The sequence below is a fragment of the Lynx rufus genome, unplaced genomic scaffold (assembly GCF_022079265.1).
Source record: "Lynx rufus isolate CCGP_SWC_20201006 ecotype Redwood Valley unplaced genomic scaffold, mLynRuf1.p SCAF_8, whole genome shotgun sequence".
Taxonomy (NCBI): domain Eukaryota; kingdom Metazoa; phylum Chordata; class Mammalia; order Carnivora; family Felidae; genus Lynx; species Lynx rufus.
Window position 1 is genome coordinate 63,693,844 of NW_025814896.1, and position 211,708 is coordinate 63,905,551.

The 211,708-nt window shown below is 40.5% G+C and overlaps 5 protein-coding genes across 6 annotated transcripts; 3 read left to right on the forward strand and 2 right to left on the reverse strand.

The window, feature by feature from the left end:
• Window positions 1–552: 552 nt before the first annotated feature.
• Window positions 553–106,159, forward strand: PLEKHH2 (pleckstrin homology, MyTH4 and FERM domain containing H2). The gene is made up of 29 exons (XM_047069402.1): window positions 553–675; window positions 22,499–22,561; window positions 32,149–32,298; window positions 33,687–33,770; window positions 34,579–34,660; window positions 39,867–40,052; window positions 42,711–43,672; window positions 46,684–46,759; window positions 48,204–48,298; window positions 48,889–49,033; window positions 51,773–51,909; window positions 52,011–52,121; window positions 52,279–52,365; window positions 54,430–54,588; window positions 62,742–62,822; window positions 66,658–66,837; window positions 70,951–71,059; window positions 71,989–72,101; window positions 76,529–76,708; window positions 78,676–78,773; window positions 80,714–80,891; window positions 82,024–82,179; window positions 84,280–84,377; window positions 92,445–92,586; window positions 97,631–97,776; window positions 98,829–98,958; window positions 103,094–103,180; window positions 104,873–105,010; window positions 105,974–106,159. The coding sequence occupies exons 1-29, from the start codon at window positions 553–555 to the stop codon at window positions 106,157–106,159; spliced, it is 4,482 nt and encodes a 1,493-aa protein (XP_046925358.1).
• C1GALT1C1L (C1GALT1 specific chaperone 1 like) lies at window positions 19,408–20,492 on the reverse strand. Its single transcript, XM_053722163.1, is given in 9 exon segments — window positions 19,408–19,466; window positions 19,469–19,609; window positions 19,612–19,773; window positions 19,776–19,825; window positions 19,827–20,015; window positions 20,263–20,301; window positions 20,303–20,332; window positions 20,334–20,428; window positions 20,430–20,492. Coding segments are annotated over 9 exon segments (828 nt in total).
• A 7,243-nt stretch (window positions 106,160–113,402) lies between the features above and the next one.
• Window positions 113,403–154,952, forward strand: DYNC2LI1 (dynein cytoplasmic 2 light intermediate chain 1). Of its 2 annotated transcripts, XM_047069427.1 has the most exons (14): window positions 113,403–113,469; window positions 115,756–115,873; window positions 127,640–127,674; window positions 130,474–130,543; window positions 132,296–132,384; window positions 137,735–137,921; window positions 138,850–138,918; window positions 139,523–139,600; window positions 143,994–144,070; window positions 144,668–144,738; window positions 147,881–147,978; window positions 148,327–148,419; window positions 151,625–151,733; window positions 154,885–154,952. In XM_047069427.1, the coding sequence occupies exons 1-13, from the start codon at window positions 113,462–113,464 to the stop codon at window positions 151,685–151,687; spliced, it is 1,056 nt and encodes a 351-aa protein (XP_046925383.1). In that variant the 5' UTR covers window positions 113,403–113,461; the 3' UTR covers window positions 151,688–151,733; window positions 154,885–154,952. The 2 variants fall into 2 exon arrangements, with proteins under 2 accessions (XP_046925383.1, XP_046925382.1); XM_047069426.1 differs by lacking the exon at window positions 154,885–154,952 and having other exon boundaries at window positions 151,625–151,919.
• ABCG5 (ATP binding cassette subfamily G member 5) lies at window positions 154,837–186,398 on the reverse strand. Its single transcript, XM_047069425.1, has 13 exons — window positions 186,253–186,398; window positions 185,448–185,569; window positions 178,350–178,486; window positions 178,170–178,268; window positions 172,623–172,755; window positions 171,351–171,490; window positions 170,472–170,601; window positions 169,796–170,009; window positions 169,508–169,713; window positions 168,607–168,745; window positions 162,922–163,107; window positions 156,178–156,290; window positions 154,837–155,030 (listed from the first exon to the last, which is right to left on the reverse strand). The coding sequence occupies exons 1-13, from the start codon at window positions 186,396–186,398 to the stop codon at window positions 154,837–154,839; spliced, it is 1,959 nt and encodes a 652-aa protein (XP_046925381.1).
• A 385-nt stretch (window positions 186,399–186,783) lies between these two features.
• Window positions 186,784–203,842, forward strand: ABCG8 (ATP binding cassette subfamily G member 8). Its single transcript, XM_047069681.1, has 13 exons — window positions 186,784–186,846; window positions 192,246–192,347; window positions 193,501–193,651; window positions 195,903–196,141; window positions 196,663–196,795; window positions 196,897–197,166; window positions 199,583–199,745; window positions 199,835–199,918; window positions 200,815–201,014; window positions 201,459–201,535; window positions 202,248–202,515; window positions 203,492–203,619; window positions 203,705–203,842. Exons 1-13 carry the CDS (start codon window positions 186,784–186,786, stop codon window positions 203,840–203,842), a joined length of 2,016 nt encoding a protein of 671 aa, XP_046925637.1.
• The last annotated feature ends 7,866 nt before the right edge of the window (window positions 203,843–211,708 follow it).

The following is a 211,708-nucleotide window of genomic DNA, read 5'->3' on the forward strand; positions in this document are numbered from 1 at the left end:
ATTGTAGCACTGGTAATGAAGTTTCTTAAACCTAAGAAACTATCATGGTACCAATTGAATCAAATTGTGATAGTTCTGTAAACCTAGGAGTGGGGTAAAATTTTGAGCTGGAAGATTAAAACAATGTTTTATCTATTGGGCAGAGCTAAAATAATACTACTTCTCTGTGTTCAGATGGTGCTATTATACTGTCCATAGTGCTATTAAAAATAACAGTATTTAATTTGTTCCTCACAACGTACTCATGAAGAACAATGGTTTGTTACTATCAGTGTCCTGCTTTTTCTAGATTGGATAATCTGAGACACGGAAAGGATATGTTATATATAAAAACTGAATAACACACTGGGCCTCCAACCCTGACCTCTGTCTCCCACTAAGTTTCTTCCATGAGCTATATAACCAGTTATGGAATTTGTCTCAGAATTCAAAAATTTGTATGTGGATGACATCATTAGATGGTAACGTGAATATGTATACAGGATGACATAATGAATTATCCTGAATGCTCATGGGTTATATGCCATTTATGCTTTCTTTTCTAGAATAAATATGGCAGAGCTTACTGAGACAGAAGGACCAGTAGATTGGAAAGAACGATGTGTGGCTCTGGAGTCCCAGCTCATGAAATTTAGAGTTCAAGCAAGCAAGATAAGAGAGCTTTTAGCTGAGAAGGTATGATTTTCTCTCCAACCTTTGTTACTAAACATCACCTGTTTGGGGCATATTTCATTTACATTAAATAATTGCAGTACTTTTGGGGGGTAAACATTTTTAACATAAAGAACATATTTAACTTTTTGTCAGGGCTTTAAAGCTATTTTTGAAATATTCTTTTGCCAATTTTTAGAGGGAATGGAACGTTAAGCCAAAACACTTTTCTTTGCAGAACTAGTGGAATATGTAAGAGTTGTGTGTATTTGATGAATGTGGAGTTCATTCATTCCATATAGAAAAGCTATAATTTATTTGATTTTACTAGAGGAGTGTGACAGCATTTTAATTTACTAAATGTTTAAGAAAATCATGTTTAAAGTGGTTATAGAAGAATGTTCCCTATGGATAGTAACACATGTTTATAGTGTATTTGAAAGTATGCACCCATTTAAGAATTCGTATTGACTTAACCCTATATTGCTAAACTATTGCCTGGGTTGGAATTGAGTTTAATATAATTACATGCTTCTCTTAATAGTTTTAGTCATGTAATTAAAATTTCATCTATGTCACAGGAATTTTTTTTGCATATATGTATATAAAACCCATGGATTAATTCATTCATGTGTTCATTCATTCAACAAATATTCACTGAGGGCTCATTTTGTGCCAGGCACTCTTCTGAATGCTAAAATTACATCTGTGAACAAGAAAACTCATATTCCTGTTTGCAGGGAATCTGGATTCTAGACCTGTAGTGTCCAATATAGCAACCACTAGCCATAAACAACCACTGAGCACTTGAAATGAGGCTAGGACAAATTGAGGTGTGTTAGAAATGTAAAATACACCTGGATTTCAAAGATTTAGTATGAAAAAAAGAATGTGAAATGTCTTAGCAATAATTTTTATATTGGTTACATGCTGAAATAACATTTTGTATATTAGATTAAATAGAAAATATTAAAATTAATGACATCTATTTCTTTTTACTCTTATATTTATTTCTTTTTTTAAGAGTTATTTATTTTTTGGGGTGCCTGGGTGGCTCCGTCGGTTAAGCATTCAACTTTGGCTCAGGTCATGATCTCGTGGTTTGTGAGTTCGAGCACCTCGTCGGGCTCTGTGCTGATGGCTCAGAGCTGGGACCTGCTTCGGATTCTGTGTCTCCCTCTCTCTCTGTCCCTCCCCTGCTCACACTCTGTCTCTCTCTGTCTCAAAAATAAATAAACACTAAAAAAATTTTTAAAAAGAATTGTTTATTTATTTGTAACATATATAAAAATTTAATTCCAGTGCAGTTGAATAATTTCTAGTGTACAATATAGTAATCCAACGGTTCCATACCTTACTCAGTGCCCACCGAGACAAGTACACTCCTAATCCCCTTCGCCTATTTTATTCACTCCCCCACCCACTTCCCCTCTGTTTGTTCTCTATAGTTAAGAGTCTGTGTGTGTGTATGCGTGTGTGTGTGTGTGTGTCTTTTTTTCTTTGTTCATTTGTTTTGCTTTTTAAATTCCATATATGAGTGAGATCGTATGGTATTTGTTTTTCTCTGACTGGCTAATTTCACTTAGCATAATATTTTCCAGATCCATCCATGTTGTTGCAAATGGCAAGATTTCAGTCCTTTTTATGGCTGAATAATATTTCATTGTATATGCATACGACATCTTTTATATCCATTCATCTATTGATGGACACTTGGGCTGCTTCCATAGTTTGGCTTTTGTAAATAATGCTGCAATAAACATAGGGATGCATATATCACTTTGAATTCGTGTTTTCATATTCTGTAAGGTAAATACCCAGTAGTGAGATTATTGGGTCATAGGATAGTCCTATTTTTAATTTTTTGAGGACTCTCCATACTGTTTTCCACAGTGGCTGCACCAGTTGCATTTCCATCAACAGTGCACAAGGATTCCTTTTTCTCCACATCCTTGCCAATGCTTGTTGTTTCATATGGTTTTGGTTTTAGCCATTCTGATATGATGACTCACATTATATTTCTATTTGACAGTGATGTCTAGATGGTTAGATAAATGATATTACTGGTCATCCATAACTAATCAGAAGAACTTACAGGTGGTTTCTTAAACACTTGTCTGCATTATCCTTTGAGACAGAGACTGGTAAATGCATCACATCTTCAAAAAAGATCTTGAGGCACCTGGATAGATCAGTTGGTTAAGTGGTTAAGATCAGCCTTGATTTCGGCTCAGGTCATGATCTCACCTTTGTGAGATAGAGCCCCAAGTCAGGCTCCAGGCTGGGCATGGGGCCTGCTTAAGATTCTCTCGCCCGCTTGCCCTCTGCCCCTCCCCTACTCATGCATACTCTCACCCTCTCTCAAAGAAACACAAAAAACCAAAACCAAAACCAACAAACAAAAACCTTAAAAAAAGATGTTAAATCTTCCTTCCATCGCTGGCTGAGAATCTCTTTTTGTTGTTTTTTTTAAAGATTTTATTTTTGTAAGTAATCCCTGCACCCAATGTGGAGCTCGAACTCACAACTCCGAGATCAAGAGTTGCATGCTTCACCAACTGAGCCAGCCAGGCGCCCGCTGAGAATCTCTTAGCACAGAAGTTTTTTGGTTTTTTGGTATTTTGTTTTTGGCACAGAAGTAGTCTAATAAAATTCAGGAAAACATCATTCAGGTTAAACTTTCATATATATATCATCTTAAATTTTTGTGCTTCAACATCTTTTAGATGGAAAGATTAAAATTATTCTATTCACTTTGGGTCAAAGGACGACCCAGTAATGCTTTGTGGAGTAAATCTCCAGTATCAATTTGCTTTATTTACCACTATTAGAATAAAAATTATAATCTGAAAAAAAATTCCAGTTTGAATATCTCCCAAGTTAGGGAAGCTTATTCTAACTCAAAGTTAGTGACTCATGCTTAGTCTTTTGTTCCTCTCTCAATGAAAATCATTTCCCAGACTGTGCTGATTTATTTAGTATTTTCCGCAATCCCAGCCACTCCATATGGTGATTTTGTTAAGATCACCAATTATATCCTTGCTGCTAAACCTCATGGACACTTTCCAGGTGTTGTCTTATTGGCCTTTTAGCAATTAGCACACTGTTGACCACAGCCTCCTTAAAGTTTTCTTGATTCCCTTGACTTCTGTATTCTCTGGGTTTCTTTGTAGACTAAACAGGAGTTATGTTTATTTGAGTTTTAATGAATTGACCTTTAAGTTCTAATTTTATGGCAACATTTGTCCTTTAGAAGGCATGTTGCAACAAATTTCTTTATGAGTGCCCATTTTTCAAATTTTAAAAGTGTCATGTTTTCTGTAAGTACATTTACATATAGATTTTTGGTTGTTTATGTTATTAGGGTTTATTTTTTCTTTGTCAGTGAATGAATATTGAGAGGAATGTTATTTCAAAATTGCTCTTGTAGTCATGGTTTCTTTCTCTCCTCTTCTTCCTTCTTCGTCTTCTGTATTTTTTATCTGTGACTTAGATCCCATGACAGATCTAGGAGATGGAATTATTCAGATGTGTTTTATACAGTGGAAAGTGGACAAGTATGCCAAGTTACTCATGGTTTCCCAGTAAATATATTCAACACTAAAATGGGAATAATGTTTTTCACGATATTTTCCGTTCTATTCCATTACAAAATATTTTTCTCTGGATTAAAAATTATTTTTGGTACCCCACCTATGTTCTAATAAAAATACCAAATATTTATTGATGTATTATGTGCTAAGCACTTTATAAGTATAATTTATTTAATTCTTATAACAAGCTGTGAAGTAAGACATTTTATTGTTCCCATTTTACAGATTGGGAAACTGATGCTTACCGTGTCCTAGGCAATCTTTATACACACATTGTTAGTGCCATATGTATATATATATACACACACACACACACACACACACACACATACATATATATATGTAGTTAATATATACATCTATTTGTATGTTATAAATTATATATATAGATATATATTAATGTAATATATAAGGTGCTTTATATATATTAACTTTTTTAATTCTTGTAACAATCCTGTGAGGTAAGTACTAATATTATCCTTTTTTTATCCAAGAGGAAACTTAGGTGCATAGAAGTTACTTAACTTGCCCGAGTTTGTGCTGAAAAGTGAGTGATGGAGACAACTGAAACTGAGTATTCTGCAATTAGTGGCTGAATGTTTAGCCACTGCCCTATATGGCCTCTCTAATCTGGCTTTATTACCATTCTGATATGCTTAGCCACTCATCTATTCTGTCTTCTCCTCAACCATGCAACATTTAAATCCATCTCTGCTTGAGAGCAGGTATCTGTGTGTGTTAGGATGTGTGTATGTGTGTAGTAATAACAATTTACATAGCACTACATATTTTTAAAGCAAACCCTATTGCATTGCTTCCACATGCCAACTTGAGTCAAATGTTGCATTCCAGAGGCCAGTCTGGTCCCATCCATAACCTTTGGTTTTGTGTTTGGACCAGTCTGCCCCAAGGCTTTCCCGAATAGTTCTCCAGACCTTCCCCTCAAATGGATGCAGGCCCAAGACTGAAGATTCTTGAGAGAATACTAATTTGATTCTTCACCCTTTTGCCAGGAATTCTGGCCAACTTTTCTTTCCTGCAATAGTTCTGGTTCTTAGCTATACGCAGCTTATGCTAGGTGCCAACTATGGTTCTTAAGGTTTCACCACAACCATTTGCTAGTTTAAACCCCACGGTAACTTGGGGCACCTGGGCGGCTCAGTTGGCTAAGTGTCCAACTCTTGATTTCAGCTCCGGTCATGATCTCACGGTTCGTGACTTCGAGCCCCACATCAGGCTTTGCACTGACAATGCGTAGCCTGCTTGGGATTCTCTGTCTCCCTCTCTGTCTCTCTCCTGCTCCCTCCCTCTCTCAAAACTAAATAAGTAAACATTAAAAAAAACAAAACCCACACTCACCCTATAAGGTAACTATTATTATCCCCAATCTCAAGATGTTAACATTAAGAGTATTTGAGGTGTGCCTGGGTGGCTCAGTCAGTTAAACATCCGACTCTTGATTTCGGCTCAGGTCATGATCTCATGGTTCGTGGGACTGAGCCCTGGGTTGGGCTCTGTGCTGACAGCATGGAGCCTGCTTGAGATTCTCTCTCTCCTTCTGACTCTCCCCCGCTCATGTGCACTCTCTTATTCTCTCTCTCAAAATAAATAAATAAACATTTAAAAAAAAGATTGAGAATATTTGAGTAATATGCCCAATATTGTAGAGCTAACAAATAGCAGAGTGGGCATTAAACTTTAGATCTTACACACTTTTTGTGATGCAGCTTGGAGAGTGACTGGAACATAGAAGTAACTCATTATTTTCCTATATCTTTTTTTTTATGTTTATTTATTTTTGAGAGGGAGAGAGAGTACAAGTGGGAGAAGGGCAGAGAGAGAAGGATACACAGAATTTGAAGCAGGCTCTAGGGTCTGAGCTGTCAGTATGGCTCCTGACATGGGGTTCGAACTCATGAACCATGAGATCACTACCTGAGCCGAAGTCGGATGCCCAACTGACTGAACCACCCAGGTGCCCCATTTTCCTACAACTTTCTTTAATTTTTTTTTAATGTTTATTTATTTTTGAAGGAGAGAGAGACAGAGTGTGATTGGGGGAGGGGCAGAGAAGGAGGAAGACACAGAATCCAAAGGAGGTTCCAGGCTCCGAGCTGTCAGCACAGAGCCCAACGCGGGGCTTGAACTCATGGACTGTGAGATCATGACCTGAGCTGAAGTTGGACGCTTAACCGACTGAGCCACCCAGGCGCCCCTCCTACATCTTTCTTAAGGGACACACTGGCTAAGTGTACAAGGAGGTGACTTAACAAATGTAATTACTGATTAATAGGAGACATCTCTGTCAGTTTTTTTTAAGGAAAATATATGAGATGGTCTCAAAGTGTTTTTATAGTTAAAGATGGGTTTCAATTGTATATACTTTATGTTTTTTGGAGATGGAGTAGAAGAATACATGAGATTTTTTTTTAAAAAAACTATTTTTGCACCATTTTTTTTTCCATCACAATTTCCAAGTAACTTTGAATATTGAAGCTTGTGAAGAAAAAGGCCTTATTGAAGTCTTGGGCAAATACTGCTATAAGTGGGAGAGGTCTTTAGAGGAATTTGAGGAATGGTGTTGGAAATATCTCTAGTATGCCAAATATAAACTCTTCAGGGAAGCTGAGATTTAAGTAGGTTTCCTACTTTACAGTATTACTGGTTAGTGTTCTGAGTTACGGAGGGAAAAGAGAAAGTTTCTTTTTACGTTGAAGTGAATGCTGTTTCCAATGGGTTAGGTTTTCAGTAAAAAAAAAAAGGATGAAAATATGAAGAATTTTCCCTTTAGGCATCTTAGGCATCAGCATGGCCCACATAAACTAGTGCTGCTGTTACCTGATACAGCATCACTGTCTGGGATTCCCTGCCATGACTGCCACTTGACCTTCCTTTTGTGTACACACATAGCCCATGAGGTGGGCTATGATTCTCTCAAAGAACTGAGGAGTCCCTGGACAGCATAGTATTTGCCTTCATATAATGGTCCAGTACAACATCATGACCATCCTATTTAAATTACACATCCCCTCAGTCACTCTGTTGCCTCACCTAATATTTCTCACTACCTGACAGGAATTATACATATACTAACAATGAGACTTTGCAGGCTAATTTAAATGTCATTTTTTGGGGGGGAGGGGGGGAAATTGACCGAAGATATTATTTATTATAAGAAAATAAAGAAAAATGGTGATAGAGTCTTTCTAACAGTGATGGGTTCTGTTGGGGAAAATCGGGAAGAGATACTTGGTCAGGAATTGCTGTCCACATCGGTGAATGTGAAGGTCCTAAAATATTCTGCCTAAAGTGACCAATCTATTAAACAAGTGTATTTGTATACGGTGCTTAGAACACTGAGTATTAAGAGTGGTGGTGTTAGGATCCAACATCAGTGACATATTGTCTTTTGCCACTTGCTGCTAGGTTTACTCTGGCTACAGAGGACACTTCTCTGGTATTAAGTCCAAATACTAGGTTTAGAATTTGCTACTGCATTTATTATTAAATAAGTAGCCTGTTTGTAAAAATTCCTATTTTTGTCCAAAGCCTGATATAGGGCAGCAGATTATTTCGTTTCTTTTAGTGACTTGGTGTGGATTGGTTGTGGAATGGACCCAAGGCTTACCTTATAGTCTACGTTGTGAAAGTAAAAACTTACTTGAATATTTCCCGCATTGCTTTTGTTTTTTGTATTTTGCTAAGTTATTTTCCAGCCTGAATGATTATAAAAACAGTCACCCCAAATCAAAGTATTGCCTTTCCTACTACCCTTATGTTTAAACTCATTTTAAAGTGTTGTAAACGTTGTTGGATGTACTTAATGTATATTTACTCTATGCAGTGTGAAGTGCTCAGTATTTATGATCTGTTATATAGACTGTGGAAACAGAGGGTTTTTTCCTTTTGTCAAAGCTTATCTTTGGTTGTAAATAATTTTTTTGGACAGAGTTGACACTTTCATCTGTTCATTCATTTGCTCAACATACATTTATTGAATTTCTGTTACATGGTATTCATTACTCCTGCCTTAATCATTGCTATGTAAGTAAAGAATACACACAAAATCTGGGGGGAGACTTCTTGGCTTACTTACTATCTAGTGGTAGAATTATGTGAGAATCTCAAATTCCAAATTTAGCCTCTCTTGGCTATACCTCTGTCTCTGTGCTTCGTTCTGTGGTATATTCCTTGAGAACATGCAACTTAAAATTGTTCCTGCTATGAATGTTAGTGTGACTTTAAGTTACCAATAAAAGATGCCTAGGTTAAAAGAATAACATACAGAGGTGGGGGCTGCCTGGGGGGCTCAGTTGGTTGAGCATTCGACTCTTGGTTTCCGCTCAGGTCATGATCCCAGGGTCATGGGATCGAGCTCCACATTGGGCTCTGTGCTGACCTTGGAGCCTGCTTAGGATTCTTTCTTTCCCTTTGTTCCTTTCCCCCATTTGTGCTCTCACTCTCTCTCTCTAAAAATAAATTAAAAAAAAAAAAAGCATAGCATAAAGTGGATAGAAATAAAGACAAATGCTTTCCAACTAAGAATTCTGTGGTTTTATGTATTGGGGACTTATTTTCATATGGTTCTGTATAACGATATGCTGTGTGGAATTTTTAAATACCAAAGAAGTTGTGGTTCAACTCAAAGAGCACTAGGGAATCAGAACATGAAGGAAGACTCAAATCCCAACCATGTCACTGGCTGGGAGCATACGCTAATACAAGGCATAGTCATCCTGAACATCAACGTCCTAATCTTCAGGATGAGCATAACAATTTGTGTCTTATGGTGTGGCTGTGAAATGATGAAGTGGGAAGTTTCTGGTTCCTAAGCACTAACTAAAAATTTTTTTAAAGTTCTCTTCTATTCCCCAAATTATTTTTCTTTCCTCTGAGATTATTTCCCACTTTTATGTTTGTTATTTTTTTTTCAGGTTGTAAACTTTTCTCAAATTTCTGATGATTTTTGGTGATCCATTCATATTTAAAAATGGGACATCTGAAAAGTTGACCAGGAATTGTGTGTAAATAGTCAGTGCTGGTCAACTGTCAACCTTTGTTTTAGAGTGAGGGGGTGGGAGACTGCCTATTACACCCTGAACCCATAAATGCCACAGTTGTTGGATTGGTGCCCTCCAAACAATTTATTCAGTTTTGTAAGAGAAGAACAATTCCCATTTTCAACAGGAAGTAAATGCTTAGCTGCTGGACATTTGGCACGTGGGGATAAGTGAGAAGATTCTAAGGAGTTAGTTGACTCTAAGGTTACATAGTTTCATTAATACCCCCTATTTTTACCCCATCCCCATCACTCCTGATCTAGGTCTTTGCTGGATTCTATGGGGAAATTAGCTCCCCGGGGAAACCCAGGACCCTCCAGTCCTAATTCTAGACTATGGTTTCTGCTTCATCAAAAACAAGGGGATTAAATGAACATATGCACATTTTATGGTGAGCTTGTCCTTGCACTCCCAACCTTCCTGTCTTACGTAGCTCCTAAAATGCCGGCACAAACATTTATCCTATGCAGGGAGATTAAAAGCCTCTGGAAATCTTATCAGCCCAGGAGGAAAGAGGAAATAATGCTGACAATCAGTGGTTCCCCAACAGAAAGCCCAGCCAGATCATCTAATGTTAAAGTTCATAGTCAATAAGCCCCATATATGTGCTAAAACATCTAGGCAGCTTTTTAGTCCCTTAACCCTAAATGTAAGCAAGCAGCTCATGAATGACCAGACATCTAAGGAAAGCCTCTAACATGAAAGAGAACAATCAGAAAACAGAACAAAACACAACATTGTTTATGCAGGGAAAAGGAAATAAAACAGAACAAACAAAATCCTATCACTTAATATTCCCAAAGAGAAAAGATACTGCACCCCTGAAACAAGGAATATTCAAGGAATAAATAAGAACTCTTGCAAATTAAAAACATAGTAGAAGAAACAGTAAACTTAATAGGTAGGTTGGAATATAAACTTAAGGTAAATACCTGGGAAGTAGAGCAAAAAATGTTAAAAAGATGGAAAACAAGAGAGAAAAGATTAGAAATTTAGAGAACTAGTCCAGCATGTCCAAGACCTGAATGATAGGAAGGCTCTGGAGTGGACAAAATCAATGAAATGAGGCATGAAAATTTTCCAGAATTGAAGGACACAAGATTCTAGATTGAAAGATCTACCAAGTACCTAGCACAACAGATAAAAATAGTTTCTCCCAAAGACACATCATCATGAGAGTTTACTACAGACCAAAGAAAAGATTCTGCAAGCTTCCAGGTGTGGGGAAAACAGGTTATATGTGAACAATCAGGAATTAGAATGGGATTTTTAAGACATGCAAGTTCTCACATAACCTTCTTGAAGAATCTCCAGAAGGATGTGCTCCATGAAAAGGAGAAAGCAAACCAAGAGAAGAAGCCACAGGATTCAGGAAACAGGAGCCCCAGTGTGGGGAAAAGTGGAGGGACCTTCCAAAGAAGACAGCTGTGTCTTGGCAAGAGGGGAATCAGTCCAGATGAGTGCAGGTCAGAGACTCTGGAAGCAGCTTAAAGAAGATGAAATTGGTAGAAAATCAGGCATGAATGAACATCTTGAGAGATGATTTAATTTGGGATTTAGTTCAATAATTAAATTTAATAATTAAATAATTAAGTTCATAGAAAGCTAGATAAAGAAAAGAACAAGACACTTAACTCTAGGGGGAAAAGCTATATAGCATAGGAAAAAAGTAACTATGGTTTATTACGTGGTTCATCTCTGGGTATCATCCACAGTCACAGTAACACTAATACTGAATAGTGAATTAACCAAAGGTAAGATGTAAATGTGTTGGAAGAATGGGAGTGTATCTGTGTTGATGGTGAGGAGATCAACAAGCCAAATCCTCATTCTCCTTAAGGGAGTAAGTAGAAAAATCACTAAACTAAAAAAGAAGCATGTTATTTAGATCATGAAAGTAAATATAAAGAGAATTGCCAAAAGAGTGTAATTATTTTTATTAGCAAATCTTATGGAACTAGTCGGTACTTTATGTGTATTTATGGCTTTGATAAACATAAAAACAAAAGAAAAATTAAATCAAATTGTGAAGTAAATGGACTTGTACAGTCTTTTGAGGGGAAATCTTCATAATAGAATGTTTCCATGAAATCACTATCTAACCAAAATAATTTATTTTGAGTTTTCAGGGTATATCAAAAAGAATCAAACTTTCTGGGTTATATATTTTGAGGTTAGATTCATTCAGGATCAGCATTATTACATGTCCTTGATGAATTATCCCATTTATAATTGTTCACATTTTATTGCTGATACAACTTTTGGCATTAAGATCTCTTGTCTGATTTTGATATTGCTTGTAGGTAATACTTGCTTGAAATATTTTTCTGTTCCTTTACTTTCAACCTTTTAATGTCATTTTTTTTCAGTATGCCCCTTTAAATATTATATAGCTAGATTTATTTCTTTTTCCAAATAGTGAGATAATCTCTTTAAATATATCTGAAATAATAATAAATGCATTCTGTTTCTACACATCATGATGCTGAAGTTTTCTTTATCTCCTCCCCTTCCCTGCCTTTTTCCCCTTCTGATGCTTTGCACGCTATAGATTGAATTTCTGTAAGCGGTTATCCTTAACTCTTTAAAAAGAAAGGCCAGTACACATACTGTATATTGCAATAATAGAACTTGAAACTGAATGTGGTATGGGAATAAGGAAACGTTAGGGAGTTGGTGGTAATTACAAAAAAATAATTTCTATATAGGGCAGCATTGTGGTGGGGGGTTTGGTGAGGAGAAGGATGGGAAACCCATAGCTGTGGGAGCTGAGCATCAAAAATAGCAAGTACCACAACTGTTAGGATGGCCAGCACCGAGTCTTCTTTAGAGAATAGGCTTTAGAAACTGGGCATTTTCTAAAACAGAAACACCTCCTTCAATTTAAACTTTGAGTTAAGCTCTTGAAATTTAGGTAATTATTCAGCTTTGACGGATCCTAGGAGTTGCTAAATGTTGTATAAAACCATTAGAAGCCATATAATGGAAAAATGTCAGGCAATCAGAAAGACTTCAATTGTCTCATCTTGTCTTAGAACTAGTAGTTTTTCTATCATTATCACAAAACTACCTCCTTGGAAAGCCTGAGGATGTGTGGGAATGGGCTGCAACAGGGTTTGCTGAATTCACATTTTGAGTAGGATGATTAATAAAACTGAAGGAGATCTTGCACTGTGGAGAATAATTCAGCTCCCAATGGCTTAGTCTGCCATGGCTTTGCAACAGCAGCAGGCTTTTTAAAATTCATAATATAGGCATGTTTTCATAAAACAAAAAAATACAGTTTTGAAATCTAGACCCAAAATGGCAGTGTGTCATTTCCACTGCATTCTGTGGGTCATGGCAAGTCACAAAGCATCCCAGAGTCCAAAGGAGGGACAATGGACCTCACTTCTCAATAGGAAAAGTGGCATGTGTGTATAGGGAGGAAGGAACTGGTGGTGGCCATCTTTGGTAGCTATCTAAGCCTGACTAGTTACTTTATTCATTCAGACTCTTGCATTCCTGCTTATGTCCTTGCTCCCTCCCCTACACTGCAGCTGACCTCACAAAGGTCATGAATGACCTAATTAGCATATGTTTGCATATATTATTTATCTTACAACATATTACTTACATGTATCTTTCAATATGTTACTTATATTTAATTTTTTTGAGAGAGAGAAAAAGAGGGAGGGGGGCAAAGGGAGAGGCAGAGAAGGAATCTCAAGCAGGCTCCATGCCCAGCAAGGAGCCCGACATGGGGCTCATCCCATGACCCTAGGATCATGACCTGAGCCAAAATCAAGAGTCAGATGCTCAACCAATCCACTGAGCCACCCAGATGCCCCCAGTGTTTTTTACTAGAGAAGTTTTCAAACATACAAAATAAGCAGAATATTATAATGAAATCATTACCCAGCTTTAATGATTATTAACTCAATATCAGTCCTGTTTCATCATACCCGGACTCACTTCTCCTTTCTTATTTTATATTGAAGCAAATGCCAAATATATTATTTGGCAAATGCCAAATATAAAATAAAATATATTTTGAATATTTTGTATTCAAAAATAGAATGTATGGTATCTATTTATATATGTATGGAAATATCCATTTATATATTTAGATAATTCTGTTTTTGGACATTTGTGGCTTTTATTTTTACCATTCAAATTATAACACTGCAATCACTACCATATATTTTTAATTGATGAAATACTAACAGCTTTTTGACATCACTTTGACCTGTTTTCTTATTTTTATCCTCACAACTTCCTGTAAGGTAAGTAGAGCAGGTTATATTATCCTTATTTTATCAACAAGAATTTTAGAGCGCAATGTCAAACTGTTGAATAGTAGAGTGAGAATTAGAACCCAGGGGGCGCCTGGCTGGCTCAATCAATACTGCATGTGACTCTGGATCTCAGGGTTGTAAGTTCGAGCCCCACGCTGAGTGTAAAAATTACTTAAAAATAAAATCTTAAAAGAATTAGAACCCAGATCTCTTGAATCTACTTTGTTCACTTTTCACTTGCTAACTTATTCATAAAAGTAATATATGTGTATGATAGAAATATACTGCTATATAAATAACCCTTGAACACCCATTAAGTATTAGATACATGCTGGACACTTTCCTGTTAAGTATGTGAGATAAAGGTTACCGCTTTTACAGATAAGGAATGGAGGCTCAGAGAAGTTAATGACTTACCCATCATTACATAGCTCATAAGCAGTGGAATTGTTTCTAATTTAGGTCTTCTTGCCTCCAACTTCAGTGCTCTTTCCACTTTTCCCTACATTAATATTTCAGGGGCTGCCCTTTTTTTCCCAAGTTATTTTATTTATTTATTTATTATTTTTTTTTTTATCTTTATTTATTTTCTTGGCACAGACAGCGGACGGGAGAGAGTCAGACGGCAGGCACAGAGTCGGAAACAGGCTGCGCGCGACGGGCACGGAGCCTTATGTGGGGCTCGAACTCGCAGACCACGAGATTCGACCTGAGATACAGTCAGACGCTCAACCAACTGAGCCACCCAGGCGCCCCTATTTTATTTATTTTTTGAGAGAGAGCAGGGGATGGGCAGAGAGAGAGGGAGAGAGAGAATCCCAAGCAGGCTCTGCACTCTCAGCACAGAGCCCAACGTGGAGCTCAAACCCATGAACCATGAGATTATGACCTGAGCTGAAATCAAGAGTCTGATGCTTAACTGAATTAAGCAATTTAAGTTGGTGGCTTAACCAAGCCACCCTGTTGCTCCAAGGGCTACCTTTTTTTTTTTTTTTTTTTTTTTTTTTTTTTTTTTTTTGAGAGAGAGAGAGAGAGAGCATGAATGGGAAGGGGCACAGAGAGACAGAGACACAGAATCCGAAGCAGGCTCCAGTCTCTGAGCTGTCAGCACAGAGCCCGACATGGGGCTTGAACCCACAAGCCGTGAGATCGTGACCTGAGCCAAAGTCATTCACTTAACCAACTGAGCTACCCAGGCACCCCAAGGGCTACCCTTTTTTTTTAATTAAAAAAACCCAAAAATGATTCTTTGAATAGGTGCTTTTAATTAACTTGTATTCAAAGTCATACACATATAATTTTCATTTCCAGCACATTTAGCCTCTTCATTTATAACCTTACATCCCAAGTCTTGTAAAATAGTGTGTGTGTTGTGTGATGCCTTTTATAGTGGAAAGTATAAAAATCTTTTTTTTTGGTAAGGTTATTTATTGCTTGCTACTGAGCTTTTAGAGTTTTACTGTAAGGCTGGTATGTGCAACATGTTATGGAGGATATAAAGGGTCCTCACACGTGAAGTCTGTCTTTAAGCAACTTTAGTTGGGAAAATAGTACAAGGTAGAGAGTCAATGCCATAGGAGCAGAAGAAAAGTTATTTGGCAGCAGTAACCACACTATCCTTCATATATGCATAGTGCTTTTCAGATGTAATTTTATTTAATAATCTATAATATACTGTATACCTACTGTGTATAAAGACCTGTATTAGGGTATGTAACAGTGAGGCAAAGAGAGAAGGCTTCTGCCCTGTTAACACTAGAAACCCAACTTCAGAAAGAGAAATTTGACCAGATATCTCTATAGTCCTTGCCTTAATTTGCTTTGCTATAACAAAATACTACAGACTATATAGCTTATTAACAACAGATATTTATCCTAGTTCTGGAGGCTGGAGATCTGAGGTCAGGGGTGTAGCTAGGTCAGGTGAGGGCTCTCTTCCCTCAGAGATTGCAGACTTCTCATTGTATCCTCACATGGTGGAAATGGCTAGGGAGCTCTCTGGGATCTCTCTGATAAGGATAAGGGCACTAATCCCATTCAGGAGGGTCCCACTCTTGTGACCTCATCACCTCTCAAAGACCTCACCTCCTAACACCACCACAGTGGGTGTTAGGATTCCAACATGTGAATTCTGGGGGGAGACACAAACATTCAGATCATAGTATTCCATACTTGGCCCCTCAGATTCATGTCCTTCTCTCAAACAAAATTCATTCATTCCCTCCCGACAGCCCTAAAAGTCTTAATAGCTCTTCCAGCATCCACTTACAAGTCTATAAAGTGCAGAGTCTCATCTAAATCATGTATGGGTAAGACTCAAGGTATGATTTATTCTGAGGAAATCCCTTCCAGCTGTGAACGTGTGAAACCAAACGAGTTATGTGTTTCTGAAATACAATGGTGGGACAGACATAAGATAGATATTTTCATTCCAAGAAGAAGAAATAGGAGAGAAAGAAGGGACAACAGGTTCCAAGAAAGTTTAAAACCCCACAAGGCAACTAACATTAAATCCTAAGACTTGAGAATAATCTTGAGATGTTCAACCCTCTGGGATGGAGGTCTTAGCTTCTGGATCAGCTGGGGGTGAGGGATCTCACCTTCTAGACCCTGAGTGGCATTTGCAGCCCAGTGGCTTTGCAGGGCAGCTCTCATGGGTTGCAGTTGCACACTGATGGTTCTACCAGTCTGGGGTCCAAGGGGTGGCCCCACCCCCATGGCCTTGATTGGGAATTGCCCTGGTTGGGGTTCTCTGGTGTCCTTGCCCTTGAAGTGGCCCTGTGCTTGGGTTGTACGCTCGCAGCTCTGGGCAGTTTCATCCTTCCAAATCTAGGTGGAGGTAGCCATGCTCCCAGTGGCTCTGCTGGGCAGGGGTCAGCCCCCCATGGCTTTGGGAAACAGCACTTTGGTTTGGTTGGAAGTTGTGTGGCCTGCTGAAACCCAGGAAATGCCCCACCGCAAGTTTGTGAAATTGAAGGGGCAGCTCTGATGATTTCTGAATTGCATTTAGGGTCCTTCCTCCTTGCCTTGAAGAATTGCCCGATGTCATAGCCATAGCTCTAAGATCCCATCCTGTAAAGTCCAAGTCCAACAGCCAGCCTCATTCCTTCCTCTTCAGTTCACATGGACTTTTCCTTCTTCAGTCGCTACCTAACTCTTTGGTTCAAACCCATACTGACCCCTTAATCAAAAGGTGGTTTGGTCACACCCTGTCCTCTCTTGAACAGACTTTCCCATTTCTTTCAATATGGAAATGCTGAAAAGTATCCAGATTTTTAGGTTCTATTTCCTCTTTGATCAACTATCTTTAAATCATTTCTCTTGTCGCATTTTACTATAAGCATTCAAGAAGAATTTGGCCACTCCTTCAACAGTTGGCTTAGAAATATTTCCTCAGTCAAATATCCAGTTTCATCACTCACAAGTTCTACCTTCCACAAAACCCCAAGACAAGAATCCAATTCAGCAAAGCCCTTTGCTGCTTTATAGCAAGGATCACCTTTCCTCTTGTCTCCATTAACATGTTCTTTATTTCCATCTGAGACCTCATCAGAATGGCCTTTACCATCCATCATATTTCTACTAATACTCTGTTCACAACCACTCAGGGATTCTCTAAGAAGACTGAAGCTTTCTCTACAGCTTTCCTTTTTGCCTTCTGAGTTCTCACTGGAATTGCTTTAAATGCAATTTAAATGGTCTGTTCGTGGCAATGTAGGTTTTTGTACCATGCACCCCAAAATTCTTCCTGCTTCTACCGATTACCCAACTCCAAACTCACTTCCACATTTTTAGTTATTTGTTAACAGCAGCACTCCACTCTCGGGACCAATTTCTGTCTTGGTCTGTTCATGCTACTGTAACAAAATACGACAGACCGCATAGCTTATGAACAATAGAAATTTATTTCTCACAATTCTAGAGGCTGGAAGTCTGAGATCGGGGTGCCAGCAATGCCAGGTTAGGGCCCTCTTCTGGGTTTTAGACTTCTTGTATTGTCACCTGGTGGAAGAGGCTGGGGAGCTCTGTGAGATCTCCATTATAAAAGTACTAATCCCATTTGCTAGAGTCCCACCCTCACATTGGGCGTTAGGATTCCAAGGTGAATTTGGGGGGAACACAAACATTCAGACCATAGCAATCCTTTTAGGAAAGTATTCACTCCTTTTTTTTTTTTTCTCTCAAGACTTCCATTTTTTAGAGCAGTTTAGGGTTCACAAAAAAATTGGGTGGTGCAGAAATCTCCCATATATTCCCTGCCCCCACACCTGCATAACCTCTCTCATTATCAACATCCCCCACCAGACTGGTACCTTTGTTAAAATTGATGAACCTACATTTACACATTATAATAACCCAAAGTTTGTACATTCCATGGATTTGGACAAATGTCTAATGACATGTATCCATCACTAGGGTATCATACAGAGTATTTTCACTGCCCTGAAAAGCTCTTGTGCCCTGTTTATTCATCCCCCACCTCAGTTGCATCCTTTTCAGATTGGCTTCTTTCGTTGACTAATATGCATTTAAGTTTCCTCCATGTCTGCTCATGGCTTCATAGCTCATTTCCTTTTAGTGTTAAATAATGTCATTGTCTGGGTGTACCGTGGTTTATTTGTCCGTTCACCTACTGAAGGACATCTTGATTGCTTCCAAGTTTTAGCAGTTATGAGTAAAGCTGATGTGAACATCTGTATGCACGTTTTTGTGTTGACATAAGTTTTCAAGTCCTTTGGATAAATACCAAGAAGTGCGATTGCTAGATCATATGGTAAGAGTATGTTTAAGAGTATGGTAAGAGTTTTGTGAGAAACTGCCAAATTGTCTTCCAAAGTGGCTATACCATTTTGCATTCCCGTGAGCAATGAATGAGAGTCCCTGTTTCTCCACATCCTCAGCTCCACATCCACTAGCATTTGGTGTTGTGAGTGTTCTGGATTTTGGCCACTTGAACAGGTATGTCAGTAATATTTTTTTTTTTTTCCGCTAGCAAAATTTTACAGATCAGCAACTTGTTTGTGGGTTTTCCTGGCAACCTCAGCAATATTCAAAATTGAGCTTAAGTCTCCATGAGCGCAAAATTTTCCTTAAAAATATAATGTAGTTACACTGTAGAGGCGATGATTGTCAGCCCACTGCCAGTAGTGGAAGAATGTAGTGTTGGCGTGTACCTGCCAGTTGGTTTTTTTTGTTTGTTTTTGTTTGTTTTGGTTTAAAGAATATCCTAGACTGGAGACAGTGCTTGTCCAGCTGCTTCTATGCAGTGCCATAGTCCATAACAGTAACTCAATAGAATGCTTTTAGACAACAGTACTTGCTTATTAAATTTTGAAATATTTTCACAAAAATTAAAGATGATATGGGGTCCAGAGAATGCACTTAGGAAATATCTATTTATGTACCCAAATACTTGAAACCTTTTCTAGAAGTTAGATCCCTGCAATAAATGGTCTTTGAAATGCTGCTCTGGGGACAGGCAGTTAAATTAATACATATGGTGACAATGGAATGTTTTACACTTTTGTTATCCAATAGAAATATAATCTGAGACACATATGTAATTTAAAATTCTCTATTAAACAAATTAATAAAATGAAACAGAATTTTATATTTTATTTAATGCAACATATTAAAAATATTATTTCAATGTGAGTCAACATATAAAATTACTGGGATAGCTTATACTTTTTGTATTGGTTTTCAAATAATATGTGTATTATTGAATTAAGTGTGTATCTTACACTTACACATCTCAGTTCACACTTCAAGTGAATCCACATTTTAAGTGCTTTTGGACAGCACAATGCTATTATTCCCCAGCCGTCAGTCACTTTCTGAACCGTTTGGAGGCAAGAAGACCAGTGTGCTGTTGAAATAATGAATGCCCTGAGCCAGTGCGTACCGTACATCATCACTATCATCTTTTTGGGTGTCAGTCCCTTAAAAGTAATAGCCATATCTGAACAGCAGCCTTGTACCACTTCCTGAGGATTATTACACATGGTCTCTTGAATAAGATGTGCATTGGTCTTGTATTAAATACAACTCTTCCTTCAGAATCCTCTGCATTTTCTGCAAGAATTCCAGCTTATTTAAGGCCAGCTGCCAGCTGCATATCTTCAGATAACTCCCAAATGACACTTCAATCTGCACACTTCTCAGACTTACTGAAGAGGCTGTCTTTCAGATTCTATACTTGACAATTTCTCCTTCCACGGTCATGTATTGGAGCTTGCCAAGTTATAGTGTGGCCCAGATAGAAAGGTTGTGATAAAGCTCCGGTACACAGAAAACACGCTGAATTGTCAAAGACAGCAAATGTAGTGGGACGTGTAGGAAAGAACCAGTTGTAGTTGTCGCTGTGCTTTTCAAAGACATATTTGTAAGTTGTCCTCATCTGTATCCACAGGTCACTTTTTAAAAGATTTATTTATTTATTTATTTATTTAGAGAAAAAGAGAGAGAGCGCGAGCAGGGGAGGGGCAGAGAGAGAGGGAAAGAGAGAATCTTAAGCACACTCCGCGCTGCCAGCATGAAGCCCAAGGAGGGGGAGAGGGGGACTTGATCCCACAAACCCAGATCATGACCTGTGCTGAAATCAAGAGTCCATCACTTAACCCACCGAGCCACCCAGGCGCCCCTCCACATGTCACTTTTAAAAATATTAAACAACCTAACAATCTATCATTTTTAGGACTGTAGGGCTCTGCTTTGTCAGTGTTTGGCCCAAGTCTCTTTCAATAATGCTCATCTTGGATTGTCCAAGGCTGATACAGTCAACACGGATACTGTTATTAATATCCACGCGTTGCACTTCTGAAATATTTAAGAAATCTTTTCTTTTTTGGGGGGCGAAGGTAATGGTGATCAGGGTCTTTACCTCTGTGTTGAATGTTACCTGGCCACATAGTTGTCAAACACAGTAAATGCTCCCAACAGCATACTGGTTTAAAAACAAACAAAAAAAGACACACCCTTGTAAGGGTTAAATTGTAGTGTAGGGCTAACGCTTAGCTTGAAAAATAACAGCTTTGTGTTGACCTTGAAGGTTAAGAGATAACAGCCTTGCTTTGCTCTTGTAAACTACGCCTCATACTCTTGTAAATTAGGCTTCACCAATTAAGGAAACAAAAGTTCAAAGAAAAGAGCATCAGAGGCAGGGTCAAGGAGATCCACTGGTTGCAACTTAGAGGCAGAAAGTCTAAAATAAACACCTCATTAGGCAACTGTTTCTAACTCATCTGGAAACTGTTTCTTTGTTTTGTTCCCAGGTGATGATAAAACGATGTGATCGGTTATAAAAACTCTGTACCCCGGCTGTTCGAGGCCGCACTCTTATCAAGAGTGTTGGTCCCGATCGGTTGGCCTTGCCTCTCATTGTAATAAACTTTGTTGTGACTGTCACTGGTGCCCATAGCATTCTGTTTCAGGAGTCGTGTGGATGCAACACCCTGGACCGGATCCCTGCAGCCCACCCAGTCTGAGGCTAGGGTCGCCCTCCAGGCTGGGACACTCTAGCCATGAGAAGCCACTTCTCTGTGGTTCTGAGAAGTGGGTGGGGCTGGAGCTAGGCGTCAGCTGTTGGGGCGGGACGAGGTGCTGTGGTTTGAGGTGCGCTGGAAGTTCTGGAACACCAAGCAACAATGAAACTGAGATTGAGCAAATATCGAGGGACAGACAGCTATAATGTTGACCATATTTCAGCACTCAGAAGAAAAGAATTTAAAATTGAGTTTTATGTCACAGTTGTGTATTCACTACCTAGTACCCATTTTTTATGTTAGTTTGCACTGGGTCCTTTTTAAGGCTTTTCTTTATTTTACTTATAGTAGTCATTTGAGTAATTTACTTTAAATCTCCAAGCTTTTGTCCCCCCCCCCTTTTTTTTAATTGAAATTTTAGTTAACATACAGTGCATATTGGTTTCGGAGTAGAATTCGGTGATTCATCACTTACCTACAACACCCAGTGCTCATCCCAACAAGTGCCCTAGTTAGTATCCACCACCCATTTGGCCTATCTCCCACTCACCTCCCCTCCAGCAACCCTCAGTTTGTTCTCTGTCGTTAAGAGTCTCTTGCAATTTGTTAAATCTCTGAACTTTTTATTTTCTACAGAACTTTAAAAAAAATATGGAGATTTTTTTTTTTTTTTATTCTTTGTGCTCTACACTTTGGTGGATGTGCGTGTGTGTGCTAACATGAGTCTCTTCTGTACTCTACAATGTATGAGAATTAAAACTAGCTAGAGTTTTTTGGGGGTGCCCTAGGTGGCTCAGTCAGTTAAGCATCTGACTCTTGGTTTCAGTTCGGGTCATGGTCTCAGCTTCATGAGTTCAAGCTCTGCATCTGGCTTGTGCTGGCAGTACAGAGCCTGCTTGGGATTATCTCTCTCTCCCTTCTCTGCCTGTCCCCTGCTCGTGCTATCTCTGTCTCTCTCAAAATAAACAAATTAATTTTTTAAAAAACCCAAAAAACAGAGTTTCTACTTAAACACGCCACCTACAGAGCTTGTGAGAATATACCACTTTCTGATATCATTGTGACTTTTCGATCAACAAATCAAATATGATATTTGAGGTCTCACTATTCTCTTAGATTTTAATTACTGTTCTTAATATGTGTTGACCAGTAATTCATAAGTCAATGAAGAAAATCCTATGGATGAGCACTCATGCAGTATAGATTGCATTGTACTAAAAGTATGAAACATTTGGTATGTTATTTGGTTAATTTTTAAATGTTTAAATATGCACTGAAAGAGGCCTCAATGTGATCAATTGTATGTCATTCATATGCATTAAGCTACTTTAAATATTCTTAAAAGAATTTTATGACATTGCAAGATTTTTTAAGTCCCTTTCAAAAGAGAAATACGAATTTTTAGATTTTCTCTGTTTTTCCTCACTTTACAGATGCAACAGCTTGAGAGACAAGTTATTGATGCTGAGCGTCAAGCAGAAAAAGCTTTCCAACAGGTAGGGTATAATTCTAGTTAAATGTTTTTCTCTCTCTACCAGTATAAACCTTGTTTTGCCCAAAACAGTCCTCAAAATAGTCTTTAACCCTTCTCTACATCTTATCTCTTTGACTGTTCTGTGAGCTGGATCCAGAGAGAAAAAGGAGAGTCTAACGTTATTTTGTCCCTTAACAGAGTTCCAAAGGATAAAAATGCGTCCATTAGGAAGTCTTCTTTCCCAGAAAAACCAAATATGACTTTCAAGGCAATCATAACCATAATGAGGTTTTATTTTTTTTTATTTTTTTTTTCAATGTTTATTTATTTTTGGGACAGAGAGAGACAGAGCATGAACGGGGGAGGGGCAGAGAGAGAGGGAGACACAGAATCGGAAACAGGCTCCAGGCTCTGAGCCATCAGCCCAGAGCCCGACGCGGGGCTCGAACTCCCGGACCGCGAGATCGTGACCTGGCTGAAGTCGGACGCTTAACTGACTGCGCCACCCAGGCGCCCCCATAATGAGGTTTTAAATATAAATATGTTCATAGCAGTTTCTTTGATAGAAATAAAGAGTTGGAAATAATATGAATGCCATATTACAAGAGAATGAATAAGTGAACTGTATTCATTCCATGAAATAGTAAACAACCATTACAAATAATTATTACAGGGGCACCTGTGTGTCTCAGCCGGTTAAGCATCTGACTCGATCTCAGCTCAGGTCATGATCTCACAGTTTGTGGGTTCAAGCCCCACATCAGGCTCTGCACTGATGGCATGAAGCCTGCTTGGGATTCTCTCTCTTCTTCTCTCTGCCCCTCCCCTATGTGTGTGTGTGTGCACATGTGCTCTCCCTCTCAAAATAAATAAATAAACACTAAAAAATAATTATTACAAAAGACATACTAATATAGAAAAATGCTTAGAGTTATATTAGGAAAATATGAACACAAATTTTTACTTAGTATGTTAATAGGTATTTGGGAGAAAAGTCAAACCTTTGATAAGTCACTTAGTCCTGTCTGGGCCTTGCTAACATTAAAATGAGTGTTTTCAGTGAGCTCACCAAGTGAGCCTTAAAGTTTGTCTAATGAGTCTCAATCCATACCTTCACATTTTATGAAAAGATCCTTGTCAGGTTCAGGCAAGTCAGGATTTTCAAAATTATTATTTTTTTTCTAGGAAGTATATATTTAATTTCTTATACATGTTCTAAATTTGTCATGTTTCTTCCCAAACATAAGTACTACCAAATCTTGTTTTCACCTAAAAGATTTAATCTTGTATAGTAGATTGATTTAGTGGCCTGATAAATTTCTAAATAAACCCAGTCTAACCTAACCCTTGATTTTCTTTAATTAATTATACTCAGGCGTGCCTGGGTGGTTCAGTCATTTGGCCATCTGACTCTTGATTTTGGCTCAGGTCATGATCTCACAGTTTGTGAGTTCAAGCTCCACATTGGGCTCCGCAGTGTGGAGCCTGCTTGGGATTCTCTCTCTCACTCTCTCCCTGGCCCTTTGTCTCTCTGTCTCTCAAAATAAATTTTTAAAAATACTTACACTTAAAAGAGATTCCTAAAATTTTACTATGACAAATTTCAACCAGTGCAAGAGTAGAGAAAATAGTATAATGAACCCCCATCACCACCTTTAACAATTAGTCAACTCAAGGCTAATCTATACCTCCATCCACTTTATTCTTCTCCACCCCCACACCAAGTTATTTTGAAACAAATTCTAGACATCATATTATTTCACCCATGAGTATATCAGCAACTAATCTAAAAATAAAGACTTAAAATCACAAGTATAGTACCATCATCACACCAGTAATTATTTAAAACCTCAAATTTAGGTATTGGTAGAAGTATGAGTAGTAATGGTAAGGATTGATGCTGTGCTTGGTTTTTTATATCGTTTAGCTGGTAAGACCGAATAGTAATATCTCCACTTATAGCTGTAAAAATCCAATAGTTACCAGTAAACTCATAAAAGGTCACTTACATTCTATGTTTATGTCACTCTCTGTCATTCTGTACTAAATGTCTTCGTCTTTTTCTATTGTAGGCTCTGTATGTTTATGTACCTGTTTAGCCCGACACCCTACAGCACGCATTTGGCAGTTTGTCTACTTCTCTCTCTTGTCTTCCTCTTTACCTCCGTTTCTGACTTTGGCCTTTCTCGGTGACATCTCTCTTTATCTGTATATCCATGCTTGTCTCTCTGTCTGTTCTTCCCTATCTTTCCCTTCCCTTTCTTTCCTTTAACACCTCATAGTATAGGAAAAATAGAAGGAAACCGAGGATGGTTTTGTCTTGCCTTTTCTTAAATTAAAATTCTTAATTCATATGTGCAGCATAATTGTTTAGCTCTGAAAATTTAGGTATTTTTATTTGTGATTTTTGGGGTTTTCTTCTATGATTCACTAGATCTTAAGAGCAAAAAAAAAAAAAAAAAAAAAAGCATCCCCATTCCCAATTTAAGGGAAGCAAACCATGGCTGTTTGTAACCATTAGGGCCCAATCACTGATCTTCATAAACTAACAGGAAGAATTTCTTATTTGAAGTTGTCCTTTGAGGATATCACGTATAAAGTTATTTAATTCTGTGTGCTACATTTTACAGCAAAAAGACACTGTGATTGGCTAAATGGCCTTAAATCAAACCTCTCCTCCCATAAAGAGTGAGAATTGCAAATCTCCCAAAATTTCTATGTAATTTAGCAAAATCTGTAGGTATCTGTATACTTATATTACACTATATATTATTGTATATTATACATATTATACATTGTATGTTATACATTATATAAATTACATATTATACATTCTGTACATCACACATTATACATCATATTACATACATAATGATTCTAAAAGTTTATAGGAAATACAAACAGACAGCAAATAAATCTCATGCACTGATTATATTACCTTTCTTTCTCAAGACTAAGTAAATGTTATTAATGTAGAGTAACTGAATCCTTTGCTATCTTTAACAGTTTCCATAGGACTGTGCCCTATCTGCTGTTTATGTTGCTTAAATTCAGCTTGTCCTTTGTCATTTAGTGAGATCCTAAGACTTAAACTGTATTTATGTTAACCGAAAAGGAACATTTCACTGCTAAAAGCAGTAGTCAGCTAAACCAGCTCAACTCTGCACCTTAGTGGTGTTCATTTTCCCTCTTGTTTTTAATGACTGGCATTACTTTACTTATGCAACCCTTAAATAAGTTGGCTATAGAAAAGAAATCATACATTTTTCCAAGAGAAATCTTGGCAATCTTTATTCTTAATACTGTAGCACCTTTTCATTGTAGTTGTTTAAAGTTTTGAAAGCAGAATGTGTAAATCTCATTGTACTTGTATTTCTGGGAGATGGATAAACAGCAAATTGCACATGTGGGAGATACTGATACAGAGGATTCATTCCCAAGTATACGATTAGGTGTATATTCCAATCTATTACACCAGTTTATGCTAACCAGTAAGGGACACATAATTTCCCCCATAGAAATTTGTGTTGTCATTCTGTCCTTCTGGTCTCAGTTCCTTGCCTGTGTTTGATGCAGACCTGGTAGGACCTGGATTTTAAAGTTCCCTCTTGGGGCTCCTGGGTGGCTCATTCAGTTAAGCATCTGACTTTAACTCAGGTCACGATCTCATGGTTTGTGAGTTCGAGTCCTACATCAGGCTGTCAGCTCAGAGCACACTTTGGATCCTCCGGCTCCTTCTCTCTATGCCCCTCCGCTGCTCATACGTATGCACGCGTGCGCTCTCTCGCTCTCTCTCTCAAAAATAAAAACATTTTTTTAAAGTTCCCTCTGACCATTCTAATATGTGGGCTAATATGTTTTTCTGTGAAGTTGGTTCTTAATAAATGATTACTACTCATTCACGCTAATCTATGGGACCTTATAATGATTTGCTTCATTACGTGGAAACATACTTTATCCAGTGCTATTCCTTTTCACCTTCCGTGAGAATGGTTCTGGCCTCACTGCATAAGTTCTAGAGCACTATCCCCAAAATAATTGTGTTTAAAATGTGATTGGGGGACACCTGGGTGACCCAATCGGCTGAATGTCCGACTTTAGTTCATGATCTCATGGTTCGCTGCTGTCAGCTTGTCTGCGCAGAGCCTGCTTCGGATCCTCTGTCCCCCTCTCTCTGCCCCTCTCCCACTTGTGCTCCCCCCTCCAAAAAGATATGATTAGAATAATTGTTTAATTTGCAGTAAATTTTGAATAACTGGTAAACAGTCTGGGATTCAAAATGCCCTTATAATTCCTTTCTTCATTCCATGTTGGAACGATCAGGTATTTTTGTCATGCCATTGCAACATATATATAGAAAGAGAAACTTTCAACCTCCACTCAAAAATACAGTCACATCTTAATTATCTGTAGTGCGGTAGGGAGGGATGAGGTTAGAACAGGGAAGAAGAAAAGAGTAGCGTAGGTAATTACAACAGGAACAATATTTGCAGCTCCTGCTTTCTTCAGGGTGGGCGGGAAAATGAAAAACAGCATTAGGAGTCGTGTCAGTGTACCCAATACTACCCTCAAGGTTTGACGATTCACCAGAAGGACTCACAGAACCCAGAAAAGTCGTTATACTCATGGTTATGATTTATTACAGTGAAAGGATATAGAGTAAAATCAGCAAAGGAAAAATACACGTAGAGCAGAGTCCAGGAGAAACCAGGTATGAGTTTCCAGTTGTCCTCTCCCAGTGGAGTTACACAGGGGTGCACTTGATTCCCGTCAATGATATGTGACAACGTACAAAGCATTGCCAACCAGGGAAGCTCACCTGAGCCTTGGTATCCAGAATTTTTATTGCCCTGGCGGTGGGGATGGGGTGGTGGTGGTGGTGTCAGTCTTGTAGACATGGAACGCATGCAAGACTGACCTTAGCTACTCAGAATCCATCCCTGCACAGGTCAAACTGATACAATGTAGCCCAGGACCCTGGGTGAGTGGGGGGAAAAAAAAAAGGTATTCACCTTAAATCACATTGTTGACATAAAATATCTGGTGTGGTCCAATATCTCAGGTATGTAGAGTCTTATCAGGCAGGATATTACCAGGTCTCAGAGGTTATTTTTTCCAGGAGCTAATCAAGGACCAGTTCTTTTTTGGGAATGTGCAAGGTTTGAGTACCCCAAGTCTGCTGAGTTAACCCTTTACTGCAAAATAGCTCAGGGACCTCAGAAGAAATAAAGGCTTTGGGATAATGGCTGAGGAATGTGCTGAGATGTGTGGATGCAACCAGAGGCTCTCCTGGAAGAAAAGGAGAAAGGTAGCCTAAAGTGCAAAGCATTCTTCACCAGAGGATATCCACGTATAAGTAATTACAAGAGTTTCTTTAGCGAACAATTTGAATTTGCAGATGTTTGTTATTGGCCAGTCTCTGAGTAGTTAAAATTCTTACATGGTTCAGGTTAAATGAATGGAAAAAGAACTGGGCTATTTTCTGTGTACTTGTAGTGAGTTATTTTTAAAGGCTGCTTGGTTTTTCTGTAGGCCTCTTATCTTTTCGGAAGACCTATTATTCATACTAATTACCAAGGAAGGTTAGTAAATCCTGAAGAACTTGATCCTAACAAGACCACTTGGCAAGTCGGTTGCCTGTAACTACTTTGTGATCCTTCTCCCTAAGAGGTTTTGTCATTTTTGTCAGTATTTTTCTTGCTTAGAGAAGTTTTGTTTATCTAAAAGTAATGGTTGAATTAAACAGTTGCACATGGCAAAGATTCATCTAAGGAGCTCTAACTGTAGCGTTCATTCATAAAGTGAGAACTCTTTTCAAACTGGACATATTTTTCAGGGGATAAGAGCACTCCCAAATTATAGTTTTCTAGGACTGTAGACCTTTCCTAAGCAATAATAGGACAATTTTATTTTTATTTATTAATTTTTTTCAATGTTTGTTTATTTTTAAGAGACAGAGAGAGACAGAGCATGAGTTGGGAGGGGCAGAGAGAGAGGGAGACAGAATCCAAAGCAGGCTCCAGGCTCTGAACTGTCAGCACAGAGCCCAGTGTGGGGCTTGAACTCAGGAACTGCGAGATCTTGACCTGAGCTGAAGTCGGACACCTAACCAACTGAGCCACACAGTCACGTCTTATTTTTATTCTTTTAAGTTTATTTTTATTTATTTTGAGAGAGACTGAGACAGAGCGAGTGGGGGAGGGTCAGAGAGAGAAGAAACAGAGAATCCCAAGCACGTTCCCTGCTGCCAGCACAGAGCCCAATGTGGGGCTTGAACTCACGAAACTGCAAGATCATGACCTGAGCCAAAACCAAGAGCCAGTTGTTCAACCGACTGAGCCACCCAGGCACCCCAATATTAGGGCAATTTTATGTGGCAGTCCAATGTTTGTAGGGTAGCTTGCTCCAACTTAATAAAAGGAGACTATAGGTATAGATCTGGTGATAGTTGTTTATATTCTTGTTCAGAATCTTCAACTTTTCTTGAGGTTTGTAGGAGCAGAACAATTTCTTCCCTTCTAGTTTCTTTGCCTTGTCTAATAATTAAATTGACATAAGACAGATTAACAGGAGTAAAACAAGTTTAAATTCATACATATGGGAGCTTCCTAAAAATATGAGACTCCAAAGAAGTGACCAAAGCAGGCAACTTTTATACCTTTTAGACAGGAAGGCAATCCATTTATGAAGAATTGACAAGACAAGGGGGTTTGGGCTTAGAGTAGTAAATTAGTGAAGAAGTAACAAGGTTTGTTTATACAGCCTTCTCAGGCCTTAAATTCCCTATCTCTGGTGATAAGGATGCCTTGTAACCTCCTGGTAGAGGAGGGGGACATTTCCTGCTTTCAGGGGGACAAAGGAGCATCAGAGTGTTTTTATACCAGCTGTTTCTCGGGTAACTTTTTTTTTTTTTAATTTTTTTTTTCAACGTTTATTTATTTTTGGGACAGAGAGAGACAGAGCATGAACGGGGGAGGGGCAGAGAGAGAGGGAGACAGAGAATCAGAAACAGGCTCCAGGCTCTGAACCATCAGCCCAGAGCCTGACGCGGGGCTCGAACTCCCGGACTGCGAGGTCGTGACCTGGCTGAAGTCGGACGCTTAACCGACTACGCCACCCAGGCGCCCCTCGGGTAACTTTAATTCAAAATAATCCAGATGCCAAAGTAGCACATTTTGGCGAGCCAATTCTGCTCCCTGTCAGGTTTATCATCTATTCCTCTGTCCCTGAACTACCATTTGAACTTGGTCCCTGCTCTTCTCTGCTTCGACAGCTGTCGAGCTCCCTGTGTGGAACTGGCTGTGCCATCTTAAGAATGTTTCTTCGTATTTACTATCCAGCCCATGTCCTCCTCTGGCTTTTTCATGATAACATCTCTGATGTAGACCTTTGTCCTTGACCTTTTGGTCTGCTCTTCCTGCAGAAAGCCTGCTATGTTACGTTAAAAATATAAATCTTGAGGTAACTTAAAATTATCACTTGGATAGTAGAATACAGGTTTTGTCTCCTATTTTGTGTTTTTATTTTTTTAATGTTTATTTCTTTATTTTGAGAGAAAGAGGGAGCATGCAAGCAGGGGAAGGGCAGAGAGAAAGAATCCCAAGCTGACTCCGCGCTGTCTGTGCAGAGCCCGACTTGGGGCTCAACTCAATGACTGTGAGATCATGACCTGGGCCAAAATCAACAGTCGGATGCTTAACTGACTGAGCTACCCAGGTGCCCCTCTTTTATTTTTTAAATCTACTTTTATTTTTATAGTTTTCAGATATCTGGGTGGTATTTAAGTAGGACACATTTGGCATTACAGTTGAATTTACAATTCTGCAGTGAACCCACAGATGAAACCTTGTATTCATGGTTAAAAACAAAACAAAACTAATCTTAACACCCTCCTTCTAGAAGCCCTCATCAGTCAAGTATTTTTGAACGTTAAGTGGATTCATCATGATCTTTCAGATGTGTTTTTAATAGTTTAAGATTTTTTCATCTAAATTATCATTGTTAATTTCTCAAATGCTTTTGCATATTTTTCTTCTTTGCCTCCTGCAATCTAAACAAAAATTACTTTCTTACCTATTCTTAGCACATGGAATAAAAGTCTTAATCTACAGTGCTCAGTACTTTATTTTCTTTCTTACTATCATTAATATCTCACACATTCCTTCTAAGATTTCATATGCCCAGATGTGTTTTGCAACAGATCCAAGCAGAAATCAGTGCCTCTTAGATATTAAAATTAAGGCTTAACTCAACCCTGGGTCACACACCAGTCTCTTTGTCTTGCTGTATTTTTTCCCATTGCCTTTATCGCCTTGTATAACGTACTGTATGATTTTTACATTTTATTGTATTTTTGATCTGTCTTATCCACTAGAATGTAATTTCTATGCAGAGATTTTATTCACTGATATCTTCCCAGGGCCCGGCACTTGGCTGCTATCCACTGAATGTTTGTTAAATGAATGAATCAATAAACCCTCACTGAATGCACTCTCCTACCTGTATCTTGATTCTCGTAGTTTTTTAAATTTTTTGTGATTCCATCATTTGAAGCTTTCAAGTTCTTTTATTTTCCTTTTCCTTTCCATCATGTATGTGTTTCTTTTTCACCTAAGTTCAGTTTGTTTTCCCCAAATGTGCTATTATACAAGGTCATCCAATCTGATCGTCTCTCACTACTCACCTTCTTTATATTCCTGCTTCACTTAAAATTTGAAAAATTGAAGGCTGCAAACTTTCTGATTCTATACTCACATGAAATGCCTTGAATATTATCATTGTGTCTAGTAAACATGTACATTACTTTAGACGATAGCAATATTCTGAGACTCTCTTATGTGCCCTTGTGTACCTCAAAGGTAACACCACTTGGTAAAATGGTCTTCAGACTTTATAATTATTAAATACGTTAAATCGTGCTGTTCAATATTTTGTTTTATGATGATACCTTTTAGGAATCTATTTAATGTTAACATAAAAATTTCATGCATAATACCCTACGACCCAACAATTGCACTACTAGGCATTTATCTACGGGATATAGGTGTGCTGTTTCGAAGGACACATGCACCCCAATGTTTATAGCAGCACTATCAACAATAGCCAAAGTATGGAAAGAGCCCAAATGTCCATCGATGGATGAATGGATAAAGAAGATGTGGTATATATATACAATGGAGTATTACTCGGCAATCAAAAAGAATGAAATCTTGCCATTTGCAACTACATGGATGGAACTAGAGGGTATTATGCTAAGTGACATGGGTCAGTCAGAGAAAGACAAAAATCATATGACTTCACTCATCTGAGGACTTTAAGACACAGAACAGATGAACATAAGGGAAGGGAAGCAAAAATAATATAAAAACAGGGAGGGGGACAAAACAGAAGAGACTCATAAATATGGAGAACAAACTCCGTATGGAGTGGAGGGGCTGGGGGGGAGGGATGGGCTAAATGGGTAGGGGCACTAAGGAACCTACTCCTGAAATCATTGTTTCGCTATATGCTAATTTGGATGTAAATTTTTAAAAATAAAAAATAAAATTATAAAAACATATATCTAAAAAATTAAATGCACAAAATTAATTTTCTATCCTCTAAATTTAGGTACAAGTTATGGAAGAGAAATTAAAAGCAGCTAATATTCAAACCAGTGAATCAGAGACAAGGTTGTATAAAAAGTGTCAAGATCTGGAGACCCTAATACAGGAAAAAGATGACATTATTCAAAACTTGGAATTGCAACTTGAGGAACAGGTTGGGAAGAATTTGATCATTACAGTCTAAATACATGCATTTTAAATGCATTCTTACAGAGGTTAAAGAGAGAGAGCCCATACTTCTGAATTTGGGTCAGAAATCTCATTTATTTGGTCAACTCATGGAGTCTAATCACATTTGTTGGTGAAAGGTACAAGTAAAATGGCATTCTCTTTAAGTCTGGGTGATTCCAAGGCCATATCTAACACTTTTTGGATGTGACTGTGCTCCTTAACATTCAAACTTTAGACTTTTAACTTGAAAACACTTGGTTAGCAGCAGGCATTTCTGTCTGTGAAATGTTTGAAATAGATGTTTGCCTTAACATTTTTAGGGTGTTGGAAATATTTATGGAACATTGTATTTTAAATGTATGTTTGATGCTAATCCTTCTGTTTAAAAATGTGCATACTGTTTTAAACCACTTTATTGGGATTAAGTATAGTTTCTAGTTTATTTTAAAATTTTATTAAGAAAAAAAATTGCATTGACATAATTTGTTTAGGGGCACCTGGGTGGCTCAGTTGGTTAAGCGCCCGACTCTTGATTTTGGCTCAGGTCATGATCCCAGGGTCATGGGATCAAGCCCCATGACAGCCTCCTCAGTGAGCATGGAGCCTGCTTAAGATTCTCTCTCTCCCCCTGCTTCTCCTCACCCCCTCTAAAAGATAAAAAATAAAGGGTTATTTGCTTAAATCATCATTTAGCATCATTTAAATATGACCACTATGAAATTATTAAGTACTTTAAATTGTTTTTTATCTTAACCATTTATTTTCATTTCTCTGGGGGATCAGTACTTGTTCAGCTCAGTGGTTTTTAACTTTCACCACGTCCCACCTCCCACCCACTGTGATTTATATGACAGTCATATTCTTGTAATTTTATGACCATAACCAGCTTTTAAGGTTGGTAGATGTGAGCTAGAGTTTTTTTCTTTCATTTTTTTTCTGGGTCTTTTAAAACGGTATTAAAAAAAACAAATAAAAACTTGCATTTGAGGGGAAAACAAACCATGCTCCAGGGGAGATTCTTATTTTCCTCTCCCTAGCCTGGTTGACTGCTATCCCACTGTTATAAACCCTAGACCATTTACAGAAATCGTTTACTTTATTGATAAATTCAGTGGATGGATTTCAATATATGATCTTTCAGAGAAAGCAGTTGTTCAAACTAATAATATTTGCATATGCCTTTGTGTTTGTTATTATATCTGCTGGACAATTGTTTTATTTTTTACTCTATTTGAAGTATTTTACTGTATATTGAAGGTCAATGTGTTAACTTGGTAACAGGTTTTAAGTGAATTTGTCTATCATATTTATGATGTAAAATTTCCAGATCACTGAGCCTATGTTTGAACTAAACTGCTAATGTTATTTCAGAAACAAATAAGGATACAAGAAGCTAAAATAATAGAAGAGAAAGCAGCTAAGATCAAAGAATGGGTAACACTTAAATTAAATGAGGTATTTATTGCTATATCTTGCCTTTTCTTTACCTTTTACTTCTTTTGAATAGATAAGTCATCAGAATATCTGATCATTCTGAATGAAACAAAATTCTGATCAGTTGGTGGTGCTGCTGTCTTTTGGTAAACATGAGACAGGTAGCTTTTATTTTTATGTCCAATGTATTTCTAAAATTAAAAATATTGATAGGCTCGTAGTAAACAGCTTAAGTAGCCCCATTCTAACTAGTTGATTTTAGTTCTAATTAGTTAATTTTAAATAGTTATAGAACATATGTGTGTATATCATAAAATTAATGTGTTCAGTATCATCTTGAGAAGAACACATTAGTTTATATGGCACATTAAATGCTGAAATAATTTGGTTTAAAATAATTTTACAGTGGGAAAGGCATGGGGGTGAAAATATTTGAAACTCTCAGCTTTAGGGGCACCTGGGTGGCTCAGTCAGTTGAGCATCTGTCTCTTGATTTTGGCTCAGGTCATGATCTCAGGGTCGTGGGATTGAGCCCCTTGTTGGACTGCTGATCACGGAGTCTGCTTGAGATTTTCTGCCCCTGTCTCCTGCTTGCGCTCTCTAAAAAAAAAAAAAAAAAAAAAAAGTCACAGTTCTGGAAAAAATAAATATAAAGCCATGATGATCTAGGTTGATAACTATGCTGATAAATTCATCTGATATTTTCTCATCATTTCTTTCGTATTTTGCTTACATGTAACTAGGTAGTAACATTTTAAAAATTCATAATTTGTTAGTACATTTTAGAAATGTTATTCCTGTATAAAAGAATACAATTATGTCCTTTCAGCTGGAAGTAGAGAATCAGAATCTTCGTTTGATCAACCAAAATCAAACTGAAGAGATAAGAACAATACAGTCAAAACTACAAGGTATGAGTATTTTGACTAAGATAGCTTAGTTTGGGTTTATTAGGCTATATGGAATTTTACTGTTGAGCACTTAAAATAGGACTAGCACAACCAAATAATTGAATTTTACGTTTTATTTAATTTGAGTGGATTTTAATTTAAATAGCCAACATAGGGGCGCCTGGGTGGCGCAGTCGGTTAAGCGTCCGACTTCAGCCAGGTCACGATCTCGCGGTCTGTGAGTTCGAGCCCCGCGTCAGGCTCTGGGCTGATGGCTCAGAGCCTGGAGCCTGTTTCCGATTCTGTGTCTCCTTCTCTCTCTGCCCCTCCCCTGTTCATGCTCTGTCTCTCTCTGTCCCAAAAATAAATAAACGTTGAAAAAAAAAATTAAAAAAAAAAATAAATAGCCAACATGTCCATATCAGCACAGCTAGCCAATTGGAGATAACCCAACAGGGGTAATATTAATTTGAATGTTTAATTTCAGGTGTGTTTGCTTAAAAAACATCAGTTATTTTATTTTCTGTTTTCACTTGCATTGCAGTGATATTCAATAGTGATTGAAATTCTTATAGCCCTGAATATTTTGAGCAACATTTTATAATAAGAATAATAAACTCTTTGCATTTTTTAATGCTTTGGGTTACTTTCTTCCTTTTCAACTCAAAAGCCTAAAGATGGGTGGTAGAGTTAGAGATAGAGATTTACTTAGTATGCTATTTTGGTGATCACCACTCAAGTGCACATTGAGCTGAAGACAAGATGAATCCACAGGGTTATTAGACCCTGGGCTAGTCTAGTGGTTTTCAAACTTATTTAGTAACAGAACCCTTTTCAAAACAGTATTTTTTTATCAAGATATAAAACAGTGAAAGCAGTGTTAGGTGATGGGTCCATAGTTTTGCAGACTCGCTTTACTCATGCCTCACCTTTTTTTTTTTTTTAATTTTTAATTTATTTTTTTAATTTACATTCAAGTTAGTTAGCATATAGTGCAATAATGATTTCAGGAGTAGATTCTTAAATGCCCCTTACCCATTTAGCCCTTCCCCCTCCCACAACCCCTCCAGTAACCCTCTGTTTGTTCTCCATATTTAAGACTCTCTTATATATTCGTCCCCATCCCTGTTTTTATATTATTTTTGCTTCCCTTCCCTTATGTTCATCTGTTTTGTATCCTAAAGTCCTCATATGAGTGAAGTCATATAATATTTGTCTTTCTCTGACTAATTTCGCTTAGCATAACACCTTCTAGTTCCACCACGTAGTTGCAAATGGCAAGATTTCAATCTTTTTGATTGCTGAGTAATACTTCATTGTGTATATATACCACATCTTCTTTATCCATTCATCCATCAGTGGACATTTGGGCTCTTTCCATACTTTGGCTATTGTTGACAGCGCTGCTATAAACATTGGGGTGCATGTGCCCCTTCAAAACAGCACACCTGTTTCCCTTGGATAAATACCTAGTAGTGCAATTGCTGGGTCATACGGTAGTTCTATTTTTAATTTTTTGAGGAAGCTCCATCCTGTTTTCCAGAGTGGCTGCACCAGTTTACATTCCCACCAGCAGTGCAAAAGAGATCTTCTTTCTCCGCATCCTCACCAACATCTGTTGTTGCCTGAGTTGTTAATGTTAGGCATTCTGACAGGTATGAGATGGCATCTCATTGTGGTTTTGGTTTGTATTTCCCTGATGATGAGTGATGTTGAGCATTTTATCATGTGTTGATTGGCCATCTGGATGTCATCTTTGGAGAGGTGTCTATTCATGTCTTTTGCCCATTTCTTCACTGGATTATTTGTTTTTTTGGGTGTGGAGTTTGAGAAGTTCTTTATAGATTTGGGATACTAACCCTTTATCTGGTATGTCGTTTGCAAATATCTTCTCCCATTCTGTCAGTTGCCTTTTAGTTCTGCTGGTTGTTTCCTTCACTGTGCAGAAGCTTTTATTTTGATGAGGTCCCAGTAGTTTATTTTTGCTTTTGTTTCCCTTACCTCTGGAGACGGAGACGTGTGGAGTAAGAAGTTTCTGAGGCCAAGATCAAAGAGGTTTTTGCCTGCTTTCTCCTCGAGGATTTTGATGGCTTCCTGTCTTACATTTAGGTCTTTCATCCATTTTGAGTTTATTTTTGTGTATGGTTTAAGAAAGTGGTCTAGGTTCATTTTTCTGCATGTCGCTGTCCAGTTTTCCCAGCAGCACTTGCTGAGACTGTCTTTTTTTCCATTGGATACTCTTTCCTGCTTTGTCAAAGATTAGTTGGCCATTTGTTTGTGGATCCATTTCTGGGTTCTCTATTTTGTTCCATTGATTTGACTGTCTGTTTTTGTGCCAGTACCATACTGTCTTGATGATTACAGCTTTCTGATACAGCTTGAAGTCCGTACTCATGCCTCTTCTTTCACCCACTATGACATTTCCACAAAGCCCTGGGATTTCACAGAATTCATTGGAAAAATACTGGCATTGTAGAGGTGCATGGGCTTTGAAGTCAACTTTAACACCCTACAATTTCATAACTGTGTTACATTTCTGGATTTTTTTTTTTTTTACATCAGTAAAATGGTAATGGTAATAGTGCCTTCCTGGTTCCACGAGAGGTTGTCGATTTTAAGACCTATGAAATTGTTTTGTCTAATGCATGTTAATACTTATGGCTCTCATTTTGTAAGGGAAAAAGCTCCTGTTTTCCTTTTCCCTCAATGCATCTGACACCAGATATGTGCAAGTTTTTCCCACACAAAGCAATTCTCTGGTTCCCAGAAGACACAAACTGGGTGTCCTACAAATTTAACTCAATTCTGATATTATCTACTTAAAATTAGCATCAGATCTTACAGCTTAAAGGCTTGTTCCCACAAAACTACCCCCCACCACATCAGATACCACTTCAAACACAGTTGTAAGTATCGGTTTTCAGCCCCACTTCTGCCAAACTGGGTCTAAATCAAAGGTTCCCACGACCCTCCTCAGGTTTGATAATTTTCTAGAGCAGCTCACAGAACTCAAACAAACACTTTACTTACCAGATTACTGGTTTATTACAAAAGGTATAACTTAGGAACCGCCAGATGGAAGAGATGTAGAGGGCGAGGCTTAGAGAAGGGGCATAGAGCTTCCATGCTCTCTCTGTGCACACCACCCTCCCAGCACCTTCACTTGTTCATCATCCTGGAAGCCCATCCTTTTGGGTTTTTATGGCGGCTTCATTATGTCAGCTTGACTGACTGAATTATTGGCCATTGGTGATTAAGTCAATTTTCAATCCTCCGCTCCCCTGAGGTCAGAGGTAGGGTGGGTGGAGGATGAGGCTCAATGTTCCAACCTTCTAACCCCCCCCCCCCCCCCCCCCCCCCCGTGGTTGGTTCCCCAGGCAACCAGCCCCCATCCTGAGGCTATTTAGGGGCTTTCCAAAAATCACCTCATCAACACAAACTCTGATGTCGTTGAAAGAGCTTGTTCTGAAAACAAAAGACACTTTTATTGCTCTTACCACTTAGAAAATCCCAAGGGTTTTAGGAGCTGAATGCCGGGAACCATGGATGTAGACCAAGATATATATTTCTTCTATCACACAGTTTCTCCACCTGTATGATGAGAAGTCAGTGTCCACCTAGTTGATTTGGAATTCCATATTTACATATGGAATCATTGACACAGATTGAATATAATAAGCCTACTCTGAAAAAGCTGATATTTTACCTGATATTCTTAGCTTGTAATTCTAGTCTTCAGTGGCAGTCTCTTCAGTCTTGTAGACTAAGGGGTATCAATCCTTGGGGCCTAGGCTTGGACTGGAGAAGAATAGATACAATCATGTAGATATAGTATAGTACTTTAAAAATGTATATGCAAATATATGATTATTAAAATACTGTGGATTAGTTCTGTGAGAGATAATCAACGTGAGAATAATAAAAGTACACCCAAAAGAATACACTATAGATAAGATATTTTTCTTATGCTCCACTCAGTTATCAGCTGCTATTTAATTTAACCCTTTGGTCCTCTCCCAGAGGTAACAATTTAATTTTTTTGGAAACTTTTCTTACTATCACTGGGATCTCCATGCTTTTAATCTTGTAAACAGGGGTGTTAGAAGATGGATTAAATCTGTAATTAATCACTGCATGAGCTATCTAAATTCTCTGTCTAGAAACCGCCCCTTCTCCTTTTTTTTCCTCTAACGCAGTGATGAAGGCTCGCCATATTGTGGTCATGTTACATCAAGCCCCTCTTTCTGCTCTCTTGGAAGAAGCAAACCGAAAACTAAGATAGCAAAAGTTATTACAGTGATCATGTGATATTTGCCCCAGTGATGATCTGAATTTCCTTTAGTTGTCTTGGCAACTTTCCTCACCATTAGTAGCATTACTACCTAATCAAATTTTACCAGTTCTTGACTGCTATTTACCAGTACGTGACTTTGCAAGAAGCAACAACCTCTACTTGTTTACAATCTGTTTTTTATTTGTTTGTGTTTTTGTTTGAGAATTTTTTTTTGAAGTTTTCTTATGTTTATTTTTTTTTTTAATTTTTTTTTTTTCAACGTTTATTTATTTTTGGGACAGAGAGAGACAGAGCATGAACGGGGGAGGGGCAGAGAGAGAGGGAGACACAGCATCGGAAACCAGGCTCCAGGCTCTGAGCCATCAGCCCAGAGCCCGACGCGGGGCTCGAACTCACGGACCGCGAGATCGTGACCTGGCTGAAGTCGGACGCTTAACCGACTGCGCCACCCAGGCGCCCCTCTTATGTTTATTTTTGAGAGAGAGAGAGAGAGACAGAGCATGAGCTGGGAAGGGGCAGAGAGAGGGAGACACAGAATCTGAAGCAGGCTCCCGGCTCCGAGCTGTCAGCACAGAGCCCAGTGCGGGGCTCGAACGCACAAACTGTGAGTTCATGACCTGAGCCGAAGTCGGCTGCTCAACCGACTGAGCCACCCAGGCGCCCCTATTTGAGAACTACTTTTAAAGGGATTCAATATTTTTCTCTCTGCAGTTAAAAAATATTTAGAACATTCAAAGTATATAAACAGGTTTAAACATTAGCATGTGATGCCAGACATTGAGGTTTCCATATTACTGTACATAAATTAAGATGAACTGCAGGCTTTTTTCTGGTATAAAGAGTAAGTTGTCCAGATCTTATATGCTTTGGTTCTGTGTTTAATAAACTATTGTAAAAAAATTCCAATCTTGATTTTGATTAATGATCTTGCAGAAGTTCAGGGGAAGAAGTCATCCATTGTCTCTACACCAAAGTTCTCGGAAGGCCAGCGCCTAAGCAGTTTGACCTTTGGGTGCTTTTTATCCCGAGCAAGGAGTCCTCCTCAAGTAGTAAAATCTGTGGAAATGAGCAAGATATCATCTAAAGAACCTGACTTCACTGAGGGAAAAGACATAGAAGGTATTTATGGATTAGAAGAATCTACTTTGACATTTTTTTAAATTTGTTTTAATGTTTATTTATTTTTGAGAGAGAGACAGAGTGTGAGTGGGAAAGGGGCAAAGAGAGGGAGACACAGAATCCAAAGCAGGCTCCAGGCTCTGAGCTGTCAGCACAGAGCCCAATGCGGGGCCTGACCTCACGAATCGTGAGATCGTGACCTGAGCCGAAGTTGGACGCTCAACCAACTGAGCCACCCAAGTGCCCCTACTTTGACATTTTTTAAAAAGAAAAAATAGTTTGTTAAGATTCATCCAAATATAGATTGATTTTCCTTGTTGTTTTTTTTTCTTGACAAGTTGATGTTTTATGAAAATGTTTTTTTTTTTAATTTTTTTTTTTCAACGTTTATTTTTGGGACAGAGAGAGACAGAGCATGAACGGGGGAGGGGCAGAGAGAGAGGGAGACACAGAATCGGAAACAGGCTCCAGGCTCTGAGCCATCAGCCCAGAGCCCGACGCGGGGCTCGAACTCACAGACCGCGAGATCGTGACTGGCTGAAGTCGGACGCTTAACCGACTGCGCCACCCAGGCGCCCCTGAAAATGTTTTTAAAGAGCAATCCAGCCTTTAATCTGTATAGCTAGTTATCTTGTGTGTTGTTTTGAAAGTCTTTGCCAAGAATGCATAGGAGACACTGATTTTCCTCTCTTGGTACTTTTTCCTGAAGTAGGTAGCAGTGATATTTAATTTTTTTTAAGGTTTTATTTATTTATTTTTGAGAGAGACAGAGACAATGTGAGCAGGGGAGGGGAAGAGAGAGAGAGAGAGAAGGAATCCCAAGCAGGCTCCCCACTGCCAGCACAGAGCCTGATGTGGGCCTTGAACCCACAAAACCATGAGATCATGACCTGAGCCAAAACCAAGAGCTGGACGCTTAACCTACTGAGCCACCCAGGTGCCCCAGTAGCAGTGATATTTAAAATTAAAAAGTTCACCTTCACACCTATAAGGTACTTGTTTTAGCTGAGTTTCACATTAGAACAATGAACTTACTATTATTTACTTAAAACATTTTAAAATTACTTGATGTTAAATATAAAGTTAAATATGGCATAGTAAACTTACAAAGAAAAAGAACACCAGGGGACAATTCAGTGAGTGCTTTGATTTTCCCTTTCCCGTTTTGCTTCAAAGAGGAGAATACTTGCTTTGATTTTCCCTTTTCCGTTTTGCTTCAAAGAGGAAAATATTTGATAGATGTTTTAAGTCCTGGACCTGTGTGCAGATTTCTATCCTTCTTTTGTTTGTAAAGCCCCTTTAAATTTTGCTCTGTTGTCAGCTGCTGGCTTTGCCACCTGTAGTGTGACTTTGCCCAAATATTTTAAAGGCTTGAATTTGCATCTGCTCACTTTTCAGTTCCTGCTTCCTTCCTCCAAAGGAGAAAAACTACAGCCCCAAAAGCTGTCTCTGTGCTTGGTTTTAAAATCCTGAAAACTACATAATGTTTTTCCAGTCGGAGTTCTCCTTTGCTACTTGCTTTTCTGATGTTAGTTGCAATTTTCTTCTCTTTTTTGAGAAGTCATTTTAATTTCCCCTCTACTTTCTAATGGTCAGTTAAGCATAGCTCAGTACAGTGGGGGTTGCCTGTCCTGAAGCTCTTGTTCACATGCAAATTTAACAAATTGTCTGATGCCAAATCACAGAGTTTATTTGTTCAGCCTCTATTTCCTTGTTATTAAGGTCATATCTACATTTAAAAGTTTCTCTTATACTCTTTTTTTTAATGTTTATTTATTTTTGAGAGAGCGCGAGAGAGGACGCGCGCGCACAAGCAGGGGAAGGGCAAAAAGCGAGAGAGACAGGATCCGAATCGGGCTCTGTGCTGACAGCAGACAGCCCGATGTGGGGCTCCAACTCACGAACTGCAAGATCATGACCTGTGCCAAAGTCAGTCGCTTAACCCACTGAGCCGCTGAGGCACCTCCTCTTACACTCTTGAACCTAAATTTTTAGCTCGCTGTTTATGAAGCCCCTGGTTCATTTCATTAATTATATGATAAACAAAAATAAGCCGTGTGGAAAGACATTGTTAAAAAACATTGTTTTTGTTGTAAAAACACATTTGTATATATGAATAAACCAAAAGTAGAGTGAGGAGGGCTTTTCTGTGTTTATGTTTCTTCATGGTTTTGCATATTTCATGTATGGAAGCCTGGGAACAAAGTTTGTTTGTTTTTTAAACTATAGCTTTGTATTTATTATGTTTAAATTTACTTATGATTTTGAAAATTTAGTTGAAAGAAGGCTGTCATTTGCTTTAAAACAGAATCAGTGGTATGCTTTGGTGGCTGCTTTTTTTGATAGTCAGAGTTGCCCTGTTTCACATTTTGCTTCTTTCATTTTAAACCATTGTCGGTTTCCTTTTACCCAACGTGTTTCTTTGTAAAAAGGGGTTTAATTTTCATACTATTCTATTGAAGTGTTAGGACTCGTATTCTATATAGAGCTTACAGTTTTCAAAGTTGGGTTTCAACAAGACACACAACTAAAGGATAATGTAAATTAACCTTATTCATAGGAAAATTCCACTTTTTATAGTGTAGGTATGTAAAGCTTCGTGTACAGAGAGCTGACATTATTAAAGGCAACATGCCAATATGATGTATGCTTTTCTAGAAATGGAAATTCCAGAAAAGTCAGGCGAGAACCAAATCCAGGAAAACAACCGGGGTCCGAGAACATTGCATCAAACCACTTGTGTCTCAGAACAGAATCGGAAAACAAGAACAAGCTTTGCAACAGATGGTGGCACGTCCCAGAATTCTGGGGCTCCAGGGAGTGACTGGAGTTCGGACGAGGAAGGTGGGAGCAAAGGAAGATCCAAGAGCAGGTACACGTCCACCCTTTCCAGTCACACGTCAGAGGAAGGCGTCCAGGGTAGCAGAATGGGCAGCGAGGCGTATCTGACAGCATCCGATGACAGCAGTTCCATATTTGAAGAAGAAACTTTTGGCATAAAGAGACCGGAGCATAAGAAGCTGTATTCTTGGCAACAGGAGGCACAGTGGAAAGCTCAGAATTGTCCCCTTGGAAAGGGAAATTCTGAATCAGTTAAAAAAGAGCACGATAGTTCATCGGATGAACTGAATAAAAAATTTCAGTCTCAAAGACTGGATTATTCATCTTCGTCCAGCGAGGCTAATACACCAAGCCCTATTTTGACCCCAGCTTTGACTCCAAAGCATCCTAACTCACTTTCTGGAAAAGGAACACAATTAGTGCCTTCATCAAACCTGCCACCCCCGAAGTTAAGGATTCCTAATGTTTTCAGTATAAGTGTGGCACTAGCCAAAAGGCACTTAAGCCAGCCACAGTTAAGTTCTGATAGGATGTTTGGTACAAACAGAAATGCCATCAGCATGATCCGGCCGCTCAGACCTCAGGAAACAGATCTTGATCTAGTTGATGACGACGGTACAGAAATTTTAGAGAATATGGACACTAGTTGTGATGACGGATTGTTTTCCTATGACTCCCTGGAGTCCCCTTGCTCTGACGACCAGGAAAGCTGTGACTCAGCCAAGAAGCCGGCCTGCAGCAAACCACCAACTCCGCCCCTGCACCGGTTTCCCTCTTGGGTAAATGACATTGCCGTGTGCAACGCATGCATGCTGGCTTTTTCCTAAACCGGCGTTTACGTTTTACTTTCTTCTCCTATTTCTTTTCAGGTCCAGATTGTTCTGAAAAGTCTCGGTGTTCAGAGTACCATTTCCCTTTCTCTTTCCCTACTGAGTTCTGAGTCAATTGAGAAATAAGGGAAGGTGAAGACAGGCAGGAGATCAAAACATTACCTTTCTTACTGATAAAACTGATTTTAGAGAGTTGGTCGGCAAATGAGCTTTCCGATACTGAACTCAGAATTCGCTAGATTTATTCATCCAGTCCCAGGTAACCCTAGACCGCTAGACGTCTGTTCCTCTTGGGTAGCTTAAAGCCCAGGGAAAGAACAAATGGTGTTTCTTGCATGCCTTTACTTCTCAAGAGAAAGGAGCAAGGAGGGTGCTCAGCTCTGCCTGTCCAGTTTCTCATTCTAAGCTTGCCAGTCACATTAAGCCATCCCTCCTCCTTGGGAAGGAGAAATGAATGGTTGGAGAGGGACCCAGAGTGTTCAGTTACTAGAGTTCCCTGCACATGGAAGGAAACATCAGGGGTGGGGAAGAAGTGTTCCTCCTACCTGTGTGATACCTTGGACAAATTCGCAACCAGGACACCTAACTCTTATTGGTCATCAGTTTTTGTGCTTAATCATTTACTTGATTGGCTTTAAGAGAAATTTAATGTTACTCTTCACGAGCTTATAAATCTGTCGCTTTAATCAAAAGCATCTTCCTATGTATCTGGAGTAGATTGAAATTCCTTCCATTGAAACACTGACCATTAATACAATAGTTAGCCCATCAACTGTATGATTCTTTATAGGAATATCTACACATCACTCAATTAAAAAAATACTCTTATATTTGAAACAAACTGAAATTATCTGTTTTGTGGATTTAACATTTTCCTCACATATTGCCATAGTCTGGCCTCCAGAGAAGCGTCTGGGCTGCAGGATTTTTTTTGTTTGGGGGTCATCTTCTGTGATATTATTTTTTATTTAGAGATCCATGTGATTTTAAGCAAATGAAGGCAGCCATGTTTTCCTACTATAAATTCAGACCTTGAGATGTATCTGCTTTTACTTTCAAAAGAACATTTCATTGTGGTGTCCACATGAAACTGTCTGCAGTTCATTATTAAATTCTGGATAGCGCAAAAAAGTGGACGTTATTGGCATGTGAATCTCTGGAATTCCAATTATGTTATCCTTCAGGCAGTGAGGATTTGAAATTTTTGCTTCTTTTATTATGTTGAGATTTTCGGAGATTTAGGTTAGGCTTTTCAAGTTCGTTTTTTTTGGCAAACCATTTTCCTACTCTTTTGCCTTTCTCTCTTCAATTTGTTCAATCCTGAAAAAGTAGTATTGCTTTTCAAAAGCCTTCTGGCAGGCTGGCCAAGTTTGAGATTTTATTTCAGCGTTTGTTAGGTATTTTCAGGTTTCAAGGAAAAGAGATGTATTCCAGTTGCCTCAATTTATGAGAGTGTATTTTAAGGATTTTTAAGAGTTTATTTGAAGGCATAGCCCATCCTTACCAAACTGGAATATCATTCAAAATACAGTAGTCACTCTAGTGGGAAAACATGTGATGTCGGCAGCACCTCTAATAGCCAACTCCTTAGAAACAGGTGACAGACACCCACTGCCCCTGGTCCAGTGTCTCAGCTTGTCCTGTCCCATCTGCGTGACTCTCCTTGTCCTCTACTGCTAACTCCTCTCCTCCACGCTGTCATGCTTCCAGCTGCCTCTCGTCTCCTGCTTATTGCCCTGTGTTTACATATCTTTCTGTTCCACCAACTCTGCTGTTCTTCGCTGTGTGTATATCTCATTCTCAAGGAAACCACATCTGGTTCGTTCACTCAGCCACTCTCCAAACTAAAGTGTCTCAGACAGTTAGGGATCTCATGCCTGTTACCTAGCAGGCCGCTGGCCAGTCCAGTCCCAAAGAGCACAGCCTTACTACCTGCCCTGCCTTGGTTCAGGCAACTGTGTCCAGGTTAGATGTGGTGCACAATTCAGGACACGGTGATTATCCATGAAGAACAACTTGGAATCCCTTTTCTCACAGAGTGCAGGGTGAATAACCTCTCCAGTACCCATTTCAGAGATTTCTCTCAAAGAAGAGAAAGCAAACTAATAACCTGCTTTTGGAATAAGATAATACGATAAATTCCATTGCCATTCTCAAATTCATTTATTATTTGGCCTCGGGTATTTTTTTTATTTTTATTTTTTGAATTTTTATTTATTTTGAGAGAGAGACAGAGCGTGAGCAGGGGAGGAGCTGAGGAGAGGGAGACACAGAATCTGAAGCAGGCTCCAGGCCCTGAGCTGTCAGCACAGAGCCTGATGCGGGGCTTGAACTCACGAACTGTGAGGTGATGACCTCAGCCGAAGTCGGACGCCTGACCAACTGAGCCGCCCAGGCGCCCCGAGCCTCACATATTTCTTGTACTTGATTGAAATGGACATTGAAATAAGAAGATGAAAGCACTTAAAGCTACTCTGTGATTTCTGACTTGAAGATTTTTCTCTTTTCTTTCAGCATACTCTAGAATAGTAGAATATTAAAGGTAATATTCATGTATAGTCAATTATTATGAATGCTTTCTAACCTCATGTTACAGCCGTTCAAGGTTTTCTGCGTTTTTTTCTTTAACCGTGTTTAGAATGGTAGAATACTAAACGTGGTGTTTATGTGCAATCAGTGACTATGAATAAGTTTTCTCTTACTTTTTTTCCTATCTCTTGAAAAGAATTCAAAATACCAAGCAAAAACTAGGGAACAAAGATAAATAATGGAATGACTAATGGATGGAAAACGTCTGCAGTGCTGTTCACGGTGGCATATTTGTGTTGGCACCGATGACAGTTTTATAATAATGCTCTGCTCTGGTGAATATTAAATGAAGAACAAATGAAAAACATGTGTATTGAAAGTAATCATTTCTTTGCTTTAAATATCCAGTTTAAATCTCTCTTTTACATTAGGAGAGCAGAATTTATGCTGTAGCCAAATCAGGTATTCGAATGTCTGAGGCCTTCAATATGGAGAATGTTAATAAAAGTAAGTGATTTTGCATGTTGCAATGTGGATGAACCTTGAGGACATAATGCTAAAGGAAATAAGCGAGTCATGAAAAGATAAATACTGTGTGATTCCACTTCTATGAGATCTCTGAAGTGGTCAAATTCATAGAAACAGGAAGTGGAGGGGTGGTGACCCCAGGCTGGGTGGTTGTGGGTGGGGGGGAATAGTTGCTTAATTGGCATGGACTTTCAGATTTGCAAGATACAAAAGTTCTGGAGACTTGCTTCATAACAATGTGACTATAATTAACACTAACCGAACTATACACTTAAAAATAGTTAAAGTGGTCAATTTTATGTTGTGTTTTTTACTGCAATAAAACATGTTTAAACAAGTAAGTGATTTTATATTGCCATTTCACTAACCAAGAATTGCCTAAATGTTTGAAGCCATTGGAGTAGATAGAATTATGTATTTCAGAAAATGATTTCTAAGGTTGCTGATTTACATTTTAAATTGCAATTTATTGTTACCCAATATAGCAGCACATATATGTTCAATTCTGATGCAGAAAGTACCTCTTTTTGTTTTTTATTTAAAAGAGGGTAAAGCAAACAAACTGTGAGTTTCAGCTGTTTAAAAATATCAGTCTCTATGTCCTTTTTTCCAGAGTTTAAAACTCACTCTCCCGTTGCTTTCCTTTCCTTTCCTTTCCTTTCCTTTCCTTTCCTTTCCTTTCCTTTCCTTTCCTTTCCCATCCCTTCCTATCCCTTCCCCTTTTCTTTCTTTCTTTCTTTCTTTCTTTCTTTCTTTCTTTCTTTCTTTCTTTCTTTCCTTTCTTCAACAAATTTTTAAAGAAGCAATGTATTCCCAGTATGAAAAGTAAAACCGAACAACAGAAAACTGTATGGAATAAAAAGAGAAGTTTTCCTGTGGTTCTTTCCACTAGCTCCCTCCCTTTCCTACTACTGATCCATATCTTAGAGGCAACCATTGATGTTCTATTTCTTCTCAGCAATGTTCTGTTCTTACCATTCAGGAAATTATATTCCTAAACTTTCAACATGAGGTTCACCTGATAAAAGCTTAAGCATGATGATGTTTTAACACCATGTCAGTAACATGGCTATGAATAATTGGAGAATATCTTCATTGGGTACTACTCACTGAATCAGCAGATGTTTGTGCTATTTCTGCCCAGCCTGACCTGCATAGAAATGCCTGCCGAAGAAATAAAAGCTATGATCCCTACTCTCAAAGAGCAAGCAGTCTAGTTGGGGAAGTAACATACATGAGGAAATAATGAACCATGCAAGAGAGTATATCCTTACAACAGACTATGTGAGAACAGTCATGTGTGTTAATCCAGCTTCTCTTTAATTGGAACTTTTGCTAGCTCACATTCATAAGAAATAGACCTAAGTGCTAGAGAGAAGTTTCTTGTTTTTTGTTTTTTAAATCACTTTGTCTTATCTTTCAGATTCTGCCCCTCTGCTCTCCTATACCACATCAGGACTCTATACCTCCCTGATATACAAGAATATGACAACCCCAGTGTATACAACTTTGAAGGGGGTAAGTCATTATTGTTACTGCTAAACATGTGGTTCTCTTCATGGTGGATCGAGAAAACTGTTTATTTAAGCTCCAGATCCCATTCTTGACATTTTACACAGACTCTCCCTTTATAGGGAGTTTTAGACACTCACTCTAATATATCATAAAAAGAGAAGAAATGGAAAGATCCGGAGGAGATATTTATGCTTCTCAGAGTATTAGAGGTCTGGGCTCATTTTTGTTACACCCCGTGTGATTTTCCACCTCCTCCACGGTGGTTAATTGTTTAAAGGAAATACCACTATTAATGATGTAGGGAAAATTCCTAATTTGGCAAGATTTTTTTGTCACTGCCAGGGTTCCCTCCTCCTTGCTTGAAGTACCTAATTAAAATAAGTATTTTCAACTATTAACAGCCTATGTTTCCAGGAATCTTTTATATTTGACGAACGCCTTGCTAATTAGAATTTGGGATTTAACCACATGACTTTGATAATACTAAAACATATTCTTGTATTCCCTTAAAAAATCTTATTTTGTGACTCCTGGTGAAACATTTTATATCTAAAAAGAGAGGGACACAGATAGGCCGCTGTGCTTTTCTTTAGAAGGCAACCCAAATAAGCAGCAGCCCGTTCCTGAATGACTCCTCTGGGTCAGAGGAAGAAGATAGTTCCAGATCCAGCTCCCGGACTTCGGAGTCAGACACGCGCAATCGAAGCGGGCCAGGCAGCCCCAGAGCAATGAAACGAGGTGAGGGAAAATCTCAGGCACACAAGACAACTCCAAATAAATCAGGGTATTTAATTCAGGATATTCTGGAATTTCATCCACCTAATAGGACTTTTTAAAAAAGCCAAAGTACTTGCTTGAAACCAAAGTGAAAAGAGAATTAGCCAAGACTGAGATGCTTATATTCTTGTCCTAGTTCTCTTCTTAATTTTTTTCTTATTCCATATAAGCCACATGATCTTTTTTTTTTTTTTAACCTTATCCTATCTGTAAGAGAGAGATCACTTTATTATGGGAATAGAGTGAAATAATTGGCCAAAATGAGGTTTCTCTTTTATAGTTACTGTGTGGCATTTTGCATAATTTATGGGATAGACTTATTTCAGCTAAATTTGTTATGCTGCTAAATGGGAGAAAATACACCTAAAAATTTGATGGTTAACCTGTTATTAAGATGGAAACCAACAAAAACTTTACTTTGGGCATGTCTATGATTTTTAGTGGATTTTGAAGAAACTTTTGGCATAGGTAGAGGTTACAGAAAGAGATAATCACACTGAATGACACCTGAATTTTACAAAAGTAATGGGGCGTGCTCTGTTGGTTTTCAGATTATGTTCCACGGAACCCTTAGGTAATCCCCAGCCCCTCAACTTCAACTGGAACTGCTCAGCTTCCATAGGTTTTATTAAGCTTCGGGGCTGTCATTGGGGTCTTTACTCCTCCTATCTTAGCTCCCAGCAGCTGGTATTGGGTTACATCACACTTTCGCTCAAAACACTGCAAAGACCCATAATGGTTATAAGGTGTTACCCGACTCTTTTGTGCCTTTGATCTCATCTCCTTTCTCCTTCCTTACACCCTCTTGCTGTTCCTAGAACAGGCCAGGCATGCTTTTATTTCAGGACCTTCACACTGATTGTTTCCTTTACCTGCTTTTCTTCCCCCCAGATGTCTATAGGGCTGACTTGGGCGCATCCTACGGTGCTTTGCTCCAACGCTGCCTTCTCAGTGAGATCTACCCTGAGCACAGCATTCGAGTTGCAGTCCTTTGCTCTTCTCCATCTACTAACTCTTTCTATTCCCTCTAGTCTGCTCTATGTTTTATTTTTTCATAGCACTTACTGCCTGTTTTTTTTTGCTGTCTCTACCAACTAGACTCTATGTTCCATGAGGGCAGAGATTTTTCTGTTTTATTGTCTGCTCTCTCCCTAACACCTGGGGTAGTGCCTAGCACACTGGCCCTGGGGTCGGGCGCCCCAGGTTAGCACTCCAGCATTGCTCCTGCCCAGCTGTTTGACTTGGGATAAATGTTTTAGTTTAATCTCTGGACCTTAGTCTCCTTAGAGAATGAGGGCACCAATCAGGATGATCTCTGAGGTCCCTTATAAGTCTAAGTTTCTGTTATTCTATGAAATATAAAGGTATTGCTACTATAACAACTATTACTTGTCTTTGTCAAATCGACAAGAAATTGATATAGTGACATTATCCTAACAAGTCCCTTAAATGTTAATAAACACGTTGAAAAATTGCTAGATGTTGCAATGAATAATGATACAAATCTTTGATTTTATTTATTATGTTCAAAATTTCCAATTGTATTGACCCTCCAGATGTGGCTTGCAACTTGCTAGTCATTTTCTGAAAAAGGCAAGTGAATTATTGTGACAATGTTCCCTTGAATTTTACTTTGTAGCTGCTGCCAAATGAAATAGTCTGTTTATATCTTTAAGTCTTATTGCTTCTTTTTTACAAAATATTTTTAAAATTTATAAGCTAATAGTATTGGACTTTCATGAAAAACACTACTGAAATTGTGAAGTTCTTTTTAATGTGAATTACTTTAAATTTTTTTTTTTTTTCAACGTTTATTTATTTTTGGGACAGAGAGAGACAGAGCATGAACGGGGGAGGGGCAGAGAGAGAGGGAGACACAGAATCGGAAACAGGCTCCAGGCTCTGAGCCATCAGCCCAGAGCCTGACGCGGGGCTCGAACTCCCGGACCGCGAGATCGTGACCTGGCTGAAGTCGGACGCTTAACCGACTGCGCCACCCAGGCGCCCCTAATGTGAATTACTTTAGAAGTGGTTGCTGGGTGGCTCAGTCAGTTAAGCGTCCGACTCTTGGTCTCGGCTCAAGTCATAATCTCACAATTTGTGGGTTTGAGCCCTGTGTCAGGCTCAGCACTGACAGCATGGAGCCTGCTTGGAATTCTGTCTCTCCCTCTGTCTCTGCCCCTCCCCCACTATTGCACATGCACACACCCTCTCTTTCTCTCTCAAAATAAACATTAAAAAGTAAAATAAATTAAAAGTGATTTCAACAACTAAGTGGTTTAAAATGTGATTGTACAACTCTTGATAAACTGAAATCAAACATTTGCTTGCCTTATATAAGTCAGTATGTAAATACACATGTTTTTAATCTTTAATAAAAGACATTAGTATCTTTGCGTGTATTTTATTATGTATATATATTGCACATAGTTTATGTATGTAAAATTAGCTGTGCTTGTGATCATACAAGAATATTATTTATATGCCTATGACTTCCTTGGAGGTTTGCATGATAATCCTTACCCTCTAGTTCTGTTTTTTGCTTTAAAAGTTCTTTATGGCCAAAGGTATGAGAATAAATATAGTCTAGGAGGGCTGATGATTTTGTGGAATACCTGTATTCCTTAGGAGAACTCACAGCTGGCATTTGGACCACCTGATTATTAAATATCGACCTAATTTATTTCTTTATTCATCTAGGTGTGTCTCTTTCTTCTGTGGCTTCTGAAAGTGACTATGCCATTCCCCCAGATGCTTACCCCACAGACACAGAATACTCACAGCCAGAGCAGAAGCTTCCTAAAACTTGCTCATCTTCCAGTGATAACGGGAAAAATGTAAACACTGATTCAAGTTTAAAAAAAAAAAAAATCAATGAATCTTATTAGTTTGAGCCTCTAAAATGAAATTTAAATTTTTAAAATTTCTTTTTAATTAGGAACCCCTGGAAAAATCTGGCTATTTATTAAAAATGAGTGGTAAAGTCAAGACTTGGAAGAGGAGGTGGTTTGTTCTCAAAGGTGGTGAATTACTTTACTATAAATCTCCGGTGAGTGGAAAGCACTTACCCTTTAGAACTGAATTCCTCAAACTGTAAATCAAGCTCCTGATATTCTTTCCTGTAATGCAATTAATTATACAAAGCATTTCTTACTATTACTATTACAGGCAGTCCCTTTACGTTTCGTTTTCTTCCTTTCCTACAGAGTGACGTAATTAGAAAACCCCAGGGCCATATTGAACTTAGTGCAACCTGCAGTATTTTAAGAGGAGATAACAAACAAACAGTTCAGGTACTTTTTTTTTTTTCCTTTTTCTTTTTTGTATCATGTAAAATTCAATTCTTGGTTATCCAAGCTAATAGGAGATTGGATGATTCAATGTTTCTTTTTTTTTTTTTAATTTTTTTTTAATGTTTATTTATTTTTGAGACAGAGAGAGACAGAGCATGAACGGGGGAGGGTCAGAGAGAGAGGGAGACACAGAATCCAAAGCAGGCTCCAGGCTCTGAGCTGTCAGCACAGAGCCCGACGCAGGGCTCAAACTCACGGACCGTGAGATCATGACCTGAGCCGAAGTCGGACGCTTAACCGACTGAGCCACCCAGGCGCCCCGATTTAATGTTTCTTTATTCACTTTGTGTTAAGTGTGATTCCTCAAAAATGTGTGAAACCCTAGGCCTTCTCAGTTCAAACTACATTATAAACTAGGTTTGTGTTAAGTAACTGTCCACTACCCTTCCTTTGCCCTTGTCCCTTACATTCTTCTTCCCCTATACTTCATCTTCCAGCTATTCTCAGCTCTTAACCTGTCCGGCTATTTTAGGGAAGGCTTATCTGAGAAATGAATTACCAATAAGATGTTATTAGTTTGATGTACTACTAAATTCAAGAGGGTTTGCATTTTGATAAAGAACCGGAAAATGCCATTTCTTCTATGAACTCCAGCTGTTATAACACCTAAGTGGGAAAGATACTGGTGAGAAGAAGGCTGTCCTACCTCCTACCAAATCACACCCTAGACATAGCTGCTGGCCATTCACCCACACATAAAACCAGTCTTGCTAGAAATCTGTTAAATTTAAAACACAGGCTGTTGAGATAGTTTGGCATATGTGATTTAAATTCAGACACTTTAGGGTGCCTGAGTGGCTCAGTCCATTAAGTGTCCAACTTCAGCTCAGGTCATGATCTCCCAGTCTGTGAGTTTGAGCCCTGCATTGGGCTCGGTGCTGACAGCTCAGAGCCTGGAGCCTGCTTCGGATTCTGTGTCTCCCTCTCTGTCTGCCCCTCCCCTGCTTGTTCTCTCTCTCTCTCTCTCTCTCAAAAATGAATAAACATTAAAAGAAAATTAAATAAATAAATTCAGATACTTTATCTGAAATACCTTCAATAATTAATATTTTCTTGGGGCTCATGGGTGGTTCAATCAGTTAAGCATCCACCCTCTGATTTCAGTTCAGGTCATGATCTCATGGTTCGTGGGTTCAGGCCCTGTGTTGGGCTCTGTGCTGACAGTGCAAAGCCTGCTTGGGATTCTTTCTCTCCCTATCCCTTTCTGCCCCTTCCCAACTTTCTCTCTCTTAAAATAGATAAATTTAAAAATATTTTAAAAATAATAATTATTATTATTTTCTTATCTTGCTCCTTCAGAGGGTATAATGAACATTTATCAGAAAGGCTCATTGTCTATGTTTTCAGGAGATAATTAATACCTGAGAACTACCCAAAAAAGTAGAAGGGAGAAAAGTAGAAGGAAAGCTTTGTCTGGAAGCATGGCAGATAAGAATAATCTACAAAGTTCTGAAATATTTGGAAATTTCAAAATGTGGTTCATTTGAGACTGAAAAATTGCTAATTCATAATATCCGATCACATGTTAGTTGTAAGAATTTCTCTTCTTTATAAGCAAGGACTTCTTATTTTATTTATAATTAATTTTTATTTCTATAACAAATAATTCCTCTTTATTTGCAAAAAATATATTATTTTATTACGGTCTCCAGTCATGCTACTGCTCACTTCAACAGCTGGGAGACTGTAGCACATTTAAAGGAGAAAAAGAAAATGTAACAAATAAGCAAGATAAAAAATGATGACACAAAAGTTTAACACTTTGAAAAACTTTAAACTAAAGTGAAAACAATGATTTCAACACAAAGTTAATTATTGTAATTCTCACAATCTGGTTAAACCATTCTAAATTATCTGTGGAGTCATTTATTTAGCACCTAGGATTCAAGGTATGGCGTGTTTGTTTCTATGTTAATTAATGTTGTTTTTAGGAGAGACAGGGAAATGCTAATAATCCTAAATCTTCAGAGTTTCCTTTCCTATCTCTTTCTCATCCCGTTCCAGCTGACCACTGAAAAACACACCTACTATCTGACTGCAGATTCTCCCAATATATTGGAAGAATGGATTAAAGTATTGCAGAATGTTCTCCGAGTACAAGCTGCCGACCCACATTTTCTGCAGCCTGAGGGCAAACCCACGGTGAAGGGATTGCTCACCAAGGTAGGAACTTTAGTACAGTGCAGTGTCCTGGGCATCTGGGGAGTCAGCCCCACTGATCGTAAGTGGGTGTCAGAGGGTATGTGTATTGAATATTTATATTATCTTGGGGTGGGAAGTGTCTTTTGCTTATGATGCCAAGTGTTCTAACCATCAAAAATTCCCTAAGCAGAATTTTGAAAAGACAGTTGAAAAGCTTGGGAAAGCATTTAAAATGTGTAAAAACCAAGCTTTTCTAATCAATAAGTAAAGGATAAATACCATCGTGGGGGGAAAGGAACGAAGGACACAATGGGAAAGAAGTAGAGCTGGTAGACGGAAAAAATACAAACGATATTTTAAAAACTCTGGGAGTGCCAGGGTGGCTTAGTTGGTCAAGCGTCTGACTCTTGGTTTTGGCTAAGGTCGTGATCTCACAATTTGTGAGTTTTAACCCCGTATCGGGCTCTGCGCGGACAGGGAGGAGCCTGCTTGGAATTCTCTCTCTCTCCCTCTTTCTCTTCCTGCTTGCGCACTCTCTCTCAAAATAAATAAATAAACTTAAAAAAAATCTGGTCAAAGGGTGGATATTTTTTAAAATTATGAAGCATAGTATTGACACAAAATGAGTGAGCTTATTACTTTAGAAGGCAATTTGGAAAAAAAAAAAAGGAATTTGGCAGTGTCTTGATCCAAGTGTTAATTCAGTGAATGCTTTTGAATGAACAAATGAATGAATATTAAATGTTTAAAAACATTTATACAGACCTTTTCATTCAGCAATCTCAGTCCAAGAAATTTATACTTAGGAAATGGTTTTAATTTGCCAAATATTTAAGTATAAGAATGTCCATCACAGCATGGTTTGTTTTTTTCCTATTTTTAAAAAATGAGATATAACTAGCATACACTAAAATGCAGATCTTAAATGTAGAGTTTGATGAGTTTTGACAAATATTTACAGTCACTCTGTCAAGATACAGAATGTTTCCATTGCCCCAGAAAGATTACATGCATGGCATGGTTTATAACAAAAACAAATTGGGATCAACTTAAATGTAGAGTAGGGATAGTTTAAATAAGTACATATAATCAGATAATGCTCTACTATGCAGCCATTTTATTTATTTTTTATTTTTTAAAGTTTATTTATTTTGAGAGAAAGAAAGCACATATGAGTGAGGGAGGGCAGAGAGAGAGAATCCCAAGCAGGCCTTGTGCTGTCAGCTCAGAGCCCACTGCAGGGCTCGAACTCATGAACCATGAGATCATGACCTGAGCAGAAATCAAGAGTCAGGCCTGAGCCACCCAGGCACTCCTACTATGCAGCCATTTTAAATATTGTAAAAGAATATTTAGTGCTATAGGAATATGTTATGACACACTGTTAGGTGATAAAATAAATAGAATGCAGTATTATATTATTATCCCACTTTATTATATGCATCTATAGAAAAAGGTCTGAATATGAAATATACCAAGACATATTGGTTAGTGCTATGTGATTTTATTCTTGCTTAATTCTGTTTTCTAAGTTTTTTTAGAAAGAGTAAGAATCCTTGGGGCGCCTGGGTGGCTTGGTCGGTTAAGCATTCGACTTCGGGACTTCGGCTCAGGTCATGATCTCACGGTCCGTGAGTTCGAGCCCCGCATCAGGCTCTGTGCTGACCGCTCAGAGCCTGCAGCCTGTTTCAGATTCTGTGTCTCCCTCTGTCTCTGCTCCTCCCCTGTTCATGCTCTGTCTCTCTCTGTCTCAAAAATAAATAAACTTTGGAAAAAAAATTAAAAAAAAAAAAAGAAAGAAAGAGTAAGAATCCTAAGATAAATATTATTTTTAAACTTAAAAATTGGTCACTCTTAGAAAAATATAATAAAATATTTACACATAAAGTATTACACACAAAAATAACCTCTGAGTAACCACTCATCCTTCATGTGCTTTGTTTACATAAGTTAAAAATTTAGATTTAGAAGAGTTATGTCACCATAGCTAGCATTAATGTGGGTGCTATTCAGTAATATTTACAAAGATTGACCAGCTACACCAAAAGTAGGAGAAAAAATTCACCGAGTTGTGCTCTGTTTTTTCCAAAATGTTACAGTACCATGAAAATATTTTTTCAGTTACTGATGACTTAGAAACTTCTTAGTATTATGCAAATATATACTTTCCAGTGAACACAGTGATGCTTTAAATCATATTCTTACTATAATTCATAATAACTAGTTGTCTTCCTGTTTCAAGGACCATGTGTATCAAACCCTTAGACTTTAATATGATCCTGTGGCTAAGGGTTGGTTACTTGTTCCACCGTGTGTTTGTTTGATTGTTTTTACTTTATCCACATGGCATTGTCAGTTTCTGCATATTACATTTCTGCTATTCCCTGCCTCCCATCTCATACTTGCGTTTTAAATGAGTATAAGTAGATGTGATTATCAGATGACTTAACCATTTGGGTTTATAGACAGGATGCTTATTAGGTTTCCTTCCTACCATTTTCATGTCCACCCCCATATTGTCGCCCTCAGAGCCTTATAAGAGAAACTCTTGCCTCAGTTATTCTGAGTGACTTGTTCTGAGCTCACACTCAGGCTACAATTTAAGCTACTGCAGAACAGCACTTGAATACTTTGCAGGGGAGGACGTTTTCTCAGGCTGTCACGTTGTTATTAAGTACAGAAATATGTAGGTAGATATTAAGAACTTGACTAATTTGATTCTGGATATTCACTCTTGCAACTTTTAATACTTAGGAAGAACATTTTCTCTATAAAAAGTCATTTATTTAAAAAAACAAAAATTATTGAGTAGTTACCACATGCCAGCCAATGGGCTGGAGGATATCAACATGAATAGGCCATTGGCCCCTCCCCACCCCCCATTCCTCAAAGAGGAGCATAATCTATTGGGAAAGAAAGGGACTTAGCATATTATAATATGTACCAAGTGCAATTATGAGAGGCATGGTAAGGTCACAGAGAAATCTAATTTAGGCTGTGGGATCAGGAACAACTTCTCAGAGAAGATTTATTTGTGTTGAGTCTTCAGGGAAGAGAAGGAATCGTTACACCAAATGGAAATGGGCAGGGAAGGTATCCCAGGCTAGGAGACAGTGGGAACAAAGACAGTATCTCAAAGCGGTGCCATATACGCTGGAAACATGTCCTTTGGAGAACAAGGTGGAGGGGCCTGGTCATGGAGGGATTTTTGTCTTGTTAAAGACTTCATTCTTCACCCTGAATGTGATGTGGAACCCTTCAGGTTTGTAACAGAGGCAGGGGCATGTTCATGTTGCTAATAGATCACTCTGCTGAGAGGAAGGTGGATTTGCAGGGGGCAAGGTGGAAAGAAGTTCTAAAAACAGTTAGCAGAAGTTGTTCTTGTGAAGGGGATGAGATGCTGAGCTGGTCATAGGGAAAGAGAAGAGAAGGTGAATTTAAATAATGAGAGGAGGTAAAGTCTTCAGTTAGATTGGTTGAATTCAGGGTTAGGAAGTGCAAATGGTTGGCTGGGTGAAAGATGGTGCCACATAAGACAGCTCAGGGAGGAGGAACAGTTTTAGGATAATTCAAAGGTTATTTTGGACCATGCCAATTTTTAGAGCTTTGAGGACACCTGAGTTAAGAATTAAGAAGTCCGTCAAGCAGTGCCAATGAGTCTACATCACAGGAGGAGGCTGGGTTGGAGAGAAGAATTTGGGGAATTCTCAGCATGAATGTCGTGGTTGAATTCATGACGATGACAGAAGTCTCCCAGGGACACGTGTGTGATGGAAGAGTGGGGGCCTCCTGCTGGAACACTGGGTTTTACAAAAGCTGAGAGCATACAAAGGAGATATGCAAAGAGACCCTGGAAAGTAGGTAATGGGATCATGGAAGTGGAGTGCGTGACCGGGTGGGAGGGGTCTGCAGGCAGTGGAGTGCTCGCAAGCAAGGCACATTGCAGTGTGTTGAAGGACAAAGGGTAGATGAGTAAGTGCAGTATTTGAGTTCAGAGTACTGTCCACCTGGTCCAGCACATTAGAGGGAATGAAGCTGAAGGGAACATGGTGTCAGGAGAGGCATTTTTAGGACAGGAAAGGCATACCTTGAGTTTGCAAACTGAGAGGAAGAAGCCAGGATGAGGAGAAGTGGGAAATGAAGCTCAAAAGAAGTAGGTGGGCGAGCATGGTTGGTCGGCATGGTAGGTGGGCATGGTGGAAGGACATGGTGGAAGGACATGGTGGGCAAGCATTGTGGGTGATCATGGTGGGCATGCATGGTAGGCAGGCATGGTGGAAGGACATGGTGGGCGGGCATGGTGGAAGGGCATGGCAGAAGGACATGGTGGAAGGCCATAGTGGGCAAGTGTGGTGGTAAGCAAAGTGGGGAGGCATGGTGAGTGGGCATGGTGGGTAGGGTGGAAGGGCTGGACTGGCAGAAAGGCGAGGAAGGATGAATATCTAAGTTTGTCAGGGATTGAATGAGATCACGCCTGATATCATCAATTTTCTTGATGAAGATTACTCCATAAGACAAAATTATGTAGTGAGAATGAGGGAAAGGATTGAGAATAATCAGGGACATAGGGATATACTCAAGGGCAAATAGAAAGATTGCTAAGTGTTACTAGGACCCACCTGACTTTAGCGATTGGAACTTGTTATTTTTCTCTTACATCTTCAGATGCCCAGAAATAGGAGCAGAGAATTCACATTGTAGCGATGTGAGGATAGTCATTTTTTTCTAATATTTTATTATGTAAATTTTCAATTATGCAGAAAAGTTGGAAGACAGTTTTATAGTGAACACCCATATTCCCACCACCTAGATTCTGTAATTAACTTTACTTGCTTTATACATGCCTATCAAGGTGATGATTTGAAATTAATGTTTCATTCTGGGCATTTTCAAATGTGTGGAAGTAGAAGGAATAATAACACGAACCTCATATATTTATTACCCAATTTTAAGTTGTTAACTATGGCTAATGTTATGGCAGAAAGCCCCCCATAACCTTCCCTCTCTCTTCCCACACTCTTCACTGGATTACCTAAAAGCAAATGGAGATGAAATTGTATTGAGTGTATATGTTCGAAGCAGAGAATGCGACACAATCGCAGCCCTTGGAGCAAGAGGTGTTTTGTGACCAAACCAGGACCCAAGATTGGGAGGAAGGGAAGAGAGGCCAGGAGAGAACTGATAAACTGGAATAAAATGGAAGAATCAGGGGACTTACTGTTTGGAAAGAGGTCAAAGAACAGGAGTGGTGTGAATAAGGAGAGAAGGAAGGAGGGGAAGAAGGTTGAAATCAGAGAATAAAATGTCAGTTTCAAAAGTGGAGCAGTTTCCAGTGAAGAAAAAAAGTCGAGGGTGCGGTGGAGGGGATGGAGGGACAAAAATGGAGGGACACCAAAAGTTAGTGGAAATGAAGAGAGCATGAAACTGTGAGTTAAGGATGTAGAGAGGCAGTGAGGGAAAGAGGCTAGGGCAAGAGCATGGGCGCAAGTCCTGGCTTTGCCACTTGCCCTTGTGTGACCTTGAATAGGTTGCTTGCAGGCTCTTTGCCTTACTGTCTTCATCTGTAAAGCGGAAGGATAATCATAGTGACAACCTCACAGGGTGTTGGGAAGATTGAAATTTGTTTTAATTTTTTAATGTTTATTTTTAAGAGAGAGAGAGAGAGAGAGAGTGTGTGTGTGTGTGTGTGTGTATGCGCGCGCGCGGGGGAGGGACAGAGAGAGGGAGACACAGAATCTGAAGCAGGTTCCAGGCTCTGAGCTGTCAGCACAGAGCCTGACATGGGACTCGAACCCACGAGCTGCAAGATCATGATCTGAGCTGAAGTCGGATGCTTAACCAATTGAACCACCGAGGTGCCCCGAGGATGAAATGAATTATTTAAGCTTATGAAGTGCTTTAGAACAGTGTCTGGCACATCATAAACACTCCCAAAATGCGAGGCATTATTATCACAAGACTTTCACCTCAATTTGGAAGTCAGCAACACTGGTGACAGGATTTATGGTGGAGAATGCTGGAGGCATGAATGTTTAGGAGAGGAGAGACGACTGTGGCATTTTATATTTTGTGTGATGACAGAGGCTAATCAGGGTGTGATATACCGTGTCTTTAAAGTTTCAGACAGAACTGATAGGAAGTCCCTTTGTTATAGATTCAAGGTAAAAAAATGACTCAGTTACTTTGTTTGCCGAAGCCCTAGGGTTGGAGGTTGCCTTTAAATTTTTATGAGGATTCTTCTATCATAATTTGCTTTACTATGAGTTTTTCAGAATAAGTTAGAGTTTTAAGAAATTCTAATACAATCAGACGTACACATAAAGATAGACTGTGTTTTTAAAACACAGTTTTTACAGTGAATTGGCAATGGCCTTTGTTAACTTGTAGTTCTTCAAAGGTACACGTTGTGCTACTCTAAAGATAAATCATTTCAAAAGTATGCTCTCTACAGCCAGATGCATTGTACTCCAGTTTTGATGAGAGGCCCTTCTGGGTTTTGTTTAAAAGAAGAAGAAGAAAGAAAGAAAGAAAGAAAGAAAGAAAGAAAGAAAGAAAGAAAGAAAGAAAGAAAGAAACAACTGGGTGATACAAACTGTTTAAAACTTACAGGATATTTATCTGTAAATATCTGTTTCTAACTTTAATTAAACTGAAATATGTCTTGCCAAATGAAACCTTTTTTGTTTTTGCTCGAGCGAATTCTAAATCCATCAAACTGTTGGATGGTGGTGTTTGCTTAAGACCACAGCCCAAAGTCTGGCTATGTGTGTGGGTTTAAATAACATGTGGTTTTACTGCGCCTTATTCATAGTGAGGAAGGAAGCATTTATTGAGTAACTACTATTATCCTTTATTTACTTTTCTCCCTTGGTCATCACATCAGCCCAATAAGGTATACAATACTCCCACATTATGGACCAGAAGGCTGAAAGGTTTAGTCAGTTGCCTGAGGACATGCATCTAGCATGATGCAGAACTGCAGTTGAAGCTTTGGTCCATTTGACCTCAAAAAACAGGCCTTTTCTACTCGGGTGACTTGCCTCCTGTAAACTCTATTATGGAAGTTATTTCTTTTCTTCTCAGTGTATTCCTGTCAGAACAGTCCATTTCAGTGTAAGTCATTACAAGGGCCCTGTAAGACATGCATGCCTCCCACCCCCACCCTTCATGTCCCTTCCACGGCGACCTCTCGCCTTACTTGCTCAGTCTCAGACACACCATCTCCCGGCCATACCATATCCCTTTGTCCAGTGTTCTTCCCTCAGATGACTGTATGGCTCATCCACCTCCTTCAGAGCCTTGACTCAATGTCAGCAAGGCCTTCCTGAGTCCCTTAGCTTAAATTATAAAATGCACAGACCCTAGAGCAATCTCTAACTATTCAAAGTCAAGAGGTAGAATCAAATTCTGTCCCACTCACTTGACATATTTCCTGACACATAGGCAGTACTCAGTATATAATTATAGATTTTAATATTTTGCATGAATCCTTCTGGAGAAGGCATCAGATGTTTTGAAGAGTGAATCTTTAATATTTGGGAAAGCACTAGATTTTTTTTAGGTTTTAATCTTCTCATTTCTAACATTATTAGGGGGTTAACCCATAGAGCCACAAGATTACTGAAAATCTGTAAAACACCGAAATTATGACATAAACTTACTTGTGAAATGGGCATCTTGTTTTGTTCGTCTTTGACTTCTTAGCCCTAGAGGCATCGTACTTGACATAGAGCAAAAATTTGTTAAGTGTTGAATGGTGAGCACTAAAGCCAAACAGGTAAATCTTAAACTGCATTTGGACAGGGGCGCCTGGGTGGCGCAGTTGGTTAAGCGTCCGACTTCAGCCAGGTCACGATCTCGCGGTCCGGGAGTTCGAGCCCCGCGTCGGGCTCTGGGCTGATGGCTCAGAGCCTGGAGCCTGTTTCCGATTCTGTGTCTCCCTCTCTCTCTACCCCTCCCCCGTTCATGCTCTGTCTCTCTCTGTCCCAAAAATAAATAAACGTTGAAAAAAAAATTAAAAAAAAAAAACAAAACTGCATTTGGACAATCTAGTTGGAATATCTATACCTTGAGCGAACTGGATACGAGTACAGTTTCAGGTGGAGTGTATATGCTACACTTCACGGTGTCAGAGTTCTGAGCTACATTTGTAATTCTTTGAAATATGATTTCAGGTAAAGCATGGCTACTCCAAGAGAGTCTGGTGTACGCTTATAGGAAAAACATTGTATTATTTTCGTAGTCAAGAAGATAAGGTATGTATGTCTTTTTAATAAGCTGATTAGAGGCATTTCTTTGTTGTGGCTTAAATTTTCTCTTTCACTCTTCCGTTGCTAACAAAAACTTCAGAGTGTTTGATAAGGTTGAAATCTTGCAAAAATTTATTACTGGGGTAACCACACACCCACAAGGGTCATGACTCTTAATTATAACTCTTGGCAACTTTTAATTAATGTATCTTTGTCTTAGAAGAGAAAAATCTTCCCATTCTAAGCTGTCAATTTCTTATATTTGCCCAGGTTCTGAATGAGGGGAACAGCAAGATAGGAAAGAAAATCTGGGGAGGGAAAAGATTCCAGTCCTGTCCCAGGCTCTCAAATCCCTAGATACCACTTATCTATCCATCCTCTACCTATTTATATCCTTGTATTCATTTTTAAACTCATCTCATCCCCAAAAGAACTTGAGTTATCTCCAGTCATGAGTACACTTTCAGAGTACAAAGATGGGAGGGGTGCCTGGGTGGCTCAGTTAGTTAAGCATCCAACTCTTGGTTTCAGTTCAGGTCATGATCTCATGGTTCATGGGATCAAGGCCCACATCAGACTCTTTGCTCACAGCGTGGAGCCTGCTTGGGATTCTCTCTCTCTCTCTCTCTCTCTCTCTCTCTCTCTCTCTCTCTCTCTCTTCCCCCGTCCCTCCCTTGCTCTCTCTCTCTCTCAAAAATACATAAATAAAAAAAAGAAAAAGATGGGATAGCTTTCACAGGTGAAGTGTATGCCTGGCTATCATTGTGGGTACTCCTCATCACCTTTGGATTACTGAAACTAAAAATTGGATCAACATGTGCCGAAAGTACTTGCATAAAATACTGATGCGAGCCCCACAGAATGGCAGCCTGTGACTAATTTCTACATCAATGAGACCAGGCTTCTTGATCCAGTGACCACGTCACGTAGGTCAGTTAGTTACTTCTCTGCTGCGTTTTCAGACTGCACTCTCAGTTCCAACCAGCTATATTTAAAATGCATGCCTTTGTTCTCGGTGTTGCTCATGGGATGGGAATTAACAGAGCTATTAAAAATTATACCTCCGGGGGCGCCTGGGTGGCGCAGTCGGTTAAGCGTCCGACTTCAGCCAGGTCACGATCTCGCGGTCCGGGAGTTCGAGCCCCGCGTCAGGCTCTGGGCTGATGGCTCAGAGCCTGGAGCCTGTTTCTGATTCTGTGTCTCCCTCTCTCTCTCTGCCCCTCCCCCGTTCATGCTCTGTCTCTCTCTGTCCCAAAAATAAATAAACGTTGAAAAAAAAATTAAAAAAAAAAATTATACCTCCGAAGTAATGTAGGGAATGCTTCCATAAGAATGTAAAATAAGCACAATATAAAATTCTACATTCAGTATAATCCTGACCCAAAGCACAGAGGCAGTTCGTCCTCAACAGTTTAGGAGAAAGCTCTATGACTCTCACATCAGCCCACACATCTGACTGCAAGTGTCTCAAAAGAGTAACAACTTCTCCTTCCCCTTACACTCCACACCTCATGTAGATTATCTCAGAGGCAGGCTCTAGCTGAGAACCCTGGAGGGAAGGGGATTCCAACAGATGTAGTTCCCAACTTCTCTTCTGCAGTTACAGGGAGATTTTAGGAGTGGATGGTTGGGATGCTGAGTTTATAATTCTCAGGCCGGCACATCTATGTAAAAATATGCATAGCAGAAGATGGGAACGAACTGTCCCAAAATATTGAGTAATTATCTGTGATGGTAGAATTTATGGATGATTTTTTACATTCTCTTTTCCTATACCTTTCTATACTTCCTATAATAAGCATTTGTTTTAAACATAGAAATTTATTTAAATTTTGCTAAAAGAGAACTTATTCTCACTAATAATTAGTAATAATGTAATAAAAGTGGATAAGGTTGGTCACAGAAGAAACGAGTCAGAAGAAGTAGATGGATGAGTAGAATTCCATTGTAATCACTAGAAAAGTATTGAGAATGCTTGTGAATCCATATAGACCTACTTCTTTTTGTGCGAGAGATGTTTCAGAAACAATTTGTTTTTAATCTGGATTAGCGTCTTCTTTTATTCAGTCAAAATAGTTAAAAGCACTAGGTCTGTTTACTGTTTATGGAGGCTTGGTGAATCCTTTGGTTAAAATGAATAATGGTCTTTAAATATTCGGATGGATGAAACCTCGATTTTCATAGGGATATATCTAAAGCACACAATTAGGGTAGGATTGTCATATATTATCACAGTAGAATTAGTTTTCTTTTTCCCATTTTTAAAAGCTTGCTACTTATTACAAATCTTCTGTTATAAATGTATAATAAATATATTTAATAAATAAAATTGTATTTATTCAGTAAATTAAAAATAGTATTTATTATTTATTTATTTATTTATTTGGCTTTTCTTTTACTGCTTGTCTTTTTCTGAAAGTGTAGGTAAGTTAATTTTGCGTTTTTCCTTCAAAAGCAAATTTTCTTCGTTCAGTGCCCAGAGTGCTTTGCACAGAGTGACTACTGAGAAAATACTTATTAATTTAATGAGAAGTCATGGCTTTCATGAAAGAGAACAAGTTTAATTAAATGAATTAAATCATTTTTTACTATTAATCAGCTATTAGGCAGATAATATTTCAGTTAAGATAAGATATACAGGTAAGACCTCACTGAGAAGCTAATGTTTTAATTAGGCTCTGAAGGAAGTAAAAGAGTAGCCATGTGGATATTTCAGGCAATAACATGCTAGGCAGAGGGAATAGCAAGTGTAAAGGCCCTGAGGCGGGAGCATGCGTCATGTATTTGAGGAGTAGTGAGACGGTCAGTGTTGATGTCAAGGTTTGGGACCTAAATAGCTGGAAAGATAATGTTGCCAACAACTTAGAGGAGACTGAGCAGAGTAAGTTGTTTGAGATGCTGTTAGACAGCTAAGTAGAGATAGTGAGTCTGTAGTTATAAACATGAGGACAGCTAATTATGCTGCCACGAAAACCATGAGCTTGGATGAGACCACCTGGAAAGTGAGTGCAGGTGAGAAGAGAGCCCCACACTGAGCCCTGGGCCTGAGCATGAAAATGGATATTGGTAAATATCCCTAGGTTAGAACAAACATTTTCAGACTGCAATTGCAAACCTGATAAAATATTTTAGAAGCTGTAAATCTGAAGCAGACCTTTTGTTTTCCTGGAATAAATTGTACTTAATTAAAACAAAAGTTTTAAAACAAATGTGCTAAATATTCAACACAGCAGATAGGATGGCTGTTGTCAATAAAAGTAGGTAAAAATTTAATGTAAATCAGTTTTAGGAAGTTTTTCTTACTCTTAAAGTAAAATGGAAGAAATCATGGCGTTGCTTCGTGATAGATTCCATATGTTAATAAATATCCTTGAAACACATTGGGTTTAAGATGGTAATTAATCACATTTCTTCATATCAGCTGCCTAACCTTGTCACTTTTTCTATGAATAGCATTGAGACTTGGTCTACGCTTGTCCTTTTGATCCAATACCTTAATCATCACATCAGTTCTGTGGGGGGAAAGTCAAATGAATAGTTTGACTGAGTTACATAATTGTTTGAGTAGGTAATGGGTCATTTCAGTGTAATGAATAATCCAAACCACCGTACAGAACTAGCTTCTTGCCTGCTATTCAAACTGTTCTTTTATATTATAATTGGGTATTTTACTTGTGACCACTTCTGTTGTAACAATGTGGATAACCCAATTGTCTTTGGGCATTCATTGAAAAAAAAAAAAGTATGCTTTATATAGGTAAGAATGAAAAGGACTATGAAAAATTTTAGTAGGAAAAGATCTAGAAAGTGCCTTCCTCAAAATTACTAACATTTACTTTAGTTTCCTTTAGGTCAGATCAAACTCTGGGAAGCTAAAGTTGAAGAGGTTGACAGATCCTGTGATTCAGATGAAGATTATGAAGCCAGTGGGCGAAGTCTATTATCCACACATTACACCATCGTGATCCATCCCAAAGACCAAGGTCCGACTTACCTCCTAATTGGATCCAAGCATGAAAAGGTACCTAGGGACTTACTGGTTGAATTTGAATGAAGTACACTGACGTCATTAAGATCTGGTAATGATTTTCAAATCAATTTTATGGACACAAAGAAGAGACCTTGTCAGACTTTCAGCCCTATTTGCAGAGCTTCTTCATGTCCCTGGAAATGAGCCTTGTTCAAATGTGTCATTTCTCTATCCTCTCATTAAAAGTAATCTCAATCAGGCTCTGTGCTGACAGCTTGGAGTCTGGAGCCTGCTTCAGGTTCTGTGTCTCCCTCTCAATCTGCCCCTCCCCTGCTCATGCTCTGTCTGTCTCTCTCTCAGAAATAAATAAACATTAAAAAAAAAGTAAAAATAAAGTAATCTCAAGTCTGAAATTAGTACGTTTGCTTTAGTTAGATCAAAATGTGGATGTCTCAGACTGGGTATTTCAGGGTGACTCTAAAACCTCTCCCTTATATTTTTGACTCATTTTCAACAAAATTTTGGTTTAGATACAATTAAAAATGAATTATTGTATGTATTATGTGTATATGTAATAAGTAAACAGTATAAAAGTTAATATAACATAAAACAAGGGACACCTTGATGGCTCACTAGGTTGAGCGTCTGACTCTTGGTTTCGGCTCAGGTCATGATCCCAGGGTCGTGGGATAGAGCCTCGTGTCTGGCTCTTTGCTAAGCATGCAGCCTGCTTGAGAGTCTCTCTCTCTCACTCTCTCTCTCTCTCTCTCTCTCTCTCCCCCTCTGCTCCCTCCCCTGTTCATATAGTTAATGTTTATATAAGCATTAATATATAAAAGAGTTAATATGATAGTAAAATATTAATATATTATATTAATATAATATAAAATTAAAATATAAAAATTAAAAGATAAAAGAGGCATCACAGATTAGTGGGGAGGTAATGGATCATTCAGTACATAATATGGTATGCTCATTATATATTGAGGAGATTGGCTCTTTAGAAAAACATGAGTTTAGTTTTTCATCTCATACATATAGCAAGATAGTTTCCAAATGAATTTAAAGAGATAAATGAAATTATTACTATTTTTTTTTAATTTTTTTTTAATGTTTATTTTTGAGTGAGAGAGAGAGAGAGCATGAGAGGCAGAGGAGCAGAGAGAGAAGGAGACACAGAATCCGAAGCAGGCTCCAGGCTCTGAGCTGTCAACACAGAGCCCGACACGGGGCCCGAACCCACAAACTGCAAGATCATGACCTGAGCCGAAGTCAGAGGCTTAACTGACTGAGCCACCCAGGCGCCCCTGAAATTATTTTTTTAAAGGGCCTTTATCTGATATCTGAATAGAAAGTACTTTCTGAAAAAAAACAACGTAAGAAATCACAATAGAAATAGTCAATAGATTTGACTACAAAAAAATTGAAATACTTGTCTATATCAAATAAAATTACAAACATAACCAAAAGGATAATACAAAAAAAAACTTTCCATGGATGGCTACAATATCTTTAACATATAAACAGCTTTTATAAATTACTCCTTTTTTTGTTTACTTTTTTTTTTTTTACATTTATTTGTTTTTGAGAGACAGAGAGAGACAGAGCACAAGTGGGGGAGGGGCAGAGAGAGAAGGAGACACAGAATCCAAAGCAGGCTCCAGGCTCCCAGCTGTCAGCACAGAGCCCAACACGGGGCTCAAAGTCACAAACCACAAGATCATGACCTGAGCCAAAGTCGGACGCCCAACCGACTGAGCCACCCAGGCACCCCTCTTAATGGACATTTAGGTTGCTTCCATGTCTTGGCTATTGTGAGTAATACCACAAAAAAACATGTGAGTACAGATACCTCTTTGTGCTCCTGATTTCAATTTGTTTGGATATGTACCCAGAAGCAGAAATGCTGGATCATATGGTAATTCTATTTTCAGTTTTATTTTTTACTATTTTCCCTAGTGGCTGTACCAATTTACATTCCCACTAGAAGTGGATAAATGTTTTCTCCACATCCTCACCAGCATTTGTTATCTTTTTTTAAAATTATTTTTAGGGGCGCCTGGGTGGCGCAGTCGGTTAAGCGTCCGACTTCAGCCAGGTCACGATCTCGCGGTCCGTGAGTTCCAGCCCCGCGTCGGGCTCTGGGCTGATGGCTCGGAGCCTAGAGCCTGTTTCCGATTCTGTGTCTCCCTCTCTCTCTGCCCCTCCCCCGTTCATGCTCTGTCTCTCTCTGTCCCAAAAATAAATAAACGTTGAAAAAAAAAATTTAAAATTATTTTTATAAAAGCCATTCTGATGAGTGCAGGGTGATATCTTATTATGGTTTGATTTGTATTTCCTCAATGATTAGTGATGTTGAACATTTTTTCGTGTTATCTGTTGGCCATTTGTATGTCTTCTTTGGAGAAATGTCTATTCAGTTCCTTTGCCCATTTTTTAATTGGGTTTTTTTCTTACTGTTGAGTTATAGGATTTCCTTATATATTTTAGATATTAACCTTTTATCAGATAAATGGTTTGCAAATAATTTTCTCCCATTTCATAGGTTGTCTTTTCATTTTATTGATTGTGTCCTTTACTGTGAAGAAGCTTTTTAGTGTAGTGTAATCATACTTGTCTATTTTTGCTTTTGTTGCCTGTACCATAGATACCATATCTAAGCAATCATCACCAAGGCCAGTGCCCAGAAACTTTGTCTGTATGTTTTCTTCTAGGACTTTTGTGTTTTTGGGTCTTATGTTTAAGTCTTTATTCCATGTTGAGTTGAGTTTTGTGTTTCGTGTAGGATAAGGGACCAATTTCGCTCTGTTGCAGGTGGATATCCAGTTTTTCCAACACCATTTATTGAAGAGACTGTCCTTTCCCCCATTGTGTGTTCTTGGCACTCTTGCCCGAGGTCAGTTGACCATATATGCTTGGGTTTATTTCCAGACTCTCTGTTCTGTTCCATTGGCCTATATGTGTATTTTTATGCCAGTTCCATTCTGTTTTGATCACTGTAGCTTTGTAATAATTTTGAATCAGGAAGTGTGATACCTCCAGCTTTGTTCTTCTTACTCAAAATTGCTTTGGCTATTCAGGGTCTTTTGTGGCTCCTTAGGACTGGTTTTTCTATTTCTGTAAAAAATTCCATTGGGGTTTTCATAGGAATTATACTGAATCTGGAGGTTAGGTAGTATGGACATGTTAAAAATATTAATTCTTCCAGTCCATGAATACTGGATGTCTTTCCATTTATTTGTGTCTGCTTTAATTTCTTTCATCAATGTTTTATAGTTTTTGGTGTACAAGTCTTTCACCTAGTTGGTTAAGTTTATTCCTAACTATTTTATTCTTTTTGATGCCATTGCAAATGAGATTTTTCCATGATTGTTAGCGTATAGAAGTGCAACTGTCTTATGTGTGTTGATTTTGTATCCTGCAACTTTCCTGAATTCATTCATTAGTTCTAACAATGTTTTTGTGGACTCTTTAGGGTTTTCTATGTGTCAGATCATATCATCTATAAACAGATAATTTTACTTCTTCCTTCCCAATTTGGATGCCTTTTATTTCTTTTTCTTGCCCTATTGCTCTGGCTGGGACTTCCAGTGCTATATTGAATAAAAGTAGCAAGAGTGGGCATCCTTGCTTTGTTCCAGATCTTAGAGGAAAAGCTTTCAGTTTTTCACCATTGAGTGTGATATTAGATGTGGGTTTTTCTTGTGTGGCCTTTATTGTGTTGAGGTAAGTTCCTTCTGGATATTATTTTCTTCTTTAAATTTTCTGGATTTCCCAAGTATTTTTTATGTGTTATTCATATGTATTGAGAGTCAGATTTTAAATTTGATAGACTTTTTTTGTGTTTCTTAAAAGAATATGAACTGGTTGTATTTTTTCTAGTCTCTTAGCATCATATTAACTTACTTAATTTTATCATGCTTCTTGTAAGAAACATCTATAGAAAATAATAAAGTTTTAAACAATGGAAAAATGTCCTATGTACATAATTCAAGAGAGCCTGCTTCAGAACTGTTCGACTAAGTGGCTTTTGGCTATTATTTAAAAATAAAAAAATTATTCAGTGTCAAAGTTTTCTACTGTTTATGCAAGTTGTTTTTTTTCTTTAGGTCATCAAAAATTATATCTTAGTTAACATCTCTATTAATGTGTTTTGATTTTAAGGACACTTGGCTTTATCATTTGACTGTTGCGGCAGGAAGTAACAATGTAAATGTTGGATCTGAATTTGAACAGCTGGTTTGCAAACTGCTCAATATCGAAGGAGAACCTTGTAAGTTCACAACATATAAGGCTCTATAATTTATGAAATGGACTCCTTAGCCTAATGGAGTTTTCCTTTGTGAGTTCCTGTTTCCCTGCAATCTATCCATCTTTTCATTGGCTTTGTTTGTCCTGGGCCAAGATTCTCACTGTGGTTCTTAGGCTCCAGGGACACCATCATTCCCCAATATGCCATGTCCTATAACCTTTCTACCTTTGCTCACGTTATTCCTTCTGCCTGAAACTCTCCCCTTCCTTCACATTTCTCACTAACCTGATAAAATCTTACCTACCTTAGGAATTCCCCTTGTCAATAAGCCCACTCCACATCAGCATCTGGCTCATAAAAGGTACTGAATAAATGTTAAAATTATGTCCCAATGCACTTTGCATTTAACTCTTTTATAGCATTTGTTGCTTTGCATTGAGATTAATTTTTTATGGCTCAGGTGTCCTCATTGAGAGTCTAGATTCGATGCTGTGCTTTATGTAATACAGAGATCATATTTACTTGCAGTATCTAGTATAGGAATTTAATAAATTTTGGTTTTAGGAATGTCTTTAAGTTTCTCTTTATCTTTCTGTCTCCTTCTACTCTGGCTTCTCCTCTCTGTTTCTCTCCAGCTCCTTCTCAGAATCATTTCCCTACCTAGGTCACTGATCTTCAGCAAATTTCAGCTATGTCATAGTGCCCTGGTAGACTTGTTTCACATAGAATGTTAAGACCAAATTCTTCTAGATTTACTTTATTCACAGAAACATGAAAATCCCAATGACCTGGAAACTAAAATAAAATAATGTTACCAAAGGTTTTTCACGAACTGTAAGACTTAAAGCTGTGAGCCAGGCCTGAATAAGCTAATTTCTAAAGAGCTAATTAATGGGAGGCCAAAATAAGTGATTCTTGTGTTTTCTGTTTACATTTTATCATGTATGTAGCCTCTCAGATATGGAGACACCCTACTTTGTGTCACAGCAAAGAAGGAATCATTTCCCCACTGACAACACTACCCTCTGAAGCTCTACAGACAGAAGCTATTAAATTATTTAAGGTAAAATTTTATATGGACTTCTATGTTGCTAAAATTTTAATTGGAAAAAATAAAAATAAATAATTTTGGTTGTAAGGTTTCACTCTAAAAAATTTGGGGCGCCTGGGTGGCTCAGTCGGTTGGGTGTCCGACTTCAGCTCAGGTCACGATCTCGCGGTCCGTGAGTTTGAGCCCCGCATCGGGCTCTGGGCTGATGGCTCAGAGCCTGGAGCCTGCTTCCGATTCTGTGTCTCCCTCTCTCTCTGCCCCTCCCCCATTCATGTTCTGTCTCTCTCTGTCTCAAAAATAAACTTAAAATAAATAAATAAATAAATAAAAAATTTCAAAACGTGATCATCATCATCTCATTAAGAAAATCTTCTGAAATAAAATTAGGTGAATTGAACATGCTTTCTGAACGAGGATTTGGGACTTACTGAAATAAACTGTAAATGGTTTGGGCAGTGTGAAACAATGTCAGAAGAATCGTTTCCCCTTTAGCATCTCAAAAGGAGATATTTCTCATATCACACCTACCTCAGTGTTGGGACAGAGGAGTCAACATCCTTCTTCTCCAGTGCTATTCTCAAATTCTTACCACGCAACTTATTTTAGAAATCCCTGATCATTTGAGGGGATGCCTGGGTGGCTCAATCGTGTGACTCTTGATTTTGGCTCAGGTCATGATCCCAGGGTCATGGGATTGAGCCTCACGTCCAGCTCCTCACTAAACGTGGAGCCTGCTTAAGATTCTTTCTCTCTCTCTCTCTCTCTCTCTCTCCCCTTCTTCCTTGCTCACTCGCTTTCTCAAAAAATAAATAAATAAACAAGCAAACAAACAAATAAATAAAGTGTTTTAAAAAAAGAAATCCCTGATCACTTGAAATTTGCCATTCAACTGTATCACGCTTTATCCCCTCGTCTCTCACTCACTTTCTGGTAACTCTTCAGATTTCATTAGGATGTCGAATGACTTCGTTATCACTTCAGTCACCAATGCCATGTTCTTAAGATCCTGATCTTCTTAATGCCAAGCTTCACCTGTAGTCACCTTCGTCTTCCCATTCTCCAACCCCACCATTCCTTACAAGTACACTACTTCTAAAAGCTTCAGTTCTAGCATCTCTTTCTAGAACCATAATGTCTTAGCCTATGAGCTCTCTTATTTTCTTATTCTTCAATTTTTTTCCTAAGACCTTTGTTTTGAGCCATTTATTTTCTTTGAGATCAAAAGAGAGCATGGTAACAATCACTTGGCTTTTCTTCTTTCTTTATCCAGTCTGGATGACTTTCATTAATACTCATAGTTCTTTGGGACCCATAATTCCATGCATTCTTCAGCCAAACCCCAACATAGATCATTGCTGGTGTCCTGTCCACTTCCACATTGATCATGAGCACATGGCTAGAAAACATCAAACAACCAGGTGTGGGCTAGAGCCAATATACATCCATGGTCTTCACCCTCAGGGCTGACTCCCTCTCCTTTTACTTATCTTTTGTCACACACAAACCCTCCAATGCCCTGCTCAATAATGTTCTTCACAACAAACTTCTATTTTATTGAGAAGATTAGAGGGCATCAGACATTATTCCTCCAAGCTCTCTCCCTGACAGACATTTAAAAAAAAAATTTAATGTTTATTTATTTTTTAGGGAGAGAGAGAGACAGAGCGTGAGCAGGAGAGGGGCAGAGAGACAGGGAAACACAGAATCCCAAGTAGGCTCCAGGCTCTGAGCTGTCAGCACAGAGCCCGATGCAGGGGTCACATTCCCAGACTGTGAGATCATGACCTGAGCCGAAGTTGGATGCTTAACCGATTGATCCATGTAGGTGCCCCCCTGACAAACATTCTTTAATTTATTTTCTCCTCCTTTCCTCCAATCTCAGAATCTCATGCACCTTCGTGGATTCCGGTCTTGATTCCATATCAGGACCTTGGTATTTCATTTTGCCCTAGTTTCTTAAGGTCTCAATTTTTGTCTTTCTTTTTTGGCTTCTTCTTGCCTACATTCCTCCCATCTCAAAAAAAAATATTAATTTGGGGGGTATGATATGATATGGTGGTTACGGGAAAGAAACCTTTATCAACTGGAGATCCATACTGAAGTATTTTTTTTAAGTTTATTTATTTATTTTGAGAGAGAGAGAGAATGAGCAGGGGAGGGCAGAAGAGACTGAGAGAGAGAGAATCTCAAGCAGGCTCTGTGCTGCCAGCCCAGAACCTGACATGGGGCTTGAACTCACAAACCCATGCTGCTGTAAACATTGGGGTGCATGTGCCCCTTTGAAACAGCATACCTGTATCTCTTGGATAAATACCTAGTAGTGCACTTGCTGGGTCATACAGTAGTTCTATTTTTAATTTTATGAGGAACCTCCATACTGTTTTCCAGAGTGGCTGCGCCAGTTTGCATTCCCACCAGCATTGCAAAAGGGATCCTCTTTCTCTGCATCCTTGCCAATATCTGTTGTTGCCTGAGTTGTTAATGTTAGCCATTCTGACAGGTGTAAGGTGGTATCTCATTGTGGTTTTGATTTGTATCTCCCTGATGATGAGTGATGTTGAGCATTTTTTCATGTGTCGGTTTGCCATCTGGATGTCTTCATTTGAAAAGTGTCTATTTGTGTCCTTTGCCCATTTCTTCACTGGATTATTTGCTTTTTGGGTGTGGAGTTTGAGAAGTTCTTTATAGATTTTGGATACTAACCCTTTATCTGATATGTTGTTTGCAAATATCTTCTCCCATTCTGTCGGTTGCCTTTTAGTTTTGCTGATTGTTTCCTTCACTGTGCAGAAGCTTTTTATTTTGATGAGGTCCCAGTAGTTCATTTTTGCTTTTGTTTCCCTTGCCTGTAAAGATGTGTTGAGTAAGAAGTGTCTGCGGCCAAGATCAAATAGGCTTTTGCCTGCTTTCTCCTCGAGGATTTTGATGGCTTCCTGTCTTACATTTAGGTCTTTCATCCATTTTGAGTTTTATTTTTGTGTATGGTGTAAGAAAGTGGTCCAGGTTCAGTCTTCTGTGTGTTGCTGTTATTCAACAAAGTATTGGAAGTCTTCGCCTCTGCAATCAGACAACAGAAAGAAATAAAAGGCATCCAAATCAGCCAGGAGGAGGTCAAACTTTCACTCTTTGCAGATGACATGATACTCTATATGGAAAACCCTAAAGATTCCACCAAAAAACTGCTAGAACTGATTCATGAATTCAGCAAAGTTGCAGGATATAAAATCAATGCCCAGAAATCGGTTGCATTCCTATACACCAACAATGAAGCAACAGAAAGAGAAATCAAGGAATCGATCCCATTTACAGTTGCACCAAAAACCATAAAATACCTAGGAATAAATCTAACCAAAGAGGTGAAAAATCTATACACTGAAAACTACAGAAAGCTTATGAAAGAAATTGAAGGCACAAAAAAATGGAAAAAGATTCCATGCTCCTGTATAGGAAGAAGAAATATTGTTAAAATGTCAATACTACCTAAAGCAATCTACATATTCAATGCAATCCCTATCAAAATAACACCAACATGTTTCACAGAGCTAGAACAAATAATCCTAAAATTTGTATGGAACCAGAAAAGACCCCGAATAGCCAAAGCAATCTGGAAAAAGAAAACCAAAGCAGGAAGCATCACAATCTCGGACTTCAAGCTGTATTAGGAAGCTGTAATCATCAAGACAGTATGGTTACTGGCACAAGAACAGACACTCGGATTAATGGAACAGAACAGAGAACCCAGAAATGGACCCACAAATGTATGGCCAACTAATCTTTGACAAAGCAAGGAAGAATATCCAATGGAATAAAGACAGTCTCTTCAGCACGTGGTGCTGGGAAAACTGGACAGCAACATGTTCTGTATACTTTTTAAATGAATGCATATTCTGCTCTTGGGTGGAATTTTCTATACATGTCAATTAGGTCAAGTTGGTTAATAGTGTTGTTCAAGTTTTCTAAATCTTTAATGGTTTTCTGTCCACTTGTTCTCTCAATTATTAAGAAAGGGATATTGAAATCTCCAGCTCTAATTGTGGATTCGCCCGTTTCCCTTTGCAATCCTATCAGGTTTTGCTCCATAAATGTGGAAGCTGTGTTATTAAGTATGTAAATGTTCAGGACTGTTATGTCCTCTAGCAGAACTGACCTCATTATCATTATAAAATGACCTTCTTTATCTCTGGCAGAATTCCTTGCTCTGAATTCTACTTTGTCCGATTTGTTTTTGTTTTTTGTTTGTTTGTTTTTTGCTTTTTTTTTTTTTATATTGATATTAATGTAGCCACTCCAGATTTCTTTGGTTAGTGTTATCATAATATATCTTATTCCATTCTTTTAAAGAAAAACTGTTGCTATGAGGAGAATTGATATAATTCATGCAGAATAAATCTAATCATTTCTCACCTTGAATATGTCTTTTTTTTTGTTGTTTAATTCAGACATGCCAGCTCTTTATAAATGCAGCAGTTGACTCCCCTGCGATTGATTACCATATATCTCTAGCCCAGAGTGCTTTGCAAATCTGTCTGACACATCCTGAGCTACAGAATGAAATTTGCTGTCAGCTCATTAAACAGACAAGACGGAGACAGCCACAGAATCAACCAGGACCGCTGCAGGTATATATTGATACATATACATGCAATTTAAGACGATGTTGTTTTCCTCACTGTAAGAATGATACATATTCAATATAGACATTTCAAAAATACAAAAAGTATGAAAAGGAAAAGTAGCTATTAATATTTTGATATGTATTCTTTCAGGTTACTTATGTATTTATATGTTCCTATATAAATAAAGCTGTATGTGAGTATATTTATGCACACTCAGTTTTTCACATTACTAAAGTTGTAGTGTGCATACTACTTTTGTAAAATTGTGGACTGTAATCATTTCCCCTATATCCTTCAATATTCTTCAAAAACATTAATGGTGTATTGATATCAATTGCTACACATTTAGGTTTTTCCGGTCATTTTTCTTATAACAAATTCCCCTATAGTAGACAACTTTGAACCTAAACCCTGTGTACAAGTCCACCAAATTTCTTTGAGTCCATTTCTAGAATTTCCATATATCTTGAACAATGTTCAGTGTAATACTCCTTTAAATTCTTCCCAGGTAAAGAGTGGTATTTCATTATTGACTTAGGATACGTTTCTTTAACTATTAGTGCAGCTGAGTATATTTTCAGGTGGCTTTTGGTCACTGAAGTTTGCTCTTCCATGAATGCCTGTTTTAATCTTTGCTTATTAACCCCTATTAACTGCAGGATGAAACAGAAATTTCTTACCCTCGCAAATAGTACTCTCAGGGGATCTAGGTTTAATGGGACTTGAAGCTTATCCAGTTTAAGCTTATACTATTACTAATGTGTTACTTTTTTTTAATGTTACTTTCACACATTTTAAAAGAACATAGGATCATGTAAATACACTCCATAGGGCCCTTTCCCAGGCCTTGGAGGGCCCATGCACGAGCGAGGTTGGAAGTTTAAGCTTCATTTGCATTGAGGGCCCTTCATAATCTAGCTCCTCTTTCTCCACTTCACTTTGTGCATCCTGCAACCAGCATACACTGAAAGGATAAACGCACCCCATTCTTCAGAGACACTGTGTGTTTACATATCCTTCACCTTGAACCTGCCATTTTTACTGTTACCTGCATCCCCCTTCTCTCTTCCCACCCTGTAGACTTTATAGTCAGCCCAGGCAACATCTCTTCTGTGAATTCTTCCCTGACTCCCACAGTAGATAGTCATTCCCTCCACTGGTTATACTTAAAAAAATTATGACATGGTATTAACCATGTTACATTGTAAATTATTGTAAAATACATAACTCTTCTCCTAGACTGTAGGTAACTCAAGAGGACAGTACCTTTTTCCCCTTCTTTTTCATATAACATTCATAAAATGATTGAAAATATACTTAATCAAAAATAATAAAGGAGAAAAGAGAGTACAGGACAGAACAAAAGAAAAAACTAAATACAATCCTATTATAAAAAGATAATCTCTGCTAATATTTTATACTTGCCGCATATATATATATGGCCATATATATATATATACACATATATATATACACACACATATACACACACACATTTTATATATATGGATATATATATATATATATACACATATAAATATATATGCATGTATGTGTGAGTAGATTGGTTGTGGTTTGGGGTCTATGGTTTTTCAGTCTGTCTTTCCTCATAGCCAGTACTGTATTTCAATGAATGAGTAAATACATAAATGAACAAAAAAGGAACGATGTCCCTAATCTTTGAGTATGATGTCAAAAAAGACTACCCTATCTACATGGCCTTTGGTACCTTAGTTGTGGACAATAGCATATACGACTTAGATGGATTATGGAATGTGGAGGAGGTTTTATGTTTTTATATATTATAAATGCTCTAAGCAGATAATGTTGATGTGGAAGAAGCAAAAACATTTGGGGGCCAAGAAAGACTATCGTCATCCCTTTCCTCATAATCTGTCAGTTACACCGATCCTCACGGGGATCTCTGACTGCCAGATGGTGTCTAACCTGTGGTGCTTCTCTTTGCCCAGGGCTGGCAGCTCTTGGCTCTCTGTGTTGGGCTCTTCCTTCCCCATCATCCTTTCCTGTGGCTCCTCAGGCTCCACCTAAAGAGGAATGCAGATTCCAGGTGTGCAGAAAACTAGCCAGCTGAACCGTTTGTGTGGTCTCTGAAGGTCTACAATAAGTCATAAGTATTTAGTAACCTGTCAGGTATATTTGTGGAAGAAACGTGTGAAACAGAAGTGGGTACAGGAAGCCCTTGGTTACCGTTTATATGAGGCTTGGAAAATATTTCCTTTGTTATGTTAAATCTCTTACAGGAGATTGCAATAAGAGCTTGAAAAACTGACCAAGAATATTTTTTTTAATTTTATTTTTGTTAATTTACATCCACATCAGCATATAGTGCAAAAATGATTTCAGGAGTATGACAAAGAATATTTTTAAGTGAAAAGTCTATGTACTTTTCAGGGATGAATGACTTAGCATTAGTGGGTGCTCATTCAATAAAAGCAAGTGTTTTGTTTCCTTCATTTTCCCTGTGGCTACTTTTCTCTACATTGACTTCTTTTTTTTTTTTTTTAAATGCTTATTTACTTTTGAGAGAGAGACAGAATGCAAGTTGGGGAGGGGCAGAGAGCGGGGGAGACAGAATCTGAAGCAGGCTCTAGGCTCTGAACTGTCAGCACAGAGCCTGATGTGGGGCTCAAACTCATGAACTGTGAGATCATGACCTGAGCTGAAATCGGACGCTGAAGCCACTGAGCCACCCAGGCACCCCATCTCTACTTGAATTCTTTTATGTAGGAAAACTTCCCTGATGGTTTTCCCTCCTCTTATGCTTGTGTGTATTTGAATTACTTCGGAATTTTTACTCCCTTCGAAAAGACATCTAAAATCCAACTGTCAGAATAGCTTTCTTACAGTGAGACCCAGGGCACCCAGCCAAGGCTTATCAGGATCATTTTGTGCAACAAGTTCACGTTAGGTGCTTAAATAGACTCTGGGTCTAAAACAGACCAACACAGTGAGACAAAACAACTTGGAAATAGTGGGAAAGTATTCCCCAATTCAGATTATATTTTGGAGACTGTGATCAAAGTTGTGTGACTTTATTTATTTGTTTGTTTGTTTATTTATTTTCATTTATTGAGTTTGTTTTTAAGTAATCTCTACACCCAACATGGGGCTTGAACTCAAGACCCCAAGATGCAGAGTCCCATTCTCTCCCAGCTGAGCCAGGCAGGCGCCCCAACATCATGTGATTTTAGTTGCAGTCACTGAAGAGCCCCTAGACAAAGGGTGACATTTTAAAGATTTTATTTTTACGTAATCTCTGTGCCAAACCTGGGGCTCAAAGTCACACCTCTGAGATCAAGAGACACACACTCTACCAACTGAGCCAGCCAAGCGCCCCTAAAGGGTGACATTTTAAAGTCTGCCTAGAAGGCACTTCACAACACAAATATATTTGGAGGTATTATCAATCTGCTTTCATAAAAATTGTATGTAACAAATGAGGGCAAATAAGATCTCTATCCAGCTTTTGTATTTATTTACTCCAGAGGTTTTGTTTAATGCTTAAAATTTTTTACGAAGTGCATGTTTTATAGGGTAAAGAAAGAAAATACATCTATTTGTTTTTTTGGAGATATTTTTCCTACCTTGTTTAGCAGTCAAGCACTAACCTCAAAGGAGAACTCTGCTACATCATGTTTTTCCTGAGTTATCCTATACTATTTTTATACAATTATTTCCTTTGTATTTGTTAATGCAATTACTGTATTTTGACTGTATAATGACTGGTAACCTTAAATTCATTTTGTGATGATAATACAATAAAGAGGGAAAATGCTTTGTGGGGAAGTTAGATTCAGTCAGTTGCAAAAGTGAAGAAACTAGAATTTGAGAAAAGTTGTAACACTTTAACAACTCAACTTTAACAACTTTTATCAAAAAGAAAAATTATTGTCAAAATTAGCATAATACATTGTAATGTACATGTACCTAATGTATTAGGGTGTCTTAAATTTATTCCTAGGCTTTATCTTAAGTTGTATATTATAGGACAGAATTTGGAAAATATGCCATTTACTGCCAACGGTGCGTAGAAAGAACACAACAAAATGGAGACAGAGAAGCAAGACCCTCAAGGATGGAAATCCTTTCAACCCTTCTTCGAAACCCTTATCATCATTCTTTGCCCTTCAGTATCCCCGTGCACTTCATGAATGGGATCTATCAGGTGGGTTACACTTTCTGGCTGATGAAAGCATGCTTGCTTAACCTTGAATCGTGCGTGTGTCCTCTGTGGCACAGAGAAGTGAGACTGCCTACCTACCTTTGTCAGCAGCTGGCAGTGACCGTAAATGTGCAAATATGTTATGTCTTCTATCAGAACAGCTGAGTTTTGAAACCATTGTGCTAAGAAGGATTCAAACTGCAATCCACATTGAGCCAAATAAGGGAGGAATTTTACTGCCCTTACAACTCTCATGGAAAAAATCAAAAATACTTTGGTTGATGCCTTTCCCAACCAGTGTACTTGCTAGATGAGAAAATAATTACTGACAGTGGGTGTGTACAAGTTTAGTCTTTTTGAAGTCTCCAGATCTCAGGAATTATGTGGGAAAACTCCTCCAGGCCCTTCCAGCTCTCAGATATAGATGTTCGCTTATTACCTGAAGCAAACATGTTCCAAAGCTGGCAATTAGTCTTTGTAGCCAGAGTTTTTTTTTTATCACAGAATTCAGATAAGTAACTGCATATTAAAGGAACAGACATTATTTATTTTTCTGTATTTATTCATTTTTAATTGAAGTGCAGTTTGCACACAATGTTAATTACTTTCAGGTGCACAATATGGTGATTCGACATTTATATACATTACTAAATGATCACAAAGATAAGTCTAGTTACCATCTGTCAGCATACAAAGTTATCACAAGGATATTGACTATATTCCCTATGCTCTACTTACATTCCTGTGACTGTTTAAGCGCATTTCTTGTGCAATTTTTTTCATTTGCTTAAATATTTCATATTGTACTGTAGTTCTTGGTTTGCTTTTAACGGGTAGGCATGATATCTCTGCAAGATGTTTATAGCTGTCAAATGATCTTTGTATTTTGAATTCATGTCTGTTGGGTGAAGCCAAGATTTCTGAATTCTTACAGCAAGCTAGCAATTAAGATGACATTAATTTTCTCCAGTGGAGCTGTGGCGTGGGGGGGAGTTTAAGCATCTAGATAAATATACGTTATCATTAATCATGCATCAAATATAGCCTGTTTCTCCCTTAAATCCTTTTTGAAAGTTAAGTTTGAAATGTACATAGTTGCTTTTATTAAGAGAACAATGTTGCTATTTCTGCTTAGGTAGTTGGATTTGATGCGTCCACCACAGTGGAAGAGTTTTTGAATACTTTGAACCAGGATACAGGCATGAGAAAGCCAACACAGTCTGGCTTTGCATTATTCACAGACGATCCTTCTGGCAAGGATTTAGAGCATTGTCTTCAAGGAAACGTTAAGGTAAAGCCGACTCCTTTTAAGAAGGCAGACCCCACCAACAGCAAAGAAGCTACTTTTTGCTATTTGCAAAAGGCTTATTAGGTCAAGAGGTTTCAAAAATTCTAAGTAATCTAATCTTCCCAATAAAAAAGGGTTGCGGGACTTTGTTGAAGTCGTAGAATTCTTGACACAATCTGCACACACACATATTCCATGTTAAGATAGGGGAAGGATTAGTAATAGCAACAATGCCCCAACTAGTAGGGTAATAAGAGTGGACGTATGGAAGCTCTAATAAAATAGCTTTTTATTGTACTCATTCACAAGACAATACTTCTTTCCGCTGTTGGAGGAGCTGGGCTAGTCCCCGTTCACAGTGAACTTATGATTTGCTTTGGGAGGAGCAGCCTTATACACTGATAACCTTAAACTAGAATTGAAAGTGATAAATGTTTTGGGGCGCCTGGGTGGCGCAGTCGGTTAAGCGTCCGACTTCAGCCAGGTCACGATCTCGCGGTCCGTGAGTTCGAGCCCCGCGTCGGGCTCTGTGCTGACTGCTCAGAGCCTGGAGCCTGTTTCCGATTCTGTGTCTCCCTCTCTCTCTGCCCCTCCCCCATTCATGCTCTGTCTCTCTCTGTCCCAAAAATAAAATAAACATTGAAAAAAAAATTTTAAAAATAAAAAAAATAAAAAAAAAAAAGAAAGTGATAAATGTTTTAAGAGTGCTGTGAATATTCCACAGATGGAGAGAGTAAGTTCAGCACGAGAAAATAAGGAAGAGTTGAACTGGACTTTGAAGGATGGGTAGAAAATGGACCTATGGAGATAAAGAAGGAATTCTAAACATAAGGAAAATCATGAACGAAGATGGAAAATTGGAAGACTTTTAAAAACTCTTTCCTAGGTCATAGTAAAATGACACTAACAAAGTTTCCAGGTAGCAATGGCAACAGTTAGAAATAGAGAATATGGAACCATAAGGAACCTGATCGGAATTAGCCCACTTATTTTGCAAACAAGGAAGCTGAACCCCAAGAGCAAAAAATGATTTACCCCAAATCACACAGCTAGAACTGGATCTGGACCCTTTCCCTACTTGATACGGTCCTTGATTGCTCTCGGGAGTAAGTGCCTGTTACGGGGCAAAGGTGTCCCTATGATTCAAAGATGAAGGAATTGGGGCAGAATAGGAGAAGAAACAGACTCATAAGCAGTAGCTGCCATAAGTTTAGAGGACATGAAATGTCAGTTCTTTCGTCAAACTATCAAAGCCCAGCTTCACTTACAGGTCAACCTGTTGGGGCTTGAAGGGGTTCCACCGAATACTGTTGAAGTTCATACTTAGCTCATTAGGAATGTTGGTTGGTAGGTGTGCTACCATCCCCCCACCCCTACACCCCTGCCTATGTGGCTACATATTGAGAAATCTAGATAAGTGAATGTCTTTTTCTCCTCAGCTCCAGCTATGTCCTATTTAGTTCAGCAAATTCAAATGCAAATTTTGAGACACACATTCCTAGAGCACTGTTGTTAATAATTAGTCAAGAAGATAAACTAGCATTTTTGGTTGACTTGAGCTGAGTAAACGTTAGGGGCTTTGCTGAATAACTGCTTATCACATGGTTGTGAAAACTTTTATTTATAATTCTCTAAATGACCTGTTGAAAAACAAGCAAACGTTTATTTGGTTCCTGAAGAATTTTTATTCTTTCCCAATCAAAGAATCTTAAGACTATATTTCAAGTGTCTTTGAGATAACTTCAGTTATTCCAGTCTTCATAAACTCAGAAGGTGGAAAAGTTGCTTCTTCCGTGACTAAATTATGAAGTAATTCCTGGAATCTTCTTGTTTCTCATGTAGTCTTTCATTAAGATTCCTTTTTGAGTAAGAAATTCATGGCTACAGTCCAGAGTTAATGGGTGTCCAAAAGGATAAGTGGACCAAAGAGCAATTTATAATTAAATCTAAAACCAAGGGTACACCGGAGCTTAAAACAAATGGCTTCAGTCCATTTGGTTTGATCATATTAATTGGAAATTTTTCAGTTTGCAGACATGCTTGTCTCCCAAAAGTGCTGATTTAAAAATTGCTATAAATCTCCAATTTCCACTTCCCTTCTAGATTTGTGACATTATTTCTAAGTGGGAACAGGCTTCCAAAGAACAGCAGCCTGGGAAATGGGAAGGTACAAGAACTGTTCGTCTAACTTATAAAAACAGGTGTGTAATGCCGTATCCAAACACCAAAATATGTGTGTACTGTTACGCTCATATCATGCGCCTATGGCTTTCTATTGAATAGCCTTGCAAGTTACAGTATTTGTTTGTGTGTTCGTTTTTCTGTAAAAGGAAACTCTACTTCTCTAAGAAGAAACTGTCACGTAAGATTTTGTTTCTAGCTCTAGTCTTTTCATGCCATGGATGGCTGTATTTTATAAAAATATGCATGTGGACAAAGATTAGAAAAAAACTATAAGAAAGAATAGCTTCTCTCTTAGGGTGGTCGGTACAAGGGTGAATTTTTTTCACTTTCAAAAATTTCTTTAACGTCACAATCTTTTCATAAAGACTAAATACTCAAATACCCTACTGGAGATCTGTAGTAAGAAGAAATATTTCTGGGACGCTTGGCTGGCTCAGTTAGAAGAGCATGCGAGTCTTGATCTTAAGGTCATGAGTTCAGGTCTCATGTAGGGTATAGAGATTATTTAAATAATAAAACTTAAAGGAATTTTTTTAAAAGAAGAAATGTTTCTGTTCACTCAGGTCTTTTAAGAAGTTACATACTCATATTCTCATTCTTTCAGATTCCCTCTTTTTCTCTCTGTAATTTTTGAGCTTCACCTGTAAGCCAGGCACTCAGCTAGATGCTCTGAATAAAGTGGTAACAGAAGCAGACATAAACACAGTTCCTGATCTTTTGAATTTATAGTCTAGTTAATCATACAATAACTCTAATGAACACATAATTACACACTAAGTTCTCTGAAAGAAAAGAATGTGGTCCTGTAAGAGCACACAGGAAGAGGCCTGACCTAGACTGGAGGCATCGGGAGACTTCTTTGAGGAAATGATGTTTATGCCAGGGTCAGAAGGGGGCTGGAAGTGGCAGCATAGAAATGAATAGAAAAGGATGTTCCAAAGCCTGTAGAGGGAAAGCTGCTTGGAGGGTTTCAGGAACTGGGGAAAAGCCAGTGGGCCTGGAGCACATATCTTCCCAACAGATACAGTTTTTTTGTAAGTTTATTTATTTGTTTTGAAAGAGAGCTAGCAGGGGAGGAGCAGAGACAGAGGGAGAGAGAATCCCAAGTAGGCTCTGCACCGTCAGCACAGAGCCCGACGTGGGGCTTAAACTCCCAAACCTGAGCTGAGCTGAGATCAAGAGTTGGACACTTAACCGACTGAGCCACCCAGGGGCCCCCAACAGATACAATTTTAATATACTTTGGCATATGATCAGAAACTAGATTTTCCTTGCTTCTTTTTTTTTTTTCTTTTTTTTTTTCAACGTTTATTTATTTTTTTTGGGACAGAGAGAGACAGAGCATGAACGGGGGAGGGGCAGAGAGAGAGGCAGACACAGAATCGGAAACAGGCTCCAGGCTCCGAGCCATCAGCCCAGAGCCTGACGCGGGGCTCGAACTCACAGACCGCGAGATCGTGACCTGGCTGAAGTCGGACGCTTAACTGACTGCGCCACCCAGGCGCCCCTCCTTGCTTCTTTTTTAAAAATATCTTCTTTTCTTCCATGTGTCAGCAGAAGGTAGTACTTAGTAAACAGTGTTCATTGACCAGGTGACAATTAACTGTACAAAAAAAATGAAAAGGTATTTTGATGATTTTATTTGGCTCTTATAGTCTATAAAATAAGGAATCTAAAATATGAGAATGAAAGAATTACTGGTGAAGTAGTTACTTCTTTCAGAGGCTTTTGAAAGATGGTCATAGGCCTAAAACTCGAATGTAAGAAGTAAAGACACTATATACGTAAAGAATGTGATAGCCTTTGATCCAATTTGGGATTTCTTTTTCTAATGATCAGTCCCACAGATATATCCATATACATGAACAAGAGTATTCCAGTATACCCCAGTTTCTTCCTTGCCATGGATTTTATAACAGTGAAAAATAAGTGTTGGAAGGGACTTACATGTTTATTACTAGGGGAACGGTTCAATAAATGTGGTGCACTCCTATTGTAGACTCTTCTCCTACCGTCAGCCACTAAAGGCCACCCACTATTTGAATGGATTCCTTTGATCTGAATAAATGGTGGTCATGAGCCATTGGAGCTTCTCTGTTTAGGTGCTCATGAACTATGGCAATTTGCAAGAGTTCTGAGTAACAAGAAGGTGACTGTTAAGCTTTGATATCTAAGGTTTTAAAATCCTACTTCCTGGAGATAAGCAGGATTACTTAGCTAATGGAAATCTAATAGGCTCTCCTGGAAGAACCCATTTCCACTGATGGTAGCCTTTATCTGTGGTCCTTTGGTGACTGGCAAGAGTAGCAGGCTGGAAGACTTGGACTTTCCAGATGATTTTGGTTTAGTCCTATGGTTGCTGGAGCAGTTATTCTCAAAGAGAGGGCCCTAGACCAGCAACTTCAGGATCCCATGGAAACACATTAAAAATGCAAATTATTGAGGCGCCTGGGTGGCTCAGTGGTTACGTGTCTGACTCTTGATTCGGCTCAGGTCATGATCTCAACAGTTTGTAGGTTGACCCCCATGTCAGGCTCCCCGCTGATGGTGTGGTGTCTGCTTGGGATTTTCTCTCTCTCTCTCTCTCCCCCTCTCTCTCTCAAAATAAATAAATAAACTTAAAAAAAAAAAGAAATGCAAATTATTGGACACCATTACAGACCTACTGAGTCCAGCAGAATCTCTGGACATTAAAGAGTCTGTGTTTTAGCAATTCTCCAGGTGATTCTTACACATACTGACTTTCGAGAAGCACTGATCTGGAGATCCCCATTGCTGCCCTGTCTCTTAATGTTACCTTTTGTTGAAGACAGCCAGCTCCTGGACTTGACCTGCCATATATCTTTATGGAGAGAGGTTCAGGAATTCTCATTTGGTTTTATTGGAACTAAATGGAATTATTTCCATGTCTAAGACTATTCCTAATAATGTGTACCTTATGAATGCTTAATACATACTAATTCTGTCTGTGATAGCTATGGTTAGAACCCAAATTAAATTTGGATGAAATGCAGAGAGGTAGTTCGAAACAGAGATTAGAGTAATAATCCAAGTCTAGCAAATGGCACTAGAAGGGACAAAGAGAGTTGTGAATAATACATAATAAAGATTGATTGCCTTGTAAAAAAAAAAAAAAGTCCCATGACAATATCTTTGACATCAGAAAAAAAAAGCAACTCAACCAAAAGGTTTAATTTTTAACAGAGGTCTGAAATGGCTGGCTAGCCACAGCTATGAGAAAGTACTATGCTTCTAAATATGGTTGCACTTTGCATATGTGTATAAATAGCTTAGACAATGAGCCCTAATTTCCAGTGACACAGAAGGGGGACTGGCTGTGACCTATCATGCAGCCAAGGACTCGATGCTTCATCTGTCAAGCAGCCCTGTAATAAGCGAAACTAGACACCAGCTCTCTATCATGGAATTTGTATTTATATTTAGTAAGTTATGGAATTTTAATTATTTAGATGCAGAGGTTAAAGATCTAATTAATAGCATTTGAACCTATTCTTATAGACAGTCCTTTGGAAACTAACATTTAAATTCTATTTATGCTTAAGCTGCTTGTTTAATTTGCTTTCTTACTGTGTATTTGAAACTGCAAAAGTCAAGATAATGTTTTTAACAAACTGGAATCGGCAAGGGTCCTTCCCTGAAGAAAACAACTCTTCCTACCCCCGTTTATGAAGTAAAAGATTATTTTCAGGGGCGTTTGGGTGGCTCAGTCGGTGAAGCGTCCGACTCTTGACTTCTGCTCAGGTCATGAACTCATGGTTCATGGGATGGAGCCCCACATCGGGCTCTGCACTGGCAGCATGGAGCCTGCTTGGGGTTCTCTCTTTCCCTCTCTCTCTCTGCCCCTCCCCCACTCATGCTAGCTCTGTCTCTCTCTCTCTCAAAATAAATAAATAAACATTTTTTAAGAAGATTTATTTTCAGGGGCACCTGGGTGGCTCAGTTGGTTGAACGTCCAACTTCGGCTCGGGTCATGATCTCATGGTTCTTGAGTTCAAGCCCCACATCGGGCTCGCTGCTGTCAGCGCAGAGCCTGCTTCAGATCCTCTATCCCCCTCTCTCTGCCCCTCTCCTGCTTGTGATCCCTCAAAAATAAATTAAAAATTAAAAAAAAAAAAGAAGATTATTTTCAGTACTGCTTTTTAATTCTTACTTTTTGGAGCATAGGTGAACATTCCCATCTCTGCCGCTTTAGCACCTGCATCCATTGGCTACTAAGCCAGGAAACATCTTGGTAGGTCATCTAGTTTATCCGATTTCTTCCAGCCATGTTTACACTAAAAAAATTTCCAGAATCGCTTTTTTGGGGGACAGAGACAGAGTAGGTCTTTGAAACTTCCCCAGGGGGCCAGAGCTGTCGTGCCCATGTCCCGTCCTCTTCCACTTCCTGTTGCAAACAGTAAAGGCTGTTGTACCGTAAAACAAAACAAAGCAAAACAGGGGCGCCTGGGTGGCTCAGTCAGTTAAGCATCTGACTTCGGCTCAGGTCATGCTCTCTCGGTCTGTGGGTTCGAGCCTTGCATCAAACTCTGTGCTGACAGCTCGGAGCCTGGAGCCTGCTTTGGATTCTGTGCCTCCTTCTCTTTCTGTTCCTCTCCCGCTCGCACTCTGTCTGTCTCTCTCTCTCAAAAATAAAGATTAAAAAAAAATTTTTTTTAAATAAAACAAAAAAATTCCAGAATGAAGGGACTTTTGTGATTCTGAAGACCTCTAGACAAGAACCCTAGTGATTAAAGTAGTAATAATAATAATAATAACCAACATTTACTGACCACTTACCACACACCAGGCCTGGTGCTGAGCTCCTTATACGCATCTTCTCATATAATCCTCACGACTCCCCTATGAGACCGGTATCAGTATTATCTCCATCTTACAGGTGAGGAAACTACCCAAGACTACAGAAGGGGATTTTTCAGGCTTTTTTGGCAGATAATTGGCAATTCTTACTATCACTCATTTACCCATTCATTCAGGAAACATCTGTTGAGTGTGTTCCAGTGCCAGACCTTGTGGAAGCCCTGGGGGTTCAAAGGTGAACAGAGGGCTCAAAGGTGTAAGCTTCTACCCTTTAGAAGCTTACAGTTTATAGGGAGAAACAGACATGAAATCTTAGCAATGTCATTAATGCTGTAACAGAAACAGTAGAGCAGAGTAGTGAAGAATAGGGCCTCTGGAGAGAAACTGCCTGGGTTAGAATCCTGGCTCTCCCACTCACTGTGTGGCCTTGAGTAAGTCACTTACCATCTCTGTGCCTCGGATGCCCTCTATATGAAATGGAAATGGTGCCTACTTCTAGGGTTGTCTGAAGGACTGTATGTTGGCAAATGTACAGCACTCGGATCTAGCCACACAGTAAACGTCCACCAATTTTGGCTCTTACCATGAATATAACATGTGTATATACAAGACATTGTGGGACCATAGAGGAAGCCTTTGCAGAGTGGTGCTTTCTGAGCAGGTGACTTGAGATGGTAGCCAGAGAGGCAGCGGCAGGCAAGGGGTTGGGGGGGGGGGGGGTTCACGACTGCAGTTCAGTGGTGTTATCCGTAGACCATGGTGGATGGAGGAGAGACGGGAAGGTAACTGGAAGGTGAAGGCAAGCTGCCCCTTCAGCAAGTTAACAAGGGGAGGAGAAAGACGACAGTAGGATGTAAATGCTCTTAGGAACGAAATACGGAGCCAGTTGGAGGCAAACAAAGGGTTCCCCAGCAGCGCTGAGAGCCCTACCGCGTTCAGAAGCAGTGTCCAGGGGTCAGAACTGGTCCTGAACATTTCCATCCCACAGTATTCCGCTTCCTGGTATCAAGTAAGGAGGTGCACATTTGCAGATACCCTGCTGTCTAACCCAGGCCCTGCCTGCAGAAGAGAAGCCCACTTCCTCTGCTGCAGGCCTCTTTGGGACTAGGGAGTGCCTAGAAGCTGGTCATTTTGGGGACACTCACATCACATTCCCCTGGCACCTCGTCTGTCCAAGACTGTGGATTTGAGTTTCTGACTCTTGATCATTTTTGTGACTCTTTGGTTCCTTTCCACATTCTCTCCAAGTCCTTGTACAGTCGTTGGAGTGCAAACTGTTTCTTTAGGAGCTTCAGTCAACGATTGTACGTATTGTCTTCCTATATACTTGCCCTGGATTGCTTTTCCCTTTTTGATCATAGTGCTTCATTTCCCCTCCCAGGTCCGTCTTTCCAGCATGCCAATAAGAATAGAAAATGCACTTTAGGTCTTCTTGCCCGCACATGTTTGCATATCTGGTCCTTTTTTCCCTCTACCTTTATTATCAATTCAAACTTTTATTAAAAACCTTACTTAAACCAGAGTAAGACATAGTTCTTAACTTCAAGTGGAGGAAATAAGCTATGCTGAAAAGAGAGGGCTTTCTTCTTAAACTTTATTCTCTTTGTTTTATATCACTTTGCTGATAGCATTCTCTCTCTCTCTCTTTTTTTTTTTAAGTTTATTTATTTATTTTGAGAGAGAGAGCGCACAAGCAGGGGAGGAGCAGAGAGAAGGAGAGACAGAATCCCAAGCAGGCTCCACACCATCAATGCAGAACCCAATGTGGAGCTCGAACTCATGAACTGTGAGATCATGACCTGAGCCATGATCAAGAGTCAGATACTTAACCGACCGGGCCACCCAGGGACCCTAGTAGCATTTTGAATTTAGACTCTGTTTCTATTGCCCAGCCATAGTCTTCTGTGAGTTAACAGTTTATCATCATGCAGTCACAGATGAGTAGGGCTTAGGATTTGTTTTTTCCAGAGAACACTCTGAATGATTGCATGAGTTGGTGATTCCTAAGTGTGGTGGGTGGGAAGAATTATCAAAGTCATGGGAGGGAAGAGCTTTTTAGAGTCCACCCACCATGCTTCCCTGAGATTCCCTGCCAACAGAGATAATTAGTGTGAAAGATACTGTAACTGATGCCAGTGTGTCCTCTCCTGGAAGGGTGTGGGGAGGAAAAGGCTGAAAATCCACTTAGAGCTAATTGGGCACATTCCTAACACATGCTGAATCTAAATCTCTCTTTTCCTGCCACTCTGTTGTCCTGCCAACATTCAAGTATAGCAGTGTATTGCTTACCCACCCCATCGTTGTAACATCTACAGCATTTATAGCACCCTGTGCCTGGTATGCAGCCTGAAGTCAGAGCCCCCAGAGGTCTCCCGAATAGTGGAGTGGCATAGTGAATAAATAAAGATGATCACTGAAATGCTGAAGTCCTCCTAGGCAAACAGAAGATATCTCCTATTTCAACAAGTAATAATAACCACATGTAAACTATGTTTGAGCTCCTAAAGATGCTTACCTGGATGTGGGGGGAAAAAAGTTAAAATGTACAAATAATATCTTTTAGACCCTCCAGAGAAAACTGCCACCCCCAATTTGATGTTGATTTTTTAAATTTTTTTAATGTTTATTTATTTTTGAGAGAAAGAAAGAGAGAGAGTGTGTGTGTGTGTGAGTGGGGGAAAGGGCAGAGAAAGAGGGAGACACAGAATCTGAAGCAGGCTCCAGGCTCTGAGCTGTCAGCACAGAGCCTGATGCGGGGCTCAAATCCATGAACCGCGAGATCATGACCTAAGCCGAAGTCGGATGCTTAACTGACTGAGCCACCCAGGCACCCCTGATGTTGAGTTTGAATTCAGATCTTCATTTTTCTCTTCCATGATATTTCCAAGGTATTTAGGAAAGATCATGAGTGTTTTGACAATTGCTTTTATACAGCCCATTGAATTGAAAGGTTACATCAGCATTCCTTACAAGAAAGGGCATATTTAATTTCGTTCAGTACCTTAGGTCCTTCCTCAGTAAAGGATTGGGTATTTTAGGGCATAAAAAATAGCATAGAAGCATTCCTTAACCTCAAAGCAGCTTTTCCTCTGTTCGCTGGAAATATTAATATGAAACAGAAACAGAGATGGACTGAGAGTCATGCTCTAAGTTTGTATCACGTAGAGAACTACCTTAGAATAACCCTGTATCAGTCCCCTGGATTTGTCTTTCCTTTCTTTCTTTGTAAGAATACCATGTAACGAAAGATTTCCTCTTCTTTTAAGACTGTATTTCTCAATGCAAGCTCGCGGAGAGACTGATAGAGAAAAGTTGCTGTTAATGTATCAGACAAATGATCAAATAATAAACGGACTTTTTCCTCTGAACAAGGACCTGGCATTAGAAATGGCAGCTCTTTTAGCTCAGGTAACTTCCATGTTTTATAAAGTAATATTTTGTTAAACGTAAGATCCTAATTTCTACATTGATTGAAGTATAGCAAAACAATATACCTTGTAATTCTTTAAATTCACGTTGCTGTGATTAACACCTTAAAACTTACAGGCATATAATTACAGTTTGACTCTGAATTGCTGACAACCACGCGGTGATGTTGACTGAGACAGTATTCCTCGTGGAACCTGGTTTCTTAGTTATCTTAACAGTATCCCACTAGGCTCTGCATTTAGTAAAGGAATTTCAGTGTAGAGCTGCAGGGCTGAAGATGCCGTGCTGAAATCATTCAGTAATCTAATAGGAATGGGTCTTTTCGGGGCATCTGCGTGGCTCAATCGGTTGAGCGTCTGACTTCGGCTCAGGTCACGATCTCGTGGTTCGTGAGTTCGAGCCCTGCATCAGGCTTGCTGCTGTCAGCCTGTCAGCGCAGAGCCCGCTTCGATCCTCTGTCCCGCTCTCTCTGCCCCTCCCCTGCTTGCACCCTCCCAAAACTAAATAAATACTAAAAAAAAAAAAAAAAAGGAATGGGTCTTTTAAAAGACTAGAGCACTTTCTTTTATTTACCTATTGTACTGATAGGATTAAGTTCAGACGTTTATAAACACACGCAGAAATCAATAGTGACTTAATCCAAATAGAAAGGTATTTGTCACGTAGAGAGACAGGCAATCTGGCACCTCTGCAGAGTCACCAGAGGCATGGGCTTTATCTTCTTTCCCTAACATGTCCTTTTCATGGTCCTGGAGATCTACCAGAGCTCCAGCTATTACATCAGTGTCCCAGGCATCAGGATGGAGGAAGGGCTGAAGCAGGGCATGCCTTTCCTCCTTTGAGAAACTTTCCAGAAGTTACCCAGAGAACACTTCCATTTATGTCTCCCTGGTCAGAACTTGGTCGTATGGCCTTGCCAGCCTACAAGGGAGACTAGCAAATATGGTCTTAGCTGGCTGGCAAGGAGCACAGCTCCTAAGTAAGTCCAAGGTTTTTATTACTCTGAAAGGAGAGAAGAGTCGTAAGAGGCAGCTCACAGTCTCCACCACAAATGAGTCTCTGCACAGCTTAATTAAGGAACAATGTTAAGGCAACTCTGTGATACGTCATTGGGACAAAGGCTTAGATGTCCCAAAGTCTGTGGTCCTTGCACAGTGCACACCATCCCAGGACATCTCTTTATTTACCACCTGTGCCAGGGGTTCCCAAATCTTTTCTCTCCAGTTCACTTCTCTCATGCACTCCTTAAATTCGGCCTGGCAGGAACCAAACTGTCTTCTGTCCTTTTCCTTCACCTTCTGTATCTTCACTGTGCTGCTGTCTCCTCATGCAAGCTTCGAGTCCAGGAATCATCACCGACTGTCCTCCTTTTCACTCGGTCCCACCAGTCACCACATCCTGCCCATTGTAACTCTAAGATACATTCTCCTCTTCACTCGTCTGCATTTTGGTCACCATTGCTGGGTGTCGGACCACCATCGCGTCCAGCCTGCTCTCCTGCAGCAGGCTTCTAGCTCATGAGCCTTTCTCTGGTCTGATCCCCTACAAATCTGTGCTCCACCCAGATGCTAGAGAGATTGTTCTAGTTAGCTATTGCTACATAAAGAAATGACTGCAGGACTCAGCCACTTAACATAGTAGTTTGGGCAGGGATGAGTAAGGACAGCAGGACTCAGCCACTTAACATAATAGTTTGGGCAGGGATGAGTAAGGACAGCTGGTCTCTGCTGCATATGGCCGCAGCTGGCCTTGCTCGAAGGCTGGCTGTGACTCTGCCGCTGCAGAGTTCACTCACATGTCTGGCGTCAGCCGCTGGCTGTTAGTTGGGACTTGAGCTGGGGCCATCAGTGGGAACACCTACACGTGGCTTCTTCATGTGGCTGCGTGTGCTTCCGCACAGAATGGCGGTTGGGTGGCAAGAGCAACGTCCGGAAAGAGGGACAGGAAGTGGGGGCCGCCATTTTCTTAAGACCCGGCTGGGAGGCTGAGCCGTGGTGCTTTGTTTGGAAGCTCTGGAATTGGGGTGGAGGTCTAGCCGACAGGTGGATCTCGCTGTCATTCCCTTGTTTACACAGGGCATTTGTGAGCTGCACTCCGCCTGCCTCTCCAGCGTCATCTGTTAATATTCCCTGCTTTGAACTTTATGCTCCAGCAAAATGGAAACTTTGGTTCCCTGCACAATTCCCTGACTTGCGTATGGCTCACTTTTTCTTACCTCTTCTGTGTACTTATTTGTCCGCTCCGCCTGGAACATCTCAACCCCCATTCCTTCACCTGTTACTTTCAATGTATCCTTTTTTAAAATATTTATTGATTGATTGATTTTGAGAGAGAGCAATTGGTGGAGGGGCAGAGAGAGAGAATCCCAAGGAGGCTCCTTGCTGTCAGCACAGAGCCTGACATGGGGCTTGAACCCATAACTGCGATATTATGACCTGAGCCAAAACCAAGAGTCAGATGCTTAACTGACTGAGCCACCCAGGTGCCCCTCAATTTATCCTTCAGTTTTCATCTGAGATGTCACTAATTCCAGGAAGCCTTCCTGAATTCTGCCTGCGTGGGTTAAGTGTCCCTCTTGGGGTTTTTGTCATGTCCTGCACGGTACTGTCTTTACCTCAAAGGTTTATTATTATTCGTTTCTGCTTTGCACCACTGGCTGTAGCCTCCCCGAGGGAAAGGGCTGTCCCTATTCATCTTTGTACCTAGCACAGTGCCTTACACATAGTCCATTCTCCATTGGATGAATGAATAGTTAATAATTGAGTTTACTTTTTATAACAATTTTATGGTCCTCCAAACTTTATTTTTTTTATATATATATGAAATTTATTGACAAATTGGTTTCCATTGGTCCTCCAAACTTTAAAGCATCCCTGCTGCACTGAGGGTTCTCATTTTGCAAGCAATGAAAAGCTAAGGAAAAGACAAATAGGTCACAAACTTTCTTGGTTATAGGATTAGGTATGATTTCCTATCCCTTGCCATTCTAGGTTCTAGTCCTCTAAAGGCATCTCTTTAAATAATCACTCTCATTTTCACTAAAATTTAAGTTAGTCTTCCTCTTTCAATTTTTAATTTTATCAGAAAGTTTTTCTGAGAAAAATTATAATGTCTTTGAGAGAGATATACTTCTAACATGTTTTAGATGAATTTGAAGAAAGAGTAGGGAGGTAAGACTATGCATACACCTAGAAAATTCTGAACATGTTACTGACTGAAAAGTATAATTTCTCCATCTATGAAAGGAAAATTAAATAATATCTCCGAACTCTTTTCCTCAGAGTAGTCTTTGTGAAGACAAATTAAATATACTAATCTGAGATCTGTAGAAGAAAAGTTCTTTCTGTTGAAGATTTGACTATCTCTAGGCCCTTGTTGATACTCTCTTTCTTAGGAAATTCTTGGAGCTGATCGTTAATCATTGTGCATAGTGTCTGGTAGGGCATCGTGTTGATGTGAGTCATATTGGGAACTCTCTGAGTTGATTTTCAGTTATCCTGCAAACATTTATGTGCTCCTCCTGACACTGACCTTGGAGATTCCACTGTACGGTTCCCTAAGAGAAAACGTTGCCTTGAATGGCCTATTTTTGTGACTGTTGGTTGTCCAACTGCCATCTCCTTGGGGGATGAAGCTTGCTCTTAGGTTTCACAGATAGTTGTGCCAAGTATGGTCTGGTGATAGGTGAAGACAATAAAAAGCTTGCTCTGGGGGAAGGATTTCAGTATGTTTGAAGAACAGATGGACAGCTTATATTTAGTGTGGGGAAATTAGGGAAGGAGGTAGGAAATGAGGATGAGAGTTGAATAGCAGGGCCAAGCCAAGAAACCAACAACTAAGAAACTGGTCAGAGAACCTGGAAAGGTAGAATACACTGTAAGTGTAAGGTTCAGCTAAGGAATTTAGATGGCAATGGATCAGACTAAGAGCTAGAAAATAGAAGCCACAGGGGTCAGAATCTCAGAGGCTGGTTGTGCTAACAGCTTACCTGGAGGCAGAACAACCCCTTGAGATGGAGACCCAGCCTAGTCTGGATGGAACCCTCCATCTGTTTATTGGCGAGTGTTGTAGGTAAGGATGTGAATGATCAGTAGGACATTCATCTGAATGTCCCCACTCCATTTCCCTCCTTGAGCCCTCTTTGGTACCCTATATAAGGCACTTGACACGGGTCGTTACAAATATAAACAACTTGTTTATACTCAACTTGTTTATACTTCAGCCTCCTCTGTTAGACAGTAAACTCTTTGAGGGTAGGAACTGTGCTCAGCTGTTTTTTGTTTGTTTGTTTGTTTGTTTGTTTTTTCTCACTTCACTTAATATGTGCCTGACATATAATGGAGACTCCATATAGGTTTGGACGAATGAATGGGTGGATGAGTGGTTAGAGAGATGGGTGGGTGGTAGAGAATAGCATCTGTGTAGCCTGTTCATAGAGAAAGGATTGAACATTCTTTCATTCAAGATGAAAGGGAAATACAGGACTCTATTCCCAGAATAATAGGGCAAGTGGATGGATACAGAACCATTTATGCAGAAAATCTAGGAAGACAGTAATGAGAATGTCATTCTTACTCCCATCATATTCAGTGGAGACCCTTAAGTACAAATAATACTTTTCTGAGATTTCTCATAGCTTTATAACTCTTTTGTCTTTTATTATTAGCTCCCATTTTGCTTTATTATTAGCAACTAAAATAGTACCCTAAAAACAAAAAATTATCCTATGCTCTTATAGCTAATAGTATTAGTGGCCCTTAGCAAATACTACTAGATGGCAACATTAACCCAGAGTGGTTGGTGTAGAAATGGAATTGAAATGTTTGAATTACAGATTTTTTTCTAAATTAGAATTCAAATGGAATTTAGATTTTATTAATACTTATGTATGGTTGTAATTTCCATAATCACACAATCACGACAAATAGATTTATATATTATAAAGAATGTTCAGAAACAATGAAACTAATTAAAAAAAAAAAACTCTTCAATACCCTTTATTTTCTTTTTGGATTGCAATTAGGTGGAGATTGGAGATTTTGAAAGACCCTTTTCAACTCCAGCAGGGCATGTTCCTAATCAGTGCAAAGCAAATCAAACTCTAAAACAAGTCATAGAAAAATTTTATCCTAAAAGGTATAGAGATGACTCCTCTGAAGAACAGTTAAGGTAAGGAAGTACTTGTGACTCTTTAAGGGTAGAGTCACACTGGTCTCTTGGTGATATTTTTCTGTTCAAATTTTAAAGATGAAAATCATACGTGATCATTTTCTTAAGATTTTTTTAATACTGTTGACTACCAAGAGGTTATTGATCTTCTCATTTAAGATGGGCCTAGAAACTTGAAAATCCGTGTTTAAAGTTTTAAAGAAAAGATGTTTACCTTAAGTTAGAAGATCTACTTTTCATTTGATCTTATTCATTCTTGTCCAAATTAACCCTACTAATAAAAAGAAAAAAAAAAAATGGCCAGTACTGTGTTTAGTGTTATGAAGTGTTTACCAAAAAGTTGTATCTCTTGGGGTATTCTATTATAAACAGATTAGAATAAAAACAAACTATCTGCCTACACAAGATTTTTTTAATATAAATTTTTGTTTGAATTCAACTAATTTGGAATTTTGGTTTTAGAGACTATATGAAGAAAGGGTAATTCAATTTAAAAATAGAGGCAAATCCAATTCAATGAGTTTTCCAAAATAGAAACATTTAAGATCAGGCTCTTGTCTCTGTAGAAGTAAGCAGTTGCCATTGTGATTTTATTTAAGGCATCTCCCCTGCAGCTAACATCTCTCTAAGCCAGGGGTGGTAGTACCTAAAATTCCCCCATTAGGGATTCATTCTTTGGTTTCAATGTCTTGTACTTCTCTTTAAAAATGAAAGCCATTCCAATGAGAAATTACCTTTTAAAACTAATTTACACTAAGGTTTGATGTTAGCTCATCAGACTTTAAAAACTTTGCCCAATGGGGGTGGGAGATGGGGAATTGGATCATGCTGAAAGCACTAATAGTATGAGAATTTAGTGAGAGGAATGTGCCAAAAGGACAAGGGTGGACAGTGGTGAGATGGGAGTCACAAGATCACAGCTCCTCCTGGGTGACACCTCAGTACCCCAATTGTCCTAGGATTGGCTCAAGGAGAGCTTTGCCTTGGGAGGAGGATACACTGTTTATGTTTTTGTTTTTGCTTTTGCGTTTTCGTTTCTGTTCTTTTCTTAGGCAGCTCTGCCAGCGACTGTCAACCAGATGGATGGCCCTCCGGGGACACAGTGCTGCTGATTGTGTGCGCATTTATTTGACAGTTGCCAGGAAGTGGCCATTCTTTGGTGCCAAGTTATTTCTTGCAAAAGTAAGAAAGGATGGGAGGGAGATGTGGAATAGAAACGTTCACCTGTATAGTTGCCCCTGTGCAGTTCACTGAAGTAAAACAGTGACCACGGTGACCCCAAGTTTAGTATATCTGGCTTTTAAAAAGAAAATAAGGCGGATGCCTGGGCTGCTCAGTCTGTTGAGCATCTGACTCTTGATTTCAGCTCAGGTCATGATCTCAGGGTTGTGGGATCGAGTCCTGCATTGGGCTCCAAGTTGAGCGTGGAGCCTGCTTAAGATTCTCTGTCTCTCTCCCTCTGCCCCTCTCCCCCGCTCACACCCTCCCTCTCTAAAATAAATGTAAAAAGATGGGGCGCCTGGGTGGCACAGTCGGTTAAGCGTCCGACTTCAGCCAGGTCACGATCTCGCGGTCTGGGAGTTCGAGCCCCGCGTCGGGCTCTGGGCTGATGGCTCCGAGCCTGGAGCCTGTTTCCGATTCTGTGTCTCCCTCTCTCTCTGCCCCTCCCCCGTTCATGCTCTGTCTCTCTCTGTCCCAAAAATAAATAAACGTTAAAAAAAAAAATTTTTTTTTAAAAATAAATGTAAAAAGAAAAGAAAAGAAAACCATGAAGGGACACTAAGGAAAGGGCAGGAGTGTTACCAGCTTCTCCGTCTTGCCGCCAACCTTAAGTCACCTGCATTCTGCGGGCTCATCACTAGACTGAAGGCAGCAGCTGAACTCCACTTTCTTGTCCGCATCCATGCATCCTCTCACCCATTTATCATTTACTCTCTCACTCGTTTGCTTGTTTATTTAATGTCTAGTGACTTCTGTTTGCAAACATTATGTATCTAGAGATACATAAGCCCATGGTTTCAGATGGGTTGTACCCAAACTTCCGGGACCCCACAATCCAGTGTTGCAACAGGCCCGCAAACAAGCACTGTAGAGTGAACATGGTTAAGAGTGACAGGGACAGGGCGCTGTGGGAATACTGAGGAAGGAGAGGTGAGCCCTGCCAGCAGGTGGCCAGCCCAATCCCCAAGAGAAGAACTGTACTTTTTGAACTCTTCTTTCTGTGGAACCGTGTCACTTTATAGTCTCTCAGGCTCCTAAAATACTCCTTGTTTTGTGTTATATGTGTGCATGTGTTTGGTCTGTCGTCATTAATAAGTTGTAGGCATCTTGAGGGTGTAGACTCACTGATCCTAAAATCCTCATCTTGTGCACACCGTTATTCTTTGCATATAGATACCACGTAATACATTTTTGCCGAATAGCTGTGCCACTTTGGGCAAGTCAGTTAGCCTCTCTGAACCTCATTTTTATCATCTGTAAGTGACAACTCAGACTAGAAAAGTAAAATCTAGGGTATCTTCTCATTCTAATTCCATGAGTGACAGTATCATTGTGCGGTAAGAAATTCTACTGCTCCTGGTACTGAAAGCTGTATACTAATGAGTAAGTGGGTGCTGTCATTATGCTTAAAACATCTGTGAAATGAATATATTTGCAAGGAGTTGAACATGTTTTTTACAAATGTAAGGACTAGATTTGAACTGTAGAGTAGCATTTTACACTGAATTTTAACTCTGATTTCAGCATCGGAAGGAATACTAAATATTCTTCTTTGATTATATGCTCTGTGCTTTTTTAGCACAGAAATATTATTAAATAATGATGTAGCATTTGCTTGTTGCATGACTGGCATCTTTTCTTTACTCTTCTTTCTTTATTCTATGCAGACACCTCCTTTGCTTAATAGCATCCATCGGGGGCTGTAAGTATATATACTATCAAATACACCGTTTTAACTTTTTTCCCTATTTTAGCCGTTTTTAAGTGTACGTTTCTGTGGCATTAAGCACATTCACATTATCATGCTCCCCTCACCACCATCCATCTCCACAACTTTTTCATCTTCCCAGATTAAACCTCCGTACTCCTTATTCTCCCTTCTCCCGGGGCCCTGATATCCGCCATTCTGCTTCCTGTTCTGTGTATTTGACTGCTCTAAAAACCTCATGTAAGAGGAATCATACACTATTTGTCCTTTTGTGATTGGCTTCTTTTTCTTTTTTTCTTTTTTTCTTTTGTTAAATTATTATTATTTTTCATTTAAATCCAAGTTAGTTAACATATAGTGTAATAATAATTTCAGGAATAGAATTTAGTGATTCATCACTTACATATGATACTCAGTGCTCATCCCAACAAGTGCCCTCCCTAATGCCCCTTGCTGATTTAGCCCATCCCCCCACCCACAACCCCTCCAGAAACCCTCAGTTTGTTCTCTGTATTTAAGAGTATCTTACGGTTTGTCTCCCTGTCTGTTTTTTATATTATTTTTGCTTCTCTTCCCTATGTTCATCTGTTTTCATCTTAAATTCCACATATGAGTGAAATCATATGATATTTGTCTTTCTCTGACCGACTAATTTCGCTTAGCATAATACCCTCTAGTTCCATCCATGTTGTTGCAAATGGCAAGATTTCATTCTTTTTAATCGCTGAGTAGTATTCCATTTTATATGCATACCACATCTTCTTTATCCATTCATCAGTCGATGGACATTTGGGCTCTTTCCATAATTTGGCTATTGTCAACAGTGCTGCTATAAACATTGGGGTGCAAGTGTCCCTCCGAATCAGCATTTTTGTATCCTTTGGATAAATACCTACTAGTGCAGTTGCTGGGTTGTAGTGTAGTTCTATTTTTAACTTTTTGAGGAACCTCCACACTGTTTTGCAGAGTGGCTGCACCAGTTTACTTTCCCCCCAACAGTGCAGAAGGGTTCCTCTTTCTCTACATCCTCGTGATTGGCTTATTTTTCTATGCAGAATGTCTTCAAGGTTCATCCAGTGTTGTAACGTGTATCCAAATTTCCTTCTTTTTAAAAACTGAATAATATTCCATTGCATGTATATGCCATATTTTGTTTGACCAAAGGACAATAAAAACAACATTTTGTTTGTCAAAGGACTGGGGGGTTCAATGGCTTAGGTTAAATGGCATCATATATATATATGTGTGTGTGTGTGTGTGTGTGTGTGTGTGTGTGTATACACACATACATATATATTTTTTTAAATTGTTTAAAAAAAGAGAGAGAGAACATGAGCACGGGGAGGGGCAGAGGGAAAGAGAGAGAATGCCAAGGAGGCTCACACAGCCTGGAGCCCGATGCAGGGTTCAATCCCTGGGATCATGACCTGAGCTGAAATCAAGAGTCGGACACTTCACTGACTGAGCCCCCCAGGCACCCCAGCATCCTTTTAATGCTTGCCTAGCCTTAGCAAACAGACTCTCAGTAGATAGTAACCCAGGGGTTCTTATACATGAGATTCTGATAACTTTTACCTTATACAAATATAGTATATGTATAAATACTACAGATTCATCCCAGTTGCTTATCTATGGCCTCAGCATACTTTCATAAGGTTTAGGAAAAGTAGTTAAGTTTTTGTTAGAATTTTAGTCATTGTTAAATTCACTTATTGTTGAGCAATCATTGTGGAATGCTCGAAAACATTCATGGGTTTTAATTGGGGTTTAGTGGTGAGAGATTCTTTTTATTAATATAATTTCATTGTTTTTTACAATAAGGAATTTAGTGGAAAATTTGGTATTTCTCATTACCATTCATCACACAGTTTCATCTTTTCTTTTTATTCTATCATTATGAGTCATTTGAGTGTCAGATTCAATAAACTTTCAGAAAAAGTATGCATTTACACACCTTAGAAACACACATGTATTTTGTTTCATTAGGATTTTGGTCCTCATAGAAAACCAACAAGCTTATTAACTCTTAGCCTCTTAACACAAAAGAAAAATAAGATGTAAACACTGTTGTTCCATGTTAAAGATGAGGAAATTGAGCCTCAGAGAGATTCAGTAGCATTTCCAATTGTACAGCTAATAAATGGCAGATTGAGAACGCAGACCCAGGTCCCCTGCTGTCAGATTCACTGCTCTTTCCATTACATGCCACCGCCTCTGCCCCAGGAGAGATTTTTTCCCCCTGTAGGTTTCGTGTTCTCTTTTTTCTCCTTCAGGAGATATTTTTAATAAAAATAAGTTGCTGTTGTTGTTGCAAATGTTGCACTACATTGTGACTAAAACTATTTCTGTGATTTGGTTAGCGTTTATTATGTTTTCATCTCTTCACAGCCCATAACTCCATCACCACTCGGAAGTACTGTCATGTGGCTGGCTATCCACGAGGATGGCTTAAGCGTCTTAGAATACAATTCCATGGTAAGATTAAGTTGCACGTTGAGTCAACTGTTTGCATTGCTCAATGTACATACATAGAAGGTAATGATCTCTTCATATGCTTTTTCTTATACACAGATAACATCCTTCCTTTCTAAAAAAATTTTTTTGAACGTTTACTTTTTTCAGAGACAGAGAGGGACAAAGTATGAATGGGGGTAGGGGCAGAGAGAGGGAGACACAGAATCCAGAGCAGGCGCCAGGCTCTGAGCTGTCAGCACAGGGCTCAAACCCATGAACCGTTAGATCAGTACCTGAGCCACAGTCTGATGCTTAAACAACTGAGCCACCCAAGTGCCCCCATAACATTCTTCCTAATACTATCATGAATAGTCATTTTTACAAATACAACTGTGATTGTTATTTAATCTTTTAAAACAAGATTGGACAGGTTTTGAATTGCATATGAGGAAAATACTAAATACCATGACTAAATTGCAACCATGGTTGTATTCATAAAACAACTATTCATTTGTAGTGTTAGGAAGATTGCTTCCTGTGTAAATGAGAATCTTTAAGATAACATTAATGTAGGGGCACCTGGGTGGCTCAGTCGGTTAAGTGCCCAACTCTTGGTTTCGGCTCAGGTCATGATCTCATGGTTCATGAGATCGAGCCTGGAGTTGGGCTCTGCACTGACAGCATGGAGCCTGCTTGGGATTCTCTCTCTCTCCTCCTCTCTTTCTGCCCCTCCCCTGCTCTCTCTCTTTCTTCAAAAAAATAAAAAATAAATAAAAGAATGGTGATATCTAGTGTTAGCAAGACTACAGTGCTGGGAATATAACTGGATATAACTTTTCCCCAGGAGAATTTGGAAATATTCTCAAAATTGTCCTTATTTTTTTGAAGTAACAATTCCTCTAATTGAGATTTACAACTAAAGAAATAATTAGATATGTGTATTATGAAACATGTCAGAATATACGCATTGAAGTATTGTTCAAGATAGTAACAAATAAAAAATGATTTAAATTTCCTGCAATAAGAGATTGGTTAAATAAAGGATTATCTATCAAATCATTTCAAATAATGTTATACAAGTATATTTGTTGTCATGGGAAGATATTTATAACTTGCTGTTAAATTTAAAAAGAAGCAGAATCTTGAACAATATGCACCATACTATTTCTGTTTATATATATCAAAATCTATATATCAGGGTGAACCATATAGTTTTGCCGATATTTGACCGACCATTTTTTACCTTAGAAAGTATCAGTTTCAAAAAAAAAAGTATCAGTTTCACATGGTTCAACCTAATATGTATAGAGAGAGATCTTGAAGGACATTTACAAAGGTATTAACCGTGTTCTTCTACTGGATACTGGAATATAGGTGCTTTTGATTTTCTTTTTGTATTTTCTGTTTTGTCTGCAGTGAGTTATTAGCTTCAGAATCAAACTATATTTTAATTATAAACGTAAATGATGCCTCCATAAAATTAGTACATTACTATTTTAAATCATAACAGATTTTCTTTTAGAAAATAATTTTTTGTATTATATGTAATTAATACCAGCATTTTTCTTTTTTAGTGAAGTATAGTTAACATATAATGTTAAGTTAGTTTCATTGATATCAGCATTTTAATGGAAATATATGCTATTAATCATTTCTCATCTTTCTTTGAAAGTAAAGAGTATATAAGATATTAACTTTTTCTTCTCTTTGAAGAGGTTAATAATCAGCTATGTGTACAAGAGTCTAATGACCTTTGGAGGTCATCAAGATGATTTTATGATAGTCATTAACAATACACATTCAAAGGACAAACCAACAGAGAAATTACTTTTTGCCATGGCAAAACCCAAGGTGAGTAGAAGCCTTTCTACCAGCTTTTTTTATACTAGTTTTTTCATGCTAACACATTTATTGTGCAAAAAGTAGGTTGCAGATGGGAAAACAGACTTACTTACAATCAGACAATCCTAGGTCTAAATTCTGGCTTACCTCATCTTGCTAAGCTTTGGTTTCCTCCTCTAAAAAATTATAGGAGGCTACCTATTTTTTTTGGCTTAAGAATTAAATGATGGAATTGTTAAAATGCCTTAGCCCAATGCCTGGTATACAGAAGGTTCAAAATAAGTGGTCTTGATATAAGTTGTTGTCAGGTACCTTTTACACATTATCTTATTTACTTGGGGTAATTCAAGTTACAGACTCATTAGTGGGAAGAGCGAGGTTTTATAATTAAGACTTTACTTGTCCTTTGTAGTTTTAACGTCGATAAGTAAAAACAATAAATACAAGGGCTACATTTTAGTATGTAATTCCAGTTTTTGTAAAAGAATGAAGCATCGAGTTCCCTAAAACTTTAAAATTGTCTTAATATTATCAACCAAAAGAGACTACTTTTTTAGAATCTGACACCTTTTTTTCAATAGCAGACACTGAAGCAAAGGCCAGTAAGTGCAGAAGATTGAGACATACTCAGGACTTCACCTAGTCTCAATAAAAAGTTGATATTATGCACTGAGGTTCTTGATTCACATACGCACACATAATTGGCAGCCTGTGCTACTGTCACATTTTTTACCGTCACAAAACATTGCCGCTACATTTGATTGTTAAGATCCACTCTTCCACCGGTTTAAGCAGCAGGAGAACATGTCAGTGCCTTGATGGTGCTGAACATGTAAGTACTTCACGGATCTGGAGAGGAGGGGATTCTGCTAGCCTGGGCACTTGCACATATGGAGACCACCAGCCCTTTCCTCTTTTGAAAGTGATTTGAACTTCTCCGGAGCATTAACGAGTCTATTTTTCTTGCTTTAGATTCTTGAAATCACTCTTTTGATCGCCAGTTACATAAACAACTTCCATCAGCAAAAGGCAGCCTTTCACCACCTCTCTGCTCCGGCTCTGCTCTCAGCCCAGACCCGGGGGCCGGAAGCCAGGGCAGCGGGAGGCCAGCCCCTGCTGTCAAGCAGCAGACCGACCAAAGGCCCCACTCTGCTCTGAAAGCTCGGGAGCCTGAACCCTCACTCCCGTCCTCCAGCCAATGGCTGCATCAGCTGCAGATAAGTGCGTTGACACACTGGCAGTGTTGCGCCCACACTGGTTTTCCAAACTTCAAAAATGTGGGCGTTTCTCTCTTTCACTTGATCCTTAAATATTCAAATGAACATGACTAATGAACCATAAGCACAAAATTCGCCCACGTGCTGATATTCTCGTAGATTAAATGGGTTAGAATTCATCATTTTTTCCACCTCCTTTGTCCCTTGCCATCAGACACATCATGCAGTGTGGCATTGTGTTGTCTCTTGAAAAAAATATTCTGGCAAAGGGAGCTACCAAACTCCCATTTGGCAAACCAGTTAATTATTTGGAAGCGCTCACTGCCAAAAAATTAAGTGCTGTGATTAAGTGTGCTTTTAATGAACGATATGGTGTTCGGAAGGACATGTACAGTGTCAGCAACAGCTGCAGGGTGCTGTTTAGTGGCACAGTTTTAGAGCCGGCACAGTGCTTGTGGCACAAGGAATCACCGCGAGAAACAAGAGTTAGGTAACCAGAGCCTCCTGTGTGGTATTAGAAAGTGCAGCCTGTCACCTTTTCGGATCACTGGAGTGTAAAGTTTAAAACGAGACAGTGACTCCTCACATTCCTTGGCTATTACTGGATGGCCCGAGTTCACTGGAATATTGCCCACATTTCCTTGCATTTGGTGCTGGGTCATCTTGACCTCATTTTGTTAAATAACATCTTTGAAAACAAACAGATGCTTAAAACTTTGCCCTCGTATAGTCATTTTTAATTATGGTTTTAGTATAAATGTCCCCAAAGTATATTTTAAAAGAAAAGAGAAAGAATTCTTCTGTCAAAGGAGGTAAACTTTTAGTTGAGAGAGTCTAGAAATGTGTTACTTTGCTGGAATACATGAGTGGTCAGTTCGTTCCAGTATGTGCCAAAACAAAGTAATTAGTATTCATGATAAAAATGAAACTGTGATAAGACATGAAAATTATATTATAAAACTGTTTAATTGCAATAGTAATCATGAGTATACTTAATTTTATTTATGTGGAGAATATTTGTATTTATTTTTTGGACATGTATTTATCACTTTGTGTGTGGTATTTGTTTTTTTTAACCAATTTGAAAAAAAAAATGTTAGCTGCTGATTTAATTTGTTGGCAGAGCCTTCATAGTTTCCTCTTTGCTGCTTTCTCCCTATGGCAATATACTGTTGTCACACTAAGACTTTTGAAAATATTCCATCTCGTATTAGCGTCCTTCGAAAGGGCAGAGCCAAGAAATACACTGCTCAGCTAAGATTTTTGCTTTATTGGGAATGACAAAAAGAAGGTCAAAAAACCCCATAGAAATAGATTTCCATTTACTATTTCCCCGAATCTTTTGAGCCACAGCCACTCTCTGCATAAGCAAGTTGATTTTTGAGAATAAACGAGTTACCAATTTGCGATGATTCTCAGGAGTCTTTTGGCTGGCATCCAATAGAGTTTCTTAGTTCCCAGGAAACTGTTCAGTAATCACTAGTTGGTAAGCCAGAGAGGCTTGGCAGAGCTTACATCTGTGTGAGGACTTTATTCCCAGGCAATACCTACTTCACCATCGGGGAAGCACACCCCACTCCAAATCTTCTCATTTGAACAAGTAGTGAAGGCTTAGCTTAAATGGTGGCATTTATTTTTGATAGAACAGAGATAAAATATTTTGATGGAAAGAAATCAATTTTCTGTAACTGATGATGTGAAAATTTTATTTTCTGGGAAATTACTTATATAGCCATTTAAAAAATTCAAAGTATGTTATTATGATTGGTTACAAGAGAATAACGTTACATGTTTAATTGTCATATTTGTCTCCTATCATTTTCTTCCCTTTCAATCATAATAAATGATTTACAAAACCCATTTTGAGCATTATCTTTTGAATACTCTTCGAGAAATACCTAATGTTTTCATTGTCAAAGCTGAGGTGTACTACTAGTGAAAATGGTAGTTATTACCTCCTTCTCTTGCATTCACGCTTTGTCTTCAGTGTTGCTTTGTTTTATCCGTATAAAAGGAAGCTGTTTTGGCAAATTGTAACTTTAAGATGTACGTATGTATATTGACACATATACAATATGTATAAATTGTGGGGTTCTCCTGTGATTTCATAATAAGCTCCATAAGTAGCTTATTTCAAGCTAATTGATGGGCTGTGTTTTAAACATTTATTGTAAATGTTCTGGGTTTTGTTTGTTTGTTTGTTTGTTTGTTTTTATGTGTGTGTGTCCTTAAAGTCAAATAGTGTCATAGCTTGGAAATGAATTTAACTTTCAGTTTACAGGAAAAGTTAGTCACAACTTATAAAGAGTCTTTCTTCTGAAAATGTGTTTATAAGTTGACTATCTGAAAATTTTTTCCAAAGGAAAAAATACATGGTGGCCAGGATCCTAGAACAATACACTTAAACCATAATTGTACTGTAGTATAATCCTGAAGAATTAGCCACATGGATAATCATATTTCTCTAGACAAGGACTTTAAGTGTTCCTGGGTTGCCAAGAACATATTTCACCTATCCACCTACCCCATAGCTGCCACGGAATTTGGACTTCCCCAGTGCGGAATCTCTGGCCTGATTCTTGGGGATCAAAGGCTCTAGAGATGTGGGGACTGAGGGAAGGGAAGTGAGAAGCAGGAATAACAGCGTGGAGAAGCTTCTCTGCTAACCAGTTCCTGTAGAAATGGTGTCTCCTTTTACATTTTTCCCCTATTTTCTTTTTCCTGGAAGAAGAAAGGGATTTTATTGCAATAGGAATCACTTTAAACTCCAAATTAAGGTAAAATCCACACACAGATATTTAACGTGAGGTGAGATTCATCCATATTCCAGTGAACCAAGACTCGGGCTTCTCTTGGGCACTTACGTGGGAAGGTGGGTCCTACAATGAAGAGTTACATGGACCTGGACAGAGTGTGGGGGGAGGAGATGAGAGCCACACTTGCTCTATACCATAATTTTACCTGTTGAACTTAATTTTACCCATATCATACATAGTCACAGTGATTCTGAAGGCATATTTATAATCAACATCCATCCAAAATCTTCATTGTATGCTCTATAAACATTTTTAGGCCCAATGATAGTCAAGAAACAAAAACGTACTTATAGGGCAACATCTATGAGCAAATAAATCCAAAACAAGACACAAATGTTCACCGTAGCACTTGGATACAGGGTACCCTTCCTTCTAGTGCTTTGTTAACATAATCTAATGGTGGGTGGCATCCCTTTCTGAAGGTGTTGGTAGGGTTATATTGGTGGCTTTATTAAAATCAGACAACTCTTCTAAAGCAAAGACAACAATGTAAAAAATAGACAACAAGTTTGGGACAACTCCAAACTTTAAAACTCTTGAACATCAAAAGAAACAGCAGAGTGAAAAGGAAAACTGTAGAATGGGAGAACATAACTGTAAGTCATATATATGATAAAAGGGTTAATATCCAGAATATGTAAGGAACTAATCAATAAAATAGCTTCTTCATTCCGCAGAAAATATGCTAATTTTCTCCAGAGTGGGGCATGGCTTGATTTTCCCAATTCTAGTTTGAAAACTCCCAGAGAAAGACTCTACATGGCCCGACTCATGTTAGGTGTTTACTCTGAATCACTTCAAATGCTCATTATGAGGAGAATGCTTAAGTGACAAGAAATCTATATAGCAGGATATTATGCAGCCACCAAAGCTATGTTTGTGATGGGTTTTTAAAAATGTATATGGGGAGGAGTGCCTGGGTGGCTCAATTGGTTAAGTGTCTGACTTCGGCTCAGGTCATGATCTCGCTGCTCGTGGGTTTGAACCCCACGTCAGGCTCTGTGCTGACAGCTCGGAGCCTGGAGCCTGCTTCAGATTCTGTGTCTCGCTCTCTCTCTGCCCCTCCCCGACTCATGCCCTCTCTCTCTCAAAAATAAACATTTAAAAAAGTTTTAAAAATTGGTATAGGGAAATACATGTTAAAATCAGGATGTTAGCTTTACAGTAAAATCTCAACTGTAAGAGGAAAGATTAGAATGAAATTAAACACTAGAATGTTTAATAATTATTACTTCTGCGTTGTGCTTATTTTAGCCTATTCATTTTCTCTGTATGCTATTTTTTTCTACAAGAAGTTTATATAATTTTGAAAACAAGGGAAAAAATGTAAAAACTCTGTCACTGTCTGGGCTATTGTTAATAGCCTCCATATGGACCTACAGACACAAAACATCCTTCACACAGCTGGAAAAAATTATCTCACTGAAGCTCAGGTCCAGTCATGGAACACCCCGATTTTAAAATCGTATTCCGTTTCTCGTAACCAACCCAGTGAAATCCAGACTGCAAGATACTTCAATGTAGCCCAATCTCCCTGCCCTGTTTGCTCTTCCACCTTAGCCATTTTATGTGCTTGCACCTCGACTATTCACAATGCCACCAAATACACTCTGCACACATCTTTATTCTTCTGCACTGTTGTTTATTGCATTCAGCAAGCATCACAATACTGTCTTCTCCTCTATCACCACCATTGAAACCCTGGAGTCTTTTAGGAGTGATCCAGTAGGGGAGCTCAAATCTTTATGCAGTCCTGCCTTCAGAACAATTTTCAGGGCTCCTGGATGGCTCAGTCAGTTGAGTGTCCGACTGTCGATTTCGGCTCAGGTCATGATCCCAGGGTCATGGGGTCAAGCCCCAAGTCAGGATCTGCACTGAGTGTGGAACCTGCTTCAGATTCTCTTTTTCTCTCTTCCCCTCTCTCCTACTCATGCTCTCTCTCGCTCTCAAATAAAATTAAAAATAAAGAACAATTTTCATCTAACCAGGAAGGTCACTTACTTTGTCCAAATATGAAGCCTCAGGAGGCATAAGGGTAAAAAAGGGAATTCATCTGCTCAATGAGATCAGTGGAATCCACTGAATCACCTGTGAACTAATGCTGGTGATTAAGGCCCAGCCAGACAAACTTCACCTTCCTTGTTATAATGCTCCTTTCTTCAACCTTCAATCCCAGTTACGCAAACAATTATACTTTTAAGATGCTAGTAGTGTGTTGGGGTGCCTGGGTGGCTCAATCGGTTAAGCGTCCTACTTTGGCTCAGGTCATGGTCTCGAGGTTTGTGAGTTTGAGCCCCGTGTCAGGCTCTGCACTGACAGCTCAGAACCTGGCTCCTGCTTCAGATTCTTTGTCTCTTTCTCTCTTTACCTCTCTCTGCCTGCCCCCCACCCCCCGCACTGTGTGTCTCTCTCTCTCAAATAAACATTGGGCCACCTGGGAGGCTCAGTTGGTTGATTCGGCTCAGGTCATGATCTCACAGTTGGTGAGTTCAAGCCCCACGTTGGGCTCTGTGCTGATAGCTTGCAGCCTGGAGTCTGCTTCAGATGCTGTGTCTCCCTCTCTCTGCCCACCCCCCTCAAAAATAAATAAACATTTAAATAAATAAATAAATAAACAAACATTTTTTAAAAAATTTTAAAAGATGCTAGTAGTGTGCCTGGATCATAGCAAGCAAAAATATTAGCTGCAGCTTTTGTTATTCATATCAACAGGGCTTTCTAATTAACACACAGAGGAGTTCCAAAGTTCCAGAACCCAAATTATCACGCTGTCTCACATCAGTTTGTAAGCTTACAGGCAAACTACGCCCAGGATGTAGATGCTGATTCAACGATAGATGTACCAATCTCACTTACGATCATCCTCTATTGAACCACACTCCTGTTATATTCCTTTCTATGTGCAAATGTCGCCTTCTACGTCTTCAAAATGCTCGTAGGTGTTGGGAGGATTTTGTTCTTAAAGATTTTATCTCAAGCAAATGCTTTTTTTTCCCCCTTAAAAATTTGCCAGGCGCCTGGGTGGCTTAGTCAGTTGGGCATCCAACTCTTGATTTCAGCTCAGGTCATGATCTCATGGTTCATGAGATCAAGCCTGGGGGTCAGGCTCTGCACTGACAGCATGGAGCCTGCTTGGGATTCTCTCTCTCTTCTCTCCTCTATCTGCCCGCGTGCTCTCTCTCAAAATAAACATTTTTTTTAATTAAAAAAAATTTTGCTTCATTTCCAAGAATGTGATCTTTGTCTTCGTTCAAAGTTGCTGATCAGTAGCTTACAACTGATAATAACAAGCATGAAGCACTTATAAGGTGTCAGGCACACATAATTTATATTTTACATATATTTATTTCATTTAAAACTCACACATTTCCCCTGGTTTACATGATCAGATACTGAGGCTCAGAGATATTGAGTAATCTACCCACTGTGTCAACGTGGCAACTTAGCCAGTGTGACTTAGGACATAAATCTAAGTCCATCTCACTCTAAAAGCCCATGTTCTTGAACATCACACCATCCATCACCCAAAACCAAAGGGCAGAAATGTAGAAGGAGAGTATCTCCTTCAAATATTCAAGACATCCTGGGCTATAGAGGCTGGGTCTACCCAGTCTTCAAAACAGATCAAATGTTGTCACTGCCATGAATGTTTCAACAACTCCCTTCAGCATAATTACTTATTCTTATGTAATTTTTTGTACCTCTCTACAATAGCTTATATCACTGGTTTCCTTTGGGTTATTATATTTAGTTGTGTACATCTTTCTCAAGAGTAGGGATCTTGTCTTACTCATCACTTCATTCCTTACTCTGTGTAGCACAGAGTCTTGCATATAGTAATAACTCAATATTTGTTATTGATTTAGAGGTAAAGTAAATGAAGTATAGTGGAGATGCATTTGCTTTATTAGCTTATTAATAAATGATGTGCTATTGCATAAAACCTGAAACAACTAAACAGAACGTTGGAAAATGTTAATATCACAAATATTCTTTGCCTCTAGTAAATCGCTAGAAAACAGCTCAGGAATTTGATTCACCCTCCATTCCCAAAGTATTGCTATTGGAGATGGAAAAGTAACTGAAGAGAGAGAGCAGAGATCTCTGGCATATAGTCCGGTACTCAGTGGAATATGTTTTAAGTAAAAGAACACTTCCAACCCAGGGCTTTTAGGTCCCAGGTTTGTCAGACGCGTCACCTCGTTCTCTCACATCCTAGCCTTCGAGGCGTTGAGCAAGACTTGAAGAGCAACGCCTAGAACTACATTTCCCATGATGCCCCTCGTGTGCACGTAACCCAGCCTGCGACGTCGCTCCCATGGCAACCCAAGAGTCCGCACAGTCCCGCCCGCCTGGGAGATCACGGGCCACCTTATTTTAGGCGGGTCCCAACGCCGAGTTTACGACACCGGGGTGGTAGACCCAGGATGCCCAGGTATCCCCGCAGACGTGCTTGCTCCCGGCTTACGTTTCCCTCGTTAGCCTAGCTTTCCCTTCTTTCCCACCCCGCCAGGAAGGGGCAAGAGAGGGAGGGCAGCTGCGGGCATATTTAGGGGGAGGAACCCGGGCGGAAGCTGCTTGTGGAAAACAATTGTGGGTCTGTTCTGCATGCAACCTCTGTCTGGATGGTCAGGAATCTGTAGGAACTACCCTTGAACATGTGGGTTCAGCCACAAGCAGGTAGAAAAGTTCCCCAGGTATAAAAGATTTTGAAAGTTCAACTCCAACCATTCACTTGGTAGAAATTTTTTGCAGGCCAAGGAATGTTCTAGATGCAGGGGTTCAGGCGGTGAATTAGACCACAAAGCCTCCTTCTCGGAGATATCCCTGACTCCTCTCCTGGTTGCAGGGGTTCAGGACAATAATAAGTGAGGGAAACTTGAGAAAGCTGTGTGAAAAGCGTAAGATGACGTTTAAAGGGGGCCTGGAAAATACATTTTAGCTCTTCAGTTCTGTGATGTCAGTTTTAATTTCCTGCTTTCAAGATCACGCCTAAACCCTCTCTGAACAACTTAGAAGGACGTCAGGGAGAGAGGGGTTCTGGAGTCCATCACAGAGCAGGGCAAATCTGTTTTTCTCACCTTGTGGATCATGGCCTGATCTCTGTTGAGTTTAATGAACCTTAATGTGAAAAATTGTCAGCTTCCTTCCCATGGGGGTATAATTGGTTGCAGTTATGAAGTTATGGTTATAGTTACAGATTTCCACCAGTGGCATGACTGGTGGCTGCACTACCTGCTCTCCTCTCTGCTGGGAATTTGGAAAGCAGATCGTCAGTTTGAAAGAATGGTGTATACCCGCGCCAGGTGGCTCAGTTGGTTAATCGTCTGACTCCTGGTTTCTGCTGAGGTCAGGAGCTCTCAGTTCCTGGGATAGGGCCCCATGTTATTGGGCTCTGTGCTAACAGTGCGGAGTTTGCTTGGGATTCTCTCTCTCTCTTAAATAAATACACTTTTTAAAAATGTTAAGAAAAAGAAAGGTGTCTAAATGAAGAGCAGACAAGCCTGGGCTGAGTTCCTGGGGATTCACCTGTGAAAGAAATGCACGCATTTGGTGCAAATAATTAGGGACACCTTTATTGGTCTTTTATAGCCCCTTTCTTCATCTCTGTTTCTTGAATAATAATTAGGAGCTCCCAGTAATTTTCAATAACTATATATAGGTCAAGCCCAAAATGAATTATCACATTTTAACAATCAATCGTGACCATCTTATAAGGTTGGTATTTTTCTTTAATTGGCAGTTTAGAGATGAAGAAACAGAAATAAGCCTGGAGAAAAGCACAAAACCTTGCCTATATTAGGTGCTCAATAAATAATTGTTGAATTAATTAAAGGAATGAAGGATCCAGAGAGGTTGGGTAATTTGCCATGTAGAAAGCAGCAAATTCTGGCTTAGAACAATTAGATCTCGTCTCTCTCTCTCTTTTTTTTTTTTTTAAGTTCAAGACTCCATTTTTCATTTTCGTTTTAATAAAAGGTATAATCTGTGAAAAATTACATATGTTTATAGAGAGATGAATGGAAGGATTATTTTCAAAATGTGATTTTAGGTGATTTTTTTTTCTTTCATTACATTTTATATATTAAAACAGGGAATCTTGAGCCAGAAATATAATTTAAAAAACAAAAAAGAGGGGCACCTGGGTGGCTCAGATGGCTAAGCGGCTAAGTGCCTGACTTCGGCTCAGGTCATGATCTCACAGTTTGTGAGTTCAAGCCCCGCATCGGGCTCTGGGCTGACAGCTCAGAGCCTGGAGCCTGCTTTGGATTCTGTGTCTCTCTCCTCCCTTCCTCTACTAGCACATTAAAAAATTAAAAAAACAAAAAACACAAGAAATATCTCAGAAAGCAAAGATTATTGGGCTCCCCATTTTCCTAGATGTTGGTGGTTTTCAAGTTGTAAATTTCCAAAATTCTGTGTACCTTCATATACATGTCTGAGAAGCTAACATACACAGCTTTCGACCTCGGCTGGAAGCCCCAAACTAAGACAGCCTCAAATCCTAGTGGCAAAGACGTGGCTTATTATTTTCAGCTGATATGAACCAGTGCAAGGAAAATGACTAATCCTCAGAGGTTCTATCAGCTTATTGTCCCCCAAGAAAATGCTGTTGATTTGCTCTATAAATTTAACTAAACTAAAATTTCTCTGAGCATGAAACAGAAATTGGAAAAGATTCTCTTTGATTGTCTGAATTTTCTTTTTCTGCCTCTCATAGTGAAACTCTCTGGGAAATTGCAAAAGCAGAAGTGGAAAAACGGGGAAGCGGTGGAGGTGAAGGTGATGGAGTTGAAATTGGAGAAAAATCTGTTTTCTTCATTGGCAGTAAAAATGGGGTAATGCATTTTTTCCTCCTTTTTTTCCCCCTCAAGTATTATGCTGATTTAGCAACCAGTGGTAAAATTTATTTTAATATTTTGGTAAACGTTTGGAAACTTCAACTCTTTAACCAGATGACCAGTCTCTGGCCTGCTGGTTACCTGCTGGCTGTGCCTTCCCTGGAGAGGGGCCCTGCTCATAGGTGAGTGGGGACTAACATCTAGCCTCAGCATTTCTTGTCAAGTGGTATGCTCCCGCATGAGCCATAGCAGCCCAGAGGAAGGAGCGCTTGATTCTAATTCGACTACTCAAAGGCACCATAAACACTAATCTGATGACCAATAGTTCTGGTAACTTGTACAACTGAAACAGGCATATAGATAATAAAAACATGAACCGTGTAGAATATGATACATTTAATCTTAACCAGAGTCATAGAAACCGAAGGAAACCTGGCACTGCCCTAGTCTTCTACAGTGGGGATTCTCACTCTGGGGCCCATGGGGGTACTTCTTGGGGTCAGGGAACTCTCTAGAAATGTATCCAGAATTGTGTGTGATCGTGTATCAGTGCATTTTTATGGGAAATTAGATTCTCCCAGCGTTCTAGCACTTCAAAAAGGTTAAGAGCCACTATAAAGAGTGGTTATATAGTTCGACTATCTCTAGAAATGGGGGAGTTATCTTTCACAAAGCAGGCTGGTTTCATTTTGTTAATTCCTAGTTACTGGAAAACCTGTGTTTTATTGGAACATCCAGTGTTCCCATTTCTGACCTGTAAAAGTGTCCGAATAGTTGGTATTTCTAATTCCAAGAACCTAATTCTTGGTCTTAATTCTGACCTGTAAAAGTCTGATTTCTCTTCTACTTGTTATATCTTTAAGTATTTTTAAATTGCCCTCCAAATAATTATAGACAACCATTTTGTTTCCCTGAGTCTGTTTCAGCTTTCGTATCTTCATTTCTTTCGCTCATGCCTTCTGTGTTATGGATTCCATATCAGTCATAGATTCTCTGTCATGATTTTAATTAACGCTCACCTGGAATTATTCTACTGTGTCATTCTCAGGAGGGAATGGAGTTTGTGAGGTTTTGCTTAACTGCAGTAGACTAGGTGTGCCACCTTCTCTTTTTCCAGACGCTGTGCTCCTATTATTGCATAGAAAAAATCCTAGTAATCACGTGACCCTGTTCACTAAGGTTGAGCTTGAGGTCTGTAAGCCTTTTTCATTTAGATTGTTTTGTCCTTAATTTTCTTAGATTGGGCCCTTTTTTACAGTCTGGTTTTATTTTTAATTATTTTTATTAAAATGATTCACAGATGAGGTTTATAAGCTCAAAGATAATCAAAAGGCGCATAAAGCCATAAACTTCTCCACATTGTTCAGAGCCTCTCCTTAAAGCAGCCTCTTTAATATCTTTTCCTTTTTTTCTATAATTTACCTCTGAATGTCTGAAATCACTGATGGGCTATTTTTAGACTTAAAATGTTAGACATTATCTGTTGAATTTTTGATAATAGTAGAAGAGTATTTAGTTCTATCTCTCTTTTTTTTTTTTTTTAAAGACTTTTTTATTTTTAAGTAATCTCTACACCCAGCATGGGGCTCAAATTTACAATCCCGAGATCAAGAGTTGCAAGCTTTGTTGACTGAGCCAGCCAGGTGCCCCTATTTCTGTCTCCTTTGTTTGTTTATTTATTTATTTATTTACTTACTTACTTATAAAAGCTTATGTATTTATTTTGAGAGACAGCTCAAGTGGGGGAGGGGCAGAGAGAGAGTGAGAGCGTCCCAAGCAGGCTCCACGCTGTCAGCACAGAGCCCATAGTTCTGTCTCTTTTAAACGCTCACCTCCAGCCCTGGTCTGCAGTATAATTCCTATTATAATTTTGGGCTAAATCAATATTCAGTGGATTACTTTCTTTACCTTGAGTAACTTCTTCCAAAAGTTTCAAAATGCCTTGTTTTTTTATTTGTTTAGCTCTTATATGTACCTTAGTTTTTATATTCATTAGTTATTTGTTGCTATGTAATAAATTACTGTAAAACTTGGCAGCTTTTAAAACAGCAAACATCATCTCACCTAGTTTGTGAGGGTCCGGAATCTGAGAGCAGCTTAGTTATGTGGTTCTGGCTCCCGGTCTTTCATGAAGTTGTAGTCAAGATGTCATCTGGGACGAAAGTCATCTCACAGCTCAGCTAAACTGGAGAAGCAGTTTCGCTCACTGATGTGGCTGTTGGCAAGAGGCCTCAGTTCATTGCTGACTGTTGACCAGGCTTCATTTCTTCACCATAGAGGCCCCTCCATAGGGCTGCTTACAACATGGCAGTTTGCTTTCCCCAAAGCCAGAAATCCGAAAGAGAAAGGGTGCCCAGGACAGAAACTGCAGTCTTTTATAACCTAATCTTGGAAGTGACATGCCATCACTTCTGCCATATGCTATTGGTCACAAAGATCCAACTCTGGTACAGTGTGAGGGACCTCACATGGGTGGGAATACCAGAAAGTGGGGATCATTTGGAACCATCCTGGAAGCTGGCTCCCCGGATATCTATTGCTAATTCTTTCCACAATCCCCAACAGACATTCAGTATAATTTTCATCTAGGCAGTTGTATCAGATCATCTGAAATTTCCCCTCTCCAGCCAGAGTCCTGCCATCTTTTAACCCACTGTGTTAGTCTCTACTGTTGTCAGGAGTGGTGGCATAGCTACCATCCTTCCCCAACATCTTGGGAATTCCCTTTTCCTCTTTCTTGAGTTGGAACTTCAGTTTCCTGGATCCTGTTTCTTCCCTATTCTTGGTTCACTCACTTATCTTGGTGGAGCACATTCTCTTGTAGTTTCTGGGGAAAGCGTTACATGGGAAGTAAAATTTATGAGATACTGCATGTCTAAAAATGCCTTTATTTTCCCTCACTCTGGGTAGAATGTTTATCTGGGTATAGAATTCTGTGTTGGAATGAGTCACTTCACCTCTCTCTTTGATCCTAGTTTCTTTTTTTTTTTAATTTTTTTTTTTCAACGTTTATTTATTTTTGGGACAGAGAGAGACAGAGCATGAACGGGGGAGGGGCAGAGAGAGAGGGAGACACAGAATCGGAAACAGGCTCCAGGCTCTGAGCCATCAGCCCAGAGCCCGACGCGGGGCTCGAACTCACAGACTGCGAGATCGTGACCTGGCTGAAGTCGGACGCTTAACCGACTGCGCCACCCAGGCGCCCCTGATCCTAGTTTCTGAGTCTGGACTGTTTCCTTTGGGAATGACAGAAAATTCAAACTGAGGGAGGCACTTTTTGAATAGTTGGTATCCTTGGGGCACCTGGGTGGCTTATTCGGTTAAGCGTCCAACTTCAGCTTAGGTCATGATCTCACGGTCTATGGGTTCCAGCCCTGCGTTGAGCTCTGTGCTGACAACTTGAAGCCTGGAGCCTGCTTCGGATTCTGTGTCTCCCTCTCTCTCTGCCGCTCCCCCGCTCATGGTCTGTTTCTCTCCATCTCTCAAAAATGAGTAAACATTAAAAAATTTTTTGAAAGGTTGGTCTCCTCTTCACTGTTAGACTTTATCTGTATTCCTCTTGTGATGTGTGCCATGAGACATCCTACGATAATTCATTTCATATGGTCAGGCAACAGTCTAATTACATACATCACATTCTGCTCTTTGTATAGTATTCCTTCATGCATGTTTGTAAGTTTCCATATAAATACACAAAATGCTGTATTTTCTCTATCCTTCTGTCTCTTTATATCAATATGTTGAACTCATGGGGCACCTGGGTGGCTCAGTCAGTTAAGCATCTGACTCTTGATTTTGGCTCAGGTCATAATCTTATAGTTTGTGAGTTCGAGCCCCACATAGGGCTCCGGACTGACAGTGTGGAGCCTACTTGGGATTCCCTCTCTCTCCTTCTGTCTCTGTTCCTCCCTCACTCTCTCTCTCAAAATAAATAAATAAACTTAAAAAATATTTAATATGTTGCACTCATAAGTCTCTGACACAGCTTGGTAGTTCCTATGAGGTCGTTTACTCCCCTGTGATAATACTGCACTTATTGTTACCTGCACTGTTGTGCATCTGTCGCTGTAAATATTCTTTCCAGACCTTGTCTCAGCTGTTTTCTCTTGTGAATTACTTGGGCCCTCTTCCATTATTGTCTTTAAATTTTTCTTAATGTCATACATAATGACATCTCAATTTATCTGCACATTTTTTTCTGATTCTCTCTACTCAGATTTAAATTGTCAAGTCTCTAGGCATGGTCTTATGATCCTCTGAACGTAGGTTTCTTCTCTTATCAAGTGATAATCACTCAAGTATTCTTAGGGTATTGGCCAGAAAACTTAGCCATTGAGCATTTTACTTCCCAGAGCTTCTGTTCTCTTCCCGAACTTCAATCTCTGGATAGAAGAAAAGTGGGAAGGAAATGTCTTGACTTCTAAATTTTTCCTTTTCTAGTTTCTACAATCTGGTTGTAAGAAGATGCTTTCTAGGGTTCCTTAAGAGATAGCAAATACGAGTTACACATCTTCCGCACACATTTTATTGATCACAGCACCCTTTTCCACTGAGCCTGAAGATGACTTCTGATCCATAACATTCCAGGAAGGTGTTGGCACTTGAGATAAAATTGGTTTATCATTTCTGACTCTAGTAATGTCATTTATCACCACACAATTAGAAGAAGTCAGCCAAAATCCATAGGTTAATATATGCACAGGTATAGCATATCCTTCAGATCAACAGAGAGCTGATTTCACGTGGAATACCACATTATGTCACTTGAGGACTTTAAGTATTGTGCACCATAGGGGGGAATTTAATTAAGAAATAATTTTGATTACCATATGAATATTCTGACTAAAACATGTGATTGAAAAATATCTAGATGAAAGAATTTTAATATGAAATGAAGAATTAATTTTTTTGCTGTTTTTAACATCTAATGTTATAATAACTACATTAAAAAATAATATTTAGGGGCGCCTGGGTGGCGCAGTCGGTTAAGCGTCCGATTTCAGCCAGGTCACGATCTCGCGGTCCGGGAGTTCGAGCCCCGCGTCAGGCTCTGGGCTGATGGCTCAGAGCCTGGAGCCTGTTTCCGATTCTGTGTCTCCCTCTCTCTCTGCCCCTCCCCCGTTCATGCTCTGTCTCTCTCTGTCCCAAAAATAAATAAACGTTGAAAAAAAAAAATTAAAAAAAAAAATAATAAATAATATTTAGACATTTTGCTCAAATTTATGGTAACAAACCCATTGAATTTGAAGTCGGTAAACTCACTTTTATCTAGCTAATACCATATTTAGCAGGAATTAGAAAGTACTTATTGGGGCACCTGGGTGGCTCAGCCGGTTGGACGTCTGACTTCAGCTCAGGTCATGATCTCCCACTCTGTGAGTTCGAGCCCCACTTTAGGCTATGTGCTGACAGCTCAGAGCTTGGAGCCTGCTTTGGATTCTGTGTCTCCCTCTTTCTCTGCCCCTCTCTCACTCATACTCTGTCTCTCAAAAATGAATAAATGTTAAAAACATTTTTTAAAAAAGTACTTATTGATCTAAGAAAAATTATAGTAAACAAAATTTTTAAAAATGTTTATTGTTTTTCATTTCATAATTTGAAAACATTCAGGTTTTCTATCTGATTTGAATGTAAAAGCCAGGATTCTTTTTTTTTTTTATGTTTATTTTTGAGAGACAGAGAGACAGAGTGTGAGCAGGGTAGGGGAAGAGTGAGAGGGAGACACAGAGTCTGAAGCAGGCTACAGGCTCTGCGATTGTCAGCATAGAGCCCGACACGGGGCTCAACCTCGAGCTGGTTGAGTGCTGAGTGTCCGACTTTAGCTCAGGTCATGATATCACAGTTCATGAGTTCGAGCCCCACATCAGGCTCACTGCTGTCAGCCTGTCAATGCAGAGCCTGCTTCAGATCCTCTGTCCCCCTGTGTCTGCCCCTCCTCCACTGTGCTCTCCCCAAAATAAATAAATATTTTTAAAAAATAAACAACTGTCCAAGTCAGAAAAATAAATAAGTCAGCATCTAAGTGGGTAAGTCAGTATCTTAGTAATCATATTTTGGAATCAGTTACTTTACTTTTAGGATTGTCATTTAAGGAATCATTGAGTTATGCTAATGATGTAATGACACAGGGTTATTTGTTATTGTGAAAAACATGTAGAAAATATGGCAGCCTGTCCCCAGGACCACTGATTATTAGTGAGAGACCTCTCACCACTCATTGTGAGTTTCTGTTTTATTTAGCCAAGGATACAAAGGGGTTTTGGAAGTGGCAATATAGAGCAAGAACAGATGTATCATATCTTCATCCAACTTTGCTTGGCTCACAAAGTTCTTGCCAGGAAGGCAGGACTGCTGGTGACACTGTCTACAAAAGATCGGGCTTACAGATCCAAGAGGCTGAAATTTATGTGGCATTATGTTTTGTGTCTATTTGGGGTTCATATTACACTTTTATTTTTGTGCTTCATGCTTCCACTGAAGGGTATATTGACAAATTAAACTTTCTGGATCTAAGCTGTGCATCAACGAGGCTACATCTTTACCTGGTGATGTCAGTGCCCAGGTAGCCAGAATACTCCTCTGTCTTGGGCTGTGTCTTGGAAGGCCCCCCTCCCACACACAAATAGACATCCTTCATTGGGAGATATTATATATACTATCAACATTATAATTAAGGGGGGAAATGTTATACAACTGCAAAAGAGTTGTTAGTGATATAAGGAAAAACTATAATGTTAATTGAAAAAAGCAGGACATGGGGCGCCTGGGTGGCTCAGTTGGTTAAGCGTCTTGGCTTTGGCTCAGGTCATGAGCTCACGGTTCGTGAGTTTGAGCCCCACATTGGGCTCTGTGCTGACATCCCACAGCCTGGAGCCTGCTTCGGATTCTGTATCTCGCTCTGTCTCTGCCCCTCCCCTGCTTGTGCTCTCTCTGTCTCTCAAAAATAAACAAAAAAATTTTTAATTTAAAAAAAAAAAAGCATGACAAATTTTATATACAACATGATCTCAACTTTGTAAAAATGCAAAGATAAAAAAGAGAAATGCATATAGTAAAATTCTAATCACTGTTTTTATTTTGTTTTTAATTTCTGTATTTTACCAAGTTTTCTTGTTGGCCCACTTTAAAAAGTCTGAACTATTTAAATTAGCTTAAATAAAACTTTCATAGGTATCATTATACTTTAAAATTTTCAACCCAACTACAGTATATAAACATTTCATCTCATGAGTTTATTGTGAGGAGAGTGACGTTTTCATCAGATGTGGTTCCTTACCAATTTCCTGCTTACAGCCATATAGATAAATATGTGGATTTAAATAAGCGGGTCAAGTAACTAGTACTAGTCTTCTGGTACAAGTAAATTCCTATCACATAAAGTCTTCTGTGCAAGAAGCTGCTTCCATACCTTTCAGGGGGCTTAAACTAGTAGTACTGATCACAGCACACAAATGCTCGCACGCAAAACACCCCACCAGCATCCCACTAGGCACTCTCTGTAACTGTTGTTCTAGGCTTTGTTGCAGTGACGGCCCATTCATGTTTTATTTGTTGTTTATGGAAGAACCACCCATTTTTTAAAATAGGAGACTGTGGGCGTACACAAGCTCTTTTTTATTTTCATTTATGTAAATTAAAACTAATTTTGCTTTTGAAGACGGGCAAACTCTCTTGAGATATGTAGAACTTTTGAAGGTATTATTCTTTAAAAAGTATCTGATTCTGTGCTTTATACAGAGCATGATTTTGAAAAATAGAGGCAAGCAGTTAATGCTTCTGTTGTTCAGCTAATAGTAATCACCCTTTACCAAAGAAACGAACTGCCTCGATGCCTTCTCTCTCTTTTTGCCAAACCTCTGTCCATTCAGTGGACACTTACTGAACATCTCCTGTGTGCCGGGTATTCTGCCCGATGCTGGGGAAACAGAAAAGAAAGTCATACTCTGCTGTGCAGGAACTTAGGTGCTAGTACTTGTACAACAGTAGCAACACATGAGAAAATCTATGATGGAAACAAGGGCTTTTCACTCAGCCCAAGAGGCTGGAAGAATGGGAAAGCCTCCTTATGAGAGCATGATGTCCAGAGCTTGAAGAGCAAGAAGTAAGGAAAGAGAGGTAATTCAGGTGAAGAGGGTCAAGTGGGTATTCTGAGCAGAAAATCAAGAAAAGTGTACTAAACAGCAGTTACAACCAATGGGAGAGAGAACACACTAGACAAACTTTACAGGATTGCTCGTCATTGTTGACTGCTGTTTTGATGACGGGGATTCAGAATTTAGGTGACACCAATCTGCATAGTATGTATAATTTTTCTCCATCATCACTCACTTGTGTGGGTACAAACATGGAGGAGAAGGGAAGGTGATTGGGTTTACCAGGGTTGGTTTTTGCCGACCAAATGGGTGCAATACAGAGCGAGAAAGCCTAGGGAGGGGGTAATATTTGCAAGGGTGATTGTAATAATAAACTGTGGACTCTAAGATGGAAAAGGTGAGATGTGGAGGTAGGACGGGGCTGATGGAGAAGGAGAAATGTTGACAGGTCAGTGGACTTTTGAGGCCTCTCACTAAGGCCACAGGATGGTTACTCTGGGGATTCCTGAAGAAGTAGTTGGAGAAATGCATTGTTTGTGTGTGTGATTTTGGAAGTGGTGCAATTTCCAGTGGTGAAGTGATTCAAGATATAACCTTGGAAGTGATGTATGGCAGAAGCAGAGTGAAGGAAAGGGTCTCTGTGAGGAGGCAAAGTCACTGAGAGGTCAGAGTGTTAGGTGGATTGCCTGTGCCCACATGGGTATGAAGTTAGCAAAATTAATGACAGCAGCTGAGAGGGAAAGGGAGACTGAGCCAGAAGAGGTGACAACAGCCATCACGGTAGACTGGTACCAGCCTGTAAGACTTTTGCAAAACAAGGGAAGTAGAATAATTGTTTAAAGGTGGCACTGGGGAGCAAGGAGGGCCCTGTAGTACATGGGGTGGTAGAAAAAAAAAAAAGCCTTCTGTAACAAGAATGTAGAGGAAATGGTCCAGAAGCAGCCATATTTTAGGTAAGGCCAACAGGTAGAACATTCTGAAGAAGAGGTTGATATTAGGGAGTTTTGGGGGGAGAAATGGGGGGGATTATTGTGCCAGATGAAGGGATGTGTAGAAGACTGTGGAATTAGAGCTCCAGGGGTAATGGATCAGAAGAAAAGACTGGATTTCCAATGTGTCTGAGGTAATGGGAGGGAAGATAGGATTCCTTTTGATAATCCCTGAGTGAACTTGTACTAAGTCAGTGTTTATTGAACCAGGAAACCTAGGGGTCTCAGAGGGCAACAGTTTACTAGTGAATTTTTAAAATTTGGATCATATTTTAATGATAGTCTAAAAGCGTATTTCAGTGCCCAGAGTTGAATTTATGTTTATTTGGAATTGCCACCAAGTAGTACATTTACATGAAATTATAATCAAAATTTAAATCAACACTATGGAACTATGAGAATCTGAGAAAAATGGCTAGTTATATCTAAGATTCCTTCCAATCTGGAATCTTATATCTAAGATTCCAGTAATTCTGATTCTGTGCTTTCTTGTACATAGAATACAATAATTTTTAGGTATAGCAGCCTCCCCTCTATCTGCGGGGCATATGTTCCAAGACCCCCAGTGGATGCCTAAAACTGCAGAGAGAACTGAATCCTGTACATACTCTGTTTTTTCCTATACATACACACCTATGATAAAGTTGAATTTATAAATGAGGCACGGAAGAGGTAACTAAAAATAACTAAAACAATTATAACAACATACTCTAATACAAGCTATGTAATGTGGCCTTTCTGTCACTCAGAATATCTTGCTGTACTATACTCGCCCTTCTTATGATGTGAGATGCTAAAACATCCTCTTGACGAGATGAAGCGGGGTAAATGGTGTAGGCACAGTGATGCAGCCCTAGGGTACTCCTGACCTGATGATGACACGTCCAAAGGAGGATCATCTGCTTCCAGACTGCCGTTGACCATGAGTAGCTGAAACTGTGGAAAGCGGAATCATGGATAAGAGGAGACTACTGTACTACAGTCTTCATTTATCTCAAACTTCGAAAATATGCTACATGTGATACATGTTCAGTGTATGAAAATGAGAAAATCCTGATTTTCTTAAAAAAAGAAAAAATTACCAGAGGTGCCTGGGTGGCTCAGTCGGTTAAACGTCTGACTCTTAATTTAGGCTCAGGTCATGATCTCACGGTTCATGAGATCAGGCCCCACATTGGGCTCTGCACTGACAGAGCCTGCTTAGGATTCTCTCTCTCTCTCTCTCTCTCTCTCTCTCTCTCTCTCTCTCTTAGGATTCTCTCTCTCTCTCTGTCTCTCTCTCACACACACACACACACACACACACACACACACACACACACACAAACTAAATAAACTTAAAAAAAACCCAAATAATAAAAATATAAATTACCAACAAATCCATCACCTAGAAATGTTTACTGTTAGCTTAGTGATATCCCTCTAGATCTATTTATTTGTGTGTGTGTTTCTGTGTCTTTCTCTGAATCTGTTAATGTGTATGCATATGTATGTACGTATATCTCAAAGAAGCAGGAAAAGATATTTTAAAATTGAAAACAGAGTTATGCTAATCTGTCATAAATGTTTTACCGTGTCAATAAGTATCTTCCTAGATCATCATTCCTAACAGCTGCATGCTATTTCATTATAAGGATTGTCATAATTAAATTAGCCAATCCCCATTGGGGGAAATTTAGGTTATTTCTTGTTTTTCACTTTGAAAGAATACCTGCCAGCAAACATCCTTCAGTAATATACATTTTTGGTCGTATTCCAATTATTTATGTTTCCTGTTATTTAAAAAAAAAAAAGTCATTCAATTTGATCATATCCCAGATATAATCCAGAGTAATTTATTTGTGATCATCTTTTTCTTTTGGTAAAAAAATTACAGGTTTTAGGAAAAAAACCTACCTAGTCAAATGGTCTGTGTTTTTGTCAGTCCGGCATTTTCCAAACTATTTTCCTTGGAACCCAGCAGCTTCCTCCATTAGACTTTCCCTGCTTCTCCTCTTTTATCTGTTTTCTTGTAAGAGATCTTTTTTTGGCTTGTTTTTTGTTTTTAAGTTTTACTATTAAAAAAAAGAAAGTGTGATTAAACCACTGAGCCAATCCCTGGCTAAAATGTGAGGTTAACTTTCGTGTGGTAGAGATGCCCAGAACCTATATTTTCTGACTCCTAACAAAATACTTAGAACGAGTACCTTCTCTACAAATAAAAAGACAGACAAAAAATACTCTAACCCAGTATTTGGATTGCCTACTTTGAACATATTTGCAATATGTCCTTTATTTGTATGTTACCTTTTTTCTTTATTTCCACTTCAACAATTGGAATTAAAACATTTTAGAAGACACTAATCATCTGCTTAACCAGTAATTAGCATTGATGAATAGAGAGAAAATTTCAGACAGCTGCCAAGTTGACCACTAAAGTGAGGTATGATTTGCTAGTATTTGTCATCTGCAGGACTTCATAATTATAATAATAGCAGTGTAGTTACACCGTGATGGAAAGTTGACAGTTAACTTTTTCTACTTATCAAACTTAGGAACAATTCTGAAAGTTTCTAGTTTCCAGGTAATTTATCATTCGAGTGATTAAAAGCTATTTTTGGCCACAATTACGAATAACAAAATTTTACGTATGGGTGACATTAACACAGTATTCTTTTTTTTTTTTTTTTTTCTATTTCCAGGGAAAGACTACTATTATTCTAAGGTGTCTTGACAGGTAAGTGTTATGTTAACCTTTAGACTATATTTTTTGTTTATTCTAGTTATACAGGGCAAGTTAAATTCTGAAAGACTTGGGAACGTGAATAATTTTGAGATTCAAACAATAACTTCTTAGTGAATTCTTTGTATGGCCTTTAAAATCTCCTTAAAAAATCTTTTTTAACATTTATTCATTTTTTGAGAGAGCATGAGCAGAGGAGGTGCAGAGAGAGCTGGAGACACACAATCCAAAGCAGGCTCCAGACTCTGAGCTGTCAGCACAGAGCCCAATGCAGGGCTCATACCCCCCAACCGTGAGATCATGACCTGAGCTGAAGTCAGACGATTAACTGACTGAGCCACCCAGGAGCCCCAAAATCTCCTTTAAAGATAAAACCAACAATAAGCAAAAGTAAATAAATAAAATTATACAGGATTAATGCTGAGTTTCCCTTTATATGGGGAAGCAACGAACGTAACTCCGATAGTACTTGGCTGCTTTTTGGCTCTGCTACTCTGGTATTTGATTTACTTCTATTTTACCTAGTCCATTATTATCTTAACATTAATTATAATCTTTAAATTGCTCGTGGAAACATTTTTGAAGCACAGTGTTGATCCTCAAACTGTGCTTTTTATCATTTGTTTCTTATACTTCCTAACCTATATGGTCATCAGATTAAGATTTAGGATTATGATTTAGGATATTGCAGGAAACTGCTTGTTCCCTTCATTCCAATACCTACTTCTTATAACTTCTCCAAAAAATATCAAAATAGATGTAATTTTGTCTCAAGGTCACATTAAAGAAACGTCATCCATTTGAAAAATACTAGTAAAGAATTCAAATAATAGAATCCTAACTTTGTGTAATTCCTTTCACCAATAAAATTGTTTCTTAGAAGAACCATCTATAGTGACACCTGCATCATATTTCCATTTCCTGGAATCATGGCTCTCTTTTGACCATATGTGTTTCTTTCTACAAACAAGTTCTCTAACACAACATCAGCTTAGGATGAAATACTTTGAAATACAACACTGAACTGAAAATTCTTCATTTCAGTTCCTTGATAGTTTACTTGGAAAAAAAAAATAGTTCTATTATACATTGAATATCAGAGCTTATAAATTTTGTCTTAAAAGTAGCATTTTGTTTCATAAAAGAAAATTTGTATCTTTTATAAAAGCAAATATAACCAAATATTCTATATATGTATCAAAAAATATATATGTAGGGATGATATGCAAGATATTTAATAAAGATAAATATATAAATCACAAATTTAAAAATTCTCTTCTCCACATTAAAAAGATATATACCAAAAATAAAAAAATTAAAAAATAAATAAAAAAAAATAAAAAGATATGTACCAATATTATTCAGCCTTAAAGAGGAATGAAATTCTGACATGTGCTACAACACGGATGAACCTTGAGGACATTATGCTAAGTGAAATAAGCCAGTCACAAAAAGATGTATACTGTATGATTCCATTTATATGATGTATCTCAGAGCAGTCAGATTCACAGAAACAGAAAGTAGAATGGTGTTTGCCAGGGTCTGGAGGGAGGGGGAAATGGCGAGTTATTGTGTAATGGGTATAGACTTTCAGTTTTGCGAGATGAAAAAGTTCTAGAGTTTGTGCAACAAGGTGAATATACTTAACATGCTACTGAACCATACACTGAAAAATGGTGACGAAGGTAAATTTATGATACACATTTGTACTATAAGAAATTGAAGTAAATAAGTACATATATACAATAAAGCTGTTTACCAAACAATGTAAGCTGCAGTGTAAATAATTCATCAAACCATTTGTCAGTTTTTAGGACTTGTTGATGTCATTTGTTAGTTTGCAGCTCTCGCTAGTTAAATGATGCCCATGTTTGGGTTGGGATTTAAAATAGAGAATTGTGGGGTGCCTAGGTGGCTCAGTCGGTTAAGTGTCCAACTTGGGCTCAGGTCATGATCTCATGGTTTGTGAGTTCGAGCCCCGCATTGGGCTCTGTGCTGACAGCTCGGAGCCTGGAGCCTGCTTCAGATTCTGTGTCTCCCTCTCTCTCTCTCTGCCCCTTCCCCACTCACACTCTGTCTCTCTCTCTCAAAAATAAATAAACATTAAAAAAATAAAAGAATTGCATAAAGTCTGTTGATATCTCCATTAAATTGATAATCATACGATTCACAGCTCCCCACATTGAGGCCGAGCAAAACCTGGTATAAGTGCTCCCCACGTGACCTGAATGCCAAGAGCTTCCCCTAACATGGCCACCAGCATTGCCAGCTGCACTCCATTCTCCACTCGCTCCAACAGTGCCTGTAAGGACTACGACATTGTGCCGGTGCCATTAGTCATCCTTGCAGCTGTGACAAAAATCCTCGAAGATGGTTTTTTGAGGGCTTGTCTTTTACATCAAATTTTTATCATTTTTACTTCAGTGCTATTCTACAAAGTAACTTTTCTACTAATAGATTAACATTTTTAAGAGGAAGCAAAAATGAATTGGGTAATATGATAGCATAAGAAAACCCATAATGGGGGCACCTGGGTGGTCCTGTCGGTTAAGCGTCCAACTCTTGGCTTTGGCTCAGGTCACAATCTCCCACTTCGTGAGATCGAGCCCTGCATCCAGCTCTGTGCTGACAGCATGGAGACTGCTTGAGATTCTCTCTCTCTCCCTCTCTCTCTCTCTCTCTCTCTCTGCTCCTCCCCCACTAGTGCTGTCTCTCCCTCAGGATAAACAAATAAACATTAAAAAAAAGAAAAGAAAACCCATGATGGTAATACTATCTGTCTTTATTGTGCAGGGATGAGCCACCAAAACCAACCTTAGCTTTGGAATATACATATGGAAGAAGAACAAAAGGGCATAATATAGTGAGTGTCTTCTTAAGTGATATTGCTGTGCCTGGGGATGGAGAAGTAATGATGCTGACTTTGTTTTATATTTTCATCTTATCTGTAATCAATAAACATATCCAGTTGTACACTTCATAGCTATGTGCTTTTAAGTCAGATTCAACTCAGCAGACATGAAGGCAACCTGAATAGGAAAATAATTTAGCCGTCTCATTTGTTGTGTCTTAAAATGTGGAATAAGATTCCTTTGTAACTTTATTTTACAGTTTTTGGACATATTTATATTAATTGTGTTAATGTGGCTTTTTCTTCTTTCAAGTGGGAATAATATTGTGAGTTACATCCTGTCTCCCAAAAAATCTGCGAAAAATAGGAGTTTGACTTGTAGAATATTTATGAAAACGTACTACTCAAAGTCCAAATTCTTAGCATTTTTACAAACATATCTTGAAGTTAGTAATACTACTTGAGACTGAGGCCCTAATTTGTTACAGTCCTATTTTCACTAGAGTGTCTCTTCAGAGGAAAGTTGGAGATTATTCAGAACGGAAGGAGAGTGCACGGTGTATGTTAGAAGGATAAAACCATTCAAAATAGAATCCTCTTTTGGAGTTCTCCCATGAAAAGGTCTTTTCTTAAATAGAGTTAGGTGTAGGGAAATACCGTCTTTAACAGAAAGCCCCACTTCTGTCGCACAGGCAGATTTTTACAGATCGATCTAGTCCAAATGTTTGATCATTAGTGTGTAAGAGTTAACATTGCCTGTTGCTGCTTTCTAGATAAGTCAGTGAAAGTTCATTATTAAAACTGTGAGGTTAAAAAGAAAAGAAAAAACATTAATATATTGAGATGTGGGAGAACTCTATGTTTGTGACTCACGTGAATTTTGACATGAGTGATGACCTATAAATGAGATTGCCCTTTTCACTGGAAATGCTGAAACTGCTTTCACTGCTTCACTGTGGAGAAGAGCTCTAAGAACTGCCCTTCGTCAAATTGTGAATCAAGGGGGATTTTCCAATGCAAAACTGCCTCCCCCACGAACATTAATAATTCAGATATCAACAGCAAATATTCAAATATCAACAGCAAAACAATTTTAGTGAGTATGAGATGATAATTTGCCAGAAATCTATATATTCATCTAAAACTTGCTTCAATGACTATCTCTTCCAAGTTCATGGCAACAGATATATTAAAAAGGTGATTTTTCTTCACCTATTTTCTCTAACACTTTGTGCTAGCAAGTTGGGCTTTTCCATATTCATTCTGGGAGATCCATGTCTTTCTCAGATTTCATGTTCCCTGAGTTCTAAGTGGAAGCAGTTAGTTCCTCCCACAATCGTGGTGTTACCGAAGGCTCCTCAGAAGCAGGATGGAAGCAGAGATGCAATTAGCTAGTCGTCCAAGAAGGTTGTCATGGAATAGATGGTCGTATTCCCAAGCCACGTGGCTGCCTCACTGTTTCACTCCCCTAATACTTAAAGAATCCTATAAAAAGGGAATCGGTTGTTCAGTCTCTTCTTGTTCCCCACCTACCATGTTAATGTTTCATCTTTGTTTTTTGGAATAGATGTTTTGGTGCATTTTGAGGGATGGGACAGAGAAAGGGGAAAGTTTTGATTGCCAAGGTTTATTGAGGACTACAGTATTTTGTATCCATAATTATTACTGACTTGATGTTAATGAGGTGTAAGAAGTATTTAACATTCAAAGATTTTAAAAATTTAATGTGAAAAATGCCTGTTTTTGTTTGTTTGTTTGTTTCAGCCAAAAGATATTGCTCACTTTTGGGAACTAGGTGGAGGGACCTCTTTATTGGACTTAATCAGCATACCCATCACAAGTGACACCTTACGGTAAGTGAGCCAGATCCAGGAACGGTTGTTAGTAAATACCCAGTGGTGTCCACAGGATGAATATGAGTAGGCTTTCAGGAATCGGAATTTGGGGGGACAGTTTTCTGTTGCTGAAGGTTTATACTCTCTTCCTTTCTATGTGCTTAAAGTATAATGCTTTCAAAGAGATTTTAAAAGAATCAGGGTTCTGGCCTGTGCTGACAGCTGGCATTCCAACCAGTAACATATTTTGCAAGCCTGCAAACAAAGTATGTCAAATAACACTTGAGCAATGAATTCACTTGGCAAACATGAATTTGAAAAGCTTAATTCTTTTGAATACCCATCCAAGTGTAAGCTGATTCAACCCTGAGTTTTTTTCTTCAGCTGGATATGGTAAGTCTACCTTTGAATTTAATGCTAATTAGTACTGTTGAAGCTTCACCCAAGGGAACACTGAGTTTGCGGAGGGAGAAAGTCTATTTGCTGACCGAAAAGAAATAGAAACTTGGGGAAAACCTCAAACTCTTTGGTGGCGTTTCCTGACAATGACTCCCACATGTTGGCCAAATCAGATGTGGAAAATTGTGACATTTCTCACAATGTTCCTGGGAATGTGTCTCAGCCAAGGAAAACAGATTTTTACATCTGAAATATCTTACTTTTGTCAGAGTTTAACACAAACCATTGCTGCTGCCTGGACCAAATACAAAGGGCTGCACTATTACTTGTTACATTTCAGCCACTTAGATCTTTAGGGTATGGAATTGTTTCCGGTTAACGCAATTGTTTTTCCATAGCTAGTTGGGTACAGATAATGTTGGCTTTATTTTTTCAGCGATATTTTTTCTTTTAAATAAATTTAATTTACTGTCTTTTACTTATTATAAAAATAGTACCGTATATGTTCATGTAGAAATCTTGGGAAAACGTTGAAAGGTATGAAGAAAGTAAGAGCGCCCTTAATCACCTGAGAAATAACCACTGTTAACATGCCGAGGTAGTTCTTTCAGTGTTTTCAGCATTTATAAATATATTGTATGGGGGCGCCTGGGTGGGTCAGTCAGTTAGGCGTCTGATTTTTGATTTTGGCTCAAGTCATGATCTCACAGTTCCTGAGATTAAGCCCCATGTTGGGTCCTGCACTGAGCGTGGAGCCTCTCTCTCTCTCTCTCTCTCTGCCTCTCCACTCCTTCCACACACATGTGCACTCTTTCTGTCTCTCTCAAATAAATAAACTTTAAAAAATGACATTACAAATATACTTTGTACAGATTTGGGATGTTTTATATATATGTTTAGATCTTTCTTTTTCATTTGTAACCACCATATGCCCCTGACATACTTTTTCAGAAACATGGAATTTTACGGCTATATTGATTTTCGTTTGTCCTCCTTTAACAGAGAAAAATAATTGAGGCCACTGGGAGTTAGGACCGCTCCTGGTGGTGTGGTTGACAGAAGGCAAGGACGGGAGTTGCTGAGGAACCAGAGCCGCCAGTCAGTGTGCCCAGGGGCAGAAAGGAGTGAAAATGGCTGGGAGCTGCTCTTATCTGGGTTCTGAGCTGGCTTCAGTTCTGGCCCTGACTTTGTCACTCACTTCCTCTGGCCCAAGAGGCTTTGCACCTGATGGCCTTGTGGAAATTCTGGTTTCTGCAGGAAGCCACATTTTTGCACAGCTTCTTTAGTTTTTTATTTAAAAAAATTTTTTTTTAGTGTTTATTTATTTTTGAGAGAGAGAGAGAGCATGAGCAGAGGAGGGGCAGAGAGAGAGAGGAAGACACAGAATCCAAAGCAGGCCCCAGGCTCTGAGCTGTCAGCACAGAGCCCGCCGAGGGGCTTGAACTCACAAACCATGAGATCATGACCTGAGCCAAAGTCGGAGACCCAACCGACTGAGCCATCCAGGTGCCCCTGCACAGCTTCTTTACTGCCTCACTTTGTGAGTTCTTGGGTCTTCTTCATTCCCCTGGTTCTACCCCAGGGCAGCCACAGCTTGCGTTAGGAGAGAGGGGAGGTCAAGGTTTTGATGACCAGAGGGAAGGGGAGCAGTAGGCCTGCGTCCAAAGTAGGTTGCTGAGTGGTTAAGAAATTCATGAAGAACATTTCACTCCTAATGTTGCAAATCTCAAGAGTGTTTTGTGACTGGAATCAATCTGACACATAATTAACTTCCTTGTGTTGGACAAGGCCTAGCAACTTGAGAAAAATAATATTGCCAAATGCTATTAGATACTGTTTATCTTTAAAATGATTGTTCATAGAATAATTATAAATACACTGAACAGAGTTTAGATAATTTGTAATGGAGCATTTCCTGTGGTTTCATTCCCTGTTTAAAGAGCTGTTGAGTTTTTTAAAAAAACTTTTTGTAAGGATGATACTGTGCCATTTGAGACAACATGGACGGACCGAGAGGGTATGCTAAGTGAAATAAATTAGAGAAAGACAAATACCATAAGATTCCACTCATAAATGGAATTAAAAAAAAAAAAAAAAGAGAATAAACCAAAAGCAGAATCAGACCTGTAAATACAGAGAACAGACTGATGGTTGCGAGAGGGGAAGTGGGTAGGGGCTGGGCACAACGGGTAAAGGGTGCGAGATGCTGGCTTCCAGTTATGGAATGAGTAAGTCACAGGAATAAAAGGCACAGCATAAGAAACACAGTGAACGATATTGCGATGGCGATGTAATGGGACAGATAGCAGCTACACTTGTGGTGAGCACAGCATCATGGAGACACTTGTCAATTACTAAGTTGTACACCTGAAACTAGTGTGACATCCTGTGTCAACTACACTCATATAAAAAAAAGTTAGCTGTCATCTGCTATGAAGGTAAAGGTAACACAAGTGTTTCTGGTGCAATGGAAACAAATTTTAATCTTGGAAAAAAGTCAAGAATTCTGTCTTGTTTTCACTTAAATTTTTTATTTTTCATTTGGAAAAATGATAAATTTTATGTTATATACATCTTACCACAATAAGAAAAAGTGAAACCACAGTCGTTTTTTAAAAGCATTTAACCATACCAAACCTCTGAAATAAAATTGATTTCTTTACTATTAAGAAATATATATTATTTGTTATAGTCAAGCAAAGCTATTATGAGTTTATTGAAATGATGTAGATATGACTGGCTGGACAGTTTAATGGCACACTAATTTTATAGAAAATCCTGATAATTACTGTCTAAAAGACTATTTTCTGAAGTGACACCTATATAGTAAAGTACTGTTTCGCTTCAATTACACAAAATAGCTGGTTTGCTCAAACTGAGCAAAATAACTGACAATATTATAAAATAACTAACATGTATTATAATTCCTTGCTACACATACTAGCAGGATGTTTGTCCTGTTGATCGAGGATACAGTAGCCCATGGTTATGGCTCTCCATGCTTATTATGACCACTTTCTGAAATAGTCCTAGATCTATTTTTTATTTGGATAAAATATCGTAACATTTATCATTTTAGCCATTTTAAAGTGTGCACTTTATTGACACTATGTATATTCGCATTGATGTACAACCATCACCACCATCCATCTCCAGAACTTTTCCATCTTCCTGAACTGAAACTCTGTCCCCATGAATTAATAACTCTCTACTTTCCCCTTCCCCAGCCCTTGGCAGTCATCTTTATACTTTCTGTCTCTATGAATCTGGCTCCTCTAGGTACCTCCTGTAAGTGAAATCATGTAATACTTCTCCTTTGAGCCTGGCTTATTTCACTTTGCATAATGTCTTCCAGGTTCACCCATGTTGTAGGCTGCGTTAGAATTTCTTTCCTTTGTAAGGATGTTCCACTGATCTTCTTTTGTGTGTATATAACACATTATGTTGATGCATTCATCCACGGATGGATATTTGGGTCGTTTCCACCTTTTGACTGTTGTGAATAGTGCTGCTAGGAGCACTGGTGTACAAATGTCTGCTTGAGTCCCTGATTTCAAATACGCCTGGAAGTGGGATTACTGAATCATATGGTAATTCTATGTTTAATTTTTTGAGGAACCGGCATACTGTTTAACAAATGTAGGAATTTTACATTTTACATTCCCACCAGCAATGCACAAGGGTTTCAGTTTCTCTATATCCTTTTTAAAAATATTTATTTTTTTTGAGAGACACCCATGAGTATGGGAGGGGCAGAGAGAGAGGGAGGGAGGAAACCCCACGCAGGCTCTGCACTGTCAGTACAGAGTCTGATGTGGGGCTCAAACCCACAAACCATGAGATCCGAATCAAAGGCTTAACCGACTGAACAACCTGGGTGCCTCCAATTTCTCTATATCCTTACCGACACTTGTTACTGTTTTGTTTTGGGTTTGGTTTACCATAGCTATCCTAATGGGTATGCGGTAGCATCTCATTGCGGTTTTGATTTGCATTTCTGTAATGATTAGGGATGTTGGGCATCTTTTCATATGTTGATGGCCATCTGTACATCTTCTTTGGAGAAATGTCTATTTGAGTCCTTTGCCCATTTTTAAACCGGTTTGTTGCTGAGTTTAGATTTACGTTGGACTCACATGAACACAGGTACACATTCACGTGGCAGTGGCAGTGGTGTGTGTGGTGGTCAGGGGTGTGCTTTCAGAGAGGCACCACAGTATGGCAGAAACGTGTGGCTTTGGATCTCCAGCTCTACAATTTACTAGTCATATGAACCTGTGTCTCAGCTTTCTAATCCATAAAATGGACATCATAGCATCTTCCAGGAAGGGTTGTTGTGAAGATGGCATAAATGATGTAGTCCGCTGGCTGAGTCCATCAGTAAATGTGTTCTTCACCTAATGGTGTGTTGTTGCTGCTGCTCTTACTATTTTTGCTTCCCTTCTCTGGCGCATACAGTGAAATCAGATCTAAACATGACACTGTTGAACCCAACTGCTTGCACTTTCTTTGAACTGGATTATTATCAGTACAAATGAAACCTTCAGTGCCACTGGTGGTTGTAACATTTAAATACCACTAGAGAAAAGCACTGGAATAAATTAGGCTGTAACTTTGGAGGTGCCTGGGTGGCTCAATCAGTTGAGTGTCCCATTTCAGCTCAGGTCATGATCTTACTGTTCATGAGTCTGAGCCGCGCATCAGGCTCACTGCCGTCAGCGCAGAGCCCACTTCAGATCCTCTGTCCCCCTCTCTCTGTCCCTCCCCCGCTCACACTTCCTCTCAAAAATAAAAACATTTAAAGAAAAAATAAGGCTATGACTTTGGAGGGTGTGTGTGTTTTCTTAGAAAATTGCTGTTTTATTTTTTCCTTAAGCTGTAGTGTTCTTAAATAATAAATTTCAGTATAATAGGGTTTCAAAACAGCAATTATTGTGAGTCTTCTTTAAGAGATGTTTTTGTTTTTTAGGACATTTTCTATTGTTCTTGTTCTGGATCTTTCAAAACCTAATGACCTTTGGCCCACCATGGAAAATCTGTTGCAAGCCATGAAAAGCCATGTCGATAAAATGGTAATGAAACTGGGGAAGACAAATTCCAAAGCAGCCTCTGAGATGAGACAGAGGATATGGAGTAATATGCAGAAGGACCATCCGGTGAGTTGCTGTTGGGATTATTCCCGGAATCCTTAGCCCAATACATAGCTAAAGACAGCATCACAAACAACTTGCTGAGATTTTTATGCGTGATTGGAAATTCATTTGATGTAGATGAACTTGTTCACTGGAAAATTATAGCAATTTGATAAAACCTCAGTGAGAGCAAAACCAGGAGAAGGATGTCTTATGCCTTCTTGGTAGACATCCACTGTGACTGTTACGGCATATTATACCAATCAAAAGAAATAGGGTGAAGTAGTAGTTTGATATTGATTTTATAATCTCTATAAAATGAAGATAAAAAAACAGACTGTACAAAAACTCACCTGGCAAAACTAGATGAAGCTACACATTTAAGCAAGGAGTAGAGTTTTAACAGCCTTTCTCGCCACCCTCTGTTTTACATTCATTTGGTATCTGTCCCATATTCCGTGTCCTTTGATCCTCTGACAACTAATAAAATTACAAAGTTGCAATGATGGTAACACAGGTCCTTTAAATACAGTCATGAATATCATCTTCTGGAAAACCCACAGCAGTATTTGGCATTGTCCAGGGTTTATATGAGTGTGTTTTACATCACGAATATCAGGACAAAAGTAACAGCTTATGGTTCACATCTATGCAGTGTAAATGCTATAGCAACAAAAGATAATACCAAGTAGTAAGAAACAAAAACGGGAAGATGGCATGTTATTTAAGAGAATGGACAGAACATGATGGTAACTTAGGGAACTGCCATTTCTAGTTTTACACTTGAGAAATATAACTTAGTGGAAGTTAAATATTAGAACATGTCAAGCAAACAAAGTCAACATCTACGAAGAGACTAAAAAGGTGTATTTTTGGAAGTAAATAGAATTTGCTGAATACATAGTATTAAACAGTTAATTACAATCAATCAATGAAATATGTTTGTTAACAGGATCGTGAATTAGTCGACCCATTTCTAATACCTCTGGTCATAATTGGAAGTAAATATGATATTTTTCAGGTAAGCTTTTCCACTTCTAGTTAAGGTGGTTGTTTATGCTTGGGACAGGAGCAAAAATAATAGTGAAATGAGAACAATGACTCTGGAAGGGAGAGGTCAAGGAGTCACACATCTTAAAGATCTGGAAAAGAGGATATAGTTGGGAAAGTGAAAATATGTAAAGAACAATAACAATACAGTGGACTGGGGATGAAGCAGTAGAATGGGGATAAGATCGCTCAAGAAACTGAATCTTTCACCCAGTCACTGAGGGAAAGGACTTCCTCCCCAACTTTTAAATTGAAGAAAGCAGAAAATTGGTTTCTTCTTATCTTTGCTTGTCAGAGAATCCCTAGGGTATTCCACACTATAAAATGTGTGCTCATATCTCAGTTCTGTTGAGCTACATGTTTAAACAAGGAAAGATCTGACAGCTATAGTTCTGGAAGGCCGCAGCTATTGTTCAACTCTCTATAGAAACAAATATCAAGGTAATGGAATCCTACTCCTCAGAGTACGTTCCAACAAAAAAAATCATCTATTTCCACACTTAACAATTTGTACCTTCCTGCTACAGATATTTAATTCTCTCAACTTTTTTCTTGTTAATAATGTATTTCTTCAGGATTTTGACTCTGAGAAGAGAAAGGTTATATGCAAGACACTTCGATTTGTTGCACATTATTATGGAGCATCATTAATGGTTTGTACCTTTCCTACCCTTTGGCTTGAGTAGACAGCACCAAATTTAGAAAGGTTAGCAACTTGATGCACAGTTATAAATACTAATGCTTTTACTAATGCACATAATCTCCTCCTTTCCTTTCCCATTGCCCCCAAACCCTCTTGTTACAGTGTTTGATAATGTATTTCTAGAACACCCTTTGCTAGATGGCCTTCCATGTCTTTGGAGCAGTTGCTTATGCCCATAAGCCCCAGTCCATCTTAAAGAGATAAACTGGCTATTATTCATTTTTAGTTTCCCCTTAAGAATGAAAATCTGTATTTTCTTTTTTTTTTTTAATTTTTTTTAAATTTTATTTATTTTTGAGACAGAGAGAAACAGAGCATGAACAGGGGAGGGGCAGAGAGAGGGAGACACAGAATCTGAAACAGGTTCCAGGCTCTGAGCTGTCATCACAGAGCCCGATGTGGGGCTCAAACTCAGGGACTGCGAGATCATGACCTGAGCCAAAGTTGGACGCTTAACCAACTGAGCCACCCAGGTGCCCTGAGAATCTGTATTTTCTTAAGAGAAAAGGGGGGAAAAAAACCCTTAACAAAATATTCTTTTTTAAACTTAAAAAAAAAAAGCACCGCTCTTTGTTGTAGAAGTTAAAAACATGAACTCGGGAGTCTTGCTGCCTGGGTTTGAATCTGAGGGCAACCACTTTCTAGATGTGTGATCTCAGACTGGTCACATAATCTCACTTAAGCCTCAGTCTCCAACAGGGTAAAATAGACAAAAATAGTGCCTTCTTCATAGGGTTGTTGTGAGGATAAAAGAAAGTAACGTGACATGCTCACCACAGTGCCTGAAACAAAGTGTTCCTTAATAAATGTTGCTTATTATAACTGTTATCATTACATTCCACAGCAGGACCAAAGGATAAAGGATATCCTTTAATGCAATAAGATATAAAAGCACTTTTATTTAAAAGAAATAGTATCTTCCCATTTGAATGGTTTCTTTTTCCCCCTAAATGAAAGTGCTCAGGGGAAGCGGGAGACAACATGGGCTAGCCCCTAGCCCTCATGGGTAGTATATTATGACTAAAGGTAACATTTTATACTTTTCAGAATACTCCAAATAAATTGCATTGTGTATTTTCTTGAAACTCAGTACCTTTTATGTTTATACTGTATCTGCTTACATATTAAATTGACAGAGTACTTTGGAAATACTCTTTTTTAGAGTTTTTTTAAAAAGTTTATGTATTTATTTTGAGAGAGCGTGCATGTGTGAGTGTGGGAGGGGCAGAGAGGGAGAGAGAATCTCAAACAGGCTCCATGTGGTCAGCGCTGACCCCGATGTGGGTCTTGATCCCACAAACCGTGAGACTATGACTTGAGCTGAAATCAAGAGACACTTAATCGACTGAGCCATCCAGGCACCCCTAATTTTTTTTCAAGTTTTTATTTATTAGAGACAGACAGCACAAGCGGGGGAGGGGCAGACAGGGAGAGAGAGAATCCCAAGCAGGCTCTGTGCTGCTAGGGCAGAGCCCAACATAGAGCTCAAACTCACGAAACTATGAGATCATGACCCAAGCCAAAACCAAGAGTCAGACGCTTAATCAGCTGAGGCACCTAGCCCCGCCCCTCCGCCCTGCCTAATTTTTTTAAAGTAATCTCTACACCCAATGTGGGGCTCAAACTCACAACCCCAAGATCAAGAGTCGCATGCTCTACTAACTGAGCCAACCAGGCGCCCTAGAAATACTTATTTTTACTATTTCAAAAAGATAGGGGAGTTTAAAAATGATGATTCCTCCAAGATATAGAAGCAAAGACGATGGATCTTGTAGTTTCTTATTTTTACCACAAGATAAAGCCCCACAGATCTGGTTAGTTAGCTGAGGGAAATCTCTTTCTTTGAGAGCAGATCACACTTGATGATCAGTCAGGGCCCAGTCTGGTCTTAAGGGTACAAATTTAGATGAAGTCAGACCAAGCCAGGACCCAGCAGGCCTAGATGACCCTAAATCATCAGGGTTTTCTAGGGAACGGATTTGAGAAAGGCTTCATCTCAGCTTTCAGTAAGCCTGAGGGATGAGAGGTTGGGTTAGAGGAGCACTTCTAGACCATCAAGAGAACCATACAGCTTGTCTAGTTTCCCAGACCAAGAAGACAGTAGCCAAAGTTTCAAAGCCCCGTCTTTCAGTTTCACGTCAAGGAGGACAGTTTGGGGTTGCTTTACAAGATTGCCAGATCCTTTAAAATTCAGTCAAGAAAATGGATTCACTATTATGAGCAATCTAATAAAGTTATTAAAAATAAAAATAGAAAAACATTGAGAGGTAGGACCAGATTCAGTGGAGAGCTGCCAGGATGGTTGGAGATTTAAAAATGTGATATATGAGGAGGAGTATCAAATCATCTAGAATGTGATAATGCTTTTTAAATATTCAAAGGACTGTCCCATGGAAGAGGGAATAGGTATATTCTTTGTGCTCTCTTAGAGTCAAGAACAAGGAATCAATAGAGTTTAGATCAAAATAAGAAAGAACTCTCTAATCCTACCATTATCTGAAAATGGAATGAACCGCTTTGGGAGGTGATGAGTTCCCATTGAGTTGATACAAGCAGAGGCTCTACAGCTATTTGAGGAGGATGTTTCAAGGCAATTGATGCAGCAGATAGGGAAGTTGAGTCAGAAAACTTCTCATGTCCTCCCAGCCCTACAGTTAGTTCTATGAAATACGTTTGTGATGAGGTATTTTCCTTTCCACACATATTCATCATCATCATCATGATCATCATGAAGTTGTGTTTTAAAGATTCAGTTAGTTTTTGGGGCGCCTGGGTGGCGCAGTCGGTTAAGCGTCCGACTTCAGCCAGGTCACGATCTCGCGGTCCGTGAGTTCGAGCCCCGCGTCAGGCTCTGGGCTGATGGCTCAGAGGCTGGAGCCTGTTTCCGATTCTGTGTCTCCCTCTCTCTCTGCCCCTCCCCCGTTCATGCTCTGTCTCTCTCTGTCCCAAAAATAAATAAACGTTGAAAAAAAAAAATTCAGTTAGTTTTTATACTTTTAAACCTTCTTTCAAAGGAAGTATTAAAATTATTTCAATTTTGAAAAGTCAGTGTATTAAATTTTATATATTCACATGAATAAATAATTTGCCTGGGAGCCTGTTCTTTTTTTTATTATTCTGTTATTTTATTTTTGAGAGAGAGAGCGTGCACGCGCGCGAGAGAGCGCATGAGTGGGGGAGGGGCAGAGAGAGAGGGAGACACAGAATCTGAAGCAGGCTCCCGGCTCCCAGCTGTCAGCACAGAGCCTAACGCAGGGCTTGAACCCACGAACTGTGAGATCATGACCTGAGCTCAAGTCGGACACTTAATCGACTGAGCCACCCAGGTTCCCGGAGAGAGTCTGTTCTTAATCCAGAATGAATCTTATCCTGAAAACTGATTTCTTTGCCTTATAAAATTCCATGTCATTTTGGTTCATGGTTGTTTTTCCCACTTTCATACATGTTAACTATTCTTATTTGGCTGAGTAACTTTTGGTATTTCCAAAAAACAAATCTAGTCTTAAAAGATTTGTAGGGTAACCAACCACATATCCTGATTTTCACCTGATGTCTCACCTTAATTATTACTATTTTTTTTAACGTTTATTTATTTTTGAGACAGAGACAGAGCATGAACAGGGGAGGGGCAGGGAGAGAGGGAGACACAGAATCTGAAACAGGCTCCAGGCTCTGAGCTGTCAGCACAGAGCCCGACGCGGGGCTTGAACTCACGGACCGTGAGATCATGAACTGAGCCGAAGTCGGACGCTTAACCAACCAAGCCACCGACCAGGCTTCCCTCAACTTAATTATTAATAGTACCCACCCCCTTTCATTCTCTGAAGTGTTCTGGTTATGGTCACTCTAGTTATATACCACCTCTGAGAATCTTCAGGAACTTGTTTTGCAGGCTCAAAGGCAATTCTGAAAAGTTAAATGATCATTTTAATGACTATCAGTATTGTTGAATTAGTCTGTAGCCTCCATGTTGGCCTTTTGGAAGACAGTACTATGCCCTTGGATGGAAAAGTTATTTATGATGTAAACCTTCTATTTTCTACCAACCAGATTGCATTTGGGCAATAGTTATGAGCCATATGTGGGAGCAGCCGAAATGACCAGTGCATAAACACCAGTCCCTTCCGTATCATGCACTCATAAAATGTGAAGAGCGAGTTAAATTTTATTGAGACTTCTTTATTTTCCTTTATTCAGGTTTTTTGTCTACTCAAACAAGTGTGTGTTGGGCAAATAAATAGTAATTCTGTCTGCAATTTGCACGTGTTCAAAGCCATATTTATTTTACCTGTTTCTGTGATCTGAAAGCAGAGCATATAATTTGTTCTCCTGATTTTTTTTAGTTTACCAGTAAATCAGAAGCTCTATTACTAAAAATACGTGGAGTTATCAACCAGTTAGCATTTGGCATTGACAGAAGGTACTGTTAAAATAGATTTTTTATATCTTTTTATTATTTTTTGCCAATAATAATCTCCTCTGATTATTGCTCATATCAGGCTTTGTTTCTTGATAGGAAAGGGCCTCCAGGTGGCTCTTCTTAGAGAAATAATTTCATATTATTTCTCGTTTCCTATGTTAAATATTTCTCAAATATTATAACTAAAATGTAATGCCTAAAGATTAGGATAAAATAATCATACTACTACCCTTGTTTCCCTGATTTCTTTTACTTTATTTCTGTAATCTTAGTAGCTTTCCCTGTATTATCATTTTCTTACATTGATTATAGAAATTGAATTGATAATTGTAGTATGTACATTTTTCTTAAACTTGCTCCTTTTCTTGGTTGTCATTTAAGGTAATTTGCGTGTCACTTTTTCCCCCCTATAAAGCCTTTATTAATGCCAGACTTTAATATTTGAAATAATTTAAATTGATATTCACTCATTTAGGAGCAGTGTGCTCTCTCACCAGTAGCTAGACATAAAACCTGGCTCTTGTATTTACAGTAGAGCATGGCAGGATATTCGATTGCTAAACTAAATTAGACTCTTTTTTCTTCTTATCCATGTAGCAAATCAATATGTGTGGATCAAAATAAACCACTGTTTATCACAGCAGGATTGGATTCTTTAAGTCAAATAGGTTGGTGAACTTACTAAGATTGTTCAATCTTTTTTTAATTGCTTATTGATTTTTATCCTACCCTACGTTCACTTCATCTCCAACACACCACCATTTCTGATTTCATTATCATTGCTGTTATTTCTTATGCGTTTATTTGTATACACGGTATTGATGCAACATGCATCACATTGACATATTTGGGATGGAAGGAATGTTGCACCTAAGAGACTGGTTTTGGATTTCTAGTTCACTAAAAAATTGGCATGTATTTCCTTTCCCTCGCTGATTTCCAGGTACTTTTAAATTTTAGCTTGTTGGGTGTAGAAGAAAACCAGAAACATAGAGTGGTCAGGAAATTCAAAGCTACAGATTATGGGCAGTGATGAAAAATATGAGATTCAAGTGTTGGAATAAACCAAAAAAGAACAGTTGTACTAATTATGTATGCTTTAATTCTTCATTATGAAAATAGCTTGCTTCAAAAATAATGGGATATACTTCCTAAACGTATGGATATGTTAGGCTCATGAAGTGAAAAGAATTTTTTTTGTTTTTTTGTTTTGTTTTGTTTTTTGCGAAAAGAATTGTTAAGAGTTTATATAATCAAGCTCCTTATCTTCCCACAGAAGCTATTTTCATTGTGGAGGTTTGGGCCCTAGCAAACTTCTACTCTGTAGCTAGAAGTTTGGTTTTAACACTCTAGTAGATAGGAGTTTTCTTTTTTATTTCCCATCACCTATTACTCTTACTAAAGTTGACTGGACTTCAAATGTAGATCTTTGTAATGAGATTATAGATTGAATTGGAATGAAAAGAATAGAGGTGGTTAATGAGTGATCACAAAGACTTAATTTCATTAGCAGTGAGAATCGGTATGTACTGCCAGGTAATGCCCCTGTAAATAGCTGGAGGTCAGACAAGGAACGAGAATGACTGAATTTAAAAAACAGGGAGGGTGCAAAACAGAAGAGATTCTCAAATATAGAGACCAAACAGGGTTGCTGGAGGGGTTTGTGGGGGGGTGAGCTAAATGGGCAAAGGGCATTAAGAAGGACATTTGTTGGGATGAGCACTTAGGTGTTATATGTAGGGGATGAATCACTGGATTCTATTGAAATCATTACTGCATTACATGCTAACTAACTTGGATGTAAAATAAATCATGGAGCTTAGACCTCATCAAAATTAAAAATTTTTGCTCTTAAAATCCCACTTGAATAAAAAGACATGCCACATTCTGGGAGAAAATATTTTCAACTGCATATTTGACAAAGGACTAGTATCTAGAATATATAACTTAACGGTAAAAACAGAATCCAACTAAAAAATAGGCAAAAGATATGAGCGGGCATCTCACCAAAGAGGATATAGAAATGGCAAACAAGCATATGAAAAGATGTTTAATATCTTTAATCATTAGGGAAATCAAATTGAAACCACAATTTGCTAATCAGAATAGCTCACAAAAAATAGTGACAATGCCAAATGCTGGCAAGGATACGGAGAAACTGGATACTCACATTGCTGGTGGGAATGTCAGATGGTAGTTTTCACTCTTGAAAACAGTTTGACAGTTTCTTATAAAACTAAACATGCACCTACCATATGACCTAGAAATTGCATTATTAGGCATTTAAGAGAAATTAAAACTTATGTTCATATTAAAATCTGTACACAGATATTCACGGTGGCTTCATTTGTAATAGCACAAAACTAGAAACAAAACTCTGTACTATGGTATGGTATATCCATACAATAAAATACTACTCAGCAAAAAGGAGGAACAAACTGTTGATACACACAATAATTTGGATTAATCCAAGTGTATACTGAATGGGAAAAAAACCAATCAGGAAAGGTTCTACACAATAGGATTCTATTTATTTAAATTTTTTGTAATGAAAAAAATGTTAGAAATGGAGGAAAGATTAATGGTGATCAGAGGTTAGGGACAGGACTGTAGGTGGGGAGGTAGAAGAGACTGGGAAGAGAGTGGTGTGGTTATAAAAGGCCAACACATAGGATCCTGAAACAATGGCACTATACAGTAAGTATCTTAACTGAGGTACTGGATGTTTACCTACAAAGGTGATAAAATTGTATAGAACTTACTACACACACACACACACACACACACACACACACAAATGAGGACAAACAGAAACTTAGGAAAGCTGAATTAGATTGGTGGATCGCATTAGTGTCTTTCCCACCAAAGTGGTAAAGAGGTACTGAAAGATCAACAATGTAGATGGTAGAAGAGAAAGAATTAGAAATCTCAAGATTATAGACAACTGCCAAGAAGTGGCAGCAATTTTTCAAATTGAATTATATAATCAATACATAAAGGCATGCTCATTATAAAATGTTAAAACAGTACATAAGAATCAAGTTTGATATGTGTACTTCCAGACCACTTTCTATATGTGTGAATGTTGTAGAAAAAACTATTTGTTTGAACATAATTATATCATTCTCTAGCTATTATTTTTAAAGTTTCCTTTTCTACTCAATGTGTGTTAGTGGTTTTTCCACAATAGTGCCACAGCTAGGTCTGTTTGGTATTCTGACTGCTGGACACAGTTACAGAGCATGGCTGTGCATAATTTAGTTTACTATGCCTTGACTGATGGACAGTTTGGTTGTGGCCAATTTTTCACTAACACTAACGATGGTGCAGTGTGAAACTGTTAATATGAGTGTGCAGGTGTTTCTGGGTTAAACACCAAAAACGGGTTTCTGGGTAATAACATACGACTTTTTTCTGTATTTACATAGGAGGTAGTAGTGCCAAATTACTTCCCCGAATTAGTTGTCCCAATTTGCATTCTAATGAGTAGCATGCAAGACAGTCTGTTTACATACAAATTCACAAACACATGAGAATACCAAACTCGGTATTTTTGCTGGACACCAGTGTACGTGTGGGGAAAGAGAATCACAGTGGACTCATTACTCTTGTCTCCTCTTCCTCTGGTGCTAGAATCTGGGGCAAGTGGTCTTGCTATACTGTGTTGGGGTAAATTTTAATAGCGGCTATGTTAGGGAGAAGGGAAATGACTGATCTAGGATTTATGCTTTTCTAAGTGTCATCTGTTTTATTGATAGTTTGTCAAGTTTTAATCAGTGCAGTCATTTGGAGTACAACTTCCAATTCTAGGATCTCCTCCTGTTCCTGATAATGACATTGGAAAGCTTCATGCCCATTCACCAATGGAATTGTGGAAAAAAGTGTATGAAAGGGTCTTTCCACCAAAGGTACAGATTTCTAGTTCTTTTAAAGCAAGACTTTTTTGCACTACTCAGTTATTGGGAAGTGTTCCTGAGTTTATTATGATTACTTTGCTTTCTATTCACATGCTCAAAAATCAAGTATGTGCCAAAAGTCTATTGTACACAAGGCACTGGGACTTAAAAGGTGGGCAAGACATAGCTCCCACTCCACTTTCAAATGCAGCTTGCAGGCTTCCTGAGAGGGAGAGATAGTGGCTAGAAGGAGAGGGTGGGAGAGGGCCTGGTAGAATTTGAATGGGCCCCAATGGCTGGCTGAGGCAGGCAGTAGTCACTGGGGGTCTGGGCATGAAATGACTCGAATTGTAATTTCAGAGTATCAACACACTAAAAGATACCAAGGACCCCGCAAGAGACCCTCAGTATGCTGAAAGAGAAGTTGACGAAATGAGAATGCAGAAGGATCAGGTATTATCCTAAACACTTATTTTATTGCATCTTGAGTTTTATCACAAAATACATCTGGAATTACATAGATTTTTCTCATTTAATGTTTGTTTTTTACTTTTAAAATTATTGAGGGGCGCTTGGGTGGCTAAGTTGGTTAAGCGTCTGACTTCGGCTCAAATCATGATCTCACAGTTCATGAGTTCGAGCCTCACATTGGGCTCTGTACTGACATCTCAGAGCCTGGAGCCTGCTTCAGATTCTGTGTCTCCTCCTCTCTCTGCCCCTCTCCTGCTCGTTCTCTCTCTCTCAAACATTAAAAAAAGAGAGATGGAGTTCCATATATGCCTAGCTAGTACCATTTGTGATACACAAGTCATGTAAGAATGCAGAAGCTGGTAAATTCATCATGACCCAATACTTAGATTTTCTTAGATTTCCTTCTAGTTTGATAAAGTGGGACACTGTGCAGAATCCAACCTTACACAAGTAGGCACTATAAATGGGATGCCCTAACAACCTCTCAGGTGGGATTTGTAGTGCTGTGTCACTCGGGACAGTCACACTGCTGTGTAACCTGAACACAACCATCCACTGGAGCAGTGACCAGAGTGATTTTCTCAGCACTAGCCTTTCACCTTCAGGGGCCCTAGAATAAGAAAGCAAAGCATTTTATTTAAACATAGTCCACCCACAAGACTTTTGAAAACTGTGTCATGAATAGAGGGTTTCATTGCTGTAGCAAAGTGAGAGGCATGATGTAGAAACAGATGACCTCATGTAACCTTTATTATGTGTGCAACTGACTAAAGATTAGTTGGGAGTCATCGTGAATTAGTATCTAGGAGTCAATGACTTAACTGCTGTTGTTATGTTTATGTCACATAGTTTGATCTCTTTTATTACATTTATATGCACAGGTATTATAAAAGGGCTGGGATGTTTCTCAGCATCATGACTCTTCACATTCAGATCCATCTTCCCTGACCTAAAACTGAAGGAATTTGGAGTGGAGCTGGAAAGCAACCCCACAATACCTAGCATTCTTCACTATTAACACAGCCTATGAAAGAATTCGTCTGTGTTAGGTGAAAATCTAGCCAGTTGTCCTCAGCTCTTTCTTCACGTTGCTGTTTTCTTGTTTTTAAGCTTATCCTGAGAGAGTAAGTGTGAGTGGGGAGAGGGACAGAGAGGGAGAGAAAGAATCTAAAGCAGATTCTGCACTGTCACTAGAATGCCCCATTCAGGGTTTAGTCTCACCGTGAGCTCATGACCTATGCTGAAATCAAGAGTCTGACGCTTAACTACAGCCCCAGTTTTTTTCCTTTGTTCATTTCTTAAATTCCACATATGAGTGAAATCATACGGTATTTATCTTTCTCTGACTTGTTTCACTTAGCATTACACTCTCTAGCTCCATCCATGTTGTTGCAAATGGCAAGATTTCATTCTGTCTTTGGCTGAGTAATGTTGTGTATATACCACATTTTTAAAATTTTTTTAATGTTTATTTCTGAGACAGAGACAGAGCATGAGCAGGGGAGGGTCAGAGAGAGAGACACACACAGAATCTGAAACAGGCTCCAGGCTCTAAGCTGTCAGCACAGACCCTGAACATGGGACTCAAACCCAATAACTGTGAGATCATAACCTGAGCTAAAGTTGGACGCTCAACCGACTGAGCCACCCAGGCACCCTTAAAACTTTAGAGGTTCTTGAGACAAATTGAAAACCTTTCTTAGTTTTGTGTTCACTTTTAAAATGGCTTTCTAAAGTAGCCGTGAAGAATTGCAGTGTAAGGAAAATCTTACTTGTTCTTCCTTTAAAGCATCATCATATTATTTTGAATTCCTATGACAGCAGTACTGAAGGTCTTGTGGATATGGTGAGTTGTGTATCACACCAGTCATTCTTTATTTTCCCTGACATGACCTGTGTGACCAGCCCAATTCTTCTCTCAGTTTGCTGTCTGCAGAAGGGAGGTATATCTAGCAAAGAATTTTAAACAATGTCCTCACCCTTACCATTGGTAAAAATAATTCAGTGCTTGCAGTTAAAAACAAGATAACTGATTACTGTTTATTCCTTGGGAGTTAAACATCTTTGAACTCTTTGATAACTGATGAACTGAATTAATTTCCTTTAAAAAAAAAAACAAAACCAAGCTGTAAAGACTACTTTGGAGTTGTGATCTAAACACTAAGTCTTCAGTTTTAAAAGTTTTAACATTTAAATTGAAACAACTTGAGTATAGGTATGAAAGAGACAATCTGCAGTTTTTCTGAAAATGAGAATGGAATTTTCTTTTCATAGGAACTGTGAACTTCAATTATGTTAGCCAAAGGGCAGTGGTTGCCTTATCTTGCAGAGTAAACCACTTTTCGCTCATCTGAAATAATCTTTGTACAGTTATTGAGACAAGGAACAACAAGTAAGAGGCCAGGAGACAATCCCCTTAGGGATGATCCCTTTGCATATCAATCATCTCATGCAGGGTATCCACCCATACTGGATTTTATGAATTGTCAAAGTAACATATACTTGTTGGTGGGGAAAAAAACCCTCCAAAGACATAGAAGTGTATATAACATAGAAAGTGGAAGTATCCTATCCTCTCTCCACCGATCTGCTTTCTTCGTGTGATACATAGCACTGCTGTTACTTTTGCTGGATGCCCATGAAGCCATGTGCGAATGAGCACTGAGGTCTTCCCTTACTGGGAAAGTTGCCTTCATGTGTGCACCAGTATACACAGTGCAGTGAATATCCTTCTGTTTATGTTCTTGCACTCTTCTCTATTATTCTGTGAGACACATTTTGAAAGGTACAAGCACTGGGTCAAAGGATATATACATTTTAAATACAGATATTTTGCTGACTTCAACAGTTTTGACAAATAGGAAACAAAAAATAAGATCACTTTTAAATACTTAAAGTATGACAAATGCATTTAATAGTTGAAAGACAATTTATATGTATATATAGTATGTAATTTCGTCTTTAAGAAGTGGATCTCTAAAGTGTTGCTTAGGCTACACAGAAACACTGAAGACTACATTTCTAGAAAATCCTAATTGTAAGAATTTACAGAATTGTCCAGAAATTTTGAAAATGATAATACCACAAAGGATATACTGTCATATCTAAAAGATGCTAAGGCAGCATTAAGGCACCTAGTTTAATTTTTAAAGTTTTTCTCTTCAAGTAATACATATTTTTGTTTTAGGAACTGGAACAATACAAAAGAAGTTCCTCCAAGTCTTGGAAACAAATTGAGCTTGATTCTTGAACATAATTCAACTATAGTGTATTTATTTATTCTTTCCCAAATACAAGTAAGTTTATTTTATTAATTAGCTATTATGGTAATAAGAAAGTTAAGATGTCTAATTTGTTAAAGGAAAAGTGGAATTTCTTGTATTAGTGCAACTCCCTGGATACTTTTAAGTCTATAAAAAGGGGGAAAAGTTGTGTAATTACAGGCAGTATTTTTTTTTAAATAAAAAGAATCTTCTGCCTGCCTCTAATGTGTTTATCTAGTATGTACTCAGTTCAGCATTTATATAGGTTTCTGCTTATATGGTTTGAGGACTGTGAAAGCGAGAGCCTTTAGTAACAGTTACGAGTGTGAGTTTAAGCATTTATATTAGACACATTCCTTCTTGAAGTATGTTCTCAGGTATGTCTGATAGGAAACCAGAATCAGGGTCACATGCACAGGTGCTATCATTTAATTCTGAAACACAGGCACAAGAAGCACCTGAAGTAAACTATTAGGGGGGAGAGAGAGAGAGAGAGAGAGAGACCACAAAGGGGGGGGGGCAGCAGACAGAGAAAGAGAGAACCCCAAGCAAGCTCCACATGGAGCCTGACGTGGGTCTTAATCCCACAATCCTGGGATCACGAACCAATCCCAAATCAGAAGTCTCAACTGACTGAGCCACCCAGAACCCTCTGAAGTACCTATTTAAAATGCACATTCCTGGAGCTCCTGGGTGGCTCAGTCTGTTAAGTGTCTGGCTCTTGATCTCGGCTCAGGTCATGATCCTGTGAGACTGAGCCCCATATCGGGCTCTGCGCTGACAGTGTGAACCCTGCTTGGGATTCTCTCTCTGCCCATCCCCCCGCTCACTCTCTCAAAATAAGTAAATGAACTTAATAAATAAAATGCACATTCCTGACTCCCCACACCCAGAGTTCCTGAATCAGTGGGTCTGGAATGGAGTACAGTAATCTGCATTTTTAATCAGCACCTCCAATGATTCTGACAGTTATTATGAATATAACTTTTTGAAGAACAGGTAAATTTAAGGAGATATGTTATTAGTAAGCAGGCCAAAGCTTCATGAACTGGTAATAACTGAGATCATTTCCAAGGTGAAAGAGCCTTTACGAAGTTTCTCGAGCCTATGAATTTGTGTGTCTGCTAGCCAAGTTCAATTTGGAGTAAGCAGAATTACTGTCATTAACCAGGAAAGTCACTGAGTCTGTGTTCTTCCCCTTCCATTATAAAATATGTTTGCTCTAATATACCATACCCAGCTTCAAATAAGCACACTAACCCCAAGAACACCAAAATTGATGAGCGGTATCTGAGTGGATAGCAAAATACCTGATCACTGCAGTGAAGTAAGACTTCATCAACTAGTTGCAATGCATGTGGGTCCAGCCCTCTTAACAACAGGATTTTTAGCATGTTTCTGAAGAACCTCAGTCTTAGGAGCAGACAGGCACCCTGACTGAGTACTGTGGAGAAAGAGCTCCCTTTAATAGTGAACATTATAATCTCAGAAACATCACTGACTTGGTGGGAAGAAACAGCCTATTCCACAATAGAAATTTCTATTATATAATTTGATTGTCTTACACATCACTGTCCATTTTTGACTTAAGACACAGACTGTCGCATGTTGAAAGTCATTGTGTTCTTCTAAGGTGGTATCACTAACATTTAATAGCTTGAAGTCACATGCTATGTCAATTTTCCAAATGTTTCTGAGCTAGAATGAAATTCATCTGCATATGAATAGTAGAAATGTTTCCACTTACAGTGCACACCCATATCTTTAGTAAGTTGAAATCAGAGATTTCAAAAGAGGTTCCTGTGGGACTCTCTTTGAACTACTTTAGTAGATTATCATCTCCAGAATTATCTATAACTGATGTGACATATATAATCTGTAAGGCATTATGTAACTATTACACCATAATCATCAGTGTCAAAGACCTTTTACAAAAATTGACAATACTATTCTGGTAATTTGCCAATGTCTCCAGATCCTTAAATACTATTCTAAGAAACAGAATTTTACTATGGTCTCCTTAATGAAATGATCTTTTCTACTATAATGTAAGACATTTCAAATGCTATAATTTATCATTCTTTACAAGTTAGGTCACAGCAATTGAACAAGTTCATGTACTAAGATGGTCTCCCTTGGAGTTACCATGGGAACACTGAGACAGTGTCTTTTCAGACTTGTGCATGAATTACTTGATCAATCAGAAAGATAGTACAGAACTCATTTTTAATCATCTATATACATCATTTCATCCCGAAAAATATGTAAAATAAGTGTATTTGTATTTATCAGCATTCTTTACAATTCAAGAATCTGAATTCCACATGTGTAACCTGGTTCTTCTTAGTGTAAATGTTGTGTCAGTTGAACATCTTTTCGGTATGGACTTTAATACCTGCTCTCCAGCCTTAAAGATGCCATTACTCAATGCATACACTTTATCTAGTAACATACACAAGTGAAAAGTGGAAAAATAGCAAACTCATCTTTAAAAACATTACCAGAGGTCTGTCTGGTATGTGATGTTCTCAGTTCAGCCCATTCCTAGTTTTTCATTTTAACTACCCCCAAAAAATCACCAGGTGCTCTGTTTCAGGGGTCTTCATCATCCAGCATCTGCCTAACATCCTTTTAATGTGGTTGAGTAACTCAGCCCCCTCATGTAGGTTTTTAAATGATAATGAAAGAATTCCTACCTAATTCTGCATGATGCTTGCTCTAGTCAAACCCACAATTCTCTTTTCTGTTATTTACAGTGAGTGATCGTTCACATGTCGTCTTCTTACCAAATCTTGTATCAAGTGTAAGCCTAATTTTTTTTGTTTGTAAGCATAATTTTTTAACTGATGTATTTTTCTGCATCTGGAACAAAGAAAAATAGTCTCACCAGTCTCCCATAACTTTATGAATTCTTGATATTTACATATTTGGACCAGCTCAGTCACAATTTCCAAATATCACATGTCCCTGCAAGTTGGAATATCATGACCTGTGTGGATCTGAGGGGCACAGATGGGAGTTTTAATGTTTAAAAGACTTTATATTATCAAGAAATATGTGACTTTCTTAGTTTAGACATTCCAAGTAGTCATGCACATTTGGGGTGTAAGGTCCATTTTTGCAGCAATGTTCTTTACTATCTGCTAATGAGATGATCCCTTACTTTAAAAACAACTATTCCTAGGATAACAAGAACTGGGATAAAGGCATACAAAATCAGAAAGTTTGTCGTGAATCTGGATGTTGCACCTGGGCAGGTTCTCTCAATGAATTGAATTCCTTGAGTGAAGGCACACATTGGATTAGTTGTCACAGAACCATTTGAGCTGCCTGCCAGGAAGATTGACAGTGTCAGATATGATGCTTCCCAGGTAATTTAATCAACAAGTATTTACCAACTGTCTGCTAAGTATCTTTTGTCATGAAAGATATAGGACATTTTAGAGAATCCAGAATTCATTATTAGATGAAGCAATAGTGGGTGCTCTGGGTCCTGGCTTCATTTGAAGATGGAAATGGGTTTGTTTCCATTTGGGGTATAAACTCATTATCATAGTACTGATAAAAATCATGATCTCTTATGATCACCTAGTACTGAATATCCTAAGGTTAGATGTTACCACCTAAAAATATCTAAAATAGCTACTAAATTCTGCCCTGTTCTTTCGCTGTTTTCACAAAGTGGCCTGGGATTTCCATGGCCAGAAGGACCTTACTATGTTCCCACTGCCTCTCATGGGATTAGGAAAACAGACTTTTGCCAAAAATGGCTTTACTCAGCTATATATATATTACATACATTTTAGGAAGGAAGCCACTGCAATTTGCTTCAATCTGTTCCGTTCAGTAGGTATAGAAACTGACTCCATCCAGAGTATACAGGGGTTTACCTCAGCATACATTAGGTCTTTTTTTTTTTTTTTGAAGATTTTATTAAGTAATCTACACCCAATGTGGGACTCAAATTCACAACCCCAAGATCAAGAGTCACATGCTCTTCTGACTGACCCATCCAGGCACCCCAGGGCTATCATTTTCTACAAACAAAAGAGTGGCCTTAAGCTATTGGCCTTTGACAGGTGACTAACTTGACTTTTATTTTAAAAATCAAAGAAACTGGGCCGCCTGGGTGGCTCAGTCGGTTAAGCGCCCGACTTCGGCTCAGGTCATGATCTCACAGTTTGTGAGTTCGAGCCTCGTGTCGGGCTCTGTGCTGACAGCTCAGAGCCTGGAGCCTGCTTCACATTCTGTGTCTCCCTCTCTCTCTGCCCCTTCCCTGCTCATGCTCTCTCTCTGTCTCAAAAATAAATAAACATTAAAAAAATTTTAAAAAAATCAAAGAAACAGACTTTTATTTCAAAACAGGTTTTAAATCTATTATAAAATACAGCTTTTGTTTAAAAAATACATTTCCTCAGGGAATTGCTTCCTCGGAGGAGTATGTAAAAAAGATTATATTCCAAAACAGAGTACTTACCACAAATGAAATTCTGTCCATAAAACTCATTGACTATAAGAATCTCAGAGCAGTATTTTTGGAATGTAAAGTAACTGAGGATTTTAAAAGGAAGGGACATTTCTTCTGTGTTTCTGAAGAGAAAGAAATAGAGATGAAATTCAATAGGCTCTGGTAATAGTCCTACCAAATGAAAAGAAAGACAACCCTCATTTTACATTTCCCGTTATGAATATAGTTTTTATCTCTCATTATAAAAATTGCACTCACTATACAAAACATCAAACAATACTGAGAAGTACAAAGAAATACCACTGCCCAGAAATAACCATGGTTAATATTTTGATGATATATGTAATGTGTGTACGTATGTTTATAAAATTTTACATAATTGGAATCATATTCTTCATGCTCTTTTCTAACCTGCTTTTTTCAACCAAACATATGTCAGACAGCCTTCCAAGTCAGTAAGCATAGCACTCCATCATTTTTAATTATAGCTCGGTGGTCCATTATAGTAGAAACCTTAATTTAACAATCCCCTGATGATGGATTGGTGTCTAATTTTTTTTTTGATAAGCACCACTGATATAAACATGAAAGAGAAAACACACCTAACACATCACTTTAAAGGAGGATATTTGTGATTAAACAAAGATTTGAAGGAGCTAGTGTGTGAAGTGAAAATTAACTGTAAGAGGAGAGGATGGAGGGAGCAAGCAGACACTCATTGTGAAAATGAACTCTGTCCCCTCGGTTCAGTCTATTTCAGGAGAAACTCCATGCTGACCTTATGGCCTCCTTTGTCCACTATATAACTTCTGTCAATCAAAAAATATGTAATAAATTCTATATGCAAGGCACTAGTTCTAAGTGCTTGAGGAATTCAAAAGAAATTTCCCCTAGAGAACTCACAGTGTAATTGGGGACACAGAATATATACCCTTAAGACTATAAAAATACACAGTGGTAAACGATTTGTGCCAAGTATAAAAATCTAGCACCACATGTCCATGACATTCTCATACTTAGTATTTATGTTTTTTTTTTTTTTTAACCTATTCTCAAGGGACTCCCAAGCCCCATGACTTTGAGTTACTGGCAATATTCTAAGGCACAAAATTGAATTCGCCAACTTAGAGGCTGCTAATTGGAAAGGACAGGCAGGAATCTGGGGAGGAAGGAGGGAAGAAGAAGGACACTCCAGGAAGGAAGGGTGGCATGAGCACAGGCATGTCAAGGACTGCACATGGGACTCAAGGGCCAGAAGGGCTAGAACAGAGGCTACGAAGCCATGGGAGCTGGGTTTGGAATGACAGCCAGGCCTTTCAGTGAGCTGACACTGAAAGACCATGAAAATAGTGTTTTAAGGTAATTAATGTGGCACCAGCAAGTAGAAGGGACCAGAATAAGGGCAGATTAGGAAAAGCAGAAAAGGGAGGTTACAGCAGTAGTTCAAGTATGAGATGACAAAGGCCTGCAACAGGATGATGGCATGACAGGCTGATTGCTCAGCTAGCCAGAGGGTTACCTCCTTGAGGTAGGAACCGTGTGCCTTCATCTTGCAGTGCACTACACAGGGTGAAATAGAAGTAAAGGCTCCACATGCATTTGTGATTTGACAGCAAAGAAGAAACCCAACAGAAGTTGGTGACTGATCCAGTATGTACACAGTCCAAGGAGAGAGTAGTCATTCATTCATTCACTCAATTCAGCAAATATTTTTTGCCAACCTGTTTGGTTCAAGGCCTTGGGCTGGCCACTGAGAACTATAATGATGAATGAGGCACTGCTGCTGCCCTCAAGAGGATGCCATCCTTTTAAAGGAAGGATGCAAAGAAACTGAATCAGTTATCAAAAGTCTCCCAACAAAGTCATAGGCCAGATGGCTTCCCAAGGGAATTCTACCAGACATTTAAAGAAGAGTTAATACCTGTTCTCCTCAAACTGTTCCAAAAAATAGAAATGGAAGGAACACTTCCAAACCCCTTCTATGAAGCCAGCATTACCTTGATTCTAAAATCAAAGACCCCATTAAAACGGAGAATTACAGGCCAATATCCCTGATGAATCTGGATGCAAAAATTTTCAACAAGATACTAGAAAATTGAATTCAACAGTACATTAAAAGAATTATTCACCATGATCAAGTGGGATTTATTCCTGGGTTACAGGGCTGGTTCAGTATTTGCAAATCAATCAACATAAGACACCACATTAATAAAAGAAAGGATAAGAATCATATGATCCTTTCAGTAGATGCAGAAAAAGCATTTAACAAAATCCAGCATCTTTCTTGATAAAAATCCTCAAGAAAGTAGGAATAGAAGGAACATACCTTAACATCATAAAAGCCTTATATGAAAGGCCCACAGCTAATATCATCCTCAATGGGGAAAAACTGAGAGCTTTCCCCCTGAGATCAGGAACACGACAGGATGTCCACTCTGACCACTGTTGTTCAACATAGTACTGGAAGTCCTAGCCTCAGCAATCAGACAACAAAAAGAAATAAAAGGCATACAAATCATCAAGGAAGAAGTCAAACTTTCACTCTTTTCAGATGACATGATACGCTACATGGGACACCCAAAAGACTCCACCAAAAAACTGCTAGAACTGATACAAGAATTCAGCAAAGTCGCAGGTACAAAATCAGTGTAATCAGCTGCATTTCTATATGCCAGTAATCAATCAGCAGAAGGAAATATCAAGGAATCAATCCCATTTACAGTTGCACCAAATACTATAAAATACCTAGGAATAAACCTAACCAAAAGTAAAGGATCTGTATGCTGAAAACTATAGAAAGTGTACGAAAGAAACTGAAGACGACACAAATAAATGGAAAAACATTCCATGCTCATGGATTGGAAGAACAACTATTGTCAAAATGTCAATACTACACAAAGTAATCTACACATTCAGTGCAATCCCTATCAAAATAACAACAGCATTCTTTACAGAGCTAGAGCAAAAAATCCTAAAATTTGTATGGAACCAGAAAATATCCCAAATAGCCAAATTAATGTTGAAAAACAAAACTAAAGTGGGAGGCATCACATTTCTAGACTTTAAGCTGTATTACAAAGCTGTAATCATCAAGACAGTATGGTACTGGCACAAAAACAGACACATAGATCAATGGGATAGAATACAGAACCCAGAAATGGACCCATAAATATATGGCCAACTCATCTTCAACAAAGCAGGAAAGAGTATCCAATGGAAAAAAAGCCTCTTCAGCAAATAGTGCTGGGAAAACTAAACAGCGACATACCAAAGAATCAAACTGGACCATTTTCTTACACCATACACAAAAATAAATCCAAAATGGATGAAAGACCTAACTGTGAGACAGGAAAGTCATCAAAATCCTACAGGAGAAAACAGGCAGCAACCTCTTTGACCTTGGACGCAGCAATTTCTTACTTGACATGTCTCCAGAGGCAAGGGAAATAAAAGCAAAAATGAACTACTGGGACCACTTCAAGATAAAAAACCTTCTGCACAGCTAAGGAAACAATGAACAAAACTAAAAAGCAACTGAAGGGATGGTAGAAGATATTTGTAAATAACATATCAGATAAAGGGTTAGTATCCAAAATCTATACAGAACTTCCCAAACTCAACACCCAAAAAACAAATAATCCAGTGAAGAAATGGGCAAAGGACACAAATACACATTTTTCAAAAGAAGACATCCAGATGGCTAACAGACACATGAAAAGACGCTCAACATCGCTCATTGTCAGGGAACTACAAATCAAAACCACAATGAGATACTACCTCACACCTGTCAGAATGGCTAAAATTAACAACTCCGGAAAAAACAGATGTTGGTAGAACCCTTGTTCACTGCTGGTGGGAATGCAGATTGGTGCAGCCACTCTAGAAAACACTATGTAGGTTCCTCAAAAAATTAAAAATAGAACTACTTTATGACCCAGCAATTGCACTACTAGGAATTTATCCAAAGGATACAAAAATGCTGATAGAAAGGGGCACATGCATCCCAATGTTTATTGCAGTGCTATCAACAATAGCCAAATTATGGAAAGAGACCAAATGTCCATTGACTGATGAATGGATAAAGAAATGTGTGTATGTATTATGTATATGTATATATTATATATATATATCTTTACCACATCTACACACACACACACACAGGAATACTACTCAGTGATGAAAAAGAATGAAATCTTACCATTTGCAACAATGTGGATGGAACCAGAATGTATTATGCTAAGCGAAATAAGTCAGAGAAAATCAAATACCATGATTTCACTCATATGTGGAATTTAAGAAACACAACAGATAAACATAGGGGAAGGGAAGGAAAAATAAGATAAAAACAGAGAGGGAGGCAAACCATAACAAAGTTTTAAACAGAGAACAAGCTGAGGGTTGCTGGAGGGGAGGTGGGTAGGGGTATGGCCTAAATGGGTAATGGGCATGAAGGAGGGCACTTTTCGGGATGAACACTGGGTGTCAAATGTAAGAGATGAATCACTGGGTTCTACTCCTGAAACCAAGACTACACTGTATTATAACTAACTTGAATTTAAGTTAAAAAAAAAACAAAAAACAAAAAAAAACAGAGGTGTCTGGGTAGTTCAGTCGGTTAAGTGTCTGACTCCAGTTCAGGTCATGATCTCACAGCTTGTGAATTCAAGCCCCACGTCAGGCTCTGTGCTGACAGCTCACAGCCTGAAGCCTGCTTCAGATGCTGTGTCTCCCTCTCTCTCTGCCTCTCCCCCCCACTCATGCTGTCTCTCTCAAAAATAAATAAACATTAAACAAATTAAATTTAAAAAAAAAAAAGGAAGGAAGGCTGCAACCTAAGCGGCACTTGACAGGCTCCCAGAGAGCTGATCTAGCCAAGGGACCATCAGAGAGGCTTCGTGCAGGTGGCAAACGGAGACAAATGGATCCATGAAAGACGCAGGAGGACAATCAGGCTACATTACAGAAGCCCCTGGAGTACTTTAGAGAGGAAGGAAACATAGATCTAAATTTACTGACATGGGACTGTCCAACATTATACTGTTAAATGCATCCTTAACTCCTCTACCAACAGCATAATCTCATTTCTATTAAAGATTATATAAAAGTCTAACAAGATACACAACAAAATTTAACTGAAGGTTGCAATACTTCAGGTAACTTTTAGTCTTCCTTATGCACTTCTGTATTGTGTACATTTTTTCCCCCAAGAACGTGCATTATTTTGTAAGCAGAAAGAACAAAGCTATTTCTGTTTGTGTTTAAAGGAGGAGACAGCCAAAAATGGAAATGTTGCGGGCAGTCAGTCAGGAAAGGTGATGACTTGGAAAAATGTGAACTTTATGATTAGGAGGTTGATGTGGTCCTTGAAGAGCAGATTTTCATTTCAGTGATGGGAGTGGAACCCAGGTGAAACCTTGGGATACTGAGGTTTTGCAAAAACCCCCAGAGTCTTTGGTAATGTTGGCCACTGCCTCTCTTTCAAACAATGAATTCCCTTTTCCAACAAACCAAATACACAAAATAGTGCCAGACGGACTGGAATATGTAATGATTCCAATATTCAAGTGGAGATCCTGCCCAAGGTGGGTCTATACCTTGCTGGCTTGATTGCATACCCTTGGGGTGATTTGACTTGAGCATTTTTTATAGATGCTAACAATCCACTTAAGCAACACAAATACAGTGTAATAATGGTGGTGTAAAAATAATCCTCTTTGATCAAAACCAGCTCACTTCACTTTGTAACACTTCACTTGCTAGAACTCACTACAGCTTATGAAGTGTCTTCCTGTTGATTATCTCATTTGCTCCTCATACTCCCCTGAGGAAGGTGGGACCAAGATCATTAGTTTCATTTATTAAGTGAGGAAACTAATGTAGATAGAAGTGACTTGCCCATGTGGCAGCTAAGCGCTTAGAGGAAATCTCTAATTCCGGGCAGCCTTGCTCTCCAGGGAGCCGCGTGTGGCCTGTGAGTCTTCACAGTGGTTTGACTGGAGCAAAGTTAAGTATGAGGTGAGTTTAAGTCAAAGAAGCAACCACCGTCACATGTCCTCAGGGACCCGTAGTGTACTTACAGGTCCTGCTCACATCACCTGCCTGGGACTACTGGCACCCTTCAAAAAATTTTCACCCTTTCTGCTACTGCTTTTTTAAAATGTATGTATGTGTGTATATATACTTCTTGCTTATAAAATGATGTTTATTATAGAAATTTACAAAATAAAGGAAAATATGAAGAAAAAATATTACCAGAGATAATTTCTGTTAACATTCAGCGTGTGTCATCTATTCCTAGTATTTTCTTGATCGGTCCTTTATCACACAAGCTCTTATCTGACTGTTCTTACTTCTTAAAAGAAACTGGGAACTGAGAACCAGAATAGAGACACCACAGTGCCAGGGCAAAAATGGATTAAATGCATGCTATTTAGCTTGCAATACAGGCAGGGAGTTTTTCTGGAGGATGGATTGGTTTTCCTCCTCTTGTTATTACATGTGAATCAAATATGGATAACATGCCTCAACTGTCATTTCCTGATCCTCAGTGTGAAGACACTTTACTGAACAAATAGTAAACAGTTCAAGGTCTAAATAACAATGGTAAACAAGCACTATAAACACTCCAGACCACAAGGTGATACCTTTAGCCAGTATCACATAGCTCTCCTCTGGAATGCCTTATAACGTCATTATCAAGTGACCATTAACAACAAATCATCCATGAAAATCCTTTGAATTGTTGTATCTTACCTTATTAATCCAGATCCTACAAATATCCCAGCAACAGAGAGCAGAGCCACCATGCTATTGACCACATTTGGGTTTTGGACCATACCAAGTAGCACAAGACTTAGAAATTCACCGATCAAGTGGGGAGCCAAGAGAGCAGCAGAGAAATACCCAAATCTGGCAACCTCAGGATATAAACCCAGAGTCCTAGAAAAACATAAAATCTTTAGTTTCCTCTCCAAGGGTTATCTAATAAAAATATCACACTTGCCTTCTACGAATAAGTTCATGGTGGTTGGTGGGTGGGAAGCGTTTGCAGGGTAAGCCAAACTCCCCTTTGAAAGGCCTTTTCGAAACACAGCCAACATCTGAGACCATTCATTACCACACATTGTTTCTGTTGGCTCCAACTTAGTGTGCCACCTTTTCCAGCTCCTTCAGTTCTCACAGGAAAATATTAATAGACAATGGTCACAACTAGTGCAATAAATAGGGTTGTTGAACTCTCCAGGCTTCTCCATAATTAACCATGTTCTGCCTAGTTAGCACTGCTCCTACTCTAGCTAGCCTACTTTCCCAGGCTCACTCCATGCGCTTCTCTGCCCCTCCATCCCTGCACTTCATCCCCATCATGCGGGGTTGTTGCCCACATGAAAACCCTTCGCTACCTCCATTGACTCTATTCCATTCTTGTCTTTTATTCTACCAGCCCCTTCCACTGATTTGATCTTCATTTTCATAAACACACTTCCCTATATCCATATCCCTTAACTCTTACATTCCTTCCACTACATACATTTCCCCTGGTGATAGCATGTCCTCAACAACCATTAGATATGGTTGCCCTTTCTTCCATTTGTAGAGTAAGAAAAAGGAGTTGGCATGTCTTATAAGCATGCCTGCTTACCACTCTTCAAGGCCTTCCATCCTTATACAAATCATGAGGTTTGCTTATACTGTTAATTCTCTTTCCCCGTGTAATCCTTTGTGGCTTTTACAACATTCTCTCAACTTTGAGGATTTTATAGCATCTGGACCAGGGTCAGTCTTTGCACTCCTGTCCACTATCATTATCCTCAAGGTCTTTAACCTTCTTGATGAACCACCAACATCAGTGCCTCCTAATTAGGTACCTGATCAATTCCAGTGGTTCCATCCACCTAATCTTCATTATTCATCATGTCTTAAACTTCAATGTTACTCAAAACTGTTCTACTTCCAAAATTTCAGATTCTAAAAGTGCTCTCTCGGGGCACCTGGGTGGCTCAGTCGGTTAAGCGTCCGACTTCGGCTCAGGTCGTGATCTTGCGGTCCGTGAGTTCGAGCCCCGCGTCGGGCTCTGTGCTGACAGCTCGGAGCCTGGAGCCTGTTTCAGATTCTGTGTCTCCCTCTCTCTGACCCTCCCCCGTTCATGCTCTCTCTTTGTCTCAAAAATAAATAAACGTTAAAAAATAAAAATAAAAATAAAAAAATAAAAGTGCTCTCTCTGATCATGGGATCCCTCCGGTCTCCTGTTTCCCCTAAGCCCTCACTGCCTCAGATCCTTACCTGCTTCTGTTATTCTTTGCCTTCCCAATCCCCACACCTGGGAGCCCTGTTATTTCACTTAGGTTCTCTCCCTGTAGGTGTGCTGAACAGGGCATAATCCTGTACTAATCAGATCCACTATGCCTTAGCCGGCCCCAAGACCCCTTACTTTTTCTCATTGCTTATTGGGTTCCAATAACACTTCCCTCATGGCTAATATATACCTGTATTTTAAATTATCTCCCCAATTTCAAACTCTCTCCAGTGCTCAGCAGATGGAATCCTCTCCCATTTTATGAATTTCTTGCTAACTTTATCTTCCCTATTTTTGATCTTCCATGTATTGTGCTCATTCTTTCTCTTTTCCCCTATCATTGCCAAGTTGATCCTATCTACTTGCTCCTTGATTTCATGTTACCTGATTCCACTATCCCTACCCTGCTCTACTCTGGAAACGTGATCTGTGACTTATCCTATTTTGCTATAGTTTCATCTATTCTCAATCTAATGGTTTTTCCAGATGGTGTTATTTACCATATCCTGAAATATCAATTCCCTGAGCCTGATAACCATGTGAGCAAATTGCCTTCCCTTCATCCTACCCTACACCACCAAGTTTCCCAAGCAGCATCTGCTTCTTCCATCTCTTGGAAGCAAGAGCTTCCAAGCAGCATCTTCTTCTTCTTACTTGTTCTCTTGTAAATCTGACTTGCACCTCCACCAACCTATTGAAGCTTGTTTTTGGAAGACTGCCAATGACATCCTAATCTGATGCTTCATCTCCTCAAACCCCTGCAATATGAATGAGTTTACTACACTTCCTTGAAATGCTCTCCTTCCTCGGTTTCTCTGATGCTGCCTGGTCCTGTTACTCCTTCTACCTCCCTGATCACCCTTCTGCTTCCCACACTCTAAAGGTGCCTCCTAAGGTTTGCACTTGGGGCACCTGGGTGGCTCAGTCAGTTAAGCGTCCAACTTCAGCTCAGGTCATGATCACACGGTTCATGGGTTGGAGCCCCATGTCGGGCTCTGTGCTGACAGCTCAGAGCCTGGAGCCTGCTTCTTGGATTCTGTGTCTCCCTCGCTCTCTGCCTCTCCCCCGCTAATGCTCTGTCTCAAAAATAAACATTAAAATGTTTTCAAAAAAATAAATAAATAAGGTTTACACTCAAGACTGCCTTCTCCCCTTCCAATATTCTCTCCTATAAAATCCATTCCCAGGCCTTTACTCTTATTCCTCTTTTTCTTTCTGCTGTAGCCTACCACCAAAACCTCAGCATGACGTGTCTCATCTGATGTCCTATAGCATACCAGATGCAACATGTTCAAAACCAAGTCCGTGCTCTTTCCTGTCAAGATGCTGTCACCATCCCATTCCCTCAGATGGAAAACTCAGGCATTCTCTATGACTTTCTTTACCACCAACAAATCCATGGTTTCTAAGCCCATTTGATTCTACTTTCCTAGTATTTCAAAGTGAATCCCCTTTTGTTGCCACTGCTCCTCTCTTCAGTAAGGCCTCTGCCTTTCCCATAGGCTGCTGCCAAGGCTCCAGGGTCTCTGCCCTAACTCCAGTCTGCTGCCAAAGCGGGCCAGCCTCACCCTCCAGAGTCCATCACAGATGGGTCACTCGCTGGTTCAGACTTCTCTCCTATGTCCCATCCCATTATCAAATCCACTTCAGCTCCTTAGCCTGGCATTCACCACCTCACCAGAGGGGCCAGTCAGATCTTTCACTACTCTTTATAATCCTTCATTCCCACAGCACAACTGCATCTTTTCTCTGGAAAGGTTTTATGTCGTTTTGCTCCTGAACTTATGCCCCTGCTCTTTCTTTTCCTGGAATGCCCTTGCTCCCTTTTCTATCCATTGGAATTCTGCTCATCTGTCCTCCAAGAGTTTTGTCCTCCAAGAGTTGCTCTTCCCGCTCAAACAAATCGGCTCTTGGTCTCCTTTGTAATTGGCTGGGATGGGGAAGATACCCCATCTGTACTTCAGTTTGCTCACCTACAAACAAGGATAGGTATAGTGCCACCCTTATAGAATGGCTGAAAGGATTACATGAATTGGTATATTTAAAGCTCTTAGTGCCTGACATAAAGCAAGTGCTCAGTATGTGTTGTTTATTATTGTTATATTCCTCAACATAGTGAGTAAAAGTCATCTGGAGATTTATGTCCACAATCCATCATATGAAATGCTTTAGGGCCAGATGTATTTTGGAATGTGGCAATTTACAGATTTTGGAAAGTCTGTACACTGCACAGACCATACTTGTCACAGTGGGATTAGGGACTCCACCTGTAACCAAGCACATTAATATTTCTACTAAACAGGAGTGTTTATGTAGGAAAAGTACAGAGAACATCGTGTGGGTTCACATCTGATTTTGCCACTGAGTTCATGTCAGCATGTTGCTAGAAGAGTTACAAATACATTCTGACTTTCAGAGATGTTTAACTTTCAGAATTGCAAGCCTGAGGGCAGCACCTCCTGTTCACTCCTCTTTGAGTCTTCTGTTGCACCTACTATTGTGCTGGCTAAGCTGGTGCTTAGTAGGCATTCAACAAACATTGCTGTCATTTAATCAAAGTGTTTGCTATGTTGCTAACAGCATGCTACCACTGGAAATGATTCTGACTTTCTATATCTGACTTTAATCAAAAATAGTCCTGACCTGTATGCTTACACTTCCCTGTTTTCTTAAATCTTACAGAACTTTCTCATGGGCAGTTTTTCAAAGACTGTATGGTCTTCAAGATCAGTGCTTCACAAATTTTAAAGTGCACATGAACCACCAGGAGGATCCTGTTAAATGCAGAATCCAATTCAGTAGCTGGGCCTGAGATTCTACATGTTAAACAAGTTCAAAAGCAAGGCTGACACTGGTCTGTGGGCTACACTGAGTAGCAAGAGTCTAAATTACCGAGGTCTTCAATTTTCAGCCAACCCTGATTTACTCAAAAATGATCAGGTTGTAAATGATCTGTTCCTGGATCATTCAGCCTGAACTAGACAGGCTCATGGTTTATTTACATCATGGATTAGAGTCAACATGTTCCTGAGTGTCAGAGAATGAGGCTTCATCAGGTCCAGCAGGGAGGCCCCATGGTCCCTGCCATCGCCCTCAGCGGGGAGCCCAATCTGCTAACTCGGAGCAAGTGGCTTTGCCTCTGTCACTCTCCAGAGTGATACCAACTTCTAAGCACCTGCACCAAGACCTTTCCAGTCCTCATCTGGGAGCTCAAACTAACTAGGCCCTGGTTTGTCTTTTACCTATGTATCACTTAATTCATAGTAATTATTGGTATTACATATCATGGGTCTGAATACTGGCTATGTTAGGAGCACCTATAATTATTCAGGCAGTCATGAATCCCATGGCCTGAAGACAACATCTCAAGACTGCCTGAAGTTCTCCTGGGATGACAAGCTGGGCACATTTACACTACTAGAGTCACAGAATACCAGGTAATGCCCCCATCTTTTCTTATGGGAAAGCCACAGGGATTAGGAAAGATACCTCTCCCTATGACAATAAATCATGCAAATAACTACACTTTCAGATTTATATCTTTTAAAAGCTCTAAGAAACAAAAAACAAAAACAAAAAGAAGCATTGTCTATAAGCTATCAATCAAAACCGAACAGCATCAGGGATGCTTCATGGCTCCTCAGTGCCTCTTCCCATAGTCATTCTTCCATTGGTCAAACCCCCTCACACCAGCCCAACTGTGATGTCACAGGTGGGTCAGTGGAAACGTCAGGCAGAGTTGCTGTTCCAGCTGACAGGTGCTCGGAAGCCTTGCTTAATGTTGAGCCACGCTTAACAGCTGCTTGTCACCTCTCCCCACCCCCCCCCCTCCCCGGCATCCCAGCTACTTAAGAGAGATCTTCTCTGGCCAGGCCCTGCAGGAGATGTGGGACATGCCTGTCCCTGGCACATGTAGTCCTGCTGATCTGCTCTCAGGTCCCATGCAGCCCCCAGCTGGGTTCTTTTATTTGTCCTGAAGGACAGGACATTGTACTAGACACTGATGGGCAAAGACAGACCCCCCCAGGGCCAAGAGCAAGGAGTTGTCCACCCTGGAGCTCCCCCTCCAGTGGTCCCAGTGGCCATCTGGGACTCCCCAGGAGGCCTGGCCCAGGGGGACTAAACACCTTTGAACAACCCCTTACCAATAGCACACACTGCTGAACATCATGGTTGCAATGACACTGAAGGGGAGGACGTGCAGCACATAGGCCAGCAGCATCTGCCACTTCTGGTACAGGCCGTCTTGGCTCTCCTGGTCACTGACAGCTCGCAGCACAGGAACTGGGCATGGAAAGCAGGTTTCAGAACAGCTGGCCACCACACAGCTAAGGAAGGAGGGCTAGCCAAAACTAAACCTGACGCTGTACAGTGGGAACCAGCCGGGGCTCCCTAGTCCTGGAAAGGGGAACCTGCCATCCACAGAACTATAAATACCTTCCACCACAGTATGGTTGCAAAGGCTGTCCTAATTTATTTCCTTCTAAAATCAAAGGAAGGGTGTCACAAATTCAAGAACACACGTGCAAAAGGGTCATGAATGATGTGAGGTACTTTGTCCTCTTTTTGTGCAGGGTTTTGGCACAGAACATCAGGCAACTAGGTATTGCTTCAAGATTCTCTGAGTTTTAAAATTAAGTGCTGGCTATCCTAAAATAGTCTCCAAAAAGAATTTAATGGTGCAAAGTTGGCAGGTATCTGGGTTCCCAGGAGCTGTACATCCTAATGGCCGAGAAAGGGATAACAGGGATGATCTTTTTTAAAAAAAAAACCCTTCCCAAACCCTGCCCCATCAGCAGCTCATAATTTCATGTTTCCCTGGATCCTTAGACCCTCAGAGAGATCTACTTGGTGAACTAATTCACACTAAGATATCAGTAACTTAGTAGTTACCATTCCCCAGGGAGAGAATCTGGAGAGGGCCAAGTTTAGCTCAGCAAAATACCCTTATAATCATGGAGTCTTGCAAGGTGCCAGCTGGAGAAGGGAGATATTCAGGAAGAGAGGAAGTGCCCCCCCCCCCCAGCCCTAGGCACAGGCACGTACACAGATTCACAGCGTTGAGCATGCCTGTATATGGGGTGGCACCTACAAACTGGTATAGGAGACCCACGCGATCCTGGACAGCACCCTTCAGCACATCGTTCTGGACCCGCAGAAGATAGAAAACGACGAACAAACTCATGATCAGATTCTGAACAAGACGCATAATCACTGCCAGCTTATTTCTCAGTAAGTTTCTTGTCACTCTCCTGAAAACCAAACAGCCCTGTTTTAATTCCTTTTCTTTCACTGGTGGATGCCTAACCACCTAAAATGGGCTGAGGCTCTTACCTTAAGAGAACACCCAGTTTAGAGAGAGCTCCAGGAGAATCTTTGGTTTTAAACGGAACCGTTGACAATGTTTTCAGGTGTTTTGCTCTTTCAATATTCTCCAAGGTTTTGTGATAAATTGCTGATTCTTTGTAGGCAGATTCAATCATCTGGACTCTCTTGTAGGTTTCCATTTCCCGTTCTTTGCTTTGAGTATCCACTGATGTCAGGTCCACTAATTTTTTCCCAAAAGAAATGGCCCATAAGTTTTTAAATGCAAATATATGCACAATGGCTTATAATACATGTTTCATCACTGATTCAGGAGTACTAGCCCACCTATAAAATCAAAATATTTTCTGTTCATGCCCACCTATAAAATCAGAATTCTTTTAAAGTTACCTGCAAGGCCTTGAGGATTCAACTGAGGCTGTCTGTGAGAATTTAGAAGCTCAGCTATTTTTCTCTGACAAAGTGGACATGCACCCATTTAAGAGAGATCTCCCACCTCAGTCTGATAGGTCATCTATCAGATGGTAAGTTAAGGGACCCAGCTAAACTAATTCCTTAAAGAGTGAAAACACCGAAACAAAAACAAGAATAAAATCCACCAGTGCTGTTGACATCCAGGCAGAAATCTGAGATGGTTAAGTTTAATAAACATTCATGATGGGAAAGGTGAAAAAAAAAAACTTACTATAAAAGTCAAAAGGGTTTGAATGTTCGGGACAAGGGTAATTGCAGCCATTGAAGAAATCAAGCATTTCCACCGGTGTCCCACAGAAAACCAGCTCTCCATAGCTCAGAATGGCGATTTTATCAAAGAGCTGATTGGAAAATAGATGGTATTAGTGTATAATCAGGTTACCATATTCTTCAGGAGAATAAATTTCCAAGCAGTGAGTCCTTGATTATCTTAGCCATGCATCAGTATTCTTATTGTGTCCACTGGAGACACACAGAGCATGTCCCTATTTTTTTCAGCTGGGGTTGCTCCTGTGCACAATGCTGCATCCGGCCTGGGCCCAGCATCACATCTGGGGTGGAGGAGAACTCCTGGAGCTGGCCAGTGGACCTGGGTCTGAGTCCTAGTCATGCCACTGAGTGAGTGACCTTGGACAAGATGTTCATGTGTTTAATCTCAGATCCTTGTCTACAAGAGGCAAATAACAGCTCCTGGGAAAGTATCCTGGGAAGATGAAGTGAGATTTTTGGAAGGAAATCTATATGATTCAGTGGAAAGACACAGCCTTTGAAGCCAACTGGACCATGAATGCCACTTCCAGCTTTTTTACTGTGTGGTATTGACTCAATTTGGCATCATTTCTAAGGCTCCCTCTTCTCTATTAAGTGACAGTACAGATGCCCACCTCATAGGACTGTTGTGTGGACTAAATGAGCTAGTGCACAGAAGGTATTTGGTACATGGTAGGTGCCCTTCCTATATCAGGAAGCCCATACTGGCTCCAATTGCTCTGGTTGACAAGTACTAATCTCTCCCTCATGATCCCCATCTCAACACACACATCTACCCACCCCTGATGAGTTAAGCAGGAACAAGAGACGTCCCTCTCACCTGAAAGAGCTCAGAGCGTGGCTGGTGGATGGTGATAATCACAATGCGGTTCCTGCGAGCCAGCTCTGCCAGGAGGACAACGATCTGATTTGCTGTCATGCAGTCCAGACCTGTGGTGGGCTCATCAAACAGCATGACCTCTGCAGGCAAGGAAGGGTCAGGTTTCTGAGTCACTGATGAGCCTGGGCTTTGGGCTCTAAACTCAGAATTTTGAATAGTTCTTTATGGAGATGTCCCATCCCATCTTACTCCATCCAAATAGTATGCTGTGAGGCAAGCCCAAGAGAGAGAACCTGACCTAGTAAGACCCAACTCCCAGCTGCATAGCACATTTTGGCTTTAATCCTTGAGGGAACAGGGCAGAAACAAGATCAGCCTCTCGCATGGTACTGTGGACTGTTGGGGCTCTGTCCAGAGGACCAATGACAAAGCACGAGGGCTGGTGAGCAGGCACCAAGTTGTTTTCAAAAGGTTGAGAGGAGGCTGGTTAAAAAGACATAACCTCACTTTATGTGGAGCACTTTCCAATGCTGACAGGGTTTCTGTGCTGCAAAAAAGTCTGACCCATACAACAAAGTCCGAGGTGGGACAGGGGCTTAGATTCTTTAGAGAGTTTAAATGTGGTTCTTTCTACCTAGAAAGTGAGATGGGCTGTTAAGAACATCTCTCTTCCTTGTCTTCTAGTGATCAACCACCATCTGAAGAGCAGGCAGTCTTAGTCTGCCTCAGTGTAGTATCCAAATGTAGTATGTCCTCTTCTAGGGGCATGTAAGTGCTGAGGTTCCCCCAGTGGCAGGGAGAATGACCAAACTCAGCAGGAGAGGCAGGTGACTGGCTACCTCATCTTGATACTTCTCCCTCCAAAATATACACTTTTTTGTGTATCAAAGTCCTGCTTTAATTCCTGCCATTTCATTAGTACCTCTAGTCACACCAAAACTCACTGGTTTTCCACAGCACACACAGTGGTGCTGCTCTAGTAAGAAGTTAGGATGGACAGGACAGGCCCATGTGCTCATGGAAGACCTTCACTGCACATTAAAACACAAATGCAGTGTTTCCAAGTCTAAGAGCTGTTTTGTACTCAGATGGTGGAATGGCATCAGGAACTACATAGTATTTCCAAAGAAACTGGGTCCCTGGTTTGATGTCAGGGACGTCAGTTCCACACAAACCTCTCTGCAAATGGAGACTATGAAGAAAGGGACCGAAAACGTCTCCAGACCTATGGAAGACGGGCAGCAGCCGGTAGTAGTTCTGAGTCCCACTTACTGGGATCCTGGAGAAGCTGGGCTGCGATGGAGACCCGGCGCCTCTCGCCATTGGAAATTCCCCCAAGGCTGTAATTGCCAATCAGTCGATCTGCCACGTGGCTCAGACTCAGCTCTACCATGACTGCATCCACCTGTTTGAGACACAAAGTCCCAGAAGGCTGGTCTGCTGGGCTGCTGCCCTAATTCATGGCCTGCAGGTGGCATGGGAGAGGCAACACACTTCCTGGGAGTGCTCAGCCACTTTCACCACACTCTAGGGAGAACATGCCTATTACGGTAAAATTCAATTTGGTCTAAATCATAATACATGTGTCAGATTAGAACAAATAATAAAACTGTTTTTCAAAAGTCTCTAGAGCAACAAAACTGTTTACGTTTGTTTCAGGGAAATTCACCAGGAAACACTGGAGACTTCATTGGACTCCTATTTTCACAGAAATCGTTTTTTTAATTTTTTAAATGTTATTTTTGAGAGAGAGAGAGAGAGAGAGAGAGAGAGAGAATGAGACTGACTGGGGGAGGGGGAGAGGCAGAGGGAGACACAGAATCCAAAGCAGGCTCCAAGCTCTGAGCTGAGAGCACAGAGCACAACATGGCGCTCGAACTCACGAACCACAAGATCACGACCTGAGCTGAAGCTGGATGCTTAACCAACTGAGCCACCCAGGCGCCCCTGTTGGACCCCTATTTTCAGATGTTGCATTGAGTCCAGCATAAAGATCCTCCAAAGGTACAGTTACAACATAGCTTTTTAAAATATGTTTGGGGGGCACCTGGATGGCTCAGTCGGGTAAGCATCTGACTTCGGCTCAGATCATGATCTCACAGCTCATGAGTTTGAGCTCCAGGTTGGGTTCTGTGCTGACAGCTCGGAGCCTGGAGCCTGCTTCCGATTCTGTGTCTCCCTCCCTCTCTGCCCCTCTCCCGCTCGCACTCTCTCAAAAATAAACATTTAAAAAAATATGTCTGGTTTTTGCAATTTTATTATAATAAATGTTTTATATACCAAAAAAAACCCTAATTTGGTTTGAACTAAACCTGACTACCCTTATATAACCCAAATAAGTCCTGGAGTCCCACCTGGCCCACTTTCAGTGTGGGTTTGCATCAAATATAATCCAGTTATCAAAAGTAATTAAAAATAATGCCAATTCTTTACTTGAATATCTTTAAGGACTTTACAGAGGACCCAGTTTATTACCTACAGCCACACTTCATGTCCTGTTCCAGTTCTCTCTCCACTTCTCTTAAGACTCTGCCACTCCCTGACACCCTCTCCTTACTCCTCCTCCTCAGCTTCCCCAAAACTAGAAACATTCTTTAATGACTGTCTAATCAAGAAGGTTGGCCTTTTCCCTCCCATTCCTTCTTTCCTTCCTCAGCTTAACCCATCTCCAGAGACTCAAAAACCTCTACTTCTGGCCCTGCCTTGCTGATTACCCATATCTACATAGGGTCCTGGGGAAAGCAGCTAGAAACAGACTGAAAATACCTACATATATGGTAATGAGTTGCATTCCCATACACATCCAAAGAGACTGTGTTACCTTTACCGTGAATAAAGAAACAAAACACTACATTAAAAAATAACAACAGGGGTTCCTGGGTAGGTCAGTCGTGAGTCTGACTTCAGCTCAGGTCATGATCTCACCACTCGTGAATTTGAGCCCTGCATTGGGCTCTGTGCTGACAGTTCAGAGCCTGGAGCCTGCTTCAGATTCTATGTCTCCCTCTCTCTGCCCCTCCCCTGCTCGCATTCTGTGTCTCTCTCAAAAAGAAACATTAAAAAATATATATAATAACAAAGTAGGGGCGCCTGGGTGACTTAGTTAAGCACCCGACTGTTGATTTCGACTCAGGTCATTATCTCACAGTCATGAGATCAAGCCCTGCATCGGACTCAGTGTGGAATGCAGAGCTTTCTTGGAATTCTCTCTCTCCTTCCCTCTGCCCTCCCCGACTCGTGCTTGCTCTCTCTCTCAAAATAAGTAAAAACTTTTAAAAAAAATAACAACAAAGTAGATTGGAGTAAAAGAGGAGATGATTTGTGGAACAAAGTTCCAGAAGAGCCAGGAGTGGGATCAAAAGCATAGATGTAGATTTGACCACAAGAAGGAATACATCTGTATTACATCCAAAGGAAAACAAGGTTAATAATGCATAAATAAACCAGTATGATTTATTTTGGAAAAAAGGGTCTCCTCTTGCCATTAGAGTAGAAGGATCCTGGAATTGAGTTTTGCTTGATATGGCCAGGCTGATGTGCTCACCTGCCAGGGCAGATTCCTAAGCATCCCTGTCATTTGCTCCGCAACAACCAGAATAAACGAGTAAACTTGCTCTCCTGGCTTGGAAGGGATAGAGAGAGGAGGCATTTATTTAACCTGTTTCAGATGTCTCATACTCTATCCCAAAGCCTCTCTGTTTGGCGAACACTACTGGGAATGGAATTCACAATGTCTTAGAAGGAACCCTTGGGATCACTGGGATCAACAACCTCTATGCTATGTGTTCTCAAATAAATGGACTCATTCCTCACATTAATACCAGGAGAGATGCATTATTATTTATTCATTATGGAGGAGGAAACAGATGCTCAGAGAGGTACATAACTTGCCCAAGGTCACACCACTAGCAAGTGACAGACTGGGACTGAGAGGACTGTCTGGGTTCTCAAGTGGCCAATGAAGCACAAGGTTTAGCCCACAATCCAGCAGACAGAGACTGCCCATGTCAACCACAGCTTTATGTTCAGGTTCCTTAGAGGAGAGACCTGCTGTGCTCTGCCCTCTATTACCACCATTTCCTTCTTACTACTTTGTCCAGATTTTATGTTCTGTGGACTACATTTGCTCAGAAAGTACTTTCTCAGGCAGAGGAACTTTCACAGGACTTTTAGGGGCTGCCAGTGCCAAGAGAACAGTTACTGGGGGCAGGGGGGGCACAACTTTGCCATCAATTGATTGCAAGGCATCCATGAATTTTCTGAATATTTATGCATATATGTGCATTTTCTGGGGAAGAGATCCATGGCTTTCTTAGATTCATTCTCTCATCGGGATATGTGACATAAGTGGATAACTAACTCAGAAGAATCTGTTTATGATTTCATTTCTCCCACTCAGATACCAATAGGATCTTCTCCTGCCCTTTTTAGAAACAGAAATACTAAAGCAAGCAGAGTCCATAGATGGACTCATCTGTTACTCACTGTCAGGGCTAAGTCACGTGAATATGTCTGTGCCTCAGTGTGGGCTGAACTCGACCTCCATCTTCTCTCATCACAATGCGGCTCGGGAGATCCCAGGAGCTCAGGAAGACATGATAGAACTAGACAGCCTAGGGTCACATCCCAGCTCTGCCATTCCCAACTATCTGATCTTAATCTTGTGTGTTAGGAGATAATGCCTCCCTCATAGGGTTGATGCCAGAATGAAATGCAATACTATGTGTGAACAAAGCCTGACTTAATGCCAGCCAGCTATGAGAGTTCAGAGTACAGACACACCTTGTTTCACTGTTCTTCACTTTACTGGGCTTCACAGATACTGTATTTTCTACAAAGTAATGATTTGTGGCAACCTTGTGTCAAACAAGTCTACTGGCACCATTTTTTCCAACAGCATTTGCTTATTTCGTGTGTCAATAAAGTATTTTTAGGGGCGCCTGGGTGGCGCAGTCGGTTAAGTGTCCGACTTCAGCCAGGTCACGATCTCGCGGTCCGTGAGTTCAAGCCCCGCGTCGGGCTCTGGGCTGATGGCTCAGAGCCTGGAGCCTGTTTCCGATTCTGTGTCTCCCTCTCTCTCTGCCCCTCCCCCGTTCATGCTCTGTCTCTCTCTGTCCCAAAAATAAATAAACGTTGAAAAAAAAAATTAAAAAAAAAATAAAGTATTTTTACTTTTTTTAAGTTTATTTTTAGGTATTTTGAAAAAGGGGGGGGGGTGGGAAGAACGAGCATGTGCAAGTATGGGAAGGGCAGAGAGAGAGGGAGACAGAATCCCAAGAAGGCTCTGCGCTGCCAGATGCGGGGCTTGAACTGACTAACCGTGAGATCACGACCTGAGCCAAAATCAAGAGTCGGATTCTTAACTGACCAAACCACATCGGTGCCCCTAAAACATTCTTAAATTAAGATGTGCATTGTTTATTTTAAACATAATGCTACTGTACACCTAACAGACTACAGTATAGTATAAACATAACTTTTACATGCACTGGGAAACCAAAAACTTCACCTGACTCCATGGATTTTGGTATTTGCCTTACTGCAGTGGTCTGGAACCAAACCTACAGTATCTCCAAGGAATGCCTGTATAACCTGGTAGAGTAGCAAGAACCTCACCATGCGTTCTGAGTACTCTAAGGTAACCTCCAGGAACAGAGCTAAGTATCACTCTGTGAGGCTGATGGTCCTCTTTGAGGGCCAGGCTCCTCGCTAAGACTCCTCTGGAGTAAAAGCTTATCCTCCAGCACTGTCTAAGACTCTCAAACAGAAGAATGCTCTTTACTCACCCGGGTATTTAATCAAACAAATCTGCTGGCACTTGGGACACAGCTTAGACCTAATTCCACTCTCTAAGCCCTGTCTGAAAGTCCAATGCCAGGGACAAATTGAGCAAGTTCCTGGGGCAGACTCAGCAGTGCTTGATAAGGATGGGGCGCCCTCAGCCGAGATGGAGGATTTCCTTGGAGCCCCAATGGCATTAAAGGAGACTAACCTTGGAGTCTGGACAGCAGATAGAATTTGTGTGCCCAGGAGGAACTTCACTGTGGCTTTGCTGAAGCCTCTGAAACAGATGTTGCTGGCCTCCTCTGGTGACCCTCCTCTGAGGGCCTATTTCCCAGGGAACTTCACCTGCTTTATAGGTGGCACACCTACCCACACACCCTTAGTCCCTGTGGGCTTACCTCTGACTACTTCCAAATTAGATACACTTAAAGAAACAGACTGAAACCCAGAAAGAGTTGACAAGTCAATAGTCCCTTCAGTAACTTAATCCAGTTTGGATAAGGCACATTCAAAATGCCTCAAAGAAAGTTGAGAAAAGTCTCAACAGGGCTGCAGAGCAAAGTACTGTGAGGAAAATAACTATTCAAACACTGAGCTCCTAGAACGATGCCATGCCATAGAAATATAATACAAGCCACGTATAGAATTCAAATGTTTTAGTAGTCACATTTTAAAAAGAAACAAGTAAAATTAATTTTAATATAATTTATTTAACCCAATACAGCCAAAATACTACCATTTCAACCTGTAACCAGTATTTCAAAAATTAATAAGATAGTTCATATTTTTTTTCAGACTAATTTCCAAAAACCCCTGGGCGTTTCCCACTCATAGCACATCTCAAGTGGGCCTGGCCATGTGTTGAGTGCTCAAAGCCACAGGTGACCAGTGGGTGCCAAATTGGGCAGCGCAAGTCCCCACTAAAGAGGTAAAGAGTGAAGGGGAGGAATGGATAAGTGGAGGGAAGGGGGGTGCAGAACCATAGTGGGGTGATACCCTAGGGGGCCGGGCTGCAGAAGGCCAGATGCTACCCACCTTCTTCTGGAGGAAACCTGGGGAGCAGCGACGGACAGCCAGCAGTGCTGCATAGCGCAGAGTCTCCCTCACCGTCAGGTTGCTCAGCAGCGTGTCACTCTGCGAAAGAGGGAGGCATCAGCATGGCAGTGGCCGAGGCCAGGCTGCAGCAGCTGGGGCGGGGACTGTGGATGCGCCCACCTGCTGGACGTAGGAGAAGCAGTCCTGGAACTGGTCCCTGTGCAGCAGCCGGCCGTTCATGAACACCTCCCCAAGGAAGGTCCCCGTGCGCCGCAGCCTCCCAGACATGGCATCTAGCAGCGTGGTTTTCCCGGAGCCTGGGAGACAAAAAGACAAGGCCCAAGAAGACTCCCTCCACGAGGTATTGCCAGGCCATCCCCAGACCCTCTGTGGGCCCCTGGTCTAGCACTAACTTGCTCTCTCTTTAGCCTCTTGAGTCAAATGCTCATGCCACCAATGAGTCTTTCCGGCTTGTCCAAAAAAGTCACAGAGAGACGAGGCATTTCTTTCATCCCAGTCAGGACTGGAGGGGCTTTGTCTGCCTATTTGCTTCTAAAGCTATTTTGAGTTGAAAAAGAAAAAAATAGGATCAGAATAAAAAGAAAACCTAGGCTCTTGGAAAACGTTTGGATCTAGGACATCTGAATTTCTTTCTGCACCCGCCTCCCCCACCAGGGATCAGTTAGTGGTTCCTGAAAATAGGGTACACTGCCTAGAACCTTGCTAATCAAGTGTGGTCGGAATACCAACACCACCACCTGAGCACCTGGCACAAATGCAAACTCTCAGCCCCAGCCCAGGCCTACTGAATCAGATTCTGATTTCAGAGTGTGTGTGTGTAAAATACATACTTTTTAAAAGTTTATTTATTTTTGAGAGAGAGAGAGAGAGAGAGAGGAAGAGAGAGAGAGGGAGAGAGAGAGGAAGAGAGAGAGAGGGAGAGAGAGAGAGAACAAGCAGAGGAGGGGCAGAAAGAGAGGGGAACAAAGGATCTGAAGCCGGCTCTGTGGTGACAGCAGAGAACTCGATGCGGGGCTCAAACTGATGAACCATGAGATCATGATCTGAGCTGGAGTTGGATACTTAACCAACTGAGCCACTCAGGTGCCCCTAAATATATATTTTAGTGTTCATTTATTTTGAAGGGGGGGGGGGAGGGCAGAGGGAGAGGGAGAATCCTAAGCAGGCTCTGCACTGTCAGTGCACAGCCCAGCGCAGGACTCCATCTCATGAACCATGAGATCATGACCTGAGCCAAAATCAAGAGTCAAATGCTTAACTGAATGAGCCACCCAGCTGCCCCAAGATTCTGCTTTTTAATAAAATCTCTGGGTAATTACCACACATATCAGAGTTTCAGAAGCACTAACCTAGCAAGCCCTTTAGTAAAATCACGTTGGCCTCAGCCTACACTGAGAACCTCACTAACAGCTTTCCCCTGGTTTCATTTTTCTAATGTTAGAGGTTAGGTGATACAATTAGGATAAGACACCAGCTGGCCCCTCGTTTTCATACTGGACATAAACCTACATGAGCCCAGAGAGTCAATGGACACAGGAATTAGCATGGTCAGGCTGCTAAGAAGTTAACAGGCAAGAGGTTCTGAACTGCCTGAAAAGACAGAATTCTACCAAGGATATGACGATTTGTGCAAAACCGCAGGGAAGATCTTTTGTTCAAATACTGTAAAGCAATTGCTTGTTGCTGTGAGGGGTACAAAGATGAATGAGCCAAACTCCATTAGCAGTGGTGTTCTTATTTAACCCATGGGCTGACCAAGATCAGAGTTAGCTCCAGCATGTTCAGTAGAGGTCAGTGTGGGAAGAGGGGAGGGAGTGTAAAAAAACAAAATGTGACTTCATTCACGTTGTCTTTCAAAACATGCTCTAAAATTTCCCAGTCATGATCCTAAGCCTCGTATGTGGTTCCTCTAACTAGAAGTTTCCTTGACCTTCTATTTCTGTGATCCAACCTCAACTCTGACAGAAGCTCCAAATATCTTCGGGCCTGGATTCCAGTCCCATCACATCAAAACTGGCCTCCCTGAGGTCATCAGGGTTGCCTCCTTGCTGCTGTTATCTGGTGGGTACTTTCCTCCCAAAAGCATTTGATACTGTTGCCTGCCTTGCTCTATAAATCTCTCTCCCTTGGCTTTGATGCCACTTCATCCTGTTTGTTTTATCCTGCTGGTCTGGCTGCTCCCTCCCAGCCTCCTGTGGGTGACACTCAGGGTTCTCTCCTGGGACTTTGGCTCTTCTCATGTTATACATTCTCAGTAAGCAACAGCAAGCACCAACTTGCTAGCCAGCATGCAGGGGAGCTGCCTTGCATGTGGATTCTCCAGCTCTGTTCAAGCCCTCAGATGACTGCAGCCCAGCAGGCTTCTGACTATAATCTCATGAGACACTCCAGACAGAACTACCCAACAAAGTCTCTTCCAAATTTCTGACTCATAGAAACCCTGAGAGATAGTAATGATTTTTATTGTTTTAAGCCACTTAGTTCTGGGATACTTTTTACATAGAAATACATAGCTAACCTCTTTTTAAAGATATCTCAAAAAAAAAAAAAAGATATCTCAACTTTATTACCTATCAACTCATTAGTCATTGACCAGCAGGATGAAAAAGTTTATTCAAAAAAAATAATACAAGAAACTGATATGTATAATCAGTGGAAGATAAAAAGAAGAAGATGCAAAGTTAGACACAAAAATGCTTAATGTCCTAGAATATGACACCAAAAGTACAGGTAACAAAAGAAAAAATAGACAAATTGGACTTCATGAAAATTAAAAAATTCTGTGCATCAAAAGACACTATCCCCACTGTAAAAGGGCAACCCACAGAATAGGAAAAATATCTGCGATCATGTATCTGATGAGGGATTAATATCCAGAATACATAGAGAGCTTTTTTTTTTTTTAATTTTTTTTTTCAATGTTTATTTATTTTTGGGACAGAGAGAGACAGAGCATGAATGGGGGAGGGGCAGAGAGAGAGGGAGACACAGAATCAGAAACAGGCTCCAGGCTCTGAGCCATCAGCCCAGAGCCTGACGCGGGGCTCGAACTCACAGACCGCGAGATCGTGACCTGGCTGAAGTCGGACGCTTAACCGACTGCGCCACCCAGGCGCCCCTATAGAGAGCTTTAAAACTCAGAAACAACAACAGCGACAACAACCCAATTCAAGATTGGGCAAAGGACTTAAACAGACATTTCTCCAAAGAAGATATATGAATGGCCAAGCAGCACATGAAAAGATGCTCAACAGCACTAAGCATTAGGGAACTGCAAATTAAAACTGCAATGAGATACCACCTCACACTCTTTAGGATGGCTACTATCAAAAAATTGGAAAACAACAAGTGTCAGTGAGGATGTAGAGAAATTGGAACCCATGTGCAGTGTTAGTGGGGATATAAAATGGTATAGCCACTGCAGAAACAACAGTAGTTTCTTAAAAAATTAAAAATAGAATTACAATATGACCCAGAAATTCTACTTCTTGGTAGAAAAAGTAGAAGAACTGGGGTGCCTGGGTGGCTCAGTTGGTTGAGCATCCGACTTTGGCTCAGGTTATGATCTCACGGCCTGTGAGTTCGAGTCCCGTCTCAGGCCCTGTGCTGACAGCTCAGAGCCTGGAGCCTGCTTCGGATTCTGTGTCCCTCTCTCGCTCTGCCCCTCCCCCGCTCATGCTCACTTGCTCTAAAGAATAAATAAAACATTAAAAATTTTTAAAAAAAGAAGTAGAAGAATTCTACTTCTTGGTAGAAGAATTGAAAACAGTTTCAAACAGATATTTGTACACCCATCTTCATTGCATTATTCACAATAGCTAAAATGTGGAAGCAACTCAGGTATCCTTTAATGGATGCATTAATGGATGAACAGAGCAGCAAATATGGTATAGTTATCAATGGAATTTAAAAGGGCTTTAAAAGGGAAGGAGATTCTGATACAGGCTACAACATGGATGAAGCTTGAGAACATTATGCTAAGTGAAATAAGCCTGACACAAAAAGATAAATACTGTATGATTCCACTTTTATGAGGTTGGGTAGTCAAAATCATACAGACAAAGTATAATGGTGGGGCTGGAGGCAAGAGGAATGGAGAGTTATTGCTTAATGGGTGTAGAGTTTGTTTTACAAGATGAAGAGCTTTACAAGAGCTTTGCAAGATGGATGGTGGAGATGGCTGCACAACAATGTGAATGTATCTATTACCACTGAACTGTACACTTAAAAATGGTTAAGATGGTAAATTTTATGTGTACTTTACCACAATAAAAAAAGAAAACAAAAGGTTAATGCCCTATAGGGCAATAAAACCATGACCTTTGGAGTTATCTTCCCTAAACAGACAGAAATTGTTTATAACTAAATAGTCCTCTACAAGGGAGCAAGCAGCCCAGAGTCTGGGTCCCAAGTGATAGCAAATAATGAGTCAAATATATTTACCCTCCCCCGGAATGTTGGGTGACCCTAGGCAGGCTTACATTAGACCATTCTGTTGTGAGACTTGGACTATCTGTCTTCTTTTGCTTCACTAATAAAGATTTGACAAACAGTGCTGTGTGAGGTAAGACACCAATGGAATCATAAGTCATTTTGTGAAATGCTAACATACCACTGATTCAACACATATTACTAAGTACCTACTATGTGGTTAGTCCTATTCTAGTTGTTGAGAATACAGAAAGAAAACAAAACAAAACAAAACCTCACCCCAGGTGAATTTGCAGTCTACTATGAATTCATGGCCAGTATAACAGGATAGACATTGTTATAAAACTATGATTAGGTATGATCACAAACCAGCCCATGAGCTCCCAGATCAAGGCCTCCCACCCACTGTCCTGCTGAGATGTGCATGAAGCATGACACTGGCCTGTGGGACACCCTTCTGAGAATGTGAAGTCATTCTTTGTTTGCCACACACCACTCTAATCCTACAGAAAGAAGACAAGCAAAAAACTACAGGAATAACTCATGTTTTCTTATTTTTAAAAAAGAATGTAATAATTAACAAAAGGAAAATTAGAAGGACCCTGGATGTCACAGTACATGCACATAGTTAGAAATTTTGAAAAACTGGAAATAGGAACTGACAGGAAATCTCAGCAAAGGGTTAACACTTTTTGTCACTGAATTCCTTCTCATTTAATCTTAATGCTACTATTGCCACCCAATTGTTTACTTGCTGTAGCAGGGGAATGGCTATGGATTTAACTCCCAGGTCAAATGAGGCTGACCGTGCTTGACTTTTGCAGACTTGTGTTACCCACTGCTATTACAGAGAAGAACGCAAGTAGGTAGTGCCAGGAAATGTCAACAATGCAGTGCAAACAAGAACTCAACCAGGAAACTCCTCTGAAGCCAGTCTGTCAGAATCTTTTACCCTGAAAGTGTATGGGATAACCTAGTGCAGTAGTGGACCCTGTAGTGTCCATGCAGATCCACTTGTCAGGGTCAATGCTGAGGAGTCAACAGCTGTGATCCCCATGGGCCATTGCCCTCAGACACAAGGATCTGCCTCTCTGGAGGCTACACCTGCCCAGAGCAATGACTGGCTGATGTAGGGACACAGAGACAAACAGTGAATTCAGCCTCAAGTGTAGATAACCCAAAATAGAGAAGGAGGATAAAGTGGGAAATGGGCACAAAGATAGCCTCAGTGAAGTGTGTAATATTTAATTCCTTAAAAAAAAGGATGTGATGAAAAGATGCTCAACATCACTCATCATCAGGAAACTACAAATCAAAACCACAATGAGATACCACCTCACACCAGTCAGAATGGCTAAAAATAACAACTCGGGAAACAACAGATATTGGTGAGGATGTGGAGAAAGGGGAACACTTGCAGTGTTGGTGGGAATGCATCTGATGTAGCCACTCTGGAAAACAGTGTGGAGATTCCTCAAGAAACTAAAAATAGAACTACCCTACGACCCAACAATTGCACCACTGGGAATTTATCTAAGGGATAAAAAAAATGCTGATACAAAAGAGGACACATGTACCCCAATGTTTATAGCAGCACTATCAACAATAGCCAAATTATGGAAAGAGCCCAAATGTCCATCAACTGACAAATGGATAAAGAAGATATGGTCTATATGTACAATGGAATATTATTCCACGATCAAAAAAAATGAAATCTTGCCATTTGCAACAACATGGATGGAATTAGAGTGTAATATGCTAAGCAAAATCAAAGAAAGACAAATATCATTTAACTCATATGGAATTTAAGAAACAAAACGGATGAACATAGGAGATGGGAAAGAAAAAATAAGATAAAAACAGAGAGAGAGAGAGAGAGAGAGACAAACCATAAGAGACGCTTAAATACAGAGAACTGAGGGTTGCTGGAGGGGTGATGGGTGGGGGGATGGGCTAAATGGCTGATGGGTATTCAGGAGGGCACTTGTTGGGATCAGCACTGGGTGTTATATGTGATGAATCACTAAATTCTACTCCTGAAACCATTATTACACTATATGTTGACTTAGATTTAAAAAAAAAAAAAAAAAAAAAAAAAAGGACATGAAGCAAATACGGTATAATGTTAAGATTTGATAAAGCCAGATGTTAATACATGAACTTTCTTTATTCTCTACTCTTGCCTGTATATTTGAAATGCATCATAAAAAAACAAAACAATGGATATGGGGCTAAGTGGGTATCTTTGTGCTTAATTTTTTTCCTGCCCCTGAGCACAGTATAAAAATCAGGGAAATTGTGTTTACTGAGTACTTCTACATGCCAGGCACCATGTTAGGGGCTTTCCATACTTTGAAATATGAATTAACTAATATGTTAGGCAGGACTTTATTTTTTTTTAAGTTGATTTATTTTGAGAGAGAGACAGAGAGAGAGAGAGAGACAGACACTATGTGAGTGGGGGAGGGGCAGAGAGAGAAAGAGAGAGAGAGGATCCCAAGCAGGCTCTGCGCCACCAGCACAGAGCCCAATGCGGGGCTCGAATCCACGAACCTTGAGATCATGACCTGAGCCAAACTCAGACACTTAACCAACTGAGCCACCCAGGCTCCCCAGGAGTTTATTCTTTTCCAAGAATCTTTCTAAAGGCGTCACATTAGTACCAGATTCCATTCAGTCAGACATGTCATTTGATTTCATTCTAATACCAAACTTGTGGCCCTCTTGCTACAACTTAAACCTGTTTTCCCAATGTGTTCAAAGCAAGCCAAAGCCTTTTCTGAATGCTCACTGAGAACATACATTTAAAGTACTTCCCAAGCTTACCTGAGCTCCCTAAGATGCACAAGATCTGCCCACTCTCGATGTACAAGGAGACATCCTTGAGGATCTGCCTGTCCCACTGCTGCCGGCAAGATGTAAAGTCCCACCAGGGTCCAACCTGGTGACTTTAAAGGAAAGGCAGTGTGGGGTTCCAGAAGGGGCCAAACCCTTGTGCCTCAGCACTAATGCCAGTGGTCTCTGGACAGGTTCTTAAATGTGGTTGGGGTTCAGTGCCTCTCTCTTAAATGTGGTTGCAGTTCAGTGCCCCTCTCTGTGGACGCTGGCAGGTAGTAACCGAGAAAGCTCATTTGTGTAAAACGCCTGCCTGGGAGCTGCTCTGAATACCAGCTCTCTTTGGCTGGGTGGGATACAGCAAACAGGACACTGTTTATTCCTTTAGTTGATCCTGTGTTCCTTCACCAGGCTTCATTACCATTTGTGTTGTAAGTATTCCCCAAGCCCTCTCCATCCCCATGGGGCAGGCTGTACATGGGGGAACACAAAGGAAGGGGTAAGAGGCCCAAAGCTTGGGCACATGGCAGAGCACAGCTGCCTCACTGTTAGAGCTTCCATGTCCTGCCATGGGCAAGAGGGGGGGCCATTCACCATTGTTCATTTACCACTGGCAGCCCTTCCCCTCTCCTCTCTCCACCCTGATCCACTGAGGGAGCCCAAAGCCTCCATGTATGCTCCCCATTAGCAAGGAAAGCCAGCAGAGGGGGTGAGAGGCCCACTCACCTCAGGCCATGACCACAAAAACAAAGCCCAGCCTCAAGTTCCCAGCAGGAAGAAGAGGCATCAACCTTACCTGACACTGTAGGAGGCATGGAGAATGCCCAGGCTGTGTCGAGGCCTTGAACAAGCTGTAGGAACCTCCTCTGGGGAGCTCTGGGGGCCACTGTTTACTTGGAGCCCCAAGGACCCCACAGAGGTCAGAGATGGGAGTTCAGTCATGGCCAAGAGGCAGAAGAGGTGAATTTTTGGGTGGCCGGACCCTTCCTGGGGGAGCCCCAACAGAGGAGTGAGCAGCACAGTGCCCTGCTTGTTCCTCACAGGGCTCTGGAGTCCCTCTCCAGACCTTTGCAGCAGCTGGACTGGGGTTTGGCCACGGATGCCATTATCTGATGTACCTTTACCCAGAGCATGTGCACTATCTTGGCAGCAGGCAGAACACACAGCCTGTGTTTGTAGGAGGGCCTGCCTGAGAGGAGTGCTGGGAAGCACAGTGAACCAGGGCCAGAGATTGCCCAACTCTGAGAAAGAGAAAACACTGGCACAGTCAGGTAGCAGCTAAGGTGAAGGAAGCCTCAGCAAAGTGGCACAGACACCGCTGGGCCCCATGGCTGAGACAGTCCCAGAAGACAGAGGGCTGCGGAACAGGGCTGCTCCCCAGGATGCCTCCGTGAGTGATGGGCGGTCACCTCAGTCATGGGGGGTGGGGGCAAATCAGACCTTTCTTTCCTCTCTCCAGAACTTTGTTTTAACTCACCACCAGGACCACAAGCAGAGGGAGAACATGGCAGCAGAACTCTACTTCCTGGGTATCAAAGGGCTGAGGGGAAGGGATTCAGGGGTCAGGGGTGGGTGGGGGGCCTCTGAGGTCACTTCCTGCCCTAAGGCACACTCCTACAGGGAAATGATGTTCCTGTTTGTTACTTGGGCTGATGCAGCTTTTTCTGAATGAGACTCCAAACAGAGATGTGTTCACACATACCGGGGACTCTGCAGTGTTTCCTTCATCTGTGTGTCTGTCAGGCTCAGAGTCTCAGAGGCAGTAAACTGATGACATATGATGGCAGGCAACTTTTATGGGAATATAATAACATGACCACAACAGGCAGATATAAGACCCCAGAAAGAGGTGAAAGGGACAGACAGCAAGTCAGGGGGCCAAGAGGTTGGGGTACAAGTTCTCCACCCAAGTTACATGGAGAAATGTTTACTTGAGAAATGGCCCTTGACTAAAGTAAGGATATGGGTGGGATTTGAAGCAGGAGGCTAAACTGGAAGACAGAAAGGAAGCACCCCACCTCACCCCAGCCCACCTTTCCATCTTGCCTGCTGTGGGGAGGAGGGAGAGAAAGACAAGAAAGGTCTGCGGACTCCACACCCAAAAGGGAAGGCCACGGGCCACTTGGTCTGTCCTCACTTGCTAGGATAGGACTTCAACCCAGTCCATTCCTAGTCTGCCCTGCAGCCATAACTAATATCCAGCTCTGATCTGGGAACATGGCCAGCTCCTGCCGAGAAATGCCTCACAGGAGCTGACTGCAGTGCTCACAGCCTGAACAGTATATAAAGTCAGTAATGGCTTTGGGGACATTTTCTGCCTAAAAGGCTGACAAATCAGCTACCACAGCATGGAATGCAAATAACTGCCCAAATCCAACATCTGGGAAAGCCTGCCATTTCCAATTTCCTTTTCTCCAATTCTGTAACTCAAGGTTCCAAGTGATAATCTTCCCCCAACATATATGGCACCTAGAACAAGAGGATGGATGAGGGACACATATCTTATGTCTAGTTATTTTAAAGTTATCAACCGAAGAACTGTTAAGTTTCCATCTTCCTATTTTGACATACCTTCCTCACAACCTGAAAGGCCAGATGTAAGTTTAGAAATCCTAGGGCCTTTTGGAGCAGCAGCTAGAATGTGGTGGCACAGGGGAGCCGGCTTCTGGCTCCCTTCTCTGTCCCCTTCTCTGCCCACCCCTGTGCTACAGTCTGTCCCCCTTCTCTGCCCACCCCTAGTGCAACATGTGACTCACACACCCCTATGTGGTCATGCCATCCTGCCTACCCACATTCCATTCGCTCTCCACAGACAAATGCCCCTTGGGCCTGGGGTGCCTGGAGTGGCAAGTGCCCTTGGCCCACAGTCCATGGGCAGGAGTGTGGCCAGAGGAGGACTAGAGGGGCTCAGTCCTCAGGACAAAGATGTGTAAGATCTGGTCTGAGCATTTTAATAAAGGCCCAGGCTCATCCCCTCAGCCAAGAACAAACCCTGCATGTTTTTGCACAGACACTGAGTCATCAGCACATCACTACTACTCAAGGGCATGGATTCCTCATCTTAGAAAAAGAAACTTGGGCTCTGTGCTCCCTAAGTTCCCTTCTAATTTGTGCTTCTGACTCAGGCATTTGATCAGAAGTTAATACAAGGAGAAATTACAATGTAGCCCAGCAGGAGCTGAACAGGTTACCTACAAATAAACCTGCTTTTGCTTTTTTGGATGTCACCTGTCAGAAATTTAAGTGATATTCTGACAGTCATACTGATTAAGATGTCAACTGAATAGATATTTAAGTATTTGAAAAATACAGAGAATTTGTCAAAACCTCAAAACCTAACAAATCCATCCTGGGAGTCAAGGAAATACTTAAAAATGGAGCAGAGGCTGTCTCCAACCCAGAAACGAATTCTCTTCCTCTGAAAGTTGTGCTGCATGTGTAGCTCCAGGAAGTCACAATCCCCCCTTTTTCTTTTTAACGTTATTTTTGAGAAAGAGAAACAGAGCACGAGCCAGGGAGGGGCAGAGAGAGAGGGAGACACAGAATCCAAAGCAGGCTCCAAGTTCTGAGTTGTCAGCACAGAGCTGGAGGCAGGGCTCAAACCCACAAACCAGGAGATCACGACCTGAGCCAAAGTCAGCTGCTTAACCAACTACAGGTGACCCAGAAGTCATGGTCCCTTGATGGCAGCTGAGGTCCCTGGCTGCCTGTGCCCAGCCTACTTAGCCTAAGATGAGGGGTACTGTCCACCCCCCAGCAACAGGGAGCACCTCTTTCCTTCCTTTTATCTGTCTTCCTATTGTGACACCTCTTTCCCCAGGGCCCCAGCATGCTCCACCTTTCCAAAGCACTTATCTGGAAAGTGGAACCCACTCAGGCATTAGGTCACCTGCACATATTGCTCCAGAGCCCAAAATGTCCAATGTCCCTTTCTTAGCTGCCCCTCCACTTGAAATATAACCTGGCCAGGTGTTAGTTCACAGAAGCAGTTTCTGAGCTGAGTCATATCTTATATCAATCGACTTAATGTCCCTCCTGCAGATGTTTACTTTTTACAACCAAACAAATAAGCATCTTATGTTAGCTCAATGAGTCTCTCAGTAATTACCAGAATTTCTGACAGTTTAGTACAATTAAATGGAGAAACTAGGCAGTGTGAGTGCTAGTGGTGGAAGCGGTGAGCAAGGGTCAGGTGCAGGGTTGACCTGCCTGAAATTCAGCACCTTCTGTAGCTGGCCTTGATCTCCCCCAGGAGAGATCTCCCTTTCCATCTCTGAGGGCACAGACCTTCACCCCTCCTCCATCTCCATAGCCAGCTCCTGCCTTGGAGGCTTTGGCACTTGAGGGGCTAGGTGGGAGTACTACTCTGGAGTTCTACTCAAAGGTTCATTCTCTTAGATGGAAAACAAACTTTGAGATAGTTCAGATCAGATGAAAAAACAGTGAACTCTTATGTACCTGCAACTTAACTACCAAGAACTGTGAAGTTCACTCCCCTCATTCTTCCCTGTACCCTTCTCTCTTGCATTCCTCTCTATTCCACAGAGATAGCCCTTCTGCTAAAGTAGGTATTCACGTTTCCCAGTTTCTTCTGTATAATTTAGGATATTTATGGTAATAATTCTAACATCAGATAAGATAAGTAGCCATGGTCTGCTGTTTTCATACTGCCCTGCAATTCTGGGGACTACTCACTGATAGTTACTGTCATAGATGATCACCTGTATTGATCTTCCATTTCTGTGGTCCTTTCCAAGGATTTCTGACCTCTGCCACTACAGGGGAAGTTTGACAGAGACTTTTGGAGGCTATTTTCACATAATGTAAGTCATTTTATTTTCACACAAAGCACATGTAGGCATTGTGTACACAGTATAAACATACCCTGAATGGATGCTTGAGGTCAGCCTGCTCTACACCTGGCCTGTCTTGCTCCATCTTGACCACCTGTCCCATTCATTAAAATCTAAGCTTTTCTGGGGCACCTGGGTAGCTCAGTTGGTTGGGCATCTGACTTTGGCTCAGGTCATGATCTCATGGTTTGTGGGTTTGAGCCCTGCATCAGGCTCTGTGCTGACAGCTCAAAGCCTGGAGCCTGCTTTGGATTCTGGGTCTCCCTCTCTGCCCCTCCCCTGCTCACATTCTGTCTCTGTCTCTCTCTCAAAAATAAACATTAAAAAAAAATTTTTTTAATCTAAGTTTCTTTGCATGATGACAGATGGTAACTACACATATTGTAGTGACTTTGCAGTGTACACAAATCTTAAATTGTTGTGTTGTGCACCTGACACTAGCATAATGTTATATGCCAATTTTACCTCAATAAAAAGTTTAAGTTTCTCAGAGACCATCTTTTTCACTGTCATATCCCAAACTCCAAACTTGTAGCATCATGTGGGCTCCCAATAAGTATTGGATGCTTGCTTGCTTACTTGACTGAACACATCAGTGCGTGAGTGGCAGCTCTGAGGAGGAAACATCATGGGGTCAACTGGAACTTGTTAAAAAATACACTTTTTCCTGCACTAAAAAACAAAAGGAAAAATTGTATGCATTTAAAAACGGAAACCTGATGGGCACCTGGGTGGCTCAGTCGGTTAAGTGTCTGACTTTGGCTCAGGTCATGATCTCATGGCTCGTGAGTTTGAGCCCCACGTCAGGCTCTATGAGGACAGCTCAGAGCCTGAAGCCTGCTTCAGATTCTGTCTCCCTCTCTCTCTGCCCTTCCCCACTCATGCTCTGTCGCTCTCTCAAAAATAAACATTAAAGGGGTGCCCGGGTGGCTCAGTCGCTTTGAGTGTCTGACTTCGGCTCAGGTCATGATCTCACAGTCTGTGAGTTTGAGCCCCGTGTCGGGCTCTGTGCTGACAGCTCAGAGCCTGGAGCCTGCTTCGTTCGGATTCTGTGTCTCTCTGTCCCTCCCCCACTCATGCTCTGTCTGTCAAAAATAAACATTAAAAAAAATAAATAAAAATAAAATAAACATGAAAAAAATAAAATAAAAATGGAAATGTTAGTAGGCAGGTTCTTCTTCTGGGGGAGCCTCAATAATTTAAATGACTGAATTGATAAAATGGAAGGAATTTAGATATGCTGATAGCTAATACCATTCAAAGGTATCAGCGATACCACAAAACATCGATTTACTTGATGTACAAATACAACATCACTCCAACAACAGCAACAAGATATTGACAATGACGATGACATAACAATGGTGCTTCTTCCAAAATCATTTGAATGGCTTTGTTATGCAAAACTCCTCATTAGAATAAGATGCAACTTTTCTAAGGACTGCGTCTTCCAAATATTGAGCACTAGTTTTTTGATAGCTGTATCCCTTCACATACCAGGCATGTGAAGTCTCTTTGGCATCAGGAAATAGTAAGTCAGAGGCAGGGAAGAGAAAAGCTAAGGACAAGCCCCAGCTAAGGTCTCCCCAAAGCATAGCAGCTCACAAAGCTCTCTCTAGTCCAGAGTCTGGGTCTCATCCACCATAGGGTGCCTGGGTTCGGGCTCCACCAATTTGGGGTTGAGGTTCTCTGGAGCCAGGAGCTGTGCTAGAGGGAAGCCGCAAAGCTCCCTCTGAAGGGAAAAAAAGATTGCCCTCACTGATGTTCCTATTTTCTCAGAGCCCTTGGGCTCGATCTGCCTAAACCCGTGTTGCCAGTTCAGGATCTCAACCACACTAGCTGCTGCTAGCTCTCACCTCTTGGGTCTCCTCCCTGTTTTCTCCTAAGTCCTAAGTGGCTTTTGAAGAAGCCCCTCACCTGTCATGTTTCTCAGCAGGGACTCCAGGACAGCTTGTTCTCCTCTGAAAATGACAACAGCCTATACTTCACCTACAGTGGCCAGTCCAACACCTTGGAGGTCCAGGATCTCAGCTACCAGGTAGAGGCATACCTGAGGACAAGGTGGTAGGAGTGGGCAGGGAAGGCCAAATGATTCCCCAAGTGGAAGGTAAGGGTGAGCCCATCCTGAGGGCCCTCTGCCAAGTTGATGCCTCACATGTTGGGTGAAAGTACCACAAGACTTCCTTCAGCTATACATACTGTAGCTGGAAGTTGAGAGGCATTAGAGAACAAGACCTCTGTTAAAACATAAAGAAATTATGTGACCCTGTTGGGGAAAAAACAAATCTCTCCAACTTTAACTTCAGATTTTGAAGTAAGTTTAGACTTTTGGGGAAGTTACAAAAATAGTACAGAGTCTCCATGTAACCTTTGCCCAACTTCCCCTGATGTTAACATCTTGCATACCCAGAGCAAAATAATGAAAACCAAGAAATTAACAATGCCGTGACGCTATTCGCTAAACTACAGACTTTCAGGTTTCACCAGCTTCGTGTTTTGTTATTTGTTTGCTTGCAAAGTACACTGTCCCTGGAGCTAATAAAATATCCAAAGTGCAAGGACTCCTGGCCTTTCAGAGGCTCTGAAGGACCCCCTGGTCAGATTCAAGACCCCATTTACCAGACCTCCTTGGGGGTAGACCCCTGGCAGTTCAGATGGAATACGCTGTGGGGGGGCAGAATGGTAAACTTCAGAGGCCCAACTCTGGCTTCCTGTGAATGTGAATTAGGACAAGCTAATGAGCCTCACCATAAGCATTTTCTGTTCTGCCACTTGTTAGCTGTGCGACCTTGAACAAGTAACTGCTCTGAGCCTCACCTGTAAAACAGCGATTATAATGGTACCTATGTTATAGGTCTGCAAGGAGGACTGAATGAGATAATAAATAGAAAGAGATTTACACAATGCCTTGCACGTAATAAACATTTAACAAATCATTAGTAAATTATCATTAACTGAAGAACTGAAGACATTGTTTTGCTTTATGTTTTCATTTCCATTCTGCTATTACACATGCTTCCCATGTCTTAACTTCAGACTTGGAAATGGCAGCTTCAGGTTCTCAGCATGGTAGGTGGGGGCCCCTTAGGCTTTTTGTGCAACAGCAGGAGGATGTCTTCTGTACAGTTGAACAGAAGTTGCTGAAACCCTCTATTCAGCCCTCTGAAGAACCTTGCAATATCTCCCCACAGGTGGACATGGACTCCCAGGTGCCCTGGTTTGAGAAGCTGGCTCAGTTCAAGATGCCTTGGGCATCTCACAAGGATTCTTGTGAGCTGGGCATCCAAAATCTGAGCTTCAAAGTGAGGAGTGGGCAGATGCTGGCCATCATAGGGAGCTCAGGTACCATTAAGGGCAAACAGTGAGGCGATGGGTTCTGTCTCTTCTGGAATGCAGAATGGTCCCTCAGACAGATGGATGCTTCTCACAGAATTCTTTGCTGACTAGTAGAATAACCACAGCAGAATGGGTGAGAAGCACAGGTTCTGGGTCAGGTGGACCTGGGTTCAAATCCCAGTTCAAGTCCCTCCATTTACTAGCTGTCAGATAGCTGCCATCATTATGAATCATGAGTGTGCCTCTTGAAGCTGCATCCAGAGCAAAAACCTTTCTAAGATCTTCAGAATTGAATGTTCTTCTCAGGGGACTCTTCCATGCCAGGGGCATTCATTCACTCTTCTCCCACAACCTGGTAGGCACAGCACCCACCACAGCTCCCATTTCTTTGAGAGTCCCTCCAAGTCTTAGTGCAGCCTTCAACCATCTGCAAAGATCCAGAATCTTGGAGTGCCTCAGAGTGATTCTGCAAGCCAAACTTAAAATTATGCAATGCTAAAGCTGAAAGGGGTCTTGGAGAATGGTGTTCACTCTCTCCACTGTATTATTTCTTTCTCCTTACCAGTCTGGAAGCCTCTTTAATGGAGGGTTTTTAAGTTATCTGGTCCTCAATATTTCTAGAGTGTCCTCCTGTCCCCCGCCCCAACATATGAACACCTTCATTTAACAGAGGGGGAGACTAAAGTCTAGACAAAGTGAGTGATTCACCTAAGGGCATACATTTAATGCAGAGCTGGAACTAGAACTTTGGTCTTCTGATTCTCATATCAAGGTGTTTCTCTTTTAGATGGTGTTAGAACACTTTATTCTTTTTAATTAATCATTTCCAGAAGTAAAGATTACTGAACTTTTGAACATCTCCAATTTTTTAGTCTTCCGATAAGAAAATTCTGTTTATTGTCTAACCAAAGATCAAACAAGATAATGTATGTCAATGCACTTTGTAACTGAAATAACACCACAGGTCAAGTCCTGCCCACTTTTGGCTCTGCCTCTGCAATTCTTACCTAAAAAAGAAAACATACACTTCAGAAGCCAATTTTGTTTTTGTTTGTAACTCCTGGTGGCTTTTCCTGTTATATTTGCTTTTCTTCATGAACTGAGAATCTGGGAGATACACGGGCCTTCCAAGGCACTTGCATAAAGCCTAAGAGTCCCCACAATTAATACTCGCTACACATGACCCTGCAGCTGTTAGCATCCCTGAGGCAAGTGAAGTTTGGAGAGGCTGAGCAGTCTCCAGGACTCTTGACTCTAGGATCAGTGTTGTTTAGCTTCAGGTTTACTTGACTGAAATTATTTAAATGATTGCTTAGAAACACTTATCAATTAGGGGCACCTGGGTGGCTCAGTCAGTTAAGCATCTGCTCTTGGTTTTGGGTCAGGGATGATCTCATGGTTTGTGAGTTCGAGCCCCACATCAGGCTCTGCACCACTAGCGTGCAACCTGCTTGGGATTCTCTCTCCCTCTCTCACTGTCCCTCCTTTGCTCTCTTTCTTCTTCTCTCTCAAAATAAATAAACTTTTTTTTTAACCTATAACTTATAAGTTAAATTAAAAAGTTAATTTATAAACTTTTATAAAAACTTTTTTTTATAAAAACTTATAAAGTTAAATTTAAAATTTATAACTTATCAATTATACTTCCTGAGGCTTAACAAATAAAACAAATAATGAAGATTCATCATAATTTATAATAAATCCAAACAGCCTCAGGCATTTTGGCTGCTTCTGTAGAATCAGCAGTAGTGGCAGCAGTGTTTGCCAATGAAGGAGTTTACGGAATTGGAGATTCCAGCCAACTGAATGCCTTTGGTGTTCTCTCCTGATTCATGGAAGGTCTCTCCAGTTGCACTAGGCGGTCTCCACAGCAAAGGCCACCCACACCTCTTCTAAAGTGCTGTTTAGGAAAGTGAACTTCCCACTTGGACTGGGAATCCCAGTGTCCCTGTGAATACTGACAAAGTCCCCTGCCATCTCAGAGCCTGGATCCGCTAGTTGAGCGGCTTGAACCCCCAACATTAATGTACCTCCAGCTCCCCAAAGGTGCTCAAGTTAGCTGCAGGTGAAAGCCCTGGAGCTCCAGGTGCTGAGGCTGACCCATCCGGGTCCAAGAGCTGTGCCACTTTCTCTAGGGCCTTGGTCACTTCTGAAAGGACAGAGAAGTCCAGGGTGGCTGAAAGAGTGTGCGGGCAGCCAGGGCTTCCAGGCTAGCCCCCGCAGCTCTGCTCTCAGGAGGTCTCTGGTGGCTTCGCAGGGTGTGGGAGAGCCTCTTTGCTGGACGTGATCACCGGGAGAGGCCACGGCGGCAAAATTAAGTCAGGTCAAATCTGGATCAACGGGCAGCCCAGCACGCCTCAGCTCGTGAGGAAGTATGTGGCCCACGTGCGCCAGCACGACCACCTGCTCCCCAACCTAACCGTCCGCGAGACCCTGGCTTTTGTTGCCCAGCTACGCCTGCCCAGAACCTTCTCCCAGGCCCAGCGTGACAAAAGGGTAACTGCCTGACCCCGGTGACCCCAAGAAGCCATGACATCCTTCCCCCTGTCGACCCTCCCCCCCCTGCCTCAGGGCCCAGTCACAGGTCAACTCTGAGCAGCCCAGCTCCCCATCCTTCCATCGGTAGCCTGCCCTCTGTCCGCCTTTAAACCCCACATCCTTCTGTAAGCCGCCTACGCCCTGGCCGGGTCCCTTCACCGCACAGGACAAAACGTGAGAGGAGTGTCTACCTGTTTTCCGGTCCTCCGTGTGGGCAGAGTGCCCTGCTGTCCTGTCCCCAGGTCGCGGCCACGTTCCCAACATGGCGCCGCCCTCTGCGCGTGAGAGCCACTCAGGATATGCAGAAAAAATGCGGGAGCAAACACTGCATGGGGCAGCGAAGGCTACAGCGCAAACCCCCCCAGAGGGGGTGGGGCGGGGGACAAGGGTGGGCAGCCGCTTTCTACTCCAGGACAGCACCCACGTAACCCGGAGCGGGGCGGGCAGCGCCGCGCCTAAACCTGGGTCCTCCCGCGCAGGTGGACGACGTGATTGCGGAGCTGCGCCTGCGCCAGTGCGCCCACACGCGCGTGGGCAACGCGTACGTGCGGGGCGTGTCTGGGGGCGAGCGGCGCAGAGTCAGCATCGCGGTGCAGCTCCTATGGAACCCAGGTGAGGGGGCGGGGAGGAGGGTGGACAGAGGCGCCCCCGTGGCTTGGCTCCCACCAGCCACAGTCCTGCCGGCTCACTAGGCCCTTGTCTCTGCTGGGAAGGAATCCTCATTCTGGATGAGCCCACCTCCGGCCTCGACAGCTTCACGGCCCACAACCTGGTGAAAACGCTGTACCGCCTGGCCAAAGGCAACCGGTTGGTGCTCATCTCCCTCCACCAGCCTCGGTCTGACATTTTCAGGCTTTTTGATTTGGTCCTCCTGATGACGTCCGGCACCACCATCTACTTGGGGGCAGCCCAGCACATGGTGCAGTATTTCACAGCCATCGGCCACCCCTGTCCTCGCTACAGCAACCCTGCAGACTTCTATGGTGAGCCCCCAAGCAGCGCCCCCGCCACTCCCCCCCCCCCCCCCCCCCCCCCGCGAAGCTCCAGCAGGGCCTGATGGAGAGCTTCAGGAGGGAAGCTCTCAGAGGTTTGAGGGGAGTAGGATATAGGAGCAGGGCGGCCAGTGGGCTGGAGAATGTGTGTCACTTTGCCAAGTATCGAATACTAGAAACAAGGGCCCAAGAAAATCCTGCTTCTGACATAGCCACTCTTGTGTGCATGATAAGAAACCTGTGAGTTCCAAAGCGGGTGATGGGGGGATAGAATTCAAGAGGGTTTGGATCAATTTTCTAGAATTGTGGTCTTTATTCAGACTCTTTAGGGAAATTTAGGATACCTAAGGTTAGGAGGCCACCAGGAAATCTTCAAGCTGTGCCCTGGTGCCCCCGCAGAGGCAGGGAGCCTGAAAGCACTGCATGGTGGAGGGACCCCAGGGCCCGGAGAGTTCAGGGCCTTTTGGAGGTCTTGGTCAATGAGGCACTAGGTCTGAAAATTGCTTTGTCACCCCCAGAAAGGTTTTCCTGCTGAGGGTCCTGAGCCCTCAATCATATAGCTCTCAGGGAAAGCGTAAGCTAGTTCCTGGAGAGATAGTTCCTTCATTCCTGGAGAGATAGTTGCCTTTACAGGCGTGTGACCCAAAAGCAGATCCCTGGACCCTGAATGCTGAGGCATGCCATGGCTGCTGGCCAGGCCACACAGCTTTACCAGGGCGGCTGGGGGGAGGGGGCGGGGAGACAGTAGCTGTGGCTTGTCCAATATGCCACCTGGAGCCCCAGCCTTCCTCCCAAGATGGCCCAGTGTAGCAAGGCCTCACCAATAACCATGACAACAGGGACCATGTCCTTGAGGGCAGACATTGGGCCCAAAGGCACCAAGCTACAGGGGGTATCCCTTTGACTCTCACAGCCCTGTCAGGCCAAGGCCATTTCCATCCATACAGATGAGAAGACGGAAGTCTGAAGAGTTAAACCTTTGGCAGAGAATTTGTAAGACGCAGAACTGGGACTCCCAGCCAGTGTGTCCAGTCCCCAACTTGACTCCTGGCCCTGGGCCCACATCCTCTTGTCAGCATCCAGTGCTCTTCCCCACCCCAGGGGGACTCTCTCCAGTCTGCCAGCCCTTGCCCTGTGCACTCACAGCATATGAACTCACACAGAGGTCACCCTCCCTCCCAGTGCTCAGGAGCCAGCTTGGCTTCCTGGCAGCGTATCATCCTGAGGCTAGCCATTTCCAGATAAAGGGGGCAGAGGGCATCTGTCAACCTGGCCACGGGAGCAACATGCAGTAACTCCAGAGCGGGGTTACCAGAAGTCAAATGCCTAGAACAGACCTGAACAGAAGTTTTTCTTTATTTTATATTTTTATCACTTTTGGTGGGGGGCTCTTGCCTACCACCTACCAATCTGGGGTACAGGGCCTGGCAGTACCCAGAGAATCTGGTGTTCTGATCTACAGCCCTGCACACTGAGGAGACATGTTGCATTTTACAAGACCGCTCCTAGACATTATTCTGCCATGGGACATGTCATGAAAATGGTAGGAAGGAAGAGACAGAGGTTAAGAGGAGAAATGGAGGGAGGTGAGCCACCCTCCAGCCTGCAATGAGGCTGGGTTCAGGAGGGTCCTAGTGGTGACTGGGTGGATGTGCCTTTCTGACATCACAGGAGCCCCATGAGAGTAGAGCTGTGGCTGGGACTACCAGATGCTCCCCACAAGTAACATAGAGGTGGGTGCACAGCAGCCTGGTTCTCCAGCTGGTCATGCCAGCTCCTTCCCCTGGAGGGCGGTGACAGCTCTGCTTAGAGTTGGCCAGACATTGGCAACCTCCAGCCAAAACATTCTCCCCTTCTAGACAGGTTGCTTAGGGAGCCAAATTACTAATCTACAGTGAGAACTAGAATTTCCCAGTGCCCAGACTTCCCAGCTGTCCTATGGCCAGCCTCCCTTCCCCTCATGGGTAGAAGGCACACCTGGAAGGCTAAGTCCCTGTCACAAGCTTTAATGACTTGAGCTGGAGTCAAGGCATAACTGTGCCATGACCTTTGGCTCCAAAGGCCCACTGCATCCTGTCCTGTCCTAGGGATGTCCCCATAATGAGCCTGGGTGTTGGGATGGAGGCCAGGGCCCACAGGGCCTGTGCTGTTGTTGCCTTTTCCCTGAAGCAGGCTTTCCCCTGAAGTGGATGTGGCTAGGCCCAGCATGGGGGAGGCCAGCCCTGGGTATCTCTCTGCCTCTCTCTGCTTTTCCCATCACTTCATGGTCCACCCTCACAGGGTGGGGGGCATGTCCCAGAACCTCCAAGGGCTGACCAGTGTTGTGAGCTGGCCTTGCAGTGAGCTCCTCACCTGTGAGCAGGTGCAGACACCTGGCCACACATGGCCCCACATCCTCTACTTACAGTGGACTTGACTAGCATCGACAGGCGAAGCAGAGAACAGGAAGTGGCCACTAGGGAGAAGGCTTGGTCCCTTGCAGCCGTGTTCCGAGAAAAAGTTCGTGGCTTCGATGACTTTCTGTGGAGAGCGGAGGCAAAGGAGCTGGGTGAGGGCACTTGCCTGGAGAGGTAAGGCAGGCCAGGGCGGCTCTGGGTGGAGAGCTCCTTGCAGAAGGCAGCCGCCCCCATGTCCCATGACACCCTCTGCCTCTTGACAGGCAGGCCCTCCCCCAGGACACTCACCAGCCCCTGACTTCCACTGAGCTGCCTGGCCCTGTGCAGCAGTTCACCATGCTGATCCGGTAATTATCTGCCATTTCATCCCACCACCACCTCCCCTACCCCAGACCTCTTTATTGTGTCAAATTAAGCCCTTTCTATATAAAGTGAATTTGAAGGAGAAAGCAAAAGGTAGAATTTTTAAAAACCAGTATCGTCAAGACTAGCACTAGCTCTCTCTGTATAATACAGAACACTCCTGTTACTTTTATTCTTTAAACAAAATCAAAATGTTCTTACTGGCTGAATGATTGTAGAAATTACATAGGATCATTATGAAAAATTCAGACAATACAAGAGAACCTCAGTGGAAGAAGGTTTCCTCTTAGGCCAGCCCTCAGAGTAAACGAGACCCAAGTGTTTGGTGGGTGATATTCCCATGCACACAAGCATTGTAATTCATAAGTGGGATCATACTCTGCATATGGTTCTGTAACCATTTTTTTTGTTTTTGGTTGCACATAGAATAGGCCTGTACCTGTCATCCGGTTAGGTCTTCCTCAGCATTGCAATCTAGCCATAATTCATTTTCCTGCAAACTGTATATGGATGGTCAGATTTTTTTCAGGCTTATGTTATGACAAGTAACACTGCAAGAAACTTCCTTGTAGGTTCATCTTTACACACGTGATTGGTTATTTCCTTAAGAAAATGTGTTTAAGTAAAATTGCAAGGCTGACACACTGACAGTAAAGTAACAATTGTTTATTATGTACATACGGTGAGACAGATGCTTTCATCCACGATCTCATTTGAGCCTCAGAATCCTTGCGAGGGGGGTACTGCTATTGGGTACTGCTATTCCCCCATTTTATGAGAGAGTAAAGTGAGGCTTTTATCCCTGCATAGACGGAAGGACATTGCTAGTGTCACGGGGCTGGTGTATGTTATTCCCTTGGCACCTCTTTTGTTTTTTAAGTCGTCAGATTTTCAACGATTTCCGAGACCTGCCAACTCTCCTCATCCATGCAGCAGAGGCCTGCCTGATGTCCCTGGTCATTGGGTTCCTCTATTATGGCCATGGGGCCATCAAGCTCTCCTTTATGGACACAGCTGGCCTCTTGTTCATGATTGGAGCTCTTATCCCTTTCAACGTGATTCTGGATGTCATATCCAAATGTGAGTGTGCCTTGCTCTCTGTGACCCACACCCGGAGCAACCAGAGGACACGGTGGTCGTCACCCCTCTGAGCTGGTCCAAGGCCGACCTCTGTTCCTCCAAACTCCTGGGGAGAATGGGTTTGCTGACTGTTTTCACCATGATTGTGAAATAAAAGAAGATGATGATTTTTAAGGTTCGCACATTAATATTAGTATGCAAATGAACACAGATTGCCTAGCAGTATTAGACATTCCTATAATAGCGGGATTTATATTTGACAGCAGTTCAGAAGTTACAGAATTACAAACACCTTAAATTAGGATGGTTTAACTCTGCCTGCTTTTTAAAAATAGGACACATTTAGGCCACAGGAATATTTACAAATGTGCTAAAAGAGACTCAAAAACAGAAACACTGAAAATTAATGTCACTTTTTCATTCTCCTTTTCTCCCCGTTTTTAGGTCACTCAGAGAGGGCAATGCTTTACTATGAACTAGAAGACGGGCTGTACACTGCTGGTCCATATTTCTTTACCAAGGTGACTGGTCAGGGCTGAGAGCAAGTTACCAGGTGGGGGGGCAGGGACAGAGAAAGCTACACTGCATTGTACAGAAGCTCCAGAGTAGTATTTTGCTGAACCAGGGGCCATGCATCATCTATGCTTGCTGCTGTCACGTTCCCTAGGGGGTTACAGAGACTTGCTATTTTTTAAACATTTACCCGAAGACCAGGACTGTAGACCAAGAGTGACACTTTCCTGGTCAGCAGAAATCTGAAAAAAGAAAAGAAAAGATGGCAAACATCGAGCATACTTTACCTCTCCAGTCTCCCCACATCTCCAGGAAGCAGGTCAGCAGGTGTTACTGTACTTATTTCCAGGAAGTGGAGGCTCAGAGATGTTATGCAGCTGTCTCAAAGCCCCACAGCTGTTTGGTCTGGGCAGGCAGGGTGGGGACTTTGAATCAGGAGAATAGATACACAACTGCCATTTTCACCAGGCCATGCTGCTTCCGCGGGGGAAACTGTTCTGAACTCTCCCAGATGGAGCACATGGCATCTGCAGTGGGAAACCAGCAGTGAGCTCATGTTCCAGGGTCCCATGGACCCCTGACGGGCCCTCCTGCTGCAGTCTGGCTATTAGCAGGAGGGAGGGTTGACATCCTTGAGGGTTACACTATCTTCAAACACTTAAAGAACAATTGGCAATGAAGGCATTAGCTCCATGTCCTTGCAAGGGCTATTCTTTGCAGATCTTAGGGGAGCTTCCAGAGCACTGTGTCTACATCATAATCTATGGGGTGCCCATCTACTGGCTGGCTAACCTGCGCCCAGGCCTGGAGCCCTTTCTACTGCACTTCCTGCTGGTGTGGCTGGTGGTCTTCTGCTGCAGGATCATGGCCCTGGGTGCCGCTGCCCTGCTCCCCACATTTCATACATCCTCCTTCTTTGGGAATGCTCTCTACAACTCCTTCTACCTCACCGGGGGCTTCATGATAAGCTTGGATAACCTGTGGATAGGTAAGGCGTGCTCCCCTCCCCTGGTCAAGCTTTTTGAGGCCTTCCGGGGTTGGATGAAGCCTATATTCACTTGGGGATGAGGACTCATCACTTAGATCCATTTAAAGCCTGTTTTTTCTGGGAGCAGGTGTCCTTGCCAACTGTCCTGCGTGTCAAAGGAATGTCTCCATGAGAGGGTGTAGATGGCACCTTCTCATATCCCTCAGCTGACACTTGGAGGCCACCCTTGACTCTCACTCTCCACATTTCACCTGGGAGTCAGGTCAATTCTGCCTCCCACATCTTTCTCAGATGTCGCCTTGCCTGATCTCCCCCAGCCCTGGCCTTACTGTCTGGTGTCAGACCACAGCTATGGTCTCCGTGACCCTGATCCTTCCACATCCCTCTCGACCCTTGCCCATGGAAAGGGCTTTTTGTAAGGCGGAAATCCATGTTGCTGCTTTGCTTGAGTCCTCTAGTTAGGGCTGCTGACTCTCCACTGCCTCCACCTAGCTCTTCTGAAGTCCCCAGCACCCTCCATGCACTCACATCTGAGCCTGCGAGGCTCTTCTCTGTAGGGCGCCATTCCCCCATTTCCACAGCTGCTCTCTTCTGCCAGGCCTTTCCTGACCATTCGGGCCAAGTTTGTTCCTTCCTCCTACTCCTAGCTCTGTGATACCATCATCGGGTCAGGGCACAGACTCAGAAATGTCAGTTGTACCTCCATGGAGCTGAGAACATGCTGGGACATTTAATAAGTTACTCTCTCAAATTGTTACCAATCAAACGTGTGGTGACTCCTGTAGCCACTTGGCCCTTCTGTCCCAATCCATGTCCCAAGCTGCCCCTCTTGCCCTTTTGCCCTCTCCCTGCCCTCCTGCTCCCTCGGGGACCTTGCTGCCCTTGCGTAAGAGCCTCCAGGGCCCCGTCTCCAGGAGTGTTTCCCAGGGAGCAGGTGGTTAGCCTGTGTGAATAACATGAGTCTCGCTATTTTCAGTGCCCGCTTGGATTTCCAAAGTCTCCTTCCTCCGCTGGTGTTTTGAAGGGCTGATGCAGATTCAGTTTAAAGGGCACACTTACCACATGGCCGTCGGCAACCTCACCATCCCTATCCGGGGAGACGTAGTAAGTAGCTGAGGCCTTCGACTCTAAAAAGATAACATCCATCTGAACGTCTTCTCAGTGGGTTTACTGATGTCTGTGTCCCCAGATCCTCAGCTCCATGGGCCTGAACTCATACCCTCTCTACGTCATCTACCTCATCCTTATTGGCATCAGTGGTGGCTTTGTGATCCTGTACTATGTGGCCCTGAGATTCATCAAACAGAAGTCCAGTCAAGACTGGTGATTCATGCCCAGACTGCTGCTTGCTGGTGGGGACTCTAGAAGACCCTTCAACTGCACTCCTTTCCTTCCTCCCAAGGAGCCCCATCCCGGGCACCAGGAGGACAGCACAGGGAGCTCAGCTACACCAGCCCTCAATGTGCAGTGGCACAGGCTGGCCACAGGATGGCAGTAGAATAAAGACAGTGGAAGGGGATTTCTGATCACTGGCCAGAGCTTGCGATTTCTGGGAATGAAAACCATACTTGGGGACATCTACAATGTTGCTAATTTATTTCCTTTTCGTATGTATTTATATAGGCAACTCAGTGCAAGATGGGAGCGAGTTAGGAATGAATTGAGTAGGCTGTGTGAGAACTGGTAGGATCCATAGGAATTAATAACAATGCCTAGCAAAATGTTTGGCCTCGTCTTCCAGGATCCTCAAACTCTGTGTTAAGTCACTCTCAATATAGAGGATGACCTAAAACATACCGGTGAGATGCCATTCTTTTTGTGTGGGATCATGGGCTCCAAAAGCCAAACTGAACAATTAAAGATTTATTGAACATCTGATCTATACCAGGGACAGCTCAAAACACTTATGTGGAGGAATATCCTAGAATTCTCAACCCTTTGAGGGGTGGTATCCCATTTTATAGATGAGGAAACTGAGGCAAAAATTCAGTTTGCTAGGTAAAGTCACATGGCTACTATGTGGTAGAGTCCAGTGTGGGGGTTGGAAAGCCTTGGAGGCCTTTAGGCGTTGGAGGGCAAAAGGCAAGTCCTGAGCCACTGTAAGGCTTGGAAATTCTAAGAAGGCTCTAAAAGATGAAGATGGTTGTAGAGGCTGTGTGAGCTCAGCCAGGCCTCTCAGAGTTGCCTCTCACTGGCCCTGGCTGGGTCTGAGGACCAGTGTTGAACCTTTCACAGTGGCCAGGGTACGGGATAGATGACACCCAGGTTACGTGCTTCGTTGCCTGGGCACTGAGGACCATCTGATCCAAAACAGGAACACCAAGGGGAGCAGATTGTTCCCAAAGGAAACACCAGAGTCTGGGACCAAAGAAGGGAGGAAGGTGAGTGGGAGGCAAATAGTAAATGTTCACCCCAGGTTTCCTTGGGCCCTTACTACTAACTGCTCTGGACAGGCAGCATGGGTCTTAACCTCGGAGCTGCTCCGACAGGCAGAAGCTCACACTCTACCTAGACCTACTGAATCCAAATCTGCATTTTAGGAAAATCCCTAGGTGGTTTATGTACCTGAGTTTGAGAGGCAGTGTTCTAGCACACTGCCCTTTTACAGTACAACCATGAAACTCAGGGTATTTCCGCTGCCATTATTTACACTGCCACACTATAACATGGCACATTATGATGTTGATACCTGGCAGGCCCCATTCAAGATTCACTGATTGTTCTGACAAGGTCCTTCATAGCAAAAGGATCAGGATCAGAATCATACACTGGATCTGGTCGTCAACTCTCCTTGGTCTCCTTTAGTTTAGAACAGTCTTTAACTTTCCTTGACTTGTGTGACCTTGACACTTGAAGATTCTGCAAATTAGCCGTCAGCTTGAGTTTGATACATTTTCATGACAAAATTCTGGTCATGAATTTAACGGGATATCACAGGCACTTCTTTTGGCAGGGATGTTGCAGAAGTGATGCACCCTTCTCCTTGCATCCTGTCGGTGGTGAGGATTTCAATTTGTCCTATACCGAAGATGTCCACTTGGGTCACTTGATCAAGGGAGTGTCTGCCAGCCTTCTCCACAGCCAATCCCCCCTTTGGTAATTAAGCATTCTATAGGTAGGTGCTTTATAAATATGTGAGTTGCCTATTTCTCATTAAACCTTCCACTTAGCGATTTTTCAATTTATAGCAATATAAACCTGTAGTGTCCTGTTTTATTCAGTGGGTTATAATCCCTTAGTCTCATGATTAAGTTTCACACTCAAATTGTCTCTGTTTTGGCCCTCAGGCCCATTCAAGCTGGTTTCTGCATCCTTTTGATATGTCTCCATCATTGTGTGAACATTTTCTTTCACAAAAAAGTGTTTCAGGCTCATTTTGTTCTTTTCTACCCCCCAGTCCTTAGTCCCAGTGCTTGGAAATGCAGACACTTGTCTAAGAATTCTTTGTTCCTTTTAGTGGAAAATGGTATTTAGAAGCAAAGATCTGAGTGATAAATATGCCCATTGCTATTGCAGCATCACTGCCCCCAGATCCTCTCAGGAGGCAAAACAGGGAATGCATACATGTGGATATATGTACACAGGTCTGTATATATGTGTATGTACACACACACACAAACACATCTACCTGTACATGTGAGTTCACATTAATACATCCAATTCCCAAATACCAGCACACCATAGAGTTGATTCTAATTTTCTCCCTTTCTGCATTTATATCTGGGTTTTGTTTTGTTTTGTTTTGTTTTGTTTTGGTTTTGTTTTGTTTTGTTTTGTTTTGTTTTGTTTTGTTTGAGAGAGAGACAGAACACAGGCGATGGAGGGGCAGAGAGAGAGAATCTGAAGCAGGCTCCAGGCTCTATTCTGTCAGCACAGAATCCAATGTGGGGCTAAAGTCACGAACCATGAGACCATGACCTGAGCTGAAGTCAGACACTTAACCAACTAAGCCACCCAGGTGCCCCTGTAACTCCCTTTTCCAATTGTGACAAACCTGGCTTCCACTGTCCTTCATATTTTCGCTCATTTGGTTAATCCCCCGTATGTAACCAATCTCCCATCTGCACCCTACTCACTCTGCTGGGGCTGTGTTACCAAGCTGTCCCCTAGTCTGCACAGATGCCATTCTCACCCTACTGCAGCCTACCCCACTCTCAATCCCACACCCATACACAGTCACCTAATGGCTTTAGGCCTGAATGGAGGAGGTAGAGGACACTGGGCTTTTTTATGAACTCCACAGTGAATCCAATGTGCAGTGAGGGCTGGCAGCCAGTGGGGTACATCATCTAACTGAGTTATGGCCACTCAGTCTACAAGGGGCTTTAATGATTCAGTGGACTCTGGTGCACAGGGCTGTGGGGGAAAGGGGCAAAGTGCTGAGGCAGGAGAATTGGAGAAACTCCAGCAGCCACCATTTCTTTCTTTCTTTTCTTCTTTTTTTTGTTACAGCATCCTGGTTCTCCACCCCACAGCTTTTTTTTTTTTTTTTTTAATTTTTTTTTTTCAACGTTTATTTATTTTTGGGACAGAGAGAGACAGAGCATGAACGGGGGAGGGGCAGAGAGAGAGGGAGACACAGAATCGGAAACAGGCTCCAGGCTCTGAGCCATCAGCCCAGAGCCTGACGCGGGGCTCGAACTCACGGACCGCGAGATCGTGACCTGGCTGAAGTCGGATGCTTAACCGACTGCGCCACCCAGGCACCCCTCCACCCCACAGCTTTAACAAATACCACTATGGACCCCAATCCCAGAGATTCTGATTTCACAGGTCTGTTTTTTGAAACCAAAACAAAACAACAACAACAACAAAAACTGCTCCCTGGGGCATGCAGGCTGTCCACTCAGCCCCTCCCTGCATTAAAAGGGAGAGAGGTCGGCTTGTGAGTAATTATCAAAAGCAGGGGATGCAAACTCTTCTGGTTAAGAGTCAGACAGTACTTCAGGCTTTGGGGGCCAGAGTATCTGTTGCAACTACCCAACTCTGTTGCAGCGTGAAAGCCACTGCAGACAATTCTGAAACACGGATGGTGTGGCTGTGAAACATTATGTACAAAAACAGGCAGTGCATTGGATTTTGCCCAAGGTTGTAAGCTTTGCACACTCTTGATCAGAAGGCAAAGGTTTTGAAATTTGTATTTTAAGCCCTCCAATTTCAAATTATGCTATTGACAGGAACATTTTAATTAAGCAGAAAGTAATTACCTATATGGACTCAAATATTTCCTGATGTGATTTTTATTTTCCTGCTCTTGTTCTTACAAAAATGATTTAAGACCTAATCTTGCCCCCCGGTCAAGCTAATCTCCCGGGTTAGGTTCACAGAGATCTTGCATTTGCTGTGTTCCCCCCCCCCCCCAACCCACCCGACTTGTTTTCTTGTTTTGATTCCAGATTAAACAGCTAGCAGCAGGCATATTTAAATGGACACCAAATCCAAGCGCTAACTACAGACCTGGTAGACATAGGGGTTCTACTGAGACTCAAGTATGTCATTCACAGAGGGGTGCAGCACAGCCACCATGTGCCATTTCCTGCTTCCCTTGGCGCAGCCATAGGCCTGGAGCACCCATCAGGCTCCAGAGGAACAGGGCAAGGGACCGGGAAGCCGAAAGTGAGGAAGCATCTTGCTGACTGACCTGTTCTTTGGAAAATACATCCAGTGCTCACGCCTGAAAGTAAAGGCCCCTATTTTCATAGTCTAAACTAGGTCATTCAAATCTCAAGTTATCTGTCACTTGTTTTATTTTTCAATTTTTTTTTAATGATTGTTTATTTTTGACAGTGTGAGCGGGGGAGGGGCAGAGAGAGAGGGAGACACAGAATCGGAAGCAGGCTCCAGACTCTCAGCTGTCAACACAGAGCCCAACGGACCTGAGCTGAAGTCAGACGCTTACCCCACTGAACCCCCCAGGAACCCCTGACACTTGCTTTTGATAGTAGGATAGGTTCTTACTTTAAAATGGCCAGGGTATAGAGCAATATCCTGGTCCCTATCACATGGTGTCTGCCCAAGACACTAGGGCAGGGGAGGTGAGAGGCAGGTGGAGCACAGCCCATTTCTGTTGGCAACCTGGGAACAGCAGCAGCCATGTGGTATCAGCAGCTAACAAAACAGTAATTTTTAAGCAGCAGGTTGAGATTTTTTAGCACACACCAACTCAAAGACCAGAAAAACACTTCTCAGCTTTCTATGTAATAATAGTGCCGTTTATCGTATGATAGTCTTGCCATTTTGTAAAGTTGGAGCAATTCCTTGTTTCCCCAAACCACCAAAAAGCTCCACTGTCCCTCTTTTTGTTGATTCCACTCTTACACTGAGCTGTATCATCACACATTTGAGAGCCCTCCTCATGGCAATAAAGTTGAGTGTGTTTTCATTTGGGCACATGGGTTTTAAAGAACTTGTTGGGCCTCAGCCCCCAATATCCGAGCTCCTAGCTACCGAGTGGCATCTTTGATCTCTTGGGAAGAAGTGTGAGGAAACCCACCAATGCATGCAAGGCACACATCTCAGAATAGGACTTGAAAAGCAGGACAGGTGCTGTGTTGATCATTGTCATTCAACGATGCTCACTGGGTTGTCAGTGCCAGGTTCTGGTTCTAACTGGTCGCCCTGCAAAGCACCAGGAGACCTCAGTTTAGGGGAGGAAACGACAAAAGCAAGTAAATAATGAGAATTTCAGTAAGTGTATGCCTGGGGCAGGGTTGGTGAAGATACTACTTTCAAGAGATCTCTGTAAGCACGGATCCCAACAGCCAGCCATTGTCCAAACTAATGTGCAGGGATGGTTAAGTATGAAGTCGGTTAAATGTTTTTGCTCTGCCTGAACCGGATGATGTTTTCTTTGTGCAAAAAAGAAAAAGATAAGTGCCTATTTTGAATTTGCAAATGCAGCCATTTCCTTTATTTGTACTAAGGCTGCATAATGTGGGCTTTGTAAAGTCCGCAGGTCTGAAAGCAGGATACATTTCTAATAGAAACAGCAAAGCGATAAATTACCATGATTTTGTACCCCCTGCAGCTATTAGCTCCACCATACTTCAGGAATGTTGCTTTCATTTTATAGAAACTCTACAAATATTGGTTTGTCAGAAAGACAAATATTAAATGAAAATTGTCCTCAAACACGAGAAAAAGTATGCAGAGTACACACATGGCAGACTTGTGGAATAAATTGTATGGGGAAGAACAGTGTGCAATACAATTTACTGGAATTCACAAACTCGGGTGATTATGCCAGAAACTGAGTATTCGACTAAATGGAAGAAAATAACTTTACAATGTAAAGCTGTCCAGACTGGGAACACTTGTGTTAAATGTGAAAGCTTGCTTTTTAAAAAACAGAATACCCTAACAGTTTAGAGATTCTGATTTGACTTTTAACGGGATTTTTAACTGAATTTAAAATTTAACTGGATTGCTTGTTTTTTTGAAAGTCAATCCCAGCCATATCACAGCACTGTGATACCGGGGGGGGGGGGTACATTAACTTCTGTAAGCCCCAACTTTCTCATTGTGACTGTCAGGTAAGAGGAGCGTCCGATGCACAGTAGCGGGTACCCATGGTTAATCCCACAGAACACGTGGCCCTGACAACGGTACATGGGGGCTTGCAGCCAGGTCTCTGTGAGGTCCAGGGGCACAAACACGACACAGAGAACTGGTCCTCAAGGAATTCACGAGCTGCCTGACACCTGCTCTTTTAAGTGGCTACAGGAGCCCTGGAGAGACAACGAATGTGCTGGGTGGGGAGAAGGGCCAAGAAGCTGCAAAGAGAAGACCCCAATGCTGGCCACAATGAGCACGCCCAAGAAAGGAACAGGAGGGTAGGGAGGAGGGAAGTGTGCCTGGGACTGATCCGTGGTGGTCCCAGTCACCTGCACGGCGTGGAATGCTGCTGACACTCAATGCAGATAAAACCCCCTTCATTTTCAGTGTCCACTTACCATGCATCCAACTCTACTAATTCTTGCCAACTTTGTACCTCAGAGATCTCAAATTAAATATCCACTTGTCCTTACAACAGAGAAGCTATGATTTCATTTGGTTCTCCACACACAAACCATACACCATTTAACAAAGAAATTCTGGTCGCGACAGAGGCCACCACACAATTTTTAATTTAAAATTTTAAGACTACGGGGCACCTGGGTGGCTCAGTCGGGTAAACGTCTGGCTTCGGCTCAGGTCATGATCTCACAGTTCATGAGTTCAGGCCCCGTGTCGGGCTCTGCGCTGACAGCTCGGATCCTGGAGCCTGCTTCAAATTCTGTGCCTCCCTCTCTGTCTTTGTCCCTCCCCTGTTCACACTCTGTTTCTCTCTCAAAAATAAACATAAAATTAAAAAAAAAAATTAAGACTAAAGTCCTTGAAATGATAAAAGTGGTTATACAAAAATTTGGTAAAATTAAAAATGAGGAAGCTCACAGGTTTTTGGGGTACAATTTATTCAAAGCATTTCACAATAAAATTATATTAGGTTCAAATACATGAACATACAATTACATATAAAACACTGTACTTTCCAAAAGTTTACAATGATGTTTACTTTTTAGACTGTTTCCTTGTAATTTTAGTCTAAAACATTATTGAGTTCTAGAATTGTGTCTGCTATTTGTTTCAGTTTTGCAATTAGACATTTAGAAAGCATGTATTAGCCCACCTGGAATATACAATTATATTTTAAATATTTAAATTCGAGGGGGAAGCAGTTATAGTGCTGTTCAGAGTGCTAATGATAGATAATAGATAATAATAATAGAATGCTAGATAATGCTATTTCCTCTGTACTACCCTGCATTTTATCAGAGTCCATATACAAGGCTGGCTTAGAGTCACTTCATACAAGTAAGACTATATTCTGTACTCTCAAGTCTCTGGCCCAGGCAACTGAGAAGTCCAGGGTAAGCCCCAAGGCCGTGCCTCATCTGAGAGACCTGTTTCAATGGAGATCAGTAAAATATTGCTCAACTAACTTTTGGTTAGTGTAACTGCAAAAAATAAGGCCAGTGGAATCACTGATGGAGTGAGGCTCTTGGCAAATCTGACAATATCAAAACCACAACAGGTACGGGTCCTACACCTGGAGCAAACAAAGGAGAGCTTCATTAAGTCCTCTAGGCCAGCACTCGACATTGAATGAGGCCTCTGATGCGTTAGGTCTAACTGCACAAAACAGAGACAAAGG

What these genes read in the sequence shown, in the direction of transcription:
- PLEKHH2 (XM_047069402.1), top strand. Translation starts at nt 553, where the DNA reads ATGGCAGAGCTTACTGAGACAGAAGGACCAGTAGATTGGAAAGAACGA. An exon ending in TGTATACAACTTTGAAGGGG is followed by an intron (nt 48,299 to 48,888) that starts GTAAGTCATTAT and finishes GCTTTTCTTTAG; the next exon opens with AAGGCAACCCAAATAAGCAG. An exon ending in AAGAGGAATGCAGATTCCAG is followed by an intron (nt 78,774 to 80,713) that starts GTGTGCAGAAAA and finishes TGTATATTATAG; the next exon opens with GACAGAATTTGGAAAATATG.
- DYNC2LI1 (XM_047069427.1), top strand. An exon ending in ATTCTAAGGTGTCTTGACAG is followed by an intron (nt 127,675 to 130,473) that starts GTAAGTGTTATG and finishes TTTATTGTGCAG; the next exon opens with GGATGAGCCACCAAAACCAA. An exon ending in ATTATGGAGCATCATTAATG is followed by an intron (nt 139,601 to 143,993) that starts GTTTGTACCTTT and finishes GATTTTTTTTAG; the next exon opens with TTTACCAGTAAATCAGAAGC.
- ABCG5 (XM_047069425.1), bottom strand. Translation starts at nt 186,398, where the DNA reads ATGACTGAACTCCCATCTCTGACCTCTGTGGGGTCCTTGGGGCTCCAA. An exon ending in GTGCATCTTAGGGAGCTCAG is followed by an intron (nt 178,487 to 185,447) that starts GTAAGCTTGGGA and finishes TTTGTCTCCCAG; the next exon opens with GCTCCGGGAAAACCACGCTG. An exon ending in GCTTCTCCTACGTCCAGCAG is followed by an intron (nt 178,269 to 178,349) that starts GTGGGCGCATCC and finishes CCTCTTTCGCAG; the next exon opens with AGTGACACGCTGCTGAGCAA.
- ABCG8 (XM_047069681.1), top strand. Translation starts at nt 186,784, where the DNA reads ATGGCTGAGACAGTCCCAGAAGACAGAGGGCTGCGGAACAGGGCTGCT. An exon ending in AGGCCCAGCGTGACAAAAGG is followed by an intron (nt 196,142 to 196,662) that starts GTAACTGCCTGA and finishes CCTCCCGCGCAG; the next exon opens with GTGGACGACGTGATTGCGGA. An exon ending in CAACCCTGCAGACTTCTATG is followed by an intron (nt 197,167 to 199,582) that starts GTGAGCCCCCAA and finishes CTCTACTTACAG; the next exon opens with TGGACTTGACTAGCATCGAC.